The 224404-nt window shown below is 38.3% G+C and overlaps 3 protein-coding genes across 13 annotated transcripts; all 3 read left to right on the top strand.

Annotated features, from left to right (window-relative positions):
- The first annotated feature begins 22558 nt into the window (after positions 1–22558).
- map7d1.S (MAP7 domain containing 1 S homeolog) lies at positions 22559–87599 on the top strand. Of its 2 annotated transcripts, XM_018249490.2 has the most exons (18): positions 22559–23064; positions 57240–57707; positions 59898–59966; positions 63085–63248; positions 66456–66570; positions 67877–67987; positions 69863–69985; positions 70077–70216; positions 71144–71280; positions 71357–71652; positions 73417–73825; positions 74989–75181; positions 76979–77083; positions 78846–78896; positions 80164–80227; positions 83318–83417; positions 83761–83978; positions 87072–87599. In XM_018249490.2, the coding sequence occupies exons 1-18, from the start codon at positions 23013–23015 to the stop codon at positions 87080–87082; spliced, it is 2826 nt and encodes a 941-aa protein (XP_018104979.1). In that variant the 5' UTR covers positions 22559–23012; the 3' UTR covers positions 87083–87599. The 2 variants fall into 2 exon arrangements, with proteins under 2 accessions (XP_018104979.1, XP_041439912.1); XM_041583978.1 differs by lacking the exon at positions 67877–67987.
- Positions 87600–101634: 14035 nt separating this feature from the next.
- thrap3.S (thyroid hormone receptor associated protein 3 S homeolog) lies at positions 101635–150021 on the top strand. Of its 8 annotated transcripts, none has more exons than XM_041583044.1 (13): positions 101635–101787; positions 102404–102462; positions 109387–109461; positions 126650–126810; positions 134546–135400; positions 137742–138389; positions 139810–139982; positions 142891–143002; positions 144487–144571; positions 147199–147386; positions 147880–148081; positions 148633–148776; positions 149192–150021. In XM_041583044.1, the coding sequence occupies exons 4-13, from the start codon at positions 126683–126685 to the stop codon at positions 149201–149203; spliced, it is 2547 nt and encodes an 848-aa protein (XP_041438978.1). In that variant the 5' UTR covers positions 101635–101787; positions 102404–102462; positions 109387–109461; positions 126650–126682; the 3' UTR covers positions 149204–150021.
- Positions 150022–157688: 7667 nt separating this feature from the next.
- On the top strand, positions 157689–200616 carry sh3d21.S (SH3 domain containing 21 S homeolog). Of its 3 annotated transcripts, none has more exons than XM_018249485.2 (19): positions 157696–158453; positions 166852–167012; positions 170489–170555; positions 175896–175964; positions 177766–177875; positions 178822–178912; positions 179084–179166; positions 180208–180250; positions 182386–182498; positions 183729–183827; positions 184755–184800; positions 187002–187106; positions 192496–192616; positions 192849–192898; positions 194037–194146; positions 194315–194392; positions 196088–196293; positions 197121–197184; positions 198818–200616. In XM_018249485.2, the coding sequence occupies exons 1-19, from the start codon at positions 158441–158443 to the stop codon at positions 198854–198856; spliced, it is 1668 nt and encodes a 555-aa protein (XP_018104974.1). In that variant the 5' UTR covers positions 157696–158440; the 3' UTR covers positions 198857–200616. The 3 variants fall into 3 exon arrangements, with proteins under 3 accessions (XP_018104978.1, XP_018104974.1, XP_018104973.1); XM_018249484.2 differs by having other exon boundaries at positions 157697–158453; positions 182383–182498; XM_018249489.2 differs by lacking the exons at positions 194315–194392; positions 197121–197184; positions 198818–200616 and having other exon boundaries at positions 157689–158453; positions 182383–182498; positions 196158–196293.
- Positions 200617–224404: the final 23788 nt, after the last annotated feature.

Below are 224404 nucleotides of genomic sequence, written 5' to 3'. Positions count from 1 at the left end.
AGGATGACGTTAAGGTAGCAATCTCAGCATTCCCAACTGGGAAGATTCACAGCCTTGATGGTATTCCCATAGAATTTTACTAACTTCATCAGGAGAGTATAGAACCTAGATTGTTAAGTGTGTATGAAGAAGTCTTTACTAGTGGTCACCTTCCTCCACCTCTTACAGTGCTAATTCCCAAAACTGGGGGGGGTGGCACTGAAGACTGTGCTGCTTTTAGGCCAATGTGATAAAATTTTTGCGAAAATTCTTGCATTAAGACTGGTGCAGATCATAGAAATGTTAATTCAACCAGATCAGACTGGGTTTACGCCAGGAAAGGCCACCTCCATTAAAACACTCAGGTTATGTACCAATACCAAATACTGATGGGCGCAATTGACATCAGGGAGGCCTTCAATTCTCAAAAATGGGAGTTCCTATGGGCAACTATGAAGCGCATGGGCTTCCTGCCTCGGTTTCTTAAATGGGCCAAACTGTTGTATACAAACCCCAGCATTAGGATCCAGACTAATGGCAGGATATCCTCTCCCTTTCTGTTAACTAGGGGCACAAGACAATGATGCCATCTCTCCCTGTACTTATTTGCTATTGCAATTGAACACTTGCATGTATGATCATAGTGACCCTGATATACGTGGTTTTATGGTTGACGCATTAGAGGAAAACATTTCCCTATATTAGGATGACACTCTTATATATCTAAAATAAATGCACTATTGGCTTAATAGGATTTTACAAGTAGTGCATCCGGATTCACTGTCAATTGTCCAAATCCACCCTCTTGCCGAAGGCTTACCCCCACCGAGACCTCAGAGCCAGGTGGTACCTTTTTCCCACGGGTAGAACAATTCAAATATTTGAGGATACTGATTCACCCCGATTTGCCTAAATTCTGTGCCTTACCTTTAGACCTCCCTGATATTAGTCCCTGATATTAGTCCCTGATATTAGTCGCAAACTTTCAGTTTGGCTTAACTCTCACTTAACCTACTGGGTAGGGTTAATATGTAAAAAATGATCATATTGCCTAAATTGTTGTATATGTTTAAAAATACACCTGTTGTACTACCTGCGGCACAGTTCTCCAAACTGGATTCCATGTTAACACCATTCCTCTGGGCAAATAAACAACCACAAGTCAAACTCTCAGTACTGACCTTCCCCAAGAACTGAGGTGGGATGGCCATGCCACGCAGCAGCTTGTTTATATAGTGTTTCTGAAGCTGACCAAATAGATCAGATTTACCAGTGCAGGGCAACACTACATGATATTTTCATTACTTTAAATCTCTTTCATTTTTTGGTGTTACGGTTTCTTTAAATGGAAACTCCAGGAACCCCCCCCCCCCCCCCAATGCTGCTGTTTAAAAAATTGGTTAACAACGCACTCCTCAAGTTGACATAACTAGGCAGAGGATGCCCTGATGATACATTTACTAAAATTTGCAACGCATACCAAGAAACCATCACCAAGCAAGAACCAACCTAAGCCTACTTAGGTGGAACCACCATTTGGTACCCCCCCCACTTAGGGTTGCCACCTCACCCCATTCAGACCGAACACATATGGAATACACAGCTTGCATGGCTAATTAGCAATTAATTTAGATGCATGATGCATGGCTGCACACAAATCAGTTCAGTCTGCAGCATGCATCTCAATGTAGGCTGTGGATTCCATATGTGTTCAGTTTTAAAGGGGTGAGGTTTCAACCCTACCCCCACTACCCCCCTTCAACACTGTACAACTGCTTTCTCACTTATTATAATTTTACCTTATTTTATTGCTTTTCTTTTATTGTTTTATTAAAATGCAATAAAAATAACAGTATTATCTCAAAGCCGGGTCAAGAGATACAGACGATCAAGGGTGCCCAAAGCAAACCTCCACCCCAACTCCCCCACAACATCTGTTCATCCTCCCTCTTGTTCCCACTAATGCCAGTCCTCACTGAAAGCCAGTGAGCCTTTTATACTAATGGAAGGCCAGCTTGAAGGTTTGGTAAAGTGGGATTTTGGGTGATTACTTTGCTGTCTTATATATTCTTGGCTGAAACAGAATAATTCTTATAGCTCTAAATGCTTGTAATCTACTAAACTCACTTTTGTAATAAATATGGCCTGATAATATTTGCTGTACACAGAACTTAATTCTGATTCATTATTATAAAGCACATTTGCAGAATGTCATTTCTTAGTATATGAGTGTAGCAGTGACCATAAAGGAAGGGGTTAAATTTTGTGGTACTTTCTGGGAATTGAAGACAGTTCTAAATGCAATCAAGCTGCCAGCTAGGCTGTAATTAAAGTTATGCGTCTGTGCTCTTGGGCTCTGTCTGTATCTGACACCATCGTTCCCTCCCTTGCTTACTTAGCAGCTCCAAACATGTTAATTAGCATGTTTCTCTGTAATTAATTAGCTTTAGGCGCACACATTTAATCTGGCCATCAGAACAGCAGGATTGTATAACCCTTAAATCTAATTCCTTCTGTAGTGATTTTTTGGTTTCCTCCTATTTGCTGTCGTATTATAAATACCCATTAATTATAAAATTTATACTTTGCTCTACTTCTGCAATGCTAGCACAGTGGGAAATGGGGTCTAAAAAGGGTTGGGGCAGACGGGAAGATTTAGTCGCCTGGTGACTAATCGATTCTTCTGCAGGGCGACAATCTCCCCGAACTGCCTTCCATCTGCTTGAATGAAGAATCGCCTGCGCTAATGCACTCGCGGTGCTTCGATTCCCAAAGTCGCCAGAAGTTGCCTCACAAGGAAACTTTGGGCGACTTCGGAAATCGAAGTCTGCCCCAACCCGTCTGCCCCAATCCTAAACTTAAATACTATGCCTTGCATTTTATCTACAGTATGTACCTGACATTCAATGTGTCCCTTTAGTAATCACACTGAGCCTTGGCCCATGTGCTGCTAGCTTTAAAGGAGAACTAAACTATATAAATTAATATGGATAGAAATGCAGTATTATATATAAAGCAAAAGGTAAATAAATGAGCTTGCTCCTCTAAAAACTAAACGTGCTAGACCCAAACCACTTCAACCTTGGCATACTGCTCATACAAAAGCGCTCCAAAGACATTCACGTGCACTTGAGCGTCGCTGGGCAAATCCCGTTCAGAATCAGACTCATAAACTCCCTTTCTAAAAAACCAGCACAACTTTTCTCCACCTTTAACACTCTCCTTTCCCCTTCTCCACCCCCTCCATGCACATCTGTCTCTGCTCAAGATATTGCTGAGCACTTCAAAAACAAAATTGAAGGGACATTACACTACTCAACCCCCCTAGACTTCCACCACCCTCCCTCCACACTCCCCAGTCTCTCCTGTGCTCCTTCACCCCTGTCACTGATGAGGAAGTCTCAAAGCTTTTGGCCTCTTCTCACCTTACCACCTGTCCGCTTGATCCAATTCCCTCAAAACTTCTCCGCAATACCAATCCTTGTCTAATCAAAGCCTTAACTCACCTATTTAATCTTTCGCTCTCAACTGAACTGTTTCCTTCTCAACTAAAACATGCTCTTGTCACCCCCATTCTGAAAAAAACCCTCTCTTGATCCCTCCAATCTTGACAACCTCCGACCTATCTCTCTGCTACCTTTCATCTCTAAACTACTTGAGCGCCTAGTCTACAACCGACTAACCTCATTCCTCTCTGACAATAACCTGCTGGACCCCCTACAATCTGGTTTTAAGCCACAACACTCTATGGAAACTGCCCTGACTCAACTAACTAATGAGCTTTTAACCGCTAAAGCCAACAATCATTTCTCACTACTAATACTGCTTGATCTCTCAGCCGCATTTGACACTGTAGATCACCCTCTCCTCCTCCAGTCCCTCCATTCGCTTGGCCTTCGTGACACAGCCCTGTCCTGGTTCTCTTCTTACATCACCAATCGTTCCTTCAGTGTCTCCTACAATTGAGTAGCATCTCCTCCCCTACCTCTTTCTGTTGGAGTTCCTCAAGGCTCTGTCTTGGGATCATTACTATTCTCCCTCTATACTTCCTCCCTCGGCAAATGAATCAACTCGTATGGTTTCCACTACCACCTCTATGCTGACGATACTCAGATCTATCTCTCATCTCCTGATCTCGCGTCTCCTCCTCCCTGTCCGCTATCTCTACCTGGATGTCGCAACGCTACCTTAAATTAAACCTCTCTAAAACTGAAATGGTTCTCTTTCCTCCAACTAACACCAGTAACATCCCGGAAGTATCCATCATAGTTAACAATTCCACTATCACCCCCTCTCCCCAGGCCCGGTGCCTTGGGGTTATCCTAGATTCTGCCCTGTCGTTCACTCCTCATATCCAGTCACTTATTAAATCATGTCACTTCCACCTAAGGAACATATCCAAAATACGATCATTTATCACCCAAGATGCTGCCAAAAATGTTATTCATTCTCTCATCATATCACGTCTAGACTACTGTAACTCTCTTTTAATTGGCCTTCCCCTCCAGAGACTGTCACCTCTGCAGTCCATAAAGAACACTGCTGCGAGGCTCATACACCTCAGCAACTGCTCCTCCTCTGCCTCGCCATTCTGTCAATCCCTGCACTGGCTTCCGTTACCTTTCAGAATCAAATTAAAATGAATAACACTGACTTTCAAAGCACTTCATAACTCTGCCCCATCCTACATCAATGAACTCATCTCTATACACTCACTCAACCGCTTACTACTCTCCTCTACTGACCTGCTACTCAACTCTTCTCTCATTACCTCCTCACATGCTCGCATTCAAGACTTTGCAAGGGCTGCACCCCTCCTCAGGAACTCTCTCCCACGGTCTGTCCAACTTTCTCCCATCCTTTCTGCTTTCAAGAAATCTCTTAAAACGCACTTCTTTTGAGAAGCCTACCCTCACTCTGCTTAACTACCAAATGCAACACCACATACAATACCACATTTCTCACCCACTTACTTCGATCTTGCCCACTCCCACACCTTGTGTATTACTCCCTTCCCTTTAGACTGTATGCCTATGCATAGTGCCTTCCTCACCTTTTTGTACCTGTATTGATGTATGTAACTCCATATGTTCTATGTATATAATTCATGTGATTTAGTTGTATAATCACATTTACTTTACAGTGCTACGCAATATGTTGGCGCTATATAAATACATGTTATTAATAATAATAATAATAATAATAATAATAAAAGGTAAAAACTGCCACACTCAGGGTATGTATATTATGCAAAAATAGAGACTTTATTCTAACATATATATATATATATATATATATATATATATATATATATATATTATATATTGTAATAGTGTCCACTCACCCTGGTGGTCTAGTGGGAGGACGGCAGGAACGCCTGCTGCCCCCTCGGCGGGGACGCCCGCCACGCTGAACCATTCCACCGCAGGCGCGGGTCTCTTAGGGCTTGTGCATCTCCTCCTGGTTTGTAGCGCAGTGGCACGAAATTCAAATAATATTTAAAGGGAGTTCAGTGTGTAATTCAGTGCTCGTGATAGGAGTTTGTTCCTGGTGCTTCTGAGTGTTTTACTATTCTGTTTTTGAACCTGTTTTGATTCCTGTTGTGACCCCTGCCTGGCTTTTGACTATTCTGACTTCTGGATCCTGACCCCTGCCTGAATACCGACTACCTCTTTTGCTTAACCCTTCTGATTGACTTCCTGGTTTGACCCTTGCCTGCCTGACAACATTTATTCTCTGCCTGCCCCGATCCGGCCTGATCTGACTATTCTATCGCCTAAAGCCTTGTACTACGACCTTCTGCCCAAAGACTCTAGCTACTAGTCATGCCCCTCTGCCTATCCAGAACATATAGCCTTGTACCTCTCGTTTAAGTCCTGGTGGCATCCAAGTAGCTGAGGGCTCCTCCCGAGGCCAATGGCGGTCACACTACAGGTGAAGCACGAGCCGAGACCAGGGTGCTTGGCATTTGTTCTGGTGTTTGGTGCCGACCGTGACACATATATATATATATATATATATATATATATATATATATATATATATATAGGCAAAAAACGGCAGCACTCCAAGGATTTTCAAAGGTGAAGAAAGAGCAGGTTTATTAGAATCCGACGTTTCAGTTCCTATCTGGAACTTTCATCAGGGAATACCATTTTAGGAATGTATGACGTCATCTTTGGCGCCAAGGTTAAACTGGGGGAGTGGGTATATAAAGCACATTTTGTTTGTACACCATTATCCTTGAAAAAGGCCCCAATGGGGCTGAAACGTCGGATTTATGTACACAATAAAAGAAAGTATACATTACTTTGGACCCTGCACCAGAATTCAGCTGAAAGTTTCCGGATTTGAGTGCGGTTGCTACAAATTGACTCTATATACATATATATATATATATATATATATATAATTTTTTAAGAAAGTCCTGCGAGTGCTGAATCATTGCTGTGGATGTGCTTGCTGAACTACTGCCTGGCAGTTAGCAGTTGGTGCCATCAATTACAGCATTTTTACAACATTAAAGCTTGTGGCAGGGGAGGGGTTACGAATGGAGGTGGCTTGCAGGCAGAAGTGGACCAGAGTGGCTGTGCGCAGGTGTGGTTAGGTCCACGCCAGTTTTTTGGTAGCCAGCAGCTTAGTGTTTGTTAAAATGCTTTTATTCCAAATTATTCCTTGTTGCCTAATGATCCTCTTATGGGTTGTTTTTTTGTGTTTGTTTTTTTTTTTTTACAACACCTCAGTTTAGTATCATTGGCCTAGCCCTAGAATATCTAGAAACTAGTTAAAACAACTGCTGTAATTGTCACTGGTGGAAAGAATAGTGAATGGGCTGCAACTACAACAGCATTTTAGCTTTACTCTGGCTCATTTTATCTTGTTTACTTTAAGCAACTGCTTTGAGCAGCACATTCACTGGACCAGCAATCTAGATCAAACATGTCAGGAGGTTGCTGACTTGAAACTGTGTATCCATGTTTACCATGTCTTCAAGTAGGTCAGGCATTTCCAAAGTCAGGCCCGGGGGCCAATTGCGGCCCATTTTCAAATTTACACCAGCCCTCCGCCTCCATCATGAAATTAATAACAGTGCAATCAGGAATCGCATAGCGGTAGCAGTAATATTAAGGCACATTAGTGAAATGATCTGCCACTTGGTCTATACTGCTGCCTGTGTGCTGAAGGTGTTAGTAATAGACACGTACTGGCACATAGTGAAACACTGCTCTCGAATAGGTCTTTAGGGCTGAAGGTGCAAGCGAAATGAAAGTATGCGAGCGAAGCGAGTCACTACGTGCCAGTATTTCTCTATTACTAACACCAACAGCACACACAGCAAATATATACTTGTTGGGTTAGGAATACAATTTTACATGTGAATTCTTTGCAGTGTAAACAGTGTAATTTAGAAATAAAAAATACATCCTAAAAATCACGACAGAATACCTTGTAGACAGAAAAATTTAAGTAACTTTGAAATCAACCTGTATTGATCCATATCTTCCATTCACTTGTTTTGTTCAAAGAATTTAGCTTATCATAGTATCATTATATTTTTTGTTTCTGCTTTTATTTGAAAAGCAATCGCACATGGGGCACTTTGATTCTCCTGAAACAATGTAGCAGAAGTCCTTCTCCTGGCCTGTCTAGTTCTCCTCCAGATCTGATAATTACCTGGTGTCTGTTATATTTTTCAGGAGTCAGAACAAGAAGAGCAGAGAATATAAACAGCCACACAAAAACTGCTTTAAATCACAATGAACTTTACAAATAGAATTGTAATTCATTATGCACAGGGGCACTGCACTAATGAGGAGAGTTGAAAAACTCACTTCAGGTAGCAGCACTGAGCAAGTTACCAGGGACAGCAAAAAGCTTCTCCTGGAAGCTTTAAGAGCTAATCAGGGCTACACATTGTAAAATAAAGACAAATATTTCAAATGAGTGCATATGCATTTGTTTGACTTAAGTATGACAGATACAGCTGACTTGTACAGAAATCAGAGGACTATTTATGTATTAAATGACCTCCAATTATAGAGCAAAGTAAGGACCCCTGGACTTTACAATTAACATAGTTCAGCTGCAACCTTTCCTTAGAATTATGTAAAAGGCCAAATGCTGGAAATCCCCGTCTATAAACTACAATATGTTCAAAAATAAGATTGATTGGATTTATGTAAATGAGCGTTTAACAGGGCTAACACTCGATAAGACGACAATAATGCATAAAATATGGGAACCTTGGGTTAGATACAGATTTGGAGATGCACCATCAGTGTAGACCTAACAAAAAGAGCTCTTTCAATCATTTTACTCCATCCGGCTTAGATAACTAGTACAACTGTTTGGACTGTCTCCTCTAATTTGGTTAAAATTTATGTTTATTTGTAAGTCAAATTACGTTATGGAACGACACAGTGATGTTTTTATGTCGATTACAAGTACAATACAGGGTCATTTCAGTAGGCCTGTTATGTCATTTGCTATAATGCAAGACTTTGATAATGTCTAGAAACAACTACTAAAATGTTATATAGCTTGTAACCACAAATTGCTTGCAGGTAATTAAACAATGCATGTTATTGTGACTCTATTTCCAGCGTATGATGTAGCAAACAGTTTGCTCTCTGGATATTGTGATCACTGTTGTTGGGCTTGTATAATACTATGTATAATATGTAATGTATATGTAGAAACATCACGGATGATATATTTATAAATAAAAATATTTAAAAAAAAAAAAAAAAAAGAATTATGTAAAAGGCACAAATTAGTTAACAATACATCTTAAAGTTTTCACTTCCTTGATGACTAATGAAAACAAGGGGCAGATCTTGCAGACTGTGGTGGACCCAGATCTGAAAGCCAAAGAAGGGCATAATTTGTAAACCTAATGAACAATATAAGTGCTTGGTAGCATTATAAGTTTCAAAGAATCCAGAGAAAAATCTGTATACAAGGGATAAAGACAAAAGCCAATAATAGATGGCTGTCTGATGGCCTGCAGACAACACTGCATTAAAGGAAAACTATACCCCTCAAACAATGTAGGTCTCTATAAAAGTGTATTGCATAAAACTACTCAAATATAAAACCTGGCTTTGTGTAAATAAACTATTTTCATAATAATATACTTTTTTAGTAGTACGTGCTATTGGGCAATCATAAATAGAAAACTGCCATTTTAAAAAAAATGGGCCGCCCCCTGAGATTGTATGATTCCTGGTGCACATAAACATACCAAACAAACCATACATGTTAGGTCACATGAGCCAATTAACAGATAAGAGTTCTGTCTTTTGCTTCCACACTTCTTCCTGTTACAGTTAGAGTTGTAGTATTTCTGGTCAGGTGATCTCTGAGGCAGCACACAGACCATCGCAAAACCGTGGTTCAAGGCAATAGATGTAAAAGGGCAATATTTACTTAAATATATATTCCAGTTTGACAATATTCTTTAATATGCAAATTAATATGATATAAATCATATATCTGTTGCTCAAGTATTCATTTTAGGGGTATATTTTCCCTTTAACAAAAGAAAGGATTCTGTAGTGGAAATCACTGCATGGGCTCAGGAATACTTCCCAAAACCATTGTTTGTCAACACATATTCTGTGCTCAGCAGTGACACAACTAACGGGGGAGTGGAGGGGTGCAAATGCACCAGGGCCCACACGCCCATGTTTCCAACAAGAAGATCACTTTTGAGGAGGGGTAAGGGGGTCCTGCTGTAGGGCCTGCACCCAGGCCAAGTGCCAGTTAGTTATGTTACTAGTGCTGAGTAGTAACAGGTACTAAACTGGCCCCCTGCCTGCAGTCCAAACCAGTCACCCATTGAAAACATTTGGTGCATTGGCCAAACAAGACCCAAACTGTTGAACCACTGAAGCCCTATATCAAGTTAGAATGGGACAACATTTCACTTACAAATTTACAGCACTTTCTCCCCAAGGCTCAAGTCCCCTTCAGTGAATTAATAGCATACATGCCACTAATTAACCAGTGACAATGATTTCACTCTGACCAGCAAATATAAGTGCCAGAATTGGCAAACAATCTCTGATATCAAAAAAGTAGTGTGGTTACCTCCTTCCCTGCCTCAGCCATACATTGTATTCTGTACAGGTTCTAATAGTAGAAGAACTGAGACAGGAAGCAAGAATATACTTTAAACATTTTCTCAATGTTTTGTTCCATGGTATTTTTAGCCATCACATACATGCATGTCCCTTACAAATGATGGGAAGAGTCTACCAGCTGCACATACAGTAACGTTGCTCAGAGGTAGGGTTGCCACCTTTTCTGGAAAAAAATACCGGCCTTCCTGTATATTTATCTTTTTTCCCTATCAATAACATTGGGATCAACCATCATTTTTAAAGGCCAGGTGGCAACCCTACTCAGAGGAGATCAAAAATAATGAACTATAATACACAAAAGCCATGAATATCTTGTAAATTATATCCTTATACGTGAGTTCTGATGTCATTTCTGTCACATGACTCACTGAAATTTGTGTATTATAATAAATAAAGTACCCCCAGATGTAAAATATGAGGATATTAGAAGTTACCTCGGAGTTCCATGACCTGTATAAAAACACTCGGCCTTCGGCCTCATATTTTTATATGGTCATGAAACTCCTCTGTGACTAATAATATCCGTATATTTTACAAGAGGGGGTACTTTATTCACTATACAGTATACAGTATACAATATTAATGGAAAGTTTGGAAACCATTTTACTAGCATGGCTTTTCCAGAATAAAGAGCAGTTTGTGTTTAAGAAACAAACCCATATGTTATCTACAGTAACCATGTTAGCTTATGGTGAACACTTTGGTCAGGTAGAATCTGTCCTAGACCTGAATGTCTTTAGATTTTGTAGATGTTTTATTATAAACAGAACCTTAATACAACAATACATTGAATGGGGCTTGTGATTTAGTTTGATAGTTCCCCTTGAAATGAAACATTTTTTTACTCTGAACTTTGTGACTTAAGGCAACCTTGCAAAGAGGAAAAAAAATCAGTTTTGTCTGTTGGCCAGGCCTGAAAAATGTGAGACTGGGATGGAATTAATGGCCTCAGTGGGAATGTTGCACATGTGTGTGACCCAATCTGTCACGAGCCTTAAACGCATTACTGGGAGAAGCAAGTAGTTGCATTCTCGTTTAACATTTTAAGCATCTGCTAAAATTAAGGTCACTTAGATATCCAAAACTAGCTCTTTGTGGTCAGCATTGTTTAACAGCCCAAGATAGGAAATAGAAAGGAATACTTGGGTATAATTACAGCTGTGACTAATTTGTAAATTATTCCAGTTTTGTGGCAGTAGAATCCACTGTTTTTGAAGCTCACCGGTAGTTGGGCTGCTATCACTAACTGTGGACTCCCATGTATCCAGTTAGGCATTTATATGGCAGAGCTTGGGTAACACATAAACCCCATACAATTTGTTGACCCCTCCCCCCTCGCTGTTATTATACAACACAAATTTAAAATAATAATATTGAGCACTTGTGTTTACTATACCAAGTAAATGGAAACAAATTATATTTTATTAACGAACAGGCGGCACAAAATATGTGTTAATTTAAGTCAATGGCAGTACCTGCACGTTCAGTATCAACATATTGTAGAATAGAAATTGTACACTATAGGCTGCTCCTTTAATCTCTAGGGCAATGTACTAACCCCACTAGAGCTTCACATACTTAGCAATCTTCCCTCACATTATGCGGAATTGAGACACTAATGGAAGTTTAAAATGGGCAGTATAAAAGTCAGCCAAAATGAGAGATAGGAAAGAGTGTGTAATTCTGCTTTCTTATATATTCCTGGAATCCTGCCTGAAGGACAGTTGGTATACCTCGTGAGAACACATTTGTAGGACTAAATCTATTAGTTTTATAGTAGTATGATATTGATTTCATATATGTTTTATCATATTATGAGGTGAGTCTGAAATAATGTTGGACCACAAATAGGGGATGAAAACCAAGCCTAAACAAACATCATCTTTTTTTTTTTTTTAAAGGTTTTTAAAAAAAAACAATTTTTGAGCGAATAAAAAATGGATACCTAGTGTACTACAAGCTGTGTGCATGATGTCTCCTTCAGATGTGTGTTCAGTCTGATTCTCCTCTATTGATAACATACCAGGGAAATAAATGGATCATGCTGGTCATATTACATGGGTGTTAATATTGCTGAAGTGCACTTTTTCTTTTATAAGAAGGAGAATTATGTGTGCTATTATAGTTATAGAATGAAGCTAAAGAAGAAAACACAAAAAAAGGGCAGCATCTTTTTAACAGGCAGCTCTTTAACTCACCTGTAAGCAAACCCCAGTGCTCCAGCAGGAACCGATGCATGCGCATGTGCATTCACGGGAGGGGGCTGAGGACCCTGTGGCCTAGGGACAGGCAGATTATAAATCCAGTAGGGATGAGAGGATGACAATTTTGTACATTGATTTTGTCATTCAAAGAAAACCTTTTTTTTAAGGTTTTTTTTTATACCTCTTAAAAAATGTGACTCATGGACTTCAGCAGGATTCGGATTCAGTTAGGTATACGGCCGAATCCTTGGTGAAGGATTCGGGGGTTCGGCCGAATCCAAAATAGTGGATTCGGTGTATCCCTATAATCCGGGCCTGATGTCAATGATTTATATAATGCCCATTTAAGGAACCATTTAACATTATGTACCATTTGCCCATTCGTTGTCAAAGTCACAACATGCTCTCTCTGCATTCTCTTATTCTCTTTGATGAAGGTACCATCCATACTCATATATCCATTTTATAACTCTGCTATATAACATTCTTTTATACAAGTGCTGCATATAACTTGTTTTGATTTTATACTGACCAATTTAGGAAATCACTAATTTTTTAACTGATTAGTGCAAGGAGTAGTAGAGTATGTGGTGATTGGGTCCTGGATGTTTGGGTCTGGCCAGCAGGCCCGGACTGGCAATCTGTGGGTTCTGGCAAATGCCAGAGGGGCTGCTATAAGGTCCCATAGAAAGTCAGTATTTAGTGGGCTGGTGGGGGCTGTTTGGGCCACTATGTGGGCTGATTGGGCCTCTGTGTACCTGAAATGCCAGGGCCTATTTTAATGCTCAGTCCGGACCTGCTGGCCAGTGCCTATGGTTCTCTAGTTATGCACCTGGGTGGTTCTACATTTAAAGTTTTTGATTGGAAACACAAATGAATGTTCTACAGTTTCATTTTTCATCTAAGACTTATGAACTGTGATTCAATTACCTCAGTGGAAGCATTATGGTAATTACCTGTATATAACTAAAATATCATGCCAATAAATAGGATCTTTCTGTAGAAAAGACTGTCAAGAAAGCTACATATATGAATGATTAACTCACGTATAAACAGATTCTACTATCTTTAAACTATTACAATGCAACTACAAAACTACATTTCAGCCAGTTTTGTTGTGATCATATAATAGATTACCTGAATGACTGAAAATTAAATTAAACAACACAGAGAACTTTGCCCACTGACATCACCTCCGAGCCTTGAGCTCTGTTTGTTTTTTTCTGTCTGTGAGAAGTCTGTAGATCACATGGAGACACAAATTAATTTTTGCCTGTATGACTGTTCATAACAGATTAAAACTATATTCAGGACTAAGATATACCAGATGCAGCAGACACAGCAAAAACTACTATGAAATATATGTAAAGTAGGCATCAGCAAGCATGATCTACCCATTTGCACATCATATATTTACCAAAGGTTGGAAAAATAAAGACAGTTTATATGTTCCAAAGTCTGTGTGCATAAAGTAAACAGAAATATTGGCCTGGACTCTATGCCAGACACAAAATGAATAATAATTATACACTTCGGGGCAGATTCACTAAGCTCGAGTGAAGGATTCGAATGAAAAATACTTCGAATTTCGAAGTATTTTTTTGGTACTTCGACCATCGAATTGGTTAAATTCGTTCGAATTCGAACGAAATCGAACGAATCGAACGAAAAATCGTTCGACTATTCGACCATTCGATAGTCGAAGTACTTGCCCTTTAAAAAAAACTTCGACCCCCTACTTCGGCAGGTAAAACCTACCGAAGTCAATGTTAGCCTATGGGGAAGGTCCCCATAGGCTTGCTAACCTTTTTTTGATCGAAGGATTTTCGTTCGATCGTTGGATTCAAATCCTTCGAATCGATCGATCGATCGAAGGATTAGCGCTAAATCCTTCGACTTCGATATTCGAAGTCGAAGGATTTCAATCCGAGGGTCGAATTTCGAAGTATTTTTAACTTCGAAATTCGACCCTTAGTGAATCGGCCCCTTCATGTGTGTTTTCTGATACATAGGGGCCGATTCACTAAGGGTCGAATTTCGAAGTTAAAAATACTTCGAAATTCGACCCTCGGATTGAAATCCTTCGACTTCGAATATCGAAGTCGAAGGATTCAGCGCTAATCCTTCGATCGATCGATCGAAGGATTTTTCGTTCGATCGAACGATTAAATCCTTCGAATCGAACGATTCGAAGGATTTGAATCCAACGATCGAACGAAAATCCTTCGATCAAAAAAAGGTTAGCAAGCCTATGGGGACCTTCCCCATAGGCTAACATTGACTTCGGTAGGTTTTACCTGCCGAAGTAGGGGGTCGAAGTTTTTTTTAAAGGGCAAGTACTTCGACTATCGAATGGTCGAATAGTCGAACGATTTTTCGTTCGATTCGTTCGATTTCGTTCGAATTCGAACGAATTTAACCAATTCGATGGTCGAAGTACCAAAAAAATACTTCGAAATTCGAAGTATTTTTCATTCGAATCCTTCACTCGAGCTTAGTGAATCTGCCCCATAATGTGCATATACATACTGCATATATATATTATCAATAGGTATATACTGTATATAGCTGATATATTCCTTAGCACTATACATCAGGTCCTACCCCAATGGAGCTTACAAAGGCAGGTTCAAAAATCTTGTTGCACAAAGGCCACATTGAGCTGTTGATGCACTTCTCTGCTGATGGGACTGAATAGAGCTTGCTTGTTTGGCTTCTGGGCCAACAATCATATGAGCCATATTTGGCCCACCATCTGGGCGATTACATTAGGCAAAGATCTACTCATTTACTAAACTCACAAAAAAGCCAATTTTTACATATATTTCCAAATAAAGAGTGGCCTGAGAAAACAGCAAAAAAAACAAATCTTAAAACAGACTGTAAAAAAGTTGATAGCTGTTCCACATGCTTAATTCACATATTTCAGTCAAGCACAAGTAAAGAATCTCCACAGCTACATGGTACTAGTGTTTGGGAGGGTTGAGTTTATCATCCCCAGGGGGGCTGTTAGAACATTCAGCTGGGAGCAATAGAATCCTTAGAAAATCAATCAATATTCACTCCTGTTTGAATTTCACTTTCTACAGCCCCCATATTTATAATTCACAATAAAACATTTTTGAGAGCATAAGGGCTCTGATACAAGTGCAGTTTAATATGCATTCCAGTGCAGTGGCTTTTTTAGTCATGTTACCAGATAGGAATGCTTAAATTAACAGGTATGACACAACATGCATCTGGGCTACTTTTTACACCACCGTTCACCATCTAAAAAACAGGGACTAATGAGCTCACTGGGGTTTTAAATGATTTTGTGGTAAAATGATCTGTTAATCTCGATTCACCTTCAAATGCTTTAACATTTCAATCACAGATTTCTTTTATTTCTAAAGAAGATACAGGGAAGGTATTTTATTTGTACTTCCTGGTCACATATAACAGAAAGGAAGGACAAGGGGTCATTCAAATAATACATTCCAGGGTTTATTTCACACAACGGTATCTCCTAGAGATCAATGCAGGAGTTACATGATACTGAGCATTGTATCTAAGAGATATACCACAATACTAGTTCCCGTGTGTGGAAGTATGAGTCCTGGATTTATGGTCTTCTTGAGTATTTTTTCCATCAACATGGTATGTTCTACATATGTACTGTATATAAAGGTGTACCCAGGATTCAGCCTTTTTCAGCAGGATTGTGGGCTAATCCTTTTGCCAACAATATATAGCTTACAAAAATGCAGCAAAATGAAAAAATGTCAGTCTCTTAGAATATTTCTTGCCGACCCCTTTCACAGTCTCTCAACTGTATATGAATCCACAATCGAATATATATATACCCCCAGAGGGGATATGTATAGGAAGCGGTCAGCGCCTGTGGCAACATTAATAAAAAACAGGCATAGCGCAATATGTTTAAAATATAAAATATCACCCTGTGCGTGCACTAGGATGTTGAATAGGTGTATTTTCCCCTTCTCCTTCGTGAAACTACTAGTGAGGGTATGAAATGACAATACAGGTGAGAGGAAAAGAGGTAAGTGCTTTCCCTGTATGGATGAGAAGATCTTTCCCAAGGAAAAAATGCCTCCACCTTCTGTACAAAATGCCTACTTACAAACCACTGCCGTGGTATGGTGCATGTAACATGAAAACCCTTCTGGTCACTCCTTCTGAATTCGCTGCTCCTTCCGAGTTCCCAAACAGGAGTGAAAACGATAATAGTGTAAAACCATTTATTTAAAACTATTAAAAACAATTAAAAGATCACACTCACATTTACCCTCATGGGTTTTTTGCATATTGAGTCCCAATATACAGTTTTTCTGGGGTTCCCAGAGGCAGTCCTATCAGCTCGCTCCAAAATACTGTCTGCTCACTCCAGGTGCCTTTCTTCTAGGTTTGGGGACACACCAACCTAGAAGCAAGGCACCTGGAGTGAGCTGACAGTATTTTGGAGCGAGCTGATAGGACTGCCTCTGGGAACCCCAGAAAAACTGTATATTGGGACTCAATACGCAAAAAACCCGTGAGGGTAAATGTGAGTGTGATCTTTTAATTGTTTTTAATAGTTTTAAATAAATGGTTTTACACTATTATCGTTTTCACTCCTGTTTGGGAACTCGGAAGGAGCAGCGAATTCAGGAGTGACCAGAAGGGTTTTCATGTTACATGCACCATACCACGGCAGTGGTTTGTAAGTAATCCTTTTGCCATGCCGAACCAAATTGAAATCCTAATTTGCATATGCAAATTAGGGGCAGTGAGGGAAAGCACTTGAATTTTTGTCACAGAACAAGGAAGTAAAAATGTTTTCCCCCTTCCCACCCCTAATTTGCATATGCAAATTAGGATTAGGATTATGTTCGGTATTCATTTTTCGCGAAGGATTCGGGGGTTCGGCAAAATCCAAAATAATGGATTCGGTGCACCCCTAATAAAGAAGACTGCTTTGAATGTCTTGTTGGTATTGTTCTAAAATGGAATTTGATACTGGACCAATGTAGTTAAACTGTTGTATGGCATTAATCTAATCTCCATTCAAAACACCCTTTTGTAGAATCCTTTGCTGAGTGATGTCCTCCTGTACAAGTTAACAGGGATCAAACAACTCTCTTCAAACAGACCTTCCCTTGAGTAGAAAAAATATACAAAAATCACTTTGTGACCTGGATTGAGAAGCCTAAGGCTAAGGCCACACTAGGCGATAGCGCGGCGATTTGACTCGCGGCGACTTTTCGACAATAGAAAAAAGATCGCCGCGTGTGTTTTTACGCTGGCGATTCCCCATAGACGCCAGCGCAAAAGTTTCCACAGCGATTGCGGCTAAAAGTCGCGGCGAAAAGTCGCCGCGAGTCAAATCGCCGCGCTATCGCCTAGTGTGGCCTTAGCCTAAATAGTACAAAGTCATTTAAATAGGCATTCCACCCAAATTATTAATATTTTGCATTATAAACAATAATGTAAATATTATCAGGTGAACATGAAAATGTTTATAGTTTTAAAGCTATTTGTAAATGTAATTGCAATTAAAAGCAGTAGATGTGATCTCTTATCTGGAAACCTGTTATCCAGAAAGCTCTGAATTAAAGGGAGGCCATATCCCATAGACTTGGGTTATCTTCTTTTTCAGCATTGAATGGCTGCCCCCATGGCTATACAGCAGCTTGCATTATAAACTATAGTAGCGTTTCTGTAGCAACTACACCAGTTGTACCAGTGCAGCGCAACAGTACGTTACATTTTCATTAGTTTAAAAATTTTAATTTTTTGGTGTTACTGTTCCTTTAACTTTTATTTCTTTGTGCAAGATAACACTGAGAGTGGTATAAATATTTAGTACAGTGGGTAGAAAATGAATTGTATTCGAACATAAAAACCAGACCATGGCCTCTGTTGCTAATGTATATTCTTTGCAGTTTGTGATGGTTAATGGTTAAACTGGGAACATATATAGGGAGGCCCATTTATCAAAGGTCGAATTTCGAATTCATGTGAATTTTTTTTTAATTCGAATATACTCACAATTTCACTGTGATGTTATTTAAGTAAAAATTAGAATGTCAAATATTTTATTGAATGGTTCAGACCCGTAAATTCGAATCATATTTACTGTGTACGAATCAAGTTTTTCTCCCGAAAAAAACCTTGAATGTCAGGAAGACAATTAACATCTCTGAATGGCTCAACGGACCTTTGCCATTGACATGAAAATGAACTCGGCAGGTTTTAGGTGGCGAATATTTGAATTAAGACTGTTTCCATGGTCGAGGTGTGATAAATCTCACATTCAAATTACATTACATAAAATTTGAATGTGTGACCAATTTGCCAGGAAAACAAAGGGGAGCTGCCTGCTTGGCCCTGCAAACACAGATAGATTGCACTGGGACCGACAAAGATATTTGGACCAGGCCGATCAATTTCCTGACAGATGTCGGCCGAAAAATCGCACAATAATTTCGAAGGATTGGTCGGACTTCCCTAAAATCGGACGTTCGGCAAGAAGAATCGTCGTGTCTATGGGGAGCTTTAGCCTTGTCAGTATTTACAGTTATCTTCAGACAAGCTTAGCATGATTACCTAATGATTAATCATCATCTGACTATACAAATACACACTGCATAGCGTTTGGAATCTGAATAACTTTACAATATACACTCATTACAAATTTCCAATGGTTTTAAAGTTATTTGTATATGTATTGCTATTGAAAGCAGTGTTTATCTGTCCCTTTCTATTATCTGCCGTGGTGGTTCATACTGTTGATACAATGTAAGACAAGGCAACTGATTAACAGACCTGTCTGGAGAACTAAGACTTTTGCAACATTGATTGTAAAGCAAAAAAGGGAGTTAACATAATATGCCTAATGCATGCACATGATGTTACCAGACCAACGTGAATTGTTTCTTACTCAATCATGACTATGTAACTATTATGTGAAGATCCTTCAATAAATACAAGTTTGAAAAAAAAAAGGGAGTTAAGCCAATGCTGCTTCCAATACCAATTGTTTTTACAAATAACTTTACAAATACTGAACATTTTTAATACATGCATATTGGAAAGTTGCTTAGAATTATGTTTTATTTTATTAGACAATTTTTTATTTTGGGGATGCCTTGCCCTTTAAAGACTAGGGGTAGGCAGCATACAGTTCATACTGTACATGCAAATGTCAATGAGTTTCTGTGTTTAGGTTCTGCCCAACAACATAATACACACAAAGAACTATCCATCTTGATGAGGCAAGCTAATTAATGAAAGACTGAATCCAGCATTTGAAGTCATGTATTTATTTCTTTAGCTCCTGTTATAATGTTATCACCTTGTAGTTGACAATATCTGAACACAGGATGGAGAATACACTAGAACAGTGCTACCCTCAACATATAATGCTCCGTTTGTTTGCTGGTTGCATTACTGAGGATCAGGTAACTATTATTTTTATGTTTAGCCTTGAAACACAAAAGTTCAATTTATGAAGTTGACCCAAAGAATTTTGTAAGCCCACATTTATGACCAGTTTTGGCTACTGGGTCAGCGTTTGTGACCAGAGACCAGCAAAAGCTTAAGGATTATAAGGGTATCAAACACAAAATTCTTTAATGTTTATGCTATGCAAAGATTTGGTCTAAATGATTAATTTGGATGATAAGGGTTAGTAATAAGAGTCATTACTGAATTGGGGCGTGGGACTAAAGATACAATACATACTAAGCTCCTTTCCTCGTATAGCCCAGTTTTGGAAGCTCATGACACTGCCATTTCAGTTTGCAGAAGGCCTGTAGCTAGGGCCCATGTTTATTTAGTGAGTAAAAATAGGGCTTCTTTTGAACTGAGAAGGTACAGTGTGCAAAGTGCAGAAGACACAAATTATTATTTTGCACTTTGTACACTACCTTCCTCTCTCCTTGAACAGATCTCATTCAGATGCTCAAAAAGGGGCCTGCAGGAGGTGATCCACAATGCATAAAAAATGCAGGTGACTATTTTGTGCTGGGTGGCACTGTATCCCATTGAAGTTGTGCCACTACCTTGCATCTTGCATGTCTGAATGATTGGTAGAAGCAGGATAGGAGAAATCTACCCTCTGAGCAAGATTAGGATGTCAGGGTTCCACTTTTAAGGTATCTGATGGAAAAAGGAGTGATGCCCTTAGAAAGGGATGTGGCACACTTTAATTAAATATTTATCTGTTGCAAAAGTAAAGCATGCAGTATGAATTATATGGTCATCTGTATAAATAAAAAACTAAAGGGGCCTCGATTCGTATGATTTTTGGGCTGTGTGTGGAGAGTCCCAACATTTTTCGTCCCATGGAGATCGGTCGTTTGGACGATCGGCCAGGTTAAAAGATTTCTGTCGGCTGACGATAATATCTCTGCATGTATAACCAATCTGACAATATGTGAACTTCCCAGTAGAATTTATTGGCCATGCTTTCGCACGATTGCTGTGACGGGCAGGACCAGGTCCGGACTGAGAATTAAAATAGGCCCTGACATTTCAACTACACAGAGGCCTAAACAGCCCACTAAATCCTGACTTTTTATGGCACCTTATAGCAGCCCCTCTGGCATTTGCCAGAACCCACAGATTGCCAGTCCGGGCCTGGGCAGGACATCGGCTGGTTTGTTCTCTTTGATGCTTTATTTTATCTGAATGGTTAGTGGCAGGTCGGGAAAGGGCACCGAACGATCATTCGGCCGTTATGAAGGTAAAATCTGCACGTCTATGGCCACCTTAAGAATAATGCTAGTGGTTTCTTCGCCAGTGCTTTTCTGATACTAAGAGTGACATTAGCCTTAATCTACTAAAACTATTTTTTTCTCCAAGAAAGGAAGAAAAAGGCAGTCATATACCTCTCAGCGTCGAAGCGGGTCAAATAGGGGCAGCATCGCTAGTGCATTGAACGCGATGGCCCTCTCTGCATTAGTGGAGCCGAATTTCCGGGTTAAAACCTGGAAAGTCGGCTCTTAAAGTTACAAGAGGCGGCTTTTTGCCTCCCCTCATAACTGCCCGCTCGCTGCCACCTGAGGCAAGGTACTCACTTTGCCTCATATATTGACTTAAAAACACAAACTCCATCCCCCCTCCCCCCATGTTAACACAAAAGGGCATATTTTCCAAAGGTTGAACAGGATGCTATGCACTACAGAACTCTTAAAATAAATGATATTACTTTACTTTGTCTAACACGCGGCTCAAAAAAAATTAATTAAATAATAATTATGGTATTATTAAAAATGTGAATACTTTTATAACATAAAAAATCTACTGTAATGTTGCCTTAGGAATATATAGCATCCCAGAAATTAGAGGGTTAATTGAGCTTTCTCATTTCAAGCCGGTATATTAAAGAGGGAATTTATGCTTTGGGCCAGATTTAGTCAAACGCAAGTTTGAATATAATAATGTTCGCTCTTAACATCGCTAGCCAGACAAATGTAGTGTACATGTCAACTACAGTTTATCTTTTACATTTGTTTGACATTGCCTACACATTGCTTCCAAATTCTAGGTACACAGTTTACATTGAGTACAAGTATTCCACTGTCATGTATACAGTACTGCCATGCAACATAAATGGTTACCATCATTTAAAAATAAACAGGGGTTCACACACACCAAAATGGTCTGTTTCAAATCTGTTCCTTTATTTACACTAGGGTACTGTGTTTTGGGTTCTTAAACATGCTGTTACTTCTCATATTGCTGCTGTGTGTAATGCCCCATAGGTTTCACATGAAAGCTACAGCAATAACACATACACTGTGTGCTCTATTACTGGGGTGTGCTTTATTACTGAGGTGTGTTCTATTAATGGGGTGTTCTTGGGCGCCTCACTGCTCACACGGGCGTTATTACCAGACTGCTCGCATCCTCAGCACTGGGCTGGGTGTCTACGTCAGGCTGAATGCGTCAGCAGCATCTGTGCTTCCCAATCCTAAAAGAATGTAACTTTCCTTAGATAGTCTTAACACGCGGTCGGGCTAAACCAAATCTTGAGACAGGAGGGGGAGTGTTCAAACCCCGCCCTGCGTTATCCTGGGTAGTCAGGAATTGAAAAGCTTATTTAGTCATAACAAAAGCAAACTATTTTGTAAATCTTCATTTCTACACCATAGCGGTTAGTAAATACCGATAAACTAGAATTTTATAGGGAAGATGCATTAGGATTTCGCCCCAGGCTTGTAAATGGTTGAGCCCTGTGTTAGAGGTTGGACAGCCTGTGTGATACAATAGCAATCACTAAAGCTCTCTCTGTCTCTCTCTCTCTCTTTAAATAATATTTCTAATTTTTTTTGCAGGGTAAATTAATTTGTGGCGTAAAAACGACGAAACCGTGGATTTTTTTTTTCGTTTTGTTTTATCCCTGCGACCTAGAATTCTGTTTCTGCTTCCTATTCAAATAAATCTCCACAGCCCCCTTGGCTTTCTGTTTGAGAAGGGAGGGGGGGCAGTCAATATTCCTCCCTCTTCGTGGTGATGAGACTTTGTTTTTCCCTTTAACTGTTAGAGGATCCGGTTGCCCTGAGGAATGAGCCTGCTCCAAATGAGCCTGCTCCAGAGACAAGAGAATAAACCCTGAGATTGGAACGAAGAGATAACCGGGGATATAGGGAGATATATTGACGCTGAGAGATTGCTGGTTATTTCATCTTTACAGGACATGGAAAACCAGGCAGTGGGGAACTACAAGGAGCAGCAACAGAAAATACCAGGTACAGTGTCAGTCCTCCTGTTTAATAATAAATGTAATCCTGGGAAAACATTTCCATTTATTCACAAGTAATTGTGTCAGTCTTTTCTGTTCATGCTGATTTTAGGCTGGGGTGAACCTGATGAATAGAAGCTGTTTTGCAGAACTGGTGGTACCAGACTGATACCAACCAGGGCTTTAACTGCAAGGAGTTTGTATGGCCTTCCCTGACTTGCATGAGTTTCTTCTGGCTATTCCCAGTTTCTTCCCACACTCACGTATTCATTTGCCTGCCATTTTTGATAGGCAACTTGGATTGTAAACTCCACTGGGACAAGAACTGATGTATAGTCAGCGTCGGACTGGGACACCAGGGGCCCACCCAAAAGACCTTAGACCAGGGGCCCACTCTCAGTACTATTATAATTCCTCTCCTCACACAACCTCTATTCTGCTAGTCTCTTTTCTTGACATGCTATAATCTATTATTCAATCTATTTAGTCTAGAAATAAGTAATGTTCATGAAATAGGCCAAATGTTTTGAAGCAGGAGAGCCCACTGACACCTGGGCCCACTGGGAGTTTTCCTGGTATACCTGTGGGCCAGTCCCACACTGTGTATAGTCTCTGTAAAGTGCTGTCTGTGCTATGAAAAAAATGACTGCTGTTGCTGAACTACAGTGTCCAGCATCGCCGAAAAAAATCATCTTTGTGGTTGAGGAATAGGCTTCATAGAAAAGAGTTTTCCCAACTGTTTTCTTTTTTAACATGGAATCTAAATCAAGCTGCCTGTATGTGATTGATAAATTGATGATCAAGCACTGTTTGTCTCCTGCTCTGTATATTGAATTTGTGCAGGCAAAGACCCTGCTGGCTGACGTGAATGTCTGTCCTGCACTGGGCACTGCTAAGTATAGATCTGATCAGGGATGTGGCTGGGAGAGCAGTTGGTTTTAGGCTGGTGGCATATGCCTGTCCACTCCCCATGTAGACAGACTGGGTGAGATCACTTGCACTGAACAGGGCACCACGCTGTGGGGGCTGCGGCTGCTTTCAGGGCTGTGCAGTTAATGACACTGCAGATTCCAGCACTGGATACCAAAATACGTGTTCCCTTGTGTGTGGATTTTTTTTTCTTTGCAAACAATGCTGCAGATAGGCATCATGGTGCAGGCGTTAACAATAGACTTATTCAGGGGGAAGAGTATTTCCCTCCTCACAGCATAGAGGTTAAACTGTTGCTCTGCAAGGGATTGTCTCGTACATTACCTTAAGCTCCCTGTTGCTGGTAGAGCCAGGGACAGTGTTTTGTACATGTTTCTGATGGTTGTCCTGAGGATTTACTGCAACACTTAGTTACCTGAATGGTCTGATTTTATGGGGCATTACTTGACTTCACAATCTGAGTTCTGAATGAGTTAATCAAGGAACACATTTCAGTGCAAGCTTGCTTACTCTATGTATTGATTTATCTGTTGATGGATTTACTAGATAGCTTAATGCAGTGCAGCAAAATGATTAATTAGGGAGCAAATTTAGATCAAGGATTCCTGGGTATTCACAGCAGTTTTTCAAGCATGAACGTTAAATAATGCATGAATATTAACAGTTTTATTCACCCTCCAGTACACCTATAAATGCATTTCTGTATACTCTTTCAAATAGCAGGCCTTAATTTTAGACTGGCAGATGTTCCTGCTGCATAAGCCTATGCTGAGTACAAATGTGATTAATTTGTGTGTGCTGCTATTCTAGCAGATTACTTATGCATTGCCCAGTTTGTAGAAGAGATGGAGTGTTCATGAGTTCAAGAATTAACTGAATCTATGCTAGGTAAATTCTGACAACAGTTTCCGTTCCAAAGAACCACAACTCTCCATATCCCCTAGATCAGGTAGTGTAGAAATGCTTAGATCAGATATATGACCACAGGTTACCAGTGGGTTAAAAATAGTATTTTAGGTCTTGAAAGAATATAATTAGGGCAAAAAAGAATACATTTGGAAATGTACCTTTTATCAGATGCTGAATAAATAAAAATATTTTGTTAGGCATCAGTAGAACTATGCGACAAGTCTTAAACTCCCACCCATGTGTTAAAATTACATGAGTTCAAAACCGTGCATCCCAAAGTAAATACCTGCAAGATATCCAAAGTCCAAATGTTGTGTTTTTGTTATCTCTGCAGTCAATATATGGCATATTCCCCCCTAAGTCCTGTCTTGCCAGATCCAGTTGTTCTGTTTCATCATATGTGCATGGTTTGGCCTTTTTTTTGGAATTAGAGCACTAGACAGTTTACAGTGTGTTTTTACTGTTACAGAGGATGTCAAACCAAAAAACTGTTTTTGCATAATGAAAGAAAATGCAGTTCTAAGCAATTTCTCAATATAAAATATATACAAAATTTCAATGGTTTTAGATGTTGTGGATCTCGGCCTTCGGAGAAAAACATGCAGAGAATCTGCTCCTACTCTGCTGTTCTGGTCTAAGCAGACAAGGCGGATTTCAGCATGAAATGTGAAATCTCCTGTTTCAGTACTGAAATCCAACATCTTGCCCAGGCCTCCTGTTGGACAGCCTGGCCCTGGGGAACAATCTGTTGCATGGGGCATCTACCATGATATTTTCTCACTGTAGATAGGTTACCCAAGTGACCCAGCTCTGAGACATATAATTCTGCAGCTGCCATTTATCATATCCTGGAAAATCCCTGTGAAAAGAAGGAAAGTCCTTTGTACTTTCTTGCTTGTGATGTGGCTGCTCACCTGGATGTCTCATGATTAAAAAAACAAAAAGGCTGTTTTGTTCCTGGGGGACATCATTGTTAGAGCACATCAAAAGGTCATGCTCTGAGATGACCTATTCATGACATATTGTCGGGGTTGTTGTAAATGTAAAAGAAAATAGCACTGAATAAAAGATTATAGAACATGTCAATAAAATGCATTTAGATACAGAGCTCGGTGGATTTGGTATAGCTCTGCACAAGGATTTTCCTTTTGGGTCAGCTGAGCTCTGAATTTCCCCCAATCCTATGTTATCAAAGAGGGCAAAGGCCTGATCTTTCTTTACATGGGATTTACAACTAGCTACAAGCATCTGGGACCTTAACTGTTCAGTTGTCCAAACATAAAATGACATTCAACTTTGCAGTACGTTGTACCACTCCTCATGTGTGGGGTAAACTAGTGTATGTACTTTACATATGTATTATAAATGCATAGGTGATCTGTCATTATAGCCACTGCACCTCAGGCTCCTTTATTGTTTACAAAATGGTTTATGTACACCTTCTATTGTGATATGTATTGAGCCCAACCTCCTCTGCACAGAGTCAGTTGCCAAAAGAACTTTGACTACTTTTGTCATGCTCTTTACTGTGTCTCTGTTTTTTATTGGTTGCCAGGGAAATGGTTACCACAATTATAAATTTAACAAGTCATGCTACTTACCTACTGGGAAAAACAGACAGAGAAATGCGAGATGTCAGTGTCAGAAATGTCAATTTGTTGAAGGTTTTTTAGCTAAATGTGTGCCAATAAATTTTGAAATACAGTAAAATAAAGACATTTCTATTAAGCATTGGCAGATACTGTATCTAGGGCATAGTAATTGCTGCATTCAGGGTTGTATATGGCATTGACAGCTGAAAGGGTGGCTAAATAAGCAAAACAAATAACATTTATATTTTAAAAGATGGACTTTAGGTGACTGATACTATGCAGAGTTTTCCTGACACACCAAAGCCTGTGTGGGACATTTAATAATTATGATAGTATTATAATACAAGCTGGCCATGCTGCATTTATTTGTCAGTGACATGTATCTCAAAGCATAAATAGGGCAGTACATTACAACAAACTTGTTTGTCTTATCCTAACCCTCTTAAAGGGCAACAGTCACCCAAACATAAAAAGCTGAATAACAAAAGTCCTTTTGAAACTAAACATAAAGCCCAAATTTTTATAATTTTAAAATTCCAGCTGTTCCATCATATATTGCCTTCCCCACCTCTATGCCCCATGTCCAGAACTTTCACATTCAATTTCTGCACTGCCTAGATGTTACTGCTCTCTCGCATGCTCTCTTTCTCCTCATTGTCTATAACTGTTGCAGCCTGTGTCTGGACATGTGCATCAGGTTCTTCTTTCAATATTCAAATACCATAACATAATGGATTTAGAATTATGTCTTAGGGTGACAGGTCCATTTTAAAATAACTGCCAAAGGCTGACTCAGGAGGACATCTCGAACAGATATCAGGAAAAGACTGTTTGCAAATGTTTGCAAACCTCTGAGCACTTTAATGTGACAAACTGAAACTACACTTTGCTGCTGGAGAATCACCAGTGAGAGTTCCTGTTTGGGAGGTGGTAAGGCTCCACTGCACTGGACTTTTACTAACACATCAAGAAATGTTGTAAATGTGTTCAACCACTGATTATTGTGTATGTGATTTTTATTATTTATTATAACCATGATTTTGGTAGCAGCCTCTATCCACGTGGTTATGTTTAGTGTTCCATTTGACCTGCCCTTATTTTTAAGGTGCTATACTTGAACTCCACCACTCCATGCTCATGAACTATGCAACCTCGTGGCTGGCAGCGGTTAAAGGTTTCTGTGTAGGCATGATATCTGGGGTAGTTTGATAGCCTGTCACTAAATCTGTGCTTGATACAATAACCTAGGGGTGTACGGGGACAGCAAGAAATATTTATTGTTCTTTTATTAAAGGGGTTGTCCACCTTACAAACACTTTTTTTCAGTTCAGTGGTTTCTCTTCTGGTATTTGTCTGGCAGCTCAGTAATCCAGGCGCCAAATCTAAACTGTTACAATTTGCTACATTAGTTGATACATTTCTCAGGAGCATCTGTGGAATATTAGCAACTATTGTTTTTAAGGGGAACCCTGGCTTCCAAACCAAAATTTGATAAAGAGGCCCACATAACACAGAAACCCCTAATTTTTAAAAAGTATGAATAAATGGCTTTTTCAGCTGGTTAACAGTTCTTCTCTTTGTTCATCATTTGAAATTGTGGCAGGGAAGGAGAGACTAAAACACTGATGTTACAAATTGTAACAACTGCTCCACAGTTTACAGACAGTATGCAGGAACTACATAACCCACAATGCATTGCACTATGATGTTCCGTTCCTTATTGAAATCACAAGTGTGGGGTTTGAAATATGCAGGCTAAGGACAGCTGGCAGAAGAAGAGCAGGGGGCTAGGCTTAGGAAACTGTCAGAAACCATCAAAAACCATGGAAGGTCTGCATATTTTTCAATTGATGTATATTGCAAAGTTGCTTGAAATCATGTTTACTTTTCAAAAAGCCCAAGTTATGTTTTTGTGGAGTTCCCCTTTAATTATAATAGCTTGAGTTAGAGATTCGACACAAGAAGGTGAAAAACTAAAAATGGTCACAAATAGAAAGTAACTGAAAACAACTGAACTGATAAAGTTTTGGAAGGTGAACAACCCCTTTAACCAATTAATTTAATTACCCCATATTTAATTGATCCTGGTCATTAGAAACATAATTCATTTTAAGGACACTTGGTCACATTGACTTTTAATCATGTGGTCTCAGTCATTGAAATCATGTGATCATTTGTGTTTCCTTTTCAGCTTCCTCAAGTTATTTCCGTGTATCCTTTTTTCAGCAATTGTAGTCAGCAGAATTGTTTTGCACAATACGGTAATTTCAGGCAGTTGACTTGTGAACTTTATGACCCCACATTATTATAATTTTTTTTTATTAATTTTGTCTGGTTTAGAATGAAAGCAGTGTGGCTCAGTTGTTGCCTTGCAGTGAATCTTTTACACAATAATAGATGTTCCTCTATTACAGTAGGCAGTAATGTGTGGGACAAAAATGATTACCTATTTCTGCTAATTTTTAATAAAACTCACATTTGTGCCCACGTGTCTGCTGTTGTGGTTTTGTCTAAGTAACTAACATTAGTAACATCCTTTTAAGTTAATAGCTGCACTTGCTGCTCATAATAGATGATTCCTCACCACTGCAATCACTTTATTCCTCCGAAACATGTTCCTTTGGTTTAAATGGAACCTGTCCGCACCATATGCAAGACTCACAGATGTTGTTCGTATTATGCAAAACTTCAAGGCTTCTTACATTGATTGGTGTTGTTATTTAAAGGAAAACTATACCCCCAAAATGAATACTTAAGCAACAGATAGTTTATATCAAATTGAATGACATATTAAAGAATCTTACCAAACTGGAATATATATTTACATAAATATTGCCCTTTTACATCTCTTGCCTTGAACCACCATTTCGTGACTCTATCTGTGCTGCCTCAGAGATCACCTGACCAGAAATACTACAACACTAACTGTAACAGGAAGAAGTGAGGAAGCAAAAGGCAGAACTCTGTCTGTTAATTGGCTCATGTGACCTTACATGTGGTTTGTATGTGTGCACAGTGAATCTTACGATCTCAGGGGGCAGCCCTTATTTTTTAAAATGGCAATTTTCTATTTCTGATTACCCAATGGCACATACTACTAAAAAAGTATATTATTATGATAATGGTTCATTTACATGAAGCAGGGTTTTACACATGAGCTGTTTTACTCAGTATCTTTTAATAGAGACCTACATTGTTTGGGGGGTATAGTTTTCCTTTAAGGAGAGCTTGAGAATCAAAGGGTTTGTCTGTCAGTTGTGTATGTGTATGAAAGAGGCTTTGTTGTGACCACTAATATTAATAGTTATATTTGGATTGAGAAACGTTGCCTAAAATATGGAGTAAGTAATGTTTCTTGGACTTCACTTGAGCAATTGTATCAGGGCAGTTAAAATTAATAATGATACAGTATGTATTTTGATACCAATAGAAAACCAAAACTCTGCAGCACCCAGGAATTGTATAACAGTCCTACTGTAGTGTTGATTTGACAAACTGTTTTTCCCTTCTAGTCAATTTCTACTTCCTGTTTGTGTGATGTTGTGCATCTCCAGGTTATCTGTTGCCATGTCTTGAAAATACATGGACCAGAAATCCCATAAGAACATGAATGGGGCTTAATATTATGCACAGGAAATGTTACTCTTGTGTTTGCATCTGGTTTTATATAACCTTATATTTAAAAAAAGAAAAAAAAGCTGGCCACGCATAGAGAGATCCACTACTTTGTTCAGGTTGCCCATGTGGAAGGCTGAACTAGGCTGATCTGATTGTCTGGCTCTCAATCCAACAGTAGCATCAAATGAAGAGCCCATAGAGCTTGTTCAGATATCAGTTACTTTTTAACCGTCATGTAGGGTTCAGTCCCCTATATTGTAGAGGAGATTGAGTTTGGAATAGAAGAGCTACAGCATGGAGTGCCACATTTAGGAGAGTACCTAAACCCTGATAGGGCTGAACCCAATTCTGGCAATGTTGTACACTGATGACCACAAGGGATGCACACTGTGCTGGTCAGTATTACAATGTGACATATCAAGAAACAAAGGGACAACTGCTTTCTCCAACAGCTAAACAGATGTTTTTTTTATCTGATGTTTTATTGATTATATATTTTTTATAGATATACATGCTATTATTAATAATATGAATATTTAGTGATAGATTATCTTGGTTTATTTGAAAAGGTCAATGAGCATATGCCACTCACCCTACTATTTCCTATTATAACAATAGCTGAATAGGACCTTGTGTGGCTGAAGAGTTGGTTAGATGGGGGAATGCCTGTTGACTGTAGGAATTTATATGGTTGTTGCACACTTTTTTATAAAAAAAAACCAACAAAAAAACAAAGAACCAGATTTTTTTTTATTATTATTGTAATATGTGACCTAGCATAACGCAGCAAACAATCCATTTCTGTGGTAATGTAAATGCTGAAAAAAGCAACTAGAGTAGAATCATTTACGTGTATCTGACCTATTAGTTTTATGAGTAAAAGTGTGTCTGGAGGAAAGTATGGTTCACTATTACATTCCTGTAGGTAGAATACTGTACCATTCTGCTGCAGGCACCAATGACAGCTATGTTTCTGTTTGTATGAGTCTTGGTTTATATTATTTGCTGATTCCACTGACTCATACTTAAGCTTAATATTTTAATTTCATATACTTAACGGAGAACCTATAAAATGACATTTTAAGTACAGCACAAAATTTGATATATGAAGCAATATGAGATTGATCTTTTTTTTGCCTTTTTATTATGCTGTAATTCTAGATACTACCTATTCAGAGGTACCCAGTAAACAGATTGTGCATTTAGAATCTACATTATTGTTATTACTATTATTCTATAATAATATAGAATAAGATGTAAAATATATGCAAATACATTGTTTTTATTGAAGTCCTAAGTTATAACTGGGCTTAGAGATGTCCGTAACTTAATGAAACTTGTGTATTATAAAAAAAAGTTAATGTCCTCACTGTTGGTAAAAATTAGATTAGAAGTCACTTTGGAATTCCATGACCTGTAGAAAAGTGGTTGGTCTGTGGCCTTATTCCTTTTATATGGCCATGGAACAGCTTTTTATAATTGAAAAAGTGCAAATGGATAAGATAAACCTCAATGGATAAACCTCCTTAGTGTGCATATTCTGTTGCAAACCCTGTGCCAGAACAGGTGTCTTTCAACCATTGTCCTAAAGGAGATTTTAATTGAATCATAATTATGGAAACCATAGAAATAGTTTATGATGAAATTATCCACCAATATCTCATATACTGTGCCCTTGGGATCTGTGCTCAGCACTTTATTACCTGTCTTTTTATGTATAAGCACAAGCCTTCTCCCAACTCCTGCTCAAATAGTTTTTCAGAGGCTATTCACACTTTGAGGCTAAAGCTGACCATAGACGTGCAGATTTTCTTTGGGAGACGAACACTTCTTCATTTCAGTCTGACATCTACCATTCAAATTAAAATGAGTAGGAAACATTAGACCATGTTCTGGCCATTTATTGACAGACCACAATTGTACAGAAGTTATGCCAGACATATAGTAGTGACAGTCACCCACTGATATCGTCAGATAGAAAATACATGTAGATCTTATCGATAGGCAATATAAATCTTTTAACCTAAACTACTGATTGCATGGTTCAAAAAATTTAGACAGAAATATTGTAAGAAAAACCTTATTGGCCAGGGTTTTGGAACACTTGTGCGTTTACAGGTATGGGACCTGTTCTCCAGAATGCTTGGGACCTGGTGTCTTCTGCATAAGGGATCGCAACGTAATTTGGATTTCCATACTTTGTCTACTAAAATATATTTTAAACATTATATAAACCCAAAAAGATTGTTTTGCCTCCAATAAGGATTAGTTATATCTTGGTTAGGATTGAGTACATGATGCTGTTTTATTATAACAGAGAAAAAGAAAATAATTTTTAAAAATTAGAGTTCTTTGTTTAGAATGGAGTCTGGCAATCCAGTAATTTGGAGCTTTCTGGATAACTGGTTTCCAGATAACTTAGTTTGAAACATAATTAATATCTTCCTGTTCCAAAGAACTTTTTTTTTTGGTAAGGTTCATTTACTAAGTTTAAATTCTAAATTGTGCCATTATAAATGCCATATTCACAAAGGTACTGACATTTAGTACCCACTCATCCATACCTGTAACATTTTCTTTGCTCCCTCTGTTGTACATGGTCATTCGTGTTTTTATGAATTGTGTTCTCACACAATCTCTCTTGATGGCCTAGAGCTCGAGCTGCCTGCATTTTTACACTCATAAGTGTCACGGGGAAGTTGTCAGCTGAGTTTAAAGGCATTGTCCACTATAAAAATAAAAACTGGATAAATAGGCTGGGCAAAATAAAAAATGTTTTCAATATAGTTAGCCAAAAATTTAATGTGTAAAGACTGGAGTGACTGGATGTCTCACATAATAGCCGTAACAATACTTCCTGCTTTGCAGCTCCCTTGGTTTCCACTGATTGGTTACGAGGCAGTTAAATCTGAGCTGCATGCTAAGGATCAATTGCAAACTCACTGAACAGTTATGTCCCATGTGGCTGACTATAGAGAGAGCTGGAAACCAGGAAGTAATGTTCTGTTCTGCTATGTTAGACATTCAGTCACTTCAGCCTTTATATGTTATATGTTTGGCTAAATAACTATATTAGAAACATTTTTTATTTTGCACAGGCTATCTATTTTTACATTGAACTGTTTATTTAACAACTGTCTCATACATAGAGTATTCCATCTGATTTCTTAAGGGCAGCATAGCATTCACACCATTTATGAACAGCATTTAGCATCGTGGCTGGTGGGTGAAAAAAAATATTTTCCATTAATTGTAATGAATCAGTGTGCTGCAGTCATAGGTTCAGGCTGTTACAATTACAATGAATATGAATTTATTCCAGATATCTTGTTGCCCGATGTGGCAAAGTGACAAATGCTTTGCATTATTTTATGTCCTATTGCCAGCATATGGGCATCTATACATGGGCTGAATTGACAGTTTTTCTATAATTACATATATGTCTGGCCATCCAGTACACTTCTCTCATTTGTGCATCATCTACCTGCTGAAAAGGGGCACTGTCACAAGTTTGGTCAGATTAACTGTGATTAGGGGGAACTGTAAAATGGTCTCTTAAAACTGCACATTTCAGTGTTGCACGCATTGAGGGGTGCAGTGCAGCTGCTATATGTCTGCTTCAGTAGTGACAATAAAGCTAACTGATTAAGCCTCCAGTGCTCAAACATGAGAAGCATAAGTCTTGACAAAAGAAGAAAGCAATGGCACTCACAGCATATTCAAGCAGGATAAACCTTGCGTATGTTTATTTGCACACGATGCAACGTTTCGGGGTGGTCCCCTTTGTCAAGCATATTACAATCGTTCAGTGAAAAACTTTTAACACCACACATTCACAGTGATTGGTCGATTACAAAATTGATTAATTAAACGTGTGACATCACATTAAAACGAAAGCAGCACAATTTAAAAAGTAGCCAAAATTAGAATAAATATCACGCATTAATACAACGTGAAATGCAAAAACAATTTACAGTGAACGTGAAGAAGTGAAGTAAAAAATATTATAAAACATTTAATACATATAAACTTTTCTACAATCTCATAAAAAATCCAGGGCAATAACAAAAGTATCCATTCCATTAACTCATCAAGCAATCTTACAGATACAGGATTGTTACAAGAGTGGAATACTCAGCTACATTGTCAGCAATTATAACAGCATAAGTCTTGCTCCTCACCCATGCTATGCATTACTGTTCCAGAACCTATCCCTATGATTACATCTGCCTAAAATAAAACCCTTTATTAAGCAAAGACCACAGCATTCCATTGTGTATGTAAAACATGCGCTGAAAAGTCATTGGACTTTTTAAAAAGCCGCCACTGAAAAAAAAGTCTCCTTCTTCTGCTGCTCTGCTTCATATTTTACAAACACAATGAAATTGTCTTCCAAGAAGCTGTTGTTCTCAAAGTAGCTATTAGGCTGAGGGTTACAGCACAACCCTACATGCAGCTGCTTGTGCCACATCTCACCATTCACTTTTATATACAGATCATGACACCTAGCTTCCTGTCGAAAAAGTTGAGGACTGTGAGAGGTGACAAGAGATAGTGTGCCAAGTCATTGGCACAAAGTAGTATATGGTGAAAAAAGTGGTAAATATCTGTAAAGCCTCACTAGAACTAAAACTTCTTGTTCTAGAAGTCTTTATTATTGTTCCTTTTTTATTTGTCTAAGTTCCCTTAGACATATAGAAAAGAAAAAATAGTGATGTTTTAATATTGTTGTTTGACTGTATGCCTGTACTGTGCAAGCAGACAGAACACCTGGCCAGTATAATGCTGGTTATACATTGGAATACATTTAAAATTTTAATAAAGATTTGGATTCCAGATTTGGTCACTAAGGTGGTAAAAAAAACTTTGCTGATATGATGATTTGACACTTTGGACAGATTTATCAAAATGTAAATTTAGAGCTCACCACAGAAAAACTCACTCACTTTCTATTTATTCCTATGGGATTTTTTTTAAAGCATATTTATCAGATGGTGAACTCCATTGATAAATACGATTCTAAAAATCCCATAGGAATGAATAGATCATGGGTGAGTTTTTCTGTAGTGAGCTTTAATCTCACATTTTGATAAACTTACCATTTAAAAAGCAATTTGACTACATGGGTTGACTGTGCAGGTCGTTATATTGCAAATTTCAATTACATATTGTACAGTTGTAAAAGACCTGCTAGAAGGTGGTGTCTATTTAGAATAATCAAGTTTTATTTCATGAACTGGTGCAAAGTATAACATGCACAATGTTTTTTCCCATTGATGCATGGGTTGTTGTTGTTGTTGTTTGCGGAAAGGGAATTTTTTTTGCACTTGTCTAGCTTTAGAGCACAGTATCAGTTGTGAGAAATATTTTAATTTGTGTAACGCCATCTAAATAAACACTGCTAAACTTATGTGACTGTATTATCAGCTATTTATGCATTCCAATTAGAGCAGTGATCCCCAAGCACTTCACAAGCAACATGGTGCTCTCCAACCCACTGGATGTTGCTCTCAGTGGCCTCAAAGCAGGTGCTAATTTTTGAATTCCAGACTTGGGGGCAAGCTTTAGATGCTAAAAAATAATGTGTAACCAAACCAAACCAAGCCTCCTGTAGGCTGCAGTTCCCCATAGGGGCTATCAATAGCAACCCGTATTATTACCCCAGGGAACTTTGCTTTACCCATAAGCCATTCAAATTTGGCTTACAGGTAAAAAAAAGGTTGCCCCCCTGAATTAGAGGGTATCAAATAATACATTATAGTCCGGGACATAACAGGGGGGCCCAGGAGGTATAGTGGGCCCCATGAGGCCCTAATAAATGAGCATTTTGAATATATATATTGTAAAATAGAACAATGTCTGGATATGTTGGAGGCCCTAAAATTAATTTGGTGTGGGGCCCAGTAACATCTAGTTACGCCACTGATTATAGTATAATCTAGCATGTTACAAATTGTTTTTATCTTTTCAAGGATTGTGAGAATAACTAGAACGATTCCGTCGTACAGAAGAAATACTCTAAAATGACCAGAACAGGATTGTTACATTTAATATAGCAAGCAATGTTACGGAGTTGTACCAGCAGCTTTCCCTGCTTTCCCTGCCCCCTCCCTATCCAGCACTGTTCTAAAGGCTGAATGCTCCACTGCTTCCATTTATTACTGCTGAATGTTTTATAATGAGACTGTTCGGCGTAGCCAGCATATGCAATGTGTCACAAATAATCTTCTGGCCCAGAGAGAGATTTTCTTTCCTTTTTTTTCCCCCTTTTATGTAGCCTGCTTTCCATTGTATAAGGAGGCATGTGGGGATCACTACCAACAAACAGAAATAAGTCCTGGTGATTGTATTTGTTCTTTTTGTCTACTTGTTTCATATTTTAGAAAGCTAGTGACAAATTTGATTAATTTTACTGATGGCTTAATGGTCTCTGGTCAGTTTGGTGACAAATGTGAGGATAAAATCGACTGATCCACTTCCTGGCAATAAATTACTAGGGGTCCAGCTGATACAAAGTAAAAAAAAAAAAAAAAAACACTACTTGTAGTCACAGTGCTGTATTATTTTACAATACAGAAATAGTATGGGCAGGGACTGAAATTTCCATAAGTAAACAAATGTAATTTATTCAGAAACAATAATTAAGTGCAATATCTTCAAAAGAATCCCATAGAGTGTACAGATCAGATTTTCCAACATGCTTTATAGGTGTTCGGTGATTTTAAGATTATGGCTATGGAATTACGTTCAGTAGGGCTAATATGGATTAAGAAACAAATCAGATTTGTGAGAAGTGTACAGTCAGTAACCCCCCCCCCCCCCCCCAAATAGAGTTGCTCCATGGAGGCATGAGTTTAAATAATTAAACTCATGGGCAGAGGCACATGTTGCTTCTCAAACATTTTGTCTCTGCCTGTGGATTTTTAATGAGGCAGAGAGAATCAGATCCACTCTTTTCAGCCGCTTCCTGTAGCTGCACTGCCAGGCACAGCTTTGGCCTGAGTACAGCAACATTGAGTTGAGTAGAGATCGGCCTGAAATTGCCTTCTTTCACATTTTTCAGGCCGATCTATGCCCCATATTCGTCGAGCCTATTTGAAATTTTTTCCTTCTACAAAGTCTGGGGGGCAGCTAAAATATTTTGTTGTGGCATCGTGGAACTTGCAAAGGCATACAGGTTATCTACTCCGAAGCTCAGGTGGATGTTAATGCTGTCTGTCCAATTCGCTGACTTGAGAAGCAAGAAACACATCAAGCTTGTGTGGAACAAACCCCCACCTTTTTTTTGTATGCTTTTAAGTAAGGTATATCTGTGTATGATCCACTTCCCTAGAGACTTCTCCCTGGAAGCTAAAGCCCACATTCTGTACACCAGGGATCCCCAACCTTGTGAACCCAGTGAGCAACATTCAGAAGTAAAAGGAGTTGGGGAGCAACACAAGCATGAAAAATGTTCTTGGGGTGCCAAATAAGTGCTGTGATTGGCCTTTTTTAGCCCCTATGTGGATTGTAAACCTACATTGAGGCTCTGTTTGGCAGTACACCTGGTTTTTATACAACCAAAACTTGCCTCCAATCCTGGAATTCATAAGTAAGCACCTGCTTTGAGGCCACTGGGAGCAACATCCAAGCGGTTGGAAAGCAACATGTTGCTCACGAGCTACTGGTTGGGGATCACTGCTGTACACTGATTGATGAAGATTCGAGATGTAAATTATATTTAAGGATGAGGGGAATTGCTGTGATTTGGTTTGTGACATATTAAATGTATTTTGCTATTTTTGTGAATTGCTTACCTGCAATCTGGACACTGGTTATTTTTTAGATGTATTAATTTCATTAATATGTCCCTCAAGAAGGGAGTTAAAGGGCGCCTGTTGGCTTTATATATTATCCCCAACAAAAGATGCAGGCTAATAGAGCCTAAAGCTAGGACACGCACAGGTTGTTACCCCAACTGTAGTTGGTTGGGGATAATATATTTAGCCAACAGGTGCCCTTTAAGGAAATTACAGCAGCTTCAGAGAACTACATTTAAAGGGGAGGTAAAAGGGTTCTGACTTTTAAAACAATGTAGCTCGAGACAGTTCTTCAAGTAAGTCATGTCCTTAATCAGCTGGCTTCAACTACATTGTTTCAAATGTCAGAAACACCAAGACAGATAATATTGCTTTCAATAGCAATTGCATCTGCACATTTCTTTAAAGCGGTTGTTCACCTTCCAAACACCTTTTCCAGTTCAATTGTTTTCACATTTTTCACCAGTAATATAGCTTTTTTTCTAAATTACTTTTTAATTGTTACTGTTTTTCCAAAATGTAAGTTTAATGTTCCTGTCTTCGGGTGTTTCAGTTGGGCAGCTCAGTAATGCATTGCAGATTCAAAACTGTTCAAATTTGCTACATTTAGTTGATACAATTAGTTGATACATTTCTCAGCAGCATCTGTGGAGTATTAGCAACTATTAGATTAATTCTAACAGCTGTCTAAAAAAAATACATCAACCAGATGTATCAATTTAGAACAGTTACAGTGTTGGTGCCCCCCCCCCCAGCTGCTTTATACTTCAATTTTTAAAAAACTGTCACAAAAAGAAAGTAGATAGTAATTTGAAAAAAGTCTTTATTTCTGGTAAACTATCTGAAAACAACTGAACTTTACATTTATTATAACTAAATTTATATTGGAAAATTGCTTGTAATTATTTTTAATTTCAAAGCCTGTGTTGCCATGTGGTGTAACACACGAAGATTCATTGCAGTGCAAAGACAAGTAAAAATGTCTGAAGCTATGTACCCGTAGTCACAGGGCCTGGTCAAGACACAAAGGCATATGTCTCATCACACTGTTCCCCCGCGCATGTTCCTGCAGTGTCACGCAGGTGAGGGAGGGACAAAAGGCCTGAAAGGTAGAGGGTTATGAGAAATTCTCTTCTGAAAGGGCTTCAGACTAGGGTCTTCCAGGCACATTAAGTACATGTCTGGCACCCCTTACCTTTGCTCCATAGCAATGTGCTTCTTCTGCCTATCCCTAGTTTCAGCCCTGTTTAGTCATTATCAGGAAAAATGTAAATGTTAGAAGCATATTGGTACAACTTCCTAGATATTTTAATGTAACTGATTGAACTTAATGTCTTCATGAATTACAAAGACTTTTATATAAGTCATATGAATATGTGTGATCCCGCAGAAAATGCAAGGTGCCTGCAAGTGCTTAGGTGTCTTAATCAGCTATATAAACAGCCGTCTAAAAAATAAGAGGCTTGTGATCTGTTGTTTAGTTTTAAAAGACATATGCACAAACAAATCTTAAGATATGTCTGGATTCTGCTTGGATTTTATTTTCATAATGACTAACTTGCTGTGCTGGCTACATATTTTTCATACAGTCTGGTCAGCTGAACTGTGTATAAACTTACACCCCTTTAACTAGATCATTTGGCCAATAAACCTCTTATATTCTTGCACCAAAGTTCATTATCCATAACAACATGTTCTAACACAGAGATCCCCAACTTTTTTTTGAACCTGTGAGCAATATTCAGAAGTAAAAGGCGTTGAGGAGCCACACAAGCATGTTCTTGGGGTGCCAAATAAGGGCTGGGATTGGCCATTTGGTAGCCCCTATGGGGATTGTCAACATACACTGAGGCTCACTTCGCAGTAGACCTGGTTTTTATACAACTTAAACTTGCCTCCAAGCCTGGAATTCAAAAATAAGCAGCTGCTTTGAGGCCACTGGGAGCAAAATCCAAGGGGTTGGAGAGCAACATATTGCTCACGAGCTACTGGTTGGGGATCACTGGGCTAGCATATGTATGTATGATATCAATTGATCAGGAAAGTTGGAAATCCTTCAGTGACCACTTGGATAGGTTTCAATAGGTTTGCATGGGGCCCCATTTGTGTCAGCTTATCCCACTATCTGGTAGGTAAAATTAGGCAAAGCTTTTGGTGACCTCACAGATCTTCCCTTGTATTGCCAATGAGTTTTATTCAAGCCAAAGTATGATAGGTGCTAGTTTGTCCATCCACACAAAAAATGACCGGCTGATTGAATGCCTGTGCAGTTATTTGGTTTTATGAAAGGCGTCGTTTTCACATTTTATGAAACTCTGTAGTGATGGAAATACGACTGGGATTTGAATATCCTCAAGATGGGTGAGCCTGTTATTCTTAGAACATTCATTAAGATAAAATATATGGAAGCAAGAATAGTTCAGGCTATATAAATATGTGCTGTGGGCAATGGTCCCCTTATTTTTGAGGTCCAGCATTTGTCTTGGGCCCCATACTATCATAACAAAGATGCTAACTTCTGAAAACTTTTTTTTTTATTGATAATGCAGCCACTGTTTAAAGAATATCTGTAACGGAGAATAAGTGTGGGCCACATAGTCCTCAGGCTAGACTTCCAGGTGTATCTAGAAAAACAAATACACATTCTCCATAGATATCAGCCTAAACTTCAAGTCACAGGCACTGGGTTTCCCCTCGTGGGGAGTCCCAGAGTTTGGAAACCACCAATTAAATTTGATTAGAGCAGGAGGACGTAAATGCTGAAACAAAACAATGATCTTTTATATTAAATATGATGGGTTTTTTTTTAAAAAAAAATGTAATTTATTTGTCCCATGTTGAATTCATGTGTATATTGCTCCTTTAACCTTTTTTTTTTTGTAAAAATCATTGTAAACCCTGAGTTTTTATATTGATTTTTAGCCATGCTGCTTATTACATGCATTCAACAGATACCTACCCACCATAATCAAATTGTCCACCTTTCTTTGGTGCCTTTGGTCACGGTCAAAACCAGGGTATTTCCAGTGACAAAAAGTACCTTGTACAGAAAGTGGCGAAGCTGAAGTCATATAGTTGCATGCCTTACTATATTGCAGGCATATGTTGAGGTTTGTCTACGCATAGGGATTTCGACTACTTATAGCTGGTGTAGGCAGAATCGGCACGTGCCTAGGACGCAAAGGAGTGGGGGGCAAGCCACATGTCTCATCTACCTGCCAATTCTTAGTTTGGCTTTCTATCATTTTAGCTCCCTGGTCAGCTGAGAGGACAAATATGTGATGCACAGTGGTGATGGACTCGGTGCTGCACTGCCGTATACTCTGTGTCCATTTAAAAACACACCTCACCAGCTACCAATGATTATGAACCTTAAAATATGCTAACCACTATTTTGGGAGTTATAGGTCACAATGTTTTCACAATGTATCAGTTTGCAAACACCTGCACTAATAATTCTTATTTTTGTTTGTTTTTAATTCCACTTGTCTAGTATACTGAGGCTGGGGTTATAATTGAAATATCAGATTTGATATGCAGTGAATGTTCAGTAATTGACACCTTGATTTTTTTTTTAAAAAAAATCCAGTGGTCCTAATTTAACAAATTACAATGAATTAGATTTTTGGCACATTTCTCAATGTTCTTACTGTATTGGTTTTAGCAATACGCACTGCATAGTGATCAGGCTATGTCACACTTTGAGCTGGAGAATCCTGCTTGTCCTTGTTGCTGCTTTGTATCCATTGATCCTGTGCTCAGTACATAGCTGTAAATCCTGGGGTTGCAGAGGGTTTTGTTTAGTCATGGCGAGTTAGCGGCAGAGACACTGTAAGTCTTTTTGTACAAATGATATATAGTCTGTGTGGCACTCCCAGATGTTTAACTTTTAGATTACCCAGTTGTAGCCTACATGTACAATATGGGGGTTATTTATCAACGGCCACATTTTGTGAATTTTTTTAACTCTAATAAAATCTAATGTACTCATAATTTGAATATGAAGTTATTTATGAAAAACCCAAACGTCTAAAATTCAATCAAATAGGAATGACCTGAAAATTAGAATCAAGTTTTCCTTCGAAAAAAAAAATTGACCGTCAGGAAGGTTATTAACATCTTCAAATGGTTCAATGGACCGCTGCCATTGACTTATACATGAACTTGGCAGGTTTTAGGTGGGAAAGTATCGAATTAGAGCTGTTTCCAGGGTCGAGATGTGATAAATCTCACATTCAAATTAGAATTCGACTTGGTTGTAAACTCGAAATTGTGAGTTTTGACCAAAAAAAAAACATTTTTTTTATTCCGAATTTATCATTTGAACCTTAGTAAATCTGCCCCTGACATTCATGTATCAGAAGAACTGCACCTGGGTCCAGTCCACATAATACCAGATGCCCATGTATTGGATAAAATATGTGCTCACAGGTTATGTCTTGGTCAAAATATATTAATTTAATGAAAGCTTAAACTAACTGTAAATAAGCTTGGGTTTTTACATATTTACTTGATACAGGGCTATTTTTAGTTTTCAAATACCCCAAGCAACAGGCCTACAACTAGGGTTACTCACAGTAAATTAGAGCAGGTTGCTGATTTTCCATGTTGTGTAGCTATGGGATTTTGCACAGGCCCAGTGTAATTAAAATTGAAAGTGCCCACATGGTTACCGTTTAATAAGACTGTTAAGCCCTTGGAAATGGGCTCCATGTTTACAAAGCTTGCCTGTGTTTTTATGGCTGCAGTCCACATTGGTATCGATTGGAACTCTCAAATAGGGTTAATGCATATGGGTATTCTCTACATTTATACAGTTCTGTGAATTATGGTCAGTGTAAAATATGTAGGGCTGGCACATGTATGTTCCCTTTTCCCTCTACAGTTATGGAACCTATTATCCAAAATGCTCGGGACCTGGGGCTTTCCGGATAACGGATCTTTCCGTAATTTGGATCTTCACACCTTAAGGCTACTAGAAAATCATGTAAACATTAAATAAACCCAGTAGGCTGGTTTTGCTTCCAGGAAGGATTAATAATATCTCAGTTTGGATCAAGTACAAGGTACTGTTTTATTATTACAGAGAAAAAGGAAATCATTTTTAAAAATTTGGATTATTTGCCTATAATGGAGTCTATGGGAGACGGCCTTTCCATAATTCAGATACCGGGTTTCCAGATAACGGATCCCATACCTGTACTTTGACGTAGATATACGCTATAAATTTAATGAATAAGGTTTTTGTTGCACTAGAAATTTCTAGTTAGTCCAGCGAACAGTGACATTGAACGTCATTTCCTTTTCCAGCTTCCTTCGTTTTTCTTCAGTTCACTCACTGGAGAAGAAGACTGTTCATCAAATTTATAGTCGCAATTCAACCAACTGTATAATACAACCGCCTTATTTGTAAGCCTGAGATACAGAAAACTAGGAGAATATTGGAGGGAATTTATACAATGCTTGCCTCAATTTAAATAACATTTCCTTATTACAGGGGAAGGTAATTGAGTTTAAAAAAATGTTCCATTTAATTAAAAGTGTCGTCCACCCAAAAAACGGTTTCCTGCATAGTGAAAGAATATATATGGTACTAAGCAACTTTCTATTATATATTCATCAAAGATTTTCAGTGGTTTGATGCAGTTTGTAACTGCAATTGAAATCACTATCTGTATCAATGATAGAATTATATTTTTATTAATTATGCAAATATTTTTTGTTGAAAATAAGGCAACCAGGGATAGTCTATTTGTTGGATCAGTGGGAGAATTGGTATTGATTATTGATCATTTCTGTGTCACATTGCTGTGCCAAATGACAAAGTTGTTTACTCTTGCTGTGCCAAAAGCAAACATTGTACCATTGTATGCTCTATTGGACAGACATTCATTGTGCATGAATAATATGTGAAATATGAATAATAAAGATAGCAATAAGGTAATTTCACCAAAATGCTTCATAGGGTTTTAAATGTGTTTATATATGCACCAATGAAGTATATTGTGAGATGTATAGATAGTGCTCACACAGCAGTAGAATTTGCATCTACAAATACAAATAAGTTATATGCATCCAACTGAAAATAGATGCACAACTGATGCATGAATTAAAGCTTGAAACTTTGATAAAATTCAGTACATGGGGAGGCACATTTATCAAGGGTCGAATTTCGAGGGTTAATAAACCCTCAAATTCGACCCTCGAGTTAAATCCTTAGAATTCGAATATCAAATTCGAAGGATTTAGCGCAAATCCTTCGATCAATGGAAGTAAAAATCGTTCGGTTGAACAATAAAATCCTTTGAATCGAAGGATTTTAAGCGATCGATCAAAGGATTTTTCTTCAAAAAAAACTTAGAAAAGTGCTGGGGAAGGTCCCCATAGGCTAACATTGAACCTCGGTAGGTTTAAACTACCGAAATATGTAGTCAAAGTTTTTTTTTAAAGAGACAGTACTTCGATTATCGAATAGTCAAGCGATTTTTACTTCGAATCGTTCGAGTCGTAGTAGCCTATTCGATGGTTGAAGTACCCAAAAAAATACTTCGAAATTCAAAGTTTTTTTCATTTGGATCCTTCACTCGAGCTTAGTAAATGTGCCCCATAATGTCATGTGACATTGGGGTTATACTATACATTGATATACTATATATTGTTCTATGTAGATTGTCCTTCTGTGGCTCAAACGGTCAATAAAAAGGCCAAAAAATACCCACGTGTTTTATCCATACATTTGAAATACATATGATCTCTGCAACAAATATTTATTTTCCTCAGTTCCTAGTATCTTAAAGGCCATGGCACGAGGGAAGGTTAACAAATGACAAGCCATATGATACATTAAGATTGCTGCAGTTGCCCTTCTCCTCTTCCTGTGATTAAGCCATATCGCCATGAGTGAGGCGTTAAGATTTGATTTTTCAGTGGCAGGAAAACCAGCAAGCAAATCTATTACTGTCATTGTTTGTTTTAAACCATGACAGATTATTATACAGCACATCATTCCTCCTCTGTACAGTTTGACTATGTTATTAAGTCCACCTGGCTAAATGGGAGACTCTTTTGTGCCATTCACTGTAGTCACCCGTTACGTTTTACATTTCTAGCCTTTCAGAGTTTAGGCAAGTATTCGGTAATGTTTCAATCTCAAAGAAAACCAAGACACAAACCAAAACACAGCATATAGGCAACTTGCAACGATCTGTATCATGTTGCTGGTGTTGGTCACATTATGAGTACATCAACAAAGAAATATGTTGCTTAGTTATAGTAATGCGATTTTAAATTATACATTAACAGAAAAAAATGCATTTCCCTGATCTTATTGTATTCCCTGGAGTGTTTCCAGTGACAAATTCAATGTGTAAACAAACTGTTATAGACTAAGCAAAGTGTGAAGGTGGCCATGGACTGGCTGATCAGGTGCGCTCTCTGACCCATGGGCGGATTGGACAGTGAGGGTACAAGGCACCATATATGACAGCTTTTTATTGTTTCAATCATTGAAAAACTCGTCATCATCTGCCCATGCACAGACTGGCATTGTGTATCTGTCTTGTGTAAATGCCTGTACCCAACTGCAGCATCGTTCGATTCATGCAAATGGCAAACATGCTACCTGTGACAGATACTGACATTAGACAGGAATTTTTAGGAACTAAGTTGACCCTAATTTTCTTCTGGCAAATGCTCTCCAACTTTCCCTTCTAGTAAAGGACACTTATCCATCATACTTCATGTAGGTAGGCAAAGTGATGTCAATCAAAGAGTTCTGTCCTTTTGGGCAGGTTCACTTGATCGTGAACTCCAGTTAGACAGCCCTGATGTAATGCCTCCAGGTTTTATCAGGTCAAAGGGAGGCCATACAGATTGTAATGATCATCTTTCCCACCACCATAGTTAACAGAACTATCTGACAATTCAGCATTAACGTTAATGCGTTTCCATCCTGTCCGATCAGGGAGATGATATCCAAGGCTTTTGCTGATATTGGTTGCCTTGTCCCCCACCATACACGCATGAATATTGTATGAAATCTCATTTCGATAAATATCGGTGTGTGTATGGACACCTTAAAGGAGAACTAAAGATTAACTATAGAAATAGGCTACAAATGTTGCACTTTATGCTTTGGGCTTCTGTACCAGCCCAAGGCAACCACAACCCTTTAGCACTGAAGAGCTATACCTGTAAGATACCCCCAGTAGATCCCCCAACTTATTTTCTGCTGATACACTTCACATGCTACAGTTACTGAGTGTAGGGGCAGATTTCAAAATATACATAGAATATAAATGTTACAATATAAGGGAGCACAGAAACCAGTGCAATTAGCATCATCATTTATTCATCAGTCTTGTAGTATCAGCTTATATTACAGGCAAACCTCATTTTCTACTTGTGGCGACCCCTAAGCTTAGTTTCTTAACAGTTGCTCAGAGCCCACTGAGCTGGGGAGTGTCGCAGACACTTTCCGAAATGGTGACACCCCCGTGACAAGTTTTAAAGTCCTGAATTATGGCTGCTATTGAGAAGCTGAAATTTTAGACTGCTGCAATAAGTTCAGTGTAGCCATATTCATTTTTATAGTTTAGTTCTCCTTAAAGAGCTTCTCTCTCTTCCATTAGACTTGCACTATAAAATAAACATTCTATGTTGGTCCTTAGTTCAGCACTTTATTACAAGAGAGAACTTTATTATTTGCTTCCCTGGCTGGGGCTGCTGTGCCAGTAGCATAATTGCATGCATCCCAAAGTTTTTAGTTTTTCTTAAGTTGAAGCATCATTAGACTAGGCAAATATGGTTTTAATAATTCCTAGTCTTTTTTATTGTGAAAGCTGGGAGTGTATGAATGTTTATATAGAGGGGAGTGCAGCCATATAAATGTGCAGAAATATTCAGTGCCTTACACCAGTTGTCATGACACAAAAAAAAGGAAGGGAGGAGATGAGCTCAGCCCTGGGAAATCTGATGGGGTTGGAAGGGGTGGGGGGCGATCTCTGCACACAGGAATTGATTCTTCCTTTGGTAACAAGTCATGGGCTACATGAGCTGTTTGTGCAATGTCCTTCATTAACAAAACCACTCAATACACAGTTCCATTTAGATACACTTGTGTTGAATGCCTGGGGGAGAATTTGTTTGGGAAAAGTTATTGTAAAAATGATTTTGCTTATATCTTATCTAAGTGAAGTGAGACTCGTATATTGGATTAGTAGTGATAATAAATGTTATATGAAGGAAGTTATTAAGATAGGATTTCCATACAAATCCTGTGAGTGTTGATGCTTTCCCATTTGTACCTACTGTATTCCCATTGTTAATGTATAATTGTACTAGTGGCAGAGCAGCCAGCTACACAAGAATATGATAAAACACACGATGAGTAAGAAGTTGGTTAACTACTCCCGCTTTATATACAGCATGTGTCACCAATTTCAGCTTGAGGTTTCGGGGAGTTGTAGCCCAGTAACAATTGATAAATAGACAGGCCATGTCTGCCCTAGGGTGAGAGCTGCTACAATGTTTTAGCTCGCTGCTTTCCGTAAAAAGAAAATCCAGATCTGCATATGTTTCCCTTTCCCTTGCTTTACTTATCTTTCCATACAAAAGCCTGTTCTTACGTCTCGTGTTTTGGGGAGGGTCAGGAAGTGAGTTGTTTTGACTCATGTCTAGGTGGGTAGACAGGTACAGTTAATGCAAAGACAAACATACCCTCAGGTGGGGTGTGTCACTTCCAGGTCATGTCATTTAATAAGAAGAGTGATGACTGATGACCAACCTCCAAAAAGCACTGTGTAATATGTTTGTTATACAAATAGAGGATGATAATAATGCAAGTTATCCCATAATTACTGTGATCCCTCTTTCTCACTGCTTTATTGATTTTGAACTTTTAGCAAATACCCGTATTTATTTATTTAAATTGTTCTTACTATGGTTTGGACTGAAGCACTTCCTCAGTGTAGAATGATCAGAATAATAGAAAGGTGAATTTCAACTTGTGGCTCTCCAGCTGCTACTGAACTGCAGTTGGCATTATTATTTTCAATTTCTTATACATGGTGTTCACATATTATTCAGTGCTTTGCAGAAAATGTGAAATCATTCACATGTTAAGGTTATGATATAAATTGTTGATCTCCAACCAGTGACTCTTGGGCAACATTTTGCTTACCAGCCCTTTGGCTGTTGCTCTTAAAAGCAGGTGCTTATTTTTTAATTCTTGGCTTGGAGGCAAAGAAGACCAGATGCACTGCCAATCACAGCCTCCTTTAGTCTGCCAGTGCACGTAGGGACTACCAAATAGCCAACCGCAGCCCATATTGTACACCCCCATGAACTGTTATTCATGATTGTGTTGCTCCCCAACTCTCTTTACAATTGAATGTGGCTCATGGGTAAAAAAAGGTTGGAGACCCCAGATCAAAATGTTTCTCTACCAGAGTAAACACCTAGGGACAAACAAAACTGCCTGTATGGTTTTAAAGGACCAGTAACATCAACAACAATACACACTGAATATTGTATGAAAATTAGTATATTATGATATTATCTGTGCTTCTATGGCCACCTTTAGTCAGAAGACTTTAGACTTGGGGCAGCTGGGAAATTGACAAAATGTCTAGCCCCATGTCAGATTTCAAAATTGAATATAAAAAAAAAATCTGTTTGCTCTTTTGAGAAATGGATTTCAGTGCAGAATTCTGCTGGAGCAGCACTATTAACCGATTCATTTCGGAAAATGTTTTTTTTCCCATGACAGTATCCCTTTAACAACAACAAGGCAATGAGGGAAATTTGTTGGTTGTTTATAGGGAATAGGTGCAGTTGTCTTAAAGGAACAATATCACCAAAAAATGTAATTATAATGTAGTGTTGCCTTGCACTGGTAAAACTGATGTTTTTGCTTCAGAATCACTATTATAGTTTATATAAACAAGCTGCTTTGTAGCCATGGGGGCAGCCATTCAAACCCAGAATATACAGTAGATAATAGATACATTCGGAAGAATCCAATTGTATACTACAGAGATTATCTTCTGTGTATCCTGTGCCTTTTCTCCTTTTTCAGCTTTCAATGGCTGCCGCCATGGCTACACAAGAGAGTGTTTATATAAACAATTATAGAATTTCTGACGTTAGCACACCAGTTTTACCAGTGAAGCATTTCAGTATATTTCCTTTTCATTACGTTAAAAGACTTTCATTGCTTGATGTTACTGTTCCTTTAAAGGAGCACTCCGTGTTGCAATAAGCCGTACAGAAGTTATCTACACTGCTTTGCAAAACTATTCACCCCCTTAGCTTTTTACCCATTTTGTTACATTCCAACCTGTAATTTAAACGTTTCTTAATCTTATTTTATGTGATGGTTCTGCACAAAATAGTCTAAGTTGGTGAAGTGAGAAAAATGTGAAAAATCTATATAAAAAAAGAATTAAAAAAAAACCCTGAAAATTGGCATGTGCATATGTATTCACCCCCTTTGCCATGAAGCCCCTAAACAATCCTGGTGCAACCAATTACCATCAAAAGTCACATAATTAGTGAAATGAAGTCCACCTGTGTGCAATCTAAGTGTCTCACAATCTGTCAGTATAAACACACTTTTTCTGACATGGTACAACAACAAACCTGCTAAGAGAGGGCCGCCCACCAAAACTCACAGACCGGCAAGGAGGGCATTAATCAGAGAGGCAGCACAGAGACCAAAGGTAACCCTGAAGGAGTTGCAGAGTTCCACAGCAGAGACTGGAGTATCTGTCCATAGGAACACAATAAGCCGTATACTCCATAGAGCTGGGCTTTATGGAAGAGTGGCCAGAAAAAAGCCATTACTTAAAGTTAAAAATAAAAAGGCACATTTTGAGTTTGCCAAAAGGCATGTGGGCGACTCCCTAAATATATGACGGAAAGGAGCTCTGTCAGATGAGACTAAAATTGAACTTTTCAGCCACCAAGGAGAATGCTATGTCTGGCGCAAACCCATCACATCACCCCAAGAACACCATGGCCACAGTAAAACATGGTGGTGGCAGCATCATGCTGTGGGGATGTTTTTCAACAGCAGGGACTGGGAAACTGGTCTGAGTCGAGGGAAAGATGGATGTGCTAAATACAGGGATATTCTTGAGCAAAACCTGTGTCAGGTTTCAAAAGGTGGCTCTACTTTAGGGGGGTTGAACATTTATGCATGCAGAAGATTTCTGTTATTTTGTGCTCAAGCACATGCACACGTGTGTGGCAGGCTGGAGCCGCAAGGTGGCTGGCCAGGTTGAATAGGGCACTGCACTGAGATATAAAGTACAAAAGATGTTTGGTTTTTTTGTGTGCCTCAAAAATAGTTTCATACGTTGGTTACTGTCTTGGCTAGTCTAGAAGGCTTTAAGTAAAGTACTTTGCACAGCCTCTTGAAGGAGAACTTTGGTAAGTGTTACTATTGAGGGTGTACTGTTAGTGCTTGCATTCTTCCAGCATTACCTAAGCCCAGTCGATAGTGCAGGGAGGAGGGGACACATGTCCCCCCATGCTTGACTGGAGTTGCATGATGGACTGTGAATGAGTGCTTCCAAGTGTGGCATGAGTATATTAATCATTCAGCCGCTGTGTATATATTCCTGAGCCCCCTCCCTGTCGCCTGTCCATTCCATGGTGTCAAAGGCAGGATAGATGCCTGGCTCATCCATTGTCCTCCTTTCTTTTTGGGTTGCCATTAACGTTTAAAACACTGTCTGTAATGGTCCTTCATTATTTTTATGCTTGCCTGTTTAGCTTTGTGTCTCCTCCTTAAGAAACCCCCTTCTCAACTTTCTGCTAGTCTCCTATACAAGTTTTTCCCCATTAATGGACACAAAAAAACAGATTGATGCACGTTAAAATTTGCAAAAATAGACATAACTTTCCATGACTTGATTTAACCGTATAAACCAAAACATTGTATGCTCTCAGACAAGAGCTACACATAATGATGAGCGAACTTGTGGTGTTTAACTCACATTATTTTTTTTCTGCAGAACTGTGAAAGAAAAAGTTCAGTAGTATTCAGCAGTATTCTTGTGTTCAATTTTGCAAACCTTTTGCACCTCTAATGATATTGAATATATTTTTATGGTTCCTTGGTGGTCATTTGCACTGTTTGAACTTACTTTGTCTATGCACAAGCCTGTTACCAACTTTATGTTGCTGTTAGCCACCTTGCAGTTAATGTATTCACAAAGCAACAAAAATATGTGTAAGGCTAGGGCCAGATGGGGTCAAATCAGCCTGCTGAATTCCGCAGGCAGGTTTCAGCCACAGACTGCTAGTACTGTCTTCTTCTTGTTTCGCATCCGGAAGCCTTGTGTCTGCTCTGGCACAAACACACTTGGCAGATTTCGGCAAAGAAACACAAGACTTTGCATTTCAAGGCAAAATCCGTCGAGTGAGTTTGTGGCCGAGCTGACACAAGGCTTCCAGACGCGAAACAAGTATAAATAGCTTTATTAGTAGCTTAAATGCCTAAATGCAGACATCTGCTTGTTTTCAAAAAGGTGTGGACAAGATGGCAATGATCTTGGCATGACTTGTAACTGTTTTGTTTTTTTTTTAATTAAAGTTTATTAATGTATTTATGCATGGTTAATTACACATTCTGCAGGCAGTGGTTGTTATTTGAGCAGTAGGACTGTGCAGTCACACCACAGGATAGACATAGCAAGGTCATTTTAGGACCCTCCTCTGAGGTTCTATGAAGGTCAGGTATGGATGAATGCTGCCAGGATGAATCCAACACTCCACATCAGCTCTAATCCTGTGCTAATTTAGACATCAAACAGGTTCAGTGCGTTTAGTGTGTTAAAATTAAATTGCTACACATTATGGGGAGATAATATATCTCTGCTATAGTTGCAAAAAACCTCCAGACAGAAAGGAAATTAGTGTTCCTTAGTTTTGTGACGAACCTCGCAGTCACTTGTCACATACATGCATGCATGTGATCTAATGACTCCCTACTATGCATTGAGTGTATTTTTGGTTCTTCATCTGCAGTATGCTATCCACTGTCCCCTTAAAATTTCTTTTATGTGCGATCGCCCTTCTTCTGTCTGGTAGTAGTTACCTAAACTAGCATATTATTTTCTCAAAGCGGCACATGGATCATCTTGTATATAGATGACTTGTGTATAGCTTATTGCAACACACAGTAGAGTCCTGCAGCGGGTCGGGTACCCGCGGGTTACCTGCAAAAACTTGCGGTACCCTGCGGGTTGCGTTTAGAAGTTCCAGGTGCGGGTATACCCGCGTGTCTTCTCAATATCGATATTCACTCCTTTCTTCTGGTCACGTCTACTTCTTATGACGTCACTTACGGTTTACAATGATGACAGCACTTCCTGTTTTACTCCTTTTTTTCCTGATCACGTCTACTTCCGATGATGTCACTTCCGGTTTACAATGACAGCACTTCCTGATTCTTGATGGTCAGCGGGTCGCGGGTCCGGGTTGCAGATAAGTTACTTGCGGGTAGGGTCGGGTAGCGGGTCCAATCGGGTACGAATGCAGGTTGCGGATTGCAGGTTGCGGGTACGGGTCGGGTTTGGGTCCCAAAACCCGTGCAGGACTCTAACACACAGTGCTCTTTTTAAAGCAACAGTAACATCAAACTATGAAAGTCTTTTAACGTAATGAAAAGAAAATATACTTTTATTCTCCACTGGTAAAAGTGGTGTGTTAGCCATGGGGGCAGCAATTGAAAGCTAAAAAAGGAGAAAAGGGACGCACAGAATACACCGCAAATAACAGATAATCTCTATAGTATACAATGGGATTCTTCAGAATGTATCTGTTATCTACTGTGTATCCTGTGCTTGAATATCTGCCCCCATGGCTACACAGTAGCTTGTTTATATAAACTAAAGCAGTGTTTCAGAAGCAAATACACCAGTTTTGCCAGTGCAGGACATCGTTTTCTCCTTCAAAACATGTTAATTTTTGGTGTTACTATTCCTTCAACTAGTTTTCTTATGCAAAGTTTTCTAGTGAACAACCCCTTTAAGGTGGTGACACAATATCCCATGTGCACTAACCATAAAAAGTTCAGATTTAGTTTTTCTGTAGTTTATAGATACAATGTGCCTGCTTCCATTGCCTCACCTAAAGCTGGCCAATTACTGGATCATACAGTGGAGCCTTTGGTTACACTTAGGGCGGGGACTACATCAAGACACTGATGTGTTTCTCGTCCAACTGGATTCTTTAACCTGAACAATAAATTGGATCTATGGATCCCATACCCCAGCCAACCAATGCCTACTAGGACTGGTGGGACTTTTGTCAGGAGCTTTTGTCACCCTGTTTATGACCAGCTTAAAAGGATTCTGTTATAATTTTTTTCTAAATTACACTGTTTACACTGTGAATAATTCATTCTACCATAATTTTTTTAGTTGTAATATTGGTGTGACCATTTCAGGTAATTTTACCTGGTCATGTGCTTTCAGAAAGAGTCAGCACCAGGGCAAAATGTACCTGAATTTGAAAAGGCTATGGCTGGGGTTGGAGTAGGCATGACAACAAAAAACATCTCTTGAGATCAGGGTATTTGATCCTACTTTGTTTTGGGTGACACTAGCTCTGTTTCTGTGAGTATATCTAAAATGAATGCCCTATTGCTAGATATGCTTCTGTTGCAGAGCGGCAGGTGAGTGCCAGGAAATAGCTACAAGTACAAAACGTACTTGTATTGTATCAAATCTTCCAATAACTTTAAAGCTGTAAAACAAAAATTTGTTTCTGAAACTATTTTCAGGTAACCGTAATCTCTTTGTTTTCTGACCACGTGGAATGCATATTGAATGAGGAGACTCTCTCCTCGTTTGTATGCCGAGCAAAAGGAATCCTGAAGAGGGAACTCTGTTTTTCTCCTAAAACGTTTGTTTTTAAGATAAGAAGAGATATGGTTGCCAATTATACCAGTGGTGCGCACCACCCATGTACACACCACCTGTATCTTAAGAGACGGGGGGACCAGGGCAAAACAGACATTTGTAGACCTCCAGGGATCCCTAACCTTTTGAACCCACGAGCAACATTCAGAAGTAAAAGGAGTTTGGGAGCAACACAAGCATGAAAAATGTTCTTGGGGTGCCAAATAAGTGCTGTGATTGGCTATTTGGTAGCCCCTATGTGGAATGTTAATCTACATTCAGGCTCTGTTTGGCAGTGCACCTGGCTTTTATGAAATCAAAACTTGCCTCCAAGCCTGGAATTAAAAAATAAGCACCTGCTTTGAGGCCACTGGGAACAACATCCAAGGGGTTGGAGAGCAACATGTTGCTCACAAGCTACTGGTTGGGGATCACTGCTCTAAAGACAGGTCTGCATGTATGTAGTTTGAATCTGCCACCCTGAATTAATGTAAAATCTTGTTAATGAAAGAACAGTTTGCTTACAAATAGCATATTACTTGGAAGTGGTGGTTTACCTTTAAGTTAACTTTTAGTATGTTATAAAACGCCCAATTCTCTGCAACTTTTCAACTGGTCTCCATTATTTATTTATTTTAGATTTTTAATTATTTGCCTTTTTCTTCAGATTTTTTTCTAGCTTTCAAATGGGGGTCACTGACCTCATCTAAAAACAAATGCTCCATAAGGCAACACATTTATTGTTATTGTTACTTTTTATTACTCCTCTTTGTAATTATAATGCATGATTACTGGGGTAATTTGAACCCTAGCAACCAGATTGCTGAAATTGCAAACTGGAGAGCTCCTGAATAAAAAAAAAAAAAATCTACCAACTGCCAATGACTCAGAATATCGCTCTCTACATCATACTAAAAGTTAAAAACTCAGACGCGAACAACCCCTTTAAATCTAGTTACTTCCTGCAGACTGCTGTAGCTGCTGAGAGCTGGCCTACGCCTTTCAGTTTGAGCTGGCAGCCACGTGGTAATTACATATGTATACTGCACATGTAAGGGAAGCTATTGATAGCAGCTGGGAGTTAGATATATGAGGTAAGGTTACTGTTAAACAGTGTCCTTTAAGGGTTTTTTTTTTATTTTTTATAAAGAACATGAATATTTTTTATAAAGAACATGAAAAATTTTATATATTTAGATTTTGTTTTTTGGTAACTATTGTCTTATGTCTATGTGTATGTTTGTGAAATTGTCAGCAGCATTAAAGGGAATTTCCTTCCTTTTAACATATAAGCTTCTTGTAATAATACAGTTAGACTCCTTAATCTGCAGTAAATGAAATGTCGCCTCTGAATATTTAATCCCTTTTTTTGCCTGCTGAGTGTACGCACATTTTATGAGAACATTTTGTTTGGGATAAGTGCTGGTTAGTTACAAGCTAGTCGGTGTCACTGTGTAACCAGCCTGGCAGCTGGCAGGAGCCCTGTAGTTGGGATGTGCCCTAGACAAGCTCTCTTAGTTGACAGGTGCTGCATTACTGACAGTCCTAGAGAGGGCAGCTGTGGTGGAGAATGCATGCATGGGCAGCTGAGGTGGCAGCCCCTCACAACAATTCTTATTAAGAGATATTTCTGCTCTGCAGAGTGCATGGGGGAGATGGACAAATAAAACAATAGAGATTCTGGATCTCTTTCGTGTTTACTAAGGGCTCTTGCTGGTAACAGACTCCAGTACAAAGGCACTTTAACCGGCTTTATCTTTTCAAGGCTAAGTGAAAAGATAATGCAATGTTGTGTAGAATTGGCCACATAGGACCTAAAAATATTCTGCGGCTCAGTCATTGCTGATGGGGTGGGCCACATGCAAAGATTTCTAATGAAGCTGACAGACTGGGAAAAGAAGGGCTCTTGTATGCATTAATGTTTCCACAGAGATTTAACCATTTTACTGCTGCAGTCAGCAGTTCCTTGCTCAAGATCTGTGTCAGACATCACACATGCTGCCTTTTTTATTTATTTTTTTTACACAAGAGGAACCTAAAGGCATAAGGCTTCTCTTATTTTTTTTTTTTTTTGTTCCTCATCTCATTGAAAAATGATCTTTGTGCCCTTTGTTTCCTTTACCTCTAAATATTCTGTATCTAATTTCCCATTCAATTTTTTCAGTGGCGATTAGGATTGCCACCTTTTCTGGAAAAAAATACCGGCCTTCCTATGTATTTATCTTTTTTCCCTATTATTAACATTGGGCTCAAGCATCATTTTTGCTGGCCAGGCCGGTAAAATACCATCCAGGTGGCAACCCTAGTGGTGACTTATGTCCCAAAAATATTTTAAATTGACATTTAAATTGTGAACTCTCTTTCTTAAAATCCCTCTGCATTTGTTGCCCTTTTTCTCTGCCAAATCTGACTATAATCAGAAATTATTAATCCGACATCAGCAAAGATATCCTTATTAGAGCAACGTTGCCGCTAACTTCGCAGGAGGGTCCACTGGAATAAGCTGTACTGCAAGGTATTCTGGTGCACTTGTCACTCATCTGTTTGATGTCAAGTACTTGCCATTGCCCGGAAATTTACATCACCACTTCAGCAAAAATCTATTTTGGAGACATATCTGCTACATTTGTTGCATGCCCTCTGTCTGCATTAATCCCTCATTTTTTCCCCTTCCTCTTCCTGTATAACAATGACTGCACAGCTGCATCACTCAGGGCCTCCTTTTATAGGCCAACTCCACAGTTCTTGTATCTGTTAAAGACAAAGAAAATGCTAAGAAGTAGGCTACAAATATTGTACATTGTGTTTTGGGCTTCTATGCCAGGCCAAGGAACGACTGCCATTTAGCAGGGAAGATCTCTGCCTCCAAAGTTACCTACAGTAGCTCCCTGTATTATTTTCTGCTGATTCACTGCACATGCTCTGTGCTGCTGTCATTTACTGAGCTTAGGGACCCACTCAAAATATACTGTATATACAGAATAGAAATGTCACAATATAAGGCATGTCAGCTCAAAAACCAGTGCAATTTGCATCAGCTTATATTACAGACAAACCTCATTTTCTGCTTGTAAATTTGTGACGACCCCTAAGCTTAGCTTCTCAACAGCTGCTCAGAGCCCAATGAGCATGTGAGTGTCTCAGACACTTTCCAAGATGGTGACTCTCTGTGACAAGTTTGAATTCCTGGATCATTGCTGCTATTGAGAAGCTGAAACTTTAGGCTGCTACAATAAGTTCAGTATGTAAAATATGGCATTTTTAACCATATTCATTTTTAGTTTGCCTTTAAAATGTAACTCTGCACTAATAGCTTTATTGGTACTTGGGTTTGTTGTTTTGTGTACTGTAGCTTTTTTTTTTTTTTTTTAGCTACTTGAGAACCTGCTCTCACTAATAAAAATATTTTGAACTTTTCTCCAGATTCCTTATTAAATGGTGAAGCAGAAGATGTACCTCAGAATTTTACAGAGACCCCAACATGTAACACAGAACCTCGGCTTCAAGCTGATCAACAGAAAATAAGGACAGAGACAATTGCCCCAACATCAGTGGCACACAGTCACAGCTCCCCACCACAGACTGATGGACTCAGTTCTGCTATGGCAGATAACGGTGCTACCTTTCCTTTACATGCTACAGGGCAGAAATCTGTTCCAGCAGAACAAAAACCTGTTTCCCCATCTCAAACTATAGCTCCCTGCTTTACAATTGTAGAAGGACCTCGGTTGTCCCCTGAGGGTCAAAGTTCTTCTCCACAGACTGAAGGTATAACACCTTTTTCTGAGGCACTTGGCTCCCCCAAACTAGATCAAAATATAAAATATGACGGATCATCTCCACCGGCCGTATCTTCTCCCATCTCTGCAGTTAGCCCTCGACAAAAGCCAGGTGAGTAAATTTTAGGCAGTTACCCAAACTGAACTTTGCAGTATGGAGCAGAACAACAACGTTGATCAAAATATCTCATGAAATGATAAAGTAACTATGTTAGAAATTCTATCAAGGATACCAAACAGTCCAGTGTGGGTAATTTATAAACGCTGGGCAAATTTGTTCCTGGGCAAAAACCCATATCAATCAATCAGTTTTTTGCTTTTTTCAGCCAGCTGCAGTTTGAAGACTGAAAGCATCTGATGGGTTGTCATGGGTTAGAGCCCAAGAGAAATTTTTACAGCCATAGAGCAAATGGTGTTTAAAGGTAAACCAGTGCTCACTGGAGATTTATAAAGACTTGCACTGTACCCCAAGCAGTTGCTGTTTGTTGCAGCTCTTCAGACTCCTCCTTCTACAAAAAATAGACCAATGCATTATACACCTCCATGAACCTGGTAGTTTAGTATTTTCCATCATTTCATATTTTTCTAATATTTTTTTGGCTATAAAGTATTTTTAATTTTTACCTCCTTTTTTTGTATGGGAATAAGGGACCCAATATACATTTGTCTATTTTTGCATACCATCTCCACATGTCCAGTGCAGCATAGTGATGAATCCAAGTATTTCATGAAGAAGTTAGAGTATCGCTTGGAATTGGAGTCATCATTGGCTGTTGCTTGTCCTGGTGAGAAACATCAATAGCTGTAGAAAGAGAAGAGTGTTCTTATCTCATAAGTCATCACCCACAACTATGCTGCTATTCTTTTTAGGGTGCATTAGAATGGATCACCATTATTTCTTTAACTCACTGAAATTTTCAGTGGCCAATATTAATTAAAATTAAATACATAATGAATTCAATATCATATATTTGGCCAGAATCTGATTTGCTGGATAGCCTGAGTAAGTGTGTACTGTAGTATTTAATCTTATGACTGGTAGGTGTGTAAAGCACCCAAAGAACAATTTGAATCACTTAGTTACACCATAAATGGTTTAGCCAACATACAAAGTGGATTAGACTAAATAATTTGGCTTCTGCATGGGCAGAACCTGCTTAATTAAGTTAACCATAAGTAGCCAAGTGCTGGCACTGTGTTGGCACTAATGAAAGTTCCTTACAGATGGTGACACATTTGACATTAAAGGAGAAGGAAAGCTCTTTCTGTTTCTTTAGGATAGCAGCAGCCATATTAGCTTGGTGTGACATCACTTCCAGTCTCTCCCTGCTCACTCAAAGCTCTGGGCTCAGATTACAGCAGGGAGGGGGAGAGGGAGAGAGGAGCAAGCTCAAGTCCTAGCCCTGGTGGTTTATTCTGAAAACAGGAAGTCTGATACAGAAGCCCATGTGTACACAATAGAAGGAAAGAACTGTGGTGTTTCTTTTGACAGAGGACTCGGAGCAGAATTACTTTGAGGGTTAACTGGAGTAATTATATACGTAGGCCTTTCTGATAAAGCTGACTTAATTTTAGCCTTTCCTTCTCCTTTAATGTTAAAATGTACATATATTATTACACATGCAAAATAGTAAGAGTAAGAAGCTATCCTTGTCAGACTGGGATGTCCAGGGCCCGGTCGTGAGCCAATGCTGCAATACACTACCCATCCCCTGCCCCCACATATACCTTTTACTTACTTCACTGATATCTGGGTGAGGAAGGTCAGTGGGACCACTACTACTTTTTGGCGGGGTGTATGTATGGGTTTGTCAAGGGCTATAGCCCACCTGTTTTTTTTCCCCCCCAGTGTCCTATTCGCCCAGTCCAACCCCGGGACCCTGCATGGATCACCCAGTAGACATAGGCTAGTAAAAGGACAGACCACTTACAGTATAAACAGCAATATTTAATTTTATGATTGGTAGGTGTGTAAAGCACCCAAGGAACAATTTGAATCACTTAGTTACACCATAAATGGTTTAGCCAACATACAAAGTGGATTAGTCTTAATAAATTGGCAGAACCTGCTTAATTAAGTTTCAGGAGACTTTAAAGCATGTACTGGAGATTTGGGAATAATGAAATTATGAGAAATCTGAATGAGCATAGTGGCATTTTGCTTGTGGCAACATTATATTACTCAACTTTTCAAATTCAAATTTTATCTGCATTGGTTTTCAGTCTCTCTCTATAACAGAAGCAGTATGTCTGTATTATTTAAAGTATGCTGTATTCATTTAATTTGTATATTCTCCACTAGATACACAGAAAGCAGAGCAACGGCAGAAGCAAGCCAAGGAAAGGAGAGAAGAAAGAGCCAAGTATTTGGGTGAGTCTCTGCTTCTGGTATATATAACCTGCAGCCATCCAGTTGTTAATTAAGGGCAAAGCCAGATAGAGCTACCAGTAGCTACTCAGTAGAGAATTGCCTCTGCTGAAACACACGTATTGTGTCTTAGCTAAGCCAATTATCACTATTGTCTATGTTGTAGCTGTGAAAAGTAGCTGCTACTAGTAGCTCTATGTGTCTTAACCCTAAGGGCAGAGACAGATGAGAAAATTCGGGGAGAATCGCCTCTTCTACGGGCGACTAATCTCCCTGAACTGCCTCCCCACCAGCTAGAATCTTAAATCGCCAGCGGGATGGCACTCGTGGTGCTTCGTTTTCTGAAGTCGCTGGAAGTTGGCTCACGAGGCAGTTCAGGGAGATTAGTAGCACGAAGAAGAGCCGATTTGTCACCGGGCGACTAATCTCCCTGAATCTTCTCGTCTTTCTCTTGCCCTAAGGGCAATTAATCTCACCCTAGGGGCGACTAATCTCCCCATATGCCTTCCCATCGGCAAGAATATGAATCGCTGGCGGGATGGCATACGCATCGCTTCTGTTTTCTAAAGTTGTCAGAAGTTGCCTCATGATACACATGCCATCCCGCTGACTATTTGTATTCTTGCTGGCAGGAAGGCATTTGGGGAGATTAGTCGCTCGCAGTAGAAAAGATTTGTTGCTGGGTGACTAATCTCCCAATGTGCCACCACCCGAAGAACAGCCAGAAGCCTTTTGTTGTTGAATGTTTTTAGGAGTTAATCTTTAAATATAATCGTTTTTGGATTAACATTTAATATGATGTTGATTTTGGTGTGCTGATAAAGTTTGCAGTTGATTTCCTTCTTCTATCCTTTGTGTTTTTTGAATTCTTTGTATCTCTTTGTCCAGCAACTGTCCATTCAGATTTATTCTACATTTTTGTTATTTTATTGCTTTGATGTGTATTTCCCTCTCCTGTACATTTCCTAATCTGTGAGTCAAACAGTGGATTGTTACTGATGTATGTGGGACCCTAGTAACCAGATACATTCCTAAACTAGAGAGCAACAGAACAAAACGTAAAATAGATTGTTAGAATGCAGTTCTCTTAAGTATAGTAAACCATCTCTATGCAGACCAAGGGATGCAGGTTAGATATTCCTTTTCTGTGTATTTTTTTCATTAGTTAAACTAATTGCATAGTACATTAGACATATACACTATGTTCTGGCTGATAAGGGGTTCAATTGCTAGCATCCAGACACCCCAAACAAAGCTTGCCAGGAAAGCTCAAATGAATATTTCATGGACTATGGACACTGCAAAGGCATAAATATTTCACACGTCTACTAGAGATGCCAGGAGCCGCCACAGGAACAGGAGTAGCTCAGGCACACTATGTCTGCTTTGTATGTTTATCAGCCTGCATGTTTATCAGCCTGCAAGTCTTTGATCCCTGCGTGACTGGAATTGCTCTTAAATTAAAGATTACTAAGGGTTAATATACATGTAAACACTGTTTACAAATGCAAAAAACCAAGGTCTATGCCCCTTAATCTTCTTCCTTCTCATATTTAAGAACTTTATTTCTGTGCATGCTACCTTGTTATGTCTTAAATGTCTCAATATCCAAATAATACATTTTTGTGAGAAGTGTTGAGTGTTGGCTTGAGATAGTTAGGAGCGGACCACCTTTAAGTTAACTTTTAGTTTGTCATAGAATGGGTATTCTTAGTAGATTTTCAGTTGTTCTTCATTTTTTTTAGTATTTCAAATGATTTCTTTTTCTTATTCCTCTGACCCAACAGCCATTGTTGTTACTTTTTGTTATTTATCTTTCTACTGTTCCACTCTCCTATTCATATTCCAGTCTTTCATGCAAGCCAGTGCCTTGTTGCTACAAAGCAAGAGACCTGCGGCACAACTGTTGCAATTGATTAAGTGATCAATATTTATTCAGCTCACAAACAAAGCGGCAACGTTTCGGGCCTCCACTGGGCCCTTTATCAAGCCTAGGCTTCATAAACAGTTGTGCCGCAGGTCTCTTGCTTTGTAATATACAATTTTGGGCTTTGGGCAGTATTGGGCCCGATACCTGAAGGCACCTGACACCAATCCGGTGATACAGACCTGGAATAGCACTCCAATTTTAGGATTCGAGTGCCTGGTTGCTAGTGTCATTTGGAACCTAGCAACCATATAATGCCAATTTGCTGATATTTGATGGTTAGGATTTGTAAATAATTTAACAAAATCAGCACCAGTGGGCAAAAAGTTCATAAAACCATGTCCTGACATTGATCCCTCTTTTATTAAACTGTCAGTCATGCGCCTGGCAGCCATATAGCAGATAAAATGACTTACCAGAGATAAAAAATATAGAAAAATAAAAGGTACAATGATCAGTTACAATTCTGCTGCCTACAGCATATTAAGGGTTCCTTCACGGTGAGCGTCTCAATCTTTCCATAATATTACAACTATTACAACAATATATTTTCTGGTAAAGTCTCTTCAGATATATCAGACTTGTATAAGACATAATGTGCTTGTACACTATGCTGCTCTAAAATAAATGTGATGGAATGAAAACTGCTTTTGTGGCATACACCCAAATTTTATAAACTGCCGGATTTCACGTATTGATCTGATGCTTTATAATATTTTATCTCAAACACAAACATCGATCCACACCTACTGCAGAATTTTCCTGTGCCCTCTGTGTTTCTGCAGTTCTCAATGTCACTCAGACAGATATGGTTGTGCTAGTGACCCGGCTTCTGTATGCTTTTATTTTTAGGGTCGGGATTAGTTGTGTGGGGTCGAAGTACAGTTCTGTTTAGTGTGACATTCCCCCAATCAAATTATTATTATTAATATTTTGCCTTCTGTATACTCAAATCATATCAAACAACTGCAGCAAGAAGATACTTTGCACAAATAAACCAGCTATTATTGGACTTTAGACCACTAGCTGCTGGTGGCTCAGGTTTTATGGAGGTGAAGTAGCCAATCTGCAAGTGCAAAAAGATTTCAAATTTAGTTACATAACTATTAGTAATGCTTTTTGAGCCATAACCTTCTACTATATATGCAGCTCAAAGAATTAATAAATGTATGTACGGTCTTTAATCCCCTTTAGCTGCCAAGAAAAGTGTGTGGCTGGAAAAAGAAGAAAAGGCCAAGCAGCTACGGGAGAAGCAGTTGCAGGATCGAAGGAAAAAGTTGGAGGAGCAAAGGCTAAAAGCTGAGAAAAAAAGGGTGTTGCTTGAGGAACGTCAGCGGGTAAAACTTGAAAAAAACAAGGTACACAGTGTAAATAAGGCCTGGAAATAGACTGATTTTCAGTCATGACTTAAAAGCAACAAATTCCTATTTTATGTGTCATTGCTTGGTAAATCTAAGCAAGCATTACAGCATGGTTCATGATCCATCTGATGTGCAAGTTAAAGCACAGTTCCAAAGATTAGGCTTTGCCCACGTTCCTGTGATGTTCAGTGGAGCTGCAGTTACATTGTTCATTTCCCCTTGCTTTTTTTAAGATATCTAAATCACACAAGAAGTGGCCCAGCACTCCATTGTTAACAGAGGTTTTGGACACTGAACATTGTAATGACAATTTTGCCAGCTTATGAACCATATTCATATAAGTCCTAGGACCCTTTTCCACACTCTCCCAACCCAAAACCAACCTGACCCACCAATCTGTCATTACTTATATACCAGTGCCCCTCTTGCCTCTCTCTGATGTCATGGGGGGTAGGGCAGGCACAGGTATATATAAATAAGTAATGGACATCAGAAGGAGGAGGAATAGGTATGCACTGCGGCTGCAGTGGGTGGAAGTTCTGCAGGTTTCAGACTGGCCTGCACAACATTACAGGGCTGGCAGGTGGTTATAATAATGCCCCATTCAATTAAATAGCAAGTTAATATATGGATACATTTTGAATACTGGCATCAGACACACACAGCAGTGAGTTTGACTAATATCAATAGGGCATAAACAGGGATAAAGCTATTGCAGTGCTAGTCAATGGAAAAATAATAATTTATTTTATGAGATTATTGCTCTAATGCTGATATATCCCACAAAAGTAATCATATCCTTATAAAAACACACAGTATACACAAAGCATTATCTGATTTGCCATTTTGTGTTGTTTTACAACTATGAAGACTCTATCCCTTTAACAATAGCAAACAATAAAGCTAATAAACATGGAGTTGTTGCTCAGCCTGTGTATGATGCTTCCTAATATTGGGCCAGATTCAGTTTGATGAAAGAAGTGTTTCTGCTTATTCAATTCCAGATCCTTCCATAGAGCCAAATGCAATTCATGGGGAGCAAAGTTTTTATCCAATATGTTTTCAAGTGATAAACCATGAAATTAAGTTTTGCATATTGATTTGCATCTGGCCCATTGCCTCTAAAAGAAAATTTAGTGTACGGTGTGGTATGGTGAGATATCTTGTTACACCTGGAAACAATATAACAACCTTCTTGTCACACTATCCTAAGAAGTACCTAGTCTCTTGAATGCTTCCCGTATTTCTCGACTTTATTCGCTCTAGGGAAATACAGCCTTTTTAAAGAAGAAATTACATTAATTTTATTTTCCTAAATTGTTAGTAAGATGCATTTCTTGGGTTATTGTGCCTTATATAGCCTATATATGCCTATATATTGTTAAAATTGTAACCATACATTCTAGTAAAACCCACTTGCAATGCAATACCTTTTGAACAAAGTATTTTTCACATATGCCATTAGTTTACTTGAAATTGAAAGGCCAATCAAAAATATATAGTAATAAATAAAGCTAAAAATTAAATATCCATATATCTGGCGGCTGATTTGCTAACACTCGTGATAAATTGCCCCAGTGCAGTTGCTCATAGCTTTTATTTATCTCTTTATTGTAAGCAAATTTTCTAACCTTAATGCTGCTTTATTTCCTATGGGCAAAGGCACTAGTGGCCAGTGCTAGCTTATTAGAGCCAAGCAAAATATATTTAGGGGTAGATTTATCAAAGTGTGAGATTAGAGCTCACCACAGAAAAATTCACCTACGTTTTATTTATTCCTATGGAATTTTTTGAAGGTCACCACAAGTTCACCATTTGATCAACAAAATTCTAAAAATCCCATAGGAATGAATAGAAAGTGGGTGAATTTTTCTGTGGTGAGCTCTAATCTCACATTTGATCTGCCCCTTAAAGGAAAACTATACCCCCAAACAATGTAGGTCTCTATAAAAAGATATCGCAAAAAACAGCTCATATGTAAAGCCATGCTTCATGTAAATAAACCATTCTCATAATAATATACTTTTTTTAGTAGTATGTGCCATTGGGTAATCTTAAATAGAAAATTGCCATTTTAAAAAATAAGGGCCGCCTCCTAGGATCGTACAATTTACTGTGCACACAAACATACCAACAAACCTTGTTAGGTCACATGAGCCAATTAACAGACAGAGTTGTGTCTTTTGCTTCAACACTTCTTACTATTACAGTTAGAGTTGTAGTATTTCTGGTCAGGTAATATGCCACTTAATATGATGTAAGCTATCTGTTGTTGAAGTGTTCATTTTGGGGGTATAGTTTCTCTTTAAATGTACTCTCTAGAATAAGTGTTCTTTACTATGGCATATTGTATGAAAGGTTACATTAAATTTGCCATAGTGTCATAACTAGATGTCACCATGTCCCACAGCAAAATCATTTTAAAGCGCAACCCTCCACTCAAACCCGGCTTTTTCCTGTTGAAAAAATAAATAAAAGTATCTGGAGAAAATGACATTTAAAGGAAAAACGTATCCTATATATTGAGTATTTAGATATGAGTTCATTTGCGTTTTCACAAAACATTCCTTCCCTCACATAAGACTTGTCTTAACTGGCATGTTATACTTCAGTAACAGCACCTCTCCGCATAATAAGGATGCCTTTCAGAGTTTCAATTTGACATCATAGGTCTTTGTTTTAGGGCAATGGCACATAGATAGATTTCACTGTTTTTCTGCCTGCACAATTTCCAGCTGGGTTGGTGGCAAAACTCCTAGAATCTGTCCATACTTAGACACTGTCCACTACTGGGTCATGTGATTATTGTTCAGAAATACAGGAATAAATTATGTGCAATAATTGCACAAGTACACAAGCAGGGTTTAGTTGATTACATTCAAGTCAGTGTAGGGAGATTTCAGGCATTTTGCTGCCCACCCAGCTGGAAATAACACGGGAGGCAAAAACCAGAAATTACCTTGTGTGTCATTGCCCTAACAGGAAACTATAGATATTCACTTAATTGGATATCCTAAGAATTAGGTCTCTATTAATCAGTCTGTCTTTGTGGTACAATCAATACAAGTTATCTTGGTTTACTTACATGTTAAGATAATATGCCAAGATATGCAGTCATAAAATGGTATGATCAATCTGTTCTTACTGAGTGTCTTATAAAGCCATAGTGCCATGTTGCACCTAATGAGAAGTGTTCATCTATAGGAACGCTACGAGTCTGCAGTTAACCGGAATTCTAAGAAGACGTGGGCTGAAATACGCCAGCAGCGTTGGTCATGGGCCGGAGCATTCAATCCAAACTCTCCTGGTCATAAAGGGGGTGAGTAAGGAACAGCGTAGTTTGTGCAGGGGTAGATTTCCCATTGGTAGGAGAATCTACCTAAATACTTGGGCTCACCTACTGTAGAAAATAGAAAACATAAGGCAATTTAAAAACTGTTGTCATATTTAAAAAAAAGCCACACACACACACTGGTGCTATGGCGTGGTCAAGGTGGTGGTAGAAATCCTGGTTTTGCAGTGGAACCCGCTTCATAGGAGTACTTCCATCACAGAATTTTTTGCCTTCCATACTGTATCTTAGTCACTACTAAATATTAACATATCTGTGCTTCTTTGTCAGTGCATTAACTAATTTGTTGCTTAGACTGTGATCTATAACTGTCACTGTAGCAGATACTGACCTATAGCTTTCAGCATTTTGCAGCAGCTCTTGGGGCTTAATTCTGGGACTTAGTGATCATGTTAGAAGCCCTTGGTCCCTGGTGCAATATTTGAGCTTTGGAACCCCAATCTTGCCATCCACACCTATCCGTTACCACCATTCTCTTATTTCTACCCCCTCTATCAACATCCTTTAACTCCTGCATATGGGAATGTCCTTTGGCCCTTTTCAGACTATTTTTGTATTCATTGGTTAAGGAGCTATTGGTTTGTGCTCATCGTCAGATAGGGTTAGGGAGAAATTTTTCTCACCTTTCTAGAGTTCTATAGCTTAAAAATCCCTAGGCTGTAGCCTTTTTCCCTAAAACACTGAATTGGATTTGATTTTCTGATCCACTTTCATACCTAGATTTATTTCCATTTTTGTAGTTGCAAGCAGACCTAGGTATAATTTTAACATTCCATACTGATCATGTGTAGCACAACACAGACTGTGCAATTCTTTATTAAGTTTGTTTTTATATTTAATCATTATATCCATTAAATCCACCTAAGAAAACACAAGGCAGTTTTTTTTTGCTAAACTTGTTTAAGAGAGATGAATCTGAATACATCCTTGAGGGGATATATGAACAGAATATATTCTGTATTATCTAACAGATGTGTAGCCCTTCAGGTACAATTCTGAGTTAGTTCACAGACAGCTAGAGGGTCACTCACAGGTATTCCCAGTACCTACCTAATACCTTCTATGCCCCAATCGGCTTATTCCAAACTCCAGTAAAGCTTTTTGTTGAATTTTAACTCTTCATTTCTTATGATACTTTAGCAGTACTTGGAGGCACATTATTAGGTGTACTATAGTCCTTTTTAAACATAGCACTGGAGGCACATAGAACAGATATGTGTTTTTCCTCCCGCATGTGACCCATTTCCTAATAAGGCCCATTCGTCTACCCCAGGTGCAAACAGATGTTCAGTGTCTGCCGTGAACCTTCCCAGACATGTTGATTCTATAATCAATAAACGTTTGTCTAAGTCATCTGCAACCCTCTGGAACACCCCAAGTAGAAGTAAGTGCTAAAAAACCTAATGCTGCTTATTTGATATAGTACTTACACGTCTTACTTAGCACTGCACACAGTTCTAAAAGGGGTTGTTCACCTAAAAATTAACTAATAGTATGATGTAGACCGTGGTATTCTAAAATAAATTGCAAGTGGTCTTCATTTTTTTTAAAATATACATTGTTTTGCAGCATGTGGGCTTGCAATTTAAACAGCTACATGGTTGCAAGGGCTGTATAACCCAGCAATCTGGCAGCATTACCGGTTCTGACTGCTGAAACAGCATAGCAGAAGGCAGCTGACTAATTAACCCAAAGGAAAAGTCCTCTGCTGCATTGTTTCAAAAGTCACAACCAGGAGTGAGAGCAGTGAGCAAAAAGATAACTAATACTATTTTACTTTGCAATCATATTTGGGTGGAAATTCCCTTTAAAACTTGCTTTGAGAATATGTCCACAATAATATGCTAAAAGGTCTTTATACGGTGAACTTCCCCTTTAAAGTAGGATGTTTCTTTTACTATATAGCTCTTCTAATTGTGTTTTTGTTTCCACTGTTACTAGAAAATAAACTTAATAAGCCAAACTCACAAGAGGCTGACAGTGTTTGTAGAAGGCCCTGTGCTCCACAATGCAATGTTGCCGCTTAGCACAGTTACTAGCCCACTGCTTCTCATATCTGGTAGCATCCATGTCAGATGGCCATCTGTGAAATGTAAACCACCTCACCAGGACAGGCAATGGCTAATAAAATAATTGCTTTTTAGTCTGTTACCTGGGAATTTGTACAGTTTTCTAACCACAATAATTGCTTTCCTAAGAATGATTCATTTTGCTTAAACTTTGTATAATCCTGTCATTTACTAAAGAGCTGTCCCTTTAACACAGCAGGTTCCTGAATAGTTTTGTTTCTCAGGAATGTTGTTGGCCTCACAACTATTTCCAGGCGGATAGCAGAGGAGGAAGTTCTATTTTGTAACAGGGTGGAGAATTTACTGTCTTTCAGTAATCACATACTGTAGCTTGCTCTGCTCCCAGGATCTGTAACTCAAAACACCAGGTTTAAACACTATACCAGTGCCCTGCAAATCAAACAAGTGTCCTGTGTTCAATATATCTCTTTCTTTCTGATTTTCTTCTGGGAGCTTTTATGTCCATTTGTTTTGTTTGTCCAGCAATATAAACCCTCCAACACTCCCAAGATAACTTAGAGGGAGACTATATACTTATGTACACCTTTTAAAATATGCAGAATGTATTTTGATCATATTTTTTTTAACAAGGGATTTCATAAACTCAAAAACTTTAAACACAGTTTGCCATCTATCATTGGATCATAATTTGTCTGTGTTTGAAAAGGCCTGTGGTAGTAAGATTGTTAGATAATTTTATTTCATATGCGGGGCTGGTCTGATAGACGTCAAATGAATAAGATGATATCCGAAATAAGAAGTCTATGGAGCGCACTGCCTCAGGTTGAGGAGCAGTACAAAAAATATAGAGAAATGCACAACTTCCAGGATTTAGTTGTCTGCAGTTGTAGACATATAGGCTAGAAGCATACTACATTTTGACAGGTTAGAATACCCTCTCCCATGTACTGCCATTTGGTGATGGCAACCTGACTCCACCAGGATGATGGATAATGGCAAAAAAAGGAATTTTAACCATTCTGAGTGGACCTTACCAGTCAAATCACCTTGCCATGAGCTATAAATTGGGGATGAGAAAAGATTGAATGTGGTAAAGGAATCATTCACAAAACATGTGGATCACATCACAATGGACACCCTGTTTACAGGTGATGAAAAACTTAAAACAGAGCACATATCATTGTGTGTGTCTCTTTCAATTTCTTTCTCTCTGTAACCCCCCCCCCCAGACCGAAGTCTACAGCTCAGCCCTTGGGAGAGCAGTATTGTGGACAGACTGATGACTCCAACACTCTCCTTCCTAGCACGGAGCCGCAGTGTAGCCACACTCCCTGGAAATGGCAGAGATACAAGTAAGAAATGATAAAGGGATATATAGCCATTCCTTACTTTACTATAACCTCCTATTTTCAAGTCTTTTTTTTTTCCTTCTCGCCTTTCCAGATTCCCATGTCTGTCCCCGTTCTGCCTCTGCAAGCCCCTTAACCCCATGCAATGGTCACAAGCACCGGTGTCCAGAACGCAGAAGGACTATAGGCAGTAGCCTGGATGTGACTCCTAAGAAAAGGAGTGATTCATCACCAGTAAGTTCCAGGACATGGTCTTTTTTAACCATTAAGAAATGCAAAAGTTTAATGTCTGAAATAAAGCAGAGATTTTTATTGATGGTAAAAACAACCACCGCAATTAAAGGTAGTTGATGACCTCTAAATCATCCTACTGTGTTAGTTTCTAAATTCTGGTAGGTATTTTATGTAATGAAAGTATGAAAGAAATTGCATGACTTCTTTTTTTATTGTTTGTAATATAAAATTCCATGTTTTAGTAAGAACTGTGAACTAAATTTTATATAACCAATATATAAATAAACATTCCAAACAGGATATATTCATTGAAGTCAATCTGTATCACCACCAATTAGACAACTGAAGGAGAAGGCAATTCAAATGTTTTACCGGCAAAAATACAGGTTGACTTCAATACAAAGTTATTTTTGGATGTTTAGTCACTCATACTAGAGGAGTGATGACAAAACTTCCCTTCTCCCATTATCCTTAGGCAGTTAGAAAAAGTGTCTGACGTTCTAAGAAACTAAACATTGGTATAGTTAGCAGTTCCCAGTGTCCTATGTTCTGTTAATCACAATTATTATTATTATTCAATATTATTATGAATTCATAATACAAGATATAGCTGGGTGTAGAATAGAAAATATGTTATAAAGTAAACTGTATACTGTTGCCCTGGAGCTGGTTTATCAAAGATCATGAAAAAAAGCACCATTCTTTAGCAACAAGATATGTATCTACTATTATTCTTCTTTTCCCATGTACCATTGCCAAAACAAATGATCAGAGGGGATATCGCATTAATTTGGGGTTGTCATAGAAGTCCAGCCCTGTTTTCTTCAAGAAATATTTCTTCTTCCTTTGTACTAAGCCCTTTGTTTCCATTAACCTGACCTGTTGACCACCTTAATATTTCTAAAATTATTCACTGGTTCTTCTTAGAAAAAGAAAGAAAAGAAGGAAAAAGACAGAGAAAATGAGCGTGAGAAAAATGCATTGTGTAGAGAGCGTGTACTGAAAAAGCGACAGACCTTGCCCAGTACCAAAACTCGTTTGTCAACCACTCCATCTGAAATAAAGTAGGTTCAGTGTGAATGTTTTACTGTAAATATAGTTGCATGAGATTTTGTCTATAATTGTTCATATCATGCTCAGGAGCTTGAAGTCCAAAAACCGACCTTCCTCCCCATCAACGCCTACACGTCGCCCAGCCTCCCCCAGCCCAGCCGCTTCAATATCTTTAACACCAAAACTGACCTCACCTAAAAGTACACAGGGGGCAGTCAAGATCAAACCTAAGACAGAGAAGTCTAAGGAAGAGAAGACACCAAGCAAAATCAAAGAGAAGAAAGAGGAACTGAAGATAGAGAAGGAGCAGCAGTCCTCTAGTACTCCAAAATCAGAGGAGCCCACTGAGCAAAAAGTTACTGAATGTACAGAACAAAGCACAGGTGAGTACCGCTAAGTCCAAATCTTTGCTTATGCTCCTAAACTCCACTTTTAAAAATCTCACAGCAAGATGCGTAAATAATAATGGGACACAATTATTATACAATTATATAATATACCATTTAGGCAGATATGTGTGATATTAAAGGGATACTGTCATGGTATTTTTTTTTAAATGAATCAGTTAACAGTGCTGCTCCAGCAGAATTCTGCACTGAAATCCATTTCTCAAAAGAGCAAACAGATTTTTTTATATTCAATTTTGAAATCTGACATGGGGCTAGACATATTGTCAATTTCCCAGCTGCCCCAAGTCATGTGACTTGTGCTCTGATAAACTTCAATCACTCTTTACTGCTGTACTGCAAGTTGGAGTGATATCTCCCCCCAGCAGCCAAACAAAAGAACAATGGGAAGGTAAACAGATAGCAGATCCCTAATACAAGATAACAGCTGCCTAGTAGATCTAAGAACAACACTCAGTAGTAAAAACCCATGTCCCACTGAGACACATTCAGTTACATTGAGAAGGAAAAACAGCAGCCTGCCAGAAAGCATTTCTCTCCTAAAGTGCAGGCACAAGTTACATGACTGGGGGCAGCTGGGAAATTGACAAAATGTCTAGCCCCATGTCAGATTTCAAAATTGAATATAAAAAAATCTGTTTGCTCTTTTGAGAAATGGATTTCAGTGCAGAATTCTGCTGGAGCAGCACTATTAACTGATTTTTTTGAAAAAAACATGTTTTCTGATGACAGGATTCCTTTAAGGTATATATTGTCACAATGAACTATAGTTTGGCAGCTTCTTTGTGCTTATTTGAGTTGTCGTATGTCTGCCTCTCAGTTCTCATTCCTACCATCTTATCCCACATGTTTCTGTTCTCTCTATTTTGTCACAGCCTTTTCATTCTGTTTACTACCCAGCTATTTGTTGTTTTTGACTCAATATTATAGGTGCCTATTTATCCGGTATTTCACTATATATAATTTAATCTTTAATGCAGTAACCAAGAAATCTTCTTTGTACTCCACTGCTCTCCTTTTAATGCATTTTTTCAGATATAATGAGGATGCAAACAGAATATTAATGAGCTGTATCTAGTTTTTAATATTATATCTTTATACCTTTTAAATGGTCAGTATACAACTTGTATCAACATAAGCAAAACATATGAAAATATAGTTTCCTTTTCTTTTAATTAAAAAATATTTATTTATATTATAAAGTGTTATTTTGCTTTCACACTGATTATCTTACTATTGGTTAGCTGAATTAGTTTAACTAGAGATATGAGCTCTGTATAAACAACCCATACCGTCACCCTGCGCACTGTACATTATCTAACTCACAAGAACCAAGCATGGAGTAGTTTTAATAATATATATATATATATATATATATATATATATATATATATATATATATATATATATATATATATATATATATATATATATATACATACACACATATATATATACACATACACACACACACACACATATATACACATTTGTAAAAATAAAATGTGCAAAAGGTAGATTCAGCACAAGCCATAATAAATAAACACATGTTGAACAGGGGGGTATACTGGCCCTTTCAGCATATTGGTGGGGTGCATGGGTCTGTTAATACTGGAACTATCAAATATATATTATATAAATATGGTTTGTGTGTTTTAGTTAAATTACCATTATCCATATATATTTTATATATTCTCTGTGGTGCAATTGCACTTTTTGAAATTTTTGTTTGTCTCTCAGATGATGATGTAACCTCTGCGGCTCCTACTGCAGCCAGTCCAAAACCAGCACTCCTACCTGTCCCTGTAGTACTGGTCACTCCTTCCCCTGAGCCTGTATTCAGCAAGCCAATGGCGGCTGCCCCTGCTGCAGTTATTGCCCCATCAACAACTCCATCTACTAGTAAGCCTGTGGTATCTACACCTGCTGCTGCAATTGCTTCTTCACCTGCACCATCTCCAAGCAAGTCCATAGCACCAACCCCTGTTGCAGTGATTCCCCCATCCCCAGCTCCCTCTCCTGGCAAGCCCATGGCAGGCACTACAGACAAAGAGGAGGCTGCCCGTTTGCTGTCAGAGAAGAGACGGCAGGCACGAGAACAGAGGGAGAGAGAAGAGCAGGAGAGGAGGGAGCGGGAAGAACAGAAGAGGTAATTGTTACACCGCCAAGCCTGAATAATGCCTTTGTGAACAACAGAGATAAATTGGAGGATTTCTATCTACCCATAACACCTAAATGTTACATTTTAGGCCATTGTAGGGTACATTTATATTGAAGTCTTTTGAGACAAGTTAGGATGATTGCTAATATAGCAATATTATGTGAATATAAATATTAAAGGAGACATTATATTCCTCCTTGGGTTGCCACCAGTCCGGATTTCAACCGGACATCCCGGTATTTGGAAGGCTGTCTGGGTGAAAGTTTCCTATCCGGATTTCCAAATTAGGAAATCAGAGAGGACATTAAAAATAATGACATGGCCATCAGTCAATCATTATTAGGGATGGGCGAATTTGAACCGTTTTGTTTCGCCAAAAATTTGCCGCCGGCGAAATGTTTCAGACACCCATTAAAGTCTATGGGTGTCAAAAAAATTTTGCCGCGCCTTTTTTTTTGAAGCACGATGCCATACAAGTCTATGGGCATCATTTTTGCGGCGAAACAAGGCGAAAAAATTTGCCCATCACTAATTATTATTAATGATACACAGTTTTTGCACATTATTTATTTATTTTTATCCAATCAAAGAAAGTGTAATTTGGTTGCTGTGTAACTCCCTGCATCTTTTTACGCTGCACTGTTTGCCAATTGCACACAACATAAAGTAAAAGCAATATATGTTGAGATTACGATCTGGAGCTTTGGGTATGTGTTCAGCTTGTTGAACAATTCAGGAGATCTAGGAGTGGATCGCTGCAGGCAGGAGAGAGTTTATCAGGACAGGTGGGAGAGAGCCAGGACAAATCTAAACACTACAAGCAGGAGAGCTAAGAAGGGAGTTTGGGAGGTAGCTGGGCTGAAACACCCTCAGCGGATTTCGGTAAAGAAATGCCAAAATCCGCCAAGTGTATTTGTACCAGAGCCGACACAAGGCTTTCGGATGCCAGCACAGAAGCGGATTCAGCTATCGGTTGACTGTAGTCAATAACAAGTTTAAAAAAAAAAAAAAAAGGTAATTTTATTCAGTATGAGGTTTTTTTTATTTCTGTTCCTGAACTACTGAAATAGACCATAATATTGGGCCTTTATATGAGTGATAGATCTGAATTATCTATATGAGTGGTAGATCTGAATTATCTCCTTATTTAGGCGGGAGAGGGAGGAAAAAGCCCGCAAGGAAGCTGAGGAGAGGCTACAGCGAGAAGAGGAAGCCCGCCGGCTGGAGGAACAGCAAAAGGCAGAAGAACTGGAGAGGCGCCAGAACGAGGAGGAACAGCAAAGAAAAGAAGAGGAAAGAAAAGCCAAATCAGAACAGGAAGAGATGGAGCGTCTTCAGAAACAGGTCAGGAGCTGCTATGTTGCACCAAACTGGTAAAAAGCGCTAATTTATGTTTAACACTGGATAGGAGACATATGCAAATACACAGTTTACTCTTTTTACATATGATATGTATAACACTGTTGCGCTGCCTTTTGGTAGGCTCTAAAATGCAAATGTTGTTGTTGGGGCGTTTGCTTTGTATTGCAGCCTTTGCACATTATGTTCTTTGTCGGTGTCGGCATGCTTTTCTCATCACAATTCCTAGTTACCTTATGTTTTATATTAGAACTCCTTGAGGCAGATACACGGATATCCTGCTCCAGGATCATGTGCCAGAGAAGAATACACAGTGCAATGGTCTGTGCTTGTGACTGAAGCCTAGAAATTGTATTCCCCTTCCTGTTATAATAGTGCTGAGGACATGAATGCTGTAGCATGTATGATTTTTATTTTCTAAAAAACACTGGCCTTATTTTTGAAGGCCTTTATTGCATACATCTTTTATAAATAATCAGTGTATAACAGTGTGACACACACGATTCTAAGGTTGAACAACTGGTGAAAATACAGCAACAACATCCATTTTAGTCAAGGTTATGCATTGAAATAGTAAGCCATTGTGAGCTATCTGAGCTAAATGTCTAGACAATGTTTTATTCATCATGTTATTACATTAGCTATTTTCTAATTTTCTACATTAGCTATTTCTAACAACTGACAGCTGTCAGGCTGTTTCTGAAATACAGTTTGATGTCCATGGGATGCAGAGTTGTCAGCTAGAAAGCAACAAGTTGGGCACCTTCTGGGTTTTTTGCCACAAAGTTTGAGTATAAGTTTTTCTAAATTACCAGGCCTTTAGTTCTCAGACTCCAACCCAGCTTTTTAATCGTGGTTTGTGAGAGAGTTTGAAAAGCCTGTAAACTCTCTGCCTAGAAGGACCCATGTAACACTCACTGGAGAGTAAAGTAAATGAGAAGAGCATTTTGACAAACTTGATTCTCAATGACACAACTGAGACAGTGTAAACCCTTGCATGGCATTGGTCTTAGGAATCATTAGATCCCAAACAGATACAGTGTTATGGATTCTATATCATGTAGATAAACTATCGCTGTGATCGACAGCGTTCCTTCATTGCCTCCTAGTGGTTGTCTGTTGTATTCACATACTCAATCTTGAAATAGGTCATGTAATCATGTACCTGTACAGGTATGGGACCTGTTATTCAGAATGTTCAGGACCTGGGTTTTGCAGATAATGGATCTTTCCGTAATTTGGGTCTTCATGCCTTAAGTCTACTAGAAATTCATTTAAACATTAAATAAACCCAATAGGCTGGTTTTGCTTCCAATAAGGATTAATTATATCTTTGTTGGGATCATGTACAAGCTACTGTTTTATTATTACAGAGAAAAAGGAAATCATTTTTAAAAATTTGGATTATTTGGATAAAATGGAGTCTATGGGAGATAGCCATTCCGTAATTCGGAGCTTTCTGGATATCGGGTTTCCGGATAAGGGATCCTATACCTGTACTGTAAATGATAAGGAAATTGAGAGGTTTTATGACCATATGAAAGCACAAAGCTAAATGCTTCTATTATATAGATCATAGATGTCTAAGGTGACTTAATATGTCCTATATGTCAACAAGAAGGAATGGTGACTGTACGAAAAACAATCACAATGCACCATTTCTTTGCACTTTGTGCCCTAACTTCCTCCTTTGACAAAGTGTTTTGAAATAAGTACCTGCAAGCAGGGTAACAATAATAAAATACATTTAATTTAAAAACATATTTGATCATTTTTTTCTAGAGAGAAGAAGCTGAAGCCAAAGCCAGGGAAGAAGCAGAAAAGCAGAGGCTGGAGAGGGAACAGCATTTCCAGAAGGAGGAGCGGGAACGATTAGAGCGTAAAAAGGTATTTGACCAAACTGTTGCATGCAATTTTTGCAGTAGTTCTATTTGCGCATCTCCACTATAATCTACAATAAATCATTTTATGAGATCCCCTTCTCTTCCTTCTCATAATGGAATAAATTGCGAATAATTTTCTAACATAAAATTAGCAATTCTTCTTAAAGGAAAACTATACCCCAAAAATGAATACGTAAGCAATAATTAGTTTATATCAAATGAAGTGGCATAAGAAAGAATCTTACCAAACTGGATTATATATTTAAGTAAAAAAATATAAGTATGTTATTATGAAAATGGTTTATTAAAATGAAGCACGATTTTACATACAGTATGAGCTGTTATAATAATATCCTTTTATAAAGACCTACATTGTTTGGGGGGGGTATAGTTTTCCTTTAAGCACTCTAAGGGGCCGATTCATGAAGCTCGAGTGAAGGATTCGAATGAAAAAAATTCGAATTTCGAAGTATTTTTTTGGTACTTCGACCATCGAATTGGTTAAATTCGTTCGAATTCGAACGAAATCGAACGAATCAAACGAAAAATCGTTCGACTATTCGACCATTCGATAGTCGAAGTACTTCCCCTTTAAAAAAAACTTCGACCCTCTACTTCGGCAGGTAAAACCTACCGAAGTCAATGTTAGCCTATGGGGAAGGTCCCCATAGGCTTGCCTGTGATTTTTTGATCGAAGGATTTTCCTTCGATCGTTGGATTAAAATCCTTCGAATCGTTCGATTCGAAGGATTTAATCGTTCGATCGAACGAAAAATCCTTCGATCGATCGATCGCAGGATTAGCGCTAAATCCTTCGACTTCGATATTCGAAGTCGAAGGATTTCAATTCGAGGGTCGAATTTCGAAGTATTTTTAACTTCGAAATTCGACCCTTAATGAATCTGCCCCTAAGTGTGTGCAATATATCCCATATGCAGTCATCAGGAAATGCTTTTGTTTTCTAATCAGCAATTTATCACTTATTCCCAACTTCACCTAAATACACCCTGCACCCACTTGCCGCAAAAGACACAATCGGAAATTAGATTGGATTGGTTCAATATATAAGTATATATATATAGGGTGTCATCTTATAGTGCAATAGTCATGTATGCAAAAAAAGAAAATTGTATTCAAGTTTGAGCTCATCACAATAGTGTGTGTGTGTGTGTGTGTGTGTGTCATTAATACACAATTACTTTATGTGCAGGGTAAGTGTGTAAGGGTAGAAACGATGGATTTTTAAAAGGAAGACTTATCAACCCTCACTTTACATTTTTAAGCATGTTAAGCATTAATCTATGTTTAAAAATTTTTTTATATTAGTTAATTCAGTAAGTGTTTATAGACCTTATCTACATAAGCTTATTTTAATTTCTTAAAAGAAATATACATTTATTTTTCCAACGGGCATACTTAATTCCAAGGATTAAAATGAAACCATAATAATTTATCCCCTCTCTCACATAGTTCTGGTGCTGTCCACTGTGGAAAGCAGAGGGATTTCGGTTCCAGAATATATCACTAAACAGTGGAACAAATTAGGGAATTGTTGAATGACTGTTGGCCTAATTAATGTGCAATGTGCAACTATAGGGAAGTGCAAGGAGCACCTTTGGATGCATAAATGAAAGTTATTCATGTGCACACCAATTTTGTCCATTCATCCTCAACTGCAATTGCAGCTTCAGTCAGAAATGAGCCCAACAATGTCTTTTTGACTGTCTTATCTGTTATAAACCAATCCATATGCTTGCGTATTTCAGCGCCTGGAAGAGATTATGAAAAGAACTAGGAAATCCGATGCTACTGACAAGGTAAATGCAGCTTGTGCTTTGTATCAAGAACTGAAATGGTTATCTGCCATTGGCTCTTGTTGCCACATGGATGAGCATAGGATAAAGCAGAAGTAAAATAAGTTGCATCTTCTTCCCATTTCCACCCAGATGTCGCATTCATTTGGACTGAAGATTTGATAACTGAAAGGCCAGCCAATATATTGCCTTCTTTCTACAGAAATAAAAATCTTTTAAGTTACGAATACCATTTTAAAAAAATATTTTTGTTCATTTGCGGCCAAATGTGCCAAGTCACCCTGCAGGTTCCTCCATGATGTAGCTACATAGCATCAGTGGGGAGGTGGTGATATTTGAAAAAACAGGCTTTACTGGCATAAATCTCCTAGTCATTACATTTTTGAGATTTTAGTGTGCGCATTGTACACTGAGTCATTGGGCATGGTATTGTTGCAGATCTGCCTTTACTCAGAGTGAATGAGTCTTGTCTTTCATCTTGTGATTAAAAGCAAATCATATTCTCTCTAATGTGCACACCAAATTAAGGACAAGGGGTCTGTTTTGGGCATGTTAACACCACATTGTTGGTTTTCTTAAAGGTGAACTAAACCCTTAAAATGAATATGGCTAAAAATTCCATAATTTGTATACTGACCTTATTGCACCAGCTGCTTCTCAATAGCAGCAATGATCTAGGACTTCAAACTTATCACAGGGGTTCATCATCTTGGAAAGTGTCTGTGACACTCACATGCTCAGTGGGCTTTGAGCAGCTGTTGAGAAGCTAAGCTTAGGGGTCGTCACAAATTATTCAGCAGAAAATGAGGTTTGTCTGTAATATAAGCTGATGCCACAGGGCTGATTATTAAATTTTGATGTTAGTTGCACTGGTTTCTGTGCTGCCATGTACTAGTTATCTGCATTAATTACTAATCCGCCTTATATTGTGACATTTATATTGTGAGTCAGTCCCTAAGCTCAGTAAGTGACAGCAGCACAGAGCATGTGCAGTGAATCAGCAGAAAAGACGATGGGGAGCTACTGGGGCATCTTTGGGGACACAGATCTTTACTGCTCAAGGGCTATGGTTGGTTTGGGCTGGTACAGAAGTCCAAAAGATAATCTACAACATTTCTAGCATACTTCTTTAGTTAAGCTTTAGTTCTCCTTTAAAAATGTTTATCTTAAAGCTCTTAAAACAACACTGTGGTGTGTGATATTGATATTGTATACAGTTTGTTGGGTGGTTGTTTACCCTGAAATTACAGAACACTTTATTTATTTGCAGAAGAAAGAAGATAAACAAGCATTAAATGGAAAGGAGACCAATCTAGAATCAATTCCTAGCAAAGGTAAATCAACCATGGGCTGTCACTTTACTTTTACCATGGAAAACACTAGCAACCAATACTCTCTTTTGATAAACACAAGATGATTGTAGAGAGATCATGTCAAACTTGGTATGTTCAGTTCTGTTCAGAATATAGCAGTGTGTTTTAAAAGTGAATAAAGCTCAAAATCCTTATAATTATAATTTATCAAATTTGTGTTATTCCTTTAAAGAAAGTGGAAAAGGGAATATTGGGCTCTTCCAAAAAATAGCAGTGTCTTCATTCATTCTTCTCTACAAACCCAAACATTCACTGTATAAACTGAAAAATATTTAAAGATTTTGCTTTCTTTTGAACTTTTGCTTTTCACTGAACTAATATTTAGTTGAATAACCAGTGTTTCTGAGAACTGCTGCACGTCTGTGTTGCACGGAGTCAACCAACTTCTGGCATCTTCTAATTGTAACAGTACTTACAGGTAAATTCAGAGCTTCTTTGATCTTCCTGAAGCTGATCATTGGCTGAGTCGTTGCCATTTTGGCTATTCTTCTATCCGTTTGAATGGTAGTTTTCCATTTTCTTCCAGGTCTTTCAGGTTTTGGTTGCCATTTTAAGGCATTTGAGATCATTTTATCCGAGCAGTCCATCATATTCTGTACTTCATTATATATTTCCCCTCTCCAATCAACTTTTTAAATTCTTCTGAACAATGTCTCGAATTACACAGCATGTACAACATCTGCATTTCTTCCTTAAATAAGGGCTTAACTGACACTATATTTTTTTTACAGAATACCGTATATACCCGAGTATAAGCCGAGTTTTTCAGCTTCCAAAATGTGCTGAAAAAGTCTACCTCGGCTTATACTCAGGTCAGCAATACCGGACTATACTCAGGTCAGCAATACCGGACCGAGTAGCTGAGATTGCAGTCACTTTTAATCATTCCTATACCAACAGTTCACTTGGGGAGAGACTGCAATATCCCACAATGCCCTCTGTTGGTTATATGAAAGAATAACAGTGCGCCCTCTGTTGGTTATATGAAAGAATAACAGTGACTGCAATATCACACAGCGCCATCTGTTGGTTATATGAAAGAATAACAGTGACTGCAATATCACACAGCACCATCTGTTGGTTATATGAAAGAATAACAGTGACTGCAATATCACACAGCGCCATCTGTTGGTTATATGAAAGAATAACAGTGACTGCAATATCACACAGCACCCTCTGTTGGTTATATGAAAGATTAACAGTGACTGCAATATCACACAGCGCCCTTTGTTGGTTATATTAAAGAATAACAGTGACTGCAATATCACACAGCACCCTCTGTTGGTTATATGAAAGATTAACAGTGACTGCAATATCACACAGCGCCCTTTGTTGGTTATATTAAAGAATAACAGTGACTGCAATATCACACAGCACCCTCTGTTGGTTATATGAAAGAATAACAGTGCGCCCTCTGTTGGTTATATGAAAGAATAACAGTGACTGCAATATCACACAGCACCCTCTGTTGGTTATATGAAAGAATAACAGTGACTGCAATATCACACAGTGCCCTCTGTTGGTTATATGAAAGAATAACAGTGACTGCAATATCACACAGTGCCCTCTGTTGGTTATATGAAAGAATAACAGTGACTGCAATATCACACAGCACCCTCTGTTGGTTATATGAAAGAATAACAGTGACTGCAATATCACACAGCGCCATCTGTTGGTTATATGGAAGAATAACAGTGACTGCAATATCACACAGTGCCCTCTGTTGGTTATATGAAAGATTAACAGTGACTGCAATATCACATAGCTCCCTCTGTTGGTTATATGAAAGAATAACAGTGACTGCAATATCACGCAGCACCCTCTGTTGGTTATACGAAAGATTAACAGTGATGGCAATATCAAACAGCACCCTCTGCACATGGTAGAGGGACAGTGGGACAATGCACACAGTAATCCATTTGCCAATTCTCTGACACCATCAACTTTGCAAAGAAGTCCGGTTGATCGCTGGGGGGGTCGCTTTGGCAGAATGTGCGCTGCTGGGAGACAGGGCTGTAGTTGTGTCTAGGCTTATACTAGAGTCAATAAGTTTTCCCAGTTTTCGTAGGTAAAATTAGGTACCTCGGCTTATACTCGGGTCGGCTTATGCGCGAGTATATACGGTAAGTGGCCTCACTAATGAACTCCACACTGCTATTCTTTGGAAAAGCTATTATTATTTTGAACACTAAATCATTAATTGAGGCTTGTTCAAAATAATAGCATGTATGTCATGACTGTTGGGTCGGTTGATTTTGTATTACTCTATTACACCTACTAGTAAATTATTTGCCATGTAGAAATAAAATTTTGACCAAAAACAGTGATTGATCAGGTTGATTGGTGATGTCAGACTGCTATTATTCTGAACACAACTGTATAACGCATCATTCAGCAGAATAAAATAACACTATATTAGTCCTTCTTATTTTAAGGTTGGACTATAAAATATTGACTCATTAGATTTTCTGAAGTATGACTTTTCTCAATAGTTCATGTGGAGTTTAGTTAAATGATTCCTAAAATGTGAAGAATGTTGATATTTTTGTAGCTAAGACTGTTCATTAGTATGAAGTTTGAGTTAAAGTTACAGCACATGTAGAGTTCTCAGACCTACCCCCCCATACAGCCTCCTATTAACATTAACAGGAACCACCTCATATTTCTGGTACAGGCAGTTATTGGCCCGGAAACACTGTACTGTAATACATATTAATGTATAATTAATATATGTAAGGCATTACGGAGCAGTTTGTCCACAATATCATGGCAGGAGATAACATCCTGTTTACCATCAACCACAAGTGGCTACAAGAATGTATTTACTGTATAGAAAAACACTGACTCAAAGCTACAAAAGCATAAAAACTGCTGCAAGGGAATATTTTTAATAAAAATAATGTTTTTGGGGTTGTGGGATTTCTGTTGCTGAACAGTGCAGTCCTATGCAAGTCACCGTCTCTGCCTCTTGTTGACACACGTGCAGTTTTTCAGGTATGACTGTATTCCTTTAAAGTTCATCAATATAAAATGTATGTCTTGTATTTCTAGATGAAGCCAAGTCCTCTGAAGATATTATAAAGATTGAGCATCCAGAAAAGAAGACAATGTGGTTACAGGACAGACTGGGCACATCCGAGCCCTCTCAGGGGTAAGTACTTTAAAAGGTCTAGTTTGTGTAATGGGACCTCTGCAATAGAGCTCTCACTGTGAATTTTATACTGACATGACTCATATTCTTGATCATGTCCGTATCATTTTAAGCTGCACTGAGAGTACACTTTCAGGAAAATTGGGGACAGGACCCCACAAACGCAGCAATGATACTTGTTTCATTCAGATTCATATTTTAGCAATGTAGGTAAGAAACCGGTGGGAAGGCTGGTAGTTACAAATAGGGTTGGATGGAGCAGGGGTTGCAATTGTTGCCCGTGGGCCTGTCATTGTCTGCTTCTAGCACTGTTTACTGACCTGCTTCTCTTAACTTTATTTAGGGTCACGGGAGGTATACTGAATGGTGTTCAGCCTCCAAAACAGGAAAATGGATTTTCTTCTAAGGATTCCTCATCTGTCTTTGAGGAGGTGATAACACTAGCTGAAAGAAGTGGTTCTAATGGAGAGAAGGGAATACCACCCGCAGATCCCATTATTGCGTTCAGTGGCAAAGACCCTTTCAGTAAGAAGTCCTCTGTTCAACCCCATCAAGTTACAGGTAAGAATAATTATACTGCTGCTCATTCATTTAAATGTATTCGCAGTCTTTGGCTTCACATAAAAAGAATTTGACATGCTTGGAGCAGTAAGATTTAAGGGAAAGCTATTTTTTAGGAGTAGGAGTTGTTGTAAATTAATATAATTTGATTAAAATCCTTCTTAAAAAATTTCTATTCGCTAGAGAACTGCATTGCTAGCTGCAATATTAATTTGCTTTGCATTGACTTTGCTTATTATACAATTTTTTGAACCCTATACCCATACACATGTTATACTAATGCAGTGGTTGAGCCTTCTACCACCTACTAGATTCTACTTAGCAAAATATATTTTCTTGTCTTGAGCCTTCAGCCCAGTGTGTGCAATAATAACTTGGTTGCTAAATAAATCCTTCGGTCTCTGGTGTATCGTTTCATGTAATGTTCTGGATAATCAGGGGTAATTTTCATGTATGCCTCGGGGAGACACACACACCATGGAATTCGGTTCTGTCCATTTGGAGGCAGGACCAATTTAGTAAAAACAACAAGAATTAAAAACTCCTCCTGTTTGTCTGATGCAGCTGTGCCTATCCTTTAACATGATAATTACTCCAACTCTCTGATGCTTATAAGAGAGGTCGTGTAACATCCAGTATGTGCATTTACTGCTTATTTCTCTTTATTATACTTTTGATGAGATTTATTGTAGGGGGAACAGTTTTATGGTTCACGCTACCTTAAATTAAATTAACCCTTTCCCCTCCTTGTGCCATTTTTAAAATGTTTACTTATCTTTGCTATTGTGCCCTAGGGGAATTGGTAAGACCAGGTATTTTTATTCTTCAACAATGCTACTAAGAGGTAGATGTGGCATTCCCTATGGGCAATCAACATCACAATACCCTTTGTTATTAAAGGCATAAATAGAATTTGCCGCCACATCATCACCTGGCAGGGCATTCCCCAAACTCACTGCCCTCACTTTAAAGAACCACCTATATTGTTTCAAATGAAAGTTCGGTTTCTTTTTACTCTAAAGGGGTGGCCTCTGGTTCGTAAAAAAGATCCCCCGTTATCTGGGAAGTAATCATGCCCCTTGCAAGCATCAGAAAAAAACAACCCCAACCATTATATCCTTTTTTTAAGAACTCAAGCCCAAAACTACACTGCATACTCCAGATGAGGCCTTACCAGGGACCAATAAAGAGACAAAATTATGTTTTCATCCCTTGTGGTAATGCACATTTTTATGCAATGCATCACTTTATTGATACTACCTAGAATCGCACAGCCTGTTATCCACAAAAATCCCCAAATCCTTCTTAAATAAAGCAAAACTGTACCCCCCACAACAATGTAGGTCTCTATAAAAATATATTGCATGAAATATCTCATATGTAAAACAGCTGCATTCTGTAAAGAAGCCATTTTCTTTACAATATACGTTTTATTAGTATGTGCCATTGGGTAAGCCTAAATAGAAAATTGCCATTTTAAGAACTATGGGCTGAGATCCTATCATTCAAGGTTCACACAAACAAACCATACTGTTGCTTAAGTATTCATTTTGGGGTTATATTTTTCCTTTAAGGAGGCTTCTAACACACATTACACTACACTAGAAATTCAGTTTAAACTACATAACAAGTGCAGTTTAATTGAGAACTAAAAATCCTGTCCATTTTCAAAGCTACTTAAGATTTAATTTTAATATTTATCTAATTTGACCATGCAGTGATGCACTGATCCAAGTGATAAACAGATGCACTGTATAAAACAAAAGAATCAGATGCTTCAACAACAGAGTATTCACATAGAGCACTTGTTTAAGGATTTGATTTGTTGTTGTCCCTGTGCATCTTTGGCATACCAAGTGCAGAATAGGTCAAATATATAATATTCATGAAGAACCTCGTTCAGTATTTATTCCATGTACAGCAAGATGGGGAAGGCAGAAATAAGTATGGGTTACATAGTTACATCATTAAATTGGGTTGAAAAAAGAATATCAAGTTGAACCCCTCCAAATGAAAACCCAACATCCATACACACACCCCTCCATACTTTCACATAAATTACATATACCCATATCTATACTAACTATAGAGTTTAGTATCACAATAGCCTTGGATATTATGTCTGTCCAAAAAATCATCCAAGCCATTCTTAAAGGCATTAACTGAATCAGCCATCACAACATCACCCGGCAGTGCATTCCACAACCTCACTGTCCTGACTGTGAAGAACCACCTACGGCTTTTGACTGTGAACAGGTTGTAATTAGACCTGAGGCACTGCTGTTTCTGCAGTTTCTATCATTGTGTGTTATATAAATGCCCCATGCACACCCATGATTACCCAATGGACATTTGTATTTCTAGTATGTACTTTTAAGACTGTGGCAACTCGCATGTGCAATAGCTCCGTGGAATCTTATTCATAGAAGATGTGCAATACCCTCCATGGAGGTTCTGAGTGCAACATCATTAGAATGTTTGGAAAATGATTGCTCCTGCGTGCCACTAGTTTTCCCAGTGGCAGATTATAATAAGGATTTTCAGGGTGCTTTCTGTCTGCCGAGCTATCAAAAGTGCTGGACACATCTGGGGGACACAGTTATTTGCAGGATGTGAATGAAGGGACAATAATAATAGTGTTGATAAATTGTTAAGAGCCTTTATATAGATGAAAGTAAGCAAGGAGGATTAATACAGTCTGGAGGGAAGTGAGGTCAATAATATGCAGTAAATAAATCTGGTTAACCATTGATGTTGAAAGAACGAGGGGGCAATAATCTGCAGAGATAGGTCTCTTTAATCACATTCTGCATATTATTACTTGACCTTTCCTTTTGGGTCCCCCAAGTGAACCTGTAGTTCTTTGTACTGCAACTTTTCACAGGCTCAGCAGACCCCAGTTTGTTCATGGCCATGTGCTATAATGCCTGTAAGTCACCCACCCAATCTCACTGTAGGATGTCCCATTGTCATTGTGGGTTAATGCATGCACACCAACCCAGCAAATTCTGATGTTATCCGCTCAGCACCTTCAGATGGCACTTGATTTGAAGTTATGTTGTACTAATGTTCTCCCCCTTTGGTTGTCCACAGAAGTTCTGTAGTTGTTACAATTAAACTCTACTGCTGCTGACTGCAAGATGTTTTGGAAGCCACAGAAGGTGAGCACAGAAACAGAATGCTAACGGGGCTTGTCCCTGTTCCTTGTCCCTGCCGAGCTTGAAATGGCATCAGTTATCACAATAAATCTGGCATTGAAGCGCTAAAGAAAGAGACTTTCAAGACCCACTTTACGGTGCCACAGTGTATTCACCACAGATGAATAATGGACACTTATTAGTGTTAATATAATTTACAATTTTTTGTGTTTTTCTTTTTAACATGCACCTTATATTAAAGAAAAAACTGACATGGTTTAATTCACCGCTGAAGGATGGTGGAAATAATATTAAAAAACTAAAAAGAATGGGAAGAAGACGATTGAGTATCTCAGACATGACCGAAAATGGTATGAGCAAGCTTTTTGATGTTCCTAATTATGTAGCTATTTAACTACCAGAGACTGCTGGGTACATTGCTGTATGTGAATTCTGTAAATAAAACCTCACAGTGTTACATCAAGGAATGAAATGTGCTGGGTATTTTTTTTTTATTATAATTTATGATAAATCCCCTTTAAATGGACAAATGTTATAGTTTGGATACTGTGTACTCAAATAGTTTGGGGACTGTGTAACCCAAGTCAGGTACCACTTTCCACACTTATTTCTTTTGTGGTACATATTCAGTTAGGTACACTGACAAACATCTCCAATCTGGCAGTATTTGCCATCTGCCGTAATAGACCTAGTAATGTATACACCAGGTCAAAACTTGGGTTTCTTTGAAGAACTATAAAAATAGTTTAAAAATGCTCTAATTTTATTGGGCTATTAAGCACACGTCAGGAATACGGATTCACATTGGCCAAAAGTTTACTATACGTGTGATAATTTTAGCCAAATTGACTTCATATAGGGTTGTGAGTAGAAATGTATTAGGTATTATAGTAACTTACATCTGCTTTTAGATGGGGCCTCCATTATGTGGCTAAAGCTGGCCATAGATGCAAAGATCCGATCGTACGGCTCGAGAATTCGTACAATTTTCGGAACATGCGTGGAGAGTCCTGACATTTTTTGGAGATCGTCGTTTGGTCGATCGGACAGGTTAGAACATTTCTGTCGGCTGCCGATAATATCTCTGCGTGTATTACTGATCGCACGATTTTCAGTGGGAGACTGTCACTGGTTTTGTCGGACATAACTATCGTACGATAGTCTGGGGCAGAACATTGGCTGTTCTGTTCTTTTGTACTTGTAATGGTAAGACTTTGATCTGAATGGTTAGTGACCGGTCGGGAGAAGGGAAAATCCGATCGTACGTTGATTCCAACGATCGGACCTTTGCGTCTGTGGCCAGCTTAAGACAGATTGGGTACAGGACTGGAGTTGAGAGACTTGGGGAACATGTGCTCAAGGAAGATGAAAAATTTCTAGTTCTCAATGGTCTACGGAAAGCATACTAATCATCTGAAGCTACCAAGTGAGGTAAGTGTTGGAATATAGGCTTCGGTTACTACTTACAGATTCAGCAGTATAATATAACTACTAATACAAGTGCTGAATCACTTGTGTGTCTAGGGGTCATTTTCAGGCTTTTAGTATTTTTTATAAAGATATGAATATTTATTGCTGTTTCAAATAAACAAGTTACAGCATAGATGGTAAATACAGGTTTAAGGTGAATCAAATAGATATACAGGGAGACAGCATAGATGTTAATTGCTGCTCCCCCAAGACCTGACTGTCACTAAGGCCAAACATCGCTTTCTTATCCACCTTTGGGAAAATCACTCCTCCAGAAGAGGTGACTTTGATGTTACAGCCCATTCAGTTGTTTACACATAAACAATAGCATACAACTCCTGGCAATGCAAGTTACCTACTTACAATACTATGACACAACTGTTTGCACAGTTGTGTAACATACTCCTGGAGGCCCATTTATCAAAGGTCAAATTTCGAATTCATGTTAATTGTTTTTAATTAAAATATAGTCAAAATTTGACTGGGAGGTTATTTAAGAAAAAAATTGAATGTCTAATATTCGATCAAATGGTTCCGACCTGAAAATTCTAATTTGTATTCGTACAGATCAAGTTTTTTTCTCCCCCCAAAAAAAAAACTTGAATGTCAGGAAGGCTATTAACATCTCCAAATGGCTCAACAGACCTCTGCCATTGACTTGTAAATGAACTTGGCAGGTTTTAGATCCAGAAGGCCTTCTCAGGAAATTGGATCCATAACTGCTAGAATATTTCAGAATTCCATTTGGTGCATAAAGGAATAGTAACAAGTTTCCATAGTCCTTCCATTGCTGAAATGATGTCTTCCGTTACCTCACACACCTCTTCAGTGAACAGCATGAATTAAAATATTAAGTACCATTCATACATCACAACACTCATGACCCTGATGTTTGCTTTTTTATATAAAGAAGTGTGAGAAATCATTGCTGCTATTAAACGTGAAGACATAGTAACCATAACATCTAAAATTAAGCTTAATTGCCAGGGGGGAAATTTACTAAAGGGCGAAGTGACTAACGCTGGCAAAAATTCACGAGCGTGACGTCATTTCGGAACTTCGCCAATTTACTAACTACCGCTGGAGTAACTGTGCTAGCAAAGGAGACTCTAGCGGTACTTCGCACCCTAACAGCAGGCGAAGTTGCGCTCTGCCAAATGAACGTAACTACGCAAATTCACTACCATTGAGATTTGACTGAACGTTACCTCTTGTGCCAGACTTGCCTTCGCCACCTCAGACCAGGTGAAGTGCAATAGAGTTGATAGGATTTGGTCAAAAAATAGTTGACATTTTTTCTAAATCTCAAAAAATGCTGGCGTCTTTTACTTTTTACTGGGTGATAGACTTTATTAAGGTTTCCCTGGGCATGTGTAATGTAATGTATTGGCTGCAACATATACGTCCATTTAGCTTTAATTTCCCGCCGTATGCAAATTAGCCAACGCTAGCGCAACTTCGCTTTGCTTGCCACAGTAACACTAGCGCAACTTCGCAAGCGTTCGGCGCCCTGGACACAACTTTGAATTTTCGTTAATTAGCATTGTCCTTGTGAATCTACGCCTGGTGAAGTGTTGCGATGTCAGCAAAGCCGTCGCTGGCGCAATATCGGAGGTAAGTAAATTTGCTCCCAGGAGAGATGCTAATTCCCAGACTACACTTACACTCTGATAAAAATTACAAATATCTGCAGAAAAGTTAATGGTAGATTATTTACTGTAACTATTAGAAGCTATAATACCATTGGCTAAAGCATTGCTATAAAGATCTTAAAGGAAGAGTTGTGCACAACAAATACAGATTTTTGTTGCATTATATTATAGTTAATGTGCACTTGGTAATATTTACATCCTTTAGTGCACAGTGTAGGTAACCGTGTAGGTAACATATAACTAATCCCATTTAGTTGCTACTCTATTTGCTTCCTTTATCCTGTCTTATCTATCATATACATGTACAGTATATTCCTAAACTTGTGTGTGTGTTTATACACATATAATACACAAAAGCCATGAATATCCTGTAAATTATATCCTTATAAACGGTGAGTAGTGATGTCATCAGTTATAAACGGTGAGTAGTGATGTCATTTCTGTCACATGACTCACTAAAATTTGGTATTATAATAAATAAAGTACCCCCAGTTGTAAAATATGAGGATATTAGAAGTTACCTCGGAGTTCCATGACCTGTATAAAAACACTCGGCCTTCGGCCTCGTGTTTTTATATAGTCATGAAACTCCTCGGTAACTAATAATATCCTTATATTTTACAAGAGGGGGTACTTTATTCACTATATAATACACAAAAGACATGAATATTGTGTAAATTATATCCTTATAAACGGTGAGTACTGATGTTATCAGTTATAAATGGTGAGTAGTGATGTCTTTTTTTGTCACATGACTCTCTGAAATTTGTGTATTATAATAAATAAAGTACCCCCTGTAGCAAAATATGAGGATATTAGAAGTTACCTCGGAGTTCCATAACCTGTATAAAAACACTCGGCCTTCGGCTTGGTAACTTATAACATCCTTATCATTTACAAGAGGGGGTACTTCACTATATATTACAGTATTGTGTTACCAGTTGGACTTCCTTTGCAAGTGTTATTTCCCCACAGCCCTCCCAACCTCCACTAGTAAATTCTAATGATAATTTATCCTTTGGATCAATCAAACAATAGGAGTCCAACTGCTGTGTAAACAACAAACTTGCTTAGAATGCCTTTAATCCAAACAAATGCAAATTTGCGCTTCAGTTACAACCCAAGCTGTAATAGATAAGAACAAGGCAACACAGGTTTATAAACACATCATATGCATATTTGCAATGATGTTGTCTTCTTTAATATGCAGTTGCTATTATAACGGCAACTATTCAATAACTCAGCTCACTTTAAAAGCAGGTTGAAGAGAAAGAGCAACATTTATTTTTCACTATTTATCCATACATTTGAAATTTCACCCTTTGCTACTGAAACAGTGGTGGCGCTATTCTAAAACGACATGTTTTTTAGTATCTTTTGTGGTCTTACTAATGAATTTTCCAACTGTTCCTTCTCTTGTTTTGTTGTCTCTATCTTCTCTTGTAAGAAAGAAGCTGTTTGTATATTGGAGTTGCATAATAATGTTGCTTCCTCTGAGCACTTCTCTGCCTCAGACAGTTCCTCTCTCAGTGCTGCATTCTCCTTTTGTTTTCATACAATATACTGACTAACTGAAACAGTATTTGTACTACTCTGTCTTTTTGTATTTTCTTATCTTTTATTGATGGGATCATGGACATTGCTGACTGTAAATTTTTAACAGTCAGATCCATACAAGGCAAATGGTCCTCCATAACTTTCAATTAGTTATTCTACTAAAATTGTAAACTTATTAGGAGACCATTCCTCTACCCTATCTCTCTGTGTGAGCAACAGAGATTGCCCAGAGAATAATTTGAACATTTTCATACTTACCAAGAGTTAATCAGGAAATCCGTTTTCCACCAAGGATCCTTCACTGCCAGAATTTTCTCACTCTGCGTGCATCCAATGCTTCCACTGCAGATCTCAGATCAGTCACAGTACAGTCCACAACAAGGTTTTTGTATTCTCTCCACCAAGGACAACCACGCAGACTGAACCCCCCCATATGTCGTAAAATTGGCTGGTTGCTGCTTACAGATTCAGCAGTATAATATAGCTACTAATACAAGTGCTGACTCATTTGTGTGTCTAGGAGTAATTTTTATGCTTGTAGTATTTTGTATAAAGTTATGAATATTTATTGCTGTTTCAAATAAACAAGTTACAGCATAGATGGTAAAAACAGGTTTAAGGTGAGTCATATAGATCTACAGGGAGACAGCATAGATGTTAATTGCTGCTCCCCCAAGACCAGACTGTCACCAAGGCCAAATATCTAGGCTTTCTGATCCACCTTTGGGAAAATTATCCCTCCAGAAGAGGTGACTTTGATGTTTTACAGCTCCAATAGTTGTTTATGCATAAACAATAGCATAAAACCCCTGGCAATGCAAGTTACCAACTTATACAATGGCACAACTGTTTGCACAGTGGTGTAACATACTACTAGTGACAGATATTATAAAAAGGTATGACGACCCCCCCCCCACCAGGCCCGGACTGGCAATATGTGGGTTCTGCAAATGCCAGAGGGGCTGCTATAAGGTGCCATAGAAAAGAATTATTTAGTGGGCTGGTGGGGTCTGTTTGGGCCGCTGTGTGGGCTGATTGGGCCTCTGTCCTGTTTTGACTCTCAGTCCAGCCCTGCCCCCCACACACTCCCTACAGTAAGAAGTACTATTTTGGAAATTGCCAAAAACTCATGAAAGACAGCAGAGGTAGATACCCAAACAATGGATAATGTTACAGCATGGGCTGCTAGAGGAAGGAATTTTCGTTGTACGGGTATGGGACCTATTATCCAAAATGCTTGGGACCTGGGGTTTTCTGGATAACGGGTCCGTTAATTTGGATCTTCACACCTTAAGACTAATAGAAAATCATGTTAACCCAATAAGCTGCTTTTGCTTCCATTAAGGATTAATTAAATCCAGCATCGGAATGGGGGGCACCCCAGACGCTAGGTGTCCTTTGGCCCCCTCCCCAAGCCGCAAAATCCCCCAGCCCCCACGTCTACCTTCTTTTTCATTTAGCTGCGCTAGGGCCAGGGTGGGAAGTTGGAAGCCCTTTCCGGCTTCTGTGCAAGGACCGGGACTGGGCTGGCGGTGTCCCACCGGGTTTTTTTCCGGTGTCCAACCGGCCCAGTCCGACACTGATTAGATCTTAGTTGGGATAAAGTACAAGGCACTGTTTTATTATTACAGACAAAAAGGAAATCATTTTTAAATATATGGATTATTTGATTATAATGGAGTCTATGGAAGATGGCCTTTCCATAATTCAGAAATTTCTGAATAACGGGTTTTCGGATAATGGATGCTTCATTATTTGCTCCTTTCCTCTTCAGATCAGTATTGGAAGATTTAAAGTGGTGGTTCACCTTTAAACCATCTTGTGGTATGTTATACTGTAGAATGGCTAATTTATCAATTGGTCTTCATTATTTTTTTTATAGTTTTTTAATAATTTGCCTTCTTCTGACTCTTTCCAAATTTAAATGGGGATCAATCTTAAAACAAATGCTGTGTAAGACTACATACTGTATGTATTGTTATTGCTACTTTTTAATTCCTTCTAATTAATTATCTTTCTTTTCAGTCCCTCTCCTATTCATATTCCAATCTCTTATTCAAATCAATGCAAGGTTGCTAAGGTAGTTGGGACCCTAGCAACCAGATTGCTGCTGAAATTTCAAACTGGAGAGCTGCTGAATAAAAAGTTAAATAACACAGAAACCACGAATAATAAAAAATGAAAAACCGTTGCAAATTGTCTCTGCATAGCACTTTCTATATCGGTGATCCCCAACCAGTGGCTTGAGACTAACATTTTGCTCACCAACCCCTTGGATGTGGCTCCCTATGGCCTCAAAGCAGGTGCTTATTTTTGCATTCCAGTCTTGACAGCAAATTTTGGTTGTATAAAAACCTGATTTATGGCCAAACAGAGCCACCTGTATGCTGCCAGTCAACATAGGGACTACCAAATAACCAATCATAGCCCTTATTTTGCACCTCCTAAGGAACGTTGTTCATGCTTGTGTTGCTCCCAAACTCTTTTTACATGTGGCTCACAGTTAAAAAAGGTTGGGAAACCCTGCTCTACATCATACTCAAAGTTAATTCAAAGGTCTCTCAAACAGTATAATGTACATGTTCTATAGACTCAGACTATCTAACCAGAGTGACAATGGGCTTCCTCCAATGAAAGTCTAAAAAGATTAAAAATAAAGGCTGAAATGAACGAAACTAAGCGCTGTAGCTTTGATACACCTAAGGTAAACTCACCTCAACTATCCAGTGCTACTTTATATCTATTCAAACTAGTGTATTGGTCATACCACCTCCTGTACCATATTGTCATGAACTTTTGTATTTTTAAACATAGTGAAGAATATTGTGTTAACCCAGGAAACATCTGCATAAGCAAGTTATGTTTTTCTCATTCTGTTAGAAGGCTATACACTTTATTATCCCACTAATATGTCTATAACTATAAGTTTAGGGGGGCAAAAATGTAGAGTTCACAAGAAAGGCAAAAATGCAGGATTAACTGCTAAAACTTTAGTGTTTATTGTCAACACATCATGTTTTGAGCCCTATGAGACTCTGTGTGAATCAACTTTGTGAATTAGTGTATAAAAAGGTGCTGTACAGGAAGTGACATAGTAAGGTAAGCACTCCTCCCCCCATTTTTTTTAACATACGAAAAAATGTCCAGTACGTATCAAATAAAGTTAATTTTAAAGCATTTTCCAATAGTGTGTGATTTCTTTCAACAGTCATTTACATTGTACCCTAATATGCTGTTTGCTTGCCCATTTACCGTAAAGCATGTTATTATTTTTGTTATCCCCTTTTAAGAGCCATGCCCACGGTCACCATGCTGATTCTGTGCATTGCCCCACAGGTGGTATATTGGGGAGAGTATTTAGGTGTCAACCATGGGCTTAATGTAGGACAGCTGGGCAGATAGATAATAATAGTGCATATTCAGTAAAGCCATTCCTCCATTTTGTTGTGGTCTCATCGAGGTATTCATTTTCAACCTGGCTCTTGAGAAAAAGCACTGTGATATCCAGAGTAGGTACAACAGTTTGGCCATTACCACCATTGTAACTAACTGGATCCTTCCCACTGGGCCCAGCGGTAGAAACTCCCATTTTTGTATTTTTTCTCTCAACCAAGGTTTTAGTGGGGCTACATTTGTTTATGTGTATTATGAGAGAGGGAAAGATACTGTTACCCCTAAGTATACAAATTGGTTCACTATCTGCATTGTGCAATTTTCTAGTTGCTCTTGTGGGGCTGGTGGATACAGTAAAATAATGTACAGATTTAGACTAACTTGAAGCCCAGACATCTCCCCAAATCTAGCTGTTAAACGCAAGGGGGAGTTGAGAGAGTTCCCCCATTCACCTAAGTAAACCAGTATAATCGGCATATAGTTGAATTTTTCCTCCCTGCCTGCAATATAGTAGCCAGCAATATCTCTAGATTTGTGGACTGCTTGTGAAAAGGGTTCTATTGCCAGGGCAAATAGCAGGGGGGCAGGTGGCAGTGGGAGAGACACACAGGAGATGTACCAATTGAGTAAATCTAATGCCAATGTGTTTGAGGGCCTCCTATAAATATGGCCACTCAACTGTGTCAAAAGTGTCAAATTCAAGAACCACCTGGTCAAAACTACAGTTTTAATGGGTAAAAATCCTGTATAATCTGCTGAGACTAGCTGGTTATTACTTTTTGCTTAGCCTCCTGGCTAAAACCTTAACCAATATTTTCATATCGACTGTTAACATGGATATGGGCAGATATGACACGCTCAGGAGGATTTTTATTCAGTTTGGCCAGAACTACTATTGCCGATTCGTACATAGAATTAGGTAGTTTGTTGCATTTTAAAGCATGTGCAAAGACCTTAAATAGGTAAGGCAGGCCAGACACAAGATACTTTAAGCTACTCACACATTGGACCAGTTTCAAAAATGTCACAAACAATCACTAGCATAATTCTACTTTCTATTTAAATGTAGGGGATCATTTACTGATGGTGGGGCAGTGTGAAGTGCCCTCCTGTTGGAACCACTGGCCAAAGGCCCTTGTGCTCTAAAAAGGAGCACACACATTTGTGTACCCCATGAATACAGCACTGCCTATGCTTGGCAGCACTCAGTGTTGGACTGGCCCACCAGGATACCAGGAAAACTCCTAGGGTGCCCAAGTGTCAGTGGGCTTCATGCTGCTAAACATTTGGCCTATTTCATGGCCATTCCCTATTTCTATGAGAACCAAGAGGCTAAATGGATGGAATAATAGATTATAGTATGTAAAGAAATGAGAATAGGAGAATAGAGGTTGAGTGAGGAGAGGAAGAATAATAGTAATGAGAGTGGGCCCCTGGTCTAAGGTTTATGGGTGGGCCCTGGTGTCCCAGTCCGACACTGGCAGCACTGCATTCACCAAGAGCGGGCAGAGGAAAGTAGGCATTTCCTAACTTGCTTATCATTCAGGTTAATGATGCTGGGCAATAAAGGCAGGGTTGCCTTGTGCCCTACTATATTTTATGCCTCTTTGTAGTAGGAGCAGGGGGAAAGAGAGCAGTGGCACATTTCAATTTTGTGTATTGAAGGGATGGTAAAGGGTTATGTAAATAAGTGTAAAGTGTAATTTTAAAGTGTAATTTGTACTCACTAGACTCTTTGTGTCATACCAACAGGAATTTAATGTCACCTTATTTTAAAATTAATTGCCGGCTTCCTGCTAGCTTCTGATATGAATGGAGAAGAGCCAGGCTCTGGGAGCCATGCCATGTGCCATTCTGTTCTTGGACAACCAAACATTGGACACAGTAACCCACACCAAATTTCTACTCCTGCACATTTGCCCTGCTGTTTGTAGGGGCCAAAACATTTTCATGACGTGTTATGGACTTATTTTTAGTCTGGAAATTGACAGAAGTAAACCATCTTGACAATATAGTGCAGCTAAAAGGTCAAGTTAGCAATCGTGATGGTTGTAACCTGGCAACTTGTGGGTACTAAAAGGTGATAAGCACTAAAATGATTGGCATTTCATAGTGCTGTTTCTGAGCTGGTAATTCTGCCACGGCATGCAAGATACATTCATTAAAGACAAGGCAACCTTCCTAACTGTTTAAGAGATGTTATATTTGGCCCTTTCTCCTTAGGGGCCTGGGGTGGCACAATACTAAGAAGGTAGCAACCAGAAAGTTTTTTTACTAGCTAGTGGTGCCAACATTAACCCACCCTCTGACAGACACCGCCCTAGACGACATTAAAGACAACAAAAGGTGGCAAACCTAATTGCTAAAATGAATTACACCTGGAACATGTGAGGAAGGGTTGCTACAGAAGAAGAGGGCTCTGGTTTGATTTTGTCAGAAGCCCAAAATACTTCAAATGAAGCAACTCAACCCCCATAATTAGCCCATAGATCACAGACCTCTATATACTATTTATATACTAAGAACGCTTTTTCTTGCAAAGTTGCACAAAAATAGATAGTCTTGTATGTCCTCATTTACAAAAATGCTATTTGATTGGTATATACATGGAATAGTTATAAGATTTATGAGAAAATAATCTCTAATTGGGTCGTGTAGAAGAAGGTTGGCTTGCTGGGTTCAGTTTCTATTATGCCTACATTAATCTGCTCATCTCTACAGATCCATTTGTTTGATGCAACACGTCTTCCTCAAGATATAAATGGAATTTCCTAGTTTTCTGCAAATAAAAATACGTTTTTTTTTTTCAGGGCTTTTTTAGCCTCTTAAAAAAGCAACTGGAAACATCTAACAATGGTGTTTAAAAGGAAACTCATTAAAGCATCAGAATTTTGATGCGTACCACAGGAAATAACACAGTTCAAACAAAAGATTGTATTAACATATCTGTTTTTTAATGAAAAACAATAAAAGCATCACAATACCAACTAAAAGCAAGAAAAGAAAAATGATTAATGGCGAATTGTGACTCCTGGGCCTTTGTCCTGCCCATGATTAAAGAATACCGTAATGTTTTTTTTAACATAAAATTTCAATAAGATGAGATCCAGAATACAAACATGTAAGGTCTTCTTCTGTTCACTTAACAGTAAACAACCCTACACAAGTGTCTGTTTGGGATAAATTAGAAGATATTTAATATAAGGAAGTTTATTCAAGCTCAAATAAGAAGAAAGTGTGGAATGGGAAAAAAAGAAGAAATGATTGTATATAGAAAGAATGCAGAAAAAGGTAAAGCTAAAGACTGAAAGTTAGAAATAACAGGTTGAGTTTATTAGAAGCAGATGAAATTGAAAGCAAGTGAAAAACCAGAATAAAAAGCAGAATTTCATGTAGAACAATATTTCAAGAACTCTAGAACTTTAGAAAATAAAAGTGGAGTAAAACATTACTAGTTTGGCAAGCAGCCAAACAGATCTTTGCTTTTGTTTTCTAACTGTTGATATTTCATTGCTGATTGCTTGCTATGTTTTACTTCACTTTTTACTTAGCATGATAAATAAGCTCCTAAGTGAAGAAAACTCCTGCAGCTCTTCTGAGCCAGTCCAACTGTCACAGGGATCATTTATAAAGTTTGCAAATAAGACGAGTGTTTGCATGAGTGCAGCCACTGTGCGAGTTTGCTGTGTATGAATTTAAATTAGCAAAACTATTTTGCTAATATTTTCTCCAGCACCAAAGTCGTGGCATAAGTCAAATGCATAGTGTGCACATAAATATTAGCAATTTGCAATATTAAAAAGCTCTTGTGTTGTGAAGCAAAATTTGCAATTCTGTTTGCACTACTCTTATCCAGCTTTAATATAGTTTGAGAAAAAAGAAACCCCACCAAATAGAAGTTTCTATACCTATACCAAGTCAAATTGAACCGCAAATTGCAAAATCAGGCTAATTAATGATAATAATAATTCATTAATAAAAGTGCTAGTTATTAAGTTAAGTAAAGTGCTAGTGCAGATAAATAAAATGAAATTAATCAGTACCAAAGGCTGATAACAAAATTAATTATTTCTGAGACCAATGGGTATATTACCCCACCAATAAATTCCAGTAATACCCCTTAGTAAATAAATTCATTAATTAATTCATATAGAATGTGATTAAACCAGGTAAGTATAATAAATTAGTATAAGTTACAACAATAAAGTGCGGTGCAATAAATAGGTTAAAAAATGAGACTTGGTAATTAATTAGATGGTTAAAAAGGAATTGGTAAAAGGATGGCCAAAATTCAAAATGGGTTAAAAGGTTATTCGGTCATATTCCAAGATTAGAGTTGTAAGAAATTGGAAAATATAGTGGGTGGAGTTGTCCCATATTTTCCAATTTCTTACAACTCTAATCTTGGAATATGACCGAATAACCTTTTAACCCATTTTGAATTTTGGCCATCCTTTTACCAATTCCTTTTTAACCATCTAATTAATTACCAAGTCTCATTTTTTAACCTATTTATTGCACCGCACTTTATTGTTGTAACTTATACTAATTTATTATACTTACCTGGTTTAATCACATTCTATATGAATTAATTAATGAATTTATTTACTAAGGGGTATTACTGGAATTTATTGGTGGGGTAATATACCCATTGGTCTCAGAAATAATTAATTTTGTTATCAGCCTTTGGTACTGATTAATTTCATTTTATTTATCTGCACTAGCACTTTACTTAACTTAATAACTAGCACTTTTATTAATGAATTATTATTATCATTAATTAGCCTGATTTTGCAATTTGCGGTTCAATTTGACTTGGTATAGGTATAGAAACTTCTATTTGGTGGGGTTTCTTTTTTCTCAAACTATATTAATACTTTTTCATCTGACGTGGTCAGACCTCCACCTATAGTTTGGGTTAAATAAGGATTCAATATATCTACATAGACACACAGGGACACCAATCCGTGTTGTTTCTTATCCAGCTTTATAAATATAACCATGCACAGAGCAAATATAGTGCAGAATGAAGCCAATCCATCTGGCAGCTTCAAGTGAGTTAGACTAACAGCTATCAGCAGGTAGTGCATTGCTAATATGATAGTATGGCACTGTGCTCTTTCTATAGGGGATATTGCAAACATCATATTTTACTTTTTTAGATTTATATTAGCTCTGTTCAGCTCACAAAGCACCCTGTTTCTTATAAAATATTTATTGAAACTCAACTTCTGTGTATGATATAGACTTGTATAGTTTAAGATTAAAAATGTAAGTTGTGTTCTTTACCAGGCCTGGATTTGTGGCGAGTCCCCAAAGGCCGAGGGCTGCAAAAATTTAGAGGCGGCATGCCACCCAGCCGCATAGTAGGGTGCACTAGGGATGCACAGGTTCCAAGTGCTCCAGCACATGCATAAATGCACTCGCAAAGGGGGGCAGGGTCATGCGAGAAGGCAGATGGTTGGTGGTAGGACTGAACAGGCTCAGGGCGCCACCGAGGGAGATCCGGCCCTGTTCTTAACTATAAAAAGTTTGCAGCTGGTACCAGCTACAGCTCTAGATCAGCCATCTCTTTCTAACCTGGGACTGCTTCTGCACTGTAACATGGCTCCCAACTGTCCCGTTTTCCGCGGGCAGTTCCGATTTTGACAGCTCAGTCCCGGATTTGTTACTGTAATGTCCCGACTTTCTTTTTGATCTCTTGCACTGAACAGCCAGAAAAAGATACAAAGTTTCTAACTTAATTGGCAGAGAGTCCAGAATAGATACTTAGATACTTTTGTAACAGTTTAAGATAAGGTCTCTTGGGAGAACTTAGACTCACAGCTTAAAGCTAATTCACCTTCATTACTGTAAAAACTGTAATAACACATAAAAACACATAATTGTGTCCAAACTTTCATAACCTATGAAATTTTGTAAAATGGGCATGGTAATTAGGGGTGTTGGCACAAAAAAATGGCCATGGTCAAAACATTTCGCCATACTGCATGAGCCAAATAATTTTGTCCCTCTATTTCCAAAATGTTGGGAGGTATGATGACGTCCTCCACTCAGGGCGTTAGGGTTGCCACCTTTTCTGGGAAAAAATACCGGCCTTCCTATATATTTATCTTTATCACTGCTATTGTTGCTTTTATATTTTACTTGGGGCCTAGCAGGAACCCATGAGCCTGACCGCATGTTTTGAGGAAGAAAACAAAAAATATATTTCTCAAGTAACAGCGAGCCGCTTCTTATGATTCTACATGATAACAAATGCCTGATGTGACTTTATTTTTTTAATAATTTAAATGTGCAGCTTCTTTGGTGAAGTGGCGATTATGAGGAAATGTACAGGTTGTCAGTGTTGTGTTTTGTTTTTCTCTTTCATAATGTCACGTTATCTGCAGGTGACCAATATGCCCACAGACAGTGCAGACGCCAGAGTCCTTGCATAAATGACTGCGTCCCTGAGACGGCTACGTGCCGCGTCACTGCGCATATACACGGAAGTCGTCGTGACGCCTCAGTCTCCCGAGAAGCTGGACGAGATTTGTGACGTAGGGATTTGGCGTGCTGCAGGAGTCGAGGCGCTAGGTATTTATGGATTTACGGGTTGTTTATGTGTAGATCCGTGACTGTAGTCTGTGTTAAGAACATGTGGGCTGCGTGGAAACGTTGAAGAGCAATTCGTGACTGTGGCCTTTTTTTATTAGTTGAAGGAAAGCGGTACTATTGGCCGGTGTGGGCCCTGGGCGGGATATGTGGTAAATGTTCGTGGAACTAATTGATGATGTCGCACAAAGCAGAGGGAATCATGGGAAATTAACCTAGTTTAGGGTCTAAAACAACCCAGTTAAGCACAGCCAATAGAGATTTCTATGGTCTCTCTAATGCAGGGATCACCAACCTTTATGACCCGTCAGTAACATTCCAAAATAAAAAGATTTGGGCAGCAACACAGGCGTGCAAATACTTCCTGGGGTAACAAATAAGGGCTGTGATTGGCTATTTGGTGGCCCCTATGTGGACTGGCAGTACATCTGGTTTTATACAATCAAAACTTGCCTCCAAGCCTGGAATTCCAAAATAAGCTTCATTATTTAGTATGACACATTTTAAACTACCGATAGCACTTAATTGTATTTGATTTTGTTTTGTGTCCAGGCATGTAGCGTACACCTCAATAGGTTTCTTTTTCTGTTTTTCCCAGATGCAGCACGATCTACAGTATTTGATTTGCATTATTATTGCCTGAAAATTTTTGTCAAGGTAAGCAAATTCTAGTGGTCTGTGTTGTTTTTGAATTAGAACTTTTATGTTGTTCATATTCATGATATTATATCCAGCATGTCTATTTATCATAAAGTAACATTGTTTCTTCAGGGACCAATATACTGATTTAAAATTGGCTGTGTTTCGGTAACTTCTTTATCCTATCTCATGTACCTGATTCATACAGTTGAGCTACATTTCCTTTGAGCACCAGTTCTTTGCTGACAATAAAAAAAATTCCTCTACACTTCTAGTCACTCTTAAGGTGGCCATACACAGAGAGATCCGCTCGTTTGGCAATGCCGCCAATCGAGCGGATCTGACCTCGATATGCCCACCTTGAGGTGGGCAATGTTGGGCTGATCCGATCGTGGGCCCTAGGGCCCAATGTTCGGATCCTAACAATGGCTTTGATGGACCGCATCAACGAACAGATGCGGCCGTGATCCAATGGGATTTTTAGTCCTGCCGATCGACATCTGGCCAATTTTCGGCCAGATATCGATCGGGGAAGCCCGTCTGAGAGCCCCATACACGGGCCAATAAGCTGCCGACTCGGTCTGACAGCAGCTTTTATCGGCCTGTGTATGGCCACCTTTACTCTGTATGGCTAGTGTGCAATAGGTTACATACACTGCATGTACAAATTTGTTTATTTGAGAAGCAGAGTTTTGTGCTGAAGAGAGAACTGCACTTTAGAAGGGTAAGTAGTAATGTCTGAGAGGGACAGTAACACCAAAAATTAAAGCAATCTGAAGTAAACAATATAATGTACTTGTACCCTGCACTGGCAATATTGTTGTGTTTTCTTGAGAAAAACACACAGCACAGGACACAGAGTTGATAGCAGATAAGTCCTGAAGAACTACATAGCTTATCTGTTATTTGCTGTGTATCCTGTGCATTTCTCCTTTTTCAGCTCTGAATAACTGCCCCCATGGTTACACAGCAGCTTCTTTATATAAACTATAGTTGTGTTTCCAAAGCATTACTTTAGGACGCTTTCATTTTTTTGTGTTACTGTTCCTTTAGGATCCGGTAAGTAATAAGGGTTATACTTCTGAGGAGCTGCCTATGTCTCTCTCTCCCTCATGGTACAAGTTGGAACTGAGAAAAGAGTACGTAATTCATGTATGCATTGTATTTTTAATAATACTTGGGGTTTTTTTTGGACGGGGGGTGGGTAGGTTGGACTTGTCTGCAGAAATGAAAAATGCTAGTCAAATGGAAAGTTCCTTACATTATCATTCTTATGGAGGAGGAGGCATGTGGATTTAAGGGCATTTCTTAAAATGGCTTTTTCACATAGGTGGTGAGTAATATACCTGCAGCCAGCACTAACTATTAGGTTTTTTTTTGGTGTGCTACCACCTTTAATTGTGGATATGGTCTTGTGGTGGCATTGGTGTGGTTTAATATGGGTGTGATTTAAAAACAGGGAGTGGTTAACACTGGCTTTCATTATCGACCCTCCACCATGTAGGCCAGAACAATTCTGGCCGTCTGTGCAACAGAAGTTGGACAGCATTGATATAGAGGGTTATGTAATAAAAAATGAAAACCAAATTGCCTCAGAATAGGTGGTTTTTGAGTTTTCACTTTTTCTTTAGCTGCTCTCCAGTTTGTAATTTCAGCAGTCTGCTAGGGTCAAATTATCCTAGCAACCAGAGACTGAAATATGAATAAGAGATTACCTGAATAGAAAGATGCACATTAAAAGTAGTAATAACAATACATTTGTAGCATTACTGGGGATTTATTTTTATAGATGGGGTCAGTGACCCCCATTTGAAAGCTGAAAAGAGTCGGAAGATAAATCATTTAAAAACTATGTAAAATAAGTAACTTTGAAAAGTTGCTTAGACATTCTATAATATGTTAACTTTTAACTTAAAGATAAACAGCCCCTTTAAGAGCTGTGGTAAACGTGGCGTTTCCGGGGAGATTAGTCGCCTGGTGACAAATCTCCTCTTCCGCGGGCGATTAATCTCCCCGAAAAGCCTTCCTGCCGGCAAGAATGTGAATCGCTGGCGGAATGATACACGGATCACTTAGCTTTCCCTAAATTCCTCGTGAGACGACTTCGGAAAACGAATCGACCCGAGCGCCATCCCGCCGGCGGTTCACATTCTTGTCTGCGGGAAGGCTTTTCGGGAGATTAGTCGACCAAAGAAGAGGAGATTTGTCGCTGGGCAACTAATGTCCCCGAATCTGCATGTCTGCCACCACTCTTAAGGATTTAAATACCAGCATATACATTTTTGGCATCGTGTTAGAAAGCCACCTGAGACAATTACTGTTTGTGGTATATTGCTGAAATTGAAATTACTGCTGCTATTAAGCTGTTGCTGTCACTATAACTGACTTCAGGTCCGCCAGAAGAAATTGCCGGCATGTATGACATCTGTTTAGATAGTGGGAAATAGTTGAAAAATGCAGAACTTATTGTCATGTTTGCAGTATCATTGCATGGTTTATTCATCGCTCCTGTGCTTGTTTTAGGCAGGCGGTAGTAACTGTTGGGGAACATAACAACAATTTTGATAGTAGCATGGTAGTCTAAATGTATCTGCATGCTGGTTATATAGTTCTGATGCAGTTTCAGCTCAATGAATTTTTTTTCCTCCAGTGCTGAAACAAAACTATTACTTTATGCCACAGCTGTTGTGCCATGATGAATGAATCACATTTGTATATCTTCTTGCAGCTGTTGCCAAGTGCTGATTGAAAGGGGGAATGCAACGTAAAAAGGGTATCTGTTGAGTGAACATCTTAAAATTTTTTTTTTTAAGGTGTCGAGGTTTGTGTTTGCAGTTGTTAGAAATGCCTTTTGTGTTTAAACTCCTGAACTATTGCAGGTCTCTTAAAAGGAAGCCATTGTATGGTGTCCATTTTCTGTGCAATAAACTATGCTAAAAATTTGAGATTATTAATTTTATTTTGGTTATTTATTACAAGGATTTCCAACTACAGTACATAGGACAGGGCCTGAACAGAAAAATAAGTACATGTATGAATCTATTATCTGCAAATCTGTTATTCAGAAAGCTTCAAATTATGGGTCAGTGTCTTTTTTTTTTTTTTTTTTTTTTTGTTTAGCAAATCTAGTTTTTTAATATTATTCCATTTTTTTTAAACAGTAACTTCTGCTTGATCCTAGCAAAGCTAGCATATAGTTATATTTACCTCTAAACAGTTGGCTTTAAGTCAACAAAAATAAATGTATTAATATTAAAGTATGGAAATCTAAATTAAGTAGATACCCCTCCTTCTCCAAATCCCTAGGTCCCAAGCATTCCAGCTAATATATTGTTACTGTATTGCAGGTATAAGATGTAAGTAAAATTAAAGCCGCATAGAGCAAATATGTTTTGGCTGCCAGGGCCAGTGACCCTCATTTGAGCTAAAAATATGCAGAAGAAGGCAAATATTTGCAAAGCTGTAAAAAAATGAATAGCACTTACAGTAGCATACTAAAATTTAAAGGTGAACTATCCCTTTAAGTGCACGCTGGTAGGCTGCTGAAGTCATTAGTAATTAAGGCTTGTTGACTGACTCAGTAGACCTATGATGGGAAAATCTGAGACATGGTGGGTTAACCCCCCTGAGGGGATGCAGAAGCATAATGAATCACCGATTAAAATTGAGTCAGTTTAGGTTTTTTCTTTTTGGATAGAAAGAAAATTGCCACGCAAAAATGCTCTCCCCCATCGTTATGCCCCCCCCCCAAAGATTTTCTTTATCTTGTAGTCTGCAGAGATTTAGAAATAGGTTCACATAATACATTGCTGCTGGATTTCTAAATCAGTCTAAACTCAAAATTTAATCTGCTGATGTACCTTCTCAACAGGTGGACGGTATATTGATATATGATAAATATTGATTGGATTTATTACCTTGAATGTTTAAAAGGCGACATGGTGTTTGTCCAACTAGTTTAGTTAACTTCAAGTACTTGGTACTGTATTATTATTATATAGAAAAGGGAAGATGTAAATAAAAAATAGGAAAAATTAAATTTTTCCATATTTTGGAAATCTCTGGCTAATGGGTTTCTACGTTAATAGGTCCCATGCATATATGAACCGCTGGTTGATACTTCCCTATCCATTCAGATGGCATGATTTGGAAGAGAAATGTCTATTTATTGCACATTTAAAAAGATTAAATACCATATTGTAAGAGATACAGGAGAAAGTAATTGCTTGTTCCTAAGAGCTTTAAGCTTAACTGTGAACATGTTCTAAATAACTACATACTATTTCTAAACTTGCATAAATTTACAGTTTAGTCACACAAGATTAGCCCTCACTTGGCTCCCACTTTGACTTAAAGAGATACTGACACCTGAAAGTAAAACTTTTTTTAGATCTATAATATATAATATTGACTTTGTATGATACATTTTGCCATAAAAGTATTTGCCTTATGCTTCAAATTACCTATCCATTACCCATGTTCCTATGAGGGGGCTGCCATATTTGTGCAGCAGAAGTCCGTTAACATGACCTATAGGTAACTTTTAATGTACATTAAAACATATTTTTAAGAGTTGTTTTTTAGAGTCCGTTTCTCTTTAATTGCATTTTTGTTGCTCCCTTGCACTAATGCCTCACTCTTTCATACACACCTGCCTGAGCTTTCTGCTTCATTGTTTATAAATGCCAAGCTAGTGAACAGGCACATTATTCTCTAGCCTGCTGCTCTAATCATCTGGCAACTTGATGAGAGATTGACTGCAAATGTTCAGCCATTAATCATTCTGAAACCGTACACAAGAAAAAGGTATCCTTTATTATTCTGCGTAAAATCTCATTTGACTGGGGGTTGCCTAACATATTGGCATGCCCCATTGAATTTAACGTGTCCTTTACCAGGCCATGGGACATTCTAACTTCTACCGTTTCGCAGTAATAGGCCTGCATTCCATGGACTCATCAACTGCTCTACTATAAAGACGTTTATTTCACATCTAAAATCCTGATGCGTTTTGTAGTCATAGGTTGATCCCAAGCTTTATTTTTGCTATCTTCTAGTTTCATTTTGTATGTGAACAGTAAGTCAGTAGTTAATATTATGCCTTTGGATATGATTACATGAATCTCTGCAAATGCCTAACAGGTGCTGGGGATGAACCTTAAGGAAGTTACATTGCAGGATTGATTCAGCTAACACCATATATGATCAATTTTCTTATTTTTTTTGCCTGTGGGTCTTGTTGCATAGCATACCAATGCAGTATATACTTACAAGTTAGTTCAAGTTGTTACTTTATTGAGTTTAGATGCAAAAACAGACATAAAAAATATTTTATCGGGGAAATAAATGTAACTAATGTGTAGGCTTACTATTGAAATTTTCCTTCATTTAACTTGCACAGGAGCAAAACTAATTTTCATTAGGTTATTTTCTGTTCGAAGTTGCAATATTAATACCCACTTTAATATCGTATCATGTCTCATTTTAGTCTTGTCACAAGTTATTACAGTTGTCCTGTTTCCAAGCTAGCTCCATAACCGCACTCTTGGCTTTGGACTTTAATATAGAGGTGTAAAGCGCTTTCAGTGACAGCTGCAAGTATTCCATGCCAGACTTAAAGTACTGTAAATCCCATATGGAAAGTTTGTCCCTTTACGGCAGCACAGACAGAATATCTCTCTAGGTATTGCTTTAACTGTACATAACTGCTGTCTTTCTGTATAGTAAGGTCCATTTTCATGGCCTCTGTCTGAATGGTTTCACAGCCACAAATCAGTCCCTTTAGTATCTCAATAAGAATCTAGCACTTGCGCATGATGATGGGAAATTAACTAAATATGAATATATTTGCCCTGTTCTTGTTGTTTGGGTGTTTTCTTTACCTGAGTAACATTACTAAGGTTATGATGACCTGTAAAAAATAATCAAGTGTTGGGACCTGTGATCCAGAATGCTCGGGACCTGGGGTTTTCCGGACAATGGATCTTTCCATAATTTCGATCTCCATACCTTGTCTACTAGAAAATCAAGTAATATTAAATAAACCCAATAGGCTGGTTCTGCCTCCAATAAGAATGAATTCTATCTTGTTTTTGGTCAAGTACAAGATACGGATTAATTATTATTTAATTAGAAAAATTAAATCCTTTTTAAAAATTAGAAATCAATGTATAAAGTGGAGTCTATGCGAAGCGTAATTCCCATATGCTTCCCATAGTAATTCAGAACTTTCTGGATAACCGGTTTAAGATAGCAGATCCCATACCAGTTCTAAGATCTCTGATCTTGTGGCAAATATAAGGCTGATAGCACATGGCAGACTTTCGCTGTGTGTGCCTGCATGTAAGCGGGAGTCGCATTGTTCAGTGCAAAGCAACAGACTTTGAGCACGGAATAGATCCTCTTCTCTCAGCCTTTAAAAAAACAAAACCCCACAGGGTGAGAAAAATGGAGACAACACTCTGTGTGCCCTTGCCCTAAGCCTACTTACTACTATCCAATATACATGTATTAAAATGTTAATGGCTGTAAAGGTATTTCTGCATAACATTTCATATGTAAGTAGGATGTGTTTTTGTTTGGGTGTGACTCTTAAAGCAATGTATCGGGTCTCATCCAGGTTTTTTAATGAGCTTTGAACATTATTTCAGACGCAAAACAAACTTCTTGTCAATTTCACTTACCTTTACAAGTAACTTTTTAAAGCATTTAAACATTTGTAGTCAAAGCAACTTGCAATTTGGTTCACTTGGCAAAAATTGTTTTGGTCCCTTTAAATCAGTTTCACTTTGATACAGAATACATTTTTTCAAGAACGATTTACATACAGCAAGCAGTTGTATGTTATGTATCATCCGATGTTGTTTGTATTTTTAAATATTTTCACATTGTAAGTCTTAAAGCGAAAGCTGCTAAAGTTACTTGTTTCTTTTTTTTGCCTAGTTTACACCAATCATAAAACATCACTCCTGTAGACAGGACACTTCAACTTTCTGAAGACCCACACGTCAGAATAAGGTAACTTTTTTTTTTTTTAAATCTTTATATAAAAATGTTTGTAGAGAAGAGCAACAAAATGTCTTTTGAAGGAATGTATTTCTGTAGACTTCAGTTAAAGTAAGATTTATAGTGTTTTGAGAACTGCATGATAACAAATCCATTGCATAAGCTTTTGCTTATTGCACAGCACTGGCTAACGGGTATGGGTAACGCCAAAAAAACCACAGCTTTTTTTTAAAAATACATTTCCATATTATGTTGTGTTATCCTACACTGTTTAAAAATATGTTTGCAAAAAGGCACATTTTCACATCAGTATAGAGTGCAGGTATGCAACCCATTCTGAAAATCCGTTAAGCACCTGATTATGGAAAGGCTGTCTTTCATAGACTAAATTTTAGCCAAATAATCCAAATTGTAATAAAATAATACCTTGTACATGATCCAAAATAATCCTAAATGCAAGCAAACCCAATTTATTTTGTTTATTTAATGTTTACATTATTTTCTAGTAGAAGGTATGACTACCCATATTATGGAATTTATAGATAACCGGTGCCATACCTGTACAATGTTTCAGGGGATGGGACAAGATAAACAGAGATTAAATTTAATTCATGGTTCTACAGCATTGAAAGAAAAAACATATATATGACATTTGTAGGTACTCGATCAATAGAATTAAATATAAAAACAAATAATTTCACTTTTCGGTGTTACTGGGCCTTTAATTGGGTTTCCTAATAGTGTGAGCAAACCAAGTCATGAAGCCAAGTTGGCCTGCAAGCTTCTTGAGGTTGCAATTATTTGGAATGATCATTTTTTATGAGTATAGATGGATACAGAAAGTCTCTGCTGCCCTGAGTGCTATTTGTATCAGTGATCTAGCATACTTGCCAGCAACAGACAGCTGTTTGTTTTCATGCATGTTGTCTGTTTAATTAAACTGGTATTTATAGGTTAAGTATCCACTCATGGCTGGAATAAATGTGATGGGAAATTAACACCTTCTCTTGTTCATGGATAACTGACAGCACATTTTCTCATTACCGTTTTATGCCTTCTAAAATGTCCTTTTGGATTTAAATTCAAAATATACCAATGATGTGGATTGGACTTTAATATATGCTGCACTGACTTCTAAAATGGCCCAGTGCCAGTTGTTTCTTGATGGCAAGCTTGGTTATGTGTGGACATAGATAAAATGACCGGAAGATATGTGTTTTATAGCATGCCCGAGTATGTGTAAAATGCTAGTGTTATAACAGTTGCACCTCCCTACATTTACTGATGGTTAAAAGATAAATTTTAAGTGACATTTGAAAACCCCATGTTGGTTAACATAAAGAAGGGGAAGTGTTACTGTGACTCCTAACCACTGCACAACTCGAACAGTCAGCATAGGTTAATTTAAAACTAAATATTTTCTAATGAAAGGAAATCGAATTGTAAGCATTATTTGTCTTCAGAGCCTGGGCATAATATAACGAAAGTCAGCTCTACAAAATTGTTCCTTGCATACTTCTTTACAGACTTTGTAATCTGCTACTACATTGCTTCTATAGTCTGAACAAGCTGCATAGACACAACTGCTTTCAATTCAATATACTGTATATTACTCCTTTAATTAAATGGCATAGTATAATGTATCTGTAGAGTGTTGGATATATGGATTTGCAGCACAGAAAACACGCTGCCATAATGCAAATATGAAGGGTTTTGTACATTTTACAAATAATCAGGATTCATTCAGGTATGAAGCTCTACTCATCCAACTATCTGAGCAGTTTTTTTTTCTATAAGATTCTATATGAACCCTTCAAAAAGGAACCAATTCCAGCCGACATACACTGTTGACTGCCACCTTAGTCATTCCTGATAGGTGGTAGCTTACTGGCCTGTGTATGGGAATATTGTACAAGATCAATATCTTATTTTAGCTTTAAACAAGCAATTTTACCCATGCTTCTATCCTGTAATTCCCTTATTTATACCAAAGCCCACAAGTGTTGGCATTAAAATCAAAAGGGCATAATTCAGACAGTCGAGAACAGATCTATAACTGTGGCACAGAGCTGTCGTGGAATTTTACCTACAGGAGATCACTTGAGGTAAAAAAAAAAAGTTTGACTCAACCTCCGTGTATGCTGAGCAGCAGTCATGTGACATAAAGAATAATAATTATGAAATAACATTGGTGATTGGTCACTTCACTATTGGCTTTAATGGGCTTCGGAGGGGGAAGTATTATTGTAATTCACGAATTCGCCTATCACGCTTTTGTACAGAATATATTTATATACTCCTGAAACCTAGTCTAATATCAATGGCAGCCTCTATCAACCAATCCCCATTACAGCGGAACCTCAATTTTACATCCCCTGATTTTAAGTTTTCCCTAATTTTGCATTGTTGTTTTGTGGTCCAACTTATATATAATACATTTCCCTGATTTTACATTTTCCTGAATTTTACACCATTTTTTTGGCTCCCTTAAAAACACAAAATGTGGTTTCTACTTTATGTTGAAAACAAAAAAACCTCCTCAAACTTATTAGCAGCACTACTGTTAAATGTATTGTTTCTTTCCAGTTCTCACAAAATAGCCAAAACCCTGACTTTTTGGTCTGGAAGTGCTATTTTTTTTTCTTGTACAGTGTACTTCATTGTGCAGTCATGCAATAAATATTGCCATTTATAAATGACATCCACAGGGCATAGAGTCCTCACAAACAATGATAAATAAATCTGAAAGATGCAAGTGACCTATAGGAGTTTCATGGTTGATGGGTTTAGAATTGAAATTGGGAAACATTTTTAAAGTGTGGAAGCCAAGGATAACAAACTATATGGAAAGTTATTGTGGTAGAAAAAAGTAATCTGAAAGACTGTTCTTTAAAAATTGTGGCTACAGCTTAAAACCTTTCCCATGCCTCTATTCATAGAGCATTATTTTTCAATCAATGTGGGCAGTGTTTGCTTGCTGGCATACACACATTGTGAAAACTGAGAGCTGCACACTGGCACATGTTTTGGACTAATAAAAACATGATCCTGGTTCCTATTTACTAAACAAAGAGGAACTTAACCCCTTCTGGTTGTTGGCGTCTAATACCTCCCACGGCTTCATTGCAGGTGATACTCTGCAACACTCATAAACAATTTCGTACAGATATGGCACCTGTTATCCAGAATGCTTGGGAACTGGGGGTTTTCGGATAAGGGATCCTTACATTACTTTACTCTCCATACTTTTTGTTCTACAAAATCCTTTAAATATTAATTAAACTTACTCCACCCCCAGTGTGAGGTGCTTAAGAAACCACTATTGTTTTTGCAATTTGTTCACTTTAACCTCTTATGTTTACTGAAATTCAGCACAGCTCTTTGCATATGAAACATTTGCACTCTGCAGTAGACATCGGGTTTAACTAGTTTACATTTGCAAGTGGTTTAAAGCCAGCTCGTTGTATGTGTGTTGAGGGAAGTCTAGCAGGGCCGCTATTGGGGCGACATATTCTGGGCCCAGCCATGCTGTACTCAGATTAGCTGGGCCCCCTGCATTCAGTGAGCTGTTTGCTGATGGGAGCTGTAGTTCCAGGGTCTGGGCAGGGCTTCTTATCAGGCTAAATGCTAGTAGAATAAAGGGGAAGTGAGGGAGAAAATTACAGAATGGCACATAGAATATAAGTGAGTGACACCCAAGTAGAAGCAACATCTGATTTTCCTTCAAGGCTTCCTCAAATCACATTGGAGGCCATCTACACTATACTCGCATAAGCCTGTGACAGACGCAACCCATGCTCCACACAACATCATAGACTTTTGCAATGTGGAATTATGCTGCCAGGGTCATGGGCAGCCTACTTTGGCCCATTTTGATGGTGGTGTTGCCTGGGTACCAAATAATACATGCCTCTGCATCTCTGCTACTACTGTTAAGGTTCTTAGGGATTAACATTTGCATTCCCCTATGGTGGCTCTTTCAGACACTCTACATGAAGGGAGCATGAGTTAAATTGGCTCTTTAACTGCACTAACTCATTCCTTCCCTAGCTGCTAGAATGCATGAAAGAGCCACCACGGGTAAACATGTGCATTCCCTTGTTCTCTACTGACACTTTTCATCCTGTCCCTATCCTACTTACTCCCCCATGCTACATGTGCCATGCTATTAGTGTTTCTTGCTTTCTATCCATTAGGCCCTTTGAAAGGGGCCCCTTGACTTGATATTTTTAAAAGACATGATGACAGAAGCAGTTTTTTTAAATGCATATTTTAAACCTGCTGGTAATTTGGTAATTTCCTTTTGCGAAGATTATAATCTAGGTCAGCATACTGCTAATAAATATTAAATTCTCACTATCCTGTAGTGATAGAAACAGTTGCTTTTAGATAGCACCTCAGACCACTAAATACTCTCAATCCTATACTGAAGGACAAATGAAAAAAGTGATTTTGGGGATTTCCAATCTCCAAGCATAAATCATGACATGTTGATGGGGAAAAAACTTTGGCAGCGATAAAATTACACTCTGAGATGGCTCATCTTTCTGAGGAATGATCAGGGCTGAATTTCAAGTTCTTCAAGTTTCATAGTGAAAGCGTATTCCGACATAAACCTGTCTAGAGCGTTTTGTCACGGAGCAGGAGAAATAAGAGCAACAGCTTTCAAACTTTTTCATTAATATGGGGGGGTAGAGACAAAGAAAATCTAGTTAAGCTCACTCTAGGGGTCTCCATTAAACAAAATACTGTACCAATGACATGGCTAGAGGGCACAGCGATTACATCAAGGGAGCGAGTTTAGGGCATGTCTGGTATGTTTTTTTTTTTCTTTGCTGTACTGTTGTTTCTTCTGACACCTGTCTCTCCAATACTCTTGCATGTCTTTAGCCTGTTTTTCACCATTCTCTAAAAGAAGAAAAAATAAATAAAAGTAATGACAATATAATGCACTGTTCCCCTGCATTGTTAAAACTTGTGTATTTGCTTTACAAACACCACTATAGTTTATATAACAAGGTGCTGTGTAGCCATGGGGGCAGCCATCCAAGCAAACAATACAAAGTTGATAACCGATACATTCTGAAGACTTCTGTTGTATACTACAGAATTTCTGTTATCTGCGGTTATCATGTGCCTTTTTCTCCTCTTTCGACTTAAATGGCTGCCCCCATGGCTACACCATAGCTTGTTTATATAAACTATTGTAGAGTTTCTGAAGCAAATATACCAATTGTTCCAGTGCAGAGTTACACAACAATACACTTTCATTTTTTGGTTTTACTGTTCCTTTAAACTGTCTACCTTTCTAACCTATACTCTGTTTCTCTTCTGTCTACTGGGTATGGAACACCAAATATTAAACTAAATAAACTGTACACGCATGGTTCATTGACCTACCATGTCTAAATAAAATTGGGGGGGAGGGGGTTCCAACGTAATGTGTAAAGTGGAGCCACAGCTTCTTTATTATAACTTGCCAGAGATGTAAACTATAATATTTTTTAAATACACTTTTAGAAATTCTGAACATTTTTTGAACATATTTGTTAACTTCCATCCGCCCTCCCCAGCAGCCATATCCCTCAGCTCTAACCTGCTGCTTGGAGGCAGTTTACATTAAAGGAGAAGGAAAGGTTAACTTTTGCCTTATTAGCATGTTCCATGTAACCACTCCCTGCACCAATGTAGTCAGTCCTCTGTAACAAGCAGCACCTCATTTCTTGCTTTTATAGTTCACACATGGGTTTTAGCATCAGATTTCAATGGCTGTTCATTGGACTATGATAAAGGGTTATATAAAGTACCTATTTGCACATGGTTAATTGTACTTATCCAGCAAAAAAAAAAAAAACTCATACAGAAATAGATTTTTTTAAGGCATTAAACCTATTTTTTTTTTTCTTTGTCTACTTACCTTGAAAAGTTTTGTCAAATTAATTTTTCGTATACGTAATGAATGGAGTTAGTGGCATTCAATATTCCATTTCCACTTTTTTTTAAAAGAAACTGCAGTAAACCTCTATTTAAGCAGGCAAGCCTACACTAAGATGCTTTTGTTTGGCAAGGATACTAAACATCTGATTTGGCCACGAAAATTGCTCGGCCGCCAGGTAATTTAACATGATCAAAATGGGCACCTTGGTAGACCTATCTATAAATTGTCGAAAGTGGTCCTTGCCCAATGGCATTTTCTAGTCTGCTGATAGGCGTCTGAACGTTTTTGGCCAGATGTTAGGAGGGCTCCAGAAACATGGCCAGTAGCTTGCTCTGTATATAGCCACCTTGGCTAGGTTGTAATAATGGGGCTAGACACCTATAGGGGCTTTTTCACCCCTACATTTTAGATACTATAGCATTCCCCTCTTTTTTTTTTTTTTTTTTTTTTTTTTTTTGGTTTTATTGCTGTTTATTAGGTGGAACACCAGTTGGTCTGTATGCTTATTCCTAATGTTAAATAAAAAAAATAGCTTTTAACCTTATAATAGAGTTTTGGGATGTTCCTTTTGTTTTTTGTTACATATGCAGTTGGAACTGGTGGCTCTATTTGTGTAGAACTATGGCCTTTTTTACTGGCCTTCAAAACAGCAGCATTTAATAGCGTTTCCTTATTGTTTTATTGCTAGCTATTTAACCCTTTAAGTGCCAGCAGAATTTCACATTTTGGTTACGCGAAATGCCAGCCGTTTTTAAGCATTTTGTGCTCTCTCACTTTAGGGGCATTTTCTGAGGGGAAACCTATAGTTTACCTAGGAAAATTATACATTGTTTTTTTCGGTAGAAACTGAGCTTTCTAAATCTGCCTGAGTTTTCATGTATTTCCACCTGTGCAAAAAAATTTATAGTGCTAAATAACAAAAAAAAATGAAAAATTACCATTTTTCATCGTATATCAATTTATACCAGAAAAATATTTCATTTTACAGATGAAAATCCAACTTATTTGGAAAGCCTTATGTCTCTCGAACGTGCCAATACCAGATATGTATAGTTTTAGGGAGATTTAGGATTTCTGTACAGCAAAAACTCCCGGCAGTATATTACTGAATTTTGAAAGCACTAAGGCAGAAAACGGCATGCTTTAGATTCCAAGGCAAAAAATCCTGAAACCATAGGTTTACCCCAGAAAACCATACATTTTTGAAAAGTACACATTCTGCCGATTACAAAATGGGTAACTATGTCTCTCTACTCCCAACTACCAAACAGAAAAGCTTGTCTGAACATAGCGGTTTTTCAAAATAAAATTCAAAATTTTGAAAAATCATTTCAAAGGTTTTATTTTGCTGCTCCGCATATCCCAAACTATATTACGTACCAAGAAAAAGCACCTGAAATATGATTGCCAGGGGTCCACTGAACAGTTTGATACCCATTATGCATAGGTTTACCAAAGTATCTGGCATTTAGAGACACAAATATGAAGTTAGCGCATCCAAATTGTTCAGGACTTTACTTCAGCTACTGAGAAATCAAAACATTGACTGCATTTTTTGTGGGGTAAAAACACAGAAATATATGTTTACCCCCCAAACCCATATATTTTTGGAAAGAACACATTCTACAGAATCTAAAATGGGTACCCATGCCTTTCTGCTCCAAACTACTGAGTCGCAAGGCTTTCCCAAAATTGTCGGTTTTGATGAAATATCTGAAAATTGCCTCAAAGCTTCAACTTCCCAGCACCATATCACCCATGTATCATTACGTACTAAGAAAAAGCACCCTAAATATGATTGCCAGGGTTCCTCTGAACATTTTGGTGGCCATTGTTCATAAGTTTACCAAAGTATCTGGCATTTAGAGGCCCCAAAATGAAGTTAGCGCATACAAACAGTCCCGTGAGTAACTTCAGCTAATGAAAAATCAACACATTGACTGCATTTTTGTGGGGTAAAAACACAGAAATATATGTTTACCCCCCAAAACCCATATATTTTTGGAAAGTACACATTCTACCGAATCTAAAATGGGTACCCATGCCTTTCTGCTCCAAACTACTGAGTCGCAAGGCCTTCCCACAATTGTCGGTTTTGGTGAAATATCTGAAAATTGCCTCAAAGCTTCAACTTCTCAGCACCATATCACCCATGTATCGTTACGCACCAAGAAAAAACACCCTAAATATGATTGCCAGGGTTCCTCCAAACAGTTTGGTAGCCATTGTTCATAGGTTTACCAAAGTATCTGGCAGTTAGAGGCCTCAAAATGAAGTTAGCGCATACAAATAGTCCTGTGGGTAACTTCATATAATGAGAAATCAACACATTGACTGCATTTTTGTGGGGTAAAAACACAGAAATATATGTTTACCCCCCCAAACCCATATATTTTTGGAAAGAACACATTCTACAGAATCTAAAATGGGTACCCATGCCTTTCTGCTCCAAACTACTGAGTCGCAAGGCTTTCCCAAAATTGTCGGTTTTGGTGAAATATCTGAAAATTGCCTCAAAGCTTCAACTTCCCAGCACCATATCACCCATGTATCATTACGTACTAAGAAAAAGCACCCTAAATATGATTGCCAGGGTTCCTCTGAACATTTTGGTGGCCATTGTTCATAAGTTTACCAAAGTATCTGGCATTTAGAGGCCCCAAAATGAAGTTAGCGCATACAAACAGTCCCGTGGGTAACTTCAGCTAATGAAAAATCAACACATTGACTGCATTTTTGTGGGGTAAAAACACAGAAATATATGTTTACCCCCCCAAAACCCATATATTTTTGGAAAGTACACATTCTACCGAATCTAAAATGGGTACCCATGCCTTTCTGCTCCAAACTACTGAGTCGCAAGGCTTTCCCACAATTGTCGGTTTTGGTGAAATATCTGAAAATTGCCTCAAAGCTTCAACTTCTCAGCACCATATCACCCATGTATCGTTGCGCACCAAGAAAAAACACCCTAAATATGATTGCCAGGGTTCCTCCAAACAGTTTGGTGGCCATTGTTCATAGGTTTACCAAAGTATCTGGCAGTTAGAGGCCTCAAAATGAAGTTAGCGCATACAAATAGTCCTGTGGGTAACTTCATCTAATGAAAAATCAACACATTGACTGCATTTTTGTGGGGTAAAAACACAGAAATATATGTTTACCCCCCAAACCCATATATTTTTGGAAAGTACACATTCTACAGAATCTAAAATGGATACCCATGCCTTTCTGCTCCAAACTACTGAGTCGCAAGGCTTTCCCACAATTGTCGGTTTTGGTGAAATATCTGAAAATTGCCTCAAAGCTTCAACTTCTCAGCACCATATCACCCATGTATCGTTACGCACCAAAAAAAAACACCCTAAATATGATTGCCAGGGTTCCTCTGAACATTTTGGTGGCCATTGTTCATAAGTTTACCAAAGTGTCTGGCATTTAGAGGCCCCAAAATGAAGTTAGTGCATACAAACAGTCCCGTGGTTAACTTCATCTAATGAAAAATCAACACATTGACTGCATTTTTGTGGGGTAAAAACACAGAAATATATGTTTACCCCCCAAACCCATATATTTTTGGAAAGTACACATTCTACTGAATCTAAAATGGGTACCCATGCCTTTCTGCTCCAAACTACTGAGTCGCAAGGCTTTCCCACAATTGTCGGTTTTGGTGAAATATCTGAAAATTGCCTCAAAGCTTCAACTTCTCAGCCCCATATCACCCATGTATCGTTACGCACCAAGAAAAAGCACCCTAAATATGATTGCCAGGGTTCCTCCAAACAGTTTGGTGGCCATTGTTCATAGGTTTACCAAAGTATCTGGCATTTAGAGGCCTCAAAATGAAGTTAGCGCATACAAATTGTCCTGTGGGTAACTTCAGCTAATGAAAAATCAACACATTGACTGCATTTTTGTGGGGTAAAAACACAGAAATATATGTTTACCCCCCAAAACCCATATATTTTTGGAAAGTACACATTCTACAGAATCTAAAATGGGTACCCATGCCTTTCTGTTCCAAACTACTGAGTCGCAAGGCTTTCCCACAATTGTCGGTTTTGGTGAAATATCTGAAAATTGCCTCAAAGCTTCAACTTCTCAGCACCATATCACCCATGTATCGTTACGCACCAAAAAAAAACACCCTAAATATGATTGCCAGGGGTCCTCCAAACAGTTTGGTGCCCACTGTGCATAGGTTTACCAAAGTATATGGCAGTTAGAGGCCCCAAAATGAAGTTAGCGCATACAAATAGTCCTGTGGGTAACTTCAGCTAATGAAAAATCAACACATTGACTGCATTTTTGTGGGGTAAAAACACAGAAATATATGTTTACCCCCCAAACCCATATATTTTTGGAAAGTACACATTATACAGAATCTAAAATGGGTACCCATGCCTTTCTGCCCCAAACTACTGAGTCGCAAGGCTTTGCCAAATTTGGCGGTTTTGGTAAAATATTCTGAAAATTGCCTCAAAGCTTCAACTTTCCAGCATCGTATTGTCCATGTATCATTACCAGCATAAAGCATCCTAAATATAAACATAGGGGTCTACTAAACAGTTTGATGCCCAATGTGCATAGATATACCAAACTATGTGGGGCACAGAGACCCCCCAAATGACAATATGTATAGACATTTTCACGGCTGACGCGCTGGCTGCTGCAATATAACCACCCGGTGTGTGTATTATGCGACATTAGACCACCTAACAGTACAGAGACCCCAGAAAACCATATATTTTCAGAAAGTACACATTCTGACGAATCCAATATGGGTAAATAAGCGTTTCTACTGCAAACTGCCAAACTGCAAAGCAATGCTGAACATAACGGTTTTTATCAAATTTCTGAAAATCGTCACAAAGCTTGAATTTTACCCCATTATATGCCCCACATTTCGTAACTTATCAGCATAAAACATCCTGAATATGAACGCCAGGGGTCTACTTAACACTTTGATGCCCAATATGCATAGATATACCAAACTATGTGGCGCACAGAGACCCCCAAATGACAATAGTGTATACATTTTCACGGCTGACGTGCGCTGGCTGCTGCAATATAAGCACCCGGTGTGTGTAATATGCGACATTAGACCCCCCTAACAGTACAGAGACCCCAGAAAACCATATATTTTCGGAAAGTACACATTCTGACGAATCCAATATGGGTAAATATGTGTTCCTACTGCAAACTGTCAAACTGCAAAGCAATGCTGAACGTAACGGTTTTTATCAAATTTCTGAAAATCGTCACAAAGCTTGAATTTTATCCCATTATATGCCCCACATTTCGTAACTTATCAGCATAAAACATCCTAAATATGAGCGCCAGGGGTCTACTGAACACTTTGATGCCCAAAATGCATAGATATACCAAACTATGTGGCGCACAGAGACCCCCAAATGACAATATGTATAGACATTTTCACGGCTGACACGCTGGCTGCAGCAATATAACCACCCAGTGTGTGTGTATTATGCGACATTAGACCACCTAACAGTACAGAGACCCCAGAAAACCATATATTTTCAGAAAGTACACATTCTGACGAATCCAATATGGGTAAATAAGTGTTTCTACTGCAAACTGCCAAACTGCAAAGCAATGCTGAACATAACGGTTTTTATCAAATTTCTGAAAATCGTCACAAAGCTTGAATTTTACCCCATTATATGCCCCACATTTCGTAACTTATCAGCATAAAACATCCTGAATATGAACGCCAGGGGTCTACTTAACACTTTGATGCCCAATATGCATAGATATACCAAACTATGTGGCGCACAGAGACCCCCAAATGACAATAGTGTATACATTTTCACGGCTGACGCGCGCTGGCTGCTGCAATATAAGCACCCGGTGTGTGTAATATGCGACATTAGACCCCCCTAACAGTACAGAGACCCCAGAAAACCATATATTTTCGCAAAGTACACATTCTGACGAATCCAATATGGGTAAATATGTGTTCCTACTGCAAACTGTCAAACTGCAAAGCAATGCTGAACGTAACGGTTTTTATCAAATTTCTGAAAATCGTCACAAAGCTTGAATTTTACCCCATTATATGCCCCACATTTCGTAACTTATCAGCATAAAACATCCTGAATATGAACGCCAGGGGTCTACTAAACACTTTGATGCCCAATATGCATAGATATACCAAACTATGTGGCGCACAGAGACCCCCAAATGACAATAGTGTATACATTTTCACGGCTGATGCGCGCTGGCTGCTGCAATACAAGCACCTGGTGTGTGTAATATGCGACATTAGACCCCCCTAACAGTACAGAGACCCCAGAAAACCATATATTTTCAGAAAGTACACATTTTGACGAATCCAATATGGGTAAATATGTGTTCCTACTGCAAACTGTCAAACTGCAAAGCAATGCTGAACGTAACGGTTTTTATCAAATTTCTGAACATCGTCACAAAGCTTGAATTTTACCCCATTATATGCCCCACATTTCGTAACTTATCAGCATAAAACATCCTAAATATGAGCGCATGGGGTCTACTGAACACTTTGATGCCCAATATGCATAGATATACCAAACTATGTGGCGCACAGAGACCCCCAAATGACAATATGTATAGACATTTTCACGGCTGACGCGCTGGCTGCTGCAATATAACCACCCGGTGTGTGTATTATGCGACATTAGACCACCTAACAGCACAGAGACCCCAGAAAACCATATATTTTCAGAAAGTACACATTTTGACGAATCCAATATGGGTAAATAAGTGTTTCTACTGCAAACTGCCAAACTGCAAAGCAATGCTGAACATAACGGTTTTTATGAAATTTCTGAAAATCGTCACAAAGCTTGAATTTTACCCCATTATATGCCCCACATTTCGTAGCTTATCAGCATAAAACATCCTAAATATGAGCGCCAGGGGTCTACTGAACACTTTGATGCCCAATATGCATAGATATACCAAAGTATGTGGCGCACAGAGACCCCCAAATGACAATATGTATAGACATTTTCACAGCTGACGCGCTGGCTGCTGCAATATAAGCACCTGGTGTGTGTAATATGCGACATTAGATCCCCCTAACAGTACAGAGACCCCAGAAAACCATATATTTTCAGAAAGTACACATTCTGACGAATCCAATATATGGGTAAATAAGTGTTTCTACTGCAAACTGCCAAACTGCAAAGCAATGCTGAACATAACGGTTTTTATCAAATTTCTGAAAATCGTCACAAAGCTTGAATTTTACCCCATTATGTGCCCCACATTTCGTAACGTATCAGCATAAAACATCCTAAATATGAACGCCAGGGGTCTACTGAACACTTTGATGCCCAATATGCATAGATATACCAAACTATGTGGCGCACAGAGACCCACAAATGGATATATAGTAGATAAAATTTACATAGGCAAAACAAAATAACACAGAACAGTGTGAAATGCAAATAAATCACCAAAAACTAATAAAACCACAAAAATCAATGCTTTTTTTTTTCACACTAGTGTAATCGGCCACCAGAATTACCGTTTGAATATTTTAGCTGGGCCAAATCGATTATACGGACAGAAACAAGTGAACAACACAAATGCAGAGCTGAAAATGCAATAAAATGGCAAAAAATTCAATAAAATGGCTAAAAATGCACCAAAATACCCAAAATTGCAATATAACCACCAAAATAACATACAAATGCTATTGCACAGTACGGTTAGCGAATACGCTATTCGGAACGGCAATAAAACATTTTTTTTAGCCCAAAAAGAGACGATGCGATAAGAAAAAAAAAAAAAAAAAACAAAGCCATATATGTACATATGCGTGTGCACAACGGGTAAATTGCATGTTATTTGCGCGTGTGCAAGTGTACATGGGTGCTGTGAGTGTGTGTGACCCCCCCAATCCCCAAAAATCTATGTGTGAGTGTGTGTAAGTGTGAATGTAAGTGTATATTACTGTAATAAGTGTGTGTTGGTGTGTTTGTGTGTTTTTGTGTGTGTAAATGTTACACTTACCTGGGGTAGATGCCTCAGATCGATGAGAGAGGGCTCCACGCAGCAGATCTGCAGCTCCAACGGTCATCAGCCATGTGGGGGCGGAGCTGGGCGGAAGTGCAGCGCAGGCAGCAGCAGGACGCATAGGAAACGCGTCCCTGCTGCTGCTTTGGGGCCCCTGGGCGATCGCGCCCCAGGGGCCACACGATCCCCTGCTCTGCTCGTTGTCTAGGGGCAGGGGATCGTGAAGGAGCGGAGCGAGCGGCTCTAACAGCCGCTCCTCCGCTCGCAAACCCGGAAGTGCTGCAGAACGTAGAATCTACGATCTGTGGCACTTTGGTCCTTTGATCCACAGAACGTAGATTCTACGTTCTGTGGCACTTAAAGGGTTAAATACCAGCAGCTTGGCAAGCCCTAATATGCAGGCCCATCTCTTCTAAAATGAAGCAATGTTAAAAGCATAAATGGAGCACACTTTTTGTAGTAGCTCTTGCAATTTCTGCCCCCAAACGCATGTTAGATTATCACTAGGTTCTCTGAAAAACATTGTAAAGCAGTGATCTACATATTCAGTCATTTTAGTGCTTTAGCACACGGCAGATTTCTGCAATGCTATTTAAAAATAAGGAGATGACAAATTACTCTTAAGGGCTTTAGATTTAGTCACCAGGCGACTAATCGCCTCTTCTTCGAGGCCGAACTGCCTTCCCCCTGCTAAAATGAAAAATCCCTTGCGGTAATGCACTTGCGGTGCTTAGATTTCCGAAGTCGCCCGAAGTGGAAAGTTCGGACGACTTTGGAAATCTAAGTGCCGCAAGTGCATTACCGCAAGGGATTTCTCATTTTAGCAGGGGGAAGGCAGTTCGGGAAGATTGTCGCCTCGAAGAAGAGGCAATTAGTCGCCAGGCGATTAAATCTAAAGTAATTTGTCATCTCCTTATTTTTAAATAACATTGCCATTGAATAAATACTGCCCAGTGCTGTGAAATCATGTATTCCGGGAGAAATCCCTGGCAGTGGAGCAATGCTGCCTTATGTGGTTTCACTTTAACTGATCTCTGGGTGGAGTTTACATTCTTAACGATTTGCTCAACAGTGCCGTTTTTACCAGGAAGGAAATATGACCTTTCTGTAATAAGATTGCTTGCTTTGCTGCACCTCTGCATGCCGTGAGTATTTTGCCTCTGATTTATTCTGATTATTTTATTTAAAACGTGCAGGATTCTTATACTTCTCCATTATGCTTGTACTTTTTTGTTTTTAGTTTCCTAGCAGCTAACTTTCCAATCCCTCGGAGAATAATTATAGTTGATAGCTATCTGCACGGTCACATTAAAACTGGGTTCTCGTGCACCAAGCAGGGTTTTCGGAGATCAGAAGAATTTAAATGTTTAAACTACTTTTTTCTTTAAAATCTGTTTGGGTAATTCACCAGAACATTTTTAGTTATAGCTAAAGAATAACTTCCTGAAACGTGTCTTATCTCTGATATGTTGGTCAGAGGTATATAGTTAGTCATTGTAATAAAATCTTTTCTATGCTTGTACTTTTTTTTTTTTTTTTTAGTTTGGTAGCAGCTAACTTTCCAATCCCTCTGAGAATAATTCTAGTTGATAGCTGTCTGCACAAGCCAGATTAAAACTGGGTTCTCGTGCACAAAACATGATTTTTGTAAAATCAGAAGCGTTTAAATTTTTCAAGATACTTTTAAATCTGTTTGGGTAATACATCAGAACTTTGTCTGTTATAGCTAAAGAATAACTTCCTGAAACATGTCTTATCTCTGATATGTGGGTCAGAGGGATGGATATATGTGTATTCACTGTAATATCTGTTCTATGCTTATTTACACACACAAAGGAACAGTTACATCGAAAAAATTAAAGTGGTTTAAAGGAATAATGGGGGCAGCCATTCAAAGAAGAAAAGGCTTGGGTTACACAGCTATTGCATATAAGCTCTATAGAACATACGAGTGGTGGCAGACGAGGGTACTGTGGGAGATTAGTCACCCAGCGACAAATCGCCTTTTCTTCGGTCGACTAGTCTCCCCTAAATTCCCGACGGCTACCATGTAAATCTCCAGCCAGCAATTTAAATTCGATTTAGGGGCGATTATTTGCCCAAAAAAGAGGTGATTTGAAGCTGTGCGAGTAAACTCCCCCAGTAGCCTTGTCTGACATCACCATAATGGTGTTATCTGTTATCCATTAGTTAACTTGTGTCATATAGCCTTTTTTCAATTTCCACCATTGCTACACAGCAGTTTGATTATATTAACTATAGTAGTGTTTCTGAAGCAAACACATCAGTTTTACCAGTGCAGGGCAACACTACATGATATTTTCATTACTTTAAAACACTTTTTTATTTTTTGGTGTTACTGTTCCTTTAGGAAGGTTAAATACTGTTAACCTTTTGTGCTCATACACCACTGACAGGTCAAAGACTGCAAGGTTCATATTTGCTTTATTTAGATATTTACTTGCACATTGTTCCCTTCCACAACTCGCATTCCCCCTCCTCCTATGTTGCTAGCCGGTGCTTGAGTGCATGCAACAGGCCCTTCTATCTATTGCATACATGAAATTTAGGGACAATGTAAAGCTTGACTTCGTGATAACTTCCACAAAATGGCACCTGCTTGTTGTGATCATGGATGCTAAAGAATGAAAGTGACAGTGTTTAAATAATTTGTTTATTAAAAATACAGATTATTGTGCTTGATTGAAGAGAATTTTTATTTTATAGGGTAAAAGGTCTCCTTTAAAGGGTTTCATTTTTTATTTGTGGGTTTTGAGTGATTTAGCTTTTTATTCAGTAGCTCTCCCATTTGCAATCTGGTTGCCCTAGTCCATATTGCCTGTATGCATTAAATTGAATAAGAGACTGGAATTTGAATAGGACAGGACATGAATAGAAAGATCAGTAATAAATAGCAGCAGTAATTATACATTTGCTGCCTTAAAGAGTATTTGTTGTATTAAGATCAAGTCAGTGTCGTAACTATTGAGTAAGCAGACCCCACGTTTGCACTTGGTGTTTCTGTTCCTTTAATTGGGCTGCTTGTATAGTACCATAACCTGTAAAAAAGTCTGTGTAAAGCTTGACTGTTTTATTTAGCTAGGAAGGAAACAACCATCTGATTACACTTCTCTGTACAATCAGTTTTTCCAAATTTAGTTTTTTCACCTATTACATATTTGTTTTAGGCACACACACTGGCTTTGGGTTTTAAATATCTTGTGTTTTCTACAGGTCTGACCATTTAACAGACAACTTTGGTTAAAAATGTCAAAAAACAAATCAAAGTCCAGGTCACCATCTTCCCGCTCCATGTCCAGATCACGGTCCCGATCCTTCTCAAAGTCTCGTTCCCGTTCAAGGTCTCTGTCACACTCTAGAAAACGTAGACACAGGTAAGAATCCATCATTTATTCACATTTTCTGCAGCATTTCTAATCATTTGTATTGGGATTTAGTTGGTAGTTTTGAAAGTCCTGTGCAAACCTTTGAACAGGGTAACTGATCAAATTACCTCCTCTGGTATATGTGGAACTAACCAACAGATCCGGAATTGGTATAGTCAAACTTGCCAGTTGCAAATAAGTTGTTTGGTTGTCAGATGTATGACTAAATGATTTAAATTCTCTATTTCAACTCACTAGTCAAACATGCAAAAAGGAAAGGCCCTTGTGTTGCCCTCCTTAGATATTCTGTTGAATGATTATGCTTTATAATGATTGGTAGCATATCTTGGATAATTGGAAAAGCAAGCGGTTTGAGCATAGCTTTATCTACTAGTTACCAGTTATGTTATCACATACCATACCCTATAAACAGTCAAGTTATTTGGGTTTTTGATTACGTCTGACCCTAGTCAAATCCTGCGTAATTATGACATGGGCCTTAGACTGTTAGGTGCTATTTGTGTCACGGCTACTAAACTTCAGAATATACCCTGTAATCATGACAATTGTCTCTGCTAAAACACTCGCATCACATAATCTGTCAAAAAATGCCTTTGCAGTTTGAGCAGTTGCGTGATTTGTTTTTTTTAGCACAGACCATTCTCTGTCTAAGGCAGAACATTTCTGTTTAGTAGCTGTGACAAATAGTACTGTGTGCCATTGTCCCATGGGTCCACTGGTACCGAGTCCAGTGTGGGTGGAAAGTAGCGTGCAAACCTCTTCATGCTATTATCTTTGTATAAAATAATGGCTATTGAACAGGGATGTAACTAGGGCTATGCAGCACACACACAGTCAATTGACATTTACATTTTTACATACTTTGGCTGCAATATTATAATGAAACCGGTTTTTGTACACCCATTGAATGCTTAACTGGTACAGAGCAATAGTGTCTTAAAGGGGCCTTTCCTAGGCTTTGCAGAATGATTATAAGGTTATTTGTAATTTTGTTATTTGTTTTTTTTTTTTTTAGTTTTGAAGCTGTAATAGCCGTTACCCTGCCTATCTGGGTATTCCCTCACAATCTGCTCTGTTCAGAAAACCTCACGGCCAGCGGCCGTCTCATCTGCCCACCCACCAATTAATAAAACAGGCAGTTATTTTTACAGCACACAGCTGAGGGGGAGAGTCTAGCACAAGCAATAAAATAACCTTACAGTGACACAGCACATTACTAGTTTTTTATTTCCACTACACTTACCGAATCCGAACAATCTCCTTGCGCTCGCTGCAATGCACCCTTTTTTTGTGCTGTCATTATTCATAATTGTTTTAATACAAAATAATATGAGAGAATGTAATTCTAAGCAACATTCCCATAAAGGTCAGATTAATCTACTTCAATATATATTTTTTTTAAAGAAACAGTAACACAAATGTTTTAATTACATAAAAATTATTTTGCAGTGCATTGGTAAACGTTATGTGTCTGCTTTACCAAGACTACTATAGTTTTATATAAACAAGCTACTGGGTAGCCATGGGGCAGCCAGTCACACTATAACATGAGAAAGGCACAGGCTGCTTAGCAGATAATAGATGAGCTCTGTAATAGAATACAATGGGATTCTATAGAATGCACCTGTGATCTGCTATGTAACCTGTGCTTTGAATGGCTGTCCCCATGGTTTATACAGTAAGTAAGTGTTGCTGTTCCTTTATATTTAATCTAAATGTAGTTGCTGATGGAAGCAGTATTTGTTTATCTTCTGACTCTTGAAATAATGTAGCAAAAGTCAGTTCATCTTTAGACCTGTTAATTAACTGTCTTTTGGTACATTGTTTCTGAAGTCAGCACCATATGTGCAGAGACTATAATCAACCAGACTGATGCATCTTTTCCATTATCAATAGTGATGGGCGAATTTATTCGGCAGGCGCAAATTCACGGTGAATTCCTGCGATTCGCCGCTGGCAAATAAATTTGCAAAACCGCCGTCATTAAAAAGACGTTTTTTTAGACACCGGCGCAATTTAGTCAAAAACGAGATGCTGGCTCCGTTTCGCGGGAACTTTTCGGCAAAGGGAAACGCCCCAATTTCGCCCATCACTAATTATCAATTCGATTTACTGTTCACTTTAATCCCAACAAATGTATGCAATATATATTGTATGTAAAATATTTTCTTTTATTATACAAAACCGTTTGAAGATCCTCCTTAGATTTACTGTGGTTCTGACCTTTGACCAGCTCTGATTAAATGATTAGCAAATCCAGGGCTAACATTTTCTTCTGTCATATTTTTAATTCAAGGAACTGAAACTCCAAACAAGGTTATAGTTTGTGTCTGTTTTTATGTTTGAATCATATCAAGATCTCTGAATAACACTCACCGGGGTGGGGGTAGGGTGTTCTATAGAAAAAGACATAACTTAAAAACTAATGGTTTAGTGCAGGGATCCCCAACCTTTTGAACCCGTGAGCAACATTCAGAAGTAAAAGGAGTTGGGGAGCAACACATGCATTTAGTAGCCCCTGTGTGGATTGTCAACCGACATTGAGACTCTGTATGGCAGTGAACTAGTTTTTATGCATCCAAAAGCTTGCCTCCAAGCCTGGAATTCAAAAATAATCACCTGCTTTGAGGCCACTGGGAGCAACATCCAAGGGGTTGGAGAGCAACATGTTGCTCACGAGCTACTGGTTGGGGACCACTGGTTTAGTGGTTGGATGAGACCAAGACACGGTTTAAATCAATGTGTAGGGTGCAAGTCTAACAATACAGTAGGATACATACAGCATATGTATGCTAAAAATGTCAGTGTAGGATTTGTTCAGTAATTGATACTTTTGCAAGGATTATGGATAGATTGTAAGCTCTACTGTGCATTGGTGCCTCTCTTACCTCTTGTGTTCTGCCTTGAGACGCAATTTTGGGCTTCTTCAGGGATGCATGTGTCCCTTCAGATGATTTACATTAATGCTTGTGGGAAGTTAACTCAGAACGTTTTTTTGCGGATAGGTTGATTAAACATGGGCAACAATACATCCCGTGGGCCTATACCCTTTTTCGTTGTTTGGCTACAGTTCAGCCGTCATTTTATCTATCTGGCGGTATTCATGACCAGTCATAAAGAAACAAACTTAGCGTTTTCTTGTGTTTTCTTGAAATGATTTAGAATAAGCGGTTTTTTTTTTTGGCTAACTGATGTAATAATATTACTATTATCACTATATTGGACTTCGGGCACAGTGTGTTGTGTGCTGTTCAGCTAACTTAGGGCAATGACACTTGAGGAAGATTAGTCGCCTGCAATTAATATTTTCAAGGGGTGACAAATGCTTTCCCACCGGCGATGCAACTGTGGTGGACTATGAAAAAAACGAAGCACCACATATGTTCTACCACCGCCAATTGACTTTATCACTGCTGGGAAAGCATTTGGAGGAGATGAATCACCCACAGAAGCGATTTGTTGTGGGATACTAATCTTCTCATGTCCTTGCACTTAAGAGCTGATAGTGTGCTATAAAGCTTTATTCTTGTTTGTGCAGTTGTCATATGTTGATGGGGTTAATGTTTTGCATTTTCTATGAGCTAAAAATGAAAGCCCCACTGGGAAGTTTGTAAATGATAATTAAGTCTATTAGGCAGAGCCTCTATTCCCTTGCTTTTTTTGCCTGCCATTTGTGACAAGTGATTTAAATTGATAGTTCTTGTCCCATGTGGTGTTAGAGCTCATCTCCAAGCAACCGGGCTCCTCCTTATCTGAATGTGTCTGACAGGCACTGGTTAGACCCTTTTAGTGTTTGCTTTTTTTCTTTGCCAGAAGACCCTAAAATCCTTGTTTTGCTACTTGCCTTTTTAAAATACCATACGTTTGCATGTATGTTACTCACCAAATGGAAGATTACCTTTGTTCAATGGAAATCAGTGGTTGAAATGTTATATTCCCTGGGGGACTGTGAAAAAAGCTGTTCTCTCTTGGGTTTATATCTGAACAACCTTGTGGCTGCTTACAGCAGTTGTGTAGTCTCCTTCAGCAGGCCAGCTTTGCACTTCTATTCCTGCTAAACCTAATAAAATGAAATCGAAGAAGAAGAAGAGGTAAGGAGCTTAAACATTTCAACTGCTATATTTAATTTTACTTGTTGCCAAATCCATTCTGCAGACAAGCGGTTGTCGGTGTATATTTAGATTGGTCTTTTTTCAATCTAAATGTTCAAATTAAGCTTTATCTCTGTTTATGGCGCTATGCACATTTTATCACACATAATAAGCTTAGATTGTAATCTCTCATAAACAAGGGCCCTTTAAAACTCCTGTATTTAGTCAGTATTGTGTGTATGTTTGATTTGTACATACTTCTATTGGACAGTGCTGTGGAATATTTTGGAAATTTAAAAATTGTTTAGATAAATCATGTATTTTCAGGAAAGACTAGAATCAGTTTGCTAAGCTTTAACCCAAAATGCGGGTGCGCTAGGAGCAGAGATGCAGATCCTAGGGAGCTCTGATTTAAGGATCATTCCGTATTTTTTAAATTTCGCACACTGTTTAGTGAGTTGCTTTTTGAAATGTTGATGATCAGTTTAACAATATTACAATCGGGGGGGATATTGGAACGAGCAAATTTGGTATTCTGTTAATGTGTGACACTTTGCTCTTTGCACAACTTTCTACAGCTTCCCAGGTGTATTTGTATATTTTTTTTAATGCTCTGGTTTGTGCAATGTCTCATCATATTTTTTCAACTACTATAGATAAAAAATATAATGCATGAATGATTTTACAAAGACTTAATTTTGTCTTTGTTTCGTTTTACGGTCATCCACATTTCCCAGTTGAAATAAAGCTTCACTGCATTTAAAACTTGGGGGGAAAAAAACTAAATCCCCCTCTCTAGACAGGGAAATTCTGTGAGCCTCAAATCTATTAGCAATGGGGCAGTAGCTTAATTTACATTAAGTATTTTGTTCTTCATTTGGACAAGTTTTTGGAGCATAAGTGCAATTTTTCATGAGTGTAAGTTTTTATATATAAAATAGTAATTCACTTAAAGGAAAAGGACACCTTATTTATGATGATGATGATAATAATAATTATAATATCACATTTTTTGATTTCTTTTTTTTTAAAGGTGGAAAACATTTTTTTTATTTTTGTAGAAAGAAAAAACTAATTTTTTGATTAATTAAACCTTGAAGTCCAAATAAAAAAAGTACTCCATCTCAAACCTGCCGAGGTTATTTAAAAGTCAATGGCAGATAGGTTTCGTACAATAATCTGAAAAAATGGTACGATTTGGATCTTTTGCATGACTTTATATAGTCTTTTCCCGCACCAGATTTTTTCAAAGTTAATTGATAAATACAGTAAAAATATGGATGGGAGTTTGATCAAAGTGGTGAGAAATTTTCGAACTTTAGTAAATAACCCCCTGGTGTCTGGATGTTACCTATTGTTCACTGGGTAGTCGCACAATGGGTTGTATGTATTGGCCCTAGTTTGGGTCATCAGGTTGGTAATCCTGCTTCTCTTCTCCCTGGTTGGTTATTTCATACACTTTCTAATAAAACTTGAAAATGACAAGTTTTGATTTTTACACACCCGATTTTAAGATTTCCTGTATTTTACACTGTTTTTGTGGTCCTGCCAATATATAATGCACACACTCCTGTTTTCGTTGTTGGTCTGTGCTCTACAGAAGTACAGTACACTTGTTTCTTTGGGGGGGATTTTGTCCAGTTCCTTCATCTTTTGAGTTTAGTTGACACATCTGACCTTGCGTACCACTTCCCATTTTATTGCGTTAGATACATGATTGGCACATTTATTTATTTTTAAATTTGTCTGTAGGTATGCATAGTAGGTATTCATTTGGAAAGACTGCACATGAATTAACATTTGTTTGAAAATTAGTGGGATGTACATTGCTATTTCTGCACTTAACAGGTTATGGCAACTGTGTGTAAACAGTGCTCATTAGCTTGTTGCTGAAAATTGTTATGTATTCATTTGCATTTTCATTTACTCTGGAATAATTTTACCTTAGCAACTTTTTAATTGGTCTTTGTTTTTTTAAAAAGCCGCCTGGTTCTTTTTAAATTTGCCATTATTCAGGGCTTCTCATCTTCTATTTTCACAAACTGCCGCCTGATATCTTGGATAATTAAGCCCTAGCAATCCGATAGCTGCTATGTTTCCAAGCACGACAGCTGCACAAACAGATGTAAAATGAATAAATCACAAAAAAAAAAAAAAATTACGAGTTACATATTTTAACTTTTATATTTTTACTTGTGAAACTAGGGCCCTATGGTTGAGCATAAAGGGAAAGGGGCTTCGGTTCTTCATTATTATAAATGCTTTCATAGTACATGGTTTTCTAATCGGTAAATTAATTACAGGACATCTGTGGCATCTAAATTTACTGCAAGCTATCTAGTACCATCAAACGTTACTGGCAGCGTAAACTTATCTTATATTTAAGGTTTATTCCGCATATAATTTTTCATGGGAAAAATTATAATTGGAACAGGCTGTACTCTGGGAAACCCCCCTTTTTAACAATGTTGTAGGCCACCATTTAGCCCATATTAGATGTAAGAACATATTATTAATAGAGTGGGAATTCAAACAGCTACAGTATATTCGTATTGTGACCCATAAAAAAACAAGCTTAGGTATAGGTATGTATATATTGCACACTATTTTAGAAGTGTTTTGAGCCAACTATCGAAATACAACACTTTTGAAGGATTAAATCAATTTCTTTATTGTTTGGATTTGGTACATCCCTAGAAAGAATGCATGCTGTAGCACTTGTTTCCTTTACCTGGGCAAATTTACATATACAAATATACGTCCCAGTAGCTCTTGTCCAGTAATTCTAATTGTGTTTAAGCAAGAAAAGGCATATACAGAAAGAGAACATCATTTTGGAAACATTCTTGAAGCCCAGCATATTTTAATTTGTGTACTTGAAACTAGCAGATCTTTGTGGATTCTGAAACCCCTGCAACAAATATACAGTGGAGCTTGAAAGTTTATGTGACCTAAAACATCATCTGATTTTAAACATGTTCTAAAAGTAGGTAAAAAAACCTAGTTAAACAAATGATACACAAATTATTATAATTAGTCGTGTATTTATTGGGGGAAAATGATCCAATAACCTCTGTGCGTGACACTTTTGTATTCGTTCCTGTAAGATGTGATTTGTGTGCAAACAGCAACTTGACAATGTCCAGATATGTTTTTCCTCAATTGGCTCAAATAGGATTTTCCTATACAAATATAGCTGGAGTAGTTTATGTAGCTTAGACTGTTGGGACTAGTCAGTATGAAATACTGACGTGGCTTACTTCTGTTTATTTATTAACAGGAGAACCACCTACTGGCTAAAGCATAGCATTACAGCTACTGATAGCTTTTTAACCTTTGCTGCACATTAAACTGCTTGATTCCAGCTGTGCTGCTGTCACCATATGTTTAGATGTTTTTATAAAAAATCTCTCTAATCCTGGCACTTAAAACCATTTAAAACTAAATTTTATTGGTATTTCACAGCCCTGGGTTTTTTTCCCAATAAAAGGCATATAAACTATATAGATTGGCTTGTATAATGTGTTGCGTATAGGTACCAATCTTTTATGTTTGTAGAAAAGTTTTCATATAGGGCAGCTGACTTTGCTTTATTTGAAATCCTTGCATTAAGCAGTCTTTGTCTTATCCAGTTCTAGGTCTCGCTCAAGATCTTACTCTCCTAGTTATAACCGAGAGAGAAATCACCCCAGAGTTTACCAAAATCGGGATTTCCGTGGCCACAATAGAGGATATCGGAGGCCTTACTATTTTAGAGGCCGGGGAAGAGGATTTTACCCAAGAGGCCAGCATAACCGTGGTGGGTATGGAAACTATCGCCCTAACTGGCAGAATTACAACAGACAACCTTACAGCCCTCGACGAGGTCGATCTCGATCCCGCTCTCCAAAGCGGAGATCTGGATCTCCAAGGTCACGGAGTCGTTCTAGGAATTCAGACAAATCCACTTCTGATCGGTCAAGATCTTCTTCCTCAAGATCTTCTTCCAACCATAGCAGGGTGGAAGTTTCTAAGCGTAAGTCTAAGAAGGAGAAGAAAAGTCATTCCAAGGACCAGAGAGGGTCTGCACAGCCTGTAGATGATGACTCAAAAGAACAGTCTGGATCTGGAGGAGCAGACACTGGCAGCAAAACAGAGGGGTCCAAGGCATGGCAGGATGTGGAAGCTTATGATACAAGCCCAGTTCCACAGGATAGTCCTGCAGAGCGTGCTCCAACAGTAAAAAGCTCTGTTCAGTCTGTGGTGGTTAGGCGTTGCTCGCCAAGACCTAGCCCTGTGCAAAAGACCAGCCCACCCTCCCCTTCTGTTTTGCAAAGCAGTGGAGCATACAGGGCTTCTTCTCGCCAGAGTCCATTTGACCAGAGTTTGAGCCCACCGCGAAAGAGTCCTCTTGCGAAGAGCCCACCATTGGGTTCTTTATATGGTAATCAAAAGGAAGAGGGCAGGTCTGCAGAGATGGCCGCACCAATAGGAACTGGGTATAAAAGGTAAGCCGTATTGTCAAGAAGCTTTCCTGACATTTAAATGCAAATGACATTACAAATAGTACTGTATATTAATGAAGTTCTTTTGCTAAGCTTTGCATAGCATATTTAACAGCCATTGTGTAAAGACAAAACTTTACATTTAAGTCCACAGAGGATTATGCTAGCGATGCTTATCTAGAGGGCTCTAGTACCAGGCCAGCGTTCATTAAAGTGTTTGCTTCGCATTTATTCTTTTCCATTTAGCACCTACAGGAACCTTTTATAGACTGAGGAGTGCTGCCAATGTTAGGAAGAGGCACGTCCAGTTTCATATGTTATGGAACCTTGAGCAATAACTTTGGGCACATAGATGTTCCCTGTCAAAGGATAGGTACACCTCAGGTCTGATGCAGTAAGCCCTGCTAATTGGTGTGTCGTTTATAGTCTTATCTTTTATTGTGTTTTCATAGCCCTTGATGGGGACCAAAATGCCTTAGGCTTTCTATGCCAACTACTTATGTTGGGGATTGCGGCCTGTCCCTTCCCATGTACTGCATTGCTGTAATCCGCATGTGGTTAATAAATTGAGCCTAAAACTTGCAAGTGCATGTATGGGAAACTGTTATCCAGAATGCTCGGGACCTGGGATGTTCCGGATAACGGATCTTTGGATCTTCGTCACTTTAAGTCTGCTAGAAAATCATGTAGTCATTAAATCCAATAGGCTGGTTCTGCTTCCAATAAGGATTCATTTAATCTTAGTTTTAACCAAGTGCAAGGTACTGTAGTATTATTATTCTAGAGAAAGGGGAAATCGTTTTTTAAAATTTGAGTTAATTTGGCCTTTCTTTAATTCAGAACCTTCTGGATAACAAGTTTCTGAATGACTGATCCCATACCTGTATTTGTTCACAAATACCATAAAATTGACATGGACCAAGGGATACTTGCATGTGATTAAATCATATAGTAGAACCAATTTAACTTGTCTTCTGTACATTGACCAAACAAAAATGGAAAATTGTTGATTGCTGGCAGTGTGAACTTTACTGTTCAACACTTTAATGTAGTAACAGTTGTCAATATTTTAGTCGTAAACTACTTAACAGCTATTGCTACAAGTGTTTACACTATCTTTAAAAATAAATGCATAAATAAGTTGCATTTTTGTCTGATTATGTTATTTTCCAGTTGTAAATAGACTTTTCTGTTTATATTTGAAATAGAAAATAGTTGCTCATACAAGCAATTCATTCTGATTGGAAGATTTTCGCTGTATCTTAGCTTGTATGGTGCTTTTGAAGAAAATTCTAAATTCAGATAATTTCTGTGCTTTTTAATACTATTTTTGTTAAAAAAAATTGTGTTCATTTTTATTCACAGTATGCAGGCAATTTTTAAATCCTCTAGGCAACTTGCATCAAACAGTTTGAAGTATTTTTTGCCCACTGGGGCTTTGTTTTCCAGTCTGTTCTTTTAAAGACAAAATCTTCGCAACAGTGGAAAAAAAAGTGTCATGATCTTAAAATGCAGACAAAATAAATTAAGATTAAAAGCAAAATCAAAAATTCCGTTCTGCCAAACACAGGTTGGTAAAGTGACTGCAGTAGTTTGGATAAAAGCCTTATTCTCAGATCCAAAGATAAGTTAGGACATTTAATGGTAAGTAGTTCTGCTTTTTATTGCACCCTGGTAGAAACTGCCAACACCCCTTGACCATCTTGACAGCAGCAGCTGAGCAGGTTAAAGTGAGCTGATGTATAATGGAAACATTTTATCAATGGGTGATTACTGAAAGATTTGTGAAAGACCAGATTTTTTCCAAGTCATTTAATGACCTTTGTAAAGATATTACAGTTTCAGTATCATGGCTACATAATTATGTTAGGGTAAGAAATACATTATTGGGTACATAACCGTGGTTTTCCTAACTTCCTAAACTCTAGTTTAGCCTCATTTCCGTTTTTTGAGTTTCCAACTCTTGATATATCTTGTGATTTGTTTTAGATAAGGAAATAAAGGCATTCATTTTGGGTAATATTATAATGGCAATATTACCAGGCATTTTTAGATTATTTTTTTTAATCAGCATAGAATTGCTTCACCTTATTTTTCCACAGAAATTCCATAATCCAATATGAAATTATCCATCACCTGAGTTTTTTTTATTCTTTATTTATTTACCACTAAACTGTAACTTCTGAAATTCAAGCCATATATTCCACTATTTGTGTTGCTGTACATTCATATATGGGGTACTTCTACAGTAAAGCTGGTGTTTTGTGTTTCTATTGACCTTGAAATAATTTTGGTCTTAATATTCTGTACTTTTTGTGATCAGTGCCCAATATTTGTTTCCTAGGTTTATGGAAGAACAAAGAAATAAGGCTGCTGAACTAGAGAAAGAAAATAAAGATAAGGATAAGATGTCAAGCCTGGAGAGAATGAAGGATCGTACCAGTCCGACAGATTTTGCAATGAACGAGCTAGAAAAGGCTTATCGGAAAAGTCAGTCACCAAAGCGCTTCAAAATGCGGGATGGATTTGAGAAATTAAAACTTGCAGAGCTGCGTTTTGCCAAAGAGGAAGCAGAACAGGAGAAAAAAGGTCGGTCCAGAAAGGATTCTGACAGCGACTCCAAAAACCAAGACCCATATGACCCTGCCAAGTGGGAAGAGTTGTCCTTCATACCGTCTGCTAAAGAAAAACGGAGGAAATCAGAAGATATGGATGATGATCCATATATAGAAAGGCCCAAAAAGGAAGAGAAGTCATCAAAGAGAGAATCTGCTCATAAAGGGTTTCTCCCAGAAAAGAATTTTAAGGTGACTGGCTTTAAGTCTGTAAAGGAGAGGAGCGAGTCGCCTCCAGTCATAAAGTCTGCAGAAGTCAGGGACAAGGAGAAAGTATCCGCTAAGGAAGAACTGGCTTTCACAAAATCCACTTTCTGTATAAGTCGGGAAGCTGGTCCTAGTGTGCGACTTGATTCCTTTGATGAAGATCTTGCACGGTAGGACACTAATATGTGTGCCTGATACCTTTACATATAAGCTCTTAAATTTTTTTTCTTTTATGAATTCTCATATATACTAAGGTCATTTTAAGGTTAAGTGATTCCCTGTGTTTTGACAGCTTCATCTGCTCTACAGCAAGAAAATCTCATGCAGGCATCTCAAGATTGATCAAAGGCACATTTGTCATGTGTTTGCTCCGATTTTTTTTTTTGATTTTTTTTTTAATTTTATAGGAGCATGAAGAGTGCCAGTACTGGCACAATTACTACCTAAAAAATTTTTTGGTGGTAATTGCCATACTTCATTTTGCAATTAAAGTTACTATTTATATCTGTATTTACAGGTAAAATACACCCTTTCGAAAGGGGTTCACCTTTAAATTAACTTTGTGTGATGTAGAGTGATATTCTGAGATATGCAGTTGGTCTTCATTTATTTGTGAGATTTTTATTTACACAATAAAGCAGCACGCATTCCTGCGACCATAGCCATGAGGAATCCTGTGCCTATGATTACGTATCTGTTGATACGAAACGCGTTAGGACGCTTACTTTTTAACTACATGGAATAAAGTTACAATTTTATCCTCATGGCTATGGTCGCAGGAGTGCGTGCTGCTTTATTGTGAAGATAGAATTTGCCTAAGCTACGGGTTCGGGGCACGGCACCTGGACCATTCGGCTAATTCGGTGAGTCAAAGCCCTTCGGCTGTTTTCCGTTCATTGACTAATTTAAGTGAAGGGCCTGGGGTCTGGACACCCAGGTCAAACCTTTCTGCTTGGTAAGAATTGCCAAGCGATTCATTTAATAATATACTATTTTCACCTACAAGGGACCTAACCCGTGAAATTTATAAGTAATCTAAAATCAATATAGCTTTAATGTATGTGTCTATAATTGTCGTGAGAAGATTAGAGCCGGTTTTTCTCCTTTTTCATAGATTTTTATTTAGCAGCTCTCCAGTTTGCAATTTCAGCAATCCAGTTGCTAGGGTCAAAATCACCATAGCAACCATGCATGGCTAGGAATATGAGTCTACCACATGAATAGGAGAAGCCCTGAATAGAAAGATAAGTAATAAAAAGTAGTACACTTAAAACGTGTAAGACTACAGAGCATTTGCTTTTAGATGGGGTTGGTAAACCCCCCCCATTTGAAAGCTGTAAACAGGCAAGCTTATAATTCAAAAACTAATAAACAAAGTCATTCTATGACCTACTGAAAGTTAAGTTAAAAGTGAACCACCACAATGCAGTTTACAAAATGCTCCTCGAAACATTGACATGTTTAATACTCAGTGGTATGTTAGAGGCAATTGTTTAACAGTTGATTAGTGGTTGATTATCGATTTAATGGAGACTTGTACTGTGAAGTGTCTTTTTATTACAATATTATTTTGTTCCTAATAACTTACAGCCCAAGTGGAGTACTGGCCCAAGAGCGGAAGCTGTCCCGTGATCTAGTTCACAGCAACAAAAAGGATCAGGAGTTCAAGTCTATTTTTCAGCATATTCAGTCTGCACAGCCTCAGCGCAGCCCTTCTGAACTGTTTGCTCAGCATATTGTTACTATCGTGCATCATGTAAAAGGTAACGTATGCTACAGACACAGTAGTGATAAGAAATCAACATTAAAACAATGCATCTGCCACATGTGTGTTTGTCACAGTCAGTCTGCCATGTGTCTATCAAAATTGGGAATTATATTTTATTTATATTGCTCTGGCACACTTTATGCAGTGCTTGACATTCCCTGCCCCGGTTGTGCTTACAGTCTAAGGTCCCTATAAAAATCACACACACTCTAGGTTTTATTTCATTAGCATGCAGAAGCCAGATAACCTGTCTGTATGTTTGTAAAGTGTGGGAGTAAACTGGAGTACCCAGATGAATCCCACACTGACTCGCACAACTCGCTTTGTATTAGCTAAAGATAAGTGCATACAAGTTATAATTTAAAGTGAGAATTCCTAAAAGTGTAATAGCTTGCCACATATGACTATGAAGATTTTTGTTCATCCAGGCAATGGTATATCTAGTATAAACAACTGAACTTGCTGAGTAATCACTGCCGCATGATTTATGGATGCTCAGTGTAATCAACGTGTAGTACAGTTTGAAGCATCTGCCCCTTTGGTGACTGCTGATGCAACTTCATAATTAATGTTTCATTGTTATACATGGCACCTTTGATGCCCAGTCTCTCAAATTGTTGTCAACCAAGTAGAGACTATATTCTAGCCGTTCATTCCATTTCATTTAGGGGGTTATTTACTAAAGTCCGAATTTTTCTGGTCTGAGTTTTAAAGGGGAGAACACCATCTCCGGGGACACACAGGAACAATGGGGTAAAGTGCTCCTCCCACCAGAAGGCAGGACACTGCAGTAATGACAGAATTGTGGCCCCTCCCTCATCTTTTAACTGCTGTCTGCAGAGGATTGGCTCCATGCTACCTACAGTTGACCATTTACTCATCTGCAGCTCAACACTGGGCTACTCTCTCCCCAGGGTCACTATCTGCTGGCACAGTCTCAAATGTGGCTCCTCTCCCTCCCTCTTATGGATTCAGGTAACACTGCTGCTGCACGTATATCCCAACACATCCTCCGTATAGCTGAAGGCAGGGGTGATTTATTCACCAGGGAAGCAGACAAACACTGTCTGCAGTGACGTTTTTTCTTGTATGTTCAAAAGACAAGTACAAGTTTAAGGAGGGCTAACCTAGCCCACTTTTCCCTGATTACAGCTCGTAACCACACACAGGTTACAAAGCCTCCTGAGCTTTCCTCAGCAGGGTATATCTGACCACAGCACTTCGCATGCAGGGGCATCACCACACAGGTCTCCTTAGATGTGCCAGCCCATGCCATCTCTATCTCAATCCCGATCAGGCCTCCATACCTTAATTCACTTCCTCAAGTGACAAAATACTGGAAAAATTAGCAGACATTCCTGCACCCTTGGCCAAGCACAAGCATGATTCTGGTAAGAAAGACACTTAAGGTCCTTACTTCGAACCCATCTCTGTCGGAGGATGATGTCAGGGAAGGGAGAAGTTTTCTCCTCGGGACATTCTGATTCAGTGGGAGAGGATAGTTCTTGATTCTCCTAACATTGACAACCTTATAAGAGCAGTGTTGGAGGTATTACAAATTGAGGGAGCAGATCCTGCTCTTGATAAAACTAAGTCTTTTTAAGAAGCATCATAAGGCATCTGCCACCTTTCCTGCTCATGAACAGCTGCAGGCCGGTATCCTGGGTGAATAGCAAGCACCAGAGAGAAGATTTTCAGGTCACCAGACTTTTCACTACCGTACTAAATACAGCTAGGCTAATGGTCCGCTACTCGGCACTGTTGGTCGCAGCTCGCAGGTTTCTTTGGCAGAAACTGGTGGGCTCCTTCAAAACAAACCTAAGTCTAGCTTCAATGCTAGATGGGGCAGCTCCTTTCAAACCTCCAGCTTTCGCAACTACAAGACTAGTTCTTCATGTTATTCCACCGCTTTCAAAGAGTGGTTTTCCAGCAACATCAAGTCTCCCTGGCATTCTCTAAAAACCCCAGCCAAAGCCCTCGGGAGAGAGAATAAACTGGGAGGCAGACTTCCAAAACCACACCCTTAGGCAGTCCTACCTGGCGCAGAAGAGGATGCCTCCCATGTGCCAGCAGGTATATTCTACTTGAGTATTGGGAGCCTCGTGGGCTCATAGACATATGGCGTCTGCTGATCAGGTTTGCAAGACGGCTACTTAGTCCTCCTTACACACCTTTACAGATTTTACCATTTCAATACATACCTCTCTGCGGAAGTGGCTCTAGGCCGAAACATCCTCCTGGCGGCAGTTTCTACATGAGTTCCTCCCTCCCACTGTTCCTGTGTCCCCCCCCCCTACAACTTGAGAGAAATCCTTTTCTCTGCAGTCATAAGGGGGGGAAACGCCCCCCCCCTCAAAAACCTTGTTCAGTTACCTAGTTTCTCAGCCATAGTTCTGGAATAGATGAAGGTATTTTAGTTTGATTCTTCGTTTTGAGTTCTTCTTCATCTGCGATTTGCCAGCTAAGCAAGATGGGTAAAAGGTGGGAGGGGCCACAATTCTGACCATTGCCGTGTCCTGCCTCCTGGTGGGAGTAGCCATTTACTTCACTGTTCCTGTGTTTCCTTTACGACTGGAGAAAAAAAGATTTAACTGTGAGTCCGAATCAAACCTGCCGAGGTCATGTAAAAGTCAATGGCGGATTTTAGTAAATTACCCATAAATGTGTGTCCATATGTGAAGAAATTCTATTTTCTGATTTTGTATTTGCTTTTCAATTTAAGTGAATACATCAGATAAGTACTTGAAATTGTGCGGCTGTTACCATTTTCACTTGACGTTTTGGAATTTTTTTCAGGTGTAAAACACAACTGAATGTGAACTACTCTCATTGCGATAGCAGTAGTATTTTTTTTAAAAAAAAATCTATGGTATAATATTTCATTTGCATGTATTTTCTCACAGAGCACCATTTTGGTCCTTCTTCTATGACACTGAGTGAACGTTTCGCTAAATACCTTAAAAGAGCAAAAGATCAGGAATCTTCGAAGAGCAAAAAGAGTCCAGAAATTCACAGGTATAGAGAAACCGTACCACTAACATATGGTATTCATTCATATTATGTTGTATTCAGCTCGAAAACTTTCTTCTGAAAGAAGATGGTTATCATAAACAACCAGCTTGTGTGTTTAGTATGTTTATACACATAAACACAGCATTTAAAACTGGTTAAATTGATCCAGTGAAGCACACTGCATCCCATTGGTCAGCCAGTGTTCCAAACTTTTGGTACGTGGCATGTGGGCAGCAAGAGTATTGACCATCCTATTGAGGACCAATAAACCAGGTTATGTCTCCCTGACTGCTCCAAAACACCTTTGAATTATTTCTATTGCATCACATGGTATAGTATAATATATTAGACCCACTACATGGGAGGAGCTTAGACATACGCTGCTGCTTTCTTGATACCTTGAAACGGACACTGCGGGGTTTGGGAAATAAAGTACTGTATATAATTGTTTGTGAAAGAAAATTAAAATGAGGTTTGGACTTGAATACAAAATAAGCCCTGGCCTTTCAAGTACACAAGTACTTCAATCATATGTTGGGTGGTCCCTCACTCCAAAGTCATCCAGGCTCTATCCAACAGAGTCAGTGGCACCGTCCAAGCCACACAATATCCAAGGAATAGGCAAAAGTTCACTCTGGAGAGCCAATTTGAATCCAGTGATTTTTTATTCAGACACACAATAAAAAATCACTGGATTCAAATTGGCTCTCCAGAGTGAACTTTTGCCTATCCCTTTCAAGTACACAGAGGCCCAAACAGACCACTAAATAATGAAGTTCTATGGCATCTTATAGTAGTCCCTCTGGCATTTGTCAAAATGCACATATTGCCAGTCCTGACCTCTATTTATCATGGTGGTACGCCAACACATAAGTAGCTTTGCAGTGGGCGTAATTTCCTTCCTTCACAATTCCTTGAATTATAGCAGTTTAAAGGAACAGTTCAGTATTGTTTTCAACATTCAGTGATAGTGGTTAATTGAGCTAGCAGCATATCACCTGATCAAGCATGTCATTGATAAAAGATTTAAATTTTTTCAGGTCATGTGTGTCTAGAAAACAGTATGGGATATCTGATCAGATGCCCAAAATCTGGATTGTGCAACCTTTATAGCCCATTGGCATTTTTGAGCTGCTGTGGCTCGAGTACAGGAGCCGAAACGTTGCAATAAATCTGTTATATTTTTTTGCACTTTACAAGTCCTATGTGTGCAGTTTTTGTTCTATGCATTTTTCATGATAACCTGCACCTGGGCAATTACCTAACTATTAGAGTGCTCCAGCTGCATGAATGACTATATATATATATATATATATATATATATATATATATATATATATATATATATATATATATATATATATATATATATATATATATATATAAAAAATATATTACACACGCAATGCAGAAAATCACTATAGCATGTAGTGTTAACACTTTTTTTTGTATCTTTCAATGCAATGTTTTTTTCTTGCTATTTGTAGGAGAATCGATATTTCTCCGAGTGCTTTTAGAAAACATGGATTTTTGCATGAAGAAGCTAAGCACTCTAAGGAAACAGGTCTCAAGGTAAGCATATTATGCCTCCAAACACCAGTAATGTAAAATAAGAATAAAGTGGGTGTTATCTTTAAGACGTGCTTCTCTTGCTCTCTACTTAAGTTTGTGTTTTTCTTTTAAGGATGTGCAATATTTCTAAAAAAAAAAATGATCTGCAAAGTGTTAAATTTTTAATAAAACAAACTATATATCAACAACCTTTATGAAGTGGTTTAGGATATGGTAAAAATGAAATCACTCCAAAGTCTATTGTGGTTGAACTTGAAACACAAAGAGGATATTTGGAACCAAATCTCCATTGATGAGCAAGTCATCCTTATGTATGTTTGGGTTCTGCTTGTAAGTATCCCACTCTATTGTATACCAGACTCATTGTGTTTTTGACTACCAGATGCATGTATTCTTAAAAAAGAGGATTGAATTTGCACCTTCTCTTTAACCAACTGAATCAAAAATGAATCTCATTGAAGTGTGTTGTAAAACTACCTGCTTTTGTTCCTCTGTAGAATATGGGACCTGTAAACTGTTTCTTTCCAATCCATGTGACCATGACTTGGTGGTAGTGGCAATACAGTATGCAGGTCATTGAAGGAAGGTCTAAGGCACACAAGGTTTATTTTCTGTCCATAGCAATGCAAGTATCTGGGTATTAATCACAGATCTTGGGCTGCTTTTGGACCTTTCAATTGCCTGCAAACGGGAAGTTACTGGGATTAAAACACTTGTGTAATAAAAGGCATTTGGTATGCTGATTGCTGTGGGTTACCGAGCCTGAGCAAACTTAGTGCCTGTTACATTACATAACTTTTAGTCTGACTGAGGCCTAAAGCTGCAATTGATTTTGGCCTGGCTTATTTAGTAGTAAATATTAGTACTGCCTAATCATATTTATGTATATACTGCCATTTTTGTTTATATCATTCTGCTCATGTCTATTGTGGGGGGGGAATGGGTAAGGACTACTTTTGAATTATTTAACAAAATGCATACAGGGGAGTTTCAAATTAGTTTGGTACTGATTTAAAACTCAAGACCTTGGAGGGAACTTTTGATTCAGTTAACAGATTATTGGATTATTTCAATGAACAGAAAAAATGGTTACTTAATGGATATCTCTTGAAGAGTGCAGAGTCATGAAACCCTGCTTGCAATCTACAGTAGAGATTAAAAAAACAGTAACGAAAAATTAATGTCTTAAAGTAATAAAAATACAAGGCACTGTTGCCCTGCACTGGTAAAACTGATGTTTGCTTCAGGAACACTACTATTGTTAGGGCTAGTCCACACGAGGAGATTTTGTCGCCTGGCGACTAATCGACTCGTCTTTTGAGCGACTATCTCACCAAACTGCCTCAGCGTTTTTCCCCATAGGCTACAATGAAAAGTCGCCTGCGCTAATGCACACGTGGCGATGCGTTTCCTATAGTCACCCGAAGTTGCCTCACACTTTCCTGATCATGACATTTTTTATATAATAAAGCATGATCCATTACATACCTCTTAACAATTGAGTTTTACGTATGTTTTTTATCTTATACCACTATATTGTGATGAACTGCATGATCTCTTATGAGGCGAGGGATACCTGAAAATGCAAGTTGTGACTGTATGCAGCAGATGTTATGCAACCATTTAAGGAAGGGACTTCAGAATTAAAATGGCATTTTGAGATAATCTGTATTATATAATGGGTACAATGTATGTAAGATAGTCTTTTTTGTGCTTAAAAGTATTACGAAAGTATTCGTTTTCCATATGTTTTGTAAAACTGCCTGTGTAATTTGTCAAAATATGATGAATGTTTAATATAAATTAAATATTATATTAACTTATATTAAATATTATGTAAAAGGGGAACTCCACAAAAACATAACTTAAGATTTTTGAAATGTAAACATAATTTCAAGCAACTTTGCAATATACATCAATTAAAAATATGAATTTCATGATTTTTAATGGTTTCTGACAGTTCCCTAAGCCTAGCCCCCTGCTCTTCTGCTGATCTGTCTGACTACTTTGCTTAGCTGGCTGACTACTTTTATTTTGTATCAGCAATCTGCGTCCTTCAAACACCACAATTCCCTGCACATGTGATTTCAATAAGGAAAGGAGCATCATAGTGCAAGGCATTGTGGATTATGTAATTCTTGCATGCTGTCTGTAAACTGTGGAGAAGTTGTTACAATTTGTAACATCAGTTTTTAGTCTCTCCTTCCCTGCCAGGATTCCAAATGACGCAGAAAGAGAAGAACTGTTATACAGCTGGATTTTTAGCATTGAAAATGGCATTTATTCATACTTTTTGAATTAACATGTAACTGTGATGGGTATATTAGGTGTTTGTGTTATGTGGGTCTCTATCAGATTTTGGTTTGGAAGCCAGAGTTCCCATTTAAGGTTCACCCAAATTAAGATACCCATAATGGTAGCAGTGCCTTAATATTTGCAATAAGATTTTAAAAAAATTGCATTGGAGTGACTACTTAAATATACTGTCTCTATTCCCCACCCCCCTGTTGCCATAACATACATCACCGCAATGTGAAATACAAAAATTGTTGCTTGCTGAACATGGACTTTTTTTATGTAGACATAACTTGTAAAATTCCAACTGTTTTCCCCTTCTCTTCTGTCAGGGAGATGGCAAGTACAGAGATGAGCCATCAGATCTACGGCAAGATATTGAACGTCGCAAAAAACACAAGGACAAAGACTCAAAGCGTGATCACTCCAGAGACTCAGGAGATTCTAGAGATTCAAGCCGCTCCAGAGATAGGTCCTCTGAGAAAACTGAAAAGTCCAGGAAATCATCTAAAAAGCATAAGTATGTGAAGTTTGAAGTTGCCCAAAGTACTGTACCTAGACCAATATTACCTTCTGTATATTAAATGCATTAATTTAGTAAATGTCCGTTTTTTTCATCTGAAGATGTATATATGCTTTGCTTCCCTCCTGTTGACTTTGCTTTCCAGACACAAGCTACTGCCATCTAATGGGCTAATTTATATAACAAATTGCAGAACCTGCATGGCAGGATCACCTTTGAAGTACTGTAAATATGTAGTGTATGAGATAAATATTCAATACTGCAGGTTCAACCAATACATGCTTGGGCAAGTTATTCTGAATTTTGCCGGTTGCATTTATTTTGATGCCTTGGCTATAGTTTCTGTGAATCTTTTTGCTTAACCCTAAATGTGTTTTTTTTTTTTTTTTTTTTTTTTTTTTTTATACAAAAGTTTCCATCTGTCAAGAGTGAAAAGTATCTCGAAATCTGTTGCTTCCAAAAAAAATTCAATTTTTTTTTTATCAAACAGGAAGCACAGGAAAGTGCGTGAGCGTTCTCGCTCTTCCTCCTCCTCCTCCCACTCCTCCCATTCTTTGCGAGCACCTGGGAATGAAGAGTACCCTGCAGAGAGTGAGGAAAAAGAAGACGGTGCTGGAGGCTTTGACAAATCACGCATGGCTAACAAAGACTTTCAAGGAAACAGTGAAAGGGGACGAGCCCGGGGAACCTTAGTAAGTAACTTTTCTGTGGATTACATCTCTTTTTTTTTTATAATTGTGTAAACTTTTATGAGGGGCTTGTATGCTTCGTAGCCTACCAGAATGACAGCATGACTACTTAAACGTAATACTTTATAATAATATTTCTCTGTCATCTTAGGGGGACAAAGGGAACCATGGGGTTAAGCTACAAATACTTTATAATAATATTTAGTAATTTGCAGATGAGAGGCTTCAGTCCATACTTCCTATCTATATACAAAACTGTCTTTTACTTTAATTTAAAAAGAAAAAAAGCAGAAAATCTTCCGCCTTTGCAGTTTGATATTCTACATTTAACTGAAGTAACTGAACTACAAAACTACATATGTATGTACAGCATGCGGTAGTATGACATTTTTCTGATGTTTCCAAGTTATCTTTTGCCTTATGTATATGTGCATGTTCAGTGCTTCAAAGGTTTCACTTAAATCGGGACACTGGCCGTAGGAACTGCACATTCATATGATGCACTGGGGGTATTACTGCTCCTTTATTCTTAAACATTGTTCCTGACCCTGTAGCAATTCCGAGCAAGGGGAACAAGGCCATGGGGCAGAGGTGCTTTTCCCGGGAACAACAATAACAACAATAATGACTTCCAGAAACGCAACAGAGATGAGGAATGGGATCCAGAGTACACACCTAAAAGCAAGAAATATTACCTGGTATGTGGGCCCCCAGTCTTAAAAATAAAATAAATACATTTGTGGTGGCTGAAGATTTCACCTAGTTTAGTGTTTTGTATTTGATCAAAAGAAAAACCATATTCCTTTTTGTGTCTGCAGCAATATGTATATGGGCTGTGTACTGCATATACTTCACATGTGACGGCCTGAGCCTTTATGAGTGCTTCCAGGAGACCTTAATCTTCACACCCCCTTATAGTAGGGTATTAGAGTATTTTCACTTGTCCTTTATTTTGTGTTGAGTGCTGGATATAGCTGTAACTTTTAACATTTTTATGCTGGTTTTGTCTAGTATTGGATGTGCTGACATTGGGTGGATCTTTATAATAACGAAAAAAGCCGACCAGTTGAAGTGTTGCCATTTTGCTTTTCATAGCAGCATGTTCATTTTCAGGTTCGGTGGTAAACAGAGGAATGCAAAATGTGGAGCTTGAATTCTTCTACCAGGCGACCATACATTTCAGTGACTGTCAGTATCTACTCCCTCCCCGACCTGATCCATTCTCATCTCTCTGCAGCACGACGACCGGGAAGGTGAGAACGAGGAGAAATGGATGAACCGTGGGAGAGGCCGTGCCAACTTCGCCCGTGGAAGGGGCAGATTCTTGTTCCGTAAGCCGGGCATCAGTCCAAAATGGGCCCATGACAAGTTCAGTGGGGAGGAGGGAGAGATAGAAGAAGATGAGAGTGGAGCCGAAAATAAGGATGAAAAGGGCAATATCATGTCTATTGCAGAGTAGCCAGATTTGCACTTTTTCAGAAAAAATGACAGGGCACCACTTTTTCCTCCAAGTATTGTGATATTAAATGTCCTGTGCAGTAGCCAGTTTGTTTTACTTAGGCACACACTGCATTTGAAAAGGCTGTTTTATATTTCCATCCTGCCTTCCCTCTGAATTTGTCTGCTTTCCCTGTATAGTAAGTCTGAATTTAATTCTACCACCTTTCATATTAAGAGTTCCAGATTTGTGTGTAACTTGCCTCTACACCTGCCTGCAAATCATTTGATTTCATATTACTGTTGGATTGTTAGAATTGAATGTGCAGATTTTCCCCTATTCTTAATTTGTGTATTTTCATTTTTTTTAATCTGTACTTGTTTTAAGCATATGTAGTAATGCTGGTTACAGTATGTAAGGTATGATTTTAGAGAAACGATTACTGAAGCCTTGTATCTTTCATTGGGGGAAGAAACACGTTGAAATAAACGTTATATTGGGTGTATATATTGCTTTTATTGTCTGTCAGGACAGGTTGGTTAAACAAGCATCTTAATGTGAGTTGCCTCCTCCTGTGATTTGTGTTTTCAAATGGTCAGTTTTTCATCGACCAAGTTTTTTGGTTTATATTATATGGCAACCGGTTGTAAAAGTTACACCAAAAAGTATCAATTTAAGCAATTCACAGTAACTCCTTGTCAGTTAAATAACATGCATCACTTTTGGGCACAAAGTACATGTTTTACCACTAAATTAGTCTGTAGTTTTCTTGACCTTTTCTTGTACAGATTGGTGTCTTCTAGCTAAGGACAGAGGGGGGGGATTTGTCACTCACAATTATTTATGCGGGACTGAGATCGTAATCCCCTTTTAAATATTGCAATGACATCAGCTTTTCTGCAACCCATAGGTAACATACCAGATGAAACAGAGTCTGAGAAAATTAGAAATAGAGGGCAGTCTAAAACTGAACTAAGCTTTCTTCGTACCCAAGGGTGAATTCCATCTGGCCATGGAACCTTGTTCACATCCATTTTTAGTAAAGCCTTATGTACCATATCCTGAGTCAGCCACTGACTAGATTGAGGTGAGTCAACAGTGCAGTTTTGAGGTGGTTCTGGGAACTTCTGACTCCTCTGCTGTTCTAAATGTTTAGCAGACAACATAATGCCACAATCTATGCTCTGATGGGCAGCCCTTAAAGAGCTAAAATCAGCTTTTCTGAAAATCAGGAGTTTTGTTGCCCCAGTATATTTGCTTTTTGCACCAGACATTAAATGAGATCACATTATGGTCACAATTACCATGGGTTCAGTTACTTGCACATTTGTAAAAGTTCTGGGTCATTCAAGATCACTAGATCCAGTATAGCATTTTTGTCTGGTTCACTCCTCAACAATTTGTGCCATAACTTGTCATGCAATAAGTTTATAAACTTGTTCCCATTAACTGATTGGGAAGTACTGTTGCTCCAGTCAATATCTGGGTAATTAAAATCAGCCATTATCATTACTTTTCCCAAACTAGCAGCCAGAAGCAGATTTTGGTGAGTTTTTTTTTCTCTCTGAGTAAGGCATGTGTGTAAAATATATATATATCACACACGCACAGTTCAGATAGTGGATACTCCACTTTTTTGTTTATTTTGCATAAAGACAACAGAATCATTTTTTTTCCCTTTAATTTTCAACTTTTTTTGCATTCTCCAAAGCTGCTCTTTGACTCTCTCCATACACAGAAATTCAAACAAAACGGAGTCACTCAGCTGTTGTGGAAAGAATGGGTGCACTTCTATTACTATGGGACCTGTTATCCAGAACCTGGGACTTTCCGGATAACAGATCTTTCCATACTTTGGATCTTCATACCATAAATCTACTAGAAAATCATGTAAACATTAAATAAACCCAATAGGCTTGTTTTGCTTAGTTTGGATCAAGTGTAAGGGACTGTTCTATTATTACAGAGAGAAAATAAATCATTTTTACGAAATTTGGATAACATGGAGTCTTTGGGGATGGCCTTTCCATAATTCGGAGCTCTCTGGATAACTGGTTTCCGGATAACTGATACCATGCCTGTACCAAAAATAATGTAGGCTTAATCAGAAATTCTGCATTATTATTCATTAGGTCAAACATGTTTTTCATGTTTTTTTTTTTAATGTTTGAGCAACACCTACTGAGTCAACAGTGTCCTACAGTATGAATAGTAAATGGAGTAAACTCAACAGAAAATGTGTGCTGTCTCCTGATCTTGCTTTGATGGTAACTTGCTGCTAACTAGCTGGCTTTTAAATCCCTACTGGGCTTAAAGGATGTACAAATGTGTTTTTTTGTGTATAAGTTACAAATTCCTCCAACCTTCTTTAAATAAATCATCTTCACAAATAGCCTTTCTTTTGTTTAACTGCTTTAACTTGTTGACTGCACCTGCCAAGTCTGGACATGGAGTACTTGGCTAATTGGATCCAACATGGCGAGCCTCTTCAAGAAAGTACCCCAAGCCAGTGCAATATTGAGATGACAGATTGGACTCACTAGGGGTTCCAAATATATTACACCCCTCCCCCCAATATTTTAACCCCTAAAGACAGTGACAGTGAAGCTATATACACCTCGGGTTGACCTAGAAGATTTTTTTTTTTTTAATTCCATCTGTATTAAAGGGTGTGTTCACTTTCAAAACACGTTTTCCAGTTTAGTTGGTTTCAGATTTTTCACCAGAAATAGAATTTTTCTATTGGATTAAAGTTTTGGATGGTCACTCCATAACATCAATCGTATTGGTCTGGAACCAAGATGTTGCTCATTTACTGTGTTGTTTGTGGTCGTCTTATTTTTCTATACATTTGAATATTAGTGTTCCATTTTCTTCCACATCTTTCAGGTTTTGGTTGCAATTTTTTAAGCATTTTAGATGAGTTTAGCTGAGCAGCCTATTATTTTCTGCACTTTTTTTTTCTATGCTTTCCACTCTCCAATCAACTTTTTTTAATCAAAGTACGTTGGACTTTTGAACAATGTCTGGAATGAGCCATTTTACATTAGCTGTTTTCCTTCCTCAAATAATTGCCGATGCCGCATTCTACAGGTATGGGTCCTGGGCTTTTTTTTTTTTTGTTGTTGTAATTTTTTAGTATTAAAAGTAGACGTTTAACGATTAGATAAACCCAATAGGCTGGTTTTGCCTCCAATAAGGATTAATTATGTTTTAGTTGGGATTAAGTACAAGGTGCTGTTTTATTACAGAGAAAAAAGAATAATTTTAAGATTTTAATTATTTTATAAAAATGGAGTCTAATTCAGAGCTTTCTGGATAATGGATTTCTGTATAACGGATCCCATGACTGTACTTTTGCTATAGGCGCACGCTAGGTAATAAATGAAGAACTTTCAGCACTGGTCTATGGAAACGTAATTAACCATTAAAGTCCAAATAATCATAGGTAGGTATATAATATATTGTTAGACAAGGAACAAAGTATAATAAAACTATATTGGAGAGATGTCTTGTTGTTGAGTTATATTTTCTTCCAGGAACATCTTATTTTATGTTGAAAGTGCTATTTTCCACATCACACACAATAAACTTTGATTCTATAATTTCAACAGAGGTTAATTTCAACATTGTTGACATTCTTATTATAACTAAATATGACAACAGGTCTAATTATGTTTGTCAAACATCTCTGGGAAAATACAATTGAGTGTGTTGTACATCAAGCTGGTAATAGTTTAGCTATTTAATTTCCTCATGCTGGTTGGAGCAAACTATGATTATGACTGGGTGACATGTCATTGGTCACTTGACTGCTACTGGTGAAGCAAACAATCTATTAAGGAAGGAATCTGGAAATAAAGGGCCTGTGTCACTGTATTGTCTTGTGCCACTACAACACCTCTATCTCTTCCATGGAATAGATTAAATAAATTGCAGCTTGCTCCCACACTGTTTTTATTCATACTATATAATAAACCCTGCATTACCTGATATGACATCACTTGTGGGCTATGCTTAGTGCTCCCTTTACCTCTGCCCATGGGAGACACTACTTCTAATTAGTAAGTTCCTCTTCCCATACTCCATAGGGGGATTCTGATCTAAGGGGAAAAAACATTGCACAGTAAGCTTCCAAAAAACCCAACAAACCACAATTCTGCTGTACCACCTTCTTATATAGGTTGACAATAATTGAAATGGGTAAATTAGTAATGCTAATAAATTGCTGAAGTGCATTCAATATTTAACCTCAATAAAACATTTATACTAGTATGTATTTATATATTCTATAATATGATTGAATAAAATAAGTTAAAGGAGAAGGAAAGGTTAAAACTAAGTAAGTCTTATCAGAAAGGTCTATATAAGCAAACCAGTAACCCCCAAAGTAGTGTTGCTCTGAGTCCCCTGTCAAAAGAAACACTGCATTTCTTTCCTTCTATTGTGTACACATGGGCTTCTGTATCAGACTTCCTGCCTTCATCTTAAACCTCATTGCCCTGGGCAAGAGCATGCTCAGTTTGCTCCTCTTCCCCCGCCCCCTCCCTTCTCTACTGTAATCTGAGCCCAGAGCAGGGAGAGACTCAGGCAGGAAGTGATGTCACACCACATTAATACTGCAGCTCCTATCCTAAACAAACAGAGAGTTTCTAGAGCTTTTTACTCAGGTATGGTAAAACATTCTACAGAATAAATATAGCATTCTAGCTTGCACTATTGCAGCTAATCTATTGGCAATAAAATGCCTCCGTAGCTTTCCTTCTCCTTTAATGTGCGATATAATTGATTATTTCCTAATAAAAATAACTCCCGAATGTGCATTCAGCTTCCAAGCCTTTTAAAAGGCTTTGTCATTTGAAATACTTAGCTTGTTACAGTAGAGACAGTCCAGCTCCCTATAATAAAGTGCATGTGAGGCAGTAGTGCAGGCAACTACCGCAAAATGTCTTTAAAATACACATATATAAAGTGACATAGTACAGCAAGATTTATTGAAAAAAATCTCACAGGGTAGTGGCCAATCTGTTACCATCCCTGTATAGTTTCAAAAATGTATAAAGGACTCCTTGTACACCATGGTGAGCCTAATAGGAGTAGTTAATGTGTTAAGATACTCTAGGAAAGGTACTAGTTCTCCCAGGGAGCCCTGCCGAACCAAAAAACAGACATCAATGTAGCGTTTGTACAAACGGATGTACTTGTTAACAAATGGTGAAATTTACCTGTTTTCATACAAATTTGCAAATGAATGATCTACATTTGAACCCAAGGTGGTCCCAGCTGTCTGCAAATAAAACTTGTCTTCAAACATAAAGTAATTATGTGAGAGTGCAAGGTCAAGAAGAGAACAGATGAATTTGGAGGGTCCTTATGGTCACACTGGATAAGGGATTGTCTTATAGCAGCAATGTCTGTCTCATGTGGAATGATAAGTGTATAGACTGGCAACATCCATGTATACCAGGAGGCACCCGATGGGGATGGACAATTCATGAAGTACAGTGCTGTCCAACTTCTATGGTACCGAGGGCCGGAATTTTTCTAATCTACATGGTGGAGGGGCGATAACGGAAGCCAGTGTTAGCCATGCCCTGTTTTAGACCACACCCACTTTAAACCACACCCATGTTACCGCAAGACCATGTCCACATTAATAGCACACCAAAAAACCAAATGGTTGGTGCTCACTGAAGGGATCAGGGCTGGAACTAGGGGTAGGCAGAGTAGGTGGCTGTCTAGGGCGCCATCATTGAGGGGCGCACTTTTTTCAAGCATTTATTTAATCATTTGTTTCAGTAATCATGGTCACCCAGTTGGGTGGAATCCATCTCCTTCTCCCTCTTGCCGGCAAGTAAAAGCTCCTTCTGTGCGGTGCAGCGCAACGTGCATACACGTGTCAATGACATCACTGATGTGTTGAATGACAGAGAGAGGCAGAGAACTGGTGGCCGGTTTGTTGTGGCTCTTACTGCTCTCAGCCTTGCACAGTTGCACTGAACTGAAGACATTATTTATATTACTGTAAAGTGTGAAGCTTAGTGCTAGCACAGCCAGGTACAGATTTTGGGCCCATATATTTGCTGTTGCTGCTGGGCGCTGGCGCTGGCACAGGTACATAAATACTTGGGGGCAATATGATGTGATCAGATTTATTTTTGGCTGCTGCTGACACAGGTAAAGATTGGGGGCAATATGATGGCTGCTGGAGGACTGTATGATGGATGGCTGCTGAGCTTGCTGGTACAGGTACAGGGGGCAGTAATATAAATGAAAAAGTGTTGTACACTTACTTGCTCTCTTTATTTAAAAACCATCATGGTAAGGAGGGAAATGGTAATGCTCTTGCCTAGGGTGCCAAACTACCTTTTGCCTGTCCTGGCAAGAATGTCACTCGTATGTGAAAAAAGCTAAATCATATAAAGACATACCCATAAATCCATATGCCTCCTCCTCCCCTGTGTATAATACAGTACCCCAGCATATGATTAAACACATTAGGGGCCACTAACAATAGTTTTCAAATGCTAACAAACCCCCAGAACAAATACCAAAGTATGGCACACACAGGGAGCATATGGAAGGTAGAACAGAGCAGGAGACAGGAATCAGGACCAGTCTAATATGTACTACATACAGTGACACAGTGCTGGTGCCCATTAGCATTTTGTATAAAGTGTGAACAGGTGAACAATGTGGCAGTTTCAGTCTGGGTCTCAGGTAGAACAGTACAGGCCTTTAGGATGTGAACAATAGAGGTGTCACATGTGTGAACAATACAGAGGGATCACAGGTGTGAACAATACAGGGGATTAGTTTGAATTTGAGGTTTAGACAATGCAGGGGCCAGTTAATCTATGTAGTGATACCTTTTAACGCTTACATATGGTAAGAAGACACAGCAGGCAGACTTTGATGTGGAGGGCCACATGAGGGGGGGTCATGGGCCGCCAGTTGGACAGCCCTGATGTAGTAGATTAATCAAATGAATAAAAAAAAAAAAAGAGTCCATAGATTTAACACTGAGTTGTAGAAAGTAGTCAAGATATAGGGCAACAGGCTGAAACAATGAGTGTCTGGTCAAGATAATAGGTCTGCCAGGTGGGTGAGGACTCTGAGGGGAATGGGGCTGGACACATGCACAGTATAGAAATGGGTGACTTGGTCCAAACTGGGATTTGAATTAGGCTCTGGCATTCCAAGAACACATTGGCCCAATAAATAGTGACTGTCTATTTCATCTTACAGCAGCCCCTCACATTGCCAGTCCAGGCATTATGGTAAAGCCTAAATCTATACAAGGAAGCTCTGGGAGAATAAAAAATGATGCACCTTGTTCCCCATTTCTGTATTCTACGCTTATGTCATTTTTTTTTCTGTAGAAGCTGCAGACTGGGTAGAGGGAAGAGGTTAAGATAGTCTGTCCACTGGGGGATGTCTAACAAATTAGCACACTCAGTAGATATTGAGCTAATGCACTTCAGCACTTTTTTTCATTAGTCTTAAACGGAAGCTACTCGTTCACTCTCCAAAAACACTGGATCGGTTCCTTTATTATCAACGATTCCAATCACAATGTACGTTAATCTCATTTTAAAAAAAATTCCAAAATAACATTTCAGTGTCATTTGTTATTTAGTCAAAAAAAAAGAGAAATGGCTGAGGGTTTGATAACTTTTCCAAGCTATTGGCAGCACTGTGTTAATTCAGCATTACATTTTGGGAAATTGGATGTCACTGTTGGATTTCCTAGGTAGGTCCAAAAATAAAAGCGGCCCATTGTCAAGTGAAAGGGGTGGGGTTTAGGTGGGCAGAGGCAGGTGGAGCAATGGTCATCGCCCTAACGTTGTTACATACTTTGGGCCAAGAATTCCATATTTAGCTGGATCAAAGTTCTGCAAAAAGTGCTAGTTTCCAGCCTTTCAGAGAGTAAAGTTCTGCCTGGGTCTATAGAGGTGGGAGTTTGTAAAAGAGGCAGATTAGGTTGATGTTTGGTGGGGTGGAGAGGCCAAGATGAAAGCCGTATTTAGGGAGCAAAACTCCACCTAATTACAAATTTATTGGCAGGAATTTTATTGGCTATGCTGTTGGAAAACTGGCCAGGTGGCAACTGCAGCAGAGCCCTGGATTTGGTACATCCCTACACTGGAGCAACTGCCAAAGCAAAGTGACTGCAAGTGCCTCTTCCAGCCTTTGTACAAGGTTAAACAGTGGCATGGATTCTGTCCCGAATGCCAAGGTGTATCTTCTGTACTGTAAGGGAGATGAGTTTGTTTTTATCCCCACTGTCTAATCAGACTGTCCCTAGTGCTCCATTGACTTACACTCTTCTATTTCTGGAAACATGTCATTTACCCTGCAACAATGAAAATATAAAAACACAAAAGCCTCCGCTGTTGGCTTGAAATCGACTTAAACCTGTACATAAGCATTTAAGCCTATTCTGAGAACAACAGAACCTTCCAGCTTGAGACTGTGCGTAAACATTTCTTTTATCAGTCTCAGCTTTAGCATTGCCATTAGGGACATTCCTTTCCACTTGCAAATAAATACTAACATGCCCCACTCAAACCCTGTTGTATATTAATTTCTCCCTCGCCAAACCTGTTCCTTCCTCGCCTGCTCTAAGTGGAATGTATCAGATCCTTCCATAAGTCTCACATCTCATTAATTTCTCAACTTGCCTTTCCTGTTTTTCACCAACCAATCCTCTGGCTCGTGTCATGGCAAGTTTTTTTTCTTCTTCTTATAAGCAACTACGGTATTAAGGAACTGTTTCATTAGAAAGCCTTTTTCTTCTTCCGACAAGCAGGAAGCAGTGGGTCATATATACCACAGGCAGGCCGTGTTATTGCCATTTGGATGTGAAAATAGGGATCTCTCTCTTACTGCACTGCCCACAACAAGGGAGCAACTTTTAAACCATGGCCGCACTTGGTGAGTACATTTTCTTCATAGGTGTAATATACACATATATTTCAGCAGCACAGAATAATTAACCAGCAGGGGTGGTGAAGGCTTATATACAGTATACTGGATGTTTGCTGAATTTTAATTCAAGACTGCAATACAACTTTTACAAAAGAACAAACCTACGTGATCAGAAAGTTCCTTTTGTAGTCTGTGAAATGTCTCTGTATAATGTCATAATGACATACTGAGTGTGGGCATTGCTGTTGCATTTCATACAGAGACAGAACATTTAAAGCAGATTATCACTGCAAAGTGAAATAATCATGTAATAATGCAAGGGTAGTCTCATTTTTTACTGATCTGATGTTTAATAAATTGATGTGGGTGTAAATATTTTTGCAGTTTTGTGAATTTTCGCAAATTTTTTTGTGAAGTGAAACGGGACAAATTTTCCCATCACTGTTGATAAATGCTGCAGGGCTACCTGTGTAAAACAAAGCGATCTTCTTAATATGGACCCATCCCCTCAATAGTTACTTGTAGCTCAGTTTGTATATGCGGTTAATCATTATTAAATATGTTTGTCATCTGGAAGTTTTCTGTTGAGTTAGATAAGATAATGTCTGAGAAATTTGTCGATTTGTCTATTTATATTGCAAGTAAGCAGGTTTAGATTGGCTCACGGAGATAATGTACAAATATACTGGTCAGTCGCTATCCTTGTGGTCTGTCTCCTACACCTACCCCTATGCAGAGGGGGGATAGACAAGGGGGTGCCTCAGCCTTTATTGGTAAAAGAAATTATAAAACATAAAGAAAGAAGCCCATAGTGTGACATTTGGGAGCGAAGGAGGGCTTAAAAAATGTTTAGGGAGAGTAAAGTGGAGAACATGAAAAAGGTGGAGGATAAGAGAATGGATAGCATAATGGCAATGCTGTGTAAGCTAGCTATGTCATTAATAAATACAAATGTTTGGTAGGTCCTTGGCATCAGTTTCTCTAGTGGACCTATGCTGTCCCAGACAAACACTCCATGTAAAACCTATGTGTAAGTCCAGTAAGATCCGGTTCATCAAAATCTTATGGGCTATTCAGTGCAGCCACTGAATGTACGTTCCATCGGTGGGAATAACTGCTGTCTTTATGTTGGGGCTTCATTCTACTAAGCCCTGTAGTTGCTTCCACTAACCACTAGTGGCTCAAAGCTAGGGGTTGGCTTAATATTTTAAGATCCCATGGTCTGTGAAAGTTTATAGTTAGTATATAGAATATATAGATAGTATAGAACTTTTAGTAACCCTTAAAGGAGAACTAAACCCTGAAGCATACCTCCCAACATTTTAGAAATAAAAAGAGGGGGGGGGTTGCTGCGCGTAGTGCCCGGGAAACTTTTGATCACACCCATTTTTGTGGCCACACCCCATAATTACCATGTTCATTTGGCAGGTTATTAAAGTTTTATATTTGTGGGTTTTTTTTCCAGTTATTACAGTTTTGTTAATGAAGGTGAATTGCCCTTTAAACTGTGAGTCACATTTTTCTCAAGGGACCTCCTTATCTAAATTGTTACAATTACTTATTTGCTTATCTCAAAATTGTTACAAAAGTATCTTAGCTGCACCTGGTAGGTGTTCTGGGCTCTCTGCCAAAAGCCAATTAAGTTAGAAACTTTGTATCTTTTTCTGGCTGTTCAGTGCAGAGGGTTGAGCTGTTAAAAGCTGGACTGTCCAGCTGAAAATGGGACAGTTGGGAGGTATGCCCTAAAGGTTCAGCATCACTATAATAGAAATGATCCAGGCCTTCAGTGTTGTTACAGGTGCTCACAATCCTGAAAGATGCATATGTTGATCTCTGCAGAGAGTACCAGATTTTCAATCTGACACCAGTAGACAAAAGTCCTTTTAAATTAGCACTATGGGGTGCTCTCTTGCACTTCCCCTGGGGTTGTAAAGATGCCTTATAATCTTAAGCATTTCTAGCCTACTTCTTTGTTAAGATTTAGTTCTCCTTTAATGTATTTTTCAGTTTTTGTAGAGAAGTAATGCAAGTGTTAGTCTTTAAAAGGGGCAATGCTATTGACCTAAAAATAATTGCCTATAAGACATTTATACACCCCCCCCTGAACAATGTAGGTCTCTATAAAAAGCAGCTCATATGTAAAACCCTGCTTCACTTAAATAAACCATTTTCATAATAATATACTTTTTTAGTAGTATGTGCCATTGGCTAATCATAAATAGAAAATTGTCATTTTGAAAAATAAGGGCCGCTCCTTAGAATCCTGGGATCCACTGTGCACACAAACAAAACATACGTTAGGTCACATGAGCCAATTAACAGACAGAGTTGTGTCTTTTGCTTCCACACTTCTTCCTGTTACAGTTAGAGTTGAAGTATTTCTGGTCAGGTGATCTCTGAGGCAGCACACAGACCATCACAAAATGGTGGTTCAAGGCAAGAGATGTAAAAGGGCAATATTTACTAAAATATATATTCCAGTTTGGTAAGATTAATTAATATGCCACTTAATTTGATATAAACCATCTGTTGCTTAAGTGTTACATTTGGGGGTATAGTTTTCCTTTAATAAAACAAAAGTACTAAACTTCAGAAGGGGCAGCATAGTACAGGATGAATAACGGGCTACCCATGATAAACTGTGTTGGTTCTTCCTTTTTATTTCCTCTAAAATAAATAATATCTGCAGCATTCTGCCCTGTAGTGCTGGGGTCCTAAATTTAAAGGAGAAACAAACACTTTACAAAAAAAAACCCTACCCCCCACCCCACATAGCCCCCCCAGCCTAGCTTCCCCCCGGGGAAATGCCCCTAACTTTTTACTTACCCCTCGGAGCAGAGTCACAGCATCAGAGTTCACTGCAGCCATCTACCGGGTCTTTGTGTCTTCTTCCAACGCTTCTGCAATTTCCATCCATTTCGGAGCATGCACACTTGTTGCAAACCGGTAAATTGCTCCATCTGCACATGCGCCGATTCACCAGTCTCTGTCTCAGCTTACCGAAGACCCTTGGGGCATTGGGGCAAAAGTGGGGAAATGCAGAATCCTGAATTATGGTGTTTTGTCTAAACACATGAATAACGTTATTCAACATTTTCCAATATTGTCATTAAAAAAAGAAGGGGATTATGTGTACATTTTCAGTGTGACTATATTTTTAACATTTATGAATTCTCCAGCTGGAGAATCCTGAATTATTCCCAGTAAAACATTTATTTTTGTGTCTGAAAAGCATTTAAAAGTAAATACCCCCAGTGGGTTAGAATTCAGATATAGCACTGAATTCAACACCAAAGCAATTTGAAAAGTCCCTGAAAAGGTACAAACATTGCCAGGTGTGTTTCAGCCAGTGCCGGGCCAAGTTGGCCGGGCACCCTGGGCAACCCGGCCGACTATGTCGCCCCCACCGTTCGTGCATGCGCAGAAGTGTGCAATCAGTGAGAGCGCTAGTGCAAATGCGCTGAAGATCAACAAGGCTGCACCAGTGCGTATGCGAGAAACATCGCACATGACAAGAAAGTTTGAGTGTGCATGCCCTGAAGCGCGCGCACTCGCATGAACCGCTGCAACCGCTTCTGGAAAAAATGGTCTGAACTAGGGGAAGGCGTCAGAAGAGGTACGTGCCTGGCGCCCCTCTGCATTTGCGCCCTAGGCATGTACCTCTTCTGCCTACCCCTAGTTCCGGCCCTGGTTTCAACTATTACTGCCGCCTGAGGCGGTGTTTGAAATGCTGCCTCCGCCCGTCGCACTTACCTAGAGATCACTGACAGGGGTCTGGAGGGGGCCGCATCGCTAGCTCACAGAACAAAATTGAGCTCTCTGGGCTAGAAAAGCCAAATTTCCAGTATAATAACCTCTTTGGCTTTTTGCCGCCCCTGGTAAATTCTGGGGAACTGCCGCCTGAGGCAAGATACTCACCTTGCCCCATGGCAGAAACGCCCCTGAACATTGCATAAAATTGGAAACTTGTGTTTTAAATCTGAATGCGTTTCCTTAACATTTCCCCATAAGGTTAACATCACATGGTGAGGAAGAACCAGTCATGCTTTTGTTAACATTGCTATAATAAGATAAGATCTTCAGTGATGATAAGGTAGAAATGTGAAAACAACAAAATAATTGAAGGAAGAAGTTGAAAGATATTATTAGATACTAAACAATAACCCTAAAGCAAAACAGTGCACTTTTGGGGATAACCCTGCCTAGTGTGGCAATAGTAGATAAAAACAATGAGGGTGCCAGGGATTCTTCATAACCCCTAATGCAAAAAACGAATTTTCTTAAAAGTGCCTCTCAACTTTTTTTTTTTTAACAATACCTCATCTATTTCCAATAGGGTTGCCACTAGTGCAGTTTTGACGTGAACAGTTTGGTTTTTCTAAAGCCTGTTCGGGTCTCAACTTTTAGATTTTCAGCCTTGTGAAACCTGAACAATAATCTGCCTAATAAATAAATTAAAAACATTTAAATACTAAGATACTCACCTCAGCATGGCTTAGTTATTATTAAGTGCAGTTCATTTCTTCTTATTACAGAAACAAAAAAAAGCAAATCAATCAAAAATAAGCATTTTGTTTACAAATTAGCATTGCTGTATTTCAGAGCTTTCTGGATAACTGATTTCTGTATAATAGATCCCCTACCTATAATTATCAAGGATTGGGCTTACTCATCAGGCGAGCTATAGATAGAGATAGGGTTAGCATCCAAGTGGTTTTGAACTGGAAATCTCAGATTTTCAAAAAGCTGTTGGTTCAAAACTTTGTCCAATTAAAAATATTTAGAAAACTGGACAAAAATACAGTCAGTTGCGTGAAAGTCGTTACCCCACCCCAGCCTCCTAACTCCACTGACATCATTGTGCCTGCCTCTGATGTCATCATGCCTATTCCAACATTACTGCTCCAACTCCAATGCTGTCTGCCCTGCCCCCTTTGTTCGGGTTTAGCCGCCAGCAAAGGCAGCAACCATAATTTCAAACATTATGACAATTAAAGCCAGTGTCACACTGCTCCCATCTGCCCCATGTGTGTGCCTGTCAGTTCATTAACAAGTGGACAGGAGTGGATCAGGCTATTCTCTGCAGCCATATTAAAGCCAGCGATTATTTAAAGGAGAAGGAAAGCTAACAAAGCAATTTATTGGCAATAGATTAGTCACAATAGTGCAAGCTATAACAGTATATTTATTCTGCAGAATGCTTTACCATACCCGAGTAAACAGCTCTAGAAGCTCTTTGTTTGTTTAGGATTGCAGCAGCCATATTAGCTTGGTGTGACATCACTTCCTGCCTGAGCCTCTCCCTGCTCACTCATAGCTCTGGGCTCGAATTACAGCAGGGATTGGGAGAGAGGAGCAAACTGAGCATGCTCAAGCCCTAGCTCTGACAGTTTAAACTGAAAACAGGAAGTCTGATACAGAAGCCTATATGTACACAATAGAAGGAAAGAAATGCTGTGTTTCTTTGGATAGAGGACTCAGAGCAGCATTACTTTGAGGGTTTACTGGTGTATTTATATAGACCTTTCTGATAAAGCTTGCTTAACTTTAGCCTTTCCTTCTCCTTTAAGCCTATGACTGATATAAACAAGTACCCACCTCCTAAGGGAAGCTGTGAAACATATTGCGGAATTATAAAGCAATAGGGTAAATTGTAATGCCAATATAGCCTTTAAAAGTCTTGTATGAACATATGTTATCAGTGTGTTCCTCTGAACCCCCTTTTTTTAACTACAAGTACCGATCCTTCAACTGTAGTGAATTCTTAGTAACTGTATTATTTATTTAATTTTTTGAGATATAAATTCTCAACCAAACAAATTCTTCTACTGCAAGCATCTAACAGCAGTGTCGGACTGGAGTAATGGGGGCCCACCGGGACTGCCACATGAAGGCCCCTCCAGGCAGTCACTGGGGCCCCCTCCTGGCTTATCTCTGCGCACCTCCCTCATGGGCCTCTGTCTCCATCTGCGCGCTCCTGTGCGAATGCTGGTGTGGCGTGCATCTGCAACAAACCTGTCTGTGCAGTGCGCGCCTGCAAGAACTCCCTCGCATTGCACGTTGGCACAGCAGAGACTTTTTTTCAAGGGTACCACATTGTCTAACAGTGGTGTTAATCAGTAGTGGGTTACAAACTCCTCTTGTCAGACCAGGTCAAATCTGTCAATGATTCACAGGCAGTAAAAATAAATTGTAGGTTGGGGAACAAAAACCATTTAAGAGAATGTAAGAATATATGCCACATATTTATTTAACCTTACTAGAGGTAAATAGTGAACAAAGTGCAACGCTTAGGGGGTTATTTATCAAAATCCGAATGACTATTGTATTTAAATATATTCTGACCGAACTAGAATTCATGATTTGACCTTATTTATTATTAAAAAACACGATTTAATCGGATCTGGAAAAACTCAATAAAATCGATAACCTGAATCATACATTTTTTTCGAATTCTTGCCCGACAAACCCAAAATAGTTGGATTTTCGGGTTCATTACATTGCAGACCACAGAAACTTCCAAATAGGATTGGGACCTCCATTGACTTATATACAACCTTGACTTTTATGCAAACTTGACTTATATACAACCTTGACTTATATACAACCTTGGCAGGTTTGAGATGGCGGATTTTCAGATTCTGACTTTTTGCTGCCTCAGGGTAAAAAAATGTTCTGTTTTTTTTTTCACAAAAAATTTGTTGGACTTTCATTGGATGAGAAATGCACCAATGCCCTGATTTTGCCATTGTCTAGTCGGTTTTCAAAACTGGCCAATATATCTGCCAGATATTCATAGGGCAGGCTGTCAGGAGACCACTGTACAAGGGCCTATTCCTTTCTGGCTAAGTCAAGAGGGTCAACTTTAATACATGTGTATATTGCCAGCTTTACCCATTTTTTCTCACAACAGATACTGTTAATTAGTTTTCATGAAAAATTGTTAATTGTAAGTTCCTGGAGCAGTTACATGAGCTTCTTTGTGATAACTACAATATGTAGAGTATAGTCAGTAATATGTGGCAATTTATAGTGCATTACTTAGGGGCACTGTTGAGTCAATGAATGAGTTAATGCATGTGATGCAGATGAGTCATAGACATCACAAATCTTGTGTCACCCTAGGCTCCGGGTACAATCTTTGCTACCTTTGCACTCTAAACTATATAAATATATATAATGGTGGTGCTTCCCTAGACACCTGATCACTATGATGACTATGATCTAAAAACAGAGAATGGCAAATGGAGCTTTAATTTAGCTACACATGTGACAGAAAAGTGTTTCGTTTTTGATCCTACTTCCTGATGAAGGAAGGGCATGTGCAGGGTACAGTTTGCTTGTGCCTGTGGTTTTGTGCCTAATCCTTTGCTACTAGTAAAAGACACATGCACACAAATGCAATAAGCAGAAAAGATAATGTCAAGTTTAAGAAGGGAAATAACAAAGGAAGCGATAAAGATAACTTGTAGGCTGATGGCTCATTGTCATTTTGCAGCCCTGTTTTATATCTTGTGCCAAGTCTGCCATTACCCGTATACTCCATCTATTCACGACAGAGGCCAGCTTGTGCCAGCCAATGTGATGATGATCTGAGATATCCTATATTTGGGGTGGTTCTACATATTAGTTCTCATTTACTACTTTCAACACAATTGCAATGAGCTAGACACAAAAAAGGAAAATAAATGATAATGTTTATACCAACTACACTGTGTTTTGTCCCCAAATTCCAATAAAGTTGCAGGTTCCAACATGTAAACACGTGAGTTTCAATCACATGTTGATGGCTTCAGTGCATGTGTGTATGTCGTGTACAGACATAAGTAAATTGCATTAAAATGTGCAGTTTTGTGCTATCAGCCTTTTGAAATTAAATACATTAAATTAGTCACAAAAGAAATTAACTGCTATGTGGAGTTTATCCAGTTTACTTCAAAATAAGGAAAATTATATTTCCATATGTACATGATACTTAGGGAGTTATTTATCAAACTCAGAAAATGTCTTACTATTTTGTTAAAACCACTCCGATCAAATTCCCACAGACTTTTTAATTGCATTTATCAATACATTTTTATGAAAAAACCTGGTGCGGGAAATGACTCAACAAAATTGTTAAAAAAAACCCCACATTTTTTTAATTTGACGACGAAAACTGACTTTTTCGGATTATCCCCTGAAAAACAGAAATCTACAGGTTACTCTACGAAAGTCAGACCGGAAAAGAATTGATTTTAGTAAATAACCACCTTAAACTTCATTTAAAATAGGCAAAATAAATTGCATCATATTCACTTGCCTCGCCCTTCCCAGTTAATGTTTGTATGTACTGTAATACCATTGTTGTTTTGGAATGTCATTTCTACTCTTCCTTCACGTGCCTGTGTCTGCTGTTTTACAGGTGATATGTTGGTTCTAGTGGACTTTAAGGGACAGCTTGATGATGAGTTAAAAATAAAAACTGGAGATGTCATACAGAATGTGAAGAAAACAGCAGAAGAAGGCTGGCTAGAAGGAGAGCTCGATGGGAAGAGGGGCTTCTTCCCCCAAATGTTTGTGAAGGTACATTTACTCCACCACAAATACGGATAGAGGCCCTCTTGGGAAAGGGAAGTCACATATCACCTAAACCATAAGCAATTATTTTGCTTAGTAATAGAAAAAACAAGGATAAAAAGATCATTACAAGTTTGCAGCCACTTTGTTTTAAAGGGGACCTGTCACCTGAAATTTTTTATCCAAATCTTATTTTATCATGTTTCTCAAGCAAAATAAACTTTAATTAAACTAAATAAAATATTAGAATCTTGTTTCCTTCAGTCTGGGAATTAATTAATAATTATAGCAAGCAGACAGAAGCCATTACTGTTATTAAGGCAAGCCTTGTTTGTATTAAGGCATCATCTGGTTTGTGCACCAGAATGGGGGACCTGGTGTCCATTCCAATGCACTGGCTACACAATTAAATGGTGAAAAGATAGGGGGACTTTGGGGAGAGCAGGGATATCTAGTAAGTGCTGAATGGAAAGTGAAAGTAATTGCCTGCCCCGCCTCTATGTCTAAGGCATAGAGGAGCAGCAGGCAATATTTGATTGACAGCTGAGACTTTTAAATGCATTTACAACAGCTATGATGGCTTTAATAAAAAAAAAAGAATTTGGATTTCATATTTAATTTGAAAATAACTTTTATTATACACATTTTAATGTCTGGGTGACAGATCTGCTTTAAATACCCTGGGGAAATGAAAAAAAGGATATAGTTATCTGTAAATTAAAAATCCATGAATTTTAACTCTGACATAATTATAAGGAAACATTCAAGTGTTATTGATGTCCAATGTTGTTTTTGCATACTAGATAATAAGATCATAACTGTACAGATAACCCCCCCCAATAATGGACTTCTACTAAGAGTCAAAGTAGCTTCAATTTCCCAGTTTGCCTTATTTAAAAATAACAAAAAGCATCAATATTTAATTAAGCTGAGTTGTGGGTATAGTAGCTGTGGTAAAAATGTGGGTTGTAGTTACCATAAAGACCTACACAAGTCTCAAGTCCACATGCATTAATAATTTATTCTACGGCTTGAAACACAATGTATGGTACAAATACTAGCCTTAAAATGACACTGCAGACAAGAGCCCTTCTAAAGGTCTAGGGCCCACGATCGGATCAGCCCGATATCGACCACCTCCAGGTGAGCATATCGGGGAGAGATCCGTTCAGTTGATTACATCGTCAAACTAGCGGATATCTACGCGTATGGCCACCTTAAGTCCATAATCCAGCAACTATAAGCAATATGCTATTGATTGATTATAGTGATATTATCTACTATGTAACCCTCCAAAAATTAACAATGTGGATATCTAAAATAAATAAAATATCTAAAATAAAGGACTTGCAAATTAGTAATATATAGGAGTACTGTGGCTCAGGTGAAGTTGTCTGCAACATCCCTAAACATGTCTCTGGCATTACTTGCTCTTCTAGCTACAGCTTTGTGGTCTTTAAGTCCTGTATGAAAGTTTCTTGTTAAGCCCTGGCCTAATGTAGTAAATACACTATATTTTATTTTATATATTTGCCTAGGTCCTTCCTTAGAATGTAAACTACAGCGGCAGTGACAGAACATAATATTTCACAATCCTTGCTGGACTTTGATTATTGACATTTATGACAATCTTGCTCATTGCTGAAGTTTTATTTTTAGCATTTTATTGACAAGCGCATAAAACAATAGAGCAATCTTAGGAAATTGCCACACATCTGGTGACAGCAACACTCTTACACTCCTTTGCCAAAAATAGAATGCAAGCAGTGTGACGTAGCCCTGGAAGCCTGCATTGTTTCAAGCATAATTTCAGCTTGGTCATGGGCCACTGCAACAGCATATAAAACCTCACCTCCATATCAGTAGAGTTACGTATATTAAAACAAACATAGCTTGAAGTCATTCAGTTTCATCTGCACAAACATCTTACACAATAATTTCCAGCTATGAAAACTATACACCCTGAAAAATGCTCCATTTGTTATTTATAGGGATGCACTGAATCCAGTATTCGGTTCGGGATTCGGCCAGGATTCAGCCTTTTTCAGCAGGATTCGGATTCAGCTGAATCCTTCTGCCAGGCTGAACGAATTAGAATTTGCATATACAAATTAGGGGTGGGGAGGGAAATCATGTGACTGTCACAAAACAAGGAAGTAAAAAAAGTTTTCCCCTTTTGCATATGCAAATTAGGATTCAGTTTACCCAAAGGATTAAGGGGTTCGACCGAATCCAAAATAGTGGATTTGGTGCATCCCTAGTAATTTATGATTTAAGAGTCTTTGATTTAAGATAATACAAAGTGACATTGATGATGGCAAAAGACACATGGATGGTACGTACATTCCTTATATTTGCTTTTGGAGGCCAAGTTATGTCATATAATACAGTTATAACAAATGTTCTATATGAAATGTAATGAATCTTGCAATCTGTCACATTTACCCACAAGCAGAGTTGACCTCAACCCTTGATGCTGCATAGATATTATTGGGCAGTTTTCACATAGGACATGTTTTCAGAATGTTCAAGGTCCAAGTCCCAATTTTAAGACAAACCAAGGTTATTGATGTCCAAAAAAATGAATGTCTCTAAATATCTATGGCAGTAAATAAGCATTCCCTCCATGTATTTTCTTAACTATCTTTTATCTACCCAATAGCTTTTTTGTGCTCCTGTTGTAATACATTTCCACAGTTAAGAAAACAACTGTCTAAGGCACAAGACTTTTTCTTTCTGGCTATCCTTTGTATGTCAGATACCCCTTAATCTCATTAAGTTTATAAACATGGTTGTATATAACTCACGTCTCACCATAACTGGCATTTTGGCTGGTTCCACTGCCCAATTGAATGTATCAGTGGGTATCAGAACCACTGGCCTAAGGCTTTTAACTCAAAAGACTAAATATATGCAAGGAAAACTGGTAATCACAGAACAGACAGAGAGATGCATGAGATCTGAAAGGGTTAATATGTAAAATAAGATTCTTTTTTCTACATTATACTCATTTTCTGTACGAGTTAAGGTTATGTTTGAAGAAAGTATATCTGTTCTTGCCTTACCATTCCAAAAGTGTTCACCAATCATCTATCCACAACTAATGACTGGTCACAGTTGGCTCTCCCTATTGGCCAACTGCCATCTCTTTCCAGCATGACTAGGGCTCTGCAAATGTGAGGAGAGTTGAGAGTACATGTATGAGAGGTCTGCAGATATCTAGCTGATGCTGGACTGTAACTCTCAGAGCTGACCAGACCTTATGAACATCCTTCATTCATATACTGCCATGACTCCCACTGCCAGATCCTTGCTCGTCAGACATTCCATTAACGTAGCTGGCAACTGTTAAACAATATTATATGTCCTTTACTTACTCCTCTGATTTCCCAGGGCAAATAATCTGATCTACCCAAAATAGCCCTGTCTGTGTCTTTTAATAAGTAGCTGTATATAATACTTTATTATCATTACTGCCATAGGAAATCCCACCATTCTTCCTAAACGACAATGCACAGAGGTACCCAAGGTCGATCAGGAAACCTAACGGTGAGATACTTTTCATTTCAGCTCTTGGTAATGTAAAGATCCACCCATTATACTTATGACATGTTAAAGAAAAGATATGCTTTAAAACTGCCCATATTAAAATCTAGCCACTTTTGTTCCTATATGTGCTCTGTAATATTTACAGACAAAAACAAGGCTGAAAAACCAAATTTTTGCTCACCTCTGCTCCATGTTGTTTCTGCACCTGCAGGAATGGTGCTCGCTAGGGTGCAGACTCATACAACATATTTCTGTGCAAGAGAAATGCAAAAGAATGCATTTTTGCACAAAATACACTCCACTTGTCTGCACCTGGGCTGATACCATGCCGTACCTTTTGGTGCAGAAACAGCACAGCGTGGAGGTGAGCAGTCACCCACCTGACTGAGAAATAGCCATGTCTGACTGTAGCCTGAGCATTGCTGTGGCAATTTCAGTATGACCTGCAGCATACGAATCACTGTTATTTCCAAGCTGTACTAATGCTTTTCTGATAGAACCAGTGCTCTATTTACATTGCCCTGCCCCAAATGATTTTCTTTTGCCTGCTGGGTATTCATTAAGTGATTGGTTTGTGGGTGTATAAATATCATGTTGCAGAGGCCCATCCCACCGAGGAACTGTTGTAAGTAAACAGCAATTGAGTAAGTCTACTTCTAGGCCTGTTTGTTCTTCTCCTTAACTTTATCACTGCTGTAAAATAATGAGCAATGCTGTAAAATTGTTTAGTGTTTGGTGATTTAAAGGAACGGAAACATAAAATCCAAGCTACAAATCGATAAACCTCATGTTTTCTTCTCATATACAGTATGTAAATGTATATTTCATTTATTAGCTTGTATGGTGAGCAGCCTTTACCCACACTGTATTGCCCTGATGAATAAAACATCTAACAGCTTCACAGAAACAAATGTAGACATGGACCCTGTATTTCTTTTTGTCATCTTATAAAAAAATAAAGGGGTGGGGTTGCTGCTTTTTGCTTTTCCAGCACAACAGATAAAATGTAGTAAGGGGTTGTTCACCTTCCAAAGACTTTTTTTCGGTTGAGCTATTTTCAAATTGTTTACCATAAACAAAGACTTGAAAGTTGAAAATTAAATGTTCTTGTCTCTAGTGTTACAGTTCAGTCTTCCAGGAGCATCTGAACTGTTACAATTTGCTACATTTAGTTGATACGGTTAGTTGATACATTTCTCTATAGCATCTGTGGAATATTAGCAACTATTGTATCAAAAACAGCTGCCTGTAATGAAACTCAGGGATTCTGCTCAGCAGGGACAAAGATAACAAATGTTTCAACTAAATGTATCAATTTAGAACAGTTAACCGCTCCCAGAGCAACTTTAGAAGGTGAAAAATTAAACTTTACACTTCAGTATTAGAAAAATGGTCACCAATAGAAAGTAAATGGAAAAAGTCTTTATTTCTGTTTAAAGGTGAACAACCACTTTAAAGGGATATTAAACTTTTAATATGATGTAGACTTTGGTATGTTTTTCAGTTACATAACTTTTTGTCCAGCAGCTCTCCATTTTCTTATTTTAGTAGTTATCTGGGTGTTTACCCTAGCAACCAGGCAGGGGTATGAACGAGAGATGGGACTGTGAATAGTAGAAGGCCTCCCTAGAAAGATAAGCAATAAAAAGTAACAAAAACAATAAAACTGTGGCCTGACTGAGTAGTAGTTTTTGGCTGCTTGGGTCAGTGGCACTGGCCCCATATGAAATCTAGAAAGAGGCAGAGGAGAAAGGATTTTGAAGAAAAAAAAACTATAAAGAAAACATAATGAAAACCAAAAAGTTGCTAGAAGTAGACATTCTATAACTAAAAGTTGACTACCACAAAATGATGATATCTTGGGTCACAAAGTGTGATGTCCCTTTTCTTATCCTTTTATCACTTCTTCTTCAGCCCTTTTCTTTTTATGATATCTTAACCTTGTTACACCATTACCCCATGCACTCCCCATATGTTGCTCATTCTTCCTCTTACACTGTTGGCAACTGCCACTGTATCATGCAATATTGTAGCTTCCAACTGACTCTTGTGTCTTCTCATCACTCCAAGCTGCGTTTACTTTCCTCTGGGGAAGATTGGATCTTCTGAGCTTCCAATGAGAGCACAGCTCATCTTTAATGGCAGTAACCCACTCTTAAAGACAGGGAACCAATGTAGTCTACATGGAAATGGCAACAAATGAAGTTGTTACTTGAAGTCAGGAAATTAGGCAAGCAGGAGAGAACAGATAGGCAGGAGGAATTTATGCATCTTATCAAGCTTTTCTACAGCATCCATTGTACCAAATAGCACACCAAAAAAAGAGGAAGAAATAAGACATAAAGAGGGTAGGAATGTAAAGGTGGTCATAGCCATTAAAGGTTTTTATCTCCCTAACTACAAATTTTAGTGCAAATCCAACAAATCTGTCAAATTATCTAACGATTTTTTGTCCGACATCAGACATCAGTCAGAAAATTGATTGGTCAGATTAGAAGATTTCCATTGTTCACAGTGAAATTCATCCATTGTTTTCAGGGCCAAGCAGGCAGCTACCCACAGTTTTCCTGACTTTAACTAGACAATATCTCTTGAAATGGTCTTTTTAGTTGATGGACAAATCATACATTTGATCATTTCAGGATAAGCTTGGTCCTACTTTAACAAAAAGATCTTTTAAAAATCTTTGTGTGTATGGCCACCTTAAGAAACAAGTAAGAGCCAGAAAACAGAGATAAAGAAAAAATGGGACTGTAGAGAAAATGATGAAATGATTAGAGGACCTGGCTAAGAATAGCAGACACAAGAGATACATGTCTAGAGCCCCCACTGTTGCACCCCAGGGTATGAACCTCTTTTACCTGCCCCTAGTTCCAGCCCTGTATTTTATTACCCTTTTTTTCTAAAGCATCAGCCTATTACACAGTTCTAGATCATTCAGTTGCTGCCCAAATGGCTCTTACAATCCAGGGCCATTTAAACTTAGTTTAAATGCAAATTTGCATGAATGTCAAGTATAGTTCTGTGTAATGAAAGTACTCTTTCTATTGCCTTCCTGTTTAAATCTTATAGACTAGCACAAGAACCTCATGGTGCTTAATGGACAGAGGATTTTTTTTAACAACCCCAGATAAGGCATCCCTAAGAACAGATTTTTTTAGCTTGTCTGCAGGGTGAGACGTGTTTTCTTTTCTGTACAGGTCATACATTGGCGTGCCAAATGTTTAGGCTAGCAAACTGTCTGCAGCCATACTTAGATACAGAAAGGATTTGGACACAAATATAGACATTACACACCCTATAACATATATTTAAGATGAGGTAAGTCTTCTGTACCTGAAGGCAGTAGGTTTGATTCTAACCTAGATGCAAAACAGTCATTTTTAAAATAGAACCTCTGTGCAACTTTGCAATGCAGACACACGTGATTTCTCGTAGTTTATTGAACTATACACTGATTTTGTTTCATGCCTATATCTGTTAAAATTAGTTTTGAATTTACTCAAAACTCTTTTGGCTATGATGAAAAAAAACCCAATAGAGTTATGTAAAAAAACAAAAAGAAACAGCAAAGAACAGGGTACATGGAAAACAACTATCCCTGTTTTGCCTCTAAAAGGGCTTATTAACAATGCACGGAGAGGGTGTAATAAAGTGCATTCCATACTTATATTCCCCTCCAGACTTGCTCTGTAAATGAGAACATACTGTAGCAGTTTAATAAATGACCTCTAAAGTATTTGGAAAAAAGATACATCATAATGGAAGAATGGTTATTATCTCTATCCCCTCTATGCTATCTGCTCTCTTGAAAGCTTTGTATACAAAACAACTGCAAAAACAAAATTAAATAAACTGATAATTTCACAAACGCTCTATTAAAAACACAAGCTTCCAGGGTCTGGCTGCCAATCCAGGGTCTACATGCAGCATTGATTTTGAAATAACACACATGTTAAAGGGGTTGTTCACCTTCTAGTTCACTTTTAGTATGATGTATAGAGGGATATTCTGAGACAATTTGCAATTGGTTTTTGTTTTTTATTATTTGTAGTTTTTGAATTATTTCACTTTTTATTCAGCAGCTCTCCAGTTTGCAGTTTCAGCAATCTTGGGGCTGGGGTACAAATTACCCTAGTAACAAGGTAGGGGTGGGCTGTGGGAAGCAGGGGAAAAACCCTGCAGGCCCAGACCCTCTCCCTGATTGGCCCGAACTAAAACAAAAATATATGCACCGCAGTGCACCCGCTGTTTGCGCATGAGCGCGTGGGGTGCTGGCTATTGCGCATGGGTGCGGGGGCCCTCCAAGGTTTGGAAACCAGGGGGCCCCAGCTGCGCCAGTCTGATCCTGCCTAGCAAACATGCATTGGTTTGAATAAGAGACTGGAATAGAATAGAATAGGGCCTGAAGAAAAAGAGTACTTCAATTTAGCAATAACAATACATTTGTAGCTTAACAGAGTATTTGTTTTATTATGGGGTCAGTGACCCCCCATTTGAAAACTGGAAAGAAATAGGCAAATCATTAAAACAAACTATAAAAAAATAATAATGAAGACCAATTGTAAAGTTGCTTAGAACTGGCTGTTCTGTAACATACTTAAGGTTGACTTGAAGGTAATACACCCCTTTAAGGGACAGGTAGTGAGGACAACTACATGTTCCCCCTCCCTTTCCCTTATGAATACACCTTCGCTGAGCCCAAGCAGCACTGTATTTATTGGGGGTCTCTTTGCTGCAGGCAAGCTTTATATAAAGTCCAAGAAACTGCAGCACACTGAATAGGTGATTTAATTTTGTGTCATGGTGATTTTATTGGCTCACACAAAAAAGCAACGTTTCGGCCCACACAGGGCCCTTTATCAAGCCTATGTCCTTATACCTTAATCTGTGTTAAATAGTGTTTGGTGAAGGGGATGGGGAGGAACCACTTGCTGCAGGCAAGCTTTATAAACCTGGAAACAAGCAGCTTTGTGTTGGTTTAGTTCATAGGTTTAGTGGGAGGCAGTATAGAGTCAATTTCCTTGCATGCAGCAGTTGTTTCCTATTTACAGTGTTACACAACCTGGGCAATGTTACTTTGGGGTCCTAGCTTATTTTTTATAAAATGCATTTTTCTTTATAACCTTGTATTCCAATTTCCACCTGAATCGACAATAATTAATACATGAGGTGAAGCTGCAACGAGGGCTGTGCATCAGAAGAACCCTGATGATTTGCTGCTTCTACAGAAGCCTATTGCCTTGCCATAAATATCATAGCTGTGCCATTTGCCCATAACACCTGGAATTGAACTGTAAAAGTTTTAATGTAGCTGCTTTTCTATTTCTCTTTCTACAGCATCCATTGTACCTAAGAATCCCCAGGAGGAGCACCCAGACAAACAAGCACCCACTGATGATGGTTATGGTAACCAAAGCTCAGGCGATGTTTGCTGAGTTTATGTGTGTGTGTGTGTGCAGTGTGTTATATCCGTAATAAAAGTTAGAACCACACCTCGGGTGGCAGCCTGCTCTGATTCAGTTGGAAGCTACTGTAGGTTGTATTTTTATGAATGATGGGTTGAACTTGATGAGTATGTTGTTTACCTCATAATATGTTATGTTATAAAAAGCTGTATGATAAATGTCCTTTTAAAATTAAACATGAAACCCAAATTATTTTTTTATTTATTTAAGCATTCATAGCTGTTGTAAAAATCTCAGCTGTCAATCAAATATTGTCTGCCCCTCCTCTATGCCTTAGGTACAGACTTTCACTTTCCATTTAGCACTTCATAGATGTCACTGCTCTCCCCACATTCCCCCGTTCTCTTTACCATATAATTGTGTATCCAGGGCATGGGGATGGACATCGGGTCCCCTATTCTGGTGCACAAACAAGATTCTGAGATGATGCAAGGCTTGTCTTAATAACAATGTCCACAAAATGGATCCTGTCTGCTTGTAATAATTATGAATTATATATAATTTATAAAGTGTAATTTAAGTTCATTTTGCTTGACTAACATGATAAAATGGGATTTCGAATTATTTTTTTGAGTGACGGGTCTCCTTTTAATCTGCTTGTGTATGGCCACCTTAACCAATGAAATGCTTTTCCCATTGTTTTTCCTGCTGATCAGAGATTAGTTGCTATGGGTTAGTGTCTAGGTACAAATTGCCTAGTGTTCATAAATGAGGCAGCTCATTTCTATACAGCTGCTGCCTTATATTTAGGAAGAATCATATTAGGGAAATGCTCAAATGTCTGAGGACTGGCACATGGGGAAATTTGTAGGGCAGGTTTTAATCTGAGCTGCCACAGACGACAAACCTCCTTTAATGATTTACCACCAAACTAAAGCAAATTGCCGTGGAAAAACATATGTGGCGCTTTGTTTTCCGCAGTTACATTGCGAGTTAGCTTCAGGCGACTTTGGAAAATAAAGTGCCGCTTCAAATTGGAAATTTATTGCCACTGGAAAAGCATTTTGATGAGACTTGTCAGGCGTGATAGGTTCGATTTAAACTCAGTGTACCATTAGGCTTATGACACATTTCCTCACGAGGAAACTTCGGGCGACTTCGGAAAACGAAGCGCCGCGTGTGGTTTAGCACAGGCGACTTTTCATTATAGCAGAAGGGAAGACACGCAAAGGCAGTTCGGGGAGATTGTCGCCCAGAAGAAGAGGCGATTAGTCGCCAGGCGACTAAATCTCCCCGAATCTGCCTGTGTGTCACAAGCCTAAGCCTAACTACTCATATTGCAGTATCTGTAAACAAACATTATAAAAGAACTGGAACATTGTGGTATAGATCTATAACATAGTGGTATACGACTGTATCTCAATTTCACATAAGAAGTGCTTGACAGGCTTCCACAACCCCTTCTCTACTTCCAAGATACCATATTTTTATTAGAAACACCCTCTGGTTGTAGAGCGACTACAGCTGATTAGAATGGGTCTGCCATTTTTTGGGGGGATACCTAAATAGTAGATAAAAGGTTTGGTGGTCCCTGGGTAAATGCCATGTTTGCCCATTCATTAAAACAGCCTTGCTTGGCTTTTCCAAATTGTGAAATCTTTATAGATATTAGGTTTTGCAATGCAACATTATGTCTTAATTTACCAATACTTTTATAATGTGCTTTGTAGGTTATGAGTGAGCTAAAGACTTCTGCTCATTCACCATTTTACAAAGGAATTTTTTTTATCTTTCCTTCCCAGCTCGGGTCAATAAAAAGAAACGTCGGTGCAGAGTGGAGTTTACCTACAAATCAAGCAATGCTGATGAGCTGGAGCTCTCTGTAGGGGAGGTTTTTGAAGTATTAGAAGAGGTAAGGTGGACAGAATGGCTATTTTTTTTATTTCAAGGAGAAATGTAAGAATGTGGATGTAAATTTATTCTGTTTAAAAAGTCTATGTGAATTTTACAAAAACATTGGTTTGTCTTCAAAGTAGAACATTTTTGGATAATAAAGTTTTGTTTGTTTTTTAATTTACAAATCGTAGAAGTCCTATCTGAACCCTTATATTGGACTTGCATAAAGTATATTTAAATTGAATAAACATTTTATAAGGTTTAGTTTTCCTTATTTTTTGCAAAAAGGTAAAGGGATTGGTAACATCTCTCAGAAGAAGCAAATTATTTAGGTGAGACTTGCACATAAACATGGGTAATATAACAAATACACAGTTTTTTAGTAACACATTGAATGTTTACCAACTCATAGATAATAAATAAATAGATAATAATAATAAATGCTTCTACTGGCTAGGGCTGGAGTGATTTTTGTACCTGTTATTTTGGTAGGACTTGTGGCTTTCACTCCAATAATTGTGAGGCCAAATTATTGGTAGATGGGGACAATGTTGTACTGTATGTCTTGAAGCCTGCAGACCAAAAATGGCCCTCCAATGGATTATTATGGTCCCAAAAGAATTTGCAAAGGCAACATTTATATATACACAGTATATTCATGAAATAAGAACATTAGACACTCTAATCTGGTAAAACATTGGCACTGTTTCATTAGTTTATTTTTGGCTGCATAAATTACTATTGTATATACTTTGCAAGCAATGTTACGTCTCTAAATTATACAACTATGTAAACTATGTTAATTTTGGTATGAAGGAAATCTGTTTATGTTTGTCAATGAAAGCAGAAAATAGTTAATAATGAAAGCAGAAAATAATTAATGTAACACATATAATACAAAAAGTTAAATGAATGTCTCTGATCTGAACACTAGATCCCTACCATCTTATTTTCTCATTTAGATTGAAGATGGCTGGTGGTTAGGCAAGAAAGGAGATGTGGTTGGTGCTTTTCCATCTAACTTTGTGAAAGAAATCCCAGAGCCTACTTCTGGTAAGAGCCGTGTTAAAGGATCCAATTTGTTGCCTTTCTGCTTGATGTCTGCAGGTATTTCTCTAGTGAACTATAATTTGTAAGACATTTGCTTGGGGACACAGTAGGTAAAAAGAAATGTAATACACAGCAACCATTTTTCATTGAGAACATTTTTTTTCTTGTCTGTAGATAAATTACCAGCGTTTTCAAAAAATGCCAAAATGAGGCCAGCCATGATGGACATTAACTTCTCAGCCAAAGAAGAAGGGAAGGTGAGAAATGGTAACATAGGAAATGCAGAATTTAGATGAATAGAAAAGAGAACATGTTCTATGCTGTAGTGTAGTACAATGATGGGGAACAAGCAAGATTTCAGAGGCCTTGCATATTACCAGTAAAATGCAATTCATATCATATAAGTGATAGCATCAAACAATGCATTTTAATAATAGAAATAGACAATGTCTGATCAGACAAAGTACAAGTAAAATCCAGGGCAATCAGATTTAGCAGGGGTTGTCTCAAGCTGAAAAACAATGGTAATATTTTAACTGGAAGTCAATAGACGAGCACCCAAAATCAGCCAGAGAGTCAGTGCTGTGATGATCAAGCATTTATTAATGTCTCTCCCAGAAAATGTGTGTAGGTGAAACAAGGCTTTACAGCACTCAGACTGCCTACCATATCCTAGCACATTATTATTTTATGTGAGGGCAGGGAGAAGTAATTCCATTTATTGCAGGGAGCTGAATGACAACAGGAGTATTCTCTTAATCCTGCACATGGCAACTGGAGCATCAAGTTCCTAGCAAACTGATTCTGCAGGTGTAACTGTCTTGCTGCTGCTGCTCACTGTAGGACTGGGACAACGGTCCTTCATGTCCCCTGGCTGCCCCATAAAAATTAGCTGTTGTACCACGATGCAATATGTGCAACAGGGGCGGGACTTTTGACTGCCAGGAGGACCCTTCATTTTGCTGCCCCGGTGGGCCCCCAAGGCTCCAGTCTGACCCTATTGCAGGTTGTACTTACTGAAGACATTATAAAACTATTTTGCAGTGGAAAATCAAAAGTTATAAATAAGTTTATAAAACATTAGGCTAAGGATTACTACCTGAAAGACAACAGGAACATTTTCTTATCTTGCACATGGGAACTGGTGCATCATGTACAAGTTCCTACCTCAGCTGTGCACATTGGATCAGTCTTACATGAGACAAATTAAAGTGATGAACTGTTCTGTTGCACACATTTTATTGGGGGGGGGGGGGTTGTTTGTACCTCTTACAATTAATTGCTATTGTCTGTTACAGTCCAAGCAAGATGATAAACGAGAACCAGAGAACCAAAGCAAAGGTAACTTTTCTGGGTGGGACTGGCAAACAGCTTAAAACATTTTAATAATTAGCAATTATTGTTGATGTTAAATGTTAGGTATTTATATTAAGGGCATTCTTTATCTTACATAAATACTTATTTTTTAGGGGACCCAGTTGCTGTTTTTTTTACAGGGAATAGTTATGGAAACCTATTGATATTCATCATCATAGGGTTCTACTGCTTCCCTTCTACAGTAAATGTAAAATTTATATTATGTAGACTTGATATTTAAGTGGCAGGCCCCAGTAATTAAAGTTTACATATCAATGGTAAAAATGGCTAGCCAGAAGTTTTTTTTCTGTATGAAACAGTCACACATAAGAAAGCATGGGGTAGTCTATGCCAAATTAGCAGGATCTTTCACATTATAACTACTGCCTGCACCGGGGTGATGGCCCCTGCAGACAAGTGGATTGGGCTCTATAGTGTCTGTCCAGACCCACTGAGAAGGGTTCTCACTTGCAACCCCCACCAATGTATATATCTAATAATATATGTTTTTCATATACTGATTTAAAGGCTGGCTATTTACAACCCATCAACACCTACCAAACATCAGTAGTGCAACAAAAATCAACAAATACATGTCTAGGGCACAACAGTGGGAGGGTGCAAGTACCTCTTCTGTCAAAGCATTTGTCCTCACCACCACCCACAAATACATCTTTGCATGTGCGTCTGCACTACAGGAAGTGGGGGGAGGGCAAAGAGGGTCAGCTATGTTGCCTATGGTGTCCAACTGGCCTGATCAAGAGCTATGAAGCAAACTGAGTGGATTCATACACAGTACATGAATCTTTGGAGGAAAAAATAGGCAAATTTCAACAGATTTGGTTGTGCAAAAGAGCACTGATCTATGCTTCAAAATCTTCATGAAAAATGAAAAACCAAAAGCTACAGTAATGCAAAGCCATTTTTAGAAGGATAAATGATTTATTCCCTTTAATGGATTAAGGAAATGTCCTCCATGCTAGGATACTTATTAGCTGCCACTATTTGTGCTGTCTAACAGTACAAGTATGCAACCTGTTATCCAGAATGCTCGGGATGTTGGGGGTTCCAGATAATGGATCTTTCCATAATTTGGATCTTCATATATTTAGTCTACTAGAAAATTGTGTAAACATTAAAGGAGAATTCTGTCATGGGTTCTTAAGTATCTTCTTAACCACCGGCTGTTATGGGACGGGGTGGAAAATTCCTGACGCATGTGCAATTACTGTCTTTGCTTTGTGGGCAATGTGCGTAACTTTAGGCTGTAGGGTAAGGGCGCACCTGAAGATTCGACTATTTGCTTCTTCTTTGGGGTGACTAATCTCCCCCAACTGCTTCCCCGTATCTTCTGCCGGCTTTAATGTAAGAACGCCTGCGCCAATGCACTCGTGTCGCTTCGGGGAGATTAGTCGACGGGTGACTAAATCTTCCTGAATCTCCAGGTGTGTACTTAACCTTAAAGAACACTGTAAACGAAAGCAACCCATTTTAATCTAAATTGCCCATTTTAGCAGGAGATCATATCTAAACCTCCTCAGGCATGAATGGGTCCCTAGGGAAAACTTCCCAAATGGCTCTGATTATCATGGGCACATACTGCTGGTTACCATTGATAACTATAGAAGTGTTTAAACCCAATTCTGTATTTTGAATCATTAAATGTGGTTACGATACATACACAAAGCTTACAAGTCACATATAAAAACCCTCTGAAAAGAGTTGGTAAAGAAATATTGAAAAAATATGTTAATACCATAATGAAAGCCTTCTAATGAAAGACAACACCCTCTTCTCCCCTACACTACTTGTGTCTACTGTCCCCTGTAAGTAGTAATAATATATGATTACAATAGCTCCCATTGAACAACATGCTCGGGGGGGGGGGACATGCAATAGAAAATATACAAATATGTCTTAGATTCCCTTAGAACATCTATGGCTGCACTGCAATTTCCCCTACCATGGCTGGAGCTTAGGAATTCTGAATGGAGCTATGTATTGTAGTATATGTTGCATAAACCTAATTGCAAAATTGTATGTTTTTATTTTACCCCATACTCACAGATTACTGAAAATGGATTGTTTCCATACTGATAACATTGTCTTTTTTGCAGTAGACTCTTCAGTTCCTCATGCGAAAGAGTTTTGCAGGGTCATGTTTGACTATAAACCTTTTCTGCCGGATGAACTTGCATTAAAAAAGGGTGATGTGATACAGCTTATCAGCAAGGTATGATTGGGTAGTGTAAGATCACCAATAGGGATGGGTGAATTTTTTCACCTTGTTTTGCCGTGGAAATGATGCCCATAGATTTGTGTGGTGTCAATCTTTTTGACACCCATAGACTTTAATGGCCGTCAGCGACATTTCCCGGCGGTGAATTTTTGGCGAAGCGAAACGAGTAAAATTCGCCCAAGCCTAATCACCAGCAATATGTCATTTTGCATCTACAGTATATTATAAATTTTAATCACAATATTTAAACTAAGATTTAAAAAGTAGCAATGACTTGTTAGAGATATAGAATCTTTTTCAATACATATTTGCATATGTTTAAATTAGCAGGGGCTGTCAGGCTTCTTCTATTTATCTCTTTATTTAAGAGATAGGGACCACACTTTGTAGTAATAATGATTTGCAACTGACGCATTAAAGGAGAACTAAAGCTTAACTAAAGAAGAAGCTAGAAATGTTGTATGTTATGTTTTGGGCTTCTGTACCAGGCCAAGGCAACCACAGCCCTTTAGCAGTAAAGATCTGTGTCTCTAAAGATGCCCCAGTAGCTCCCCATCTTTTTTTCTGCTGATTCACTGCACATGCTCTGTTCTGATGTCACTAACTGAGTTCAGGGACCCACTCACAGTATACATAGAATATAAATGTCACAATATAAGGCTGATTAGTAATTAATACAGATAATTACTACATGGCAGCACAGAAACCAGTGCAACTAACATCAGATTTGAATATTCAGCCCTGTAGCATCAGTTTATATTACATAGGGGCATTATACCCCCATGTTTGTCATAAATTCAATTGATAGGGCTGAAACAGAAGCTAATCCATGTTTGGTGCTTTTGAGGCAGATAATTATATTATCAGTGTACAGATTATCAACCTGCTTGGACTTTTTGCTTATTTAATTATTTTAACAAAACAGTCATAAAAAGGGTAAATGGGGAGCTGTTTATACAGAGCTTAGCTAACTTATGGTTAGAAAGAATATGGCAATGTAAAATAATAACTTGCTGACCGTTACTAATAAAATAACTGAAAATTTTTTATTAAAAGAATAGGCAGAAGGTATTCTCAGCATAAGGTCTATTTATCTTGTTCATATTGAATAAAGTTGCATGTTGGTGTAAACTGACCCTTTAAAAGCACAAATCTTAGATCTCAATACTCTGTTCATCCATACAGTATACTCTGATAGACAAGATGTAGTGTTTTATGTTATAGGATACAGGAGATGAAGGTTGGTGGCGAGGAGAACTTAACGGGAAAACTGGGCTGTTTCCAGACAACTTTGTCATACTAATTGCCCCAGATATGCAAATTGTAAGTGTGTGATGAAGATACTGCCTATAGGTATTGAAGTTCATCTATGTATTGTTTTGTTAACCACGAACTATGGTTTCCCTTCACCAGCACCAAGGCAAAATTAAGAGAATGTCGATGTATAGATGAAATTCATATATACTATGTTTACAGTATGGTACAGATACATTCTCCAAGTCAAAGGAATGGTGCAGTGCCAACATCTTTTAAGGGCAGTGTGCTTGCCATTTAAGAAAACATTTTGTAAAAATTATTTATTTAAAAAGGCATTACTTTATTATTAATAAGAGTTTGGGACCTGTTATCTAGAATGCTCTGGACATGGGCTTTCCGGATAATGGATCTTTCCATAATTTTGATCTCCATACCTTAAGTCTACTTGAATATCATATAAACATTAAATAAACCCAATAGGCTGGTTTTGCTTCCAATAAGGATTAATTATAACTTAGTTGGGATCAAGTACAAGGTACTGTTTTATTATTACAGAGAAAAAGGAAATAATTTTTAAAAATGTGGGTTATTTGGATAAAATGAAGTCTATGGGAGAAGGTTTTTCTGTATGCTTTCTGTATAGCGGATCCCATACTTATAATAATAATGATGATTATTATAGTCTGTGTCCTCAGGTAGTAGTCTGCAGATTGACAACATCCTGTAGCTGCATGTGCTCTGTGAGTCCTCCATAAATTGTCACTTCTATGAACAAAATGCTGTGTAGCAGAACTGGCCCTCTGTATATTATGTGTATATGTCATTAAGTAATGAATGGGGCAGAAAGGGTCTCTATTATTTTTTATATTATTGTGTAAAAAAATGCATAAAATGATTTGCACCAAAGTAGGATTTGCATCATGCATTTTGATAAAGGAACAAAACTGGCAGCAACGGCAGTAACAGGGTTGTTGGTTTTATTATAATTTGCAGAAAACCAACAAACTTCCAACTCGAGCTTCAACTATAAAGGGCTCAGGTAAGAATCCATGTTTTGACAACAAGCACAACTGTGTAGAATTTCAAATGTAATCTACTGTATAATAGCTGCAAGGATCTGGTCTAGCCTGGAAATGAAGTTTATTTTTATTCTAATAGTGAATCACCCAAAGGTCCATGGGAGTATACTTTCACTGCCCTCAGTTGTGCACACTACAAATACAAAAAATTAGCCAAGTAACACAACTCACAAAAGGTGCCCTGTACTTTATACTTTCCGTAATGGCAAGTCCTTTGTACTTCTATGTGCTGCACTTTGAACATAGTACCTTACTCACAGGTTCCAAAATTTCAAGGCTTGGGTCTGTGACATGCACAACATTTCGGCAGCTCCCACCTCCCTTCTACAGGTACAGATCTGCAACTGCAGCAGAGTCAGTGAATGTCAGGGCTGGCCCATACCGACTGGGATCCCTAGGAAACCCAGCTCACAACCTCTCTCTCTACACCTGTCCCCTAGTGTGAGAGCATGAACTCACAACGACAGCAGAGGTTTGGGTTGGAGAGATACAGGAGCAGTATTATTGGGGGCACTGGTACTGGAGGGACAAGGGGGCCTGGATTAGGGGAATGCAGGCAAGAAGTATGTGGCATTCACCCCCTTAGCGTTGCACCCTAGGTACGTGCCTCTTCTGCCTATCCCTAGTTCCAGCCCTGGTGAATGTGGATTAGTTTATTTTGAAATCATTGTTCAAAAGAACATGTTGAATATGTTCCCTTCCCAGCAAAGAGCAGCTTCAGGAGATGAGTCAGTGACCAGAGGGCCCTTCTAATGCTTTAAACATATGCCTTATGCTGAGTGCATCTTCCCCCCTCCCCTGTAGACAACACAAGGGTTACCTGGGCCACTATACTTACCTATGGCCACTGTACTTGACCTATGGGTCTGTTATGTATGGCCATCGTTTTTCATCAAGATCAGAATTATTTGCTTAAAATTTAATCTTTGGGAGATGGCCTTCCCATAATTTTGAGCTCTCTCAAAATGACAGGGCCTATTTTAATCTCTGTCCAATTACGTTCCCTTCCCAGCAGATTCAGTAGATGAGTCAGTGACTAGAGGGCCCATCTAATGTTTCAAACATATGCCTTATGCTGACTGCACCCCCCCCCCGTAAACAACACAAGGACATACTTGGAATAAAGTAAGCTCTGTAGCAGGATTGTGAAAGGTGTCCAGGTTAGGCTACCAGAAATCCCCAGGTAAAGATATTACCCTGCTCCCTTGCTAATCATTTGCTTTAATATATATGAAACTAGTCACATCAGATGCAAACTCATTGATCAAAATATGAGATAAATGAGCACAGTATAGAGTTCATACATGGAAATCTAAGCGCGACTGAAGAAGCAGTAGTGTCCTCAGCACCTAGTTCCAGTGCATGTGATATTTGAAGTTCAAGGTGTAAAGTGAAGTGCTGACAGTTGCAAGGTGGAACTCTATTTAATGTCTTCTATAAGGTCTTTGCGTGTTCTGAATGACTCACAAGCTAGTGGCATACCAAGGGGTGACCATATGCCACCCACCTCATGCCCCTACTGTATGCACAAATGCCAAACCCAGGCAGCACCAATTGCAGAGAGATTCAATTGTTTTTACTACGTTCTGGGAGTCTCTAAGCACTAACCGAAAACGACACTGGGGCAAGATGCATAAAAGTAACTCTTTTGCACATATACCAATGGTTTTCTCTGTCACCATTTGAGAATAGTGGGGTTTTTGCACTGGGATCAATTTCCTGAACCACACAGGAAGAGAGGCTGTTTAACCTGTGTAGTGATACTGAGAATAATCTAACTGCACTCAACCTCAAACTTATTGAAAAGACTGCAGGTTAGCACACGGTAAGGCTTCTCACTACAGCAGCAGGAAACACAGCACCCTTTCTTTTTACACTTCTTTCATCTTGATGTATTAGGCACATACACATATGCAAGGGGTGTCTTGTTTCTACCTTTCCCCAGAGAATCCAACAAGATCCTTTTCTTTCTGCATTTGTACTTGAAACATCTCCATGGATTTTGGATTGTTACCTCTCATCTCAGGATAAATCTGCTTCCACTGGAAGCTGCTTATAACATAATGGCCTTTTCGGGTGATGATTTTAATACTTCTAGTAAGTGGCTCCTAGAAGAATTCATATCATTGTGATTTTTTTTCTATATTCTATTTCTCTGAAGTGACTAAATCAGACCTAAATATCATGGATAAAAAGCCCCAAGAAGTTAACAAGTCTGCTGCAGAAGTCAACAAGCATGAGCCCACAGCAACCAAGGGCCAGAAAGGTAAGAATAAATATCCGTCTCTACTTTAGACTTAAGCTGGTCATACATTGGCTGAATTAGGCTGCTTGCCTCGGCCCTTTAAATCAAATCAACAGTGTATAGGCCCATGTATTCTGGTTTCTTGATGGCCTGCTGGATATCTATTGGGCACTTTTGAAAATTCTAAAGGGTAACGACTGTATCGATATGTTGATTCTATCCTCATTTGATGAGTCTGCAAAGACCTGTATTTGCAAGTCTTTGGCCAAGGGGCCAAACAATCTGTTCAGCCAATTTGTTCACCATATTGGACCTCTGGATCTGTTAATGTATGGCCATCATTTTTAAAAATCAGAATTATTTGCTTAGTAACAGAACTAGGTGGTGGTGGGCCCTGGTGCGGGCCGTGCCCCCACCCTGTGCGTGCGTGTTTTCTTTGCGGCTGCAGCCAACTCCAGCCGGCTGCAGTGCGTGCCGTGGCCCAGTTGCACCCCCTGCTCTCCCAGTAGTAACAGCACTGTATTTGCTTAAAATTGAATCTTTGGGAGATGGTCTTCCATAATTCTGAGTTTTCTGGATAATGGGTTTCCAGTAAAAGGTTGGCATACATGTATTTCATAATTATACAAGCAGTTTACTTAAAAACTTACATAGTATATTTTTAGGTCCAGTGCAGCAGTTATAGTAAACTAGTCTGCTGCTTCATGGCATAAGAGTGTGAGCTGCCTACTGGGGTGATGCTATCCTATGTATTTGAATAAAAGAGTGTTATGAAGTTATATATATATATACCGATTAGTGCACTTTGCACACTGACTTTTGCTGGTTTTGAATTCTGTTTCTGAGCAGATAGACCTGCAACAACATGAATACATCTCTGGCTGCATTTGTCATCCCTCATGCCCCCTTCCCACCCCCAACTTGCATGTTAAGGTCTGAGAAAGGATGCATGATGCAACAGGGATCTCTGTTCACTGCTTTGACAGGACTGGCCTGTTCCCCGATGTTGCACTCTGTGCCTAGCACCAAATTTTCTAAACAGTTCAATGTTGTGCAGAGAGCAGCATTTTGCATTCCCTGGTGTAATTTGCACCCTGGTGAGAAGTAAATTACCTCTCGTATCCTGATTTACACTTCTGTGTGAATATGATAGATACAGATTGTAAGCTCAAACGGTGCCGAGACTGCTGTGAAAACTGAAAGTAAAATGCTCCATAAAATGTTTTGTTGCAGGTAGAGGATATAAATACAGTTATAGGATCCAGTTGCTTGTACTTGATATAATTAATCCTTATTGGAAGCAAATCCAGCCTATTGGGTTTATTTAATGTTTACATGAATTTCTAGTACAGATATAGGATCCCTTATCCAGAAACCCGATATCCAGAAAGCGCCGAATTACGGAATGGCTGTCTACCATAGACTCCATTTTATCCGAATAATCCAAATTTTCAAAAATGATTTCCCTTTTCTCTGTAATAATAAAACAGTAGCTTGCACTTGATCCCAACTAAGATATAATTAATCCTTATTGGAAGCAAATCCAGCCTATTGGGTTTATTTAATGTTTAAATTAATTTCTAGTAGACTTAAGGCATGAAGACCCAAATTACGGAAAGATCCGTTATCCGGAAAACCCCAGGTCCCGAGCATTCTGGATAACAGGTCCCATACCTGTATAAGAGCAATACTCAAAGATCGGAGCGCTCCAACCCCCCTGCCAATTTATGAAAAACAAAGTATAAATGCACATGTGGGGCAATTCGATTTGTCAGCTTTCACTTAAATTATTAAAAGCAATGCCCAAATGGCTCACCAAATAGACAATCTGGTTCGGGTGCTCATGCCCCAAACCCTCCGCTTCATGACATATATCCAAATCACTCACTGCTCCTGCTCAGTGGCCCGAACCCTCAGCAAAGGGAGACATCAACGCTTCAACATCAGACGAATGGCACGCACTCTACGGGACTCCAGGCAGCGGTAAAATCCAAATAGCTTTTATTTACACAAACATGTTATGTCCTAATGCGTTTCGTGTGTTTCCACAAGTAATCTTGGGCCTATGATTAAGTGTGGAAACACACGAAACGCATTAGGTGACGAATCGATGATTTTCTAGTAGACATGAGGTATGAAGATCCAAATTACAGAAAGATCCATTATCCGAAAAGCCCCAGGTCCCAAGCATTCTGCATAATAGGTCAAAATTTATTAAAAAATTAAAAACATTTTTAAATTCAGTGAATCGGATCGACTTGCAAACTCGAATCTAATTTGATCAAATTCGATTCAAGTTTTTTCTCCAAAAAAACCTTGATTTTCAAAATTGATTGTAGGACATCCCCCATAGGCTAAAACACAAATTTGGCAGGTTTTAGATGGCAAATAATCAAATTCGAATTCTTAAAGAGACAAATTTCGAATTTCGATTTTTTTTAAAAACTCTAATTGAATTTGAACTATTCTCTGGTCGAATTACACTAAAATAAACTTGAAAACTCAAATATTTAAATTAGAATTTTCAATTCGACCTTTGATAAATCTGCCCCATAGTGCTCACATTATGATATTACACACACTCATGCCCATATTTATATTAAGGCAGGTTTTTTGTGGTGGCCCTCAGGTGCCTACAAATGTATTTTTTAAATTTAAAAAAAAAATCGCCTAGCCTTTTCCATGAATTTCCATAGGTAAACGGGTGAAAGAGCTGGGGAGGTGAAGCGTAGAGGGCCGGCTGGTTGGCGGAAGTGACGTCACCGCCACGGCCATGTGGGGGCGTGTTTAGGTTCGGTTCCGAGAGCAGCATCGGACCTAAATACAGTCCTGCACACTTATTATTTTGCATGTGCCAAATTGGTAGGAGAGTGGTTGGGTGAGGGGAGCCATGTCTAGGGTAGCACCTGAGATAAATCTGGTGCTGTCCTTAATCACTGTCTGGATCTCATCTCCAGTTCTGCGCCTTTCTTCTCTGGATTCCAAGCTAACGGGCGCAACTACGGGATCAAACCTGAGAGCGCTGCAAAGAGGACATAATGCTCGTCCTTTGGCTCCCAGGGACTCAGCCTGCCGAATACACAAGTGATGCACCTTACACCTGTGACTGCCGCAGAGCCGGGCCACACTGGGTGGGCGCCCTAGGCAACCTGGGCCGACGCTGCGCCGGCTGTGTGCGCCCATGCGCAAGTTGACGCCCACGCGCATGCTCGTGTTAACGCCGGCGCGCATGCACAGAAGCGTCAATCGACGTGCCCACATGCGCAGAAGCATCAATCGCCCGCAGGAAGACGGGAAGTGAGAGGACTGGACATGGGGTAGGCGACAGAGCAGGTACGTGCCTGGCGCCCCCCCCAGCTTTGCGCCCTAGGCACGTGCCTACTCTGTCTACCCCTAGTTCCGGCCCTGGACTGCCGAAACTGTCAGGAGCGCCTGCAAATGAAATATGTTCACGCTATTGGCGCAGTGTGGGAGCCTCTTCCGACTGTACAGGCCACAGGCACATTGTAGATTCGCTAACTCCTCCTGCGCTGGACACCTGGAAGCTAATGGGGAGCCCGCCGACATCGCCTTCCACACGCTGTCAGTAGAATATGGGAGAAGAAATCGAGTGATGCACAATGGATCATCGTCGCCTTTTCTGTAGAGGACAAGAAGCAGAGTTTCTGTAAGTTATTTCTTAATAAAGGCTTTGCTATTTTAAAGTTTAATTTGTATTGGTGTTTTTATTTCTTTCTATACTAATGAATTTTTTAAAAACATTTTTTGATGTTACTGTTCCATTAAAGTGCAATCATTTGCGTTTTTGGTGTAAACCCTTGATAAGCATGCACATGTACAGGCACATTGGTATAAAGATCACAAGAATGTATTTTCCATGGGATAGAGAGTAAACAATGAAGGTATATATTACTGTGTGTGCTGCATTTGCTCTCTAGTAACAAAGATATCTCACTTGCTGATAACAAAGGAAAGAAGACTAATGAACAATATAGAGGGTAACAAGGTGAGTTAGAACACAAAGGCAGACTTTAGCATATAAGGACAGGAGGTTGCAGGTTTTACTACATACCTCCCAACTGTCCTGTTTTCTGTGGGACAGTCCAGATTTTGACAGCTCAGCCCGGAGCGCCAGGTTTCTTAGTGAAATGTCCCAAGTTTCTCTTTGATCTCCTGCACTGATGCCAGAAAAAGATACAAAGTCTCTGAAACGTAATTAAAATAAGAGTCTTTTTGGCAGAGAGACCAGAACACTGAGAAGCTGCACTTTGATACATTTGTAACAATTTAAGATAAGCAGGTTTCTTGGGGCTTAAAGGGCAATTTCTGCTTCATTAGCAAAACTGTTATAACATGGCCATAAAACTCCCAGAAATGTGTTCAAACTTTCATAACCTGGCAAATTTTGTAAAATGGACATGGTAATTAGGGGGTATGGCCATAAAAAGGGCGTTTAGAGGGATATTTGTGCAAAGTGGCCAAACTGATGCAGACCATGCAGTCTTGGGTTGACTGATACAATATCCTAGCTCAATGCCATTCCATACCTCCTAACTGTCCCATTTTTAGAGGGACGGTCCCTCTTTTGACAGCTCAACCTGCATCCCCTCATTTGTACTGAAAAGTCCAGTTTTTTCTCTGCAATGAAGCCAGAAAAAGAAACAAAGTTTCTAACTTAATTGGCTTTTGGCAGAGAGCCCAGAACAGCAACAGGTGCAGCTAAGAAATGTGTAATAATTTTGAGATAAGCAAATAAGTAATTATAAGAATATAAGACAACAGATCCCTTGGGAGTAGTTAGACTCACAGCTGTCCCAATGAGTGCGGTACTATGTCACTATATGTATATATATATATATATTTACGGGGCCCCATGATTTTTGATGGCAGCCCTGCAAATAGAGATACAATGCTGGTTCCCATTCTGAAGTTTGTATGAGTGAACAGGTGAACAATGTGGGCAGTTTCAGTCTGAGTCTCTGGTGTGAACAGTATAGGACTTTAGGGTATGAACAATAGAGGTGTCACAAGTGTGAACAATTCAGGGGGATCACAGGTGTGAATACAGGGGATTACAATGAGGGTAAACAATGCAGGGGCCAGTTAATCTCTACCTTTTAAATCTTACACATGGTAAGCAGGCACACCATATATTCTTTCATGTGGGAGCCGCACAAGGACGGGTCAGTTGGACAGCCCTCCTAGCTAAACAGGCTCAGAGTTTAGGCCAGATTTCCCTTTTGACAATGTAACAGAACATGTTATGGACTATATCTCTATTAGTACAACAAGCACATGGGCATATGGTAAAAATAGGGAATAAACAATAAGAAACGTAAGCCCATTAACCATTGTCTCATATTTTCAAAGCTTTTAAGCAAGTCTGTATTGATTTCCTTCTTTGTTTTAGTGCAACGTGAACCAAAGACTGACCATACTCCCAAAGCGAACAACCAACCAGCAAAGAAGTCAGCTCCTCCCCCTCCAGTGCCAAACAAGGTCAAACATAATGCTGCTAGTCCTTCCAACAAGTAAGTTATGCAAAGAGACATTTGCACTGGTTATTACAGAGACATTGGAGAAAAATAACAAAAACATTAACAAGAGCTAAACTTTTAAAAATGATCTCATCCATATAAAAATACACAAACAAAAGTAAAGCATCTGTCACCTTGTCCTCTATATACATGGTCCATGTGTGCTATTATATCCAGTTGTTATAGTTATAGTTAAAAACCTAGAGATGTTATCTTATATTAACAGACCCAGCACTGAAACAAGAGAAGAGGTGAAGCAAAATTCCAAGGGGTCAAGTAAGTTGTAGCTCTTTATTGGATTTAACTATTTTCATTACTTGTCTATATCTAGTGGAAAGGAAAAATGTAAGTTATTCCTGATGAATTTAAAATCATCTTGTCTAAAATCTGCATTTTACTGTACTGGCTGTGTTAAGAATAAGAAATAATGAACTGCTTTCTGGCAGGCTATTGTTTGTCCTACTCAATGTAACTGAGTCACAGTGGGACATGGATTTTTACTATTTAGTGCTGTTCTTATATCTACCAGGGAGCTATTATCTGATTACCTTCCCATTGTTCTACTGATGGGCTGCTGGGGGGTGGGGGTGATGATATCACTCCAACTTGCAGTGCAGCAGTAAAGATTGACCAAAGTTCATCAGAGCACAAGTCACATGACTGGGGTCACCTGGGAAACTGACAATATGTCTATGTTTTCCCATGACAGCATCCCTTTAATTTATGGCCTTTAAAACATAAGCATTTTTTGTTTTCTTTCATGAAAGAAGATGTAAATCAAAAGAACGGTTTATGCTATGTGGTCCAAAATATTCACCCCTGTTTTCATGGGACAATATTGTGCTGAAACAAAAGAGACTGAATATTCAACAATGTCACTGTGCACTGTAGCTTTAAGTCGCTTTGATGGGACCTGGGGCCCTAGCCCAAACCATATAAACTTCTCTAGTCATTATTCTTTATCTGCTAAACTTTACCATTTTAATTCTGCATTCAGGCAGGTAGTGTACTCCAGAGAGCACAGTAGGAGTGACCTCCATACCACTCATGCTGATGCTTGGCATTGCACATGGTAATGCTATGTTTTTGCCTGGGATTACCCATAAAACCCAAAGCTACCTATGAATAGTTCTTATGATGACTTTGTTTATTGAGACCATTTAGAACCAGCTTAGGTCATTTTAGATGGAGTTTCCAGATATTTTTGGCTTCCATCTTGTTGATTTGCAGGTCTTGGAGGTTAACAGAAACAGCAACATCAGAGACAGCGCTTGCCAATAAGGCACTAGCTACAATGTTTGGAAATAATCACAAAAAACATACAAATATATTTATCTGGTCTGTTGCCCTGTGTGATTTGTATATAATGTTTTAGAATTGCTAATGTAGGTGGATGTTTGGTTTCCCCATACAGATACTTTAGATGGACTCAGGGTGTCCTCCATGAAGCTGGCACATCCTACTGTAGACAGACCAAAAATGATGGGCAAAAGACTTCCTAAGGGAAAGGTGACATCTTCTGAAGTGAGTTTAGACTCTTTTTTTAAATAAAGAAAATAAATCCAACCATTATGAAGAATTAAAACTTTACTAGCTCCCAGAACGGCCAGAAAAGCACTTAATGCTGGCTGATCTTAAATGAGGTGAATTATTTTTTGTGCTTTATTCCTTTTCTCTTTTTTTTTTTTAAAGAAGCCTATAGCAGAATCAGATGATAAAAAGGATGAAGAGAAGGTGAATTCTCACAGCAAAGTATCCTCATCTGCAAAGGTATATTTAGACATCAGGTTCTATTGACACCTTACTTTCCTTATTGAGGAAGGGGCAGATTTAATTGCTAGATTCACATTTTTAAATTAAAATAAATAGTATTTTAAATCATAAAGAAGGGGTACAATAAGGATATGACAAGTTACTACATGCTGATAGAAAACTAGATACTGTTTATGGGCAAATTAATTAGAATTCAAGATTTTGATTTCATCAAATTTAAGAAAATTCTGGCAAGCCATAGGTAATCAATTTAAGATGGCCAACCATTGTATACTATATTACACCAAAGAAAGCATCCCAATAAAAGGTTAATCAAAAGGACAACCGATTGGGAATATAGAAACCCTTTAGAAAGCCAAGTTGTTAGTAAAATGTATAAACTATAAAATAAAAAATGGAATATTCAAATTCTTGATGAATCAGAAAGGATTGACCAGAATAGAGATTAATTTAAATTAGTTGGCCATCTTAAATATAGCGAAATATATTGACAACAATGACATTGCCAAATATCATCACTGGTCTTCTCTTTGGCTCCTGGTCAGAGTACATGTGCAGTAAAATAAAGAGCTGGCTTTTTGCTTCTAAATTCAGCTTTAACTTCAGCGCTACTGCTCATGCACATACCAAAATGATAAGGAATCACCGGCCAGGGGTATCAGGTATCGATTTGGTACCACTAAGATACCTTTACTTCTCCTTTCATAGGGAAGGCATATACTTAGCAGCATTTGCACTAAATGCCACAATGTCCTTTAACATATTGATGAGGACGAGTTTAGGAGTGCAAGGATTATTTGTTCTTTGTTCTCTGTATACACTTTTTCATAAATCCTGGCCTCAAGAACCCACTGCCCTGCTGTCCCTAAACACATCTTCCACTTATGCCATCAGCCTTTTCAATTTATTTCAGAGTATAACAATTTAAATTAGCAAACAGCATTACAAAAACAAGTAATAAAGCAGATAACATGGCAGGTCTTACTGTTATTTTGTGATTAATATAATTGTTGCTTTGACAAGGTATAACAGTATATGAGAGTTCTTGCTGTGCATTGTTTTTGTTCATTACTTACTACAGTTTAGGTTTTGGTTAAAAACACCTGCCAAGGTCGGGGCCAGTATTACAAATTTGCCGGCAATGTAGCTGCCGGTAAATTTGTAATAGCCTTAAAAAGGCCCCTCGTCCTGACCCCAATCCCCTGTAAAAACGTAGCTTTTGTGACTTTGTCGCCGTCTTGAAATGTCTGCGCCGTGTCCATGCCCCTTTTACGGCATGGCACCGCCCCTTTTGACGTCACAACCCCCCACCAGGCCAGTAAAACATTTCGGAAAAGGGGGCAACCCTACCCCCCATGTGCACACACAAACAAATGTGCTGTAACAGAGAGGAGAGCAGCAAAGAACTGACAGGGGGAAGCGAAGAAACTGATAGAGGGAGGAGGAGAGACTGATAGAGGGGATGTAGGAGAGAGTGACAGAGGGGAGGGAATAGCAACAGAGGGGAAGGAGGGAAGCGAACATGGACTAGGGTAGGCAGAAGACCTATTAACAGATACCTGCCCAGGATCCCCCATCGTTACACCCTAGGCAGATGCCTCTTCTACCTAACCCTAGTGCCAACCATGTTCTAAGCAATACCTATTCATGATGTCAGTAAAAAAAGTAATTTGTGTTCCCTTTTATTAACAGGATCCAAGGATCCCCACTACCCCTAGCCCAGCACCCTCACCAACTAAGACAAGCCCTCTGTCTCCCTTAGCTGCCTCAACTGAGAAGCAAAGCCAGAAGACTGCTGGAAATCACATCTCCTTTGTGGATAATTCAAAAGTAGAAGACCTTGCAGCAGAGATTGCATCACTCAAGTTCATGATGGATATCTTGAGAAACAAACATACGTATGTTTTTATTTAGGGTGTGGTACTGCTAAGTCATATTTTTATTAGGGGATGTGTCAAATCCTGGATTCAGTACGTGATGCTCCAAATCCTGAATTGGTTCGGGATTCAGCTGAATCCAACAGATTGACTGAACTAAATCTGAACCCTTAAAATCACATGAGGGATTGAAACATTTTTTTCTGTACTTCTCTACCCACAATGCAACACGTACAACACCGACAGCCTGCAGGCACAATGCAAAAGGAAGGAAGTCCTATACTTGATAGTACTGCTCATGAATAAGGGAGCTCTAAATATAGAGCTACAATTTTCAGTTGCACCTTGCAACTCAAGTTCCAAAGTAGGCACAATCTACAAACTGATAATATATAGTGAATAAAGTACCCCCTCTTGTAAAATATAAGGATATTATAAGTTACCGAGGAGTTTCATGACCATATAAAAGCACGAGGCCGAAGGCCGAGTGATTTTATACAGGTCATGGAACTCCGAGGTAACTTCTAATATCCTCATATTTTACAACTGGGGGTACTTTATTTATTATAATACACAAATTTCAGTAAGTCATGGGACAGAAATGACATCAGAACTCACCGTTTATAACTGATGACATCTTAAGGATATAATTTACAAGATATTCATAGCTTTTGTGTATTATATAAGTATAGCATGGCCAGAGTGTATAACATTTTCATACAATGCTTAATCCATTTTGTACCTAGTTTAGAGTTTAGAGGAAAAAATGGTTATGAATTAAGCCTGTCTGTGCTGTGCTAATACATCAGACAGATTGTTGACTGCATCTTATGATTTTGTTTATGCAGAAAAGATATGGAAGATATAAGATCAGAGATGAATGAAGAGAGAGCCAAGCGAATAGCAATCCAGGTAAATAGTAAAACCCTGTATGCATGTCAAAAGAAAAAGTCTTATAATAACACTGGCACCTTATAAAACATTTACACATGCCACAATTACTATTTTATTTGATGTTATGCTTTAAAGTTCACTATATAAAATGTAAGTGACTATGAAGATTCTCATTTATCCAGCTCATGATATACAGTATCTAGTAGAATTAAGTCAAAGGCAACTGGACTTTTAGAGTTTTCTTGAAAATGTTTCACTACTCATACAAGCGGATTTTTAAGTTCAACAGAAGTGGTAGGAACATGACTGGAAGTGTGAATTGTTGTGAAGCCGCCAATTGGATGTCTGTGGCTTTACTATCCTTAAGGGTTTACATGTTGGGGAATTCACTACCACTTCAGTTGAACTGAAGAAGCCACTCGAATGAGTGGGGAAATGTTTTCAAGAAAAACTCTAAATGTCCACTTGCCTTTGACTTAATTCTACTAGATACTGTAAAATTTAAGTGAGCATTAACATTTCCTATATTGTGTTTTTCTGCAGTTGTTATTTACTACAATTAACAAAATAAGCAAATTTACAATTGGTGCCCAAATTTTTTTCTGATCTTCTTGTTGCTGGGTGAACTTTGAGGACTGTAGAGTAGAGTATTTGCTTTCTATGTACCTGTTAGAGAGGACCATGCACCCAGGTAATGTAAAATACAAAGTCATGCCCCATAACAAACTTGGCATGCTTGTAGAGTGAAGAGAAGGTTGCATGGAAAACAGTATGGTCTGTGTTGAGCTTAAAGGGATACTGTCATGGGAAAACGTGTTTTTTTCAAAACACATCAAAAGTGCTGCTCCAGGAGAATTCTGCACTGAAATTCATTTTTCAAAAGAGCAAACCGTTTTTTTTTTTTTATATTCGATTTTGAAATCTGACATGGGGCTAGACATATTGTCAGTTTCCCAGCTGCCCCCAATCATATGACTTGTGCTCTGATAAACTTTAGTCACTCTTTGCAACTTTTTGCAAGTTGGAGTGATATCATCCCCTTACTTTACCTCCCAGCAGCCTAACAAAAGAACAATGGGAACCAGATAGCAGCTGGTAGATCTAAAAACAACACTCAATAGTAAAAGCCAAGTCCCACTGAGACTGATTGAGATACATTAAGTAGGAGAAATAACAGCCTGCTAGAAAGTAGTTCCATCCTAAAGTGCAAGCACTTGTCACATGAATGGGGCAGCTGGGAAACTGACAATATGTCTAGCCCCATGTCAGATTTCTAAAATAGAGTATAAAAAAAATCTGCTCTTTTATGAATTGGATTTCAGTGCAGAAGTCTGCTGGAGTAGCAGAACATTAACTGATTTTTCCACGACAGTATCCCTTTAACAACCTATATTATCAAATCAGTTGTAGGTGTCAATATTAGTTTGCACTTTGCTTGTCCATTAATTCTTAAAATAGTTTTGATTTGGTCCATTAAAACAGGGTTAAAGAATCTTCAGTTTTCCAGTAAAATACCTTAATGCAACTCTATATTTTTTTTTATGATTGTCTGTTAAAACCTCATAATGAACAAACATGTAACTTATATATCCTCAACATGCATACATCATGCAGAATTTTAAATGCTAATAAACCAGTTGTTTATTTTCAGATGGAGGTTGAGCACCTGAAGAATCTGTCTTCGGCATAAATCATTGATGGTTTCAAAATGTTCCTGTCCCCTGAGCATATATAACTCCTAGACACTGGTCCAGTATCAATACGGATCCAGATTTGGAAGGAAAATGAGCCCAGTGGTGATTCAATGTACAGAACTACCCAGTTTTATATTGAGATTTTATTTATGTTCTGAAGAAACACAGAAGATGAGTCTTTAACCAAATTGGCTGCCTCTTTTGGAATCTTCGTAAAGTTCTAATCTTCTCTTAAGCCTCATTATTTCCAATCTTTACCTGCTTGGACATCTTCTGCACTTCATAATTTTTTAGAACACATTTTTTTTTGTGTGTCTTGAATTAAGATTTTCATTTATATGTACTTGCTGAACAGAACATGTTCATGTCTGCTCTCATATATATTTTGGTTCCTATATCAGGACTGCATATGTTGCACAATGGGCCTTCAAAACCTCAATTGAAGGGATAGTGAATCAGGTTTTAGCATAATTGAATTCTTCATCAAAATATGCCTATATGCAGTTAAGACCATTTTCCTCAATGTGACCTCTTTATATGTAAACTGGACATAAGTAACTTCTCCTTTAAGAGCGTGGCGGACTTTAAAACATTCTTATGGTCCCTTGGGGCTTGTCAATCAGAGCTGCAAGGCCGGAAGTTAAATGCTTGACTGACAGGAAAAATCCGGCACAATTAAATGGTGTTGTGCTTATATTATTCTACTACACAGAGGGTCAGGGTTTACAGCCACCTTACCAAAGTGCCGCTGCTTTCTTTCATGTTCAGGTATGTGATTATACAATAACAAAACTCTGCACCTCCACCACACTGCAAAACTCCTCTTTTGCTCTGTGCTGCTCATTTTTTTTAATGGTGCTTTTAACTTATTCTGACTTATGTGTGGCCATTTCTGCCTGCATTCCCTACACAAACAGAACGATCAGTGCCAGGACTGCTTGCAAGATTAACCTTTTAACCCCCAGAGCTGGAGTAGGTCGTTAGTGCAGGAAAAGCCAATCAGGCAGTAAAGGGACACAAATATATAACCTAGTAAAAGGGAATGAGTTAAAAGCACCTTCTGAAAAAAAAACCCCAAACCTGAGCAGTGCGGGAGAGAAGATTTCAGAAAGATGAAGCTTTTATTTTTTGCAGGAGTGGGTGTGAGATAAGAGAGGCTGAACGCAGTAGTACTCGCCCCCTACAGGAAGTAGTATCCTTCTCCATGAGGAAGGGGAGTGTTTTGTTTTTTTTCAAAACAATTTATTTACTAATTTGTGGGTTTACATCAGTAATTTTATGATTTTTAGTTTTTATTGCGATTTTAGTTATTTCCATCAAAGTAAAGATCTAAGCACAAAGTTAGAGGTGTCACTATCACTTTAAATAACAGCCCATCTATTAACTTTCTTCCCAGAACTGAACCCTAAATCTACAAGCATGATGTACTAAGTCCTAAGGACATTATTTGCTAATGTTTATAACCAGCATAGATAACCTGAGAAACTCTGCATCTTGAATAAATGTATAGACCTGTATGTACCATCACTGCCCCTTTTGCACAGCTTAGAGCAAGGTAAAGTTAGAATTATAAGAAATTGTTTATATTTTTTTATATACTTGTTATACTTGGGACCAGTTCAGTGCCAAACCTCTTCTGGCCTTAAAAAATACATATGGGAATGTCAATTATTTTAGTCAGGTTGAGTTATCTGTTAATATATGTCTTTTTCTGTTATACAATGTTTGTTAATAAATTTACATATATTTATTCTTATTCAAACGACACCTTCATTGTTTATCTGTCTTATTTGTTTGGTGTAACAAAACAAATTAGGTTGACTTTTTAGAATTTACTGCTCATACTATCCTTTTTGCTATAAAGTTTGTTCTAGTCTCAGAGCTACATTATTCAATATTCTCCTGGCAAATTCTGACATATGTAGAAATGGAAAAGTCAGCACTTTTTCTGTCTTATTCCTACAACTGGACCACCAAACAAGAATTCAGATGAAATGCCAGTTATCAGAAATCGAAACGAGTTATCTTGTATTATCTCGCATCATTTCACTGCAGTGTTAGGGTGGTGGCAGATGGGGAGATTAGTCAACCAGCGGCAAATACTCACTACTTCGGGCGACTAATCTCTCCAAAGTGCCTTCCAGCCGGCAAGTCTACCACCCCCTACACATGCACAGTTGCTCCTTACTCCCTCTTCTCTCACTAGAAGCCCCCTTGCTTGCACATGTGCAATTGTTCCTACCTGGGTCCCTAGATGGGAACCACCATATACCAAGATGGGTTAGAAAGATAGAGTAAGGGCAAGGGCTTGATGGGGAACCACCATATGCTCAGGGCAGAGTCCCAAGAGCTTTGGGTGAGAAGTTTTCAGCTTCCCCTTCTGGAAGTCAACAGGGGGAGTAGCAAGACACAGGAGCCAATGGCAAGGTCCGAGGAACTGTGGATGAAACACCTGGCCTCACATTGCTGCTAAAAGATGCTGCTCTCTGGTAGTCCTAAATTTGTATAGCCAGCTCCATTGCCAGGAGCCTTCAGTAGAGAAATAGAAATCCCAGGCTTTTGGGGGAGAAACCAGTCATGGGAGCCTAGGTCAGGGTCCCTAGATGAGGAACTACCAAATACCTAGATGGGTTAAAAGGGGCAAAGAGAAAGGGCGAAGTCTTGATGGGGAAATCACCATATGCCCAGAGTCTCCGATTATTTAGTCTGAAGGAGCATAGAACAGGCAGAGTACAACACACCCAAGGAACATAGGGCAGGCAGAGTATGGCACACTCGGGGAGCATGGGGCAGACAGATTATGGCACACACAGGCACAGTAGGACACATATGGCACACACTCGCAGAATATGGCACACATAGGGAGCATAAAGCAGATTATGGCACATGCAGGGAGCATAGGGCAGGCAGAGAATGGCACATGCAGAAAGCATAGGGCAGATAGAATATGGCACACACAAGGAGCATAGTGCAGGCAGAGTATGGCACACACAGAGCATAGGAAAGGCAGACGATAAATAACGTAACTCTCCACACGGTCCAAAAATCGTACAAATACTCGATTCGTATGATCAGATCTTTGCGTCTATGGCCAGCTTTAGGGTTGAGAACAATAGAGGTGTTCCAAGTGTAAACAATGCAGGGGGATTACATGTGTGAACAATACAATGAATTTGAGGTTTAAACAATGCAGTGGCCAGTTAATCTCTGTAGTAGTACCTTTTAAATCTTACCCCTAACCACAATTGGGAAGAGAAGGCCACGTTTGTACTATTTGTAACACAACTGTTTTTACTACAAACATTAAACAGCAGTACAACTATTCCACCAATCCTCCAAGAAGATAGACTCCCAGGCCCAAAGCTTGGATTCTGCTACCTATCCACTTCCCCCCCAGAACCCCAGGCCTCCCAAGTTAACCCCACACCTTATCAACTGTTCTTTTTTCTGGGCCAGATTTATATAGCGGGTGCCCCTAGGCCCACTGCCGTCAGTCGCCCATCCCCTCCCTTTTATACATACAAATTTTCATTACTGGGACCGGAGCAATGGGGAAATATAAAAAATGGTTGTTTCTCCTGCGCATCCCCAGTGTTTTTGGACCTATGTGGTTGTGGTTGGGCAGCATGCTGCCCCCTAAAATTCTGCCACCCTAGGCCCTAATCCGGGCCTATCTTTTTAACTAACCCTGAGAGTCAAACCACCACCTGCTGTGATGCAAGACATCTCCACAACTTGAAAGGAGGGTTACTGATGTGCTCCTTGTCATCTAGATAACTGAAAGGAACTGGCAAAGCTAACTTCTGGGCCCACATTTAAGTACCTTAGACTGTAAGCTCATTTGGACAGGGCCCTCATTACCTTTTGCACTGGTTATCAGTTTTTTTTATATGCAAATCTGTATGTTCAATCCATTCCCACATTTATTGTACAATGGTACAATATGTTGTCCCTTTATAAATACATATTCATATTAATAAGCAGGGAAACGTCTAGTCAATCAAATCCAGAAGGTTGGCGAAAAGTTGCCAATGTTCGGCGCCCAGGAAGCAACTTTGCATTTTAGTGAATGAGCCTAGTGGTAACGAATTTGTACCTGGTGCAAACATCCACTATATTTTGGGTGCATATTTAAGTGTCTTGTAAAATGGATTGTTGTTATGTGCTGTGTTAAAGTTTTATGACAACCAATATTAATCAGCATTTCATTTTCTGTTCATTCTCAATGCATCACTAAAACACTACATTTCAGACGTGCAAACTTTGACAGTATAAGGGCATCTCTGCAACATATTAAGTGGGAAATGCTTTTCACAGGGTTAAACACAGAACAAAAATGGGAAGTCTTTAAAATGTTGCTTAATAAATATACTTGTCAGTATATTCCACTTGTAAGCAAGGAACGTCGTTGCAAAGCAAAACCTTTTTGGTTCAATAGAAGCGTTGGTGTTGAGGTGGGTAAGAAAAGACTTGCTTTTAAGGCTTTCAAGTTAGCTGGTACAGCCAAAACATTTATAAGGTACAAGGAGGCCAATAAATCATGCAAAGAAGCTATAAGGCAAGCTAAAATTACTATAGAAAAGGATATTGCAGCAAGCAGTAAAAAAAATCCAAAATTATTTTTTAAATATGTTAATAGTAAAAAAATGAAGCAGGAAGGGGTGGGACCTTTAGTTTCAGAGGGGGGTCAGCTGGTTGATGAAAACAAAATAAAAGCGCAGATTCCAAACTCATATTTTTCATCTGTCTACACAAATGGAACCAGTAAGTGAAGGTTTCCTTCTTAACAGTCCCAATTCTAGTAATACAACTAATGATGCATGGTTCACACATGATGAAATTCAAAAGAGACTAGAACATGTTAAGATTAACAAAGGTCCAGGGCCAAATGGTATTCATCCCAGGGTAATTAGCGATTTTAGCTCTGTTATTGCCAAACCTCTTTACTTAATTTTTCAGGATTCATTGAGATCTGGCATAGTGCCGAGAGACTGGCGAATTGCTAATGTGGTGCCTCTATTCAAAAAAGGATCCCGTTCTCAGCCTCAAAACTATAGGCCAGTTAGTCTGACGTCAGTGGTAGGAAAGCTTTTCAAAGGGTTAATAAAGGATAAGATACTGGACTTCATAGCAAATCATAATACTATCAGTTTGTGCCAGCATGGTTTTATGCGTAATAGATCTTGCCAGACTAACTTAATTTCTTTTTATGAGAATGTGAGTAGAGACCGCGATTCTGGGATGGCAGTGGATGTGATTGACTTTGCTAAAGCATTTGATACAGTGCCACACAAAAGGTTACTGGTTAAATTAAGCAATGTTGGCCTGGAACACAATATTTGTACCTGGATAGAGAACTGGCTAAAAGATAGACTACAAAGAGTGGTGGTAAATGGAACATTTTCTAATTGGACCAGTGTTGTTAGTGGAGTACCGCAGGGCTCTTTACTAGGTCCCTTGCTTTTCAACTTGTTTATTAATGACCTGGAGGTGGGCATTGAAAGTACTGTTTCTATTTTTGCAGACAATACTAAATTGTGCAGAACTATATGTTCCATGCAGGATGCTGCCACTTTGCAGAGTGATTTGTCTAAACTGGAAAACTGAGCAGCAAACTGGAAAACTTGGAAAATGAGGTTCAATGTTGATAAATGCAAGGTTATGCACTTTGGCAAAAATAATATAAATGCAAGTTATACACTAAATGGCAGGTATTGGGAGTTTCCTTAAATGAGAAGGATCTAGGGGTCTTTGTAGATAACACGTTGTCTAATTCTGGGCAGTGTCATTCTGTGGCTACTAAAGCAAATAAAGTTCTTGCATAAAAAAGGCCATTAACTCAAGGGATGAAAACATAATTATGCCTCTTTATAGGTCCCTTGTGAAGCCTCATCTGGAGTATGCAGTTCAGTTTTGGACTCCAGTCCTTAAGAGGGATATAAATGAGCTGGAGAGAGTGCAGAGATGTGCAACTAAATTGGTTAGAGGGATGGAAGACTTAAATTATGAGGGTAGACTGTCAAGGTTGGGGTTGTTTTCTCTGGAAAAAAGGCGCTTGCGAGGGGACATGATTACACTTTACAAGTACATTAGAGGACATTATAGACAAATGGCAGGGGACCTTTTTACCCATAAAGAGAATCACCGTACCAGAGGCCACTGCTTTAGACTAGAAGAAAAGAACTTTCATTTGAAACAATGTTGGGGGTTCTTCACAGTCAGGACAGTGAGGTTGTGGAATACACTGCCGGGTGATGTTGTGATGGCTGATTCAGTTAATGCCTTTAAGAATGGCTTGGATGATTTTTTGGACAGACATAGGGGCCGATTCATGAAGCTCGAGTGAAGGATTCAAATTTAAAAAACTTCGAATTTCGAAGTGTTTTTTGGGCTACTTCGACCATCGAATGGGCTACTTTGACCTTCGACTACGAATCGAACGATTCGAACTAAAAATCGTTCGACTATTCGACCATTCGATAGTCGAAGTACTGCCTCTTTAAAAAAAAACTTCGACCCCCTACTTCGGCAGCTAAAAGCTACCGAAGTCAATGTTAGCCTATGGGGAAGGTCCCCATAGGCTTGCCTAAGTTTTTTTGATCGAAGGATATTCCTTCGATCGTTGGATTAAAATCGTTCGATTCGAAGGATTTAATCGTTCGATCGAAGGAATAATCCTTCGATCGTTTGACCGAAGGAATAATCCTTCGATCGAAGGAATAATCCTTCGATCGTTCGATCGTAGGATTTGCGCTAAATCCTTCGACTTCGATATTCGAAGTCGAAGGATTTTAGTTCCTAGTCGAATATCGAGGGTTAATTAACCCTCAATATTCGACCCTTCATACATCTGCCCCTTAATATCAAAGGCTATTGTGATACTAAGCTCTATAGTTAGTATAGGTATGGGTATATAGAATTTAATTAAAAGTAGGGAGGGGTGTATGTATGGATGCTGGTTTTTCATTTGGAGGGGTTGAACTTGATGGACTTTGTCTTTTTTCAACCCAAGTTAACTATGTAACTATCACAAGAAGGCATTCTATTATGCACTTAAACACTATGAGATATTTTTTTAAAGGTTTTCTTTATTGAGTTTTCCATTAACATGAGATAAAAGAGGAAGAAAGAAAAGAAGAAGAGAGAAGAGGAGCAAGATGAGCTTTCCCAAGTACACGTCCTTTGTGTCTCTTTTAGGTAATACATATCATACCCGTTTGAGGTTTCCACGTGCAGCATATGCCAGTTTTTGCCTAGGGAGGCTGTCATCAACTAGTTCCAGAAGCTAAGTGTAGGAGGTTCTGAAGCTTTACAAGTCAGTGAAATGGCTTCTAGTAGTCCAAGGAGGCATGTTGGGTCCCAAGGAGATATGAATGTACCTAAGAATTGTGGCCCAATATTGTTGGATCTTAGGACAAGCCCAGAAAACATGAATAGTAGGTACCAGTTTCTACATTAAATTTAAGACATACATCTGGATGATGTACGTGCCAGCCTGTGTGGGGTTAAGTACACTCTGTTTAAGAATTTGGTGTGAATAAAGTGATCTCTGACACAAACATTGGCTTCTGGAATTTGTTCAAGTATACTTGCCCATGCTTCCTCATCCAGTGTTGGGAAATTAGAGGCCCATTTTCTACACACCTGTTGTATGGGGTCAAAGTTCCCTTGTAGGACGATTGCATAGAACCAGTTAAGAGGCTTGGTCAGCTCTGGTCCATGGAGGTAAAGTGCTAGTGTTTACTCAGCTACCTGAGGGGCCCCCTCATGAAATTGGGCCTGGAATGCATGCCTTAGTTGCAAAAATCTAAAGAACATCTGGTTGTGTAGACCATATTCCTCCTTCAGCTGAGTGAATTGTTTCAGCTCAACTGTCCCAACTGTGTCAACTAGGTATTTTACATTGGCACTGGCCCAGAAGCTAACCGCTCGCAAGGTTCTGAATTTGCCTAGGAACTTATTACCCCAGAGTGGTGTCCATTTAGACCAGGTATGGGATTTTTTATAGCCTGCCATCACAGTTTTATGAAACACCTGGGTCACCGTTTTCATGGGGGGGTCATTGGGTACACCGTTGGGAGTCCTCTACAGCTGGTTGGCTAGAGCTTCGAGGGAAGGGATAACTGCAGCTTCTATTACTGTGACCACGCATATACCAATTAACTTTTAGTTTTAAAGGTCAGGAAGGGCTAGGCATCCCTTCTTTACTGGGGCCTGTAACATTTGCATGCTTATCCTAGGCCTTTCTCCTGCCCAAATAAAGTCTCTGTTATATGCCTCAGACTGCTTAAACCACGCTTTAGTGAGTGTAGTTGGTACGTTGTGGGACGCATAAAGGAACTTTGGCATGAATATAATTTTAAAGATATTGACCGGGCCTGGTAAAGATAGGAGTAAGTTAGCCCAATGCTGTAATTAAGATTTTAGAGATCTGACTATTGGGGCTATGTTTAGTTCTGCATATTTCTTGGGGTCTTTGTGAATTATGATACCCAAATAGGTGAATGAGGAGACCCATTGAAGTTGTGTATCTTGGTTCCTTTGAATGCCCGGGTCTATTGGAAATATAACTGATTTCCCCCAGTTGACCCTAAGGACTGAGAGCACTCCAAACTCTATAATCTCCTGCAGGAGTATTGAGAGGGAATCTTTCACATTGGCGAGGTACACCAGTATGTTGTCCGTATATAGCGAGATTTTCTCTTCCCGCCTCTGTATTGTCACTCAGTATTAGGGTTGTTACGTATTCTAATTGCTATTGGCTCTATAGCCAGTGCAAAGAGCATCTTTAATATTAAATGTAAACACATGACTCAGCATAACACAATGTTGGCTATATAGGAGAGCTCTTTTTGTATAGTTTTGTAACAAGGACAGAAGTCAAATAAATATACTATACGTTAACATACTGGCAAACATATTTTACAGCCCACATTATAGAAATGCAGCCCCAGTCCCAGCATGATGATACATTACAAATAAAACCAAGACCACAATATGTCCAAGCATTCATGTAAAATACAAGACATACCCAGCTTTGCAAATGCATGGAACCATTCCTAAACTGATGTTAATTGAATATAAAGGTATGAAAGAAAAACACACAAAAGATAAAATAGCAGAGCACAAAAGAGTCATGATCCAATAATATAATCAACAGCATTTATTTTTGAAGAACAGGTTTAACTAAGCAAGAAATACAGGCAGCTTGCAATTGCAGATATATGTAACACATACAAGGCACCATTGATGCTTGTGCTTGATACTTATGTGATCTTACTCACACATGAGACTTTAGAGCGGTTTATCAAATCGGTCACAAACATGCCTGCCGACTTTTCCAAGTCAGGAAAACCAGGCATGATTCCTTATGATTGACGTGGAAATCAGCCAATCAGTGTTTTCAAAGTCATAGCCCTGCCCTGGCATCACAACCTGCCCCCCCAGTGTCATAGCCCCAGCTCCATTGCACCATGGCCCTGCCCCCTGATTAAACCAGGCCTAAACTGTTCTGTCTCTGTGTGTCCTGCTCTGCCTGCATGTGTCCTGCTCTACCTGTGTGTGCCCTGCTGGGTTTCTCCGTTTCCTGCTCCGTTCTGGCCTCCCTATGCTCCCTGTGTGTGCTCTGCCTGTGTGTGTCCTACTCTGCCTGTGTGTGTCCTACTCTGCCTGTGTGTGCCCTGCTCTTCCTGTGTGTGACATACTCTGCCTGTGTGGGTCCTGTTCTGCCTGCATGTGCCCTGCTCTTACTGTATGTGCTCTGACTGTGTGTGACATACTCTGCCTGTGTGTGCCCTGCTCTGCATGCGTGTGTCCTGCTCTAGAGTCCTGCAGCGGTTCGTGTACCCGGGGGTTACCCGCAAAAACCTGCGGGTTGCGTTTAGAAGTTCCAGGTGCGGTTATACCCGCGGGTCAGCGGTTCTGCGGGTTGCGGGTCGGGCCACGGGTCTTCTCAATATCGATATTCGCTCCTTTTTTCTGGTCACGTCACTTCTGGTTTGCAGTGACAGCACTTCCTGTTTTACTCTTTTTTTCTGATCACATCTACTTCATTTAAAAACGGACCTGCGCAGGACTCTACACTGCTCTGCCTGTGTGTGTCCTGTTGTTCCTGTGTGTGTTCTGCTCTGCTTGTGTGCCCTGCTCAGCCTGTGTGTGCCCTGCCTGTGTGTGACATATTCTGACAGTGTGTGCCCTGCTCTGCCTGTGTGTGCCCTGCCTGCATGTGCCCTGCTCTGTCTGTGTCTGTGTATGCTGTGCCTGTATGTGACATACTCTGCATGTGTGTGTCCTGCTCTTCCTGTGTGTGCCCTGCTCTGCCTGCGTGTGCCCTGCTCAGCCTGTGTGTGCCCTGCCTGTGTGTGACATATTCTGACAGTGTGTGCCCTGCTCTGCCTGTGTGTGCCCTGCTCTGCCTGCATGAGCCCTGCTCTGTCTGTGTCTGTGTATGCTCTGCCTGTATGTGACATACTCTGTATGTGTGTGTCCTGCTCTTTCTGTGTGTGCCCTGCTCTGCCTGCGTGTGCCCTGCTCTTCCTGTGTGTGCCCTGCTCTGCCTGTGTGTGCCTTGCTTGGCCTGTGTGTACCCTTCTCTGCCTGTGTGTGACATACTCTGCCTGTGTGTGCCCTTCGCTGCATTAACTAAAATATCAGTACAACAGTAGTAATATGCATGTATTTAAGAACAATTCAATTGCTAAGGGCCCCAAAGGAACCCCTACCCTTTCCCTGTTGCTTAGGGTCATATGCTTAACCAAAAACGCCCATCAAACCCGCCTTCTACCAAACCCGCTATGAAGGACCAATTTGGTTAAGCTAGTCATCCCCCGCAAAGGGACCCACCCCCTTGCGACTCAGCAGTTCAATTGATTTTGTAGGTCTAAATATCTTGAAAAAACTCATCTAGATTCAATTCCTAACTATAGAAACATAACCCTGAATTGAAAAATGTCATTTATTTAAACATTTAATTTACTAAAACATCAGTACAATAGTAGTTAATATGCATGACATACTCTGTATGTGTGTGTCCTGCTCTTTCTGTGTGTGCCCTGCTCTGCCTGCGTGTGCCCTGCTCTTCCTGTGTGTGCCCTGCTCTGCCTGTGTGTGCCTTGCTTGGCCTGTGTGTACCCTTCTCTGCATTAACTAAAATATCAGTACAACAGTAGTAATATGCATGTATTTAAGAACAATTCAATTGCTAAGGGCCCCAAGGGAACCACTACCCTTTCCCTGTTGCTTAGGGTCATATGCTCAACCAAAGAGGTCTATCAAACCCACCCTCTACCTAACCTGCCATGAAAGACCTCTTTGGTTAAACTAATCATCCCCTGCAAAGGGACCCACCCCCTTGGAGACTCAGCAATTCAATTGGCTTTCTAGGCCTAAATTCATGGATTAAACAAAACATGAATCACCTTCACTTAAAAATCCAACACCAAAATTTTTTTAGTTTTAAAGTTAGGGAAGGGCTAGGCCTTCTTTATTGGGGCCTGTAACATTTGCATGCTTATCTTAGGCCTTTCTCCTACCCAAATAAAGTCTCTGATGTATGGTACTGCCCCGATTAAACCAGGCCTAAACTGGTCTGCCTATGTGTGCCCTCCTTTGCCTGCATGTGCTCTGCTCTACCTGCATGTGCCCTGCTGGGTTTCTCCATCTCCTGCTCTGTTGTGGCCTCCCTATGCTCCCTGTGTATGCTCTGCTCTGCCTGTGTGTGCTCTGCTCTGCCTGTGTGTGTCCTGCTCTGCTTGTGTGTGCCCTGCTCTGCCTGTGTATAACATACTCTGCCTGAGTGGGCCTTGCTCTGCCTGCATGTGCACTGCTCTTCCTGTATGTGCTCTGACTATGTGTGACATACTCTGCCTCTGTGTGCTCTGCTCTGCCTGCATGTGCCCTGCTCTGCATGCGTGTGCCCTGCTCTGCCTATGTGTGTCCTGCTCTGCTTGTGTGTGCTCTGCTTGTGTGCCATACTCAGCCTGTGTGTGCCCTCCTCTGCCTGTGTGTGCCCTCCTCTGCCTGTGTGTGCCCTGCTCTGCCTGTGTGTGACATACTCTTCCTGTGTATGTCCTGCTCTGCCTGCATGTGCCCTGCTCTGCTCTAACCATTGCAATATAACTCTGAATTGAAAAACCTCATTTACCTAAACATTTTATTAACTAAAATATCAGTACAATAGTAGTAATATGCATGTATTTAAGAATAATTCAATTCATGATGGCCCCTTTCCCTGTTGCTTAGGGTCATATGCTCAACAAAAGTGGTCTATCTGCTATTGCCTGTGTGTGACATACTCTGCCTGCGTGTGTCCTACTCTGCCTGTGTGTGCCCTGCTCTGCCTGTGTGTGAAATACTCTGCCTGTATGTGCCCTGCTCTGCCTGTATAGGTAAGAACTCACTGGCACTCAAAGGGCAGGTGCAAGCAGGGACAATCCCTTGCATTTATTAGCAGAAAATGCAACGTTTCGGGGTCAGGCCCCTTTATCAAGCATAATATTTTTGTTGTGAGACTATTTAACACCCCCCCTGCGTGACATACTGATGATGAGTTTATGATGTCACGCAGGGGGGTGTTAAATAGCCTTCACTCACAACAAAAATGGTATGCTTGATAAAGGGGCCTGACCCCAAAATGCATGAATCTAACACCAAAAATTGTTCAACACAATATAAGCACATAGAGAATAGAATACACATGTAAAACAAACCACTAACTATACCCCTATACCGATGAATATAGAAAAATCTTATGTAGAAGCTGTCCCTAACCATCTTAATGTAACTGTAGATTGAAAAGTCTTATATAATTAAACAATTCATTAACTAAAATAACATTAGAGAAATAACAATACACATGTTTACAAGGACAAATCAATTGCTGGGTCATACACAATACATGAATAAAAGTTACTTAAAAATCTAATACCAAAAATTCTTAAAAATAACATAACCATATGGAGAATAGAATACACATGTAAAGCAAACCACTAACTATAACACTATACAGATGAATATAGAAAAACCTTATGTAGAACACTTCATTAACTAAAACATCATTAGAAAAATAACAATACATATGTTAATAAGAACAGTCCATTTGCTGGGTCCTACCCAATACAAAAATCATCACAATACAACTCTACATTGAAAAACCTTATATAATTAAACACTTCATTAATGAAAAAATAATTAGAAAAATAACAATACTGGTGATGGGTGAATTTGCGCCATTTCGCTTCGACAAAAAATTTGCGGGTTTTCAGCAAAATGGCGAGAAATTTCGTAAAACGGCGAAATATAACATAACCATATGGAGAATAGAATACACGTGTTAAACAAACCACTCTATAACACTATACCGATGAATATAGGAAAAACCTTATGTAGAAGCTGTGCCCAACCATCACTATATAACTGTAGATTGAAAAGCCTTATATAATGAAACAATTCATTAACTAAAATATCATTAGAGAAAGAACAATACACATGTATAGAAAAACCTAATGTAGAATCCATCACTTAGCATCACAATATAACTCTAAATTGAAAATCCTTATATAATTCAACACTTCATTAACTAAAATATCATTAGAAAAACAACAATACACATGATTATAAGAACAATTCCTTTGCTGAGGACCCATAGTAAACCGTATCCCTTCCCTTTGCGTGGGGTCATATGCTTAACCAAAGAGACCCATCAAACCCGCCCTCTACCACACCTGCCATGAAGGACCACTTTGGTTAAACAAGTCATTCCCTGCTAAGGGACCCTCCCCCTTGGGGACTCAGCAATACAATTGTCTATCTAGTCCTAAAAAAAACATAGGTTATCCAATACATATATCACATTTACTTGAAAATCTAATACCGAAAATTCTTAAAAATAACATAACCATATGGATAATAGAATACATATGTAAAGCAAACCAACTATAACTCTATATAGATGTATATAGAAAAACCTTATCCAGTATCTATCCCTAACCATCGCAATATAACTCTAGATTGAGAAACCTTATATAATTAAACACTTCCATAACTAAAATTTCATTAGAAAAATAACAATACACCTGTTTATAAGAACAGTCCATTTGCTGGGTCATACCAAATACACGAATCACATTTACTTAAAATTCTAATACCAAAAATTCTTAAAAATAATATAACCATATGGAGAATAGAATACACATGTTAAACAAACCACTCTGTAACACTAAACCAATGAATATAGGAAAAACCTTATGTAGAAGCTATCCCCAACCATCACAATATAACTATAGATTGAAAAGCCTTATATAATGAAATAATTCATTAACTAAAACATCATTAGAAAAATAACAGTACACATGTTAATAAGAACAGTCCATTTGCTGGGTCATACCCAATACAAGAATCACATTTACTTAAAAATCTAATTAAAAAAATTCTTAAAAATAACATAACCATATGGAGAATAGCATACACATGTAAAACAAACCACTAACTATAACACTATACAGAGTATATTGAAAAACATTATATAAAATCTATCCCTAACCATCACAATATAAGTCTAGCTTGGTAAATCTTATATTATTAAACACTTCATTAACTAAAATACCATTAGAAAAATAACAATATAAATGTTTATGAGAACAATTGAATTACTGAGGACCCCAAAGGGAACCGCTACCCTTTCCCTTTGTTTGGGGTCATATGCTCCACCAAAGAGGCCCATCAAAACCGCCCACTACCAAACCCGCTATGAAGGACCAATTTGGTTAAGCTAGTCATCCCCCGCAAAGGGACCCACCCCCTTGGAGACTCAGCAATTCAATTGTCTATCCAGGCCTAAAGAACATCAATTACCCAATACATGAATCACATTTACTTAAAAACCTATACCAAAAATTCTTTAAAATAACACAACCATATAGAGAATAGAATATACATGTAAAACAAAGCACTAACTATAAAACTATAACGATGAATATAGAAAAACCTTATGTAGAAGCTGTCCCTAACCATCATAATGTAACTGTAGATTGAAAAGTCTTATATAATTCAACACTTCATTAACTAAAATATCATTAGAAAAACAACAATACACATGATTATAAGAAAAATTCCTTTGCTGAGGACCCCAATTAAACCACATCCTTTCCCTTTGCGTGGGGTCAGATGTTTGAAAAAAAAATTTGATTACCCAATACATATATCACATATACTTGAAAATCTAATACCGAAAATTCTTATAAATGACATAACCATATGGAGAATAGAATACACATGTAAAGCAAACCACTAGGTACGACACTATATAGATGTATATAGAAAAACCTTATCTAGAATCTATCAAGAACCATCACAATATAACTCAAGATTGAAAAACCATATACTTGAAAGTCTAATACCGAAAATTCTTAAAAATGACATAACCATATGGAGAATAGAATACACATGTAAAGCAAACCACTAAGTACGACACTATATAGATGTATATAAAAAAACCTTATCTAGAATCTATCAAGAACCATCACAATATAACTCAAGATTGAAAAACCTTAAATGAATAAACACTTCATTAACTAAAACATAATTAGAAAAATAACAATACATATGTTAATAAGAACAGTCCATTTGCTGGGTTCTACCCAATACAAGAATCATCACAATATAACTCTAGATTGAAAAACCTTATATAATTAAACACTTCATTAATGAAAAAATAATTAGAAAAATAACAATACACGTGTTAATAAGAACAGTCCATTTGCTGGGTCATACCAAATACATGAATGACATTTACTTAAAATTCTAATACCGAAAATTCTTAAAAATAACATAACCATATGGATAATAGAATACACATGTAAAGCAAACCAACTATAACACTATATAGATGTATATAGAAAAACCTTATCCAGTATCTATCCCTAACCATCGCAATATAACTCTAGATTGAGAAACCTTATATAATTAAACACTTCCATAACTAAAATATCATTAGAAAAATAACAATACACATGTTTATAAGAACAGTTCATTTGCTGGGTCATACCAAATACACGAATCACATTTACTTAAAATTCTAATACCAAAAATTCTTAAAAATAATATAACATATGGAGAATAGAATACACATGTTAAACAAACCACTCTGTAACACTAAACCAATGAATATAGGAAAAACCTTATGTAGAAGCTATCCCCAACCATCACAATATAACTATAGATTGAAAAGCCTTATATAATGAAATAATTCATTAACTAAAACATCATTAGAAAAATAACAGTACACCTGTTAATAAGAACAGTCCATTTGCTGGGTCATACCCAATACAAGAATCACATTTACTTAAAAATCTAATTAAAAAAATTCTTAAAAATAACATAACCATATGGAGAATAGCATACACATGTAAAACAAACCACTAACTATAACACTATACAGAGTATATTGAAAAACATTATATAAAATCTATCCCTAACCATCACAATATAAGTCTAGCATGGTAAATCTTATATTATTAAACACTTCATTAACTAAAATACCATTAGAAAAATAACAATATAAATGTTTATGAGAACAATTGAATTACTGAGGACCCCAAGGGAACCGCTACCCTTTCCCTTTGTTTGGGGTCATATGCTCCACCAAAGAGGCCCATCAAAACCGCCCACTACCAAACCCGCTATGAAGGACCAATTTGGTTAAGCTAGTCATCCCCCGCAAAGGGACCCACCCCCTTGGGGACTCAGCAATTCAATTGTCTATCCAGGCCTAAAGAACATCAATTACCCAATACATGAATCACATTTACTTAAAAACCTATACCAAAAATTCTTAAAAATAACACAACCATATAGAGAATAGAATATACATGTAAAACAAAGCACTAACTATAAAACTATAACGATGAATATAGAAAAACCTTATGTAGAAGCTGTCCCTAACCATCATAATGTAACTGTAGATTGAAAAGTCTTATATAATTCAACACTTCATTAACTAAAATATCATTAGAAAAACAACAATACACATGATTATAAGAAAAATTCCTTTCCTGAGGACCCCAATTAAACCATATCCTTTCCCTTTGCGTGGGGTCAGATGTTTGAAAAAAACAATTTGATTACCCAATACATATATCACATATACTTGAAAATCTAATACCGAAAATTCTTAAAAATGACATAACCATATGGAGAATAGAATACACATGTAAAGCAAACCACTAAGTACGACACTATATAGATGTATATAGAAAAACCTTATCTAGAATCTATCAAGAACCATCACAATATAACTCAAGATTGAAAAACCTTAAATGAATAAACACTTCATTAACTAAAACATAATTAGAAAAATAACAATACATATGTTAATAAGAACAGTGCATTTGCTGGGTCCGACCCAATACAAGAATCATCACAATATAACTCTAGATTGAAAAACCTTATATAATTAAACACTTCATTAATGAAAAAATAATTAGAAAAATAACAATACACGTGTTAATAAGAACAGTCCATTTGCTGGGTCATACCAAATTCATGAATGACATTTACTTAAAATTCTAATACCGAAAATTCTTAAAAATAACATAACCATATGGATAATAGAATACACATGTAAAGCAAACCAACTATAACAGTATATAGATGTATATAGAAAAACCTTATCCAGTATCTATCCCTAACCATCGCAATATAACTCTAGATTGAGAAACCTTATATAATTAAACACTTCCATAACTAAAATATCATTAGAAAAATAACAATACACATGTCTATAACAACAGTCCATTCGCTGGGTCATACCAAATACACGAATCACATTTACTTAAAATTCTAATACCAAAAATTCTTAAAAATAATATAACCATATGGAGAATAGAATACACATGTTAAACAAACCACTCTGTAACACTAAACCAATGAATATAGGAAAAACCTTATGTAGAAGCTATCCCCAACCATCACAATATAACTATAGATTGAAAAGCCTTATATAATGAAATAATTCATTAACTAAAACATCATTAGAAAAATAACAGTACACATGTTAATAAGAACAGTCCATTTGCTGGGTTCTACCCAATACAAGAATCATCACAATATAACTCTAGATTGAAAAACCTTATATAATTAAACACTTCATTAATGAAAAAGTAATTAGAAAAATAACAATACACGTGTTAATAAGAACAGTCAATTTGCTGGGTCATACCAAATACATGAATGACATTTACTTAAAATTCTAATACCGAAAATTCTTAAAAATAACATAACCATATGGATAATAGAATACACATGTAAAGCAAACCAACTATAACACTATATAGATGTATATAGAAAAATCTTATCCAGTATCTATCCCTAACCATCGCAATATAACTCTAGATTGAGAAACCTTATATAATTAAACACTTCCATAACTAAAATATCATTAGAAAAATAACAATACACATGTTTATAAGAACAGTCCATTCGCTGGGTCATACCAAATACACGAATCACATTTACTTAAAATTCTAATACCAAAAATTCTTAAAAATAATATAACCACATGGAGAATAGAATACACATGTTAAACAAACCACTCTGTAACACTAAACCAATGAATATAGGAAAAACCTTATGTAGAAGCTATCCCCAACCATCACAATATAACTATAGATTGAAAAGCCTTATATAATGAAATAATTCATTAACTAAAACATCAATAGAAAAATAACAGTACACATGTTAATAAGAACAGTCCATTTGCTGGGTTCTACCCAATACAAGAATCATCACAATATAACTCTAGATTGAAAAACCTTATATAATTAAACACTTCATTAATGAAAAAGTAATTAGAAAAATAACAATACACGTGTTAATAAGAACAGTCCATTTGCTGGGTCATACCAAATACATGAATGACATTTACTTAAAATTCTAATACCGAAAATTCTTAAAAATAACATAACCATATGGATAATAGAATACACATGTAAAGCAAACCAACTATAACACTATATAGATGTATATAGAAAAACCTTATCCAGTATCTATCCCTAACCATCGCAATATAACTCTAGATTGAGAAACCTTATATAATTAAACACTTCCATAACTAAAATATCATTAGAAAAATAACAATACACATGTTTATAAGAACAGTCCATTTGCTGGGTCATACCAAATACACGAATCACATTTACTTAAAATTCTAATACCAAAAATTCTTAAAAATAATATAACCATATGGAGAATAGAATACACATGTTAAACAAACCACTCTGTAACACTAAACCAATGAATATAGGAAAAACCTTATGTAGAAGCTATCCCCAACCATCACAATATAACTATAGATTGAAAAGCCTTATACTGTATAATGAAATAATTCATTAACTAAAACATCATTAGAAAAATAACAGTACACATGTTAATAAGAACAGTCCATTTGCTGGGTCATACCCAATACAAGAATCACATTTACTTAAAAATCTAATTAAAAAAATTCTTAAAAATAACATAACCATATGGAGAATAGCATACACATGTAAAACAAACCACTAACTATAACACTATACAGAGTATATTGAAAAACATTATATAAAATCTATCCCTAACCATCACAATATAAGTCTAGCTTGGTAAATCTTATATTATTAAACACTTCATTAACTAAAATACCATTAGAAAAATAACAATATAAATGTTTATGAGAACAATTGAATTACTGAGGACCCCAAGGGAACCGCTACCCTTTCCCTTTGTTTGGGGTCATATGCTCCACCAAAGAGGCCCATCAAAACCGCCCACTACCAAACCCGCTATGAATGACCAATTTGGTTAAGCTAGTCATCCCCCGCAAAGGGACCCACCCCCTTGGGGACTCAGCAATTCAATTGTCTATCCAGGCCTAAAGAACATCAATTACCCAATACATGAATCACATTTACTTAAAAACCTATACCAAAAATTCTTAAAAATAACACAACCATATAGAGAATAGAATATACATGTAAAACAAAGCACTAACTATAAAACTATAACGATGAATATATAAAAACCTTATGTAGAAGCTGTCCCTAACCATCATAATGTAACTGTAGATTGAAAAGTCTTATATAATTCAACACTTCATTAACTAAAATATCATTAGAAAAACAACAATACACATGATTATAAGAAAAATTCCTTTCCTGAGGACCCCAATTAAACCATATCCTTTCCCTTTGCGTGGGGTCAGATGTTTGAAAAAAATAATTTGATTACCCAATACATATATCACATATACTTGAAAATCTAATACCGAAAATTCTTAAAAATGACATAACCATATGGAGAATAGAATACACATGTAAAGCAAACCACTAAGTATGACACTATATAGATGTATATAGAAAAACCTTATCTAGAATCTATCAAGAACCATCACAATATAACTCAAGATTGAAAAACCTTAAATGAATAAACACTTCATTAACTAAAACATAATTAGAAAAATAACAATACATATGTTAATAAGAACAGTCCATTTGCTGGGTCCTACCCAATACAAGAATCATCACAATATAACTCTAGATTGAAAAACCTTATATAATTAAACACTTCATTAATGAAAAAATAATTAGAAAAATAACAATACACGTGTTAATAAGAACAGTCCATTTGCTGGGTCATACCAAATTCATGAATGACATTTACTTAAAATTCTAATACCGAAAATTCTTAAAAATAACATAACCATATGGATAATAGAATACACATGTAAAGCAAACCAACTATAACAGTATATAGATGTATATAGAAAAACCTTATCCAGTATCTATCCCTAACCATCGCAATATAACTCTAGATTGAGAAACCTTATATAATTAAACACTTCCATAACTAAAATATCATTAGAAAAATAACAATACACATGTTTATAAGAACAGTCCATTCGCTGGGTCATACCAAATACACGAATCACATTTACTTAAAATTCTAATACCAAAAATTCTTAAAAATAATATAACCATATGGAGAATAGAATACACATGTTAAACAAACCACTCTGTAACACTAAACCAATGAATATAGGAAAAACCTTATGTAGAAGCTATCCCCAACCATCACAATATAACTATAGATTGAAAAGCCTTATATAATGAAATAATTCATTAACTAAAACATCATTAGAAAAATAACAGTACACATGTTAATAAGAACAGTCCATTTGCTGGGTCATACCCAATACAAGAATCACATTTACTTAAAAATCTAATTAAAAAAATTCTTAAAAATAACATAACCATATGGAGAATAGCATACACATGTAAAACAAACCACTAACTATAACACTATACAGAGTATATTGAAAAACATTATATAAAATCTATCCCTAACCATCACAATATAAGTCTAGCTTGGTAAATCTTATATTATTAAACACTTCATTAACTAAAATACCATTAGAAAAATAACAATATAAATGTTTATGAGAACAATTGAATTACTGAGGACCCCAAGGGAACCGCTACCCTTTCCCTTTGTTTGGGGTCATATGCTCCACCAAAGAGGCCCATCAAAACCGCCCACTACCAAACCCGCTATGAAGGACCAATTTGGTTAAGCTAGTCATCCCCCGCAAAGGGACCCACCCCCTTGGGGACTCAGCAATTCAATTGTCTATCCAGGCCTAAAGAACATCAATTACCCAATACATGAATCACATTTACTTAAAAACCTTTACCAAAAATTCTTAAAAATAACACAACCATATAGAGAATAGAATATACATGTAAAACAAAGCACTAACTATAAAACTATAATGATGAATATAGAAAAACCTTATGTAGAAGCTGTCCCTAACCATCATAATGTAACTGTAGATTGAAAAGTCTTATATAATTCAACACTTCATTAACTAAAATATCATTAGAAAAACAACAATACACATGATTATAAGAAAAATTCCTTTGCTGAGGACCCCAATTAAACCATATCCTTTCCTTTGCGTGGGGTCAGATGTTTGAAAAAAAAATTTGATTACCCAATACATATATCACATATACTTGAAAATCTAATACCGAAAATTCTTAAAAATGACATAACCATATGGAGAATAGAATACACATGTAAAGCAAACCACTAAGTACGACACTATATAGATGTATATAGAAAAACCTTATCTAGAATCTATCAAGAACCATCACAATATAACTCAAGATTGAAAAACATTAAATGAATAAACACTTCATTAACTAAAACATAATTAGAAAAATAACAATACATATGTTAATAAGAACAGTCCATTTGCTGGGTTCTACCCAATACAAGAATCATCACAATATAACTCTAGATTGAAAAACCTTATATAATTAAACACTTCATTAATGAAAAAATAATTAGAAAAATAACAATACACGTGTTAATAAGAACAGTCCATTTGCTGGGTCATACCAAATACATGAATGACATTTACTTAAAATTCTAATACCGAAAATTCTTAAAAATAACATAACCATATGGATAATAGAATACACATGTAAAGCAAACCAACTATAACACTATATAGATGTATATAGAAAAACCTTATCCAGTATCTATCCCTAACCATCGCAATATAACTCTAGATTGAGAAACCTTATATAATTAAACACTTCCATAACTAAAATATCATTAGAAAAATAACAATACACATGTTTATAAGAACAGTCCATTTGCTGGGTCATACCAAATACACGAATCACATTTACTTAAAATTCTAATACCAAAAATTCTTAAAAATAATATAAGCATATGGAGAATAGAATACACATGTTAAACAAACCACTCTGTAACACTAAACCAATGAATATAGGAAAAACCTTATGTAGAAGCTATCCCCAACCATCACAATATAACTATAGATTGAAAAGCCTTATATAATGAAATAATTCATTAACTAAAACATCATTAGAAAAATAACAGTACACATGTTAATAAGAACAGTCCATTTGCTGGGTCATACCCAATATGAGAATCACATTTACTTAAAAATCTAATTAAAAAATTCTTAAAAATAACATAACCATATGGAGAATAGCATACACATGTAAAACAAACCACTAACTATAACACTATACAGAGTATATTGAAAAACATTATATAAAATCTATCCCTAACCATCACAATATAAGTCTAGCTTGGTAAATCTTATATTATTAAACACTTCATTAACTAAAATACCATTAGAAAAATAACAATATAAATGTTTATGAGAACAATTGAATTACTGAGGACCCCAAGGGAACCGCTACCCTTTCCCTTTGTTTGGGGTCATATGCTCCACCAAAGAGGCCCATCAAAACCGCCCACTACCAAACCCGCTATGAAGGACCAATTTGGTTAAGCTAGTCATCCCCCGCAAAGGGACCCACCCCCTTGGGGACTCAGCAATTCAATTGTCTATCCAGGCCTAAAGAACATCAATTACCCAATACATGAATCACATTTACTTAAAAACCTATACCAAAAATTCTTAAAAATAACACAACCATATAGAGAATAGAATATACATGTAAAACAAAGCACTAACTATAAAACTATAACGATGAATATAGAAAAACCTTATGTAGAAGCTGTCCCTAACCATCATAATGTAACTGTAGATTGAAAAGTTTTATATAATTCAACACTTCATTAACTAAAATATCATTAGAAAAACAACAATACACATGATTATAAGAAAAATTCCTTTCCTGAGGACCCCAATTAAACCATATCCTTTCCCTTTGCGTGGGGTCAGATGTTTGAAAAAAAGTAATTTGATTACCCAATACATATATCACATATACTTGAAAATCTAATACCGAAAATTCTTAAAAATGACATAACCATATGGAGAATAGAATACACATGTAAAGCAAACCACTAAGTACGACACTATATAGATGTATATAGAAAAACCTTATCTAGAATCTATCAAGAACCATCACAATATAACTCAAGATTGAAAAACCTTAAATGAATAAACACTTCATTAACTAAAACATAATTAGAAAAATAACAATACATATGTTAATAAGAACAGTCCATTTGCTGGGTCCTACCCAATACAAGAATCATCACAATATAACTCTAGATTGAAAAACCTTATATAATTAAACACTTCATTAATGAAAAAATAATTAGAAAAATAACAATACACGTGTTAATAAGAACAGTCCATTTGCTGGGTCATACCAAATTCATGAATGACATTTACTTAAAATTCTAATACCGAAAATTCTTAAAAATAACATAACCATATGGATAATAGAATACACATGTAAAGCAAACCAACTATAACAGTATATAGATGTATATAGAAAAACCTTATCCAGTATCTATCCCTAACCATCGCAATATAACTCTAGATTGAGAAACCTTATATAATTAAACACTTCCATAACTAAAATATCATTAGAAAAATAACAATACACATGTTTATAAGAACAGTCCATTCGCTGGGTCATACCAAATACACGAATCACATTTACTTAAAATTCTAATACCAAAAATTCTTAAAAATAATATAAGCATATGGAGAATAGAATACACATGTTAAACAAACCACTCTGTAACACTAAACCAATGAATATAGGAAAAACCTTATGTAGAAGCTATCCCCAACCATCACAATATAACTATAGATTGAAAAGCCTTATATAATGAAATAATTCATTAACTAAAACATCATTAGAAAAATAACAGTACACATGTTAATAAGAACAGTCCATTTGCTGGGTCATACCCAATATGAGAATCACATTTACTTAAAAATCTAATTAAAAAAATTCTTAAAAATAACATAACCATATGGAGAATAGCATACACATGTAAAACAAACCACTAACTATAACACTATACAGAGTATATTGAAAAACATTATATAAAATCTATCCCTAACCATCACAATATAAGTCTAGCTTGGTAAATCTTATATTATTAAACACTTCATTAACTAAAATACCATTAGAAAAATAACAATATAAATGTTTATGAGAACAATTGAATTACTGAGGACCCCAAGGGAACCGCTACCCTTTCCCTTTGTTTGGGGTCATATGCTCCACCAAAGAGGCCCATCAAAACCGCCCACTACCAAACCCGCTATGAAGGACCAATTTGGTTAAGCTAGTCATCCCCCGCAAAGGGACCCACCCCCTTGGGGACTCAGCAATTCAATTGTCTATCCAGGCCTAAAGAACATCAATTACCCAATACATGAATCACATTTACTTAAAAACCTATACCAAAAATTCTTAAAAATAACACAACCATATAGAGAATAGAATATACATGTAAAACAAAGCACTAACTATAAAACTATAACGATGAATATAGAAAAACCTTATGTAGAAGCTGTCCCTAACCATCATAATGTAACTGTAGATTGAAAAGTTTTATATAATTCAACACTTCATTAACTAAAATATCATTAGAAAAACAACAATACACATGATTATAAGAAAAATTCCTTTCCTGAGGACCCCAATTAAACCATATCCTTTCCCTTTGCGTGGGGTCAGATGTTTGAAAAAAATAATTTGATT

This window comes from Xenopus laevis, chromosome 2S (assembly GCF_017654675.1).
Source record: "Xenopus laevis strain J_2021 chromosome 2S, Xenopus_laevis_v10.1, whole genome shotgun sequence".
NCBI classification, from domain to species: domain Eukaryota; kingdom Metazoa; phylum Chordata; class Amphibia; order Anura; family Pipidae; genus Xenopus; species Xenopus laevis.
Note: the sequence above shows the minus strand (reverse complement) of the source record. Positions and strands in the feature narration are given on the sequence as shown.

Coding starts and splice junctions, on each gene's coding strand:
- map7d1.S (XM_018249490.2), top strand. CDS start 23,013: ATGGAAAACCAGGCAGTGGGGAACTACAAGGAGCAGCAACAGAAAATA. Junction 23,065..57,239: donor GCAGCAACAGAAAATACCAG/GTACAGTGTCAG, acceptor ACTTTTCTCCAG/ATTCCTTATTAAATGGTGAA. Junction 67,988..69,862: donor CTGGAACACCCCAAGTAGAA/GTAAGTGCTAAA, acceptor CCCCCCCCCCAG/ACCGAAGTCTACAGCTCAGC.
- thrap3.S (XM_041583039.1), top strand. CDS start 126,683: ATGTCAAAAAACAAATCAAAGTCCAGGTCACCATCTTCCCGCTCCATG. Junction 135,401..137,741: donor ATAGGAACTGGGTATAAAAG/GTAAGCCGTATT, acceptor TTTGTTTCCTAG/GTTTATGGAAGAACAAAGAA. Junction 138,390..139,809: donor TTTGATGAAGATCTTGCACG/GTAGGACACTAA, acceptor AATAACTTACAG/CCCAAGTGGAGTACTGGCCC.
- sh3d21.S (XM_018249484.2), top strand. Junction 178,913..179,083: donor AATCCCAGAGCCTACTTCTG/GTAAGAGCCGTG, acceptor TCTTGTCTGTAG/ATAAATTACCAGCGTTTTCA. Junction 184,801..187,001: donor TTCAACTATAAAGGGCTCAG/GTAAGAATCCAT, acceptor ATTTCTCTGAAG/TGACTAAATCAGACCTAAAT.